The sequence below is a fragment of the Triturus cristatus genome, chromosome 6 (genome assembly GCF_964204655.1).
Source record: "Triturus cristatus chromosome 6, aTriCri1.1, whole genome shotgun sequence".
NCBI classification, from domain to species: Eukaryota; Metazoa; Chordata; class Amphibia; order Caudata; family Salamandridae; genus Triturus; species Triturus cristatus.
Genome location: NC_140589.1, coordinates 1177494786 through 1177783143, shown reverse-complemented (window position 1 = coordinate 1177783143; position 288358 = coordinate 1177494786). Strand labels below are relative to the sequence as shown.

The window sequence follows — 288358 nt, the reverse complement described above, 5'->3', positions numbered from 1 at the left end:
CATGGCATTGGGGTGCGATGTGTGGGTGGGTGAAGTGTCATGAGCCAGCTGTGCTTGCGGGTGCTTCCTGCTCTGTGGGCTTGTTAGAACCGAGGTCCCAGGGACCACTGACTCCAAAACAGTAGCTTGGCGTGAGGCAGGTAGGCACGCCCGAGGCTATGTGCGAAGTAGTTGTGCAGCACACTCCCACACTGACGCAGTAAAGCACACACAATAAAGAGACACCACTCTGGTTTCATTTATAAGATCAAATATCTTTTATCTACTTCTTGTCAGGGTTATAATTGCAAAGTTTGCCCAGTATGCAGGGTAAACGGTTCCTGCAACACCAGGTCAAGGCAGGTAGAATTACCTAGGTAGATATAACTTCAATTCAGGCAACATTTCCTATGGAAATATTCTATACATGCAACATTTCTTATGTGGGTATTCAATGCAGGTAATCATTCCTATGCATATATTCCAGGCCTGTAAGCTTTCAAAAACATCTATGTAATGCAGGTCATCAGGCTCACTTAGGCAGGTAAAACAGGTAACAATGCTCGTGTAGGTATGTCTTCAATATGGGTGACATGTCCTACACAGAGATAGTCACTATAGGCAACATGTTTTATGTCGACATATATTCAATATAGGTACCATGCCCTATGCACCTATTCAATACGGCTTATCAGGAGACAAAGCCCAGTCAAGTATAACGTTCAGATAGCAGTTCTAATGTAGATATACCTGCATAACAAGTAACCATCCCAAGGTCGAGATTCAATGCAGGCCGTATTTCCTAGGCAGGGGCTCAACCCTGATGCCAAAAGGACATTCCAGCAGGGGCAGTTCCCAGACGGTGGTTGCTTGCGTCTGGGCTTCTGTGGTGAAGTGTTCGGGCCCCCAGGATCCCCTTGGACTTTCCCTGCTGTCAGTGGAAAGGGGCCTCTGCTTGAGCGTAGGCCCCAGATCTCTTTCATTCACCAGTCTAGTCCTGGGGAGAAGATTCAGTTACTGCCTCAGCGCCGGTTCTGGCAGGCGCGGGGCGCTCCTACCCCCAGTCATCCCGCTGCTCCCCTCACTCAGGGCTTTGACTGGGGTGGCGTGGATCGCTTCTCCGCCTTCAGGAAGTTGGCCGGTGCACTCCCGGGGCCCCTTCACTCCCCGGAGCTCCTCTCTCCGATTCCGGGGTGGGCTTCATGCTTCCGGCTCGTCTCTGGGAACCATTCGGAGCGCGGCTTCCTGGGGGCGCGGCCGATGACGGCCTGGTGCCCCGGTTGCCCAGCAACGCTCCCCTTCTTGCGCTTGGCCCAGCGCAGCCTTGGCTGGAACCGCGGCGGCCCTCCCTTTGCTTCAGGTGCCGCGGCGGTGATCGGGTCCACAGCGTCTTCTTTCTTGGTGGCACCTGGGCTGCGGCAGTGATTTTGGGTCACAGCGTCTTCCTTCTTAGCGGCGCCTGGGCTGCGACGGTGAGTCCAGCACCACGGCGCTTCTTCGCCTCACAGCGCAGGGGCCGCAGCGGTGATCTTGGCCACGGAGCACACTCCGGTCCTGGGCCCACAGCGCGTCTCTGCACTAGCGCGTGGGGCTCAAGGTCAGGTTCTGGGCACGGCAGCGCTTCACGGGCACAGCGCTCGAGATCAAGGGCAAATTCTAGTTGGGCAGCGCTTCACTGGCACAGCGCTCAGTACCTTAGGATCCCCAGCAGCCGCAACACTCTCGGGGTCACAGCGCGTCACAGTCCCAGCACTGGGTAGAGAGGTCATGTGTCAGGCACACACAGCGCTTCCTAGTCTCTGCACTGGCAATGGATGGCAAGGGTTAGTTGCAGGTGAAGAGATTATGGTAGTCCTGGGCAGGCACACTGGAGCTGGTGTCCCTGGTTCCCCTTACGCAGGGCAAGGACAGCAGGCAGGCAGGGTAACTCATCTGACTTGGGGCACCAGGTCCTAGGATCAGTCAGCCTCAGTAGTGTAACTAACTTGTCAGGTTTCCCTCCTTGACTTTTATACCCCTAGGTCAGGTGACCCTACAAAAAGGCTGCAAGTTCTGGCGCCAACCTGGGGGATTGGAAGGTTCTAGAGGAATCTGGGGACTCTGTGGTGTCTGTCTATGGTGACAGGAGGCGGGACGGTCAAGGTTACTGTATCATTAAGTCCCAGCCTTATCCAAACTACTAGTGCGCAGATAGGACAGTGGCCTCACCGCAGTAGCAGGGACCTGTGGCAACCATGTTGTTAGGAGAGAGCACCTGCACCTCAGCACTGTTTATGAGTGGTAAGGCACCCAGAGTTCTATGTCCAGCTAAAATGGCGGTCTGTAACGAGGCAAAAAGGGAGATAAAATGTAGGGGAAAACCACCCTAGGGCTGACAGGTCTGTTGCAGGCTGAGTGTTCTCCTCTGAGTAGCTTGGCTGTTCGGGTCCTGGTGGAGGGTTGCGTGGGATATCCATGTGCTGTTGTAGGGCGTCAAAGGGCTCTTAAATTAAGGTAATGCCGATGTAGCTCAAAAAGTACACTTACCCCTAATGAGGGTGTGGGCTGGCAATCAAGGATAACGAAGGTTGATATGGATGATGCACGGCTATTGTGGGCCTGCTGTCGGTGTTGGAACTCCGGGGAAAAGGTAAAGGATCAGGTCTTGTGTGGAGGAGCACACATCAGGGTTTGTAGAAATTAAGTAAAACCCTAGCGAAGATAAGCTACAGCGTAGGACTGTAATTCTTACTGGAGCGTGGCGTTCAGTCCACAGGAATTGTGATGACGATGCATCTGCAGTGGGATGTCCGCTTCTGATGAAGATTCCTGTGTGCGAGGAATTGGGATGTAAGCTGGGAGAGGACTATTTGTACATTAATAAAGGATACGTGTGCTCGAGGCGCCAGGCATACTCAATGGGAATGGAGTTCCAAACTGCACGTGTCGGTGCTCTGTGCTTCTGGGAAGACTGCGTGTGTCGGCTCGCGGTAGGTCAGTGACACAGAGCAATTGCTTGCACTGACTTAAATCCTAGAATCAGAATCCCGCTGAAAACTGGAAAAACACGCAGGCATCAAGATGGATTGCCGCGATGTGGAGTTATCCGGTTTTCGGTAAGGGAAAACCGAAAAAGTGAAGAAAGACCATGCCAAAGCTGTCAGAGGTTTACAGTAAGGATAAAGTAAAGGACATACGGACATGTGTTACATCCAGGAGTTAGATAGAAAAAAGTAAAAAGATTGTAGGCACATATTATAAAAGACCGTGTGAGAAACAATTATCCATTGTGTTAAGTTACAGGCAATGTTGTTTTACAATCTCGGGCGTACGGCAACATAATTCAATGCATGGCTGTGGCAAAATACGCAAGTACAATTGTCATAGGACATATGCATTCATAATTCTAACAGCAACTTGGCAGAAGACAAGTGTGCAATAGGCTAGGTAACAGACGGTTTATACATTGTGTACATTACATGCAGTGTTATTTCAGTGTCGGACATAAGGCAGTATAATTCTATGAATGGCTGTGACAAGTTACGAATGCACAATTATCAGTTACCATGTACATAGATATTTCTATTGGCAGCTTAAGGAAAGACATATCTACAAGAAATTGTATATAGTACCGAAAACGCACCGCTCTCACAGACCTAACGCCCGAGGAAGTCATTGCCCACTACAGGCTCAAAAGGGCAACCATCCTCCGCATCATGACCCACATCGCCCACAGGCTGACGGTCCCAACACAGTGGAGAACCAACATCCCTCCGCAGAAAAAGCTGCTGGCTTTGCTGCACCTGTTGGCCTCTGGAACCTTCCAACCAACAACTGCCAGAGTCAGAGGGGTCTCAAAGCCAGCCCTATCAAAGTTCATCACAGCTGTCTTGGATGCCATCCTCAGCTTCATACCCCAGTACCTTCACTTCCCCAAAACTGCACAGGAACAGCTGGAGACAAAGCAAGGCTTCTACACCATAGCCGGATTCCCGGCTGTGTTGGGGGCAATCGACTGCACACATGTCCCACTTGTGCCACCTGCGGATACTGCACACCACTACCGCAAGAGAAAGCATAAGCATTCCATCAATGTGCAGGCAATAGTGGACCACCGGGGACTCTTCACCAATGTCGTCGCCAACTACCCAGGCAGTGTGCATGATTCCTTCATCTTCCGACCGTCCGTCATCAACCAGCGCTTCCAGGATGGCACATATGGAACGGGACTGCTCGTTTGTAAGTGCCAAATCAACACATCACACACCCCAAAGCCACCAACACACAATGCACAACAGTGGGAATGCACACGTGACCAAACCACATATAACATGTCAAATTACACGACCACCTACCAGACACGACAACACCACTCCATGGTCATCCTGGGCTACCCCTACACCCAACACATACATTTCATGGCACCACAGCCACACAACGGCTGAATGTGTGGAGAAGCGGAATGCAGCCATGTGCGCGGATGCAAGTGACCCGTGAGTGGGAATATACACAAGAAGTGAGGCGTTGATGTGCAGGACAGACATGGGAATGCAAACAACTGATATGTCCATGCAGACCACAACTGCTGGTGACTGGAGAGTAGTGAGCAGTGGACGCAACCATGTCACCCCAGGCTGTGGGTCAGATAACGGAAGTGTTGCACGCTGCGTCCCCCACTGTGTGCGTGAGTGTAGTGGGTTGGCCCTGAGTACGCCAGGGCTGCACAGGGATGTGGTGACAAACTCCATTGCGCAGGGCATGGTCCACTCCTGGGAAGGCCAAAGTCACTGACAGTGCGGCCCCATGCGGCCTGCCATGAGGCCGACGCCGTGAGCAGCGGGGCCTGCGACCATGTGCACCTGCTGCACCCCAGGACGCTGATGCGCAGACCAGGCCTGTCCGCCCCAGCGCACCAGTGCAGCACTGCTTACCTGCCGACACCGTCGTGTGTCAACGAGGGCCCAACATGTGCCAGTGCAATCACCAAGCCCCAGTCCCGTGACCTCTGCAGCCTCTGCAGACCATCGCTGGCCCCCCCAACGCTGGTCCACATCACTCCTTACTAATTTACATGCCCCACCGGTGTCCTCTTCGGGCCAGTAGGTCCCACATGTGGAACAGTGTCCTGAGTCCTGAATGGCGTTGTTGCCAGCACTAGCTACTCCCTGAAGGCTGGCTTACACTCACCCCACACACAGCCAGCACAGGCGTCACTGTATTAGTGGGCCTGCCATCACATCCTGCAGAACCAAGTATTGACTCTTTTCTCCCTGCACTGTCTCAGGTGATCAAGGATATGCACTCTGCCTTTGGATGATGACACCCCTCCGAGACCCAAACACACCCAACCAGAGGCAGTACAATGCGGCCCACATACGCACCAGGGGCATCGTTGAACGCAAATTTGGCGTGTTGAAGTCACGTTTCAGGTGCCTGGATGGCACAGGTGGAAAGCTCCTGTACAGCCTGGACATCTTGTGCAAAATGATCGTTGCATGTTGTGTGTTGCACAACATCTGTGTTCGCACCAATGCCCCATGGATCCCAGTTCCAGAGGTACCGGACGATGATGGTGACGATGAGGCAGGTGGCTCACATCCCACTGCAGCTGCGGCAGAAATGGCCCGTAGGAACACCATCATTGACACTTACTTCTCATGAGCACGTCACATTGTGGCCTTCCATGGCACTCATGGGACAATATAAGATGTCCAATTGCACTGCATGTGTGATTAAAACATATTTGCAGGTTACAGGTTGTACTTGTACATTGTCATGTTACATTTTAATGTGATTTGCCATGTTGTGCACATGTGCAGAACCAGTTGTGTCCTGTGTTCAGTCGTGGAGGGGTTGCTGTTTGTACAGGGATGTTGTCAATGTCGAGGTGCACTTCTGCTTAAGTGCGTACTCTGCACGGTGGGCGAGTCGCTCCTGCGCCTTTGATTTGTCTGCCACTTGTCTCTTTCATGCGGTGTGCCGGTCGGTTCTGTTCTTCCACGGTGCTTGGATGTTGTGGTGTACATGTTGTCCTCTGCAGTCAGTCAGGGTGCATCCGTGGTACTCCGCTGTTGATGTATTTTTTTCTGGGGTATTTTCCGTATTCTGTTCTTGTGCTTTTACCCGCATTACGCATGAGTATTGCTGCCCTCGCACTGGTTGTCACTGTTTTCTTATCGCGCTTCGCCCATCGCAGGTTTTTTGGCGTTGGGGTTTGTGTTTTTATCTCCGTTGAGGTGGTTGTATCACGGGCATTGGCCGCGGTTTCGGCAAACTATCGCATGGGGCCGCATTGTTGTCAATTCCACGTTGACACAGGGTTATTTTCCCACGATAGGCTGCGATGTTGAGAGTTGCGTTAAGCTACTCTTGCGGTAGTTATCACACGTTGTTGTGAATAGACCCCATAGAAACTTGCAAAATGTCGTTGTTTACTGATTGTTTATGTGCAGCAAGGGACAGCTTCCTGTACATAAACAATCACCAGAGGTGATTTCCTCTTTCTATGTGTGCTGCAGGATACAGCACGCATAGAATGGGAAAAAACGAGGAGAAATGAATACATTTTTCCTCGTTGCGCCTTCCTGCACCTACCCTGGGGAGGCGCAGCATTCAGACGCATTTCCAGATTTACGAATTCTTGTAAATCTGGAAATGTGTCAAATTCCATGGGTGTTGCGTGGGAACACCTATGGAAAGTGCTGCGTGTAAAGGGGCAGTATTTACAAAGACAGAAAAAGTCATGCAGGGTTTCTTTTTCTGCCCTTGTAAATATTGGCCAGCAAAATGCGCTGCTGGTGCTTCACAAAAAGTGTTGCACCGCTGGCGCAAGGGGCTTGTAAATCTGCCCCTTCATGTCCTCAATTGAAAAATTGCGGATACGCGAAAAGGTGAATCCAAAGGGGCAGATTTACAAGCCCTTTGCGACACTTTTGCAACGCTGTTGCGTCACTTTTGTGATGCAGCGGCGGAGTAAAAAATTAGGCTAATTTACAATGTGACGCATTTAGGGAGATACGTCACGTTGTAAAGTCCTGAATCACATTATACCTGCATCAGGTATAATGTAATCAGGGTGGGCGTTCCCATGTATGAAAACCTTGTAAAAGTGACACAGTGAAATGTACAAGATTTCACTGCGTCACTTCTAGGACGCCACTGCGTCAAAACCTTAGGCCTGCTTGAAGCAGGCATAAGGAGTGATGCAGTGTAGTGAGAATAGGCCTCAAAATGCATTGCGGGAGTTGCGGTGTGCTTTCGATACAACTCCAGCAATGCATGACTTTTGGGCCAACAGATGCATCAGAATTTCTGATGCATCTGTCAATCCTTGCGCCATGGTGCGATGTATTGTAAATACGGCGCATCCATGGTGGCGCAAGGGTATCGCAGACTGGCGCAGGGAAACTGACGCATCTCTACAGATGCGTCGGTTCCTTGAAAATCTGCCCCAAAATGTCAGGCGGCCCTAGACCTTCTCGCAATGCTGAAATTTTATAGCTTGAACCTCCAACTTTCAAAAAGGAAAGACTCATGGCGTAATCCTTCTCAGACAATGTAACTAGATTTTGGAACTCGCTACCTCCAATCCTTCCGACCTCCGCCTCCTTCTGGACTTTCAAAACAGAGCTTAAAGCTCTTCTCTTCCAAAGACACTTCTATGATTAATTCACTTTATCCCAGGTCATGACTCTGAATGCCACATGTCAGTCAAGAGTGCTTAATTTCTGTAAAGATGTATTCTGTACTTGTAACTTACACCACGAGTACCTATAAGTAGTTGCACCTACTTCCATACTACTCTCATTCCTTATGTAATTTACTTTGTTCTTTTGTAAAGTGCTCCGACACCTCTGGGTAAAGTTTGCGCTATATAAAAAATGCATAAATAAATACAAACTATAAAAGTCTGATGCCCTCTGTTTCTAAGGTGTTCCATAACTGAACCTAATATTCCATTTCTGTTTTTAAATTTACTTTAAATTTAAATTTAAATTTGGCTTGGAAATTGGGAATTGACTTCTAAGCACAAAGGGCTGCACAGTGCGCCATGAAGTGTTGGACAACAGCAAGTGTACTTATTTGATGTTTAACGTTCATATTGTTTAGTGAGTTAGTCAAGGCCTGTCTAAAGAAAGGTGCCACGCCTCTATTAATGTGAAAGTGCAGTATGGGGCGCTTGAAAACAACCGAAAATTGAAATAGTGAAAAAAAAACATGCTAACGTCTGTGCAGCTGGGGGACGGGGCAAGGAACAAGCATATTTCAAACTTATAGCGCTGAGTTAGTTAAAAACAGTTTTGGAAATTAACAGCACCGCTTTGCACGGCCTCTGTGCAGGGGGTTGATCATATTTATAGCCAACGTTCATTAAGTGAAAGCGTGCATAGTGTGCTGCAAATGCCACCCCCCCCAAAACACAGCTGCCATTGCTAAAGCAGGTGTGCATTCTTTACATTAATTGCCATTAAAGAAAATAGTGCTCACTGACTAGATAAACTAGGCCGTGTAAGACCACAAGTAAAAAGTTCAGTCGTTATGGGAGGTGTTAGATCTGGGGGTCTCTAGTTGGCAGGGTAGGTACCACTGTCCAAGTAGGGACCCTTGCTTCTAGTCAGGGAAAGGGGGATACACTGTTCAGATAACCCCTGCTCACCCTCTAGGTAGCTTGGCCTGAGCAGTCTAGGCTATCAAAGGCAATGTGTAAAGTATTTGTACCAACACTCACAGTAACACAGTGAAAACACCACAGATTTACTCCACACCAGTTTTAGAAAAATAAGGTATCTTTACTAAAAACTTCACAAGACCAAATACTACAGAAAAACCAACATACAATTAAAAAGGTTACTTTAAAGATAGTTCAAGAGTTTGCAGAAAGTACTCCAGGATGTAAAAGTCAGTGTCCTGCACAATGCGACTCTCAATGCACAAAATGCGACACTCTCGTGCCCAACAGTACCTGTAGTTGCGATACGGTTCCCAAAAGCTATAACAAGGAAGATGGCAAAGGCGATGCGATACTCCTGAGATCTTGGGGGGCTTTGCAGCAGCCCTGCTTCACGCAGCAGAGGTGGATGCGCCGGCTCCGATCTGTAGGGGGAGGATGCGATGACTTTGGCTTTCGTTGCGTAGGTTTCTTAGGGGGAAGCTTCACGCACAGGTACGATGCGACGATCTTCGATGCGGCGCGATGTGCGGCGCAGTGCTGACTTTTGGTGCTGCTACCCTCAATGCGTCGCGGTGCGCGGCGTTGACTTCTGGCGCCGCAACCCTCGATGCGTCACGGGACGGGAATCTGCGTCGACACGCGCAGCGACTGGATACTTTCACGCACCGGCAGTGCAGCCTGCATACTGGTTCTGCGACGACCCTCGCAGCGTCGGGAATCTTCACGCACCGGGACGATGCTCGACGCACTCGGCGATGCGGGGACTCCGGGTGCAGCGATGACGCCGCGATGAAATTCTCCTCGCACTCTCGTTCTTGCGACTCGCAATCGGATGATGCGTTGGGTACCAGTTACTCTTTTTCACGCTTCTGTTTCCCAGCTCCCAAACACAGCAAAACGACCTCCTGAGGCCCCAAGACTGGGCAAGCACTCCAAGGCAGGTCAGAACTCCCTCAGCAGAGTTCCAGGGGAGCTGGTGGTGAAGTCCTTTTGTTCCTGGGACTTCTTAACAGGGAGCCAGCTCTTCTCAGGCCCTTGGAGATCAGAATCAAAAGAAGGGGACACAGCAAAGTCCTACCCCTCTCCTTAGCAGCAAAGCAAAACATCAAGCAGGCAGTCTTCTCCTCTTCAGTTCTTTTCAGCTTTCTCCTTGGCAGAGTTTCCTTCTTAGTTCCAAAGTGATCTAAAGTTTAGGTGTCTGGGGTCCTTTTCTTATACCCCTCCAAGTCTTTGTCTCTCTTTGTCACAGTGGGGGGATTCCCCTACTCAAACCGGTTCCTGGGTGTGCTCTGCCCTGGAGCACCTGGTTCCTTTCAGAGTGAGGGGCAGGGTCATTAGACGCTCAGCAGGAGGTGGAACCTTCTTTGTTCTGGCAGAGGCAGAGTGCTCAGCCTGGCCAGCAGGTGGTGGAGCCAGCATTGTGCTGGCAGAGGCAGCCCTACTCAAACCCAGGGGCTACTCCTCCCACCCATCTAAAGCAGATCTCCCTATTCACCCTGCTGCTGACTCATCCAGACTCCTGGAGCCACCTAGCCCATCACATGACACCAGTCAGCCAATCTGCACACAGGCACACAGGAAGGTTAAACAGGAGAATAGCTACTTTCTAAAAAGTGCCATTCTCACACAGTGAATTTAAAAACCATCTTGCTAAAAAGATGTATAATGAAATTCTGAACACAAAGATACCAAACTTGGATTTTCTATCTTGCCTTTAGGGGAAGATAGGCATGTAAACAGCCTCCCCCATTCTGTCCTATGGGCAAGATAGCCTCTCAGCAGTGAAAAACGACAATGGCTGTAACTCACTACCAGGGCATGTTACACACCTCAGTACATGCCCTACCTTTCAGATACACTGCACCCAGCCCAGGGGGGTACCTAGGGCCACCATAGGGATGCCTGACATGTACAGAAAGGGAAGGATAAGGCCTGGTCAGTGGTTGCACTGGCCAGGTCGACATGGCAGTCCTGGACTGCACATAGGCACTGCAAGCAGGCCTAAGACATCATTTTAGGGCTACTCCTGTGGGTGGCACAATCAGTGCTGCAGCCCACTAGTAGCATTTGAATCACCAGCCCTGGCACACTCAGTGCACTTTACTAGGGGCTAACAGGTGAAACAAATATACCAATCATGGATAACCAATCAATATAACAATTTACCTAGTGAGCACTTGCACTTTGACACTGATCAGCAGTGGCAAAGTGCCCAAAGCATCTAAACCAGCAAAAACGAAATCCAGCATAGCATCAAAAATACAGGAGGTAGAGGCAAAAAAGTCAGGGGTAACCACGCCAAAGATGCCAGGTCTAACACGTGTCCCCTCCAGCTGAAAGTGGGGAGAACTACCCACCCTCTTGGGAGTTCTCATCGCTAAGGCGGAAAAACCTGGACAGACCATCAGCGTTGGCGTTTTCTGTACCGGGACGGTGTTCCACTGTAAAGTCCATCCCCTGTAGGGAAATGGACCACCTCAACAGCTTAGGATTCTCACCCCTCATCTGCATCAACCATCTAAGGGGCCTGTGGTCCGTCTGAACCCGGAAGTGAGTCCCAAACAAGTAGGGTCTCAGCTTCTTCAGAGCCCAGACCACAGCAAAAGCTTCCCTTTCAATCGCACTCCACCTCTGTTCCCTGGGAAGTAGCCTCCTACTAATGAAAGCTACAGGTTGGTCCAAGTCCTCATCATTTAGTTGTGAGAGCACTGCTCCCACTCCATGCTCAGAAGCGTCTGTCTGCACTATGAATTCCTTGGAGAAGTCAGGCGCCTTGAGTACAGGTGCTGTACACATGGCCTTCTTCAGGGCTTCAAAAGCTTCTTGGCAGGGACTGGTCCAAATCACTCTCTTCGGAAACTTCTTGGAAGTTAGTTCTGTCAAGGGAGAAACAATGGTGCCATACCCCTTGACAAAACGGCGATAGTACCCGGTGAGTCCTAAGAAGGCTCTCACCACTGTCTGGGTCTTGGGGGGTTCCCAAGCCCGGATGGTATCTATCTTGGCTTGTAGGGGCGCCACCTGGCCGCTTCCTAACTGGTGTCCCAAATACACCACCGAACCCTGCCCTATCTGGCACTTACCGGCCTTGATAGTGAGGCCTGCACTGTGCAGAGCCTTCAACACTGCGCAGAGGTGTTGCAAGTGTTCTTCCCAAGTGGAGCTGAACACAGCAATGTCATCCAGATATGCGGCGCTGAATTGCTCCAGCCCGGACAGTATCTGGTTGACCAGTCTCTGGAATGTGGCAGGGGTGTTCTTCAACCCAAAGGGCATGATACGGAACTGGAAGTGCCCCTCTGGCGTTGAAAACGCAGACCTCTCCTTGGCCCCATCCGTTAAGGCAATCTGCCAGTACTCAGAAGTTAAATCAAACGTACTGAGGTAGTTGGCAGCTCCCAACCGATCTACAAGCTCATCAGCTCTGGGTATGGGGTGTGCGTCAGTCTTCGTGACCGCATTGAGCCCACGGTAGTCCACACAAAACCTAAGTTCTGGAGTGGCACCTGGCGCTGCAGCTTTTGGTACAAGTACCACAGGGCTAGCCCAGGGGCTGCTGGAGGGCTCAATCACCCCTACTTCCAACATCTTAGAAACCTCCTTCTTGATGCTGGCCCTGACCTTGTCAGCCACCCAGTAAAACTTTTGTTTCACAGGCATGCTATCTCCCGTGTCCACATCATGGACACACCAGTTGGTGATACCGGGGGTCAGGGAGAACAGAGATGCAAACTGACCCAACACATGGCGACAGTCCCTCTGCTGTTCTGGGGTCAGGATGGGCGAGAGGACCACTCCATCCACTCACTCATCTTGCTCCTTAGCTTCCAGGAGGTCAGGAAGAGGATCGCTATCCTCCTCCATCCCTGCATCTGTAGCAAGTAGCATTGTTATTTCAGACCTCTCAAAATGGGGTTTGAGGCGGTTCACATGTAGGACCCTCATGGGGTTCCTGGGAGACCGCAAGTTGACCAGGTAGGTCACTTCACTCTTGCGCTCCACCACCTCATATGGCCCAGTCCACTTGTCTTGGAGCGCGCAAGGCTCCACTGGCACCATCACCCACACCATCTGCCCAGGTTGAAATTCCACCAGAGTGGTATGCTGGTCATACCATCTCTTCATCTCATCCTGGCTGGCTTCCAGGTTTGCCTGAGCGAGGGCCCTGAAGCGCTGTGTCTGGTTGAGGATGGCCAGCACATAGCTGAACACATCCTGGGGGGTTTTCCCAGGGGATTTCTCCCAACCCTCCTTCACCAGACTGAGTGGTCCTCTAACAGGGTGCCCGTACAAAAGCTCAAAGGGACTGAACCCTAGAGACTTTTGTGGTACCTCCCTGTAGGCAAATAATAGGCATGGCAAAAAGACATCCCACTTCCGTCTCATGGGCTCTGTCAGCCCTATGATCATGCCCTTCAGGGTCCGGTTGAACCCTTCAACCAACCCATTTCCTTGAGGGTGGTAAGGAGTGGTGAACTTATAAGTTACCCCACACTCCTCCCACAGAGACTTCATATACCTGGAGATGAAGTTGGTACCCCGGTCAGATACCACCTTTCTGGGGAAACCCACACGGGAAAAGATCCCCATCAACGCACGGCCCACCACCGGGGCTGTGGTTGTCCTGAGAGGGATAGCCTCCGGGTACTGGGTGGCATGATCCACCATGACCAGGATGAACCTGTTGCCCAAGGCTGTCTTGGGGTCCAGTGGCCCCACAATATCTATCCCCACCCGCTCGAAAGGGGTGCTCACTACAGGAAAAGGCTGGAGAGGGCCTTTGCACTTCCCTCCAGCCTTGCCACTTGCCTGGCAAGTCTGGCATGATCTACAAAAGGAAGCAACATCCGTCTTCATCCCGGGCCAGTAAAAGTGGGTGGCAAGCCTTTGTCGGGTCTTGTCCTGCCCGAGATGTCCTGCAAGAGGCACGTCGTGAGCCAGACCCAGTAGGAAATCTCTGAACCCTGCGGGTACCACTAGGGTACGTGATCCACTGGGCTCAGCAAACCTAGGCTCACTGTACAACAAGTCATTCTCCCAGTAGAGAAAGAAGTTCTTTGGATCAGCACCTGCTGCCTGGTGCCGCAGACCTTCAAGAGTAGGGCATGCCTTCTGCGTTCGGCAGAACTCCTCTCTGGAGGGACCACCCTCTTGCTGCCAATGGGTCAGCTCAGGTATGTCTCCCAGCTCAGCTACCTGTTCCCCTGTAGGCTCCAGGGCATCCCCCACAGGGTCTGCTCCTTCCTGGACCGTGGGAACAGCGGGGGTGGACACACCACGCCCCTTGCCCTTCCTCTTTCTGGCAGGGACCTGGGCCACTGTTTCAGGCTCCAGGTCTGCTTCACAACCCTGTCTAACTGCCATGGACCGAGTGGTCACACAGACCCACTCAGGCAAACCCAACATCTCCAAATGAGCCTGGCGTTCCACCTCCTTCCATGGGGAACTCTCCAGGTCATTACCTATCAGACAGTCTACTGGCATGGATTGACTCACAACAACTCTGAGAGGACCTGAGACCCCCCCACTCAAAGGGAACATGTGCTACCTTGCAAAGGCGCACGGAGTTGTCAGCTGACACTACAGGGTGAAGTACATTTTAATGCTGAGACCTTTTATTGCATTTTAGCCTGTGATTGACTGTGTACTTTAAGGTTTTTAACATTTTTTTGCTTTTAAACCTTGTTATTGAGTGACAGCTTACCCCGGGAGAATCGTGTGCCTTTGCTCTTTCTTCTTCCTTCTCGCCCCGGTCTGACGCGGTAACTAGTACCGTTGCGCGGAGGGCGGAGAAGGTCAGGGCAAGGCACTTCCGGTTCACAGGCAGGCAGCGGGGAGGCTCAAATACGCATGCCCCGGCGCGCCTAAGGCAAGCCCGTCTGCGCCCATCCGCGGCCGAACGGGGCCCGGGGCCAGTCCCCCTGGTGGTTTTAGTAGGGCACTATATTATGATAGTAAAACCTTCTTGCTCTTCGCCCCAAAACCACAGATACTTGCAGTCACTCTATGTTTGCTGATGGTCTCGTTAGAGCCTGCAACCACTGCTCTTTTAAATTCAACCATACGCTCAAGAGTAAGATGGGCTCACCTACTCCAACCTGCGGTCTCCTAAACTGCCGCTCTCTCAAGAAACATGGATTAGAGATCTAGGACCTCCTGACAGATAATCAGGTCGATATCATGTTTCTTACTGAAACCTGGCTGAACGGGGATGCAGCCCCTGAGCTCCTCGAAGCACTGCCAGCTGGGTACACTATCAATCGTATTGATAGGGACTCTGGTAGGGGAGGTGGCGTGGCTATAATTTTTAAACACGACATTCAATGCAAACTTGAGTCTATCACCATTACTGACTGTGAGGTCGGCCTGTTCACTATTATGATTGATAGCAAGTGTATTGTGAAAGGCCTCCTGGTTTACAGGCCTCCGGGGTATCCATCCCGGTTTGCATCAAGTTTGGTTGATTACCTTACCCAACCTGCTCTGCGCTATAGCAAGTTCATTGTGCTAGGTGATCTTAATTTACATCTGGAAGATGCCGGTTGCACAATGGCACAAGCCTTGCGCCAGGAGCTAGCGACACTTCAACTTCAACTTAGTGTCACGTGCCCCACCCATCAGAAGGGCCATTTGCTTGACCCTATCTTTACCAATTGGAAGGAGGTTGTGGTCGGTACCCCCCTGCCTTTGATCTGGACGGACCACTACCTAGTCCCTTTTGTGTTACAGACCCCCATGTCGAAGGTGCAAGAGCACTCGAATGAGGGTATAGCTTGCCGGAAATGGGCCAGCTTTTCCCCGGACAAGTTTAAGAGTGCCCTCCTGATGGGGGGCCCGCCTGGGGGTAAGGACGCTGATAGTGCCTGTCTTGAACTGGATGGGAGGATAGAAGAAGTACTCAACAAGACTGCCCCCTGGTCGCGGAAAACACTAACCAGAACCAAAAAATCTGCCCCATGGTTTAATAATGTCCTGAGAATGGCTAAGGCAGATTGTAAACGTGTTGAAAGAGTATGGAGGAAGGACTTTTCTGTGCAAGGGAAGAACGAGTATAAAAAATCACTGAAGGCCTATCATAGGCTTATCAGGAAAACCAAGGCTGAATACTACCTTGGAAGAATCAGGTCTGCGGAAAACTCCACCAGAGAACTTTTAGGGTCTATAAAGAGATTTCCTCTCTGGACTCTATAGCAGTGCCTGGTGAAGGCTCAGCAGAACGCTGTAACCAAATAGCGGAATTCTTTTCCGAAAAGGTACTAACAATCTACTCCTCTTTCCCTGATGTGGCTCTGGCTGACCAAGACATATGGGCTAGGTCATGCCATGTTACTGTAGCTGAGGAGGAGAGGCTTGAGTACTTTTTCACTCCCTCCCCTGAAATTCTGATAAATATCTGTCGGAGTGTTAAGTCAGGGTCTCCCAAAGACCCGGCCTCCCCGAGAAGACTTGAGGGGTGCCTAGAAGTGCTGGAACCCTTCATCAGGTATCTCCTAGAGGTCTCATTTGAGACCAGCACAGTTCCTAACTGCTGGAAGGAGGCAGTTGTTCTCCCCCTCCCTAAAAAACCTCACCTAGGCCTTGAACGCCTAGATAATCTGCGACCCATCTCTCTGCTTCCCTACTTTGCCAAGATTGCAGAGAAAGTGATCAACCAGCAGCTCACGGCTCATATTGGGAAATTCCATCTTCTTCACCCCACCCAGTTGGGCTTCCGTGCATGTCATTCGACGGAGTCCGCCCTTCTCCTGGCCACTGAGACCATTCGGCAATATGTGGACGCGGGTCATACTGCGGCCCTGATCCTGCTTGATCTCAGTGCGGCCTTTGATACGGTGGCCCATAAGATATTGGTCGACCGTCTGAAGAGGGGAGGTGTGTCTGGGAGGGCCTTGGGCTGGCTCACCTCTTTTCTGAACAATCGTAGCTTCCAGGTGAGGCAGGGTAAGTTCTATTCGTAAGTGATGGCACTGCAGCAGGGAGTCACTCAGGGCTCGATCTTAAGCCCCACCCTTTTTAATCTTTATGTGGCTCCCTTGGCTGAAATTGCTGAAGGCTTTGGGATTGGAGTGGTATCCTATGCAGATGACACCCAGTTGGTCGTGTCTCTGACTCAGGATCAACAATCAGCAGCTCCCAACTTGGTGGCGTGCCTCCAAGAACTTGCAGCCTGGATGGATTTAAACTGTTTAAAACTTAATGGCAATAAGACCGAGGTGTTGGTAGTGGGAAACGCTCCGTCTGTTTGGTCATCTGCGTGGTGGCCACAGGACTTGGGCCCTACTCCTGTTCCTTGTGCCCAGGCAAAAAACCTTGGGGTCTGGATAGACAGCCACCTCTCGTTTGATTATCACACCAGACGGGTTGCGGGCACATGTTACTGGGCTTTAAAAAAACTTAGGAAAACCCTGGACATATTGCCCGCAGCGGCCAGAAAGACCATGATTCATGCACTTGTGACCTCCCGCCTTGATTATGGAAATGTCCTCTTTCTAGGTGCTACAGAAAGGTGCATACAGAGACTCCAATGCATACAGAACGCAGCGGCCCGTCTAGTCCTGAAGCGTCCAAGGAGAGCACCCTCCAAGCTAGCACTTACTTCCTTACACTGGCTCCCTATCCGGGAACGTGTTCGTTTTAAGGCATTATGTGTATGCCACCGCATTATGCATGGGATCTCTCCAGCTTATCTGCTGAACCTTCTTACCCCCTACACTCCAACCCGCCGCCTCAGGTCTGAGGGGCTGGGTTTAGTCTGTTCCCCGATGGTGAAGAGAGCCAGGATGGGGGGCCGCTCCTTTCGGTTTTTGGCAGCCCAAGCCTGGAACAAACTACCAGTATGCCTTTGATTGGAACCCGTTGAAGGCATTTTTAGGAAGAAACTAAAGACTCTCCTGTTTCCCTCCTGAATAGACCTTAGAACCTGCTCCTGCTGCCTCATCGCAGCGCGGGGACACACTGCTCTAAGTGTAACCATGCGCTTTATAAGATTCGTTAACATAACATAACATAACATAACATGATCAGCTCCTCAGGGACCCACTGACACCTGACCGTAGTCGCACTGGCTCCAGTGTCCCGGAGAGCCTCCACCCTCTTCCCATTGATGGTCACCCACTGCCTGTATTTCTTAGTGTTATCAGGGACAGGGGTTTCCTGGACCATCTCTGTGTCTCCTAAAGAGACAAGGGCCATAACTGCTAATCCCTCCAAATCACTAGAAATTAAATCCCCACCAAAAGCTACACTAGCTATACCCGGTGTTGGAGCACCAGAGGGTGCCTGGGATTTCTTGGGACACACAGGGGATTTGTGACCCAACTCCTGACAGTGATAACACTTAATGGGACCCCTGTTATCCGACCTGCCCTTAGGGGGCCAGGTTGGTTTGGGTTTTGACTTGGGGGGCTGGTACTGGTTACCCTGGGAACTGTTTTGGGGCCCTTGTGAGAACTCCTTTTGGTTACCCTTGTCCCCCCCACTCTTCTGCTGGGGACCCTGCCCACCTTTGGCTATGCTACCCACAATTCCTCTGTGGACCCTGGTACTGGTCCAGCGGTCCGCCTCCTTAGCAAGCTCAATGGGGTCCGTCAGCTTGCTGTCTAAAAGATGCTGGCGCAGCTCTGGAACACATAGACTACTCAAGTGCTCCCAACTAATTAAATGTAACAACCCCTTATAATCAGTTACTTTGCTGCCCTTCATCCAACCTTCCAGTGCCCGCGAGTACAGATTCACACACTCCATCCAAGTCTCAGACTCTTTCTTCTTGGAGTTCCTAAACTGCAGTCTATACTGTTCTGGAGTAAGTCCATACCTGAGACATAGGGCCTCCTTCATATTGGGATAGGTCATGGTACCTGCTAATTCCAAGGGCTCTAGAGCACTCCTCCCAGAAGCCTCAAAATGTTTCCACAGGCCCGCCCCCCAATGCTGTTCAGGCACACCATTCATCCTCAACACAATTTCATACGAGGTAAACCAGGCATAGATATCCTCACTCCTATTATAATTCTGTACCAAATCCTTGGGGATATATACTTTACCCCCCTGCACTGGCTGTGCGCTGCCACCATTGGAACCGGACTCCGCCTGCTTGGCCTTGATGTCCAGTTCTCTCATGCTCACTTCATGAGCCAGAAGCAATTTCTTCTCCTCCACCGCCTTTTCTACTTCCAATTGCTTCATTTTCATTATTTCTAATTCATAGTTTCTCACCCTTTGATTCTCCTCCAACTCCTCTGGAGTGAGCCCCCTACTGGAATGGGAGCTGCCAGCCCTTGAGACTGGTCTGCCCACGGGCAGATTTTGGGGAACAAAACCATTCTCTTCATCTGCATCATCTTCCTCTTGGGCCTCCGACCAGGCCTTCAAGACTCTTTGTAGCACATCCTTTCTAGATCCGCTTTTCACAGGGCAACCAAGGTCTTTGCAGAATTGCTTGAGCTCCTCAACTTTGTACGAATACAGATCCTCAATGGAAAACTCCAATTCTGCCCTCTCACTTGTTGCCACCTGAGACATGATGCTCTTGAAGAGCTACTCAAAAATAGAATTAAAAAAAAATACAGTATGTGGTTGTATAATGGTCTGTACTTAAACTAGTGATGTACACCAATTACTGTGGGTCAAGTACAAATACAAGTTCAATCCCACCGCTGCCACCAATGTTAGATCTGGGGGTCTCTAGTTGGCAGGGTAGGTACCACTGTCCAAGTAGGGACCCTTGCTTCTAGTCAGGGAAAGGGGGATACACTGTTAAGATAAACCCTGCTCACCCTCTAGGTAGCTTGGCCTGAGCAGTCTAGGCTATCAAAGGCAATGTGTAAAGTATTTGTACCAACACTCACAGTAACAAAGTGAAAACACCACAGATTTACTCCACACCAGTTTAAGAAAAATAAGGTATCTTTACTAAAAACTTCACTAGACCAAATACTACAGAAAAACCAACATACAATTAAAAAGGTTACTTTAAAGATAGTTCAAGAGTTTGCAGAAAATACTCCAGGATGTAAAAGTCAGTGTCCTGCACAATGCGACTCTCAATGCACAAAATGCGACACTCTCGTGCCCAACAGTACCTGTAGTTGCGATACGGTTCCCAAAAGCTATAACAAGGAAGGTGGCAAAGGTGATGCGATACTCCTGAGATCTTGGGGAGGCTTTGCAGCAGCCCTGCTTCACGCAGCAGAGGTGGATACGCAGGCTCCGATCTGTAGGGGGAGGATGCGATGACTTTGGCTTTCGTTGCGTAGGTTTCTTAGGGGGAACCTTCACGCACAGGTACGATGCGACGATCTTCGATGCGGCGCGATGAACGGCGCAGTGCTGACTTTTGGCGCTGCAACCCTCGATGCGTCACGGTGCGCGGTGCGGCGTTGACTTCTGGCGCCGCTACCCTCGATGCGTCACGGGACGGGACTCTGCGTCGACACATACAGCGACTGGATACTTTCACGCACCGGCAGTGGTGCGGCCCGCTAAATGGTTCTGCGACGACCCTCGCAGCATCGGGAAATTCTTCTCGCACTCTCGTTCTTGTGACTCGCAATCGGATGATGCGTTGGGTACCAGTTACTCTTTTTCACGCTTCTGCTTCCCAGCTCCCAAACACAGCAAAACGACCTCCTGAGGCCCCAAGACTGGGCAAGCACTCCAAGGCAGGTCAGAACTCCCTCAGCAGAGTTCCAGGGGAGCTGGTGATGAAGTCCTTTTGTTCCTGGGACTTCTTAACAGGGAGCCAGCTCTTCTCAGGCCCTTGGAGATCAGAATCAAAAGAAGGGGACACAGCAAAGTCCTACCCCTATCCTTGGCAGCAAAGCAAAACAGCAAGCAGTCAGTCTTCTCCTCTTCAGTTCTTTTCAGCTTTCTCCTTGGCAGAGGTTCCTTCTTAGTTCCAAAGTGATCTAAAGTTTAGGTGTCTGGGGTCCTCTTCTTATACCCCTCCAAGTCTTTGTCTCTCTTTGTTTCTGTGGGGGAATCCCCTGCTCAAACCGGTTCCTGGGTGTGCTCTGCCCTGGAGCACCTGGTTCCTTTCAGAGTGAGGGGCAGGGTCGTTAGACGCTCAGCAGGAGGTGGAGCCTTCTTTGTGCTGGCAGAGGCAGAGTCCTCAGCCTGGCCAGCAGGGGGTGGAGCCAGCATTGTGCTGGCAGAGGCAGCCCTACTCAAACCCAGGGGCTACTCCTCCCACCCATCTAAAGCAGATCTCCCTATTCACCCTGCTGCTGACTCATCCAGACTCCTGGAGCCACCTAGCCCATCACATGATACCAGTCAGCCAATCTTCACACAGGCACACAGGAAGGTTAAACATGAGAATAGCTACTTTCCAAAAAGTGCCATTCTCACACAGTGAATTTAAAAACCATCTTGCTAAAAAGATGTATAATTAAATTCTGAACACAAAGATACCAAACTTGGATTTTCCATCTTTGCCTTTAAACAGCCTCCCCCATTCTGTCCTATGGACAAGATAGTTTCTCAGCAGTGAAAAACGAAAATGGCTGTAATTCACTACCAGGGCATGTTACACACCTCAGTACATGCCCCACCTTTCAGATACACTGCACCCAGCCCAGGGGGGGTACCTAGGGCCACCATAGGGATGCCTGAGATGTACAGAAAGGGAAGGATAAGGCCTGGTCAGTGGTTGCACTGGCCAGGTCGACATGGCAGTCCTGGACTGCACGTAGGCACTGCAAGCAGGCCTAAGACATCATTTTAGGGCTACTCCTGTGGGTGGCACAATCAGTGCTGCAGGATAAAGCACGTTCTGGGTGAGAGCGCGCCGCTCGTGTTGCACTCCGGAGCGGAAATTCATCCACAATGTTCAATCAAAAGAATTTATGTAGTTTATTTCATCAAAATAAATGCTTTAATCGTCATCTAGTTTCAAGACGTTGCAAGCTTGTGTACATGTCACATTTCATTCCATATACTTCAAAATGATCTGAGGTGCCCAATGCATTTCGGGCTAGCAGAGCCCTTCATCAGGGGAAGCACTACAAAAAACAGTTGCAAAAAGTACACGCAGTCAGAAAACCTCGTAATAAACATCTCCAGTTACAATCTTACCAAATTTCAAATACAAACCTTACAAAAAGGAACTTCATTCGTACCCACGTACCACTCCAACCAACTTGAAACACAAGTCAGTTTTTTCAAATTTATGAGGTCCCTGAGATTAAAACATTTTTTTCACAACATCACGAGTACGTCGGATCTCCCACGTGACAACACATTATTAGGATTACGCAACAAAAGTACATTTATGGCCCCCACGAGCCACAAGGTATTAGATGCTTTTGAGACAATTGTATAAATAAGGAACTTACAAACATCACTTATCACACCAAAACCGTTTTCAACAATATCACGCAAAAAGAACAAGATACATTGAAGCAACTAGCGAAATAACTTTCAGAGAAGCAGATAAAGGAGGAGCACTGGTTATAATGGATACAGCTTTCTATCAAGAAATTGTCAACGAACACGTACAGAATTTAGAAATATACATGCCGGTATCATCAGACCCAACCAAAGAATTCACAAACATTCTCAAGACCATCGTGAACACCGCTCTTGAATATGGGACAATAAAAGAAGATGAGAAAAAGTATTTAATCAAGGATAATCCGTCGATACCATATATCTACATGCTACCAAAAATTCACAAACACGCCACCAAACCTCCATTTAGACCAATTGTTTCCACCATCAACTCAATTCATGAACCCGTGGGAAGATATCTGGATAAACATTTACAACCGCTAGTACAGTCCATGACAACATATATCAAAGATACAACAAATTTTCTGAATATCATCGAATCAATCCAAAATTAAATTACTTCAGACACAGTACTCTGTACTATTGATGTAAAATCATTATATACATTAATTCCCCATGACAAAGGAATTGAGGCCATAGAATCATTCTTGCTAACTACGGACAAACCCAATGATCTCAAAATTTTCCTCATGGAACTGACTCATTTTACACTCTACCACAGTTACTTTGAATGGTCTGGAAAGTATTACATTCAATGCTCTAGCACTTTTATGGGCAATTGTGCTGCGCCAACATATTCCAACCTGTACATGTACCGTTTTGAACTTGACAACATTCTAATTAAACGGGAATGGACCGACAATCTGATCCTATACAAAAGATACATCGATGATATTTTCATCATTTGGAAAGGTTCAATCCATCTTCTAGAATCTCTCATAGAAACACTCAATACAATTGACCATCGTATTGAATTCACGCATTCCATAAGTCACGAGTCCGTAACATTTTTAGATACTCTTGTTACCAACAAATGTGATCAGCAGATTACACAAGTTTACACCAAACCTACGGACCGCAATAACCTTTTACACTTTCGCAGTTTCCACCAACCTTCACTCAAAAAACACTTACCATATTCTCAATTACTGAGATTGAAAAGAATTTCAAGCACTGATGATTTATATGATTCCAGCAAAGATGAATGTATTGAGAAATTCAGACAACGCGAGTATCCACCACAAATTTTGAAGAACGCCATTGTTAAAGCTGATAAACCCACGCAACAAATATTACTCCAATAAAAATCATTGGAAAAGTCCGAACCCAGAAATGTATTTGTTTCAAAATTTTCTACACAAAGCTACCAAATCAAAAAGATTATTCTAAGGTATTGGCCAATGCTAAGTACCGAAATGGATTTCAAACACATTTTTGACACATCGCCCAGATTCGCTTTTCAAAGATAACGGAACCTAAAACAAATCCTGTCTACCTCTCACACACATACCAGTACTGGCTTCAAGGGAACTATTCCTTGCTTAAACTGTGGCAATTGCAACTCAATTATAAAAGGCAACATGATCCAACATCCATACAAAGGTTATCCGATTAAATTGAAGGTAACAGCCACCTGCAACACCCAAAATGTAATCTATATGTTAAAATGTCCCTGTGGACTGGTTTATGTCGGGAAAACAGAGAGAAAAATGCGTATCAGACTGAATGAACATAAGAGTAACATACGTACCAGACAGATTAAATCTCCCATTGTCAACCACTTTCACCTGTTTCAACATAATATCTGTCAACTGCACTTTTTAATCCTTGAACAAATTCCATTTACCAAAGGACGCAATAACACTCAATTTCTGCTACAACGAGAAGTATTTTGGATGAACAAACTGGATTTGATTCACCCGAAAGGGTTAAATGAACGTTACGATCTTGGCTGCTATTTGTAATGTAATTTCCTGTTCCAACAACAACGCTGTTTACATGACTTCTGTGTCTAACCTGGACTGTGATTAAGGCAACAGTCCTGATCTTCACAGTCCATGGAACACACCACTTTATGCATCCTGATGATCACAGACACTGTTTACTTTCATGCATACTTTTTAAAAAAAAATTCTCTACTTTATTCAGCTTATTTTTCTCTGATGTTCCGTTTCTCTCTTCTTTTCTGAACCTTCACAGAAAATTGGTTTTTTTCATTAGCATAATAAGTGTCTTTTTAACATGCTTTGCTGACACACTTTTGCAATTATTCTATTCATTTGTGACATTAATGTATTTCAATGTACATATGACGCCAATGTATCTGGTTTTTTGTTATCAATGTTCACACACTTTCACGATTATTTACTTACGCTAACGTGACAGGTTTGTACCTTTGGCAATCTTTAGCTTTCACAGATTACCTTCCCACCACTGAACCACGAGTCTTTTTTTATCGTAGTTCTTTTTTACAGCGTATTAGTTTTTATGTTCATCTTCTATCTCGTTCACCTACTGATGACGAGATAACAATGAGCACACGTCCGCCAATTTCCATCAACTTTCTACATTTAATGCGATTTGTTCGCATGATCACGTGGTGAATTCTAAACCTATCCGATGTTCAATGCTTAACACACGCGCATACGTATTGGTCTTTTCTTTATGTCAAAGACCTACACGATTCGCTGACACGTCTACGTCTCTCTTGATTTGCCCTCGTGACCACTGGGTGTATTTAAATCTACCATCTGATTTACATGGATGATACTTCCGGATTTTCCGTAAGACTGCCTACCTTCGCTGAGACGCTCGTTTTGTACTATTTGTCTACCCGTAACTTTCAAAATCGTAAGTGTTCAGCCACGATAGCTATACTTTCCATTTCTTGTGGGTATATAGTCACTTTACACAACTTTGCTTCTCTAGTACACACTATGGACTTTTTCGTTTAGCTAGTTGGGATATACCAGTTCACACGTGCTAACCCATCACGTCTTTTTTCTTTTTTTCTTTTAAATTTTTGTATTCACTCGCTTAATTAGAACACTGATTAATTGCACGCACATTCATCTAACGACACCGATGCACGCATGGTATCTGATGATTATTGACCTTTACACGCAACGTTGATGTTGCCATATAGACTTTGACATGAACGCCTGGACAGAGGCTGATTCCTTGTTTCCTCTTTTTTGTAGTGCTGCCCCTGATGAAGGGCTCTGCTAGCCTGAAATGCATTGGGCACCTCAGATCATTTTGGAGTATATGGAATGAAATGTGACATGTACACAAGCTTGCAACGTCTTGAAACTAGATGACGATTAAAGCATTTATTTTGATGAAATAAACTACATAAATTCTTTTGATTGAACATTGTGGATTCATTTCCGCCCCGGAGTGCAACATGAGCGACGCGCTCTCACCCAGAACGTGCTTTATCCTGATTATATCCCAACTCAGGGGGATTTACTCGCTTGCACACACGAATTCGAACAAGACTTTTTGATTATTCTTCTTACTCTTCATGAGTGCGCATTGTCTGTCCATTTCTGAGTTGCACAATCAGTGCTGGAGCCCACTAGTAGCATTTGAATCACCAGCACTGGCACACTCAGTGCACTTTACTAGGGGCTAACAGGTGAAACAAATATACCAATCATGGATAACCAATCAATATAACAATTTACCTAGGGAGCACTTGCACTTTGACACTGATCAGCAGTGGCAAAGTGCCCAAAGCATCTAAACCAGCAAAAACGAAATCCAGCATAGCATCAAAAATACAGGAGGTAGAGGCAAAAAAGTCAGGGGTAACCACGCCAAAGATGCCAGGTCTAACAGGAGGTTACAAATGCAGATAAGCCGGTACCTAGGAGGGACTAGTAAGCCTATTCATGAATGAAAAGCACCGATTTTGCAAGGACTGTAACAGGAACCAATTGAAAAGATGGGTGGGGAAATGGGCAGAGCTTTTAATCCATTCCTCAATATAGCATGGGCTCACAGAGCAGGGCATGCGCTGCCGTGGCTCTACCTATAAAATTGCTTTCGAAATTTAACATGCGGTCACCAGCTATCTGCACTGCTGTGTTACACGGCTGAATTTCTGCAGCCCCAGACAGTGAGAGTCTCATTCTGTCTGGACTTAGGTCGCATTGTGTAGTTCAGCGACGACATACTTTTTGAAATAATACCACGCTTGCTGCTGGCTGTAGTGCCTCAGCCTCTTAGACTGCGTGTTTGACAGTTGCTAGTGAAATCTTTCTGTGCGAAAAGTCGATTTGGAATGAATTCATAAGAGCGTAAGAGTTTCATTATGAAAAAAGAGAGCTGTTCCAATGGCTATATGTCACAACAGCCAATAATTTTACAAAAACGTCTTTTTGAAAGTTTTCCTTATTGAAGCAAGTTTTATTATGTTACAAGGTTAACATTTGACATACAATTGAATTGATATTCAAACATGGTCGTATTCCTTGTATATCCCTTGAAACGATCCATATAATTGCTATTCAAACATGGGGGTATTCCTTGCATAACTGACACAATCCATACTTGAGTCCATCTTCCATGCTCATGAGGGGCAAGAACTGTCAGTGTCTCTCTGTTTTTCGTGAGGTCTCTTTGTGCAGGTTGTGGGTCTAACATCACAGCCAAGAAGGCAGTGCCCATGGACATACTGTCTGTTTTAGCCCAGGATATTGTGACTCCACAGACCGGCACCAGCTCCAAGCAGCCAGAGGCAGTAGGCATTTTTCCCAGCACTGACTAATTCTTAGTAAGTCAAAAACCTGCTGGAGAGAGATCAGAGTGTTTTCTAGTGGCCGTTTCGAGTTGTCTCAGACTCTCTAAATAGTAGTGGAGAGCGTTAACATGCCTGCAGCGAAGAACATGTACATTGATATCACCAAAATGTATTTTATGTAGCTAGCTCAGTGGGTTATTGCTTTTGCCACAGAGATCCTTTTGTTACTTGTGGTTCAGCTGCACTTGCTGCTGAGCTGGGGAGGGGGTGCTGTGCTTAGACATAACTTATAGGTGTAAAAGCTCCTGCTGGAGTGTTGCTTTCTGTATAGAAACACATGGAATTGTTCACAAGCCCACTCTACAGCTAGGCTTTCTTTCTCAGGTTGGGAATAAGCACATTCAGCCTGCTCGAATATGCCACAATGTGTCTCAAAGCATTGTCGTGTCCATTGTGCAGGGCAAAAATTGCACCCAATCCCACTGGGCTAACATCTGCCACAATCTCAGTATGTAGTTTTGAATCAAAATAGGTCGTTTCAGTTGCATTCCCAATTGCAAGTTTGATTTTCTTTAAGCTCTGAATACATTTTATGTGACCACTTAGAGCATTCCAATTCGTTTTATCTCTCAATGGGGCACTGACTGTGGCAAAGACACAAATGTACCTGAGACAGTAACTGGCCATGCCGAGGTAAGATCGCAGCATGATCACATCATGTGGGGACAAGTGGATGATAAGGCTTGCACTTTAGCTGGATCCAGTGTCATCCCCTTTTCAGAGAAAATATGCCAGATGTATTTGAGTTTTGATATGTGAAATTCACACTCTTCTGTGTTCAAAGTGAGACCTTCATCAGCAAGTAAATGACGGCGCAGAGGTGTACGACTATGTGCGGCTATATCAACCGCCATAGGGACACACTAAAGAGTAACAACGATATCAACAGTAGCACTGGGGTTCAGTAAAAAATAACCTTTTTAATGATCAAGCTTGAAAGAACCTATTAGTCGAAACTCAGGTAGGTTAAACCGTCACTCCCGTTAACCGGAAACCAGAGTGAGGTTGTTGTGGACTAATATAAGCACTACTAAGGCGTTTCAAATCAATTGACCAAACGTTAGGTGCGCCATGTTGCAGGGATTCTGCTTATGCACAGAACTATGCACAGGAAACCCGGACCTCAGTGAATTGTGGTGTACCAAAAACTCACCTCAGAACCCAGAACCCCTTATCCGACCAGCATCAGTGTCCCATTCGTTATGCGAGTTTTATTTCGGCGGTCCGAATGTATAGACAACCCAGAACAAGCGACTTAGGGTATTCTCAGGAATAGTGGGAATCAGAAATACCTGTTCGTAATTATTCTCATATCAGTCCACAACAGAATAAACAGAGACATGGTAAAGTTTAAAGAGTTCATTTTATAAACCTCGTGTCCTAAGATGCAGTACTTTGGCTAACATAAGCAGACAAATGATTAAGATCAAAACCATCAGCATAGTTACAATAACATAGAAAATGAAAGGGGTAATCATAATAAAATGACAGTGGATGACAGCCACCTTCCTTTCGCTAGTAAACTAATATTATTATTATTACTAATAAAAGGTCTCTAGGCTTGAATGGGGAACCCCATACCGTAAAGATCAGCTTAGTGGAATCACATCACAGGATTAGCTAGACTCTGCTCCTGGGAAAGCTCTTCTTCCGAATGTCTCTAAAACATGTAGCCTGCAATATTAAAAGCACTCGACTTTCAGGTATTTGCAGCTGCGTGCATGTTATGGATAAATAGTGGGCCGATCAACCTGAACCCAACAACATGCACCGTCTAGCGACCCAGACTGTTTCTTAACACAATGTGCAGACCAGGGTCGCTGCTCACTGTTAGCGATGTGAACAACAGACCGTTCTCATGTGAAGCAAAGTCGAGCAAGCATTTCTCAATTAATAACATGTGATTACAGTGTTGTGTGCAAAAGCAGCAAAAGCGGCAAGATGGCTTTCTAACATCTAACGCGGTTGTGCTAACTTAGCATTGTACGTATATAGATAGCAATCTTCACTACAGTATACTTGTGTAAGGGCTTTGTCATGTTCCTTTTCGGTGGCTACAAATACTAGTTTATCATCACTGTAACTAAAAGCATGTGTGACAGGCTGTATTATGCAGCAAATGACATCCTGAAAAAGTTCTGCAGCTGACTACAACTCAAAACATAGTCTTTTATATCTGAACAAACAACATTGGTTGAAAAGGTAGTAATGGACCGCCAGTAATCTTCTAGTTCAAGTTGATGATGCCTCTTGATCAGATCAAGCCGAGAAAAAACTTTGGCACCATTCAGCTGTGTCTGAAGTGAGGGGACCTTTATGTCGTTCTCTTTTGATTGCGTTGTTAGCTTGGTGCATATCAACACAAATGCGCACAGCACCTCCACTGTCTTTTTTTAGCACTACCACTATGGGCAAACCCCATGGCGTCAGACCAGTAGAGCATTCAATAATATCATGCTTCAACGGCGTTTCAAGTTCTTTTTCAACAGCTTCCTGTAGATGGAAAGCTATCAATCAACAATGTCTCTGAGCAACAGGACGAATGTCCTCATTAATGTGAAGTTGCACTTTCATTGTCTTAAGTTTCCCTTGTCCATGAAACTATGAAGTGAACAGACTCACTATTTCAAGATGTACATTTACGTTATAATTGACAGAGATCAGTTGACGAGGTACCTTTAAGAACATGAATTGGCACTTGCTACAAATAATCTGTGGCTTTGCAATGGCGCAGAGGCATCCCACATGTAAGCGTTTGTCTTCGAAGATGTGAGATTGGGCACCAGAGAAAGTTTGTTGTATTTTTCTGCCGGCATGATGTTTAAGGATATACCACTGTCGATGTTAAAAGGTATGAATCAACCATTCACCTGTAATATGATCTTAGGGCACTGTCCAAATAAATTTGGTTGTTTCACATGGAGATCTCCCTTGGACTTGGGCTCTTCTCTGCATGCAGCGAAACCTATGTGTGCATGTCGTTTAGTGGTTGACATCAACATCGCACAGCCATCTTCTTCACTATCACTCAACAATGACATCGAAGAGCCTTTAGAAGACGACTTTGATGATGGTCAACTTTTTTTAATTTCCACTTGCCTCAATTGATGTTGCAGTTTGGCCTTGTGGGCATGTCTAGAGTGTTTCTGGAATTTTTTGGCCTCCTTTTTCTCTTCTCGAAGTGACATAGTTGGTTTATCTTTCGCTTTGCAAACCATTATAAAATGGATTCTTTTCCTCAGCCTTTGCATATTTGTCCAAGGTAGGACATTTACCTTTGTGTTTGAAGGAGAATCCAAATCAGAAACTCAACTTCTTTTTTCTCTGAGACATCACTTTTTGGCCCTCGACCTTGTGTCTCTACTTACTTTTCATGTTCAATACAGATTCGCTATGGGCTGCTCCAGCTTCCATATCATATTGTGTAAACAATGGGGCGACCCTGTGTCCCTCAGAACCTGGGTATAAATGATACGAAATACAGTGGTTCTGTCGGGTATATCCAAGCAATTGCTTTGTTTTGTGTTGTGATTGAATCAAAAAGAACCTAAATACATTAATCAAAAGAGGAAAACAAAACTAATCCTAAGAAAAGTTATGTTTAAGAGGACCACATGAAGAAATGACAGTGTACAAATCACAATAAAATCAGATTTGTAGGGTGGCAGAATGTTCTTTATATATCAATTTGCATCTTTTATATCAACACCCATATCATTCTTTTTTTGCAAAGTATGGCTACCAAAGTTATAAATATTGAAGTGAATTGGTGAATCAGTGACAAAGTGACATAAGTGACACAATTAGTGCACAATATATACAAAGTGAATACAAAAGTTTTTATATACAGAATAAAAAAAAGGCCAGTATTTGAAAGAGCACAATGACCCAGTTTCCACGGAAAATTCAGATTCTATATGAAACCGAGTCTTGAACTGGTCCTAGGTACTGTCGACGTTTCAACCCTATATATGCGATCTTAAATCGTCATGCGGGTCTTCATCAGGACTTAAATTTGACAATGGCAACCTACAAAAGCAAGTAAAGTACGTGTCAAAAGCTGGTCCTATATACTCACATACATATGGTCCCAATACTACAAAAAATGTGGTAATTGAGATGGCCATGACTCACCTAGCCGTTTGTCTAGGATGGCCTAATATTCACACATAGTGGGTCCGATGCATTCATCCAGCGGAGTTTCTAAAAATTAATTCAAACAAATGGTATTGGATGACGTGCAATCATCAACCCATCGCCATTAATGCGAAAAAAGCTCCACCAACAATTCTGGGAACTAAGAAACATGACTTACCCCTAACAGAATCATTGTACAAGCGTGACATGTGAATTGTTTAGGAGTAAAACAAACTCGAGCTCTCAACGTGGTAGAAATTCAGTTAATGGTAACGCAATTACCCGGGTGAAATCATAACCAAGAGCCAATTGAAAGACAACTCATAAGATTCAGAACCGGAAAAACACACATGTTTAAACTAACTAGAGCTCTTACCATAATAAGGAAAGCGGGTAATGCGTATAGATTCAGTTATTAGCAACATAATTGCCGGGATGAACTTGGCAATTAACGGGGGCTAATTAAAAAGACCACTCATAAAATTGATACATGCAGAAAAAGATCTACAGTTTGTTCCGACTAAACAGAGCTCCCATCGTGATAAAGAAGGCGGTTGTTGTATATAAACTCTATTTGAACAGCGCAAACCACCCGGTTAAAGGCCATCCCTAACAGGGGGCTAATGGTGACAGGCTCAGTGTTAGGTTCAAAATTGCGAAGAATAAACTCAAACATAGATGACACAACTTAAAGAATGGATGATTGAGGACCTGGTCAAGGCTCACCTTAAAATTGACTTGTAAGCTACAATACCTGATAGAATGAATGGTAGCCGTCAAATCCAATTTGAAACGGGAGTTGTTAGAAGAATCTAACTGCGTCTATAAGGTAAATAACAAACGTAAGCTTAGTTGTATAACCTTGGCAAAGCAAACCGAAAAGGGAGACGCTTAAACGTGTTATTCGCAGACTCACTTTCAGTGAGAACAACAAATTGCTTCCAAGCGGTCTTGATTCACGCTTCTGTGCCACCTTTCGTTACTGTGAGGAACCCGCGTTAGAAACGCCATTGGCGAACTAGCTGATATATGAAAGTGACCTGGTCCCTCCCTGTATGACGTGAAACGTAAAAAACGCCAAGTTGGTTGCCACGCAACTCAGACAACGTCAAGGGAAACAGGGGCAGCTGATAGAACGCGATAGCCGTTCGACCGTACTACGTTCTATACTGACGTCAGACGTATAGTCTTCTGCGGAGTCCTCATGACTAACGAGGAATGTGTCATGATGTTTGCTAGGCAACGGAATTTGCCGCCGAGAGCCAGAATAAGGAATCAGAATTCCTCCATTTAGATGCCCTCATACTGCTAATGCACCTAGTACTTTACAACAGAAAACGAACGTGAACAAAGATTCAGCATTGTCACGCTGTTATATGTGCCAAACCAATTACAAAAAATTGAAATAAATTACAAAAAATTATTTTCTTTGCAAGTGAGACATACTGAACATTTTCCCTTTGATGTTGAAAACAGTTTGTTTCGATAAAGTTTCAAGAAACATTGGTGACATGTCGCACACAGCTCTATGTAACACAAACATCCGAATACATCCATATAAAATATTCTGATGCTATTATTAAACAAAATAATTATTTCACATCAAGCCAAACGTTAAAGATAGTAACGCTATGATTTGTAAATCAGTTATCTGAACAAAAACAAATTTAGAAATATCTCCTCACAAATGGGGCACACTGAACATTTTCATTTAGATGTAAAAAACAGTATGTTTCAATAAAGTTTCAAAAGGCATTGGTGAGATGTCATACAGAGTACATCCATGTAGAAATCCTAATACAACTATTGTGCATAATAATTTTCACATTAAGCAAATATGAACAGAATTTAGTCATAGTCGCGCTCATGTTACAACATGATCTCTCAAGAGATGGAGCACGTTGAACCTTTTCAATTGGATGTGAAAAACGTGTGTTTCAATAAAGTTTAAAAAAACAAATCATATAAAGTTCTACATGACATATAAATCTAGGAATGTTTGAGGAGGGCGTTCCTTTCTGTAGGTTTGCGGGCACTGGCGAGGAACTTGAGCAATTCTACGACTGGTTGAATACAAGATCAATTGATATCCAATTCACTATGACGAATAGCAACAAAACAATTGACTTTCTTGATCTTACATTTGAAGTTGATGATGGACGGTTAATTTGTGATCTGTATCGCAAACCTACAGAAAGGAACACCCTCCTCAAATATGATTCCCACCACCCACGCAGCCTTAGGGACAACCTCCCGTACGGTCAATACCTTAGATTAAGAAGGAATTGTACACGACGAGCTGATTTCTTTAAAGAAACTGAGATCCTCACTACTCGCCTCAAGGAGAGGGGTTACCCAACTGGCCTATTGAAACGTGCACGGAAACGCGCCTGGTACTGCCCGAGAGACCAACTCCTACAAGTGAAAGAGAGAACAACGAAAATGGAGAATATTGTATGTGTAACTACATTCAATACTAAAAGTAATGACATGAAGAAGATTATGAAAAAATACTGGAACCTGGTTGCCAGTGAGCTTCCAACTACTGAGGAACCATTATTTGCCTTTAAACGAGGCAGGAGTGTGAAAGATAATGTTGTCAAGGCATAACTGGAACCACCTAAACCTCTTGGACTTAGAGATCACCTGGGTTTGCCTCCCCTCCTGGGCCACTACAAATGCGGCCACTGTAAAGCCTGTCCTTTGACAGTGGAGGGTTCCTCTTTTTCATATCATAACAGAACATACAAATCATTGAGTTTCACAAATTGTAACAGTACCAATTTAATCTATGCAATAAGCTGTCCCTGTGGCCTTCTATACGTGGGTCAAACCACGCAAAAGATAAAAGTCAGGATACTCCAACACATGAGTCGTATCAGATGTAGTACACAAGGGGCCCCCATGGTGGATCACTTTCTTGCGCAGAAACATCAGCCTGAGGATATCAAATGGTGGGTGCTGGAAAAGGTGATTTTAGCTCCAAGAGGTGGTTCGATTACATTCAATCTAAAGAGAAAAGAATGTAGTTGGATACATTCCCTTGACACAGTTCAACAGGGTTTGAATGAGTTTGAGGAAACATCTAGACAGATGGGTCAATTATAATCCACTGGTTCTTTTCTCTTTGATATATTCTCAACTGCACAGATATCACTTAAAGGCTGCCGGCCATTGAACTCTTTTTTCTAGAGTAGGTTAGGTAGTGGATGTGAACGCTTGCCTAATCTAACTTAATCTACATTCCTAGATTTATATGTCATGTAGAACTTTATATGATTTGTTTTTTGAAACTTTATTGAAACACACGTTTTTCACATCCAATTGAAAAGGTTCAACGTGCTCCATCTCTTGAGAGATCATGTTGTAACATGATGGGTTACAAATCATAGCGCGACTATGACTAAATTCTGTTCATGTTTGCTTAATGTGAAAATTATTATGCACAATAGTTGTATTAGGATTTCTACATGGATGTACTCTGTATGACATCTCACCAATGCCTTTTGAAACTTTATTGAAACATACTGTTTTTTACATCTAAATGAAAATGTTCAGTGTGCCCCATTTGTGAGGAGATATTTCTAAATTTGTTTTTGTTCAGATAACTGATTTACAAATCATAGCGTTACTATCTTTAACGTTTGGCTTGATGTGAAATAATTATTTTGTTTAATAATAGTATCAGAATATTTTATATGGATGTATTCGGATGTTTGTGTTACATAGAGCTGTGTGCGACATGTCACCAATGTTTCTTGAAACTTTATCGAAACAAACTGTTTTCAACATCTGATGGAAAATGTTCAGTATGTCTCACTTGCAAAGAAAATAATTTTTTGTAATTTATTTCAATTTTTTGTAATTGGTTTGGCACATATAACAGCGTGACAATTCTGAATCTTTGTTCACGTTCGTTTTCTGTTGTAAAGTACTAGGTGCATTAGCAGTATGAGGGCATCTAAATGGAGGAATTCTGATTCCTTATTCTGGCTCTCGGCGGCAAATTCCGTTGCCTAGCAAACATCATGACACATTCCTCATTAGTCATGAGGACTCCGCAGAAGACTTATACGTCTGACGTCAGTATAGAACGTAGTACGGTCGAACGGCTATCGCGTTCTATCAGCTGCCCCTGTTTCCCTTGACGTTGTCTGAGTTGCGTGGCAACCAACTTGGCGTTTTTTACGTTTCACGTCATACAGGGAGGGACCAGGTCACTTTCATATATCAGCTAGTTCGCCAATGGCGTTTCTAACGCGGGTTCCCCACAGTAACGAAAGGTGGCACAGAAGCGTGAATCAAGACCGCTTGGAAGCAATTTGTTGTTCTCACTGAAAGTGAGTCTGCGAATAACACGTTGAAGCGTCTCCCTTTTCGGTTTGCTTTGCCAAGGTTATACAACTAAGCTTGCGTTTGTTATTTACCTTATAGACTCCTGTTTCAAATTGGATTTGACGGCTACCATTCATTCTATCAGGTACTGTAGCTTACAAGTCAATTTTAAGGTGAGCCTTGACCAGGTCCTCAATCATCCATTCTTTAAGTTGTGTCATCTATGTTTGAGTTTATTCTTCGCAATTTTGAACCTAACACTGAGACTGTCACCATTAGCCCCCTGTTAAGGATGGCCTTTAACCGGGTGGTTTGCGCTGTTCAAATAGAGTTTATATACAACAACCGCCTTCTTTATCACGATGGGAGCTCTGTTTAGTCGGAACAAACTGTAGATCTGTTTCTGCATGTATCAATTTTATGAGTGGTCTTTTTAATTAGCCCCCGTTAATTGCCAAGTTCATCCCGGCAATTATGTTGCTAATAACTGAATCTATACGCATTACCCGCTTTCCTTATTATGGTAAGAGCTCTAGTTAGTTTAAACATGTGTGTTTTTCCGGTTCTGAATCTTATGAGTTGTCTTTCAATTGGCTCCTGGTTATGATTTCACCCGGGTAATTGCGTTACCATTAACTGAATTTCTACCACGTTGAGAGCTCGAGTTTGTTTTACTCCTAAACAATTCACATGTCACGCTTGTACAATGATTCTGTTAGGGGTAAGTCGTGTTTCTTAGTTCCCAGAATTGTTGGTGGAGCTTTTTTCGCATTAATGGTGATGGGTTGATGATTGCACGTCATCCAATACCATTTGTTTGAATTAATTTTTAGAAACTCCGCTGGATGAAGGCATCGGACCCACTATGTGTGAATATTAGGCCATCGTAGACCAACGGCTAGGTGAGTCATGGCCATCTCAATTACCACATTTTTTGTAGTATTGGGACCATATGTATGTGAGTATTTAGGACCAGCTTTTGACACGTACTTTACTTGCTTTTGTAGGTTGCCATTGTCAAATTTAAGTCCTGATGAAGACCCGCATGACGATTTAAGATCGCATATATAGGGTTGAAACGTCGACAGTACCTAGGACCAGTTCAAGACTCGGTTTCATATAGAATCTGAATTTTCCGTGGAAACTGGGTCATTGTGCTCTTTCAAATACTGGCCGTTTTTTTATTCTGTATATAAAAACTTTTGTATTCACTTTGTATATATTGTGCACTAATTGTGTCACTTATGTGACTTTGTCACTGATTCACCAATTCACTTCAATCTTTATAACTTTGGTAACCATACTTTGCAAAAGAAGAATGATATGGGTGTTGATATAAGTGATGCAATTTATATATAAAGAACATTCTGCCACCCTACAAATCTGATTTTATTGTGATTTGTACACTGTCATTTCTTCATGTGGTCCTCTTAAACACAACTTTTCTTAGGATTAGTTTTGTTTTCCTCTTTTGATTAATGTATTTAGGTTCTTTTAGATTCAAACACAACACAAAACAAAGCAATTGCTTGGATATACCCGACAGAACCACTGTATTTCGTATCCAGCTTCCATATCAGCAGCTTGTCGATCTGCTCATTCCTCTGCTCTCATAGTCATGAGTACCTTCTCTAGACTGAGTGTCTCTCTCAGCATATGCCATCTGAATGAGTTGGAAAGGCAACCATTGATGTCTATACGGCATAAGACTTCTTCATCATTGACGTAGATCAACTTGAAATGCTTGATGAGGGTACTAAGTCTTTCAGCAAACTCACCCATCATTTCTCCAGCTTGCTGTCTTGCTTGGTTAAAAAGTTACCTTTCATAGTCGTCATTTGGCATCGGATTGAACCTTGTTTCTAATTCCTCCTTAATTTGACCGTAAGATATTTAATGAACTTGTGGTATTCTCTTTATCACTTTTTTCACTCCATCACCTGCACGGTTCTTTAAGTATTTGATGATCTTTTTTCATCTGCTTCTTCTAGTGTGTCGATGAAATCATCGAATGTTTGATCCTCTTAGTCCATCTGGTGCCATTATACTGCTTTTTGGCTGCATCGAATGGAAGCGGTGGTTTCCGGAAAGCGGTGGCTGTACATTTGGCACTCTTCTTAGTGTCCATTGGGACACTTCAAAATCTTGAAGACTTTTTGAGGTGTGCTAAGCACAACAGGCAACCTTGGTGGTTGCTGCTTCAAGTACCACCGGCTCCTTATGCACAACCTCTATGCGTTCACTTGAATCAAAGTGTATGCTACTTGCCACTTTGCACACTATGGTCTTCGACCGGGGGTCAATTCGAAGTCAGACAATTTTTTATTCATTCTTGTCAGTGAGAACAGTTGTGTTCTTCACACCTGTTTGTCCATGCCTTTAGTGTTTCTTTGCACCAGTATGCGTCTGCTTTTGACGCACATTCACACTTGGCTGTCGCTGCCTTCAGTGCTTCTCTGTACATGGTTGTCACTGTCTTTGGCACTATCCTTTTGTACATATGGGGGCTCTGTGGTATGTTGTGGGGGCAGTTCCTCTTCTGCTGGTCTTATCAGCAGGTGCTGTGAATATGTTTCTCTGTATGGCTTTCACCTTCTTCAAAAACCTTGCACTGTCTGAAGTGGCGCTTTTTCTCCACATAGGTCAACCATAGACTGCTTCACTTCTACTGAGTCACACATGGCACACACAACCAGTTTGCTGGACCTCGGCAAACTCTCAGGGAGAGCAGTCTTGTTTATTCGGGGTACGTATCTCCTACTCATCGCCAGTTGTAGCATCTGCCCCAGCCTGGTAGCATGCGAATGACCACAACACACACAGAGCTCTGTAGTGCTTGTCTTTATTCTTTAGAGTGCAACCACACTGTATCATGAACTTTATTAACCACACCCAGACATACTCAACTGATTACATCAATCTCCTACGGAGTCCATCAGGGACCAGAAGGGTCCTGCTACTCATATTGACAAGACACTACAGTTAGTACTTGTTCTTTCTTAGGAATAAACTGAAAATTATGAAAGAAAGAGAGATGAGCTCGTAATTATTCACTTGAGGTTCGAAATTATCGCACCTTTTCAATTCTGATTATATCGCATTATAAAAGGTGAGATAATAATCACCTTCCCAGATAGGTCACTCGTCATGAGGACCTAAGGGTTTTGTCATCACAACGCAAAAATAAGCAGCAGTGACTTTAATAGGATACCTGGACCGCGGTGCGCCAATGGGATCCAATAGGTCAATTTGATGGAGGCAAGCCGAGTCAAGGTTATTTAGGCTCCTCCACCCCGGCAGGCCATGAGGCAAATTTTGATTAACTACTAAACACTACGCGTTCAATCTAACCGTATGAAATTGATTTACGCTGACACTAATGTGCGCGTTTATTTTTCCTTTTTACTTTATCACCTTATTATAGGTCTTTGCACGGAGTGGTACACATGGGGCTGGTCCCCATGTGGTCCTGAAGAAGAGGTTTAGGGGATAACCTCGAAACATGTTGGCTTTCAATATTAGGGACTATTAGCACATTATTACCTAATTCCTCCCTTTTATTAACCCCCCTTTTTATCCTTTACCAACTAGGAGCACACATAAACTCATTTAAGCTCACTAGCTAGGTAATTTTTAATTTAAACCCACACCACTCCCCTTTCACTGCACTACACATAGTCTTCACTAAATAGTGCTCCTACGTAACTGTCGCAAGTCGCAGCACGCCCCAAGCAGTAGATGCTTGGGATGGCCACAATGATGAAGCATGTCACCTAGGGGAAACCTTTGGTGAGTGAGGGGACTCAAGAAAAGTATTTTCTTTTCTCTATTTGAGGTGCGTCTTACCCACTAAGTAGACCCTTCCCATCTAGCTAGGTTCTCTGATCCCTGATGTCGGATCTTTTTTTGCGTTATTAGTACCTAGGAGGACGAACCTAGCCATATCCTCCTCTCCCCTCTCCTTATTCCTAATAGATACAATACAGGCTATTTTACAATTATTTCTTCAGAAAGTGAATATTGAGAAAGAGATTTGTCATTCCTTAAGTCTTCCTCAGATTTCTCTCAGATCTCTTGCACACCTGGTGGGTGTTTTGGCTTCCACAATTCAGGCCATTTTCCTGAACCCTCTTGATTATCAAGCATTACAAAGATTAAAAATTCAACATCTTCGCAAAGGCCTAGCCTATTTGCATTCTGTTGTTCTAGACCTAGTCTTTAAAGATAAACTCCTGTGGCGGCTGAATCACTTAGACGGTTGGAATGGGAGAACAATTTTCTCTGTCACCCCAGATCTTGTCTTAGAATCCAATGCAAGTCGGACAGGTTGGGGCGCAAGATTTTGTCAGTTCTAGACTGGAGGTACATGGTCTTCTCAGGAGTCAACCTTGCACATCAATTGTTTAGAGATGCATGCAGGTTCCTTTCTCATTGAGACTTTTGCTAAGGGCAAGATAAAATGCACACTTCCTTAAAGAATGGACAATCTGTAAGTGATCAGAAACATCAACCACTTAGGGGGTACAACATCCAAACCCATGGCAGATTTGGGCAAAAGTCTTTGGGAATTAACTTTTAAGCAAAATCTTTCAGTCAAAGCTTCATACCTACTTGGCAATTTGAATCTCGTAGCTGACTTGTGTTCCAGACATCTCCAAGATTCCAGAGACTGGCGTCCTCACCCAACGGTGTTCAATCTACTTACTTCAATCTTTGGCACCATGTCAATAGATCTTTTCACTTCTCATTTCATTTATCATCTTCCCTCCTTTTTCAGTTGGAAATCAGATCCTTAGCCATGGCCACGGATGCGTTTCTTCAGTGTTAGCCTAAGACACTTCACAACGCTTTTCTTCCACTGTTGACGATTGCCCGAGTACTACCACAAGCTCGCAGGCAGTTGTCGTCTCTCTTTCTCGATCTGCTTCTAAACCCTCAGGGTTGTCGTCATGTCCTGGTGATACAAGGTTCCCTATCCCTTATTGCTTGGAGGATTTCGGCTCCTACTGGAGAACCCCAGGAATTTCGGAAAAAGCTGCCGGTCTTATCCAACAGTCCAGGACCCCTGGCACAGCAACACTTTACAAGTCAGCCTGGTTGGTCTGGTGTAGCTGGTGTATGGAAAGGGGTTCAAATCCCCTTTCAGCAAATGTAGCTATGGTTGTCAACTTTCTGGCTTCTTGGACTTCTCAAGGAAAAGCTTATTGTACGATTTACACCAATCGGTTGGTAATTTCAGCCAAACACATCAGAGTGAATGTAAGACTTGTCGGGGAATATCCTTTGGTCTGTTGTCTTTTAAAGGGAGTAAGATTTTCTGAACCTTCTGTTTCAAAATATAACAAAAAGTTAGATGTTAATTTGGTGCTGAATATGGTTATATCTTGGCAGGAAAATGCAACTCTTTCTCTCAAACATTTACCTGCAAAGTTAATGCTTTTGTGTTTAATTTCTTTGAACTGTATATCTGATGTTGGAGCACTATTCCCCTTTAGGTGTTTCATTTCAAGTTTACAGACTCATAAAAAACAACTTAACGTCAATTCACTATCCCTTCTTTCCTTCTCAACCAAAGTTATGTGTGGGAAATTGTTTGCAATCTTATGTTTTAAGACTTGCAGATTTGAGAACGCCCTCTGATTCGCAGCTACTTATTTATTTTTAAAAAACGCACAAACTTGTTTCTGCTCCTACTTTGGCCCATTGAGTCAAATGGATTATGTATTTATCTGGAATTAATACAGATTTCTCTGGCGCTCTTTCCGCCAGAGGAGCTATGGCTTCCAAGGCTTTTTGGGCAGGGGCAGGCATGGCATTTTCAAATCTGCAGATATGTCATTTGAAGATACTTTTAGTACATTCCATTGTAAACCTATTACTTATTTGTCTGATTCTGTAATTTCCATGCTTTGAACAAGCATAATATGAGTCTTCAGTCATGTAATAAAATTGACATTTTCCCAGACTTGGTGTCAGAATGGTTACATTTTATTAAAGACATGGAGGCAAGTATTATTCCATCGCTGGTTATTAACCTTCCCTCTTTTCTCTTCACAGTACTAGCACCATCAACCAGTGCTCCAATATCAACTTAATGGCTTTGGCTGCTCTTCATCCTTTCAGGTTCAGGGACATCTCCTCAGTCCCCTTCCAATTTCTGTTTAGTTTTCCTGTTTCTTGCTTTTCCTTATCTGGATTGACTTGTTTGCAAGAAAATAGGACTTGTTTCTCTCAGTCAAGATAATTATCGACATACACGATGTCCTATTGGATCTCCTATTGTGATTTCATTGTGTAGTTCTCGTTCCCAGTGTTTCTGGGTTGTGTCGCTTTTAATTTGCTTCTTGTCTGCTATTTATGGGAAGCTGGCCTGGTATATGATATCCACTTATGTAAGTGGACACCTTACACCAGTCCAGACAACCCTTATGGTGATTTAAGAGGTCTTAGACAACTTTAGGAAGCTCTCTAAGTGGTAGCTGTGGAGAGCAGCCTTCAGGCTTAGGCCAGAAGGAGTGTAAAGCAGCTTGTATTACCAGAATGCAATCTTATAGTATAGAGTGAGTAAAAAGAACCACACTAAGTATTTTAAAAAATATGTATTTATTATATATTACTTTCTAGTACGTTCAAATATATCCTACATGGAGATAAACACTATGCACACAATACGTTAGCAAAAAAACACAGTAAATAGCACAAAATACCACAGTGGACCCCAGGGAGGACCAAACCAAATACTAAGAAAGAAAGTGGTATAAGAACCACGACTCGGATCACGACAGGGTCGAGAGGATGTAGAAGTGCTCGGCACCCGAGGAACCACCCAAGGTGAGTAGATAGGGACCCAACGGAGAGCGTGTGCAGTGTGGGAACACAACTGCATGCTCATTACAACTCTACATGTAAGTCACGGTTGGCATTTTAAAGATTAAGGACCCATCCCAGTGGTACCTAAAGAAACCTCATGGAAGACAGAAGGTTGGAGAGCCACCCCACCCGTGGATACCCTACTACCCACGTTACCTACACCAGGGGAGCTGGGTGCATATGTGTGAGGTGGTGTCGGAATCTGCCATCGAACCCAATGGAGGACTTCAGGAAAGTGCCGCTGCTGGAAGAGGAGAAAGTGTCCGGTGGAATCCGAAGCTGGATTCAAGATGAGAGGTACCTGCAAGCAGAGGGGACAGAGTCAAAGTCACTTAGGAATGACCAGGAGACTTGGAAGACAAATGCCCTCTGATGTCCAGTGTTGCAGGATGGATGACGATGACCTTGAATCTGCAGCTGTGAGGACCAGTTGACGCTGAGGAGGACCAGGAGCCGTGCACGAGCTGTCCCATGAAGGATTATTGCAACCCCCATGAGGGATACTGGCCTCAAACATGGTGAGAGGGCAGGGCAGGCCTCGAGAGCTGTGGAAACCACCACCTGTGTTGCAGAGCCCACTGAATCTACCAATACCACCACCACCAATACCACCACCACCTCCAATACCACCACCAATACCACCATCATCACCAATACCACCACCAATAGCACCACTAATATGACCAATACCACTAATACGAACAACACCACCAATACCACCTCCAATACCACCACCACCACCACTACCACCACCACCAATACCACCACCACCACTACCACCACCAATACCACCACCAAAACCACAAAAAACACCAATACCACTACCACCAATACCAAAACCACTACCACTATACCAATACCACCACCAATACCAATGCCACCACCAATACCAATACCACCACTACCACCAATACCACCAATACCACCACCACGAATACCACCACCAATACCACCACCACCACCAATACCCCACCACCAATACCACCACCACCACCACCAATACTACCACGAATACCACCACCACCAATACCACCACCAATACCACCAATACCACCTCCACCAATACCCCACCACCAATACCACCACCACCAATACTACCACGAATACCACCACCACCAATACCAATACCAATATCAGTACCACCACCACCAATACCAATACTCCACCAATACCAATACCGCCGCCTCCAATACCACAACCACCACCAATACCAATACCGCCACCACCAATACACCACCACCAATACCACCACAACCAATACCAGCACCACCAATACCACCACTACCAATTTCACCACCACCACCACCAATACCAGTAACACCAACTCAGCGCCTCTCGCTCACTAGTAATAGCAGATGCACTGTGTGAGCCCGGAGCTGCAGCCAAGACCATCCCTCCCTCCCTCCATGCCTTCCATAAAGCACAGCCCACCCTGGACCAGGAGTTGAAGCCAGGGCCCTACTACAGCTGGAGGGTTTTTTATTAGGTCAAAGACAGCAATGACATAATGCAATGCCACACTGCACACTCAAATCACAGAGAGGGCAGGAAATAGCCCCCCCCCCTGTGTTGCAGCAGTGTAATCATAAAGTGAAAGGTGTTGGAGCGCTTCATTAGTGTTTATAGCTCGGATCAAATGTAACTCTCACTTCACACTTTGTGTCTGTGTAAATTACAACACTTACACATCTTCTTCACTGCACTATTTATCAATACTTTGAAGACGTCGCAGGCCAGTCTCTTCCTCTGATTTTTACAATCTAACAAGCAGTGGAGAAGGCTCTTTATTGCAATGCAATAGCTCTCGCATTTGCGAGAGTTTAAGCTATTAGTATTGTAAATGACAATGCCTTTTATTTATGTTTTCAAACCCAAAACATAATAAAAGGCATTGTCATTTACAATACTAATAGCTCAAACACGTGAATGCGAGACCTATTGCATTGCAAATGCTAATTTGTTTTTACTAGGCACGGGGAGATTAAGGGGCATATTACCAAGCGAGTTATCGCCGCTTTAGCCGCACTTTCGTGCCGCTAACGTTTTTTTTTATCGCGCTATTAGCAAGCTGGCGCTAACAGGAGTTAGCATCAGCTTTCCGGTGATAGCAGCTGGATTTTTATCGCGTTGCATGCCGGCGATATTTATCGCTAATGACATGCAAAGTAGGCGTTCCTTCCCAAAACTTCACGGAAAAAGTTGCTAACACAATATCGCACTATTATTAATTTTATTTTTTTATTTATTTTGACAGTTTTATATAGCGCGAACAAGACCCTTGCAGGTATCAGAGCACTTTACAGTGCAGAAATATCAACATAAAAACGTATAAGTATCGTGAATTAGGTGAATACAGTAAAGGTGAACATACAAGAATAGCACATATTTACAGGGGAATATCAATGAGTCAAGTGAATTTGTCCAGAAGAATAGATTTCACTTCTTTTTTAAAAAAAGCTGCGGATGGATTAAGTCTTGTTTCTTGGGGCAAGGCATTCCAAATCCTGGAAGCCATTCCTGAGAAGGAGCGGTAGTATGTTTTCTTCTTGGAGAACCGTTGTGGTTTAAGTAGAAGATTGTTGGAGCTCCTAGTAGATCTGTTACCACCCGATAGTACCAATTTCTCCACTAGGTATCTCGTTTTTTTGTGATGTAAGGCCTTATGTGTCATACAGGCAATTTTCAAATGAATTCTGGCCTCAAAAGGAAGCCAGTTGAGGGCACGAAGGTCAGGGGAGATGTGGCAGTTTCTTTTGGAGCCTGTGATGAGTCTAGCAGCTGTATTTATTGAGGCTCTTAAAGGAGCGGTCGTTGATCTGGGCAGGCCGCAAAGAGCAATACTTCCATAATCCACTTTGGGAATTACTAGAGATTGAACTGCCTGTTTAAAGTCACTGGCCGGTATGAAGGGTTTCAGTTTTCTCAAGGTGTTTATCTGGAAATTAGCTCCTTTGGTTGCAGCGCTGATGTGCTTCTGTATATTTAGCTTATTGTCCAAGGTTATTCCCAGTGATTTTGCAGAATCAATGAAGATAGGTTGACCATCGAGTGTTGTAATGTGCTTCATCCATTCATGGTTGGTGGTTGTTTGGGAGGAGCAATTAGGAGAAATTCTGTTTTTAGGGTGTTTAGTTTTAGATGGTTCTCTGCCAGCCAGATCTGTGTTTTATGGAGTGTTGTATTAAGGGACTTGGGGCCATATGTAGGTAGCATACAAGTTACCACTTCTTAAATACCGAACTTTACCGATTCGGTATTTAAGAAGTGGTAACTCGTATGTAGGTAATTATTCAGTAAATATTACCGAATCGGAGAAATTCGGTAATTACCGAATCGGTATTTACCGATTCGGTAATGAGGCATACCTTCCCATTGATTGAATCAATGGGAAGGTATGCCACATTACCGAATCGGTAAATACCGATTCGGTAATGGGGGGAGCACATTCAAGGGTGGCAGGGTGTCACATTGACACCCTGTTGCACCCCTGATTCCTGCATGTGTGCACATGTGGCGCACATACATGCCCTAAGGGCATGTATGTCTGCCACATGGCACTGTTATTCCAGCAAAATATTGCTTTTTGCAATGAATTCGGTATTTAGCACCAACATATATTTGGTGCTAAATACCGAATTATTTTCCCTACACATCACTCATTTGAGTGTCACCTACATCTCATTTCAGGATTCGGTATTTACCGAATCGGTAAAATTACCGAATCGGTAAAATTACCGAATCGGTAATTTTACCGATTCGGTAAATACCGAATCCTGAAATGGTCCCCCTACATAGCAAAAGCCTAAATACCGGTCGGTAACGGTATATTTACCGAAAATCGGCCGTTACCGACCGGTATTAGGCTACCTACACATGGCCCTTGATGTCTTCAAGTGAGTGGACCTTAATGTAGAGTTGTGTGTCGTCGGCATACATGTGATACTGGATATTTGATGAATTGAGAAGCTCAGTGAGAGGTTCCATAAACTTATTGAAGCGTGTCGGGGAGAGGGAGGAACCCTGGGGTACTCCCAGAGTGACCGGGGAGGGGTTGGATAACGATTGGTTAATCTTGAATCTTTGTGTTCTGTTTTGGAGGAAGGACGTGAACCAGTTTAACACAGTACCAGATAGTCCCATCCTGTGTTTCAGGAGGTCTAGAAGATTGTCATGTTTGACTGTGTCGAAGGCTGAGGATAAGTCAAGCAGGATTAGCAGGCATCCCTTGTTTTGATCCAATATTTGTAGTGCGTCATCAATTATGTGGGTCATGGCTGATTCTGTGCTGTGCCCTCATCGAAAGCTTGATTGGAATTTGTCGAGCAGGTTGAAGTGATCTATGTGATTACTTAGCTGCACGTGGACACATTTTTCTAGCAGTTTGGCGAGGGTCGAGATGTTGGAAATTGGGCGATAGTTATTCAGGTCAGATGGGTCCGCCGATGTTTTTTTTAGGATGGGGGATATCTGACCAACTTTGAGGATGTCTGGGATGATTCCTTGTAAAAGAGAAGTGTTTATAATCCTAGTCCGTAGGGGCAATAGCAGTGGAGTGAAGGTTTTTAAATGGGTTGCTGGGAGAGGGTCTGTGAAGTGATTGGAAGGATTCAGTGCTGTGATCATTTTTAAAATAGCTTCTTCGTTGTAAAAGCTGAAGTCGGTCCAGGAGGCATTGTTCTTGAGTTCGAGCTTTGTAGCGCAGATTATCGGGATACTAGGTGTGGTCGGTGAGCCATTCATATGTGGGTCAGTATGTGATAATAGATCATTAAGTAGGACTGTCTTTAAGTTTTCAGTCTCTGTTGTGAAAGAGGATGCAAGATCCTCACAATTGGGAAGTGTTTCGGAATTAGCTTGGGGAGAGTGGGAGACACCCTTAGACTGAGCTTTGAATATTTCGAATAGTCTTTTGGGACGATTCTTGGCTTGGTCTAATTGTTGACGAATGAAGTCAGCTTTCGATCGTCTAATCTTTCTATAGTAGGAATTTCTCGTACTTCTTAGCAATTTGAGGTGGGCAGCAGATGGAGCAGCTCTCCATTGTCTTTCAACTGTTCTTAGAGATCTTCTGTCTTCATTTAGCCTACCATCATACCAGGGGTTTGATCCTTTTGTGGTGACTCTTTTCAGTTGTACGGGGGCTAAGTTGTCTAGTACCTGGTTCATAGAGTGAAAGTAGTGATTGGTTAGAACATGTACATCTTTTAGACCATCCAGTGGGGGTGTGAGGGTGTGACTAGCGGTTGTGAGAGAGGCAGGGGTAATGTTTTCTAGGTTCCTTTTCCAAATTTTCGTTCTCGTCGGTTGGACAGAGAGTGGCTTGACTTCCTTCTTGATGTGGAAAGTAATTATGGGATGGTCAGACCAGTCACAAGGGAGGATCGATTCCAACTGGGTAGAGTCTGTTTTGGCAATTACTAGGTCGAGGATGGAACCCTTTTCGTGGGTGGGGCAATCACAGATTTGGGCCAAATTAAGGTCGGGCAGAAAAGCTTTTAGGCTATTGACCTCTGGGTCGTCAGGATCATTCCAGTGGAGGTTGAAGTGCCCCAGGAAGATCTGAGTATTTTGTTGTCCGACATTTGCGGCTATGATATCCATTACATGTTAGATGAAGATGGGATTGTTTCCAGGAGGGGGGTAAAAAGAATGTAGAGAGCATAGAGGCTTGTTATTGCTCGTGATGTCTAGGCAAAGGTACTCTCAGGAAGAAAGCACCGGTGAGTTGATGCGGTTCACCGAGAGGTAGTTCCTATGGATGCAGGCAATGCCACCCCCTGGTCTATCTAGTCTGTATAGTCTAGTCTAGTGATGTAATAGTTAGGGGGAACTAGTATGTCTAAAAGGGGCATGGAGGAATTGTTTAGCCAAGTTTCAGTCAAAATTATGAGATCGGGTTCAGTAGTTAATATGAGGTCAGCTATATCCGTGGCATGACGTGATGCAGATCTACAGTTTAGTAGGATACATTTAAGCTGGGTCATGGTGGGAGTAGTGTTGTGGTTGTGGAGGATGGGTACCCTCTTGAGGTTGTTTTCAACAATACCTCTAGGAGTATGTCTTGAGACTCTAGAGGCATTGGGTTGGATGGGTTGGATAAAGGACAGTTTTTGCAGGTTGTATGTCTGCATAGGTTCCAGGGGAGGGGGTAAGGGTTCATAGGAGCGAAGCAGGGAGGTAAGATCTTTCGCTGATATGGGGGTTGTTTTCCTGTTGGGCGTGATGGGGCATTGGGGTAAGGTACTGTTTTCCATCTGGGGGTGACTGAGGCAGGGGCTAGTACATGGCTGATGAGTGTATTTAGTTTGTGGCTTGTGTTGTTGCAGAATCAGGTTGTGAAGGGTTTGGATGTCCTCTTTGATTTGATATAGGGATATAAGTATCCTATAAAGTCTGTGGTCTGATGTAGGGGTTGTCGTGTTAATAGCCAGGCCTGTGGTTAGTTGAGGAGGATTTGTTGCTTGTTTGGGGTCCGGGGATTTGCCTTGAGCTAGTTTGACGTAAGGTGGTTTACCGATGTGATATTCCATGGGGGGGTGGGGTTGAGAGGGGACGTGTCGGGGTTCTGATGCGTACTTTAGTAGGAACTGGTTCAATGTAAGGCAGTATATCTGAGTGACTGTCATTGGATAGGGGGGAGTACAGAGGGGATGGGAGGGGGTGTTGATGTGAGCAGAAGGCAGCGGGACCATGAGATTCGTGGTGCAGGGAGAAGGAGAAGATGGGACTGTGTGCTGATCAGGAGTAGGTTTGTAAGGAGCAATGAGGGCAAGGTCAGCAGTGAGGTTATTGGGTATGGAGATGGAAGTGGAGAGGGGAGTACTATAAATAGGATGGGAGAAGGTGTAGTTGAGGAGATGGGGGGTGTTAGTGGAGGGCGAGGGGGCGTGTGGGAAGTTTGGGGGCGAGGTAGTGCCAGTGTAAGGCAAGGTGGGTATAGAAGAAATTGTGGTGGAGCTGGGGGCAGAATATGAATTATGTAGGTATGATGCCCCGGACCCGCGAAGCGACAAGAAAAGTCGCGCTAAGCCCTGTTAGCACCAGGAATTTAACACCAGATAAAAACATGACTTAAACGGGTGATGAATGGAGTTACATGGGAAAGACTAGATCAGACCTCCATCAGAAGAGCCACAGATGCTCGTGCAGTTTTGGTGTCCCACAAAGGCAACAACAACTACTGCCAATCCCACCCACCCTAGGGCCACCCCCGAGGCAGTGACGAAGAAGACAGCGGGTACTGCGCAGACGTCACAGGCCCAAGTTCAGAGTGGCATCCAGGATCTCATCATGGTAATCCTGGATGTTGGGGGACTTGAGAGGGGTTGTTGATGTGTGCTGCACTTGGCCCTGGGTGCTCAGATCTGCATTTAACTGTTATTGTACATCTTTTCTATGATAGGTGGACTGATAGGCCATTATTTCAAAGTACACACTTGCGGGTTAGCATGCGTTTTAGTATCGGTAAGAGCTTATCGCTTGTTTCTGTCCGCTATCGCCGGTTTTCCTATCGCCATCTGGCAGTGGTTAGCGGCACTTTTCGTGGAAGCTATCGCCTGTTAGCGCTGTGTTGCTTATAGAGCGATAACAGGGCGGAAGAAACAGGCGATAGACGGCGATAGAAAAGCTAGCGCTAAGCTAGGCTAGCGTTAGTTATCGCCAGTCCTTGATTATATGCCCCTAAGTGATTTGCCCAGAATCACAGGATGTTTGAGTCTTCTGCCAGACTTGAACCGGGATCTCCCACTTCAAAGTCGGTCGCAAAGTGACATTGTGTAATGTAAGCAACTGTTGTTCATTTAGAGCACTCCAATACATTCAGGTCCATGTACACGCTATATAAGACTGCCCAAAAAAAATAGGGTTGGCTGAAATAAGCTGGCACTGTATCATGGAAAAGTATGCATATGTCATCTGGATATATATAGGTATATCTTACTCCAGTGAGTACATACTATTAGAGCCATCACCAATCCATATCGTTTGAGCATGCTGACCTTTTCAAGCCACTTTATATTTTGAGAAATTACTGGCACAAAAATAATGAGAAAAACTTATATTTAATTTTACCTGCATGAAAATGCTTTGTCAATCATCTCAATGATAAAATGATATCTAGTGTAATAGACATCTGACTTAAAATTCTAAATACTGTAGCTCAGTCAAATGCTCGAGAAGATGTCTTTGCCTTTATTTTTTGCTATAAAAGAAGTGAACCTTGAAAAGCTTGTTTTAACTTATTTTGAATAACTGTACAGCAACGGTGCACCCAAAGGTTTGCCATCTTCTTTGAGCAGCTTTATTACTAGAAGATGTGGATGAAGCTATTGTAACCATGTTACAGAAATGATGCCATAATAATACCATCGGTCCATATGGGAAAGCTGGTGCATTAACCCTGACGTTAGCCTGGCTTGCATCTTGTTTTTGTTTTTTTATTATGTTTTTATTGGTTTTAAAAAAGTATGTGAAACAACAATTAAATGCAAGCAGACACCACACATTGTGCAGATGCTGGATCAAATACTGTAGTTGAAAAGTCTTTAAGTAATTGTGCCTTTTGTGGACCTAGTAGTTTGTGTTGTACCCCCGCCACCAGTAATATCGCAAGGGTCTCCCTCCTCGTCCCTGCCGTGGGGGGGAGACTTAGACCTCCACCTCAAGCAAAACCCCAGGGTGGCCCGACAATTCCCAACCCTGTGATTTAGTGTTCAGAGCCAGCGGCCCCAGCTCCATCCAGCTGTATCTCATTGTTGTGCCTTCATGCGGAGCACGCTTCCAGGTAAAGGTGGTACGGGGACCATATATCAAGCGGTCTTCTAGCTGCCGACACCAACAGCCAATACGCCGTCAACTGTTCCAGGCAGTACACTGCATCTGAGAGGCAGTCATCTAATCCGGGGTACAGCTGTCTGTTCCCAATGTCGCGCTAATCGACATTTCACCAAGAGTAGAATCATAGCAGTGAGCCTACGCACCCCAGGCTGTATATCCGCTACATTTCTCAGTCGAATCATCATAGGGTGTGACCGATCCTGTTGTGTCAGTAATGTCTTCAATTATCTTACAGACATTTTCCCCGAAGTCCCTGATTTGGGGTCATTTCTACGCCAGGTGGAGGAAGCCGGCATTGGCCATGCCACACCGAATATCTGTGGCGTACAATTTAGCTTGTGCAAGTAGTTAACATGGATAAGGCATAGCCTGTATTTTGGGGATAAAGCGGCAATAATGCCACTGTCGGTGTTATGCTGGCACCTACTTCCCACTGCCATTCTGCGTGAGCCCTAGACACGGTGATGGGCGGCATCCCCTCCATTGTGGTGCAGAGCCTGGTGATGAGTTTCTTTGGGAAAGTTGCAGTCAGCAAGATGTCCAGCACAGGGAGCCTGGCCGACTCCTGAGGAAAAAAAAGACAGATGTGCCTGCCGGCAAGGGCATGCATTTCACAGCGGCACTTAGCACATCCAGGTAGAAGAAAGGAGCTTGGGGTAGAGGTACCCACATAGTTGGCAACACGCTTTGTCCTCCCGCATGTGGGGCGAAACTGGATTTCATGCCAGTAGCAGTGCAGTTGAATACAGAGCTGGCAGATGCGCCCTTCTGCAGAATCCAGCCCAAGCCCAAATCTTCCAGCCCATCCTGACTGTGTCAGCATTCGGGCAAGTCGGGGTCTTGAAGATTGCCACATGTAGGTGCATGTTGCAATATCATCCTGCTCAACAGCCACATGTGGAGTGAAAAGTAGCGGGTGTATCGACTGGTGTCCGAAATGCACTTGTGCTGAATTACAGTCAAGATCCATGACACACTGACCTCCCTGGTCAATTGGCAAAGTCAGGACCTCCATGCCAATCGCTGCTGTCTACCATCCCAAACCAGAGTGATGAGTAGGGATTGGAGTCTCTCAGAAAAAAGGTGTGTGTTAAAGGCAGCAGGAGATTGACAAAAAGGTACAGGAACTTGGGGAGCAGTAATATTTTGCCAATCGCTATTCTCCTGGCCATGGAGAGTGAAGGCTGACCCATCGAGGTATTTGCTCCTTAACCCAGGCCATGGCCCAGCCATATTTGTCTTGCCACAATTCCCCACTGTCTCTGCTCATTATGATCCCCAGGTATTTAACTGCAGAATCCACCCAGCTGAGGAGAAAATCAATGGCAAATGGCAACATTGTGGCCGTTAGAGGGACGATTACCAATTTGACCAGTAAATTGTGATCCCGGCAAGGCCCTAAATCAAATGAATTCCCACACTATTTGCAGTAGGTTAATGGCCGGCTCCCTGGCATACACTGTCACATTGCCAGCGTACAGGGAAACTACAAGCCCCTGCGCCATGAATTACAGCCCATGTGATGCCGGTGGAGGCTCCATTGCGACGTCAAATTGAATCGGGGGTAATGGACAGCCCTGCCGCATGCCCCAGATGATTGAAAAGGTTAGCAAGACTACGCAATTCACCCGAAGGAGGGCAGTCGGTACAGCTGGATCAATCTGAGGTACCCGCTGCTGAGGCCTATTTTTTTAGCAGAAGAAGAGATAGGGCTACTCTAATGATTCAGAGTCCTCGGTCACGTCAAGAAAAACAATAACCATTCTCAGGTTATGGGTCAGGGTATGCATCACAGTGAACAGGGTACTCACGGTTGTGGGCGGTGGATCTCCCCAGCATGAAGCCAGATAGGTCTGGCCGTACTATACTGAGAAGGTGTGGCAGCAGTATATATTCGATGATGCGTGCCAGGATCTTATTGTCTATGCTGATCATTGATAGTGGTAGGAATCGCACGTGGTGGCTGGTTTATCAGGCTTAAGTATAGTCACTATGAGTGCCTCACAGAGAGTCGGGGCCAGTGCTCCATGTCTCCTCATACATAGCCCTAACGTGTGGGGCCAAAATGTCAGCATACTCTTTATAGAATTGGACCGTCAGGCCATCCAGGACTGGTGCCTCATCACTAGGCTTTACACGTATGGCCAGCACTGTATCTTCCTCCTCAAAGGGCACATCAAGGTGCTTTCTGTACACCTCGTCCAGCCACAGCAATTAAATGGTGTTAAGACACACTTCAAGCAAGGTAGGAGTGAGTGTGGAACTTGAGCTATATAGCTCAGAGTAATACAGTGTCATGACCCTGGTTGGTAATGTCTCTGGTAGTGTAATGGGGTTGCTGTGGTTTTTCTAAGATCTCAGTAAGGTATGGACTAGTCTGCGTGGCTTGTAGCAGCCATGCTAAGTTTTTGCTAGCTCTGTCTTCCTCCCTTTATTGTCTAGCATTAGCCTCCTTATAAAAATAATGTGTCTCCCTATCCGTCCCACATGGTATCCTTACAGCTTACTGTGATACTGTACAACTATATGCATATCGCCATCGCCAGTAGCTATATAAATTGAGTCAAGCTCTCCTAGCTCCACCTTCAGGCTGGCCAGTTGCCTCCTCAGGTCAGCCAGTACCCCTTGCAGCGGGGAACAGCCATTACAACGCGGTTTTTACCACGCAGTGCAGTTACATCGCATGCGTTACAACGCATCCGATGTTACAACGTTATGCCATTACAACGCAAGTCTGTACATCGACTTGCGCTAGATGGCGTGCTAACATTACAAATAGTGTAGTTTACTATCCCAACACCTTCCCTACTGTTAAGTGGACTGGAGTTGGAATAGTAAATTACACTTTTTTAATGTTAGCACGCCATCTAGCGCAAGTCGATGTAAAGACTTGCGTTGTAATGGCATAGCGGTGTAACATCGCATGCGTTGTAACGCATGCGATGTAACTGCACGCGTGGTAAAAACCCGCGTTGTAATGTCATACATCCCCTTGCAGCCATACACCCCCCACATATATAGACTTTAAAGGCCTCCCACAGCAGCCCCAGGGGTATTGATATAGCGCCCTCTGCGGTCCCCAATGTCACAGAGCATATGCCACCTCAACCCTTTATGCATAATAATCGTCACCCCCTGGTGCATTCAGAGTATGGGGCTATGTAGATCTCACCCATCGAACCAGATCGGAGTCTAGTAAGGGAGCTTTCAGTAAGATGGAGCTCCTGGAGGAAACCTATTTCCACCCCCTGCTGTCTAAAATATGCAAAGAGTTGTCAGACCTTTCAGAGGGCTGCACACGCCCTGGACATTCCATGTCAGAAGTGTGATATTGGGGATTATAGCGTTGACCCAATTTGGAGATACGTAACCACAATTCCTGTGTTTAAAACACAGGATGGAAGTATTAGAAGCCATAGTTCTTGCAGATTGGTGTAGTAATATGGGTTTGACATTGGTCGTAAGTTAGAGGAAAGAAAAGTAACAGAAACTTGTTCATATATCTTTCTTCTGCCCAGCTTTACGCTCTTTACAGCTAAGAAGCAGCATGTACTTATTCGTAGGAAATGCAATATCAGAAACTGTAAACCTGCCCTGTTATTTCCTTGCTCTTATAAATATCATCACATTACCTATATTTTTTCATATTTCATTTTGAAAACATAGCTGATTCTTGCTGAGTGGTGCTTAGCTGGTGGCAATATACCTTAGTGTCCAATTACAGATAGGAATGCAAGTGTTTTGAGGTATGACATTTAATTTAGATAATCATGTTTTTATGTAAGACTCTTTGCAGAATGTTCTTATGATTGACATGCTATGTGGATTACCTGTATTGACAATGAAACTAATTTTTGACTTTCTTTTTCAATATATGTGGTTGTTCTTGCTTTGTCATCCAATTCTTTTTAATATTTTCCCAATTTGCATATTTGTGCGAAATTATATGAATTTGGGGTTTCTCATTTAAAAAAAAATGTTATTCGAACTAAATCGGGAAAAACAGACCATAGTTTTTAAAACAATGCTGCAATTGAAAAAATACCTTTTTTTATTTTTGAAACAGATCCTTAAGATTGAAGACAATGCTGACATGAGAAGAATTGTTCAGGCTGCTCAATGGCTTTTGGATTGCCTGGCAGCCCTGGAGAGTGCTGCCAGCATGCTAACCCTTCTTACATCCTTCCAAGATTTTTCTGAGGCCATACTGCTACTAAACAATTTGACAGAAAAGTGGATCAATGATCTCAAAGATCAAGGGCTTCGCAAAAATCTATCCACAAGCCTGCAAACCCTTAAAAAATGTATTCCTATGATACATACAGCCACCCAAAGTTGCCTAAAACACCCACATAATAAGGAGGTCTCCAGTGCAAAATTCTACATAGTGGACTTAACTGAGAAGACCACAAAGGGTCTGATCTCCTTGCTTAATAAAAGCTTGAGTTGTGAAAACCGCTTTGAAGGCAAAGACTCATTTTCTCAGCAATTTAATCAGTTGCTGGATCTGCTGTCTGATCCCACACCTGCAAACCTGAGCAATGGTAGCCTTGACTTCCTTGTCGGGACACATATTTACTATTGCATGTTCGTAGCCGCAGCCTCAAAACAAGAACTGAAGCAAAAGTTATTGAGACACTTCTGTGCTGTTTCGGAACTAAGAAGAAGAATTACTAGTCAAGTGAGTGCAAGAGGTGTGCTTCCAGTATGGAAGCTCCTAGAACCAGCGCTAAATCAACACTGCAGTGCCATGAGGGCAGAACTGGAGGCCATGAACGAGACACTAGTTTCATCTATGCTTAATCAAATTCTGGATACTTTCACTTATCCCAAAGAACATCTTAAAAGACTGATAGAATCTGCACTGGAAGTGCCTATAGTACAAGCATCCCCTATAATGGAGGAGGACTTTTTGAAAAATCTACAGCCACTTATAGTCGCTTTCCACAATCACACAGATCATTTGCTGAGAGTAGTCAGCATTGTGCTAGCTTGGTGCACCAACAGCAAAACTGCTGATGACATAGAGAACTCAATGGGTCACCTGAAACTCATACGTGCTAGTATAGTTCCTCTTCTCGCTGAATTGTGCAACTCCTCTCAAAGGTCAGAGAGTCTTGAAAAATTGCAAACATTGTATCAAACTTGGACACGCATGATAGAAAGCTTGTTGACGTATTTTGATGATTTTTTCAATGTGCAGGAATTCCTTGGCATCTGTGTTCACAGAATAGAGCAGGGCAGAGAACAGTGTGAAAGGACTTTGAAGAGTGAGAAACCTGAACAGTTTTTGCAACATGGAGATGACATTTGTGCCCAAGCTAATCACATTGTTCAATTGGTCAGTAGATATGTTGAAAAAAATCAAGACCCCATCTTCAGAAATGGACTGCTGGCTCTTATCAAGCAAATAGAACAATCAATAGAACAGGCTAGAAAATCTAAGAGCTGCTGTCAGGAAAATCCCTACGATGTAACAGCAAGGACACTGTTCTTAGAAAAAATACACCATGTCACTGATTCAGTCTGCAGTGTGAGAAGTGGTCTGGATGGTTCCAACCATCCAGATATCCTTAGTCCCTTGAGGGAACATGTTCGCAGTCAACCTAAGAGATGGGAATTTCCTGAGCTGAGAATGCTCACACTCAGTCAGATAGACAGCAACAAGCAAGAACAAGCAGGGGATAAACAATTTCTGGAATATTTAAGCAAAGCACTTCCTCCAGCTGATTGTCTCTGTAAGGAAACATCATTAGTGAGAAGTTCAACCCCTGATGACTTGTTTCTAAACTACAGTCTAATGCCTGTAATAAGAGAAGTAATGGCTGCCGCAAAGAAACATGATATCGAAGCTGTAAACAGTGCTAGTTCTGATTTATTTGAATTCTCTAATATCTACATTGAAGCAGCCAATGTGGCCTTACCAATTGCACACTTACAAGAATCAAGCAAGCTAAGGAAGTATGCAGGAATTAAAAAACAAACATCAAGGATCATCAATCAGTGTAGGGAGGGAGCAGTAAACCCTGCTTTCAACATGGACCAGCTAGTTAAAATAGCAATTTTGCTGTCTGATGAGCTAGCTGAGATGAAAAAGAGTCTGGTAATGGTAGCAGGCATTTGGGGCGAATTCTCGCAGAAACTTCTTTGCACAAAGCCAAATGCTGACTACCCAAGCAGGATTCAGATCTTCAAAGAAGCAAATCAGAACTTGTCTGCAGTTGTATATCAGGCTGGTGATATGTTCCCCATGGATTTCAACAAAAAAATCAACAAGTTTCCTATGATTCATGAAACATTTTTAGAAATTCAAACCAAACTTGCCTGGTTAGAGACAAGCGCAAAGCATGTGCTTGAGACAGCAATTTCCTATCAAGATGACCCATGGTGCACCAGCAGGACAGACCTCCTTGAAGCACAATGCATCCTGTGGTCTGTGGGTGTCCAACGACTGCTGAAATCTCTTGATAAATTCACTGGAGAAGATATCCAGCCCACTATTGGAAGCAAGCATAAATGGTTGGCTTCCATTTTGGAATGTTCTCTAAGAATACAGGAGACAGCTAAAATGTCCACTCAGTGTTGTATTGATCAGACCATGAAGCTGAGGATCAATCAACTTCGGGAACAAATTGAGCACCTTACCGAGGATTTGTTGCAAACAGCAGAAGACTGTGACATGTCCCCCGTGTCTTCTATACATCCTGTTCGCATGGAGCTTCTTCAAAGACAGATTTTCTTAAATGTGAAAGCTCTTAAGACAATGTTGCAAAGCACTAACAAGGAGTATGCTAGTTCTTTACAAGGCATTGTGAACCTTGTTAGTGCTAGAGGAACAGCCCATGGATTAGACAAGGAGAATAACTTTAAGGCTTTCGATAAGCGTGCACACCAAATCAATGAAAACATCCAGAGAGCCAAAATAGGCTTGAAGCAAGCCTTTGGCACTTTTACTGATTTAAAATCTCAAGATAGTTTCATCTCCATGGTTGATGACCTGACTCTTCTCATGTCTGACGTTTTAGGAAGAGCAAGAAAAATGCTTTCAGGAAATCACCAGGAGGGTACAGATATGTTAAGGAATATTGTAAGTGATTGGTCAGCCAGAGCTCACTTTTTGGTCACACAACTTGAGGCAGTAGAAGGGATTGATGAGGGATGCCTGGACTTCATTAAGCAGTGCTTACAAAAGAGTGAAGCACCCACTGTACTGAACACAACCAAGGTTTCCCTATCTCATACAGAAGATCAAGCGGCAAAGGAAGAGGTTGTCAAAAAAGGCAAGAAAACAGAGGAAACTTCTAATAGTCCGGTTATCTCAGGAAAGGACAGGCTGAAAATCAAAAGTGAAAGACATAAGGTAAGTTATGTGTAAATACTATGCTTCTATAGTGTATCATACAACTTCGCAGAGTAATACCCTACTTCACAGCTACTCATTAGATTTGTACCCCTCAGGAGGGAAGTAGAATTACTCAATGAAAGAGAATAATGAGGTGACTACTACCAAGATAGATGGATTAGCATTAGTCAGGATTTCGCTCATAATATCTCAAAATAAAGATGAACTGATGGAGAGGTTGATTAATAAACTCAAAAGTACCTCACAAACCAGTAGGACAGAGGAAATTATTCCAATAGGAATATTGTTTTGTAGCAGAGCAGTCGAGCATTGCCTGTGGGAGAGGTATATCTCTGGGAAAAATCACAGTTCAGCATACTAGCATGTGGGTTTTATAGTCACAGTTTCAAACTTCTCAGCATGTTCACACACACACATCCCGATACCCACCTCTCTCTCCCTTCTAGAAAATAATCTGCCTCTGTTCGTCCAAGGAATGTGCCTATTTGTAACCAACCTAGAAACCTATTTGCAACAAATTATTTTTTGTTACTGAAGGATTTGTTAGAATGTGTAAACCAGAGCCCTAATCGGCTTGCAAAAGCTCTGTGTTTTTCAGATGCACATTCAGGTGAGAAGAGCGCATAACTTTTCTGGAATGTTTCTAACTCTAGCTATATTATTGTAATAACGTCCTTACCTTTCCAGGAGTTAATTGCAACTAGATAGCATTTCTCGGTTGTGATTGGCATATTTAAGCTTAGTTGACTATTTACCTGGTCCCTCACTAAATAGCAGAGATTCTGCACTGTTTGGCTGGAAGGCACACAAATAACAAGGACAATTCACTATTTACCTGGCCACTGAGTAAACAGCAAAGATTAAGTATTATTTGTCCTGGAATCAAGCAAACAGCAAAGAAGCCTCACTAATTACCTGTTTGCTGGCAAAAGAGCAGACATTCTGTACAATTTGGCCAGGAGCCATGCAAATAGCAAATACACTTAATTAATAGCTTAATTTAAATAGCAGAAATTACATTTGACCAGGAGCCTGGCAAATAGCAAAGAAATTTCAATATTTACGCGTCTGCTAACAAAAAAGCAGAAGTGATGTGCTATTTGACTGGTGGCCCAGAAACGTAATTACTCACCTGGTGGTTGGCTAAATAGCAGGCAGTATGCACAACTTGGCCAGTAGCCATGCGGCTAGCAGAGTAGCTTCACTATTTAGGTTGCTGCTGTTTATACAGCTTAGAATTTGGGATGGTAAGCCTTATCCAGATTTCAACTGGCGCTTGCTTACTGCCAGGTAGAACTGCAAATAAAGAGTGAACACAAGAGGCAACCTCCTTAAGAAAGTTAGGGTCCTGAAGTATTATTATTTAATTTGAAAAAGTGGTCACAAATTCTGGACATATGTATTGTGAATTGAATAGTATTCTGCAAACCAACCTGTGTACTGTCCGGTTGGGTCATAAAATACTGAATTGCAGGGCTTTGCAGAACTACCTGCTGAATTATTATTCATTAGACTGTTGCCAATTTTGGACCCTCTGTGACTGACTACAATCACAGGGATGGTGGTGACAGCACACCACCATTGCATAGGACTGCACTCCAAAACTGAAAACTGTGTATTTCAAGAGCAGCCTGTGTTCCTTAAAGCAACCAGTGCTGCTTCAAAAAAATGTTTTCCTTTTTAGAAAACATCTTCCCACTAAGGCTGTAAACATGATTCCCAAAGGGGAAGGTGTTGGCAGGGGACTTCCTCCCCTTTGCAAATTAGCTGCTACCCCATCATGGGGTTCATTAGCTCATCAATGATTTGCAGCATTAACTGCAGTAACTAAATTATTTTCTGAATTGGAAAGGGTAAGGGGGAACCCCTTTCATGACCCCTCCTGTTGGAAGTGGAGGTCCTTAATGCTTACCGCCACAACCAAATGCTGGAGCGGGACTCCCAGACCCCTCACTTCAACGTTAGGCTAAGTAAGGACACCATCTGAGATAGCCCTGCTCACCCCCTAAGTAGCTTGGCACGAGCAGCCAGGCTTATCTCCAAGGCACGAGTGTACAGTATGTGCATCCATGCTCACAGTAACCCCATGATGTCACCACAAATAGACTCCACATGAGTTTTGATAAAATGAGTATATTCTTTATATAAGGAATTATACGGTACGACCATATGATACAAAATCAACATAGAAGAATGGGTAGTATTCTTTCCTGTGGGTTGCTAGGTTCGAATCTCAACCACTGCTTCTAACCAACAGTTAAGCTCACTTCTAACCGTTTCCAAAAGTTTAGGCAAGTCGTATTGCTAGAATCACCCACGTTGTGAAAGGAAACAAATACTGCAATGCTTAATAATATTCTATTATACTGTGCAACAGAGAAACAATGCCACAGTCATGTACTTTGCAATTGAAGGAATAATGCATGCCCTGTACCAGGAAGAAGCAAAGCAATGCATCACACTACAATCCTGTACAGTGCAATGAAGAAATAATACACTGCGCCACGTTATAATCAGGTAATCTGCAAAGGAAAAATAAGGCATTGTGTAGCGCACCAAGCATGTAGTTCATCAGGCACAAATGAGGTCAGGTGTCATACAACAGTTCGATAGTTCGTTAGCAGCAATAATTGCAAAGTGTAATACAACCGTTTTAGGTGCTCCATTAACAGTGCCCCCGTTATGGATCAAATGATGACACAAAAGTACTGCTTCCCACTCCGGCCTCTTTGGGTCAGCGCGGGCCGAGATCTGAGCCGAAGCAACGGCTCGCACAGCTGACTGAAGCGGGAGGCTGAGAGAGTGTCCCTTCGGGCCCGCACCCCACCCCAGGTGTTGATCAACGTTACCTGGGGGGGGCCATCCCACTCTCCTCTCCGACGTCAGCCACTTGGGCCTTGATCCAGAACTCCGTCACAGGGTGCGGTGGACTCGGGCCGGTGGGTCAGCTCATCCGGGGCCGCCGGTCCGGGCTGCTACTGGTTTACTCCGAGGGCCCAATGACTTGGCCCTCCTTACGACGGTCTCAGTCCACGCCGAGATCTGTCCTCAGCACTGTGGAGACGTTACTTCCAATTCGGTGCACACCCTACCCAGGCACTCTTCACCAGTGCCCCAGGTTGCACTTCAACACGCACATCGCGCGTCCAAGACGTGCCTCTTCTCTTGTGCTCATGATGACCCAGTGCTCTTCACCAACGCCCCGCTTGCGCCTCGACATGCACCCTGCGCGTCAGAGTCTCTCCTCTTCTCCCGGTGCACACAATGTCCAGGCGCTCTTCACCAATGCCCTTGCTGCACCACGACACACACTCGGCGCGTCCGAGTCTCAGCTCTTCTCCCTGTGCACACGATGTCCTGGCGCTCTTCACCAATGCCCTGGCTGCACCACGACACCCACTCTACGCGTCTGAGACTCACTTCCTCTTTTGGTGCACACGATGCCCAGACGCTCTCCACCAATGCCTTGGCCTGCACTACAACACGCACCCAGCGCGTCCGAGACTTAGCTAACTCCTGCGTGCCCACGATCACAAGGCACACCTTCTGAGGGTCTCGAGCTGCAAAAGCACACGCACACTGCATTGCTTGGGACTACTCCGGAAACTTTTATGATCCTGTATTTCCAAACAGGGAGCCAGATCATCTCGGGCCCTTGAAGTTACAAGACACAGCACAAAGCACAGTCTTCTTCAAGCAGGGGGACCCAGAGCTTTCAAGCACAGTCCCAACAGCCTCTCCCTTAGTTAGAACAGCAAACTGTGGACCAGCCCCAGATCACCAAGCAAGGATTGGTCTTTCTACAGCAGTCTCTTCAGTTGGTCCTTCTTTAGCAGAGGTTCCTTTTGACCACGGAATGGGTCCAAGCCTTTTCAGTCGCAAGCCATATCTGTTTCATTCCAACGGGGTTTCAACTCTCATAGTTATACCTCTTACTGTCTTTGACGTTTGTTTGTGCTCAGGGGTCCCTGACCCCTCCCTAAATCAGTTCTGGGTGTCTCCCTCCCAGTGTCACCTCTCTCCCTTTGATACTGGGGGTCTGGATACTTAATTGTGGAGAAGTGTGGCTCAATGATTAGAGCGGCAGACCCTGATGCAGATGTCTAGCCCGGGACCAGGGTTCAATTCCCCGCCTCGGCGGGACTTGGGCTCAAAAATTCCACGGACCTGATAATTCTCGCCTCTGTGCCATTCCAATCATGGAGACCCACTCTGCAACTCTGGGCAATAGCTTGCTTAATCTCCACAACGGCCCCCACAACGCTAAGGATGCCTGGCCTCCACCTTGGGGGTGCCCAGGAGTGGACGCCTCACAGGGAAAGCCAGGATGGGTTCCACAGCGGTATTCGTACAAGCGCCTTGAGACCCTTGCGGGTGAGTAGTGTGCTATACAAGTATCAATTTACAATTTACAATTTAATCACTCAGCAGGAGATGGGTCAATTGGTTTATAGAACCAGCCCAGGCCTTTTCACATCTCGGGCTTCTCCTCCACCTACTCTCCAGATGCAGGGCAGCCTGGTGCCATCTCAACCCCCTCCCTGGGTCAAGACCTCTCTCAACTCCTCTCAACTTTCAGTTCCAGACGACAGACAATCCACATTTCAGCAGAGACACACAGAAATGCCTAAAGCACAAAACTCAGCCACTTTTTAAAAGAGTGGTTTCTGAATATAAAGTGAAAAAACACCTTCACAGAAATATGTGTTATGACACTGTGAGTTCATACTAAACTTCACCTCTCCATTATAAACTGACAGGAAACTAGGCTAACAAACACAACACCCAGCCTCCCCATTCTGTTCTATGGGCAGGATGGCCTTTCAGCAGTAAAAAACGAAATGGAGTGTTTTTCACTGTCAGAACATATCACACACCTCAGTATATGTTCTGCCTTTTACCTACACTGCACCCTGCCCAGGGGTTACCTGGGACCTACCACAGGGGTGCCCAACGTGTATGTAAAAGGGAAAGTCAGGCCTGAAAAGTGGTTGTACTTGCCAGGACAGCATGCTAACATAGCACTCTGAGCGCAGGCCCTTCACTGAAGGCCTGAGTTCCCTTCTCTGCGCGCCTTTGCATTACTAGCCCTGGCACACACAGTGCACATCACTAGGGACTTTACTAGTAAGGCAAGCATACCAATCATGGCCAACCAATCATCATTACATTCTACATAGGGAACACTTGTACTTTGACACTGATCAGCAGTGGCAAAGTACCCCAAGCATCTCTATGTCAGGAAAACGGTCTCGGTGGGAAGCAAAAAGTTTAGTGAACTTTAGCCAAAAAGGCCAAGTCCTACACCTCTCATTTGCAATTTGGAAACAATCATAAACGTTCTTATAAAAGTCAAAATAATTCTCCTCCTCTAGGTCATCTTCCCACCCTACTCCAGGGATACCAGAGTCATGGGGCGGAAAAAGTCCTGCCCTTGTCCTGACACCTTTCACACCTGTCTGGTGTACTGTTCTGGGGAAAACAGCCTTTACACTACTATAGTCTGGCTGACCCTGGTGTCCCTCAGAGTAGTGACATGGATCCCATTCAATTTCCTGCTTCCCTATCCTGGTCCCAGTCTGTTTATGGACACAATAGGCTAGTGTGAAGTCCTTGTGTGTGAGTTGAGCCAGTACCTTTGAAGTCCAAGTGTGGTAGGTGATAGCTCTGTCCTCTATCTTGCCAGAACTGGCTCACTCTGCCAATACTCAGACCCTCTATTGTGATATTGTCTGAGAGTCACACACAAAGGCCACCTGCTAACTACACCTAGCCATGTGAGCCAGGCACAGACTGCAGGCACCAAATGTTTAGGAGAAGAAAATGCCAGCTTTATAAAAGTCACATTTTCAGAATTGTGACTTAAAAACTGACTTTAACATTAAAGAGGGTTTATATTACAATTTCTCATGACACTAAACAGGAATTTCCTACCTGCTTCCAATCAAACGTTATCACATCTTAAATTTAATAAGGTAACACATTGTTCTCCCATGAAAGAGGTAGGCCTTGCAATAGTGAAAAATGAATTTGAGAGTTTTTTCACTACCAGGACATGTAAGACTTAAAAGTACATGTTCAACTTTTTAAGTGTAATGCATCCTGCGTTATGGACCTTTAGGGCCTGCTCAAGGGGTGACGTATTCAAAATGAACTTTCAGCCTGACAAAACAATTATTTTGCCAGGTTGTAATGCTAGTTTAAAGCTGTATACAGGTTGCATATGGTAGGCCTGAGACATGTTTAAGAGGCTACTTAAGTGGGTGACACAATAAGTGCTGCAGGCCCACACATAGCATTTAATTTGACAACTCTTTTATTTCCTACATACAAACCTGTATACTGTGCTGTCAGTGCTAATTTTTCTTTGTTTTCTAAAATCAATAAAGTTGATTATCAAAGATATGACAGATCTTGGTACATACTTAGGGCTCCCGGTTTTTACAGTATTTATTTTTTTAACATTTCCATCTGCATTTATCCATATTTATTTTTTGGCCAACCTATTGGTATTTATCCATATTTATTTTGTGTTTTGAGAATAAATGGAGTCTTAAAATGGTACATTTCCACATCTATGATGAACATGCACTCATACATATGGCATGCCACAATGTATATAATATTTACATAATGTCACAGAAGTCCATCCACTCGGGCCCTTTCAATCCTAACAAATCTTTCTATTTTTAAGGCTGCCGTATTGCGTATGTATGCTCAAACAGTGTATTAGAACACTAGAATGTTGAGAGCTCTATTGGGGATAATGAAGTAGCTCCGGGCTTTTAAGGGCTGGTATAAGCTTTCTGCTCCAACATTCCAATGTTTCTGTTTCTCCCTTTTTTATGTAGAACATTCTACCCTTAGTAGGTAGAATGTTCTAAAAGCCTTATGCCCTTCGTTTGTGCTATACCTGTTAAAGGCTCTCATTTTCGATATAGGTCTGAGCTACACAGATACAGGTTCAAGACCTTTAACAACCGGTATAGCCCTCGGCAGCGGGCTATAAAGGTATAATAGAATAAATAGGGCTGGCATCAGTTAATAACAATTTCCCTTCTACCTTAGCCTGTCTTACCCAGGCAATCTACCTGCTGCTTCATCAAAAATCCACCTTCTCTGACCCAGGCAAAAGCAGCAACGAATGCAAGCAGTCCTAGGGGATAAAATGGTTCCACGTGTAAATTTATGTTAAAAAAACATAAGGACTACATAAATATTAAAAATTATAGAAAGCAAAATACAAACACTTTCCAAGAATACCTACCTACACGAATTTCAAGCGGTTAAAATTGTTTAAATCCACTCAAACTCACTACCACCAATTGTGGTGCTACTTCAAATCAATATCTTAGCTCCAGCTTTCAGCATATATAAGAGCTTGGTGGTGAGATAAGGTGTTCATCGAAATTTGTGCTCATACAATGGAAGAAGAAGTGTTGGAAAGAGACATGCCAATTTTAGCTTTCTGCTGCTGAAACGAGTCAAATAATATATACATAAAAGGCCTAATACGAGTACTCTGGTATCATATATACAATAATTGTCGCAACAGACACAAATCAACAACACTAGATGTTCGGGATTTTTCGGGTGCAAGAATTATCATCTGTCCTGAGTTTTGGTGCTTACCACACAAAAATTCACATACTCCTGTATTTAATGGAAAATGTTCATCCATTAAATTTGGCAGATTGACGTTCCAATATTTAACGTAAAATGCGGGTTTTATGGCAGTTGGCATTTTTTTTAAAATATATATATTTTTTTTAACAGAACAATTAGCACAAGAGAAAGCTTACATGGTGCAGTAATAAAATCAGGTCTCAAAACAGATCGAATATAATAATTATCTGCATGGTCCCCACCCCCTCTCCCCCAATGATGAATGTAGAACAGTATATGCCGGTAATATTTTCCGTCATGGCTATGTGGTTGGACCAGGGAACAGCCTCTGATAAGGTGAAGGAGGGGTCTTCTAAGGTGTTATTGGCTCCGGTCTCTGTCTCTGGGTCTCTTGTGTGGTGTACCCACTGGGCTGTTGCGTGTTGCCTCCTACATCTAACCCAAAATAACATCTCCAGGGGTCCCAGATCCTGTGAAACTTTTTTGGGCCCCCTCTGCTACAATACGTGATCTGTTCAGCCGTCATGTTTATGTCCATTCCTCTCGCCCATTCTTTGATGGTCAGCATGTCGGCCACTCCCCATCTCCTGGCAATGTCAGCTAGCCCCAGAGAGGTAAAAATCAGCTGTGTTCTAGTTATGTCTACCTTGCTCAGGATCCCCAATAGCACGAATTTGGGCTCCATGGGCAACGTTATCCCTAAGACAGTTCCCAATATTCTCATCACCTGTGTCCAGAATGGTATGAGTGCTGGGCACGCCCAGATCGTGTGATAAAAATCGCCCTTTGCGGCGGTGCACATCAGGCAGCGTGGCTACTCTGCCTTTCCCATCTTATGTCATCTATCTCTATCATAGTATGTTCGGTGTAGTATTTTAAGTTGGATTAGTCAAAGTCTTGCCCTTATAGCCACTTCTCTGGTGTTACATTAATGCCGCCTCCCAATCAATATCTTCCATGGACCCCCACATCTTTCTCCCATCTTGCATGAAGGCCTAGCAATCCATCAGGGATGTTGTTGTTGATAGTTTTATATGTGAGGGAGACTGCTTTATTGGTCAATTGCTCTTGTAGAAGTCTACCCTCTAGGGGTGCGTATTCTGGAAATTGCTCACTAGGGATGTTTTCCTCCTGCCACTCATAGCGCAGTTGTGCCTATTTAAGAAATTGGGACTAATTCATATTATATTCTTGTTTTAATTTTGCCCAGGTTTTAAGTTCTCCTTTTTCAATGATGCCCCCTATTGTGGCGATCCCGAGAAGGTCCTAGGATTCAAACCCTGCAAGTTTTGAGTGCGATAAACATTGCATCACTTACAATTGTAATTTCTTTGAAAAAAGGTGTTGGCACAGGGACAGCAATTTATCAGGACAAAAGTATTCAGGCCGTAGTAGTAGCTATGTATTTGTGATTTGCTCTCATATTATTAGGACTTTGAAAAGTAAGTGTATAACATGCTAAGTCAGTTTTGATAACTAAGGTGAGGTTTCCTTGACGTTGGGTGACTTGAGCTTCCCTTTTCATTTCTTGTGTCAATGCTTTTATCAACAACTTTATTGGCATTTCCAACTATGACAAATGTACTACAAGAAAAATCATTACAATAGAAAGACATGACATTTTAGTATATCACATGCCCGAGCATTCAACTATTTTTAAAAGCAGCTTGCTCTAAACACGAATCATATCTGTCGTAAACCAACGAATAAAGAATATAAATTAGCAATCATATGCTTCCATTTAGGGTTCATGAATAAATAAATCGTGTTTAAAAAACTTCCAAAAAGCTCATTTTCATTCGAGTTTATCGGAAGCAACCTCTATTCTAATATCTAGGGCCCTATACTATTTTTTATGTCTTCATTTGCAAGATTATATAAAGCACAGGCCAGACATCCTGAACGTCGGAATCCTGTTCACTATAGAGAAACATCCACATGCATCCTTCCATGCTCCTCAACATATTGTATAAAGAAGGTGCTTCTTTATTTCTCAATTTTTTTTGTCAAAGGTTTGTTTATTTTTTACAAATAGTACACAACAAAACATATATGCATATCCATACTCCTTAATATAAACTGATTGCTGTTTCCAGAGTTACAGTATTCTGCCGGAGAGGAGCAAGGATAGAGAACTCTGGATATTTACTTTTAAATAAAGCCCTTCATGGCATGTGGTGCCTCCCACCTCCTCCCCCCTCCCCCAAACAGAAAGATACAAAACAATAACCAAATTGTAGTACATCATGGAACTTGCGTAATCCAGAAATGGGGCTATACACCCCATTGATATCCCGTTAATGTGTCCCCCCGGGTTGGAACTCTTAAAATTGAAACAGATGGAGTGCTCTCGTTCTGGCAGGGCAAGCACAAAGGGGAAGACCCTCTGAGAGGTATGACACTAGCGGGCCCCACACAAATTCAAACCTTTTGTAGGAATCTGCCAAAATATCAGCCAGACGTTCCATCGTTAGTGCTCTCCATAAACGAGAGTGCCACTGAGTCATTGAGGAAGCCTCCGTTTTCTTCCATTCTGCTGATACAGCCATCTTGGCCGCTCCAAAACATAACCACATAATGGATTTATCCCCATGTGTCTGCTATTGTAGAGAATCGCTGATTAGACACAAAAGCAGGAACCCCAGGTCTTCCGGCAGGGGATAGCTCAAGATTCCTTTAAGCTGTGCCAATATTTCTGCCCAAAATGGTCTGATCTTAGGACAATCCCAGCAAATATGTTGAAAATCACCCAGCAGCCCACACCCCCTCCAACAGTGGTCTGACATTGGGGGAATATCTTTTTAAGTTTAGCTGGGTGTAGATACCAATCAAATAGTAATTTATAGTGCGCCTCCTACAGCCCCATTGAATGATTGAATCTTGTACTGTCTCTAACCACTCCCGACCACTGAGCCTCCCTAATGTGACTATTCAGTCTGCCCTCCCAGTGTTCTTTATGTCGTGGATGGGGTGTGTGTGGAGTGTCTAGCACTAGATTTTTCAAAAAGGTAATGGTGTCCCTCGTCCCACTACTACACTTAGCAAATTTCTCAATGGGTGTGAGTTCTCTCGTGGCAGCTTCCCTCACACTGGGATGAGAAACCCAGTGTATTAACTGATTGTATCGGTAGCGTGCTGTGGGCAGGATCCGAAAATTCCGGGCACAGCTCTCAAAGGATCGCACAATCCAGTTGTGGAATAAATCTGAGACCGTTAAACAACCTCCTTTCTTCCAGGCTTCAAAGGGGCCAATCTGCAGGGCCGGAGGGAATGCCGGGTTGAAGTGTATCGGAGTGAATGGTGATGAGAAGGAGGTCAAACCCTCATTCCCAGTTACCGTGTTCCAAACCCTGAGGGTGGTGCGTGTGGGTGTGCTCAGATAAGCATTTGACAGTCGGTCCCTTCTAGGTTTCCACAACACGGCCCATATATATCTCCCCATGAGTGCTCTCTCTATGTGGAGCCAATGCTTGTGTGATTCACGGGTGGACCATTCCGGAACAACCCGCAACTGCCTTGTAATATAGAATAAAATCTGGCAGTGCCAGGCCTCCTTTGGCTTTAGGTAGCAGGAGTACCCTGTATGAGAGAATCACCCTTCCCCCTTGCCATATGAATTGTGTCAGCATGGAGCGTAGGCTAGAGAAAACACTGCAGTTTACTTCAATTGGGAGGCCTTGGGATAAGTAGAGAAGACGTGGGAGAACTGACATTTTAATGGTGTGAATCCTCCCCAGCCAAGATAAATATAGTGGGGCTCATCTCTTTAAATCTGCCTTTAATTGTCGATGCAAAGGTGGGTAGTTGGCGCAGAACAGTTTCGGTAGTGTAGGCATACTTCGAATGCCTAAGTATGTAATCCCTTGGGGAGCCCACTGAAAAGGTGTCGAGCCAGTGAGGTCGTGTATCACCAATTGGGAGACTGTCTGGTTGAGCAGGTGCGAGTTAGGTTTATAGGAAATCCTGCCACCTCCTCGAAGTGTTGCAGATCCTCTAATATGACCATAAGTGAAGTCGGGGCTCAGTCAGAGAGAGCAAGATATCATCTGCAAAGAGTGAAACTTTATGTTCTTCCTCTGCAAATTGTATTCCGGAGAACTTTGGATTCTGCCGGATCATGGCTGCTAGGGGCTCCACACTTAGCGCAAGCAATAGAGGAGAAAGGGGACACCCCTGTTGTATACCCCATTCCCAACAGAAAAACTTCCGAGCTCACCCCATTGACCAACACTCTGGCAACTGGAGATGAGTAGTTCGCCTTGAACATTGTTAAAAATTATCGTAAAAACAAAACTTCTTCAATGTGAAGAGAAGAATCCCCCAATCCACCTGGTCAAACGCCTTCTCGGCGTCCAACGCCAGAAGGACAGCTGGGATCTTTTTTTTTAGACTTTCTCAATTAAATGGAGTGTCCGTCGAATGTTATCGTGTGCCTGTCTCACTTTAATAAATCCCAATTGGTCCGGTTGAATCAACTCTGGGAGTAAATTATCCAGCCGGGTAGCTAAAAAGGTTTAATAGAGCTTGGTGTCCAACTTTAAAAAGGCTATTGGTCGATAGGAACAGCAATGTCTCAAATCTTTACCCTGTTTGGGGATTAGAGACACCAGGGCCTCACTTATAGACTCCGTAACCCTGCCCTTGTCAGCCATGTAATTGAACAAGGGTACTAGCTGCCGAACAAGCTCTGCCATGTAAGCTTTGTAGAATTGGGCTCTCTATCCATCAGACCCCGGTGATTTGTGACACTTGAGACCCTTTATAGCGGTAGGGACTTCTTCGTTTGTGATGGGGCTACCCAGTAGAACAGTTTGGGCCTCTGAGACCCGAGGAAGTGTGACGGTTTGCAAATATTCTAACTGTGTAGCTTCTGAGGCTGGATCTGCTGTATAAAGGTCTCAAGAGAATTTACCAAATGCCTGGACCTTCCCAGTATCTTGCCCAATGATTTCATTGTGCTCGTCGTAAATATCCCCTCTGTGTTCTTTTTCATTCTTTACTCTCAACTGCCTTGCTAAATGAGAACCAATCTTGTTGCCTTGGTCATAGGTGGTTCTATGTAAGCGGAGCAGGGAGAGTTCCGCCTGATTATTGTAAATCGCATTGAGTTTTCCCTGCAAAGCTGCAACTTTTTTCTGCAGTGCCCATGTTGGATTATCTTTGTGGAGTTGTTCTGCCTTGTGTAGTTCCATTTCTAGAGCCTGACGGTCTTTAATCCATGACCTGTTGAGGGCGGAGTTTAGAGTTATGTACTACCCCCGTAAAACCGCCTTATAGGCATCCCAAATATTCAGTGGGGATGTGTCTTTCGGGTCGTGGTTTTTAAACAAAATCAATAATAGTCACCCTAAGGGAATCTCGTAGTACTCTATTCCTTAATAACGATTGCGGAAAGAAGTAGTGCTTGTATCTGGGGGGGCATCTCTCAGTCAAGGCATGTGTACACACCGGTGCGTGATCATAGAGTGTTATCTCATATGTTGTCACTGATTGTAGGGCCTAATGCAGAGTATTACTCATGAAGAAATAATCCAATCGGGAATTAGTTTGTGTGAATGGGAAAAAAAGGTGCAGTCCCGATCATTCGGGTGTAGTGTGAGCCACGCATCTAGGAGGCCTAATTCTTCAAAAGCCCTCTTAAGTGAATTGGGGAAGCTTCCTGTCGGAGAATATTGGGGATGTGTGATGTCCATATCCGTTTCCCAAGTCAGATTAAAATCCCCCATTAGCAGGATTGCCCCCTCTGCAAAGTTCCCCAAAGTGTTTAGGAAATTGCGTAGGAACCTGGTTTGGTTAGGAGCATACACAGTGGCAAAGGTACACAGTCGACCCAGTTTATGACCTTTGACTCCTTATCCATCTTACAGCCCTCTGGAGCGAACAGCAAGGAGGAGTGAAAGAAGAGTGCCACCTCATTGTGTTTAGTGGACGCCGATGATTTATACATTAATGGGTATTGCTTATGCTTTATGCGAAGTTCCGCCATCCTCTTAAGGTGGGATCTCCTGCAGAGCCATCACATCATGCTTTTTGTCTAAGATGTGTTTCCACAAGTATTGTCGTTTCATAGGGGAGTTAAGGCCCCTTACATTCCATGTGAGGGTTGTGATGACCATTATAGATCTCTGTCAGTGCCCCTTCGCTGTGTGTGATTGCCCTGTGTATTGCTTGTTTCCTCCACTCTCACCCCTGCTGTAGCCACTCCCGCCCACTAGGCATTCCTTTGTGTCGATACTGCAAACACCCCATCATCTTCTGGTGTCCCCCTTTACTACAATCAAAGAAAAAAGTCCCCTAAAACCCCCTCTAACCAAAAACACAACCCAATTTGGGTAACATCGATGTTAACATTTTTGAAAAGTCATCTAGCGACTGTCTGAACCTTACCTGTTAAGGCATTCCTTCGTATAACTACTCTCTAGCTTGAAGTAATACTAAGAGGAGTAAAGTGCAGGAAGGGTCCATTCTGAGAGTCTCCAGCCTAGTCCAGTCAAGAACAGCATACTCCCTAAGTACCTCACATCTCGAGCGGTTGGGATTCCACAGGCAAGTCGTGTGACATGTGAGGGCCCTTTACTGCTGCGGGAGGTCTCCTTCTGGCCTGTAGATCATCCTTCCATTGTCTGCTGGGTTCGATTCTTTGGCTACCTTTGGTGATGCGCTGTCTTCCACTGGCCATCTTCACCTTGAGTGGGCACGGGCTCGACACTCCGCCATCCCCTTCCACCTCTGGTTGCCCTGACTGCTGTGGCAGGCCCAGTGCTTGTCTCGCTTCTTGAAGGTCGGTGACAAGCCAAGGCTTATTGCGTAGTTCAGATGCCAGGCTGAAGGGGTATGTCCATCTATACTTGATGTTGTCTAGTCGGAGTTTGTCCGTGATGGGTTTAAATTGGGAGCGCCTCGCCAGTGTCGCTGGGGCAATATCCTGGAAAATCATACAGGTCATCCCTTGGAATGACACCTCCTTTGTTCTCCAGGCTGCTTGGAGGATAGCTTCTTTTACCTTGCAGGAGTGCAATTTAACCAGCACATCCCTGGGGCAACGTTTTTCACCTTGAAGTTGGGGACCGACTCTGTGTGCTCTTTCTGTTTTCACTTTGGGGCCAGACTTTCCCAGCAGCTCAGCAAACAAGCCCTGGGTGAAGGCTTCCAAATTCGGCATCTCCGCCCCTTCCTGCAGGTTCCGAATGCGTACATTGTCCCTGCGGGATCTGTTTTCAAGATCCTCATTCTTTAAGGCCGCCATCTTGTGTTGGTCATAAAAAGATTCAACAGTGGTTTCCAGGTGTTTTGTTTTCCCCTCCAGGTCAGTGACTTTAGATTTAAAATCTAATGTTTGTGTGCCCACCGCATCCACATCTTTCTGTAGGGAGAGCAAGCGTGAGTTGTTGTCGTACTGCAGCCTCTCCAAGGAGGCAGTCAAGTCTGCTTTGAGTTCCTCCCTTGACTCCTTTTTGAAGTCCCTCAATGAGTGCAGCAAGTCTTCTTTCATGAGGGCCATACTTTCAGGGTTGTGGCCACGGTTGGAAGAAGTTCCCGTTTCCGTCGTTGCTAAGTAATTAGAGACCCTGTTACTCTAGGCCTTCTTCGGTGGCATAAAGACCAGGGAGGGGATGATCGTCCCGCATTGCTGTCACCTGGGAGACCGATCACACTGTTGGGACAGAAGCCAGTGCGACACTGTCCCCACTCCTGCGGCCGCTAAATTCTGCACCTCTCCTTGGCAGCCTTGTGGCAGCTTTGTGCATGTTAACCGCCTGCCCAGTCTGTTGTGGCATGTAGGCCCTGTTGTTTCACCTGTCCGCAAGGTAGTCACTGTCTCCCCTGGAGGCTACCCCAGTTGGTGGATGACAGTTTCGTAATGTTGTGCCAGTCCCTCTAAGACTAGTTCATGTCCTTGAGTGGCTCCCGCATTAGATTATGGCAGTGGGGGGAGCGGCCCCTTGGGCAAGGGCCTATGCTCCCCCATAACTTTTTGGTGCTAAATTCAGTCTTTCTGCCCCCCCGGGGGGCAGATGGGGACTGCAGCCCCCAATCTGCCCCCTCTCGGGGGCAGAAAGCCCACTAGAAACCAGGGATTTATTTTACTATGCAAATTAGGAGCGGGGGCTGCCCAATATGGGCACGCCAATGTCCCCCCTGCACAATTAGAGTCTTTCTGCCACCCTGTGGGGCAGATGGGGGCAGTAGCCCCCAATCTGCCCCCCGGGGGGGACAGAAAGCCCACTAGACACCATTTTTTTTACGTTTAATTTAGTGGTGGGGGCTGCCCAAGATGGGCATGCCAATGTCCCCTCCTCCCACCACAAAATTCCAGTATTTCTTCCCCCCTGGGGGGCAGATGGGTTTAATAGCCCCCAATCTCACCCCTGGGGGGATAGAAAGCACACTAGAAACCAGGGATTTATTTTACTATGTAAATTAGGGGTGGGGGCTGCCCATTATGGGCATGCCAAAGCCCCCACACCTCTGCACAATTACAGTTTTCCAAAGTTCAGGGTGGGGCTGCCCAGAATGGGCATGCCAATGCCTCCACCCCACAAAAAAAGATGGCACAGCTTTTTTGCCCCCCTGGGGGGGGCAGAAAGTCCACTAGACACCAGCGATTAGGCTGACTTTTTTTATACGTAGGGATGGGGGCTTCCCAGAATAGGCATTCCAATGCCCGACCCCCCCAAAAGAACAGCTACAGTCTTTCTGCCCACCTTGGGGGCATATCGGGGCAATAGCCCCCGATTTCCCCCCTCCCCAGGGCAGCAGAAAGCCCACTAGGCACTGACTTATTTTCAGGATGTGCCTACCTGTGGATTTTGGGTCCTAGCGCAGCCGGCACCTAGGGAAAATTAGCAAACCTGTACATTTTTTAAAACTAGACATCAAGGGAAATCCAGGATGGGGTGACTTGTCTGGCTCTCACCAGGTTCTGTTACCCAGAATCCCTTGCAAACCTCAAACTTAGTTAAAAAAATAACATTTTCCTCACATTTCTGTGATGGAAAGTACTTGGATCTGCGTGGATCCACAAAATACCACCCACCCCGCATTCCCCAAAGTCTTCAGAGAAAAATAGTACCTCACTTGTGTGGGTAGGCCTAGTGCCCGCAGCAGGAAATGGCCCAAAACGCAACGTTAACTCACCACATTTTCACAGTGAAAACTGACCCTTTTTTTGCAAAGTGCCTAGCTGTAGATTTTGAACCCTAGCTCTGCCGTACCTGCGACAGGCAAGGCCCAAAACTTATTGAGGAGACATCAAAATTACCTTTCACAAAACAACCTTGTTTTGCAAGGGGGGTCACCTGGATATTTGGCCCCGAGCTCTGCGGCCATCTTGGGAAACTACCACCCCCACATATTTCTGAACACTAGACACCCGAGGGAGTCCAGTAAGGTATGGCTTGTGTGGGTCCCCCAATGTTTTCCTGCCCAGAATCCACCTGAAATTTAGCTGAAAAAATCCCTCTTTTCTCAAATTTCTGTGTAGGAAAGTTCTGTAATTTGTGTGGATCCACAAATTTCCTACCACCCAGCGTTCCCTTGGATTTAATATTCTGTCATAAATATTCTGCGGTGTCAATATTCCGGATTTGATATTCAAGGGTGCACACCATGTGGTTCTATGTGGAGGAATATGTGACATTTTTATGGTACATATTAAAGTACACTCAATCAACTTTCCACAATCTAACTTTAAATCCTATCAATTAGAACATATTTAAACTAGAGTGGTTTAAAGTTGTAAAGAAGTCTGGCTTACAGTTATGTGTATTACCCAAATTGTACAAGAAAAGGAAAATGTATAAAGTTGTTTTTAAAAATATATAAGCTGGCATCATCTCTCAGTCCTCCCTCTGACAAATCTTACTTCAGGTGATGCATTCCCAGCCTCCATCCTCAACATTTATTTGCTGGTGGATCACCTAGCTGGGACATTCTACAGCAGGAAATAATCATATCTGGAAGTCCCAAAAGGATAAAACGTAAAACAGGTAAAGAGAGAAAACTTAATTTGCTTCGTGAATTGTGGAGTTTCCTGATTCCACCCAACTTTGTAAATGTAGTTTTAATTTAACTAATTTCTAATTGAAATTAACTTTACAGAGAGGTTGGAGCATATCCTTCAGGAACATTTGGGTAATCAGTGGCGACCAGTGTGTTTTTAACATTTCAAGCCTGTAAAACTGGTGAAAAATATATAGAATTTAGATGTCATTTTATGAAGGAAGTTATGGTGGTCCCACAATGAATTTCACTATAAGGCTGTGACTAAAGATGTAGAGTTTAATTACATCTGATCATAAGCACTAATCAAAACTGCATGGGCTTGAAACAGGCTCTGACATTGGCATACAACCCTCAAACTTACAGGCAGGTTGTGCTAAAGGTGTTGTACAAAAGGAGACCTTCGTTAGACATCGAACAGCAAGACAGGTAGTCATGGTAAAGGATAATTGATTTACCACGATGGGTCCATTTGTGGTCTGTGGCCTGGCTGAGGACACTAGTTCCATCTCCAGTTATATGAGCCATAGATGAGCAAGCACTATCATTCAGTGCCTCTAATGGCTTCGAGTGGTGGTTTAAAGGTTTGCATCTAGGATCCTGCTCCATTAAACATCTCTCTTTGATTCTGATGTTGTTTGCATGGTACCCCCATCTGAATGCTAAAGAGTCCTCCACTTTGAAAATTATGGATATTGTAAACTCTTCTACATGTAGAAGACTCCTTGCAAGGATCCTCAAGGTGCCACCCTGTATGCAGCTAACATTGCTTGGATGAGCATGCACTTTTCTAAGTGGTGCATATAAAAAGCATGGAAGCTGGTCATGTGTAGTAGAAATCGAAAATATTTGTTTGCAGAGGATTGTTCAGCATTGATACAGGTGCAGATAAAAGTCAGGCTTCATGTAATTAAACAGTTAAGAGACTGATGTATTTAAATATACACTAGAAAGAGAAATCACCAGCTGAATAGAACTTGGATTTCTCAGAAAGTAGGTAGTACTTTTTGGTGGCTATATCAGCAAATGTAGACATGGCTCATGTGCATTAAAAGACAAGGTGTCGGCACTTCTCACAAAGGGCATGCAGTAGCAAATAACAAGGGAGTGCCATTGTTAAGCAATTTGCAAAATGCAATGTGGACAAGCAACAATGGTTAGACCTTATTAGGACTTTAAAGACCACTATGCAAGGTGATTCTTGGATCCTACACTAAAATCCCTTTTAGAAATAAAGTGCAAAATTGAGCATTAAAATCACATTGGTCCAGGTGTATTGGCCAAAACATAATACGGTCTAAATTCCACTTCATATCTCCAATCACATTTTCTCCACATGTACCTAACTCTAATGTTAATCCTTTGGGCTATCACTAACTTTCTCTATCGGGTAATTGCAGATTCACACTAGCTAGTTAGGTTTTTTCTGAAATAGGTGGATCACCCTAAAAAAACTATCTGATGCATGCACAGAAAAGAATGATTTCTAGAGCAGATACATTATCTCACCAGCCTATATTTCATAACAGGCTGGTGTAGGGTGGAGCAATGACAGTCAAATGTAAGTGCACCTGACTTTTGAATACTCTGTCCCAGCACAATAGGCTAATCAAAGCAATATGGCATATTGGAATTTGGAGTTTCCTGATTGTACATTGCATCTAAATGGCTAGTACGTTTAGATAGTGACACATTTAAGTATCAGGAATAGGAAACAACATAAAAGTTGTTGCCTTAGGAACGACCTAATAACATCAACGTCCCATACAGTTGTGAAATCGTTTCACTTAGCAAATCCTTGCATGACATACCATATGTGAAAGGTAAGAAGGGAGTTCAGCTAATGCCCATTGGATTATTGGTCTCTCAGCTGTGACTGTGAACTAGTGTTGATACCAGTTTTCAAATTAGCTCCTCACACACACACCTGTGACATTTCTCAGCAGTCCATCTTCTCCCCTCTATCATTCAACAATTACCTAACTCCCTTACTAAACCTGATTAAATCATATAACCTCACCAAGTGCAAATATACAGATGAGTTCCAAATCATTTAAAAAATGGATTGTCTGGAAGACTTTTACAATCTAACACTTGATGACATCCTCAGGGCCATCAACACATGGATGATGGTTAACCATCTAAAGCTAAATACAACAGAGAGAGAATATGAGCTGCAAACAATGGTAATAATTCCAGCCTGCCATCATATGGCCTAAGGAACATGAGGCACCTCCAACAATATCAAGAGGAGTCAGAAACCCATGGGTAACCATGGATTCAGATCAATATTTGATACCACATGTTAAAAATATCAGAGTGCCTTCTACTATGTTGCATCCTCTCATAACTTGGATACCTACAGAAACTGTAAGCTATACTCACACTCGTACTCTCCAAGCTTGACTATGCCAACAGCCTATACCTTGGCGCACCTTCATTCATCATATGCAAAATACAACTCATCCAAATTGTTGCTGCAAGACTTCTTCTCTGCCTTCACTAAAGAGAGTGCAAGACTCCAGTCTTCCAATCCCTCCACTGGCTACCTATAGCAAGATTTGCAATGTCTGAGGTACTTTTCATTGTCCACAGAGCCTCCAAGGAAAAGTACCGCTACATCTATAAACACATTTTTTCAAGGACTCCAGGCTTGCACCACTTGCACCCTACGTGTCTTTACGTGTGCTTGTTAATATCACCCCTTTTCACGCAACACTTGTGTGTTAGGGCCATGATATGGGTGTTGCTGTTGGTGTTCCCATGCAACACCCATATCTACTGATGCATTTCCAGATTTACGAGCAATCGTAAACCTGGAAATGTGTCAGAACGCTACACCACCTTAGGTTGGTGTAGCGAGGCGCAACAAGGAGAAATGTTTTCATTTTGCCTATTTTTTTCCCTTTCAATGCGTGTTGCATTCTACAGCACGCATTGGAAGAGGAAATCTCCCCAATTTATTGTTTTTAAGCAGAAAGGTGCCCCTTCTTGCACAAAAACAATCTCCCCATGATGTAGGCATCCTTGCACCATGGTGCAAGGGTGCCTGCACCAGAGCATGGCAGCAGTTTGTGCAGCAGCGCAGGGAAAAGCACAGAGATGCGACATATTGTTGTAAATATGTTGCATCCCTGTGCTTTGAAACTAATGCAGCGATGAGCAGAAAAATGACTTGTGGCACATAAATAGGGCTCCATAAACAGTGCATGTATCTCTCACACCTCATCATCCACCACACTGCTACATGCTGCATCCCCTAACAAGATAAGCATATTTAGTTCTCATCATGCATGATATGGAAGCACTTCCCACATAGAATTATGAAACAAAGCCAACACCCTTCCAGCCACACAGCACTCTATATGGTATATGTTGCTGCCCATGTAAGTATGCACTTCATTGCGGCACATAGGGGTTGTAAGCACTAAATAAATGTTGCAATACAATATAATACAATATTTATCACATATGCATCACCAAGATTTGTGTTGAGCCTGTTGAAATCTTTATTTCCATCACACTTCAGAATTAGAAAAAAAATGTCCTTCATTTCTGCTTTCATAATTGCTGATACATGTTGAAATATTTGACAGGTCATTTACAGGTATCCACGTTTTTTGTCTCTTAGAAACAAATTTACATACTGTAGTCTTTCATTTCGCACTTCTTGCATTCAAGGCCCCTGTAATTATGGAATTCTGCAGCCATGTAGGTTTACACATGATGATGAATTTGCTGCATTTGCAATGTAATCCACAATCTGCGGCATAATTTGCTGATTTAAAACAAAATTGTTTCTAGCTCAAACAGATCCAAAGTTACTAAAACACTACATCATATACTACTGCACAGTGGAAGGTCCTTTGCAAAAGTTGACCGGTCCCCTTTCAGTTCGCTGATAGCTGTATTTGGATGTTGAACAATTCCTAATGAAGTGAAACCTTTGCTCAGACAGCGCTAACATGTGTACAAATCGCAAAATAATGAATTACTACCATCACAAAATGTGCTGCATTAAGCTGCATATTTTGTGTTTTCTTTACCACATAATTTATTCAACCTTGCCATAAAATTTTAATTTGAGCCTCTCCTGCCACATATTTCCAGTTGCCCTGCCTGTACCCTAGTGAGATTGTCACATAGTTCACAATGCAAAATCCTCTCACTTTGCAGCCAGAGGAAGAAAAGAAAATATTTCCACATTAGGAGTAAGTGTGAATTTGTCAGAGGACATAGCCTGGCATTTAACCTCGGTCTTTGAACTTGCAGTCAATGTATCAAATCAAAACAATACATTTTATTGCTAATTCACCTTCTGAAATCCAGGGTTTTGTTTTCATTTAGACTGTATGCATTCATGTGAATGCAGTTCCTTAAAATAAAATGATTTTCTTTTAGTTTTCCATAAATACTGTGGCTGCAGCCTCCTACATTGGGGGGGGGGGCAAATATTAATGTGGGCTGGCCCGGCCCCCAAATGACCCCCCGTGGCTACCGCCCTGAGGAAAATGTGTGAGTTTGGTAGTTCCCCAAGACGGCCGCCGAGCCCGGGGCCAAAAACCCAGGTGACTCCCCTTGCAAAACCAGGTTGTTTTGTGTTTGGTTATTTTGATGTCTCTTCCGTTCGTTTTCGGGCCCTTGCCTGTCACGGGAACTTGACCCACCCACGCAAGTGAGGTACCGTTTTATCAGGAGACCTAGGGGAGCGCTGGGTGGCTTGTGGATCCACGCAGATTCCCCTGCAAACCTCAAATTTAGCTGAAAAAAACACATTTTCCGCATATTTATGTGTGGGAAAGTTCTGGAATTTGCATGGATACACAAATTTCCTACCACCCAGGTCTCCCGATAAAAATGGTACCTCACTTGCGTGGGTGGGTCAAGTACCTGCAACAGGAAAGGGCCCAAAATGTATGGAGGAGACATCAAATTTACCTCTCACAAACCAACCTGGTTTTGCAAAGGGGGTCACCTGGGTTTTTGGCCCCTGGCTCAGCGGCCATCTTGATAAACTACCAAAACCAAACATTTCTGAAAACTAGACACCCGGAGGAGTCCAGTGAGGTATGGCTTTCTTGGGACCCCCAACGTTTTACTACCCAGAATTTACTGGAGTCAAGCTATCCTGGCTGATGACGGCTGATAGCCAGAAACCGGTCCTAGGATGCTTGATTCCGGTCCAGGGAAGACATGGCTTGGTAGTTCGGACTGGACTGTTCCCATGAGGCACAGGGTCAAGACTGATTTGCATATGGCCATGTCTGAACTGGGGTGGCGTAGTGGGCAAAAGAACGATGGATTTAACCCAGATCTCTTGACTGGGGGAGAATGTCTGCATTTTCAGCATTCCGTCCATCATTTGTTTGTTGTAACGCTTTTCGCCCTAAGTGGGAAGGGTATGCCCAGATGTGGGTCCCGTGCTCACTACGCCACTGGAGTCAAGCTATCCTGGCTGATGACGGCTGATAGCCAGAAACCGGTCCTAGGATGCTTGATTCCGGTCCAGGGAAGACATGGCGTGGTAGTTCGGACTGGACTGTTCCCATGAGGCACAGGGTCAAGACTGATTTGCATATGGCCATGTCTGAACTGGGGTGGCGTAGTGGGCAAAAGAACGATGGATTTAACCCAGATCTCTTGACTGGGGGAGAATGTCTGCATTGTCAGCATTCCATCCATCATTTGTTTGTTGTAACGCTTTTCGCCCTAAGTGGGATGGGTATGCCCAGACGTGGGTCCCGTGCTCACTACGCCACTGGAGTCAAGCTATCCTGGCTGATGACGGCTGATAGCCAGAAACCGGTCCTAGGATGCTTGATTCCTGTCCAGGGAAGACATGGCTTGGAAGTTCGGACTGGACTGTTCCCATGAGGCACAGGGTCAAGACTGATTTGCATATGGCCATGTCTGAACTGGGGTGGCGTAGTGGGCAAAAGAACGATGGATTTAACCCAGATCTCTTGACTGGGGGAGAATGTCTGCATTGTCAGCATTCCGTCCATCATTTGTTTGTTGTAGCGCTTTTCGCCCTAAGTGGGATGGGTATGCCCAGACGTGGGTCCCGTGCTCACTACGCCACTGGAGTCAAGCTATCCTGGCTGATGACGGCTGATAGCCAGAAACCGGTCCTAGGATGCTTGATTCCGGTCCAGGGAAGACATGGCATGGTAGTTCGGACTGGACTGTTCCCATGAGGCACAGGGTCAAGACTGATTTGCATATGGCCACGTCTGAACTGGGGTGGCGTAGTGGGCAAAAGAACGATGGATTTAACCCAGATCTCTTGACTGGGGGAGAATGTCTGCATTGTCAGCATTCCGTCCATCATTTGTTTGTTGTAACGCTTTTCGCCCTAAGTGGGATGGGTATGCCCAGACGTGGGTCCCGTGCTCACTACGCCACTGGAGTCAAGCTATCCTGGCTGATGACGGCTGATAGCCAGAAACCGGTCCTAGGATGCTTGATTCCGGTCCAGGGAAGACATGGCTTGGTAGTTCGGACTGGACTGTTCCCATGAGGCACAGGGTCAAGACTGATTTGCATATGGCAGTGTCTGAACTGGGGTGGCGTAGTGGGCAGAAGAACGATGGATTTAACCCAGATCTCTTGACTGGGGGAGAATGTCTGCATTGTCAGCATTCCGTCCATCATTTGTTTGTTGTAACGCTTTTCGCCCTAAGTGGGATGGGTATGCCCAGACGTGGGTCCCGTGCTCACTACGCCACTGGAGTCAAGCTATCCTGGCTGATGACGGCTGATAGCCAGAAACCGGTCCTAGGATGCTTGATTCCGGTCCAGGGAAGACATGGCTTGGTAGTTCGGACTGGACTGTTCCCATGAGGCACAGGGTCAAGACTGATTTGCATATGGCCATGTCTGAACTGGGGTGGCGTAGTGGGCAAAAGAACGATGGATTTAACCCAGATCTCTTGACTGGGGGAGAATGTCTGCATTGTCAGCATTCCGTCCATCATTTGTTTGTTGTAACGCTTTTCGCCCTAAGTGGGATGGGTATGCCCAGACGTGGGTCCCGTGCTCACTACGCCACTGGAGTCAAGCTATCCTGGCTGATGACGGCTGATAGCCAGAAACCGGTCCTAGGATGCTTGATTCCGGTCCAGGGAAGACATGGCTTGGTAGTTCGGACTGGACTGTTCCCATGAGGCACAGGGTCAAGACTGATTTGCATATGGCCATGTCTGAACTGGGGTGGCGTAGTGGGCAAAAGAACGATGGATTTAACCCAGATCTCTTGACTGGGGGAGAATGTCTGCATTGTCAGCATTCCGTCCATCATTTGTTTGTTGTAACGCTTTTCGCCCTAAGTGGGATGGGAATGCCCAGACGTGGGTCCCGTGCTCACTACGCCACTGGAGTCAAGCTATCCTGGCTGATGACGGCTGATAGCCAGAAACCGGTCCTAGGATGCTTGATTCCGGTCCAGGGAAGACATGGCTTGGTAGTTCGGACTGGACTGTTCCCATGAGGCACAGGGTCAAGACTGATTTGCATATGGCCATGTCTGAACTGGGGTGGCGTAGTGGGCAAAAGAACGATGGATTTAACCCAGATCTCTTGACTGGGGGAGAATGTCTGCATTGTCAGCATTCCGTCCATCATTTGTTTGTTGTAACCCAGAATCCCCTGCAAACCTCAAATTTAGCTGAAAAGAATCACTTTTCCCCCAAATTTCTGTGTGGGAAAGTTCTGGAATCTACTTGGATTCACAAATTTCCTACCACCCAGCATTCCCCCAGGTCTCCCGATAAAAATGGTACCTCACTTGCATGGGTGGGTCAAGTACCCGTGACAGGCAAGGGCCCAAAACGTATTGAGGGGACATCAACATTGCGTTTCACAAAACAACCTGGTTTTGCAAGCGGTGTCAAATGGGTTTGCTGGCCCCGGACTCGGCGGCCATCTTGGGAAACTACCAAACCCACACATGTCTGAAAACTAGACACCCGGGAGAGTCCTGTGAGGTATGGCTTGCATGGATCCCCCAATGTTTTCCTACCCAGAATCACCTGCAAACCTCAAATTTAGCTTAAAAGGCCACATTTTCCACATATTGTTGGGTGGAATCACCGTGCCGGCCCAAATGTTCTACCCCATAGCATTCTCCTCAGTCTCCTGAGTAATATGATATCTCACTTGTGCGGGCGGGGCAAGGGCCTGTGACTGGGAAGAGCCCAAAACATAGGGATTAAAGGTATAGCAATGAGAATTCTAAGCGCTAAATATTTTTTAAAATACGTTTTTAGCCAATTCTACATTGGACACCTACACAAGTGAGGTATCATTTTACTCGGGAGACTAAGGAGAACGCTGTGTTGTAGGTCATTTGTGCCGGCACAGTGATTCCATACACAAATATGTGGAAAATTTGTTTTTTTCAGCTAAATTTCAGGTTTGCAGGGGATTCTATGTAGGAAAACGTTTGGGGATCCACGTAAGCCATGCCTCTCTGGACTCCTTTGATTGTCTAGTTTTCAGAAATGTGTGGGTTTGGTAGTTTCCCAAGTTGGACGACGGGCCCGGGGCCAAAAACCCAGGTGACCCCCTTGCAAAACCAGGATGTTTTGTGATAGGTCATTTTGATGTCTCCTCAATACGTTTTGGGCCCTTGCCTGTCGCGGGACTTGACCCACCCACGCAAGTGAGGTACCATTTTTATCGGGAGACCTGGGGGAATGCTGGGTGGTCAGAAATTTAGGAATCCACGCAGATTCCAGAACTTTCCCACACAGAAATTTGAGAAAAAAGTGATTTTTTCTGCTAAATTTGAGGTTTGCAGGGCATTCTGGGTAGGAAAACATTGGGAGACCGAAGCAAGACATACCTCACTGGACTCTCCCGGGTGTCTAGTTTTCAAAAATGTATAGGTTTGCTAGGTTTCTCTAGGTGTCGCCAGAGCTAGGGTTCAAAATCTACAGCTAGGCACTTTGCAAAAAAAGGGTTCGTTTTCACTGTGAAAATCTTTTGTGTCCACGTTGCATTTTGGGCCGTTTCCTGTCAAGGCCACTAGGCCTACCCACACAAGTGAGGTACCATTTTTCTCAGAAGACTTTGGGGAATGCGGGGTGGGTGGACTTTTGTGGATCCACTCAAATTCCAGAACTTTCCACCACAGAAATGTGAGGAAAATGTGTTTTTGTTTACAAAGTTTGAGGTTTGCAAGGGATTCTGGGTAACAGAACCTGGTGAGAGCCGGTCAAGTCACCCCATCCTGGATTCCCCTAGGTGTCTAGTTTTCACAAATGTATAGGTCTACTAGGTTTCCCTAGGTGCTGGCAGAGCTAGGGTTCAAAATCTACAGCTAGTCACTTTGCAAAAAAAGGGTCCGTTTTCACGTTGAAAATGTGGTGTGTCCACGTTGCGTTTTGGGCCGTTTCCTGTCACGGGCACTAGGTCTACCCACAGAAGTGAGGTACCATTTTTCTAGGAAGACTTTGGGGAATGCGGGGTGGGTGGAATTTTGTGGATCCACGTAGATTCCAGAACTTTCCCCCAGAGAAATGTGAGGAAAATGTGGGGTTTTTGACAAAGTTTTAGGTTTGCAAGGGATTCTGGGTAACAGAACATGTTGAGAGCCAATCAAGTCCCCCCATTCTGGATTCCACTGGATGTCTAGTTTAATAAAATGTATAGGTTTGATAGGTTTCCCTAGGTGCCGGCAGAGCTAGGGTTCAAAATCTACAGCTAGGCAGTTTACAAAAAAGGGTTTGTTTTCACTGTATAAATAAAGTGTGTCCACGTTGGGTTTTGGGCCGTTTCCTGTCGCGGGCACTAGGCCTACCCACCTAAGTGAGGTACCATTTTTATCAGGAGGCATAGGGTAACCCAGAATTGTAGAGCAACTGTTATTACCTATTGAATTTCGATGCATTTCTGCCTTCCAAATGAAAGACAATGTGTAAAAAAGAAGTCACTTTGAAAAATGTCCTATAATTCTCATGCTAGAATGGGTACTCACAATTTTGGAAATGTGCAAATAGCTAGTGTTTCTAAACTTTATATTTTGTTCCAATTTCAGAAATACATAGGTGTCTTTCATCCCGATTTTTCACTGTATATATTTTCCCAAATTAATTGCTATATACCCGGTACATAATAATAAACACATTGCAAGACGGTGCTCAGTTATTGACTCTGGGTTCATCGGGTTCTTGGTAAACCTACAAGCCCTATATTCCCATAACCAGAAAGGTCCAGCGGATATAATGGTATATTGCTTTTAAACATCTGTCATAATTAGGAGAAGTTACAGGTGAAAACGTTGGCACAAATGGCTGTTTTTTCAACTCATTTTCAATTTTTTCTATTTTCAACTGTTAGTTTCTATTAAAAAACTTTGAAGGACCTACACAAATGAATCCTTGCTGAATTCAGAATGTTGTCTACGTTTCTAAAATGCAAAGCTTTCCAGGATCCATTATTGCTTTCATACCTATTTCTATCATCAACTGGAAGAAGATTGAAAGCGCAAAAAATAACAAAGATAGGCTATGTCCCAGTAAAATGCCTAAAAACTGTGTAAAAAATGTTGGTTTTCTGACAAAAGTCTGTCAGTCTCTGAAAGCTGGGAAAATGGTGATTTCAGCCCAACAATCCCTTTGTTGATACCATTTGCAGGGAACAAAACTAGACACTTTCCTTTGCAGCACTTTTTTCCCATTTTTCCAAAAACAAACAACATTTAGCTGTATTTTGGCTAATTTCTGGGTCCCCTCCTGGGGAATTCACAATCCCTGGGTACCTCTAGAATCCCCATGATTTTGGAAGAAAAGGACGCACATTTTGCATGGATACCTTATGTGGTCAAAAGGTTACTGGGGTCTAAGCGCAAACTACCCCAAATAGCCCAAAAAAGGCTAAGCACGGGGGAGAAGGCCTAATAGTGAAAGGGTTAATTGGTAGTTCTTGGTTTGGATTTGTGCGTGTTGCAGAAAAAGCGCATAAGGTAATTTCCACTGTGAATAACATTGTTGCTCTTTAAGGCACTTACTGAGTCAGATCACTGACTGTGTTATGAACAATGTGGAGCAGCAGAGGTGCAACTAGATCTAAATTTCGGGGGGGGGGGGGCTAAGAAAACAAACTCGGGGGGGGGGGCTAACTCTTCCAGCAATAGGCAGAGTGGAGATGCAGGGGCTCTAAGAAGGGGTGAAAAAACAACAAAGCTGCATTACCAAGTAAATAGTTTTTAAAGACCTGTGAAGTACTCGGGTGCGGCTGTGTCTGTCCCCGGGAAGCTGTCTCAGCCCTGTGTGATCCACACGGCAGGGAGGGGATGAAGCCCTTTGAGCCCAATGGGCGTTGCGTGCCTGCCACCGGTGCAAAAAATAATGTGAACCGTTGCTGTACTGATGTTTAGACAAGTAATTCTGTGACCCCTTCTTTGTCTTTTTGTGCACTTTCTCATATAACATTTTACATCAGGTAGTGCATGCTTTATGAATTTGTTCCTAACCAAGATTGTGTCAAAATATGTGTTATGAGCTACCTCAAAGCAATACATTTTAGTTATGAATGTTTCTATGATTGGGAACATATTTACAGTACAGTAGCATCTCATATATATATACATATATATATGTATATTCCCTGAAAAAACCATAGGTTTCAGGGGCGTTATAGTTAGCTGGACTTTTCACTCGTACAAAACCATTGAAATTCCCCCGTTATAGTTAGTTCAGCTAACTATAACTCGCGCGCCCGCAATGCACTGCTGATGACGTCACATATTACATCACTCATGACATGGTCAGTGACATCACTCATGACATCACTGATGACATCTCAAATGACATCACTGATGACATCATCCAGTGAATGTGTGTTTTTCTGAAAATTACATATGTTTTATATATGTATATCTCAAGGTCAATGGAAGAATAAATGGGTATATAAGTGTCTAAATGGATGATTTGTTTTTGAAAAATTGATTGTATAACTGACTGATTAAGTGTATCTTAGTGAATACATGGCTTAGTGAGTAATGTTTAAATATGTAAATATCTGTATCAGTCTCTCACTTTGTGTATAAGTGGCTGCATGGGTTGGTGAGTAGCTACATGAGTGTCTATATAGGTTATTATTTGTTTTTTTGAGTATCAGTATGAGTGTCTGAGTGTCTGTATGGTTCGGTGGGGGGTATTACGTAGTGCATAGGTACATGAATGAGTGACTCACTGTATGTGTTGAAGACAGCATGTGTGCAGGACTGTATGGGTGGATGAGTGTGTGCATGGGTGTGTTAGTGAGTGAATGACTGTCTCAATAGTGTCTTTATGAGTAACTACATATGTTTTAAACTAGTATATGTGACTATTGGTGTATATAAGTGAGTATATGTGAGAGTGAGAGATTGAAAGAGTTCCTGTATGAATAAGTATGTGTTTCTATAAGTGATTGTTTAAAAGACTAAGTATGTGTAAGTTTCTGTAGAAGTAAGTGTGGTGATGTGTGTATAACTGTATATGCAAGTAAATGGATGTTTGATTCTTTATTAGCCTGAGTGACTATGTGTGTGAGGAACTCTATGGATGAGTGGCGTTGTGTAACAGAATGTATAGGTGTATGAGTACATATGATGAGTGAGTACATGTATGAGTGACTGTATAGGACTGTTGGTGAATGAGTGTATGTGTATGTGGATCTTAGAATTACTGAATAGGTTGTTGTAACTGATATTGGTATGTCCATTGTTTTGGAAATTTTATTTTCTATTTTTGAATGTGTGTATCAAAGGTTATATTAGGGGGAGAGGAGGTCTGCCACTCTATCACAAGGATGATGTCATCAATGATGTCATTTGAGATGTCATCAGTGATGTCATGAGTGATGTCACTGACCATGTCATGAGTGATGTAATATGTGACGTCATCAGCAGTGCATTGCGGGCGCGCGAGTTATAGTTAGCTGAACTAACTATAACGGGGGAATTTCAATGGTTTTCTACGAGTGAAAAGTCCAGCTAACTATAACGCCCCTGAAACCTATGGTTTTTTCAGTGAATTTCTAAGGTTTTTTAAATGCTAATTCCTAACTATAACGTGCCTGAAACCTATGGTTTTTTCAGTGAATTTCAAAGGTTTTTTAAATGCTAATTTCTAACTATGCCTACAGAGATAGGACATGTGAAGATAGAAGAAAAACGCACAGAAAGAAAAAAAAGAAATGCAGAAAGAAGCAACAGAAGTCCTCAAAGACGAAGAAAAGTGCAGGAAGAAGGATAACGTGCAGAAAGAACAAACAGAAGAGCAGAAAGAATCCTTGTTGCAAAATCATCCTGTACCCTCAACTTTTTCAGACGGATACTGGTGGCAACTGAGTCTGACTAACCAGTCCTAGAGCCAGTGCTATGTTAAAAGACACACAGAATACAGTGAAAACACCTACATACACTAGGGAACACTATGCGTTGGGGTCCCCCTGTGATCAGCATGACCTCCTCTGTAAGCCCCTAGTATATAATAGGGCAGGGGATTAAAACTACCTCTTTAAACGCGCCACAGGGTGTGTTTGCACACGTCACCTCAGGCCCCGTACCCTCACTTCCCCACTGTGTAAATACGCCCTGTGGCCGTTTTAAGTTGGGAGATTAAGTCCCCTTGAATCCTGAGGGTCCCTAGGGTCCAACTAGACCACTAGGTACCTCCAGTAAGCACCACAGAGCTGCGTTGCAGAGAGATGTAAAAAGGGGCACGGCCTAGACCACCTCTCTGCAACGCAGCGCAGTGGCGCTTACTGGAAGCACCTGGTGGGCTAGTTGGGCCCCAGGGTCCCTCAGGATTGAAGGGGAATTATTTCTCCAACTTAAAACGCGCCACAGGGCTTGTTTGCACACGTTAACTCAGGCCCCGTCCCCTCCCTTCACCACTGTGTAAACACGCCCTGTGGCTGTTTTTAGTTGGGAGATTAAGTTCATTTGAATCCTGAGGGTCCCAAGGGTCCAACTAGCCCACTAGGTACCTCCAGTAAGCGCCACAGAGCTGCGTTGCAGAGATGTGTAAAAAATGGCATGGCCTGGACCACCTCTCTGCAACGCAGCTCAGTGGCGCTTACTGGAAGCACCTGGTGGGCTAGTTAGCCCCCAGGGGCCCTCAGAATTGAAGGGGGATTATTTCCCCAACTTAAAACGCGCCATAGGGCGTGTTTGCACACGTCACCTCAGGCCCCGTCCCCTCCCTTCCCCACTGTGTAAACACACCCTGTGGCCGTTTTTTAAGTTGGGAGATTAAGTCCCCTTGAATCCTGAGGACCCCTAGGGGCAAAATAGCCCACTAGGTACGTCCAGTAAGCGCCATTGCAGAGAGGTGTAAAAAGGGGCACGGCCTGCACCACCTCTCTGCAATACAGAGCAGTGGCGCTTACTGGAAGCACCTGGTGGGCTAATTGGCCCCCAGGGTCCCTCAGGATTGAAAGGGAATTATTTCCCCAACTTAAAACGCGCCACAGGGCGTGTTTGCACACGTCACCTCAGGCCCCGTCCCCTGCCTTCACCACTGTGTAAACGCGCCCTGTGGTCATTCTAAGTTGAGAGATTAAGTCCCCTTGAATCCTAAGGGTCCTTAGGGTCAAACTAGCCCACTAGGTACCTCCAGTAAGCGCCACAGAGCTGCGTTGCATAGAGGTGTAAAAAGGGGCATGGCCTCAGAACACCTGTCTGCAACGCAGCTCCCTGGCGCATACTGGAGATACCTCTTGGGCTAATTGGCCCTCAGGGACCCTCAGTATTGAAGGGGAATTAATTCCCCAACTTCCAACTGGCCAGGGGGCGCGTTTGCAGAGTGCTGCAAGGAGGGGGCGTGGCCTCCAGCGCAATGCCGGTATTTTATTTATTTTATTTTTTTAAGAAGGAGGGCTGTGTGGCCCCCCTTCTTTTTCTAATTTACTGGCCCTGGGGACCCCATCCCCCAGGGCCTGCACCCTAGTTTGTTTTGTTGAAAAAAATAAATTTGGCCCTCCCAAGGCCTTAATCGGCCCCGGGGACCCCAACCCCCGGGTCATGGCCTTTTTTTTTTTATTCTTTAGGAGTGGGCTGCGTTGCCCCCCTCCTCAGGCCACTTATGGCCCCGGGGACCCCATCCCCCGGGGCTGGCCTTTGTTTTTTATTATTTAAAAAAAATATATATTTATAGAAACACCTAGGACATGCTGGACAAACCGTACGTACCTATCACCATGACGATTTGCGTGATATTCATTAAAAGGCGACTATGCATAGAATTAATCCACATGGAATGTATTTACACCGCTAGTGAAGCTCTGACGTGTCTGACGCCCTACTGTGCCTAATCCCGGCGCCCCCGCCGGTGGGTACTCTCCAAGTAGACACCCTTGTCGTTTATTTATACAAACATGGGTAGCTATTGACGGGAACATTTAATATAAACGCACACCAAGCCATTCAAAGGGGATTCGACAAAAATTCGACCAAACTATGCAAGAAACCCCCCTCACGGTTAATAAAATACACATCCACCGGCGGATGTGTAATACTTTTTATTTTACTCTGTGGAAAGGAGACGAACCTCACTTGAGAGTCACAGCGTGCTCCTGGCTGAGCCCAATGCTGTGTTACACCCACCAGTGCCCGCCAAGTGCCTCACACCTCTGTGTTGTATTCCACCAGCTAGTGCGTATGCTATGACACTCTCTAGCCCATGTGCACTGTAACACCACCCCGTGAATATGTCATGCCACACTTGCCTTCGCACGGGTTATATTGCCCCATCTAACGTGCCTTCCTCGATGCCTATGTTATAACGCACAGCGCTATGCCATACATATTACAATCTGGGATCCATATCTTTGTCACAGTGCATATGCAACGTTACACTCCCCAGCACATATTTTATATTACAACTTTAGAGACTAGCTAGGTTACACAACACTGCCCTGTGCATATTACACTCCAAGGTGCATATCGCATAGCACGCGCTAGTGCCTGTGCTATCTCGCGCTCTCCAAAGAATCTGTCATTGAGCACAATGTATTGCATATTATATTTCACGCCCCTGTTCATCTTATATCACACTTTTTGGTGCATAGTTTATACCATATACTATATCTAGTTTTCATTTTCAATCGTGCTCTCAGGACTATGTTCTATATAACACTGTGTCCACCTACCCTTTTCACGGGCATTACATTTTGCGATGGGGGGTGGAGGGTCAGGGGGTGTTTCTGCCAAGTAAGCCCGGAGTCACTGTCACAAACGTCCTCTTCTTCCTGAATAAAAGTGAGATTATGCTGCATACTTGTTCATATTTTAAGTAGTTCGCACAGACACACATTTTAAAAACAATAAAGTTCCTAATACCCACCTTCTCTGAACAGTTAGCTTGCTGCCCCATCCACCTCCTCCCTATCCTCTGTTGTCTGAATCCATGGACTAGCCTCCTCCCTCCTGCTGTTGCAGGGATTCTGCTTATACACAGAACTATGCGAAGAACCCCAGGACCTCAGTGAATTGTGGTGTACCAGAAACTCACCTCAGAACCCAGAACCCAGTATCCGGCTAGCATAAGTGTCCCATTCGTTATCCGAGATTTAGCTAGGCGGTCCCAATGAAAAGACAACCCAGAACAAGCGACTCAGTACATACTCAGGAATGGTGGGAATCGGAAATACCTGTTCGTATATTATTCTCACATCAGTCCACAACAAACAAATAAACAGAGACACGGTGAAAATAAAAATAGTTTATTTTATAAACCACGTGTACTAAGATGCAGTACTTTGGCTAATACAAGCAGACAAATGATTATAATTAAAACCATCAGCATCGTTACAATACCATAGAATATAAAAGGAGTGATCATGTTATAAATGACAGTGGATACTACCACCTTCCCTTTACTAAGAAGCTAATATTATTATTATGCTAATAGAAGGTCTCTTAGGCTTGAATAGGGGACCCCATACCTCAAAGATCAGCTTAGTGAATTCACATCACAGGAGCATCAGGAGTCTTCTCGCAGGAAGGCTCGTCTTCGGTCTGAATATTAAACATGATGTCTGCAATATTAAAAGCACCAGCTTTCAGGTATTCACAGCTGCCTGTGTGTTATGGCTAAATAGTGAGTCGATCAACCTAGAGTGGAAAACATGCATTGTCTAACAACCCAGACTGTTTTGTCACACCATGTACAGACCAAGGTCGCTGCGCAGAGCTCGGGATGGTAACAACAGATTGCTCTCGTGTGAGGCAAAGCGCGAGTCAGCAGTTTGTTTAAACAATAACATGTAAACGCAGGGTCGTGCGCAAAAGCAGCAAGATGGCTTTCTAACATCTAACGTGGTTATGCTAACTTAACAATGCATGTACGTATTAAGGGAGTCCTTACTACATGCCCCCTTGATCGAAGCACTATTTAGTAGGCAAGAAATGAGAGAACGCAGAGTTCAATTTCGACAAAGCAGGACAAGGCGAATTCAAATTGAAATCAAGCAAAAATACAAAAAACCTCAAAAAGGGGAAAAAAATCAAAACAGATGCTGCTTTATCCAGCACTCAATAGTCACAAGTAACGTAAGGTTCGTGACTGGGCGGAAAAAGCATATCAGAAGACGGTTCACTCAATCCATGAACGTGTATGCAGCATACGTAGCAACAGCTTCCAACAGAAAATCGTTGGCACTGCCACTAAAAGTTTCAGCCATCCAGTTAATCAAAGAAAAGGAACATACATGTTCTTCAATCAGTGGAGCCTCTAGCACGATCAGAGGGCAACCGACGTGTTCCTCCAGATAGCTCATATTCAAGAAGTCATAAGCAGCCCTTGCGACGTCCCAATTACCCAGGATGCCATGCGCCGCACCACAGGCCATAATCCGAACACCAGAACAGGCAAACTCGTGAGACACTAAGGGCCTCATCAGTCGATCATAATCCGGCACCGGAGACACCGTGTTGGTTAAGCACAAATCCAGAGGCCATTCAAAGGGACAATCTAGGCAGTGAAAAACAGGTTGCACGCAGGTGAAGTATGAATACCGAAAGGATAATCCATACGCCAGGCTCAAAGTCGCCAATGGCAGCGTACCATAATAGTCAAGCATCCTGTCACGAAGAAGATGCAGACGGGACAGGTTGTCGTGTGGCACAGGAAGAGCAGCCATTACGTAGTATATAAAGCAAAAGTAGCACCCCTGCCACCAGCGCCAGAATCAGCGGGACACCTCCAAAGACGCTCGAAAAAATAGAATGAAAAAATGCCGGAATCACACCCAAAATAGTTTGGAAGGAGGTCACGAGGCCGGAGCCCACAAGTTTAAAAAAATGAGCCAGGCCGGTCGTGGACGAGGCATTGAAAATTGTTTGGATCAAAGCTCCAAAATGCAGGGGGAGGTCATTATTTAAAAGCGCCTGTACCTCAGTGCGTGTATTTGCTACGTGAAGGACAAATGTTTCTCGGGAGGAAGTCAAAGGCACCTCCTTTTGGGACAATAGAGCTCTTATTCTGCTCATCTTGTTGAACTCTGCTTTCAAGGTCGGAATCGAAGGCCAGATAGAAACATCCAGCCGCCCATGCAGGGGAGGAAATAGAACATTATTGCAGCAGACTACTCTCTGCGAAACAGTAACTATATAAGGGATCCCTACTAACATCCCACAGCAAGCTTCATTATTCAAAATCAAATAACTACCGTTTGCAAGCAGCGTGAAAGATGGTGTTACCACTGGAACTGGGATACCTTGTAGGACGCAGACCAAATTCGGGGCGTGAACATTGCAAGCACCGTGCAACTGAATGTGCCTACATACTAAAGAATGATCTGGTGTCGTGGTACATTCCTCTCCTTTCAGATAAACCTCAGTACCGTCTCTAGTACATCTATACGTAAAGGGGAGGGACCAAACCTCATGCATGAAAGCGGTACCCAGCTGTTCATATCTACCCAGAGCATAGTGTTTCATACAGGACGTAAACTTAAAAAGCGCAAAAGGGAGAGTGATCAACCCGTGGATTAACCACGTGGCCGAATTCAGTTCTGCCACAGAGAAAGGTAACGGCTCCAATTTTTCAATATGTAACAATGAATATGTAGCATTTTTCATGGACATGAACCGTTGTTTGTCAGTAAGGTTAAAGGGAAGAAATAACGATGTTGTATTCAGATAGTCCCAGGGGACCTTTCCTGCCTTTAACGTTTGTAAAGTCCATGCAAACTGCATAACAGAACGCAACTGGTTTTGACCATGATATAATACAGACATATCATCATGCACAATATCAACAATTGAAGAAACAATATTGTCTAACGTATAAATTCTGGAAGAAAGAGTGTTAATGCTGTTATCAATAACGGCTAATACCTTTTCCATATTTGCTTGGTCAATAGCCCTTAATCTAGAAGCCGCTTCAATTTGCGACAATTTCCACACTTCGTTGTAAATAGCATACGCCCACCTCTTGGATCTGCCACCCACAGGACCTTTAACAAAATCATTCAAATCTATTTTGTCATGTAATTTTGATAAATGAACTTTGACAGATGCCAAGGTGGAATGTCGCAGCCAGGATTGACATAATTTCCCTACAGAGTAGGTAGTTACTGTATGAGAGGACTCAAACTGAGGGTCTACGCGTTGCTGCGTATACCCCGGTTCCAGACCCAGAAAACGACGTTGACAGGCATCGGAACTGCTTTGCCAAAGTAACCACCCTTCATTACTAAATTTCGAAATATTGAAAGATGTATTAGAAACTAATAACTGCAGAGCAGGAAGGGACAGATCTGAGTGGTTATCCCAATTTGGGTAAGTGCCCAGATCCGGCACAGAGGGGAAATTTAGTTTTTTAGTAGTGGCCAATCCGAGACAAGTGGTCTGGAAGATTGTCGAATTCAAAAACAACATATGATTTGGTATAAGACAGGCACGATGTAAAGCTTCAGTTCCCTGAACCTGCCACGGTTTGGAACCCCAAACCGATTTAAGATCAATAGTAGCCTTCCACAGGTCATAACCTTTGATTGACAACTCATCCATAAAGGACTTAGAATATAGTAATTTGGTGTGTGTCAGTCTAACCTTTGAGGCAGACTCAGGCATCACCTTAAAATAAAAGGATGCTGGGCTAGAAACACTGAAATCAGTAAAATAAGTATATTTATCAACCAATGTAGGTGAACTTCCTAAAGATGGTGTAGGGCAGTGTTCCCATTGGGTAAAATTTACAAAATTACGAAATGTATTAGCTTTATGCAGGAAGTGATTGCCATAATGTTGAAAACAATACTGTTCTGCATAGTTAGCCGCATTCTCATATAAATCTTCTGCATCAAAAGCGGCATAATATTTTAAATCAGAAAACAGTGCTTCAATGGCATGAAAATCCCAATCATCAGAACGAATGTTCTGCTTAACCACATCACCCATAGAAACACAAAATACATTAGGTACATTAATGACCTCTGTAGGACCATGAATTTGGAATTTAACAGCATCCCACGCAATTCCATCCAAAACGGGCCAGGCAGTAATATTCACATCAGTCTGGCCCCTTTTCATGATGTGGGACGATGAGTGGGGGGCCAAAGTTCCATTGATGAGTCTAATCGTTGATCTCTCTTTGAGATAGTGTCCATCCACCAGGCGGAAAAACACTATTACAAATCCAATGGACATAAACAAAAAAATACTAAAAAGAAACAGCCAGATGTATGTCCAAGGGGTTACCAAAAAATGTCTTTTAAACCATCTAGCAAAAACAGCAATGTTCGAATGGGGGGTGGAGGGCAATGAGTTAGTGTCAAAGGAGAAACGGGACTGGTCAACTGCCATAGATTGTAAAACAGGCGAGTGACCAATTGTAGGATAAGCATACTCAGTCTCTGGCAGATCACCAGCCGGTGGTAGTAACAAGGGATCAGTAACTGACTGCATCTCGATGGCAACATCAGACAAGGTGTTAGAAGCAGGAACCAACATTGAATTTCTTTGCATCGTCTGGCATGAAACTGCTGGAGTCAGACTAAGAAGTATCGGCCACTCGCGGAAGTTTGACATTGTCAATAGAGATGTACCTGTTTTCTTTTCGACCAGGAAGTGGAGGTAAAATGACTGTTCTTGTACCCTGCACTCCAAGCACTGGAACCGGTGCACGATAAGAGGGGCCGAACTCCTTCTTGTTCTCCACCTTCTCACGGACCAGGTCTCCAACTCGGGGTAGCCAGCCGACTACCGGAATCTGAAGCTCAGCATCAGACGTGGAGGGCAAGTGTTCCTTCGAAAGAGTGTCTCTGGCTTCTTGTAAAGTCTGCAAAACAGCACAGTGATCATCTACGTCAAAGGGTGCGGTCGACGCCGCAATGTCTAGACCATCAAGGTCTGGGACAAACATTCTGATTCCGAAGAGCATCATGTACGGGGTCCGCCCACCCAGAGACCTTCTAGGGAGATTATTAAGTGCACGTTGGACGTTATACAAATGGGCTAGCCAGTTCCGGCCTGTGCCTAAAACACGTGCTGTCAAAGATTGCTTTAAGTCACGGTTCATTCGCTCCACCACACTATTACCCTCAGGTCGGTAGGGGGACGAAAATTTGACTTGGTCCCCCAAATTTCTCATAGCCTCCTTGTAAACCTTAGAGGCAAACGCAGGGCCCTGATCAGAATGGAAGGTACCACACGCAAAAGTTCCCACAAAGACACGCAAATCCCTGATGACAGTCCGTGAGTCAGCACTCCTTTGTAGCCATACCCAGAGAAAACGTGTGCACGAATCCACTGCAACCAAGATATTCTTGTACGCAGTATCAGAAGATAAAGGACCGCAGTGATCTAAATAAACACAACCAAATGGTTTATTAGATATGTACAACTGTGTCTGGGGTGGGCGCGCAACAGAGGAAGGTTTAATCTGTTGGCAAATGTCACAATCAAGTACATAAGCGCGCGCTTGTTTATATAAACCAAACCACCAGTAACGTTGTTGTAACAGAGATATAGTAGCGGACACGCCGGCGTGGGCTGACGCCAACCCCTCGTGCGCTGCTAGTAGCAGTGCTGGTCTGCAGTCCGCGTTGGGAATAATTCTGTCACCAACGTCGTTAATCCTCACTAACGGGACGTTATCAGGACTTAAGTGATAAAAATAACGAGAAGGAAAACCCTTCGGGTAATCACTTCCCTTCTCTGTAGCAGCAATAGCTGCCAAGATGTCATCATCAATCTTGCTTTTGGATCTTGTAACTGCTGCCACTAAGTATGTAGCCACTGCGGTTTTTGCTGCCTCGTCAGCCAAGCTGTTACCGACAGCATGGACACCAAGTCGTTGGTGACCAAGAGTGTGAATAACATTCACAAGAGGGAGACGTTCTTTAAAGTCTGCCACTCGAACCCAAAGCAATTTATGCTTAAGTGTGCTACCTTTGGTATCTCGGTAATCGTTTTGAGACCAGAAGTGTAAGTTGTTATTGTAGGACTGGACACAATAAAAGGAGGCACCTACTATAAGAGTCGTGACTCGGGGATCAGCAAACTCCAGTGCAAGCACCAGAGCCCGGAGCTCCGCCAATTGCGCGGTACAATCACCCAATGACTGCGTATGCACTGCATCAGATTGGAATTCACCATTCACGAATGTACCTACGACAATTGCGCAAGCCGCAGAATAGGCGTGCTTTGATCCAATCGCGGGCTGCGCCGAGCCGTCAGTGTATATGACACAATGGTATTCTTCGAGCGGGCGCAAAGACAGAGGAGCCGGATGAACGAATTCATACTGCAAGAACTCCTGAGTCTGTAAAGAGGCGTCAAAGATATAAGTGACATCCGGGGATGTCAGTGTCGTGGCCCATTGTATCCACCGTGGATGCAAAGCTTTAGAATTTGGTACACTTGCCTTAGTCAAAGCCTCTAGGGCAGGATACGGTGTTACAACCAAGATCTGTGTTCCATGCGACAGTGCGCGTTCCTTAAGGATCGCCATCTGTACTGCCGTCAGAACTTTCTCGACGGTGGAAAAACGTAATTCAGCAGAGGTGTACAAGTGTGATTTATACGCAATGGGGGCGGTATCGCCCTCATTGAACGTCAAATACGTGAAACCCACGGCGCCTGGTACTATTCTTATTACCAGGTTTGTGCGGTTATCACGCGTCAGCAAGTACTTTGATGCAAGAAGATCAGCCTGTAAAGACTGTAAAATAGCAGAATGTTCTAGTTGCCAGCTAGACTTCGAAAGGCGTATAGCGGCTTGATACGCTGGGCATAATCAGGAATATACGTACGGCCGAAATTCAGAAAGCCCAAGCATGCGCACTTCTCCAGAAAGTGAGGAGCCAATCCCTTACCATCGTTGTTGAGCTCGTAGCCCAAAAACAACACTGTATATTCCGCGATGTGAGACTTCGCAAAATTTAATTTGTAGCCATAGTCAGCAAAACTCACTATTATATTGTCGACTCGAGACAGATGCGGCATCAGCTCATCATCCGTGAGGTAGATATCGTCAAAATAGGAGTATGCGTCGGGGTCTATTCTATCTAAGAGCGAGACCACGCGAGCGGAAAAGACGCCAGGGCTGTTTTTATAGCCCATGGCTAATCTTGTAAACTGTTTTTGTTTGCCGCCCGAAGTAAACGCCATCCACTGGCTACTCAGTGTGGACAGGTTGTGGCTAAAAAAGCCATTGGAAATGTCAAGTGTCGTTTTAAATCTCTTACGCACGAGACTGTCGACAAGAGCCAAGCTGTGAGTATTTTGTACCGCGCAGGTCCGGCAATGCGAATTTAGGTGCCGGTAATCCAAAACTAAACGGTACGACCCGTCAGGCTTCGTCACAGTGAATAAAGGGTTATTCATATGGGACACACAAGTTTCAATAACACCCTGATATTCCAATTGTTCAAGGATTGCCGCGACGTGCGGTCTAGCTTCACGACGCATGGGATATTGGGGTTGAGGCTGGGGCATAGACCGCAATGGAATCTCATGGCAGGGGGACAACCTGTCCCATCCCACCTGAGTAGGATACACCGCCGGCGCAAGCGCCAGCGCCCACTCCTCAGCGTACACTTCAGCCTGGTCCTTAGGCACTGTATGCGCAAAGGACGGGAGGATTACCTCCTCCCCTCTAGGAGCTTCTAAAATGAAAGCTGGGGGCCAATCTGCCTCCGCTAGGAGGATATCATAGGTGGTAGTCAGATTATCCCAAAAAATCCCCTTTATTGTACGTTGTATGTCACCCTCAATTAGTAAGACTATTTCATAAAGTCTGTCAGGGGGAGCCACTCTGGTATCAGCTGTTTCAACAGTAACCAATACATCAGTTGCTGTCGCCGCCAGAAATGGACGCAGAGCTTGACGGACTATGGTAATTTCCGCTGCGCTGTCCAGTAGCGTCAGCGCCCATGTCCGGTTCCGAAGCTGTGTCCGCACTATCTGAGGCATATCTTGCCGTCAGAGCAGCCACTTTCTTCTTCTGAAACGGGGGTCTTTGTCGTGCAAATTCGTCCTGCTTGCCTTTTCCTTCAGTCTGTCGGGGCTGGTCTCGTGTTTGTGAAGCACCCCGACCTTTGCCACCGCCTCCGCCACCGGACTGTGAAGCCGATGTTTCCTGTGAAGAACGAGGAGAACGTTGTTCAGAAACCTGAAATCTATCAGGAGACTTAATAGTAGCACGATCACGTAGATCATAAGTGCGTTCACTACCTGACTGAACGGGAGAGGCAGGCCGAGAGCCCTGTTTCTGCTGCTGCTTTCCCTGTTGTTTTGACCGCCAATTTTGTTTCGGAAAGTTTGGACGGTCATCCTTACCAGAGGCTTCCGCCTTACCCTGCTGCTTAATTTCGGGAGTTTTGATCACAGGCTTAACTCCTAAAGAGCTACGACCCAAATCTCTGTACGCAGACGAGATTATTTTCGCAAATTCCCGCGGCTTATCCTCATCAGCAACTTTCTTCAGTTCGTTACGAACTTGGAACTGCATAGCATCACCTTTAAGGTTACACATCATCATGGAAGCCACCAGGTCAAACTGTCCGAGGAGCCGCATCCCTAATTCTACCGCAGACTCCGCACCGTGGTTATCTTGAACACGTTTAATCACGGAGGGCAGCACCGACATAGACGGAGTGCCAAAGCACTGCGAGTACGTCGCTGCAAAGACCTTGCCCCAGTTTACACAATCTTCAATGTCAGGGACCAAGTCTTTAGGCAAACTATTGGTAAGGATCCTGTGTTTCTCCACAGGAGATGTATTCGGGTAAACCGCTTCTATCTGGTCAAATTTTTCAGCAAGCCAAAAGGGGAAATCATCCCGCGTTTGGGGGCGCTTGGCCATAACAGAATTAACCATAACAGGACTAATGACCACCGCATGATGGTCAGTAGGCTGTCCCGCAACAGCAGGTGCCCCCGCCTGCACATTGCGCGACACATACTGCACTAACGCCCTATATACCGTAATAAGGGAAGTGTGTAGTACACGCAATTCAGCCACCGGCACCGTGAGGTAACGGGGATGAGGCGTAAATCCGGCTAGTACCGGCCAAGTGGCCCCGGCAATCGATAAAGGGCCCATTCTCGGCGGTATAACCACATGGGGGAGGTCACCATTAAACCAAATAAGATGCTGCCAAGCAGATATTGGTATTTCCTGTGTCCTATACGGCGTATAGCTCGCTGGCACGGCAGTGGCAGTGTAAGAATGAAAGGTATTATCGTCCTCACTCACTGCCGGAAGCATCACCCAAGAGTAGAACAACTCATAAGGATGAGCTGCATCGGCTCCTACCACAAAGATGACGTTCATGCCAGTGTCCGGCACCCCATACTGCGTCAAATGACGTTTCAGAGCTGCACGGCTATGCGCCGCAATATCTACCGACATAAGGACAAGCTACACTCGAAGTAATCAGTAGCACAAGGGTTCAATAACCTTTTTAATGATCAAGCTTGAAGAAACCTATATCAACAGAAATAGGTAGGTTTAAATCCGTCAGACTTGTTATCCGGAAACAAGAATGAGGGTGTTGTGGACTAATATAAGCACTACTAAGGCGTTTCAACTCATAGACCAAACGTTAGGTGCGCCATGTTGCAGGGATTCTGCTTATACACAGAACTATGCGAAGAACCCCAGGACCTCAGTGAATTGTGGTGTACCAGAAACTCACCTCAGAACCCAGAACCCAGTATCCGTCTAGCATAAGTGTCCCATTCGTTATCCGAGATTTAGCTCGGTGGTCCCAATGAAAAGACAACCCAGAACAAGCGACTCAGTACATACTCAGGAATGGTGGGAATCGGAAATACCTGTTCGTATATTATTCTCACATCAGTCCACAACAAACAAATAAACAAGATGCAGTACGTTGGCTAATACAAGCAGACAAATGATTATAATTAAAACCATCAGCATCGTTACAATACCATAGAATATAAAAGGAGTGATCGTGTTATAAATGACAGTGGATACTACCACCTTCCCTTTACTAAGAAGCTAATATTATTATTATGCTAATAGAAGGTCTCTTAGGCTTGAATAGGGGACCCCATACCTCAAAGATCAGCTTAGTGAATTCACATCACAGGAGCATCAGGAGTCTTCTCGCAGGAAGGCTCGTCTTCGGTCTGAATATTAAACATGATGTCTGCAATATTAATATTAAAAGCACCAGCTTTCAGGTATTCGCAGCTGCCTGTGTGTTATGGCTAAATAGTGAGTCGATCAACCTAGAGTGGAAAACATGCATTGTCTAACAACCCAGACTGTTTTGTCACACCATGTACAGACCAAGGTCGCTGCGCAGAGCTCGGGATGGTAATAACAGATTGCTCTCGTGTGAGGCAAAGCGCGAGTCAGCAGTTTGTTTAAACAATAACATGTAAACGCAGGGTCGTGTGCAAAAGCAGCAAGATGGCTTTCTAACATCTAACGTGGTTATGCTAACTTAACAATGCATGTACGTATTAAGGGAGTCCTTACTACACTGCCATGCATGGTCTGATGTGCTGCCACTGCCCTCCATTTAGCATGATGTACCAGTCCACTCCTCCTGCCCTCCATTGCCCAATTCTATGGCCCCTCATTGACCTCCTGCTTAGCCTCTGTGCTTAGCTTGCTGCCCCTATTCTCCTTCCCCCTGCCCTCTGATGTCTTTGTGCATGCCCCTGCTCCATCCTTTTTGCCCACCATGTTCCATGGACCTGCCACTCCTATCTACTCTGAGTGTTCTGTTGAGTTGCCACTCCCCTCCCACCTGCCTAGCATTGTCAGATGACTGTAACCTGTCCCTGCCACCTCCACCCTGCCTGTCCACATGCCATGCCCCTATCCCCTTCCTGCTGTCCTCCATGGTCTATTTTACTGCCACACCCTTCTGCCCTCCCTGGTCTGTTGTGCTGCAACTGCTCCTCCTGCCTGCCCCGCGCGGTCTATTGTGAGGCCCCTTCCCCTGAACTCTCTTGTCTGTGCCCAGGTCCTGACCCTCCCTTCTATCCTCCATGGTCCTTTGTGCATGCCCCTGCACCCTCCTTCTTGCCCATCATAGCCATTGTGCTGCCACTAACCCTCCCGCTTGCCATGCATGGTCTTCTGTGCTGCCATTGCCCCTCCCACCTTCCCTGTGGGGTCAGCTAGCTGCCCCTGACCCCCTCCCACCTTCCCTCCAATGGTCTGTGTGTATGCCATCATAGTCTCATTGTTGCTCTCCATGGTGTGTCTTGTTTCTAGTGCCCATCCTGCCTGACCTCCATGGTCATCTTGCTGCTCCTGCCCTGCCCCTTTGCCCCCAGCCCTCTGTTTCCATGTGCAGACCCCTATTCCCTCCCTCCTGGCTTGTCTGTTCCATTGTAATGTCCCTGATCCGTCCCTCCTGCCCTTTATGGTCTGTTATGCTGCAGCTTTCTCTCCTGTCTGTCCATTATGGTCAGCTAGCTACCATTGCCTCTTTCCCCTCTGTTCTCTGTTGTCCATGTGCATGGTCCTGTCCCCTCCCTATTGCTTTCTATGGATTGTTGTGCTGAACTCCCGTCCCGCATGCGCTGTGTGGTGTATTGTGCTGCTGCAAACCCTGATGCCTGCCCTGTAGGGTCAGTTTGGCGCACCTCTCCATGTCCCTCCTGTCCTCTGTTATCCGAGTCCATGTCCCTACCCCAATTCCTCCTGCCTACCATGATCCAATGTACCATACTTGCCAACATTATGAACTTGGTAAGAGGGAGATTTTGAAAAAAAAACTGGGGTATTGATTTTCCCCTTTGAGTTACATTGAAAAAGAGGAGATTGTAGACAGGAGACAGATCAAATAAAGCCCATTAGAACTTAAAAACATTGGACGTTTCCTGGCTGAAACGGGTCTGTTGGCATGTATGGTTGTACTACCACTGCCTCTTCCTTCTGCCCACAATGGTCTATTATATTGCCACAGCCTCTCTTGCCAGTCCTGTATTGTTGGTTTGTTGCCCCTGCCCCCCTTTCCACTGCCCTCCATAGTCTGTTGTGCTGCCACTGCCCTTCCTGCCTGCCCAGTGTGGTCAAATTGTTGCCTTTACACTCTCCTACCTGCCTTCAATTTTCAGAGTCTGTGCCCCTGGCCTCTGCCTCTCAACAGTATCCCAATGAACAACTAGATTGCTAACATTCTATATTTATTACAAAAGTGTGGAACGCCTGACGTCATCTTGATGTAATCAAAACTGTAATACCTAGAGTATTTCCTTTAGAAATTACATATATGAGAGGGTCCTATGTGCATCAAAATTATGGTTAGTGCTCTAAAAAACTAAAATGAGGACATATTTTCTGAGTTTTCAAATAGCAACAAAGAACTTTTAAATTATTTGTAATCTTTATGTTTTTTTATCCAGTTGACCACTCGATTAAATGTTGCACCTAGGGGAGAGGATGTGGTGTTACTTCTGCAGACTTTGCAACTGGGGAACCAGGATGGAGTTTCTGCTTCAGCTCAACATTCTGTGATTCTGGTCAAATCACTTAATCTCCCCATGTCTACAACCAAAATGAATTTGATCTTGTGTGATGTAACCAATGCTCATGTAAAGCACTCCAATACCTGACAAGTCGGCACTATATAAAACTGCAAATACACAAAAAATAATTGTTTTGCACACTTCTGTCATTGGGCTACATGTGGGCTACATCTGGGTGATATCTGGGCTGCATTTGGGCTCTTTTGTCTCTGGTGGCCATCTTGGGAGATTTATTTGTTATGAAGTTTCCTAATTTCCTAATTTACTGCAGTCTCCTCAGTAGGAAATGCTTTCAGTTTTTTACTTTGATTCCATCAAGAAGGTATTCAGATATGTCACACATTTGCCATAAATTCTGAACGTTAGCACTCTAGTTGCTCATTAGATCACTGTAGTAAAGCTACTGCTCACCACGGAAGTCTGCTGCTGGTATTAAAAGTGCATGTTTCAGTCTGCATATCAGAATTTTTTAATGAAATAGAAGAGGATTTGAGAAGTCGCTCAAAATGTGCCCTTATTTTTCTTTCTTAGGCACTAATCATAATTTCTATGGCAAAATGAACCCCCTCATTGTGTTCCTTTTTAAATTAAATGTTTAAGTCTTACAAGTTTATTCCAATCAAGATGGCTTCAGGTGTGCCATACTTTTGTCTAAGTAAGACAGTAAGCGCTCTAGTTGTTCTGAAGTACACTCTGGTGTGGTAAATATTTAAATTACCGGTACTATTTTTTTATGCGGTAAAGTCTAGTAAGAATAACTCAGTCAAAATAAGAGGCAGAATCCGTGGTATTAGAGGTTCTGAAAAGGGCTTTATTCCTTACAAAGGAATCATAGTTCGAACTAGGCAATCTTATTCCATCACCACGAAGGTTCAGGAAGGGATAGGCAATACATTATTGACAAGTAACAATATATATATGGAAAGCATTGCATTAAGACAGATGCAGGAGGCGTAACAGCTGATAATACAGACACATACGTAATGAAAATAGGCGTAAATACAGGCGTATACTAGAAACGTCATTTAAAATGATGTCACAAGTGGGTGGATCCATAAGAGAATCCTGCAGTGTCAGCAGAAATATTTGGCAGAGAGGCGCGCCCAGCCGTATGACGTGTGATTGACGTGCAACTAGAGGGTGAAGGGGAATTGACATTTAGCTCTACATATGGAGACAGAAGTCTGGGGGGTCAGGTCAACCTAATCCCAAATCGTATCTAATATCTTTGTTTAAGGAACTGTTTTATCCAAAAGGAAAGGTCTCTCGGACGGAATCTATTCTATACTGACTGTTAGTGCATGTACAAGCGTCTATGTGTCTACATGAGATGCGAGGGGGAAAGGAATCTTCCATGGTAACAGGGCTATGAATTACTTGCATAAAGACAGCGAGGCCGGGCCCTTTGCTCGGTAGCTGGAAGGATGTTTACCTAAACTACTAGACAGGAATGCATTGGATGAGGAGCGGAGCAGATAACTTGAAGGCTGAATACAGTTTTTTTGGCAGGCAACAGGCCGCGTCAGGCACCGTTAGCCGCGCAGAGAGTAAGACAAAGTTCATGGACACGGATGCAGGTCCAAGCTGGAGCATTTCAGAGGCAGAAGCAGGAAAAGGCTTGATGACAGAATTCAGGGCCTACTCGCCTGAACTGTAAAACTAGAAAAGTGAACCATATAAAGTCGGTGGCCAATCATACTTAGGAGTGGAATATTCGACCCATTCATGGCGGATCTGAAAGAGGACATGTTGACGTTGGACGCATATGTATTTGCGTCTTCATAGCTGGAACTGGAGGGAACATACATGTACTTGTAGCATGTACATGGAGCCGTTGGGGTCTAAGATAGGGGACATAACTGGTCATAAAATTCATATTTCCTCATTCCCTCCTTGTCCCCTACGGACCCTTATGAAATATCCATTTTCATCAATCCATCAATCTGTTCATATAGCATCATTTGTTCTTCTTTCTTCTTCCGGGATCTTGAATGAAAATTTGAAAGCGGGATACACGATGTGGCACACAGACCACAAATCGCTGGCCCACATTGTAGACACAAGCAGCAACTGAATAGTATGAGAAAGCCAATACCTAGGAAGGATAGGATCCTCCATCCCCAGGCTGACAACATGCTCCAGAACCAACCGGACCAAGTCCAGGTGCCTGGATTCTGGTGTATCTGGCTTACGATTTTATGAAGTCGAGTTATGGCTTTATATACCGACGGCGTATGAAAACACAGCAACTTGATCCGATGACCCTACAAGCTCCGCCCCTATCGGCCAGAATGACGTCAAGAACAAGACGATTTTGAAGAACAACAATCCGCATCGCAGACTGCTCCTCTGTTAAGTTGCCTAAAGCGGAAGTAATTTCATTCACTACTGCTTCAAGGGTTCTAGTTAATCTACGTATCAGCTTACTATTAGTGACTGTACCTATGTAGGGAAAGAAACCTTTATTGAAATCTGTGTATTGTTCCCATGCTGTTTCGGTGTAGTCGACAATCGGGAGATCTCTCTGTTGTCTATTGTGTACTAAATGGGTATTCCTATGATAATCAGGCGGGGCTAGGAAAACAGGTGGCAGAAGGAATGCAATGTAACAGGTACCATCCCAATCTAGGGGTAGGCGTATGTAGGCGGTGTGGCCACAAATGAAGTAGGAGTGACGAGAAGCTCTAAATGTAGACTTGCCTTTATCACTGAATTCTATTACAGTGGTACATTTACTATGGCCCATGTGTATTGAACCATTCTTTCTTACACATAATTCGCCTCTAACTGGAAATACTGACATAGCGGGCAAGATTGGTGTAGCTTCGGATTCAACATTCAGGATCATGAGATTAAGTGTAAAGTTACCTAATCCATATACTTCATTTTCTAGATCAGTTCCTGTTCTTTTGGGAAATCCCTCCTTGTTAGGGTAGCAGACCTTAAGTAAAACTAGGTTCAGGTTTCCCCAAACCCAGTTGTCTTGATAAACTACTGAATTTGAATCTAGGGAATTAATCAAACTAAACCATGCTCCACAGGAGCCATTGTGTGTGAATGGATACGGAAAGAGAGGCAGAACTCCCCTATATTTCTGATAGGGAGGGAGTCGGCCACATATCCAACAATTTGTAGCATTGCTGGTCTGATGAGAATGATGTAACATACTAATGAATGTGTTGTTGCGCAGCGCAAATCTATAGGACAACTCATGCGGGGGTAATTCGCTAAAAGAATGTTCGGCAGTAGCATTGAAAGCACGCTTGGAGATAGGGTAATACATGTGTAATAATATACTGGAAATAAGATCAGAAAACTTAGAAAAAACATAATTAACAATGTCACTATGCAGTGACTACGAAGTGATTTACAGTACGCCTGTTTCTTGAGCTGTTCCTGTCTATTTCTCTCTCTATTTCGGTCTAGAGGATACATGTCAGAGACAAATTCAACCGATTCACCTTGGAGAGGACTTAAACAATCAAATTGTCTGACTTGCTAGACCTTAGTTTCAGTTTATAGTTTTGTTTTTCAGTTTCGTCAACCAGGGGGAGTTTTGAGTCAGTCTGTGAGGGAATGCAGGGCTGAAAATTCAAGTCGGATGATAGTCCATGAAACTTTTTGATATGGCTCGAGTGCAACCACCCTTTACGTCCCTCAATTTTCACAGCTGTCCTTGTGGTCAATAAGACGAGTTTAGGCGACTGCCAGCGAGGCTCCAGCGGGTTCCTTCTGTCGAAGTTCCTTATCAATACCAGATCTCCCGGAACCACGTCATGGGGCTTCACCTCAGTGTTATCAGGAAAAGCTGCAGCTACCTGTGAACGACAAGATTGTAGTGCAGACATCAAGGAAGCCAGGTAATCTGTCAGCATATTACAATCAACATCAGTTATTTTACGAGGTATAGGCGTCCCCCACATATTTGGTGGTCTACCGAAGATCACCTCATACGGGGATAGCCCTGTTCGAGAGTGTGCTACCATTCTCATGTAAAAGAGCGCAACTGGTAGAGCTACTATCCAGTCGACACCTTTTTCTCTACATACTTTGGACAGTCTAATTTTCAAAGTTTGATTATGCCGCTCCACGAGACCTGCTGCCTCGGGATGTCGGACACAGTGGAATTTCCATTGATAGCCTAACAAAAGTGAAACATGTTTCATTAGCTCGGATGAGAACGGTTGGCCATTATCTGAGTACACGACACGGGGCAAACCATATCGTGGGAAGAATTCCCGAACTAACTGTTTGGCAGTAGTCGGGGCAGTGTAATCTGAGACGGGATACGCCTCTGTCCACCGGGAAAGAGCGCATACAACTACGAGGACATATTTGAATCCTCGACATCGTTCCATCTGGATATAATCCATCTGGAGGACTTCAAAAGGGTGATCGGGAGGTTGAAATCCACCCTGTTCTACAGGTACGCCTTTTCCTGGATTGAACTGACAACAAATCATGCAGGTACGTACTTTCTGTTTAGCTGCTGCTCGCAAGTGTTTATTGAACCAAATGTGTTGAATGCTGTCTAGCATAGCTTTCTCTCCTAGGTGCGCTGGACTATGTATAGTGTTAATGATGACCTGAATCATTGAGTCGGGGAGAAACCATATAGATTTTCCCTTCGTCATCCATCCTTGATCCGTTTGGATCCCTCCTAATTCAGTCCATCTCTTTATTTCTTCTTGTGTAGCATGTGTCTGTATGTCAATTACATCAAGGGCGGGATCCTTAACTGTCATGCAGTGTGTTGGTGTCGGAACTATTGTCTTTGTCGTGTCAGTTGAACGAGTCTGATTCTGAGCAGTCTGTTTAGCTGTTCTGTCAGCTAGGTCGTTACCCTGAGAAATAATGTCAGTCACTTTCGTATGAGCCTTGCACTTCATAATCGATATTGCAGTAGGCAGATGTATTGCATCTAACAGAGCTTGAATAAGGGGACCGTGCTGGATGTGGGCACCGTGAGAAGTTAAATAACCTCTCTCTCGCCAAAGCACGCCGAAGTCATGGACGACTCCGAATGCATAACGTGAATCTGTGTATATGTTGACTTTCTTATTTTCGGCTTGAATACAGGCTTGTGTCAGAGCGACGAGCTCTGCTGCTTGAGCTGACAAGGTATCGATACAATTTGTTTCAATAATTTCAGTGTCTGTTGTGACTGCATAAGCGGCCACTAACTCTCCTGTACCTGTTCTCATGCATGAACCATCTACATACAGTGTCAGGTCTGGATCTGATAATGGAATATCTGTCAAGTCTTGTCTGGGTTTCGTCGTGATAGTAATAACTTCAATACAATCATGTGTCAATGGGTCTGTTCCACTTAATGGCAAAAGTGTGGCAGGATTTAATGTACTACAACGTCTGATTTCTATGTGTGGCTGGAACAATGTCAATTCATAACCCGTCAGTCTGGCTATAGTCAAGTGTTGTGTTTGGGTCCGGTTCAAGAGAACCTCTACTGCGTGTGGTACTTGTACTGTCAATTGATGTCCTAACACTATGGCATCGCTTTGTCTGATTGCTAAAGCTGTTGTTGCGACTGATTTCAGGCACGCAGGAAGAGCCTGAGCTACGGGGTCTAATGTACTAGAAAAATAAGCACATGGCTTGTGTGATCCTGCTTGTTCCTGCGTGAGGACTGACAAAGCAGTACCTTCACGTTCTGTAACAAAAAGTGTAAAACGTTTGCTGTAACATGGCGTTGCTAAAACAGGTGCTTGACATAAAGCTTTCTTTAAGCTTTCAAAAGCTTGCATATGTTCCTGAGTCCAAGGGAGGACAGTCGATGTCGCTGCCTCCTGTGTTGTCAACTGAATGAGTGGTTTTGCTAGAAATGCATATTGAGGGATCCACTGCCTACAGTACGAAGTGAGGCCTATGAATGCCCGTACCTCCTTTTGTGTCTTGGGTAGCGGCATGTTAACAATTAACTGGATACGGTCGGGTGTAAGCTGTCTTCCCCCCTTGGACAGCAAGTGCCCAAGGTACACAACTTGCTGGACACAGAATTGCAGCTTTGAAGGGGACACTTTGTGCCCCTTGTCGGCTAAGAAATGTAAAACGTCAGTGATGCTTTTTCACATTCAGGTTCGCTTCGGGCGGTGATCAGCAGATCATCGACGTATTGAAGCAAGGCAGTGTTAGCTGGCATGTGGATACTGTCAAGTTCTCTTTTCAGTGCTTGGCTATAGATGCTGGGGCTTTCTGTGAATCCTTGAGGTGCGCGTGCGAATTTAAAACTTCGTCCATTTAAACTGAATCCAAACAGATATTGGCTTTCCGGATCGATTGGGACGCTAAAGAAAGCGTTCTTAAGATCAATTACAGTAAAGAACGTTGCTTCTGAATCTATGGCTGTTAGCAATGAAGAGATATCTGGGACCACGGGGTATTGTGGTACAATGCATTTATTTAATTCTCGCAGATCAATAACTAATCGGTATACTGGTGGTGCTTTTGGATCAGTTCGTTTAAGAATCGGAATTATCGGGGAATTACATATATTGGAGTCCGTTTCTACAACCACTCCTTGTGCAATGAGCTCGTCAATGATTTGCAGTAAAGCCACAACAGCATCTGGCGGTAACTTGTATTGTCGTATTCTTGGTAATACTACTCCTGTTTTGAGTGTAACTCGATATGGTGTAATGTGCATACAACCCACATCAGTGGGGCCTTGTGCCCATAAATGTGCGGGTAGATTCTGTAACCGATGATCCATGTCTCTAGACACATAGTGACCTTTAAAGTCACGCAAAAATAGTCGTACTCCTTCCGGAGAACAACATATTACAGCTCCTAGAGCTTTTAATGTTTTTATACCTAACAAGTTTTCTGGGCATGATTTTGTGAGCAATAGATCTGTAGTCCGTGTTAATGGACCGACCGATAATGCAAGCGGTTGCGATACTTCATTAATAGTGGGCTTTCCTGAAAAACCAAGGGAAATATTTTGTGAGCCTGAGAGGGGTACCCCTGGGACTTCGCTGTGACGGATAGTGGTTCTGCTTGCCCCTGTATCGAGTAGAAACTTTCTGTCTTTCCCTAATACCTGACTCTGTACATAAGGACCCTCTTGATCTACTGGAACCTCGATAAGGGGTAGACCAACTTCCCTCTCTAGGCTATTTCATGTGTAGCGCTGATACTCTGGATAGTCTTTTTGTGCATACTGGTACATCTGTTGTGTCGTGTTTTGTGTTGCAGCAATAGGCTGTGGCTGCTGTTGTGGTTGCTGTTGTGGTTGTGGTGCGGTCTGTTGTACAGCTGGCATAGGCTGTATATTCTGAGGTACTTGTTGTTGGATCTGATCCTGTCTCGGCGGACGTGGTCTCTCTTTCGTTATACCCGTAGAGATATTATGTTTCAGAACTGCGCAATCGTGTATATAATGACCTGGCTGTTTACAATAGTTGCATGTCCCTCTAACAGGACCTACTGAATCATTGGACTGTGTCGTACCCTTTTTATGACCGTCAGCTGGAACTGACTGGGCAACAAGCATTTTCATTTTCGTGTCTTTCATACGTCTTTGTTCATGTTCTTGTTCTTCTCTAATTCTATTGTGATGATATTGTAACATTTGTAACATCTGTGACGGTGTGTTACCTTGCCAGGTACTCTCGAATTTTAATACTCTACCTTTAACTTGGGGCAGGGAATTCTCAACTAATTTTGTCACAAACAGATGTGGGTATGACTCACTACTTGCTTTTATGCCACTATTAATACCAAAACATTTTTCAAATCGGGAATAGAAATCACTAGTATCTTCATCTTGTTTTTGTTTACAGGCTGAGATTGCACCCCAGTCTTCCTTTTTCGTAGTTAATAAACGTGGTAGTACCTGCACTAATAATCCTGGTAATGCTGTAGTCTTTTCCCCAAGCCCTGAACCTGCAGCTCGGGCCTTTTCTTCGTTTTCTAATGCTGTCCAATCTATCTTTTGGTCTCCCACCTCCCATTCCTTTTCTTTGAGTTTCTCGTAAATACCGGCAGGCAATAAAACTTTTAATATTTTCATAATGTCCGGATAAGTATACTCTCCCAAGAGTAACATGTCTTTTATCTCACGGTGGAAACCTGCTGGGTCTTTGTCATGGCTAGGTACTACTTTCTTCATCTCTAATAATTCAATTTTAGTTATGGGTGCGTACACAAACACGCGTTTAAAATTATTGTCTTCACCTCTTATTGGGTGTACTTCGCGTAAGGGATTCTGTCTGTCTATGTGGTACGTTTTTCTTTCCAACTTGGGGGGAACTGAAACATGTTCTGGGCATACGAAGACAATGTACTGGTGTCGATATTCTAGAATTTCTTTAATTAAATCAGTACCTGAACCTCTCCATTTATTCGTGAGTATTTCTATCAGTATATCAGGCAGGGGACCAGGATCGGAGTGTTGGCTTCTATATAATATAACGAGGTGTTGTATCATGTATATACCAGCTAAACGCTGTTCGTCTGGGGTAAGGTTCAAAAACGTGTGTGCTAGCGCATCATCACTGTATTTTTCAGGACTGTCAGCCCATTGTACTGCTGACCTGGCTAATTCTTGTTCATCCATAGAATCGAGCATATGATACCCCCTTCGGTCTCGGAGTAATTTATCAGCAGCCTGGAATAAGTGTTCAGGGGACTTCGTATTTAACATAGGGGCTTGAAAATGTCTGTTACAATCTGGACGTATCGGACGTATCGGGTCATTAAAGTATCTGGTATTGTTACAAGGTCCTCCCCTACCTACATAAGCTATCGTTTGTAATTGTCCTGTGGGTATTTCTGATTCTTCCTCCTCCTCTCCCTCTGATTCAGTTTTGTCTGCCTCCAATCTGGCTTTATGTATTCGTTCTACTTCTTTGCGTATCTTTCGGCACATAGCTACTATACATGTCTGTTTATCGTGTTTTCCCTCTGATATATTCTGACCCCATCGGGTAAGTACTTGCATTTCATCCTGGTCTACCTCGGACCTATCTCTGTCTCTGATCAAGCAGTTTATGAAGAAGCGTAACAGTAGTCTCTGTATATCCACTTTCTGGTAATCCATGGCTTCGTCAATACTTTCAGGGCCTTGCCCTGTTTGGACAAAGCGATATATATTGTCTAGATGATTAATCATTCCTGGTAGTGTCGTTAAATACATTGAAGCTCGTCTTATACGTAGTGATGATAGCAGCATTCTGTCATTTTTACCGGGCACTGGATCATATCTACAATCTACAAGATGTTCTTTAAACATGTCGGACGTTGCTATTTGGGGTGTACGTTGGTTTGCCAAATCTCTAAGAGACGATTTACTTCGTGATGGTGGCGTGGCAAAAATTGCTGTCGCACCTTCTGAGGTGCTAGGCACGAAAGGATTCGTGGGATGTAAGGTAGAGACTGTGGATGCAGGAAAAGCGGTGGAAACAGACGGACCTACTGGATTGTGCGGAGGAGTTTGTTGTTGCGGAGCTGGGGGCTGATGATCTCGGTGTTGAGCACCATCGACAGGTGGCGGGTGTGGTGGAACATTAGTATATTCGGGTGCTACATCGTCTAAATAGGAAGAAAGGAAAATATCTTTTGCGGTCTTGGGATGTGCTTTAATCGGGAGTAATGGGGGTGGCAAATCTTTCGGTATTTCCGGGGTGGCCTTAGGTAAACCTTCGGCCAAAAGAGGATACATACCATTCATAAGCGTGTTTCGTTGTCTGTCTACTTGTTCTGTTTTCACTCGGATACCTTCTTCAACTAATACGTTTTCTCGGGCTTTATTTGAGTTCTCCCTACTTTTCTCTTCCTGTCTGAGCGCTTTCTCTGTGCGCCTATGCGACTCTTTACGCCATAACTCAATGGCATCCTTCTGTGACTGTCTGGCTTTCTTTTTCCATAATTCTTCTTCTACTCTCATGATGCAATCTGCATCCCATGTCCCAGCTGCGGGCCACCTCTGACTTTCTGCTAGATCCTTGGTGTAGTCCACCCATAAGTCAAGATATAATACGGCATCTAGGCCATGTTTATGATACATAAAGTACCCTGGAGTGTCCCTAGGTGGAATGGGAACAGCTTCTTCGAGCACTCCTTTTCTAGTTTTGATCTGTCTTAATTTTGAAAAGAACGGCATCTTTAAACCTTCCTACTTGATTCTTACTTGAACCGAACTTGAACACAATTAATACAATAAACACAATAGTGAACACTCATTCATACCACAATTTTTAACACATTAAAACATTTAACATTTTAACGAACAATGATAATTAAAAGAAAACTATCTACTGACATAATACTAATACTAGATAATACTGAATCATATACATGAACATACTGGATATACTGCTAAACAGTACAGATACACTGCTAAAACAGTGCAGACCGGATCTGTGTACCCAAACCCGTCAGGACCGGCACAAACCAATGTGCACGTCTAACTGCCTCCCCAGCAATGGTACTCACCGGGTAGCACGGAACGGAAGGCCTCGGAACTGAACTGAACTGGACCGGACTGGACTCGACTCGACTCGGAACTTCGGAACCTGGTGGGCCTCTGTATACCTCGGATCTTGCTCTCTCAGCTAGGCTCTGGTCGGCATACTTCGCACTTCTCACCGCCTCGTCTGGGTGTTGATCGCAGCCTCAGTCACCCCCGCTTGGCCGGAGGGAGATACAGGAAATCCTGCGGGTACGCGTTTTTGTCCGTTCAGCTGTGGCAGAGGACCGGGCCTGCAACGCACCTCCGGCGCGTGAGATGAGAAAGTGTCCCTGTTCGGGCGCCAATTTATGTGGTAAATATTTAAATTACCGGTACTATTTTTTTATGCGGTAAAGTCTAGTAAGAATAACTCAGTCAAAATAAGAGGCAGAATCCGTGGTATTAGAGGTTCTGAAAAGGGCTTTATTCCTTACAAAGGAATCATAGTTCGAACTAGGCAATCTTATTCCATCACCACGAAGGTTCAGGAAGGGATAGGCAATACATTATTGACAAGTAACAATATATATATGGAAAGCATTGCATTAAGACAGATGCAGGAGGCGTAACAGCTGATAATACAGACACATACGTAATGAAAATAGGCGTAAATACAGGCGTATACTAGAAACGTCATTTAAAATGATGTCACAAGTGGGTGGATCCATAAGAGAATCCTGCAGTGTCAGCAGAAATATTTGGCAGAGATGCGCGCGCAGCCGTATGACGTGTGATTGACGTGCAACTAGAGGGTGAAGGGGAATTGACATTTAGCTCTACATATGGAGACAGAAGTCTGGGGGGTCAGGTCAACCTAATCCCAAATCGTATCTAATATCTTTGTTTAAGGAACTGTTTTATCCAAAAGGAAAGGTCTCTCGGACGGAATCTATTCTATACTGACTGTTAGTGCATGTACAAGCGTCTATGTGTCTACATGAGATGCGAGGGGGAAAGGAATCTTCCATGGTAACAGGGCTATGAATTACTTGCATAAAGACAGCGAGGCCGGGCCCTTTGCTCGGTAGCTGGAAGGATGTTTACCTAAACTACTAGACAGGAATGCATTGGATGAGGAGCGGAGCAGATAACTTGAAGGCTGAATACAGTTTTTTTGGCAGGCAACAGGCCGCGTCAGGCACCGTTAGCCGCGCAGAGAGTAAGACAAAGTTCATGGACACGGATGCAGGTCCAAGCTGGAGCATTTCAGAGGCAGAAGCAGGAAAAGGCTTGATGACAGAATTCAGGGCCTACTCGCCTGAACTGTAAAACTAGAAAAGTGAACCATATAAAGTCGGTGGCCAATCATACTTAGGAATGGAATATTCGACCCATTCATGGCGGATCTGAAAGAGGACATGTTGACGTTGGACGCACATGTATTTGCGTCTTCATAGCTGGAACTGGAGGGAACATACATGTACTTGTAGCATGTACATGGAGCCGTTGGGGTCTAAGATAGGGGACATAACTGGTCATAAAATTCATATTTCCTCACTGGGACATTCTGTCATTGGGCTAAAATTGGGCTACATCTGGGTGATATTTGGGCTACATTTGGGCTGTTTTGTCTCTGGTGGCCATCTTGGGAGATTTATTTGTTATGAAGTTTCCTAATTTCCTCATTTACTGCAGTCTCCTCAGTGGGAATACTTTCAGTTTTTTATTTTGGTTCCATCAAGAAGGCATTCAGATGTGTCACACATTTGCCATAAATTCTGAATGTTAGCACTCTAGTTGCTCATTAGATCACTGTAGCAAAGCTACTGCTCACCAGGGAAGTCTGCTGCTGGTATTCAAAGTGCATGTTTCAGTCTGCATGTCAGAATTTTTTTATGAAATAGAAGAGGATTTGAGAAGTCAAAATGTGCCCTAATTTTTCTTTCTGCAGCACTAATCATAATTTCTATGGCAAAATGAACCCCCTCATTTTGTTCCTTTGTAAATTAAATGTTTTAAGTGTTACCACTTTATTCCAATCAAGATGGCTTCAGGTGTGCCATACTTTTGTCATAAGTAAGACTGTTAGCGCTCTGGTTGTTCGTTAGAACACTCTGGGACATTCTGTCATTGGGCTATACTTGGGCTACATCTGGGTGATATTTGGGCTACATTTGGGCTCTTTTGTCTCTGGTGGCCATTTTGGGAGACGTATTTGTGATGATGTTTCCTAATTTTCTCATTTACTACAGTCTCCTCAGTAGGAAATACTTTCAGTTTTTTACTTTGATTCCATCAAGAAGGCATTCAGATGTGTCACACATTTGCCATCAATTCAGAATGTTAGCACTCTAGTTGCTTATTAGATCACTGTAGTAAAGCTACTGCTCACCAGGAAAGTCTGCTGCTGGTATTGAAAGTGCATGTTTCAGTCTGCATGTCAGAATGTTTTAATGAAATAGAAGAGGATTTGAGAAGTCACTCAAAATGTGCCCTAATTTTTCTTTCTGCAGCACTAATCATACTTTCTATGGCAAAATGAACCCCCTCATTTTGTTCCTTTTTAAATTAAATGTTTTAAGAGTTACCACTTTATTCCAACCAAGATGGCTTCAGGTGTGCCATACGTTTGTCATAAGTAGGACTATTAGCATTCTAGTTGTTCTTTAGAACACTCTGGGAAGCTGCAGTAGAACACAAATGAATCAACCTACAGTCTCTGCCCTTGTTGGATGTACATGTTTTACTGAGAATGTCAGACTTCATTCTCACATGACTGAGAAAGATAATGTGAATTTACAGAAAATATGCTCTCAGTTTAGCTTATAGATCACCTTCCAAACCTCTGTGGGAAAAGCATGAGAAAATAGTTTTCTCTCAAACATGATTCATGATATCACAGCAGAAGGCTTTTACACATGGTAAAATCACCTTAGAACACACCACAATTCCTAAAATGAGTATGGTACCATCAACAAATGATTTATAATGTAACTAAAGTCTTAAGACCTTCTATTAACTGCAATGCTTTTTAATGAGGTGCTATCATGTATATTGGTCCCAAGATGGCTGCCAACACTTCTTGGATGAAGTGCTGACAGCCGATCAGATCTCACGATGAGATGTGTGGTTAGGCTCCGCCGAGATATATATGTGATTTTACTTTTGATTTTCTCAGGAACTACTGAACGGATTTACACCATTTAAGCAAAAGGCACGAGTCTGAACTGAGGACTACCTCTTTGCCAAATTTGGTGTAATTCCGTTCAGCACTTCGGGCTGTAGCTGCGTCAACAGGTCCTATGAGAAAATGCATGGGGAAAACGCGTTTTGGGACCCCCCTTTGTTCTCGGCCCCTGCTTGACGAATCACCGTGAAATTTTCAGGATAGGAGCAGACCGGAGCTGGCCAAAATTTGGAAACTTTCGCGAAGATTCATCAATCGACGCCAAAGTTATTCCAAATAGAATGTTGTGGATTTCCCACGGAAAATAGGTCCTAACTATAACTACCTACTGGCGACTGCCAGTAGGTGATATATTATCTACTGGCGATCCCCAGTAGGTAGTTATAGTTAGGACCTTTTTTCTTTTCCCAATAACTTTGGCGCCGGTTGACGAATCTTCACAAAATTTTCAAAATGTTGGTCCTGCTCCGGTCAGTTCCTATCCTGAAAGTTTCGGGGGGATTTGCCAAGCGGGGGCAGTGAAAAAAGGGGGGTCCCAAAACGTGTTTTCTCCATGTTAATTCCCATAGGAAACTTTAGACTTGACTACAGCCCGAACATATTACATCATTCATGACATGGTCAGTGACATCACTGATGACATCACTGATGACATCTCAAATGACATCACTGATGACATCATCCAGTGACTGTGTGTTTCTGTAAAGTTTAATTTTGTTTTATATATATGCCAAGCTGTATTGAGGAATGAGTGGGTGTATAAGTGTCTGTATGGAGGATTTAGTAGGTACGTGACTGACTGTATAAGTGAGTGATTAAATGTGTCTTACTGAATGCATGGGTTAGTGACTAAACTGTGTGAAAGTCTGTATCAGAATGTCTGTTGTTGTGTAAGCTGCTGCATGGGTTGGTGAGTAGCTGGATGAGTGTCTATATGGGTTATTGATTGCTTGCCTGAGTATTTGTATGGCTGCCTGAGTGTGTGTGTGGGCGGGTGGGAGGTATGTGACTCTGTGCATAGATGTGTGAGTGGCTGATTCACTGTGTGTATGGGTTCAAGAGTGCATGTGGAAACAGCTGTATGGGTGGGTGAGTGTGTGTATAGGTGTGTTGGTGAGTGAATGGATGTCTCAGTGGTACATGTGCAAGTAACTACATATGCAAAAGGCAGTATATGTGAGTGATGGTGTATATAAATAACTATATGTGAAAGTCAGTAATTGTGAGAGTTGCTGCATGGATGAGTGTGTAATTGTATCAGTGATTCTATAAGAGAGTAATTATGTGTTAGTATCTGTATGAATAAGTGAGGTTGTGTCTGTATAACTGTATAGGTGAGTAAATGGAAGTATGATTGATTCTTTGCATGACTGACTAAGTGCGTGAGTAACTCTAGATATGTGGCAGTGTGTGAGTGTCTGTATTGGTGTACAAGTGCATATGATAGTGTTGTATTGATAAGTGACTGCATGTATGAGTGACTGTATGGGTGAATGATTGGATGTGTGTGTAGGCCTAGGAATCATTCAGTGCCTATTTAGTAACTGGTATTGATGTGTCTATTATTTCAAAAATGGTAGTTTGTATTTTAGAGTGGGTGTATCAAAGGTTATAGTCAGGTGTGAGGAGGTGCATCAGATTTTCACGTGGATGATGTAATCAGTGAGGTCATCAGTGATGTCATTTGAGATGTCATCAGTGATGTCACTGACCATGTCATGAATGATGTAATATGTGACGTCATCAGCAGTGCATTGCAGGGGCACGAGTTATAGTTAGCTGAACTAACTATAACGCCGGAATTTCTATGGTTTTGTACGAGTGAAATGTCCAACTAACTATAACGTTCCTGGAACCTATGGTTTTTTCAGTTTATTTATTTATTTTTTTTTTTTTTTTTTTAAACCGTTTATTGCAGTTCGTAAAAGTTACAGGTATGGGCCTACAACCATCCGGCCGGCCGCTAGAATGACAAAAACATATTGCACACTTACAGTAAAAGTCTCTAGGCAGTGCAGAGCAGTGAAACAGGAGTAATCAATGGTGCAGGCCACACAGCTCCAAGCCCACAGTACGGTTCCCTTTTCTTGAAACAAAACAACACCAAAAAACCACACCCGCAAGGCAACCCGCGATCCAAAATAACAGCACGTGCTCCATAAGTGGGGGATCCAAACCAGCAGCAGAACTCTGGAGAGGGGAATGGGAATAGATCAGGGACTGGGGGACCGCGCGCCCGCGGCTGAGGGAGGGGGGCCGTCTAGGGAGACGGAGCAGGCGAGGCAGCCGGTAGCAGTGGTGGCTCACAAATACCCCCGCGGTAGGCGTTCCAGGGGCCCCAGAGTTTCACCCACGCCCCAGGCTTACCTCTCGCCACATACACCACCTTTTCACGAAACATACACCAATCCATATGCTCTTTCCAGGCCGACACCGCAGGGGGCCTCTGGGATCCCCACAATTGAGCAATGTCGCGCTTGGCTATCATGTATCCCAGAGTCACCCACCGCGTCTGCGGGACCGAATAGTCATTCGGTTCCCATACATTCAGCAAGCATCTCCTCGCTTCAGGCAGCAGCGCAACACGCGTCACCACACGCAGGACCTCAAGCACACCACGCCAGAATCGCTCCACCTTCGGGCACTCCCACAGTATATGCATGAAAGTCGCCAACGCACCACAGCCACGCTTACACATTCCGTCACCAGCAAAACCCATACGCAGAAGCCTTGGCCCCGTCACGTAAACCCGGTGAAGGATCTTGAGCTGGACGAAACGAAGGCGAGCCGGGATGGCCACCTCTTTCGGAGAGGCCACCGCGGAAATCCAATCCTCATCGTCCAGCTCCAGCCCGTCGGCAACCCAAGCCTCGCGGAGATTAGTCAGCAGGCACGATCTATCGTTGATCAGTTTTTTGTATATGAGGGAGATCGTACTGTCCGGGACATGGCCATCTAGGACTCTGTCCTCCAGGGGGGAAGACTCCGGAATGGATGCGACATCCGGGAAGACGGAGCCCAGCGCATGCCGGACCTGTAGGTACCGAAAGTACTCACTGCCCTGCAGCTGGAACTCCGCCTGCAGCGTCTCAAAAGTTTTGAATCCCCCCCTCGTCCAGAGATCTCCCACTGTGCTGATTCCGATCGTGTCCCACTTCTCGAAGCCCTTCGATGTCCACAGGGAGCCCAACCTCTCAGACGCATATAGCGGTGACGCCCGGGTCAAACGGTCCTTCCACCCCATAGCTGCATTAGCCGCGTGCCAGACACGCACCATGACACGCGTCGGCCCCGTCAGACGGGAGTCGGGCGCGCCAGAGTAGAGCGCTCGATTGTAATCGCCACCGGGCAGGAGCATCTTATCCATCTCAAATGCCGGGTTCAAGGCGGGCCCGTAAAGGCCATGATTAATTGCAGCTAGTTGGGAGGCCCAGTAATACCGTTTAATGTCAGGGAGGGCGACCCCCCCATCGTACCACGGGAGCGTCAATTTAGCCAGAGCAATGCGCGGCCTCCCGTCCCAGAACAGGCGCCGCTGGAGGCCCTCCACCTCACGGAAATAGCGTGCCGGGACCAAGTCCATAGTATTCTGGAGGGCGTAGAGGAAGCGTGGCAGGGACATCATTTTAAACAAGGCCGCTCGGCCGAGCGGCGAGAGCGGCAGACGCCGCCAGCGCACCACGTCCTCCCTCAAACGCCGGAGGGGGGGTAACAAATTCCGCTCATAGCGGGCCTCCGGGTCAAGAGTGATATAGATACCCAGGTACCGAAAACCTTGGGAGGCAATCTGGATCGGACAGTCCCGTGGTAAGGCCGGAGCCTCCCCGGAAAGCACATATACACAGGATTTCGCCCAGTTGATGACCAGGCCTGAGTTGCGACCGAATGAACGCAAAACATCAACCAGGACGATCAGTGATTTACGCGGGGAGGCGAGATACAGAAGGATATCATCAGCATAGAGGGACACACGGTCCTCATGCTCGGGAGTCCAGCGGAGACCACGGATAGAAGGGTGCCACCGCAGCCACTCCGCCAGGGGCTCCAGGGCCAGAGCAAACAGGAGAGGCGACAGGGGGCAGCCCTGTCGCGTACCCCTCCCCAGCGCGAATGGGGCCGAGACTCGCCCATTCACTACCACCTGCGCCAATGGGCCCGAATATAGCAATTTGACCCAGCTAATGAAACCCGGGCCAAACCCGAATTTTGCCAGCATCGCCCAGATGTATGGCCATTCAAGCGTATCAAACGCCATGGTGGCGTCCAAGGACGCCAAGATGGCCGGCTCCCGCACAAATGGGACACGCGCGAGCACCCCGTGCAAGCGCCGCAGATTGAGCGCCGTGTTACGGTGCGGTATAAAGCCAGATTGGTCTTGGTGGACCAAATCACCCACCACGCCAACCAACCTGTTGGCCAACACCTTGGCGAGGATTTTGGGCTCCGCGTTCAAAAGCGAAATCGGCCTATAGGATGTGACCCGTTCACGGGGCCTCCCCTCCTTGTGGATCACCACAATTGTGGCTGGACGCTGGTCCGGCGGGAGGGAACCCCGCGAGTGGGCCGCCAGGAACATCGCGCGCAGGTGGGGCGCCAACACATCCGGGCGTAGCTTGTAGAGCTCGATGGGAATACCATTGGGGCCCATGGCCTTGCCGGATGCAACCGAGCGAATAGCCAAGGCAATTTCGTCCGAGGTGGGAGGGGCGTCCAGCGAATCCCTGTCCTCCACCGTTAGGGAGGGCAGTGCGATGTCCCGAAGCAGGGCATGGGAGTCTGCCTCCGAGCAGGGGGAAACCGGGGAGTAGACTTCGCGGAAATAATCCGCGAAGCAGGAGACAATGGCTTCCGGCTCAGTGACACACGCACCATCAACACTCTCAATCAAAGGCACCACACGGCTCGCTCTCTCCCTCTTATCCAACCACGCAATCAATTTGCCAGCCTTATCACCCACATCATACAATCGCCCCTGCTGCTCTCTACTGAGGCCCCTGGCCGCCTCCGTGACGAGGGCCCGATAGGCCGCCTGCTTTAGGTGTAGAACATGCAACTTGTCGTCTGTTACCCCGCTTCCCAGGGCACCCTCCAGTTCTGCAATCTCGGCCTCTACCCGGGTCACCTCCTCCCGCTCGCGCCGCCGGGCATGGGAGATAAAGGAGAGGGCCTCCCCTCTAAGGACTACCTTGAAAGCCTCCCACAGGGAGATGGCCGAAGAGACCGACCCCACATTCTCATCGAAATATCGCTGTAGGGATTTGATCAAATCGGCACGAATGGTGGGGTCGCGCAAATACCATGCATTGATTGGGGCCACCCTGCCATCCCCCCTCGGGAAGACATCGAGATGCAACAACAATGGGGAGTGGTCTGAGATACCCCGCGCCAGATGGCGCACCTCCCCCACCCTCCCTGCGTGGGCCACCGGGACAAGGATGTAATCAAGCCGCGAGAGGCTACCATGGGCACCCGAGTGGAAGGTGTACTGTCGCAATGCAGGATGCTTTAATCGCCAGCAATCCACCAGGCCCAGCGTGTCCAGAAGGCCGGGCAGCCACGCCTGTGCCCGGGGGAGGTCCCTAGGGGGATGGCGATCCATAGACCCAGAGGCTACCGCATTAAAATCCCCTCCAACCACCAGCAGGCCACTCGGAAGGTCCAGAAGGAGGCGCCCCAGGTCCGCAAATGTGGTGGCTTGTAACCCAGGCGGGACGTACACTGATATAAAGATAAACACTCTACCCTCCATTCTTCCCACCAGAACCGTGTAGCGTCCCCTCTCATCATGGCGCACCTCATCAATCTCCAACGGGAGCGAGTTCTTGATCATAATACCCACCCCCCGCGAGCCCGAGGTGAAGCCAGAATGGGCCGCCAAACGATATCCCCGCCGGTTCATTGCATGAAAGGAGTTACCTATAAGGTGCGTCTCCTGCAGGAAGACAACATCTGGTGAAATACGTTTTAAGTACTGCAGGACCACACCACGCTTAATCCTATCCCCCAGGCCGTTAACATTCCATGACAACACAGCCAAATCCCTACCCCCCATCATACGTCGAAACAATCGGTCGTCCCCCATCGAGCATCCTAAAAACAACAACATAGTAGCGGGTTTGCCCTGCGGTGCTAACAAACAACACACCCCCCCCACCCCCCGGTCCCAACAAAACTCCCCCCTCCCTGCACCCCTGCATGAGCCCAGACAGCCCCCCCAAAGTGCAGTGTGCCTGTCGCCCCATAGCTAAAATACTAACTAGTCCCCCAGAGGAGGAGGGAAGCCCCCAACAGACCCCGCACGACCTCCATAGGAGGGGAAAATACGCAATCAATAAATGGTGAAGGAACAACGTCCAGAGCAAGGCCTATGCAGTCACCCCTCAATTCTACTCCGGCGGGCCCTCCTCGCCAGCCGCGCCCCCCCCGCCCCCCCGGCCCCGATCTCCAGGCAGAGTGTCCAGCCAGTCCCCAGCCGCCTCGGGCCGGTCGAAGAAGTGCGTGCGACCATCCACCTCTACCCTCAGCTTAGCTGGAAAGAGCATTGAGTACTTGAGGTTCAGGTCCCTCAGGCGACGTTTAACACCAAGAAAGCTCTGCCGCTGCTTCTGGACCGCCGGGGTAAAGTCTGGGTAGAAATGTACCTCCATGTTGTCAAGCTTGACCGGTCCCTGTTGTCTGGAGGTCTGGAGGATAGCATCTCTGTCCCGGAAATTAAAAATCCGGGCAATGAGAGGCCGCGGCAGGGCACCAGTCTTAGGTCTGCCCCCGGGGACCCGGTGAGCACGCTCCACCGCAAAAAACTTACTCAGCCCCCGGGGCTGGAGATGGGTCAGGATCAACTCTTCCACGAAAAGATCCGCCGCCTCCGCCTCTCGTCCCTCCGGCACCCCCACAATACAGACATTATTCCTCCGGGCCCGACCCTCGGAGTCCTCCAGTCGCCGGTCCATCAGGGCGCTCGCCTGGCCAAGCCGGCGCACCTCCTTCTGGAGGGGTTTTTTCAGTTTAGATATATATATATATATTCACTGAAAAAACCATAGGTTTCAGGGGTGTTATAGTTAGCTGGACATTTCCCTCGTACAAAACCCTAGAAATTCCCCTGTTATAGTTAGTTCAGCTAACTATAACTCGCGCCCCCGCAATGCACTGCTGATGACGTCACATATTACATCACTCATGACATGGTCAGTGACATCACTCATGACATCACTGATGACATATCAAATGACATCACTGATGACATTACTGATGACATCATCCATGTGATAAATTACTGCATCTTCTCACACCCTAATTTAACCTTTGATACACCAACTCAAAATTTCAGCTGTCCATTCTCAAAACCATAGATACTCCAATACCAATAGCTACATACCCACTCATTAACTCTTAGGTCTACATACACCTCCACTCACTGGCCTGTACAGTCACTCATACTTACAGTCACTCCGTACAAGACTATCATATGCATTTATACACCAATATAGACACTCACAGATCGCCAATCATCCATTGAGGTACTGACACACCTAGTCAGTTGTGCAAGTAATTAAACACAGTCCAATTTACTCACCTATACAGTTAAACACACTCAAGTTCACTTACTCATAAAAATAGTACCACATTCTTACGCTCTTATACAATCATTGATACAAGCACACACTCATCCATACAGCCACTCTCACATTCACACACTCTCACATATACCCACTTATATACTTTTACACGCATATATACTGCCTATCACATATGTAGTTAGTCACACATGTACCACTGAGATATACATTCAATCCCTAACACACCCATACATACACTCACCCAACCATACAGTTGATCACAGATGCACTCTTAAAACCATGCACCCATAGAATCACCCACTCACACATCTATGCATAGAGTCACACACACCCTACCCACACAAACACTCAGGCACCCATACAGATACTCAGACAACCAATCAATAACCCATATAGACACTCATATAGCTATTCACAAAACCATGCAGCCACTTATACACCTACACACAGACACATACACACATTCACACAGTTTAGTCACTAGTCCACAGTAAGATACATTTAATGACTCACTTATAGCGTCAGTTACGCACCTAGAAAATCATCCATTCACACACTTGTACACCCACTCATTCTTCCACAGGCCTTTACAGAAACACACAGTCACTGGATGACGTCATCAGTGATGTTATCAGTGATGTCATTTGATATGTCATCAGTGATGTCATGAGTGATGTCAATGACCATGTCATGAGTGATGTAATATGTGACGTCATCAGCAGTGCATTGCGGGGGCGCGAGTTATAGTTAGCTGAACTAACTATTACAGGGGAATTTCTAGGGTTTTGTACGAGGGAAATGTCCAGCTAACTATAACACCCCTGAAACCTATGGTTTTTTCAGTGAATTTCTAAGGTTTTTTAAATACCAATTCCTAACTATAACGCCCCTGAAACCTTTGGTTTTTTCAGTGAATTTCAAAGGTTTTTTTAAATGCTAATTCCTAACTATATCAGGCCTGAAACCTATGTTTTTTTCAGTGAATTTCAAAGGTTTTTTAAATGCTAATTCCTAACTATATCAGGTCTGAAACCTATGTTTTTTTCAGTGAATTTAAAAGGTTTTGTAAATGACAATTTTTTATGTATTAATTGTTATACTGATTTACTACATTTTTTAAACTATTTATTTTTAGATATTTTTTTAATTACATTATAATTACATTATACATTACAGTACAAAATATACTTTCTCAGAATGAATTACTTTAGTTTAAATACTTGGCAAATAGGCAACAGACTTTTAAGTACAGTAGTTACAGTTGTTGCAATGGCCAACCCAATTTCAAACACAAAGCAACATTGAGCTCAATGTGAATTTCTAGTTAAATGCAATTAGTTACTTTATGGATTACTTTTCTAACCACAGGGCTGGATCCTAGATTCAGTCCTTGGACATCTCCTGTAAACAGTTGAGTAAAAGTGTTTTGGTTACAGTAGTTATTTTTAAGGAATATTATTGTATTTTAAAAGTTAACACAGAATTTTTTCACATAGAATCACCAATGTTATCACTTAGCAGGTAAGTAGTGTTATCGTTACTTTTTCTTACTCAGTGGTGGATCCTGGATCCAGCACTGGCCAACCTCCTGTAAACAGTTGAAAGAATGTGTTTAAGTCATACAGACGATTTTTTAGGAATATTTTTTGTTTGTGAAAATAGACACTTAGAAACTTTTCTTCTGAAAACCACACAATGGATTCCTATGGAAGGAAATACAAGTTACTGGTAAGTACGCTAAAAATTACTTTTCAGGGTCAGTGCTGGGCTAAAAGATGCAGCACTGGGTTCTCTCCTGATTACAGATGAGTAAATCGGAATTCGTAGTTCGGCTGATTTTAGAGGAATATTTGTACGTTGAAAAAATGGACACTTAGAACATTTTCTGCTGAAAACCACACAATGGATTCCTATGGTAGGAAATACAAGTTACTGGTAAGTACGTTTAGAATTACTTTTCAGAGTCAGTGCTGGGCTAAAAGATGCAGCACTGGGTTCTCTCCTGATTACAGGTGAGTAAATCGGAATTCGTAGTTCGGGTGATTTTAGACGAATATTTGTACGTTTCATAAATGGACACTTAGAAACTTTTCTGCTGAAAACCACACAATGGATTCCTATGGAAGGAAATACAAGTTACTGGTAAGTACGCTTAGAATTACTTTTCAGAGTCAGTGCTGGGCTAAAAGATGCAGCCCAGGGTTCTCTCCTGATAACAGGTGAGTAAATCGGAATTCGTAGTTCAGCTGATTTTAGAGGAATATAATTATACGTTTAAAAAATGGACACTTAGAAAATTTTCTGCTGAAAACCACACAATGGATTCCTTTGGAAGGAAATACAAGTTACTGGAAAGTACGCTTAGAATTACCTTTCATGTTCAGTGCTGGGCTAAAAGATGCCGCCCTGGGTTCCCTCCTGATAACAGGTGAGTAAACTGGAATTCGTAGTTCGGCTGATTTTAGAGGAATATTTTTAGTTTGTGAAAATAGACACATAAACTTTTCTGCTGAAAACCACACAATGGATTCCTATGGAAGGAAATACAAGTTACTGGTAAATACGCTTAGAATTACCTTTCATGTTCAGTGCTGGGCAAAAAGATGCAGCACTGGGTTTTCTCCTGATTACAGGTGAGTAAATCGGAATTCGTAGTTTGGCTGACTTTAGAGGAATATTTGTACGTTTCAAAAATGGACACAGAAAATTTTCTGGTGAAAACCACACAATGGATTCCTATTGAAGGAAATACAAGTTACTGGTAAGTACGCTTAGAATTACTTTTCAGAGTCAGTGCTGGGCTAAAAGATGCAGCCCAGGGTTCTCTCCTGATTACAGGTGAGTAAATCGGAATTCGTAGTTCGGCTGATTTTAGAGGAATATTTTTAGTTTGTGAAAATAGACACTTAGAAACTTTTCTGCTGAAAACCACACAATGGATTCCTATTGACGGAAATACAAGTTACTGGTAAATACGCTTAGATTTACTTTTCAGGGTCAGTGCTGGGCTAAAAGATGCAGCCCAGGATTCTCTCCTGATTACAGGTGAGTAAATCAGAATTCGTAGTTCGGCTGATTTTAGAGGAATATTTGTACAATGGTGAAGGAAGGGTGCGGGGCCTGAGGTGATATGTGTGCAAACACGCCCTGTGGCACGTTTTAAGTTGGGGAATTAATTCCTCTTCAATCCTGAGGTCCCCTGGGGGCCAACTAGCCCACCAGGTACCTCCAGTATGCGCCAGGGGGCTGCATTGCAGAGAGGTGTTCAGAGGCCACGCCCCTTTTTACAACACTCTGCAACGCAGCTCCGTGGCGCTTACTGGAGGTATCTGGTGGGCTAGTTGGTCCCCAGGGACCCTCAGGATTTTTGTCTTTTTAAGAAGGGGGGCTGTGTAGCTCCCCTTCCCTTTCTTATTTTTTGGCTCTGGGGACCCCATCCCCCAGGGTCTGCCCCCTATTTTTATTATTTTTTTTAAACTGTGGAGGGGGGCCGCGTGGCCCCCCTCCCAAGGCCTTAATGTGCCCCGGGGACCCCATCCCCCGGGGCATGGCCCTTTTTTTTGTATTTTTTTTTTGGGAGGGGGCTGCCTTGCCCCCCTCCTGTGGCCTCTTTTGGCCCCGGGGACCCCATCCCCCGGGGCCGTTTTTTTTATTTTGATTATTTTTATTTTGGGGAGGGGGGCCACGTGGCCCCCCTCCCGGGCCACTACTGGCCCCGGGGACCCCATCCCCCAGGGCCTGGCCTCCGTTGGGGACCGTGGGGGGTCCCCAATCCCCCCACGGCCCGGCACATGGGGAGCAGCTAACATGCTGCTCCCCATGTGGAAAAGCAATCTGCTTTGCTATTTGGAAGAGAGAGCAGGTTTCCCTGCTCTCTCTTCCAAATAGCAAAGCAGTTTGCAATGGCAGGGTGGGAGCCGCGAGGCAGTGTTCCGGGGGTGGGCACCCCGGGACACTGCAGGAGCCGGCCCTGGGGGGTGGCGGTCCCCAGGGCCACGACAAGGCTCCAGGAGGGGGGCCGCGTGGCCCCCCTCCCACTTAAGTTAAAGCCCCGGGTGGTGGTGGTCCCCGGGGCTTGGGGATCCGTATCGGGCCCCCTACTTTAAATATGTAGTGCCCCAGGGAGGTGGCGGTCCCCGGGGCGTGTGGGGGGGCTCGAGCCCCCCACACATGTTTTTTTTAACATTTTTTTTAAAAACAAGCCCCGGGGGTGGAGGTCCCCGGGGCTGCAGGGGGGCCATGAGCCCCCCCGCATACATTAAGATAAGCCCTGGGGGGTGGCGGTCCCCGGGGCTGGGGGGTCCCTCTGGGCTCCCCATAACTATAAAAAATTGCCCCCGGGACTTGGCCCCCCCGGGGGCTAATTGTAAACGAAGCGCGGGAGCCCACGCTTCTTATTTTTTGTTCCTCAGCGTGATGCGCGGACCCTACTCGCATCCCGCGATTTTATTAGTGTTTCTACCCTGCCCCCTCTACGCATTTTGCGATGTTTTTTTTGGGGCTTCTCGTGCCTCGGTTCTACCGAGGCTCGAGATGGCTGCCAACACTTCCTGATCTGGAGTGTTGACAGCCAATTAGCATTCAGCTCGTGCACGGCAGGGTACGCGCTGAGTGCGGGGAGGGTCAGCGGATCCTCCCCGGCCATAGATATATCTGTAATTTTCTCAGGAACTACTGAACGGATTCACACAATTTAAGCAAAAGGCATGAGTCTGAACTGAGGACTACCTCTTTGCCAAATTTGGTGTAATTCCGTTCAGCAGTTCGGGCTGTAGCTGCGACAACAGATCCTATAGGAAATTGCATGGGGAAAAGGCGTTTTGGGACCCCCATTTTTTCTCAGCCCCCGCTTGACGAGTCACCGCGAAACTTTCAGGGTAGGAGCGGAGCGGAGCTGGACAAAAGTTTGGAAAATTTCGCGAAGATTCGTCAACCGGCACCAGACTTATTGGGAATAGAATGTGGCGGATTTCCTATGGAAAATAGGTCCTAACTATAACTATCTACTGGCGACCGCCAGTAGATAATATATATATATATATATATATATATATATATATACACATTTATATATATATATATATATATATATTTTAAGTGATCCTGAATGGAAATATGTAGGGCCTGATTCACAAAGGTAACTGTACATGTGTGTATTCATTCATATGTATATTTACTCTTACACTCAGGTGTAACTCCACTTTTCTTGCTATTTACCATTTTCCTGTGGAAATTTACACCTCAAATGAGGGAGTATAGCCTCTTCAAACTGAATTTACGAGTGAAAAGTTACTACTAGTTCAAAAGAAAAAGGAAAGAAGAACAGCCCTTAAAGCCTTTTAGGACAATGCCAAGACACACCTCGCATAAACATCTTTCTGTAGTGACTCAAACCCAGAATGATGATATGGCAGCTATCAATGCATTATATGCAAAACTGATCGATTATGGCAATAGAAGACAGTTGAGGCAATGTTCCAAGATCTCTGTATGGAGATGCAAAGGGATTTTAACACTTTGGGGGATAAAATTAACCACCTGACATTGCTTTGTCAACAAGAATCATGCCCACTGAGTGTCACCAGGTTGACAAATCACCCCCGACTACTGCAAAGGTGTGTGAAGGATTTAGCCCCACAGGTGGTCTTGTTGACGTTAATGAGCTTACTCATACAACAGCTGCTTCAAAAAGGGTGGAAAGGGAAAACACTCCAGTATGCCCTCTAGGCAAAGGAAATGAGAGACTGACCCACAGGGAAGGCGGTAACCATCCACAATTCCCTCCGGAGTGCACATCTTCTGTTATTGTTTTAGATGCAGTTCCTTCTTTAACCCCTATGCAGAGAAAAGATGGTCTGGACCTTATAAATCAAGTGGCACACTGGCAAGAAAAAAACGCCAGCTGGCATAGCAAAATGACCAGCGAAATACTGACTGCCAAACAGATTGACCATGAACAAAAACAAGTATCTGGGGACAGTGTGGTGATAAAATTCAAAAGACCAACTTTGGTTAAACCACTTTTACAATGCTTGAATTATTTGGCAGAACTACTCTGAAGAATCCAGGCTCACCCATAAGGACACTTGTACAGACCACCATCCCAATTCCAGTATCCCACTATTTTCCCATGGTGTTTTGTCAGGCACACCTCCTTTGCATCTCATTAGAGATGCAAAGCGAGGCGTGAACAAAATGGGAGCTGAATCATGGAAACACGTGCTAGCGTGTCCTTGCAAATAATGCAATATAATTATCGCCGCTTTTTGCCCAAAAACGGCCGCAAAAGCGGCGATAATTATGTCACCAGCCCTTGATGATATGCCTCTGAGTCACCTGTAAAATTTATCCCATTCTAAGCTACCTAACACCCAAAGCTGACCCTAGTTCTATTATTAACAGTTCTGTTATGATTAGCCAACATATATCATGTATGCTTACTTTCAAGAAACGTTAAAAAAGCACACCACCACACAGGTAGTTAACTCAGTCTGCACGGTTGCTCATAAGCAACTCTTGGCAGCTTAAACTGGTTCCTCGTGATATTGCTTCGGGCCGACAGGAACGCGTGACCTATAAGACAGTTCAGAGACCCGAAAAGAGGAAATCAGAAAGGCAGCATGGAAAGACCTCGAAGCGGCGGGTAATAGTAGGGTTTGTAAATGTTTTGGGGAAATGATAAATCGTCCATATTTGGCTGATTATATAAACTCAAGACCTGAGAGTCACATCTCAGCTAAAGCATGGTTGACTCACTTTGCAGAGGTCTTCGACCCAGGTAGTGAACCGATGACTCAACAGATATGGCAAGGAACCTAGTAAATTATTCTGAGGCTGTTTACAATTTTAGTAATTCCATTTCTATCGATTAAGTAACTCGGGTCATTACAACATGCCCCCAGAGAAAGATCCAGTTCCTGATGACGTACCTATGTGTATCTTTAAAACTATCATAGGGGCATATCATCAATGAGGCGATAAAAAATGATCGGTGCTTTTGCGTCCGTTTACGGACGAAAAGCAGCGATAATTTTATTGCCTAATCAGCAAGGTCACACTATCGCGTGAAACTTTGCATTAGCGCCTGTTTTCTGAGCACCCAGCTTTGCATCTCTAATGAGATGCAAAGTGGGCGTTCCTGTCCTGACTTAAGTGGAGAAATGTCACTAAGCGACATTTCTCCAATTATCAATGGGCACGCTAACCTGCAGAGCGACAAGCAAAGTTGCGATAATTTCTGTTATCGCTACTTTCCTGACGCCTGCTTCAAGACTGACTTAGCCATGATATCCTATGTAAGGTGGATATCATGGCTAAGTATGCCTTGCCCTATCATCAAGATATCGTCAAACTTTGTGAGATTATCGCTGGAATTCCAGCGATAATCTCACATTTGGCAGTTAGCGCTTGGAATTTTATCACTTTTGAGATAGGCGTTGCTAATAGCACGCTATGTCAGCGATAAAATTCCACGTTACCCAGCGATAATGATCCTAGCGCTAAGTGCGCTTGGCGATATTTATCGCCGGTCCTTGATGATATGCCCCATAGCATTTTTATAAATATGGGAGTGGAAGAGGCGCTAGTCACTTTATTTAAAAGATTACATACGGACACCTCATTTAGGATGAGATATGGTCCAAACAGTGAGTGTACTGCCCCTGTCAGCTCTAAGAGTTGCTTTTGGTAGGGATATATTTTTGCTCCCTTTTTTGTTTTTATTATTTATTAATGGGCTGAACAACGTCCTTGTGCAGCCAGGTGCCGATGCGCCTCACATAGGTAAATGAGCCACACCAACACTTCTCTACGCTGAGGCAGTTCTCCTTGTGAGAACTGCTAATGACCTCCAAATTTGATCAGGTACATTCTCTGCTTTTAGGAGTAACTTGGATCTAAAGGTTGATTTGAGTAAATCTTTTATTATGATTAGTGACCTAAAAATGCAAAATCCAGATCACAGTTTATAGACAGGTGGAGGTTACTAAGCATAAAACTTTTAATTTTTGGGCCATTCCTTTTGATACCCTTTGGCTTTGGGGACATTTTATAAATATTAGATCACGCCAATTTTCTCGGGTGCTTGAGGCAATTTTCCGCTTTGCACCTAGGCTAGGCCACAGACCGCTGAAGGAGATGTTACATCTGTATAAGAACAAATGGATTCCAGTAGGGATGTATGGGGTTGGTGTCTGGGGGGGACTCCAGCTTAGAAACACCACAAAGAGAAGAAAATCCTTCTTACGCAGACTTCCCTCTGTACCAAAGAATACCGCCACACACATCTGCCACACTGAATTAGGGGATACCTAATTGTCAGACACCATAATAATAGCCCCTCTATTATTATTGATTAAGAGCTGGCTTACCCCAGAGGCGGCCTTTTCTAGATTAATACTGAAAGACTGCATAGAGTTGAATAACTCATTAAAGATTCTGTGTCTTACTTACAGAAAGCAGGCCTTTTGGAAGCAGGTAGTGCCAGAACATTTTCACAACCCTGATGCCATTGAGAAGAAGTGCAAATAGCGCATTTAAAATCTGTTCTTTCATTTTTATAAAAAGAGCAGAATATGCTCAAGCCATGCAGTCATCAGCTTTGTACTCTCCTTTAATTACCACTCCCAGTTTCGAACCTTATTCGATTATTACAAGCAACCTACAGCATAGATTTGTTCTTACTCATTTCCGGTTATGCACTATGCACTTTCTGGTAGCTTGCCTTTTGCAGGTGGGCTGGTCTGCAAACTTGTCAAACTGTACCTGTGATAATGTGTCGCCGCAAAACGCCATTCATTTTACGCTTCTTTGTACATCACTTACATCAATAAGTGAGTAAACTAAGCTTTTTTAATACCATTTGTGCACGTTTATGCTATTAGAAATTACAAGTCAGGCATGTTATATAGTTACAGCGCCTTGAGACCCTGGAAACTGGGTTTGCAGTAATTAATTCCATACCCGCAGTTTCAGCAGTTAAGAAAATATATGAACTTGTAATATGGTCATTATTTATCAATGTATTTTATTTATTTAACATAACTGGATTTCTTTGGACCCCTGTTCTGATGGATTGGTTGAGTACCCGACATGCTATGCAGTACATAAACTGTTTGGCTGAATTATTTTTATGTAGTTTGTATGCACATGTGGTGCAGATCGGAGCTTCCGAATCCCCTCTACTTCCACGGACGGAGTGATTTCACAGTCACACATGCACACACACATCACACGCTGGTGGGGCCCATTACACCAACTTTCATCCTACCACTCTATCCGTGCCATGTATAAGGGGAAACACTTTTCAATACCTAACCAATCTGCATGTACTCTGAGGTCAATGGCATCAACTAGTTGCTATAGATCTGGTGAAACATCATTTTACACTCAATATTCAATAAACATGACAATAAAAATAACCACCCGACACAGTGATTCAAACAGAATAAGGTTTATCTAAAATTGTAAGAAAAGCCAATTAAATGCAAATTCATTTCTCTCATATTTACCTATTCTGACTAAAAGTCAGATCCTAAGTCAGAACCGGTCCTCAGCAAAATAATCATAGTTTCTAGCCGTCATGTAGAGTCACCGTCCTCTCCGTCAGCATCTGGACCTCTGATCATCAGTTCGGGAAGAAGTGGCACTAGACCTCTCTAGTCTACTAATATTTTTATGAAAATTACATTCCAAAATGTTGCAATCATATCGTACAAAACGGATGAATGGCGGAAATAATGTCGTCTTGGTACACTGGGCTACATTAGAACATTTTCACACACATTGATCGTCTCAAATAATGAATAGAAATAAAGAGTTCATAACTAATCCGTTACTTCTATGGATGTCTCTTTTGGATAATTTGTATCCCATTCGTGGGATCATTACAAGTTCATAAAGTCAGTATTTGGTTTAGCAACAAATTTCATGTTCAGGGGCACTTGGCATCCATCCTGGATTTGTCGTCACGGTCATGGCTTTTCATTTTGTCAAGAGGGCAAGGTCACAGGCAGCGCGAAGCCTCTTTGCAAAATTTCCATCAACTCGAATGCAGGCTGCGGGTGGTAGCCATATTTTAGTAGGCCACATTGGTCAACTTAAGTAAAATGAAACACAAAACAAAATTACTGCACGGAAATGATTATACAGTGTTATTCCCCTGCTAATACCCTTATGTGTATGTATTTATCTAGCCATTTGCGACATCAAAAGCCATTAATGCGTATTAATTATAAGCGCAAAGCAAATAACATCACATAAGCAACATCTATTTCTGTCAGTTTGCTCACCAACTTAGTTCACTTATTATTTTAGCCATGCAATAGCATTCCCACGTGTAATTCTTCTGTTAATAAGGTTGATTAGACAAGGCTCGACACATCTTTAGTAGTTATTAATTAATCAGTAGTACTTTTAATTATAACATGCGAAAATGAAACAGGTATTTGGTTTTAAAGTAAAAACCCTGCTCCATCACATGTAGGTATGTTTCTTTTGACTGTATTCTTCTTGAGGATCTTATCATATATTTTAACTGTAACTTTTATGGCATTTTGCTGAATAAAGTATTGATGATGATGAATCTTAATTTTAAATAATAATTTAAAACACACTAGGCCCCCCCATTAATTCTCTTTTATAGGATGTGAGTAGTGCTAATGCAGTGCTACATTGCATACTACAAAATACATAATTGTGAATTGGGCCCGTATAATGTTATCTCGTTAAAGGGCACTATTCTAATTAATACAAGACGTGTATTTTTGCTAAATTGTCAGTTAAGAAAAACTGCACAATGAAGTGTTCTCTAAGGAAAAAGTAATATGAGCAGCCACCCTGACGATAATAGAAAACATTCCAGGGATTGTGAAAGAAATTGTAATTATGTGCATAAGAGCACTCTAAAACTGTGCAAAATACACACTGTCATGACAAATGAACTATTTCGACTTGTATATGTTTCCACTAACCTCTATGTTGGATTCCCATGCCAGTGTTATGATGACCCTCGAGAAGTTTTGAAGTCGAGTGACACGGAGCTACCTAACGAAGATCAAGCAGTGTCTGTTAAGGATCAGGCAGAAACAGAGCATAATGCATGGCACCCTATTGTACAAGTGACTAAAGAAATAGACAAGCAAATGTCTTACCTGGTGCAGTACCTAACCAAGGAAGGCCCAATACAGGTACCTTTAGTATATATCTTTTATGTGCATGCGAATTTTATACCGCAGTATATTGGGTTTCACCATCAAAAGACCACACCAAGCAGACAATCACAGATGATCCCGGAAATAAATACCAGATAACTTTCTTAGGAGACAATCCAAATTTGCTGTACAAAATGCAATTTCAGATGTGGCTGCCATAATTGATAACATTGCATATCTAGAGCTATGTCATAATCAGTATCTACCATTAACCAGTTATTGGTTTGCTCTCACTCAGGCAATGCTTTGAATAGTAAAATTCAGCCTGGCTTTCAGAAAGACCACAAATGTGAAATGAGAAATGACCACTGAAATTTTGGTTATGCAAACTTGCTGCATAAGATGTATATTGGATATCCAGAAACCTAGACCTTGTAATTCGGTGGGTTGAAGAACTGGGCTTCACTTGACAATAGTTCCCAAACTCTTGACACCCACAGTCTCACAGATCATGTATTGTTAACTGATTTCACCTACTTTTTAAATGTTTGAATGATATTTTTACTTTGAGTTTTCTGAAAGTTAACAAAAAAGAAATGTGCTGCATTTCGTGCATTCAGATGATTGTGGAATACAACCAGCAAGTTTCACTTGTTAGTATCATGTTTCCCATTGAACCTACCAAAGACCCTCAGAAAATTGTTCCACATTTCTAATGGCTCTTAATTAGAGATATGTTTATACGCAATGTCACCTCAGTAAAATACATTGTACCATATTATGAACATTCTTCTTCATCCTTTACTGTCCGCTTCCCTTTGAAGGCACCACTTTGGCCAAAAACATTCAGGCGTAAGATCAATAAGTATAGCAGTTTCCATCATCCAGTTCCTTTGTCCTCTTATTGCTTGGTCGCTTCCTTGGTAGGTGTGCACAATGACCGCACCAATATATAACACCTCTGGAGGGTTCAAGGTGTGTTTTTTCCTATAAATTCATTTTAATGTTATCTGGAGGGAGAAACCAAATATCAGAGGGAGGACCAGTGTTCTAGAGGCTGTATTGCTCTCCTGTCAATAAGAGAACTTATGTTCGGACTGGAATGTCACCTGCATGGTAAATGAGTGTGTGGGGCTATCCAGATGTGACTAAACTGCTGGTGAAGCTGGTATCCTGACTTTTTGTTTAGCATTGGCATTACAATAATCTAGTTTGTGGACAGAGACCTAAATGAGTCTGGTAATGTGAGGTCCAGAATCTGTCTGTGACCTGGAAGAGCACATTAAAACATGTGCTCACAGGGGGCATAGGACTATTGTCTAAGACCTGGGTTAGTCACATAAAGTGGTGCTCGCAGCGTACCAAGTTTTTGTGAATCTTTGATATGATCAGATGTTTTTCCAGTGTCAGGTGAGTGTATGGTCTACCGACCCTCCTTGTGTAAATTTCCACTTTAATGTGAAACCCAGGTCATGCACAAACATCCTGTGTGTGTTTTGCTTGCACATATGGGCAGTGAGAGTGTAGCATATGTATGGTCGGAGGACTTCCTGTGTGGTGAGAGTATGAGTACTGGGAACAGTGTGATTGTTTTTGGACAGCCCCTATTTTCGCCCAGCACAAGATAGAGGATGGCTTCCTCAGACAGTAGAAGTGTATTTGTTGCATTTATGTGGCTGGAGATTCGAAATCCAGACAATGAAATGAGCGAGGTTGATGACAGGGCTACTCTGGAGAAATTCTGTGAGAGCCTTGCTATCAAAGGGCTCCTGATTGCTTCTTCCTAAGTACTACCTTTTGGTAGATAGTAAGGGTAAAGATTGAGACTGGAGATTTTTTTAAAGCTCAGGATGTTTCTAGGCAGAGCCTGCCCTTTTGTCTGTCCCTGGTTGTTGCTTCAGGAAGGCTGACGGCAGCCAGGTGCAAGGATTTCACATTCATTGTGCTCTTGTTGTGGGCATTCCTGCTTAGAGCCAGCATCACTGTTACCTGCTATGAGAGCCCTCACCTTGCAAAAAGGCTGTGTCTGATGGGCAGCCAGAAAACAACATTTGACAGAGAAGTAAATCAAACTGGTTCTAAAACCGTAGACAGTTGCTACCCATCCCCTGTCTGGAGAATGCACATAAAAGTATGATCCAACCATCTAACTTTTCAGTGTTCCACAGAGTAATCAAAGGATTGTTATGAGACAATGGCCGATGTCTGAATTGCAGTTAGTCTCCAAGAGGTGAGAGGACATTATCCTGAAATCTGCAACCTGCTTTAGAAGCTGAGGGCCTGCCTACAAATTAGAAGCCTGGCTGCCTGCTCAGAAAGGAAAGGAGAGCACCTACCATTACAGGATTATAGACTGTCTTGCTAGAGAGGCTCAGGGTTTTCCTGACATGACAAACACTCAAAAGCAGCTGACTGACTGAAAGGGAGAGACGCCATTATCAACCCAAATCATGAGCGGTCTCCTGGTTTCCCGGTGAGGTTCCTGTAGTGAGCTGTGTTCACCAGAAAGCCATTGTGTTGTCCGTTATTTCTGCCACACACCCAAACGTCTGGTACTACCAGTGCCAGAGGATGTTCAAATGTGAGGAGCTGATGTGTTGCCCTAAAGTCTGCAACTGTTGTCCAACTGCATAAGCCTGGATACTACAACTGCTGAAGACGAACATCTGACGAACAAGCCTGAGGCGCAGCTCAACACTAGTGGTCCAGTGACAAGAGAGGCTGCTGCCGGTAGTCCATCTTAACTGATGCTGACATTTGAGGGTGTTTAGCTGCTGACTTTACCCAGCTTCATTGACATGCAACACAATTGAGCTGATAAAGCGAGGCTAAGCCATATGAATTGACAGACTGATTTGCACAAAAATAAATCCTTCTACTAGAATGCTATCCTTTGCCACTATGAACTTTGTGGGTGTAAAGACTATTGAACTGACCCACAGACTATCCATTGGGGGAATAAATAGCCATCTGCACTGTGACTCTTCATTGCTGATACCTGTATCATTGTCTATGTTACAGTAAATATTGGAACTTCCTATAGTGTGGGGAGTGGAGAGGGCAATGTAGAGGATAATGCACTTCTCTAGGACTTGTAGGTGAGGTCTCAACTCTTTAACTAAACCACCTTTGAAGTGTGTAACATGTCATGTTGCTATAAGATGAAAGAACTTTTAAAGATCGAAACGCCGTCGACACTGCACACCTTATACACTTTCTTATTGTTATTAATTTTGTGTAAACGTGTTCTCCCGACAATTTGTTTGTTGTATCTAAAAGTTGTTTAAACAAACAGTTTGCTTTGCCTGAACCCTCTGCTTTATGTTGTTTGTCCCTTTTCACTGTAGTTGGATGCAGGCTTGCGTCCCACTTAAATTGTTTTTGCTTATGCATAATTATTCAAGTGTATATTAAATATCTGTCCGGCTGGACAGCCCTAAAATATAGTACTGATTAAGTCTATATTAATTTTTTGCTCTATTTGATTCTCTGTCTAGGGACCACTGTTTTTAGAAATAGCTAACTACCCAAGGTCCCTGACCGACTGTAACTGGGTCTCCTTGTTCCTCATAATATACTAATGGATTAGTCTGACACATCTTTTGCAATAAAATAAATCATAAGCATATAATTAAATTTAGAAAATCAGCATAACAATATTAATATCCTTGTAAGGAAAATCATCTTTGCAAAAATGTGTACGTTTGCAGCAGAATATAAATTAATGTTCTGCATTCAATTACATCTTACTTCTAATCCTACTGTAGCCTTGCATATGATCCCATTTCAGATTCTCCACAAGTGTGTGGCCAGTCTCATTCCCAATATTTAATGGGCAAAAGTACATGTGATCATATTTGATCATTATTGAATATTCAAAACATAGAAATTCAAAACAAAAATCTACTAGATGGGGCAAACATCATCAGCATTCCCATGCGGGGTACCTAGAGACAGGAACTGCGGGCAAGTGCGCTCTATGTCCTCTGTTATGTGTTGTGTTTTCAATATTTAATAAAATGATCTGGCACCCGCCAAATACAACGGTATGGATTATACACTTAATTAATAGCAGCTGTATTCATCATTTGTAAGTTCTCAATATTCAAATCTACAACATTCTCCTCTATGTCTTCACATACCCTAGTAACTCTCAAACGAAAACAAAATGTAAAATAAGTGAACAGGGAATTTTTAAAAAGGTGCGGTAGCTTTGGCTGGAGCCCCCAGTGCGGCAGCACAGGTGGAACCATTTTAGTTATGCTCTTCCATGTCTTATAGTATTAGGTTACCATTCTGTTCTACTTTTTCAGATACTTCCAGCAGTTTGTATATAACTGCCCGTGAAAATTTTAACCCGGTGATACTGAGGGTTGGTGGAGTTCTCCACCAAGGAACAGTATTTACAGAGAAACAATAATCACAGTGGAAGTAACATTCAAATCAAGAGAAAGGACAAAGGGAAAAGGGGGGAGAGAAGAACTGGTACTCATCCGATGTGGACAAAAAGGTATTTGTCCTTATTAAGGCCAAAGAGGAATTTGCTGCTGAGAAGGCAAATATAATTGGAGTCCAAGATCCTCAGTTGCCTCTCTCTGTCTCCCCCTCTTGGGGTTGGAGCAATTCTGTCAACACCAAAAAAAGAAAGATTATTAGAATCTTTATTGTGATATTTTACTCAATGTCTAGCAGTCGATTGTCTTAAATCACCATTGCTGATAACTCTCTGATGTGCCAAGATTCGCGCTTCTTACATATAGGAGATTGCAGGGACAAACAATAGCATAGACACAATATTCACCATTGCAATTCATGATTTTTTTTTTATCTCTCCTGTCTTACCTGTGGGCAGCGGAAATGTTTTTCTATTTCTACTGTTCGTACAGGCTTTACATCTTCCACATTTGTAGAAGCCTTTTTGTTTTTTTACACATCTTTCCTTTACACTCGTACCCAAGTAGCTTTTAACTAACATGTCCTTCAAAGATCTAGCTTTGCGAAACGTTACCAAAGGGTGCGAGGTGACATGCGCCCCTATGCCTGGATCACCCTTTACCATGCCGGAGGTCGGAACCCCCCCACTGGATTCAGCCCCCTCCAGAAAAAACAACGAAGACCAGCCTGCGTTGCCCCCGGAGACCCTGCAGTGTTAGGGGCCACAGGTGAGCCAGGGGACCAGCCACCCGGCTGGTCGGGCTGGTCAGGGGGGTCACTTGGGACCACACTTGCCAAGAACAGAGGGGCATCAGCGATGCCGCAGTCTGCCGCGGTTGGCAAACAATGAAATGCGCAATGACTGTTTGGCATCGACGCAGGACACTCACATTTAGGCACTACCAATAGCTGAGTAGCTGCTGTCCTGGGGCCCTGCATTCTGAGATGGGATCGAGGTAGTGCTAAGTATATATAGCCCAGTGCCAAGTTTGCTGCATATTGCGCATCTCATGAGAGTCTATTGACCTCGGTCGTCTGGTGCTACCTGTTGCTTGGCCCTTAGGACTTCCAACTGTGATAGGTCAGGCGCGCACTCCTAATCGATACCCTCCAGCTCTGGCAGCTCACACTAGGCCAGTGAACAGGCTGGCCATCAAATAGGTTTGCACTGGAAGATATGGGTCGTAAAGACCCCAAACAGAGGCTATTGCAATTCAGCAAACCCCCTGAGAAGACGGGCGGCAACATGGCTGAGGGTGGTGCAGAGGTAACTAATGTTGGCGATCCTCCCCTAAGCTCGGACGCATTGCTGCATGAATTGAGGGCTGGTTTTAAGGTCCTTGACAGTCGGTTTGACACTCTGGAAAAGCTCTTAGACACTATGGGCACCAAGTCAGTTGTACAGGAGAAATGCCTAGATACAGTGGAGGGCAGGGTGTCCGACCAAGAAGATGGTGCAGCTCAATCCACCAAGCGCGTTGACTGCAGGGAAAAGATCCTTAAAGATGTACCCATTAAAATCGAGGATTTGGAGGCGCGAAGTTGGCGAAACAACGTCTGCATTTTGGGAGTCCCAGAGTCGGCCAATACAGGTCGCATGGACCTATTCGTAGAAACCCTGCTTGCCGAAATATTTGGTAGAGAGGCCTTCACCTCCAATTTTCTTGTTGAACGAGCTCACCACTCACTTGGCCCTCAACCCAACCAAGGCTATCCACCCAGGTCCATTATTGCCCTACTTCTAAATTTTCAGGACAGAGATATGGCTTTGAGGCTGGAGAGAGAGCAGGGTTCTATATCCTGGCAAGGCTCTATGCTGGCACTGTTCCTGGACTTTACCACAATGGTGCAGGAGGCAAGGCGGAAGTACACCGGCGTTAAGGCAGCGCTCCGTAATCTGGGACTCAGATATTGCATGATATATCCTGTGCGCCTTTGGGTGGATGTCGAGGGTCGTTCCCGTATATTTGACACCCCCACAGCAGTACAAGAGTTTTGCAGGGACTATAAAGGGAGCGGCACCCACAAAAACAAAGACATATCCAGAGCTACTCCTCCTCACAGTGGCTCGGTGGCAAGTGAGAAACTCTTCGCCTCAGAATAATCCATGCTGCCCGCACTGGAACATTACGGCTCATACTGTGTATATCTTTGTATTAGGGATAATGTTGCGACTTTACTGATCATTGCAAAGTTGGGTATCTGGCGTGGTGTTGCCACACCCCAAGTGATTATCACTTTAATTTCATCACAAAAGTTGAAATGTATCTTGTTTTACTCCTTTATTATCTGGGGTGTTTACATAATGCATGTTACTGTTCGGTCTATGGGGATACTTCCTGCTTAGGGACGCGCAGAGATGAGAAGGGAGAGGAGGGGGGTTTGCTAGTAATCATTGGTTACCATTGCTTCTATTTCAGATTCCTCACTGCAACATGTTGAGATCTAACTGTGACGCACAACTGCAAGCACTGTTTATTGGTTTAAATGTCGGTATGGGGTAGATTGCCCACTTTTTCAGACCTGACACTGGTCACCTGGAACGTTAGGGGACTCAATAATGCTAGAAAGGGAAAGCAGGTTTGGCACTATTTACAGCGCCGTAGGGCTGACATTGCATTTTTGCAAGAAACTCACCTGCCTGCGGCAACTTCCACCAACTTTGCTGCTGGTTTGGGCTCGCATCGCTATTTTTTCAAATTACAACACTTATGCAAGTGTATTGCGGTGTTGATCCACAAGCGTCTGCCTTTCCAATTTTCCAAGCTCATAATGACAGAGAGGGTCGTTACACTATGGTAGTGGGTCATCTTATGGGTCACCGTATGGCATTTGTCAGTATATACGCATCAAACGTTGACAACCCAGAGTAATTCCAAGACCTTCAAGCACAGCTACTACACTTAGACCCAGATCATGTATGCATGGGTGGGGACTTTAACCTCCTGCTGGACCCTGCGCGTGACAGCACTTCCAACTCACCGGATTCCAAACCTCGCGCACATCATGCGCTGTTAGACTTGTGCGACTCAGTGGGCCTGGTTGATGTGTGGCGGCAGCGCAATCCGGTGGCAGCCCCAAATTCCCATTATTCTGCACAATATGGCTGTTCACCAGAAAGCCATTGTGTTGTCCGTTATTTCTGCCACACACCCAAACGTCTGGTACTACCAGTGCCAGAGGATGTTCAAATGTGAGGAGCTGATGTGTTGCCCTAAAGTCTGCAACTGTTGTCCAACTGCATAAGCCTGGATACTACAACTGCTGAAGACGAACATCTGACGAACAAGCCTGAGGCGCAGCTCAACACTAGTGGTCCAGTGACAAGAGAGGCTGCTGCCGGTAGTCCATCTTAACTGATGCTGACATTTGAGGGTGTTTAGCTGCTGACTTTACCCAGCTTCATTGACATGCAACACAATTGAGCTGATAAAGCGAGGCTAAGCCATATGAATTGACAGACTGATTTGCACAAAAATAAATCCTTCTACTAGAATGCTATCCTTTGCCACTATGAACTTTGTGGGTGTAAAGACTATTGAACTGACCCACAGACTATCCATTGGGGGAATAAATAGCCATCTGCACTGTGACTCTTCATTGCTGATACCTGTATCATTGTCTATGTTACAGTAAATATTGGAACTTCCTATAGTGTGGGGAGTGGAGAGGGCAATGTAGAGGATAATGCACTTCTCTAGGACTTGTAGGTGAGGTCTCAACTCTTTAACTAAACCACCTTTGAAGTGTGTAACATGTCATGTTGCTATAAGATGAAAGAACTTTTAAAGATCGAAACGCCGTCGACACTGCACACCTTATACACTTTCTTATTGTTATTAATTTTGTGTAAACGTGTTCTCCCGACAATTTGTTTGTTGTATCTAAAAGTTGTTTAAACAAACAGTTTGCTTTGCCTGAACCCTCTGCTTTATGTTGTTTGTCCCTTTTCACTGTAGTTGGATGCAGGCTTGCGTCCCACTTAAATTGTTTTTGCTTATGCATAATTATTCAAGTGTATATTAAATATCTGTCCGGCTGGACAGCCCTAAAATATAGTACTGATTAAGTCTATATTAATTTTTTGCTCTATTTGATTCTCTGTCTAGGGACCACTGTTTTTAGAAATAGCTAACTACCCAAGGTCCCTGACCGACTGTAACTGGGTCTCCTTGTTCCTCATAATATACTAATGGATTAGTCTGACACATCTTTTGCAATAAAATAAATCATAAGCATATAATTAAATTTAGAAAATCAGCATAACAATATTAATATCCTTGTAAGGAAAATCATCTTTGCAAAAATGTGTACGTTTGCAGCAGAATATAAATTAATGTTCTGCATTCAATTACATCTTACTTCTAATCCTACTGTAGCCTTGCATATGATCCCATTTCAGATTCTCCACAAGTGTGTGGCCAGTCTCATTCCCAATATTTAATGGGCAAAAGTACATGTGATCATATTTGATCATTATTGAATATTCAAAACATAGAAATTCAAAACAAAAATCTACTAGATGGGGCAAACATCATCAGCATTCCCATGCGGGGTACCTAGAGACAGGAACTGCGGGCAAGTGCGCTCTATGTCCTCTGTTATGTGTTGTGTTTTCAATATTTAATAAAATGATCTGGCACCCGCCAAATACAACGGTATGGATTATACACTTAATTAATAGCAGCTGTATTCATCATTTGTAAGTTCTCAATATTCAAATCTACAACATTCTCCTCTATGTCTTCACATACCCTAGTAACTCTCAAACGAAAACAAAATGTAAAATAAGTGAACAGGGAATTTTTAAAAAGGTGCGGTAGCTTTGGCTGGAGCCCCCAGTGCGGCAGCACAGGTGGAACCATTTTAGTTATGCTCTTCCATGTCTTATAGTATTAGGTTACCATTCTGTTCTACTTTTTCAGATACTTCCAGCAGTTTGTATATAACTGCCCGTGAAAATTTTAACCCGGTGATACTGAGGGTTGGTGGAGTTCTCCACCAAGGAACAGTATTTACAGAGAAACAATAATCACAGTGGAAGTAACATTCAAATCAAGAGAAAGGACAAAGGGAAAAGGGGGGAGAGAAGAACTGGTACTCATCCGATGTGGACAAAAAGGTATTTGTCCTTATTAAGGCCAAAGAGGAATTTGCTGCTGAGAAGGCAAATATAATTGGAGTCCAAGATCCTCAGTTGCCTCTCTCTGTCTCCCCCTCTTGGGGTTGGAGCAATTCTGTCAACACCAAAAAAAGAAAGATTATTAGAATCTTTATTGTGATATTTTACTCAATGTCTAGCAGTCGATTGTCTTAAATCACCATTGCTGATAACTCTCTGATGTGCCAAGATTCGCGCTTCTTACATATAGGAGATTGCAGGGACAAACAATAGCATAGACACAATATTCACCATTGCAATTCATGATTTTTTTTTTATCTCTCCTGTCTTACCTGTGGGCAGCGGAAATGTTTTTCTATTTCTACTGTTCGTACAGGCTTTACATCTTCCACATTTGTAGAAGCCTTTTTGTTTTTTTACACATCTTTCCTTTACACTCGTACCCAAGTAGCTTTTAACTAACATGTCCTTCAAAGATCTAGCTTTGCGAAACGTTACCAAAGGGTGCGAGGTGACATGCGCCCCTATGCCTGGATCACCCTTTACCATGCCGGAGGTCGGAACCCCCCCACTGGATTCAGCCCCCTCCAGAAAAAACAACGAAGACCAGCCTGCGTTGCCCCCGGAGACCCTGCAGTGTTAGGGGCCACAGGTGAGCCAGGGGACCAGCCACCCGGCTGGTCGGGCTGGTCAGGGGGGTCACTTGGGACCACACTTGCCAAGAACAGAGGGGCATCAGCGATGCCGCAGTCTGCCGCGGTTGGCAAACAATGAAATGCGCAATGACTGTTTGGCATCGACGCAGGACACTCACATTTAGGCACTACCAATAGCTGAGTAGCTGCTGTCCTGGGGCCCTGCATTCTGAGATGGGATCGAGGTAGTGCTAAGTATATATAGCCCAGTGCCAAGTTTGCTGCATATTGCGCATCTCATGAGAGTCTATTGACCTCGGTCGTCTGGTGCTACCTGTTGCTTGGCCCTTAGGACTTCCAACTGTGATAGGTCAGGCGCGCACTCCTAATCGATACCCTCCAGCTCTGGCAGCTCACACTAGGCCAGTGAACAGGCTGGCCATCAAATAGGTTTGCACTGGAAGATATGGGTCGTAAAGACCCCAAACAGAGGCTATTGCAATTCAGCAAACCCCCTGAGAAGACGGGCGGCAACATGGCTGAGGGTGGTGCAGAGGTAACTAATGTTGGCGATCCTCCCCTAAGCTCGGACGCATTGCTGCATGAATTGAGGGCTGGTTTTAAGGTCCTTGACAGTCGGTTTGACACTCTGGAAAAGCTCTTAGACACTATGGGCACCAAGTCAGTTGTACAGGAGAAATGCCTAGATACAGTGGAGGGCAGGGTGTCCGACCAAGAAGATGGTGCAGCTCAATCCACCAAGCGCGTTGACTGCAGGGAAAAGATCCTTAAAGATGTACCCATTAAAATCGAGGATTTGGAGGCGCGAAGTTGGCGAAACAACGTCTGCATTTTGGGAGTCCCAGAGTCGGCCAATACAGGTCGCATGGACCTATTCGTAGAAACCCTGCTTGCCGAAATATTTGGTAGAGAGGCCTTCACCTCCAATTTTCTTGTTGAACGAGCTCACCACTCACTTGGCCCTCAACCCAACCAAGGCTATCCACCCAGGTCCATTATTGCCCTACTTCTAAATTTTCAGGACAGAGATATGGCTTTGAGGCTGGAGAGAGAGCAGGGTTCTATATCCTGGCAAGGCTCTATGCTGGCACTGTTCCTGGACTTTACCACAATGGTGCAGGAGGCAAGGCGGAAGTACACCGGCGTTAAGGCAGCGCTCCGTAATCTGGGACTCAGATATTGCATGATATATCCTGTGCGCCTTTGGGTGGATGTCGAGGGTCGTTCCCGTATATTTGACACCCCCACAGCAGTACAAGAGTTTTGCAGGGACTATAAAGGGAGCGGCACCCACAAAAACAAAGACATATCCAGAGCTACTCCTCCTCACAGTGGCTCGGTGGCAAGTGAGAAACTCTTCGCCTCAGAATAATCCATGCTGCCCGCACTGGAACATTACGGCTCATACTGTGTATATCTTTGTATTAGGGATAATGTTGCGACTTTACTGATCATTGCAAAGTTGGGTATCTGGCGTGGTGTTGCCACACCCCAAGTGATTATCACTTTAATTTCATCACAAAAGTTGAAATGTATCTTGTTTTACTCCTTTATTATCTGGGGTGTTTACATAATGCATGTTACTGTTCGGTCTATGGGGATACTTCCTGCTTAGGGACGCGCAGAGATGAGAAGGGAGAGGAGGGGGGTTTGCTAGTAATCATTGGTTACCATTGCTTCTATTTCAGATTCCTCACTGCAACATGTTGAGATCTAACTGTGACGCACAACTGCAAGCACTGTTTATTGGTTTAAATGTCGGTATGGGGTAGATTGTCCACTTTTTCAGACCTGACACTGGTCACCTGGAACGTTAGGGGACTCAATAATGCTAGAAAGGGAAAGCAGGTTTGGCACTATTTACAGCGCCGTAGGGCTGACATTGCATTTTTGCAAGAAACTCACCTGCCTGCGGCAACTTCCACCAACTTTGCTGCTGGTTTGGGCTCGCATCGCTATTTTTTCAAATTACAACACTTATGCAAGTGTATTGCGGTGTTGATCCACAAGCGTCTGCCTTTCCAATTTTCCAAGCTCATAATGACAGAGAGGGTCGTTACACTATGGTAGTGGGTCATCTTATGGGTCACCGTATGGCATTTGTCAGTATATACGCATCAAACGTTGACAACCCAGAGTAATTCCATGACCTTCAAGCACAGCTACTACACTTAGACCCAGATCATGTATGCATGGGTGGGGACTTTAACCTCCTGCTGGACCCTGCGCGTGACAGCACTTCCAACTCACCGGATTCCAAACCTCGCGCACATCATGCGCTGTTAGACTTGTGCGACTCAGTGGGCCTGGTTGATGTGTGGCGGCAGCGCAATCCGGTGGAAGCCCCAAATTCCCATTATTCTGCACAATATGATACATGGACCAGATTAGATTATTGGCTTGTTTCTCCTAATTTGGCAACCTGATACAGGTCATCACAGCATATCCTCAGAGCATAAACTGACCACTCCCCAGTAGTGTTACAAATCCGTGTCCCTAGGCCTGGGGTTGGTGAAAGACAGTGGAGATTTCCCGGACAGGCATTGATGGACGATGTGTTCAGGGCGGAATTTAGGGTGGCCATAGTGGAGTACTTCAAACTAAATACAGGATCAGTTAGCTCGTGGGCCACACTCTGGGAGGCCTTTAAGGCCTACATGTGATGAGTTTGCATCTCTAAGCATGCTGGGGTGCTGAAAGATCTGAGAGGCACGATAGCTCGTATTGAACAGCAACGAGGTACTCTGGACAGTGAGCAGATCCTGATCCGTCCTAGCTAGGCTGCCTTCTGACCCTGTTGACAGAGTTTAGGGAGGCCACGGAGCGTGAGACTCACTTTCTAACTAAATACGCCATTGCACGGTGCTACGGGGAGGGCAACAGACTGGGCCGTATGTTGACGCGGCTTCTGAGACCCCTGTCTGGGCGATCGTACATCACCTGTATCCGCTCACCCACAGGTCAGACCCTTACAGGGCACCCCAGACATACGGGACCAATTTTTAACATAATACTTCACATTATACACGTTGCGGGTAACTCATAGTGAGGCAGACCGAGAGGAATACCTAGCGGAGATTGCTATGGTATGGCTCCAGAAGTCATGCAACAGTTCCTTGCAGAACCATTCTCCATTGAGGAAATTATTAGTGACGTAGATGCCATAAATGGCTCTACTGCCCATGGCCTGAACGTCTTCACTGGCGTCTTTTATAAGACCCGCAAGGACCTCTTAGCGCCATGCCTTCTCAAGGTGTATAACAAGGCACTCGAACGCAAGGAATTGCCCCCCAATCTACGTGAGGTGGTAATAATTCTGCTCCCAAATACTGGGAAAGACCCGCTTTTATGCGGCTCATACAGGCCGCTTTCACTCTTAAATCTCGACTAAACAAATCTGGCCAAAATGATTGCATTAAGACTGGCATTGCTATTAGATCAGATAATTTCCCTGACTCAGTTGGGCTTTGTCCCCCACAGGTCGACTGCCTTGAATCTGAGGACATTATTTTGCATTGATACATAGAATTTCCCCGGAGGTCCTGGCATCCGCAGTCTTACTTGATACTGAAAAGGTTTTCGACTCCTTGGAGTGGCCCTTTTTTTGGCGGTGATAAGGAAGCTGGGCATCCCAAAGGGATTCATTGATCTTACAGCGTCGCTGTACACCAACCCCACCGCTTGGCTTTGACTAAACGGCACTCTATCGCGTCCGTTTGCTCATACTCGCGGCACCAGACAGGGTTGTCTACTCTCTCCACTGCTATTTATAATAGCACTGGACCCTCCGGTTCGACACTTTCAGGAACGGCATCTGCACAGAGGTCTCCAGCTTAAAACGGGTCCGCTCCTAATTTCCCTATACGCGGACGACATCATTCTATATGTTCGCAACCCCCACAAAAATCTAGAGCCGCTTATTAGAGAGATTATCCGATTTAAAGGTTTTTCTGGGTTAGGCATAAATTGGGACAATAGTGGCACGGTAGAGTGCAGCAAGACACCTTGCTACGCTGGACTGCATCACTGGGAAACTGCAGGAATGTGCTGTATTTAAGGCTGGCGGAGCATTCCTGACTTTTCAACCTGCACTGGTGCACAATGGACAGCCTAGCACTAATGCAGGCACCCTTGCACCATAGTGCAAGGGTGCCGCCATTGCATGCAGAATTGCTTTAGGGCAGGAAGGAACACCTTCCTGCACACAAACAATCCTGAAAGGCATATTCCTGTGCAGAATGCAGCACACATAGACAGGGGAAGTAACAAGGAGAAATGATATTTCTCCTTGTTACACATCTCCTGGGGAGGCGTATATTTTTGACACATCCCCAGGTTTACAAGATCTTGTAAATCTGGGAATGCCTCAAAAACCATGGGATTTGCATGGGAACACCAGAGCAATGCTGATGGAACGCCTTCCCATGGCAGAGTAACGCAATGAAGTTATGTGCGCTGCGTTGCGGTCCTCTAGAATATTAGAGCCATGCAAAATGGCTTTGCGTGGCTTAAAAAATCTGACTTAAGGTTTGTGTCGCTCTTGCACCACGTTGCATGAGGCAAAAGCGGCACAAACCAGGTCATAAATATGACCCTAACTTCTTTTTAAGCAGACTGCAGAAGGGTGCAGTGCATTTAACTTGAATTGCGCTGGATTCTGAAATATTTGAAAGTGATCACACTTAATTCTATATCTTTTTTTCATTAGCGTTTTTTATGGGAGTACTTACTTTATTGTGCGTATGAGCAACGGTATGAAAAAATACAGATCGTGTTCTGGGAAAAAATGCACAAAAAACTTTTCATGGAAAAATGTCATCAGGCCCAGGCCAGCCCTTTTCTTGGGATCACCAGTTCCTAGAAATTGTGTGTTGAATTGTGGGAGACACATTTGGCCAAGTGTTGGGAGTTCTCCCTTTCACCCTCCTGCTCTTACAAATAGTGATGCAGAGGATAAAGAAACAAAACGATGGACAGCGTCAAGAGGGCGGGACGGGCAAGCAACATGAGGGAGAGGCGTGGATGGTTTGGGCAAGATGATGGAGGGAGCAAGCAAAACCATGGACAGTGGTAGAAGGTGGACGGACTGCAAACACATGCACTCTGAAAGAGAGCAACAAGAACATTGAAAAGAAAGTACCAGAAGAGGCATGCCGCTAGTGGAAGGATACTGTTCGCAGACAGACAGTTGTAGTTGGCCCATGCTCCACAACAGGGACAAACACTGGAAGAAAAGTGAAAGCAGGGAGAAGCAGAGGCACTTGCCAATGAAAAGTAAGGAAATTAGAGTGACTTTGAAGTAAACCGTGGTAAGCAATAGGTTTGTTCAAAGCCATTTTTAAGCTTTTTTTTAGTATACATAAGATTGTACAACAAAAGCTCATGTGCAGTCTCAGGTGAACCCTAAAAATGACTGTCTGTAGGGCAAGAGTGTATTCAAGGTCCTAGACAGCACTAATTATAAGGCCACTCTGGAATACAGAGCAAAGTAAATGCCTGGGGGTCAAACACAGTAAAGTGGAAGAACTACACAAACAGTGGTATGTCCTGAAATGTTACGTAAAGGAGAAAGTAGCAAGCAACTCTCCTGAGGCTTAAAGTATAGAGGGAGAACCTCTCATGAAGTTGCTCTAACACCTTCACAGATCCTGGCTGAGGACACCCTCATACCTAAGGCAGTGTATATACTACCTGTTATGAACTCATCAAAATCCCAGGTACCGGGAGATGCTCAGCAGTTGACCCAGGGCGGGACTAGCCATAGCGGGCATCCGGCTTTTCCCCAGGAGGCTGGGAGGGTGATGGCCGGTTTTGTAGCGGTAGGGGCGGTTTTGTTGCTGGGGGACATTTTTGCAGCTGTGCTGCAATATCGGGTCCCAATAACAAAAGCAGTAGGGCTTCACACTTGCAGCTCCCTCCAAGCCCCGCACCCGGGTTGTTGGTCTGGAAAAATTGTCAGGGCTGCTTTGGGTTCCCAGTCTGGCTCAGAGGTGACCTAACTACAAATAGCATATGTGAATGATATAAATGAGTATTGTGTGTAAATCACACTTAATGCACACATGTGTAAAGTATGTTTCTAATCTATGACACTACGTCTACAGAGCAATGCCTTCTGGCATTTAAGTCTCAATTAGGTCCATTTCAACAGTCCACTGACTGAATCAAGTTACATTTTATTATTAATCAGCCTGGCCCCATACTTGAATTCTGCAAATGCATGCAGACAATTGCTTTGTGTGTCATGTACAATGTATCACTTTAATGTATGTCTCTACTGAGGTCATGCCACATGAGCATGCAACATTGGAGGAGGCCACGCAATAGGTGACCCTGCAGTTGGGAAACATCACTCTACCAGCAACAGGGACAAGCAGTGAAAGCGTTGAATTAAGGCAGATGTTCTCACTACCACTATCATCACACAGTCGAACACAATCTTGGCGCTGTCCTGCAATACCAACTACCCATACCAACCACCCATATCATGAAGGCCCAGGAGCTTAATGTTAGCCAGCACCAGTTCTGTGCAGTTAAAAAATGCCCTATGTGTACAGAAGCAGCACGTGTGTGCCCTGAGCTGCATCAGTCACCCTGTTGCCAAAACTACAAGCGTGCCAAGACATGATAGCGCAGATGAAATTGTGTTTGAGTGAACGTGGGGCATTAAAGAAGGCAGTTGCTATGACGGCAGACAGACGTCCCTAATTCATACCCACAGAGGGTCATGGCCTCTGCCATGCTGAGCAGAAACTCAATTGGAGAACGTCACAGGCCTAGCAAAGAGTTTATTACATGTCACAGCTGTCAGACAGACAGTATACTGCAGTCACAGGCAGCACCCGCGACCACCCTATCACTGTTACTGACAGTAAGTCATCAAACATCGGCAGTGTGCCACCGTCCACAAGCTTATCCACCAGTGAGCAGAGTAGAGTACACAGGCGTAGCGTGGGAAAGAGGTTATCCCCAAAGCAAAGCCACGTCAGAGGCATTAATTACATTTCATTGTTACATATCACCAGAACCAGGTTCTTATATGCACCTTTTATTACATTCATAACCCTCACACACAAAATCCTCAGGTCACACATGCAACAAGTTGCCTTTTAAACTTCTTCCACATATATAATTTTTTAGGTCAAGTATTCGAGACCTCTTGTATATACTTTAGTATGTACTTTAGTATATATACTATAGTATATACTTATATGTGTACCCCAATAATCGGTTGGCTGTTCCCAAGCCACTTGTACGGCGGGCACACGGCAGGGGTAGCCACCCCCGAAAACTCCACTGGGTACCACTGCGTCTCACTTTCCCCTCACGGGACGAAAGAACACTGGAGCCGAGGCCACAATCAAAATGCGTGTTTATTAACACCAGGTCCGACGCGTTTCGGAGTTGAAAGGCACTCCTTTCTCACGGGCAACAGACTGTGTTATTTTTTCTGATTTAAAGCGCAAGTGCCGGTCACGTGCCATAGACACAAACAACATACTTAAATTCATCATATTTTAAATCCAAAATCATATGGCGAATAATGCATTGACATGCGATGTTCGTGACAAGAAATAATAGTGTTTAAAAATGCATGGAACCGAAGCAACATTTTACATTTGCATGAAGTGATTCAAATATTCGAAAACTTTATCAAAAGCGTATGTACTTTTGTGGGCTCTGGTGATCAGCCCGAGGACTTGTCTGCTTCCACTTAGGGACTTTTTTTCTTTTCAACTGCCTTTATTTAACCGTCTTAATAGAAAATGACCCGCAGAGGTCAGTAAAATGCCAGAAGGGCTTTCTGCTGAGGGGCTTTCTTTTTTTTATTTTTCTGGCAACTGCTTCTATTTAACTTTCTTGATAGAAAACAACCAGCAGAGGTCAGTAAAATACCAGAATCACTTTAGCATTTTCTAGATTCTAGTCCATAGAAATTGTCTTCCACGAGCACCCATAAACAATAATATTTTTTTCAAATCTTGTATTTTCAGGGATATGACCACCGAAGGCTCTGCTTTTATATTAAAAACAGAGCTTTAGACTATACCATTTCCCGCTGAAAGGCAATATTTCTCTCCATGTATTCCCATACCTGGCGTGTCACGCAGTTTGGTGCTTACTTTCCCTCCATGTTAAAGAACAGTATATGTTTCAGCACCCAGGCTAATGTGCTGCATGGCTAAATACATAGAAGGTCCCAAAGGCAAGACCGAATGCATTGCAAATGCTTGTTTATTACTGTCACCATGTACCATATGAGTTCGATTCATTGCTTTTTAATTTCAATGCTGTTATGCACAGACTAAGATTATTAAAACTGGATCATATCTGCAACAGACTGCAAAGGAAGACACCCCAGGCATTTGCAGAGGAACGTATTTGAACCACTTTGACTGTTACTTTAGAAAGAGTTCGAAACGCCACCATTTTTGCTTCTTGAAGTTGGAGGAGATGATGCCAAACCCCCAGTTCCATTTTAATTTATAGGTCACTCAGGCAGTCGCTTATTTTACTACCTAGAGAGGCTCTTCACTCTTTTAATACAGTTTTTGCTACATGTGTTCAAATAAAAAAATGGGTCACAAAAATGACTTCATTTAGGGTACCAACATCCTATGAGACGGCCCTGAAAGACCCTCTTTCCAGATCAGATATGTAAAGAAATGAGCCTATTTTGAACATCATCCAAGAATATATGTGATAGCTCCTGAACCTCTGTTCTATGCGTGCTAATTTACAGTTGGATTGTCACAGAGAAACCTCTGATTTCCTAGGGGAAGTGTTAAATCATAAAAGGAAGCCATTGACAAAATGTCCTCCTCCCAAGGGATAGTACACTGAAGGATATTTTAGTGACATCTTTTTTTGCTATCATTCAGACCTGATTCAGATAGCCACTGGATAGGCAAAGGCGGGCTACAATCATGAGGACTGGGGTCTTTTGCATCTGGTGCCCCTGGGTATGACCTAGTTTGGAACTGCAAACTAGGCCAAGTACTCTTGACTATCGAGATAGCGAGGCAGAGCGACCACTGCATCTCAGGGTTAAAGTACGGGGGCAGAGACTTAGAACTCAAGTAGTCAAACAGTAGACACTATAAGTGAATTTTCAGCCAAGTACTTTTCTTTTAAGAAAAAGAGAAGCGGGTTAGTCACACCACAGCTCAGTTAAATACACAAGGCATGTGCAGCACTACAGGGAAGATATTATGTATGTGTTAGGAGTTGAAGAATACTACACAGACACACATCTTTAGATTTAAGCACGGGTGCATGCTCATTCTGGTGAAATTTAACCATGTTCCTGGGTTCTGTAACCCGTAGGTGTTAGAAATGGGGGTCTCTAGCTGGCATAAATATGCACCTTGTCCAAGTAAGGACCTTTCCTTCCAGTCAGGATGAGTAAAGTACATACCTAAGTTTGCCTGTGCTCACCCTCTGGTAGCTTGGCACAGAGCAGTCAGGCTAAACTACAGAGGCAATGTGTAAAGCATTTGCATATAACCAATAGTAACACAGTGAAAACACCACAAATGGACACCACACAAGTTTAGAAAATAAAGCATTATCTAAACCAAACAAGACCAAAATGACAAAGATCCAACATACACAACTCAAAATATCACTTGTAAAAGGTTTCTTGCAAAAAGTTAGCTCTCAGAAGACAATGGCTCCAACTGGGACTATCTCAATGTCATGAGAGATAAAATTCCAAAGTAAGGTGCCGACTGCGAGATGCGTAGGCTGGCCACAGAATCACACAGACCCCCAGAAAAACAGTACCTTTTGTGATGATTCAAACAACGGTATTGCGTGGTGTCAGGGAGGTGATGCAGTGCCTATGCCGGGTGGCGTTGGTTCCTTACTGCCACAGGGGAGGTGAGCTGTCGGTTGCTTTCTGCGACAGGGGAGGTGAGGCATTGGTTCCTTACCGCTAATCAGGGGAGGTGAGGCGTCGGTTTCTTACTGTTGCAGTGGAGGTGAGGCATCGGTTCCTTACTGTTCAGGGGAGGTGGCGCAGCTGCAGTGCATCGGTTCCTTATGACGGTGCAGCGTCGGGCAGTCAATCATGTCGGTTTTCGACTTTATGATGGTGTGTGGGAGGTGCTGGCGTGGGTTGGTGTTAAGGCGGTGCTGCTTCGTGCTCTCCAAGAGTGGTGACCTAGGTCCAGGTGCAGGCAGCGGCCTTGATGATGATATCGGAGTCAATACGGAGACAGCGTTGGCAGGCATTGGGACTGCGGTGTTGTCGGTGCTGCGCTCACCCAGCGAGCGGTGACCACAGCGTCAGTGCAGGCAGCGGTGTCGGATACGGTGTCTGGAATCTTCTTCTTGAGGTTTGCAGCCCAGCAAGCACCTCCAGTGGCCCAGAACTGGGATTGACACCACTAGGCAGGTCAGAACTCCCATCAATGGAGTTCAGGAATGCTGCAAGTGAATGTTTTGTGTCACTGAGACTTCAGAACAGGAGGCAAGTACACACTAGCCCTTGGAGATACTTCTCTAGCAGGTTCACAGCAAAGTCCAGTCTTTGTCCTCTCCTTGTCAGAAGCAGCGACTACAGGCCAACCCAGCAAAGCACACGCAGCAAAGTGGCAGTCTTCTGCTCACAGCTTTTCAGCTCTTCTCCTTGGCAGAGGTCCTTCTTGATTCCAGAAATAATCTAAAGCTCTGGGGGTTTAGTCAATACATTTATACACCATTTTCTCTTTGTAGTATTTGTTCAGAAAGTCTCCCTTGCTCAGTAAAACCAGTTCTGTCCTCCCTGGTCCAGCTTCACTACAGGAGTTGGAGACAGCATTGTGCAGAGCTAACACAGCCTATTCAGGTGCCAGTGAAAACACCTCTGACCACTCTAAATGCAGAAAGGTCTATTCAACCTGGCTATGAATCACCCAGGAAAGGCAGGACACACCTCAACCCCCCTATTGTGACTGTCTAAGTGAATTCACATCCCCAGCTCCTGTCACTCCTAAACCAGATGGTGAATACACAAACAGGCAGAGGCACACAGGATGGTTAAACAAGAAAATGCACACTTTCTAAAAGTGGCATTTTCAAACACACAATTTAAACACCACCTCTAATAAAAGGTGTGTTATTAAATTGTGAGTTCAGAGAGCCTAAACTCCATGTCCCTATAAGTTAAAGTTCTAAGATGTTACAATGCAGCTCCCATGTTAACCTATGGGACAGACAGCCTTTGAATAGTGAAACACAGCAGTACATGTCCTACCTTTCACATACACTGTAACCTGCCCATGGAGGTAATTGGACCTCCTTGGGGGGTGCCTTACTTGTAAGAAAAGGGAAGGTTAGGGCCTGGCAAGCGGGAGCACTTGGCAGGTTGAAATGGCAGTTTAAAACTGCACACACACACTGCAGTGGCAGGTCTGAGATACATTCACAGGGCTGCTCATGTGGGTGACACAACCAGTGCTGCAAGCCCACTCATAGCATTTTATTTACAGGCCCTGGCACACTCGGTGCACTTAACAAGAGACTTACCAGTAAATCAAATACGCCAGTCATGGATAACCAATCATAATCACAATTTACACAGAGAGCATATGCACGTTGGCACTGATCAGCAAAGAGTCCTAATGACAACAAAACAGGGTCAGAAAATAGGAGGCAAAAGGCAAAAGGTTTGGGGGTAAACCTGTCAAAAGGGCCAGGTCCAACAGTATGTTAGTCTGCATTCTCTGAATAGGTAATTCTCTTAAGCAAGCTTCAATAACTTAACAAAGTGACACCAAAATCTGTTAGTTAGATCAATGTTTTGTCCTAACGTTATTGTTCCCTGAAGTACAGTGCACTTGGGATCTCCAGGCATGGGTGTGCAGTATTCACCTGCACATGCTCACTGTTGCAGGTACTTGTCAAAGTGGCCCCATCTACCTTTCTCCACATTTGGCAGACGGAAGCTGCAGCTTGGCAGGTGAAGACAATCTGATCAAGAATGCCCAACACTGGTAGCTGAGGGATTCCTTCCTCAGGTCCATGATGCATGGTTGTAGACTTCAGGGTGCATCAAAGACAGAGTTAGCACAGGTTCTCTGGTCTTCCTCTGTGGTGGTTGCAGGAGTAGCTACATTTCCATGCACAGGTTCATGGTGGCTTCTCTTGTGCATATATGGAGGCTGTGAGAGCCTCCGGCACACTGGGTTGACTTCAGGCACACTCTCACAGCAGTTTTCATTTCCTGGGCTGCTTCTCTCTCTGAATTCAGCGGCTGCGCTTCTCGTCCTAGGGCAGACTACAACTGTGGGACAAGCTACTCCTTCTCCACTCTCAGGTAGAGGGCAAGTTCTAATGTCTTAGGCAGAACCACAGCTTTCTAATGCATAGATTAGAGGTGATGTACCATCGCCTCTGGGAGACCTGGTATCAGCAATACCTGCCCTGGAACACAGCACCTCTCGAAGTACTCAACGGAGTATCTCTGTCTTTGGTCACTGACAAAGTTTGGAATTGAAACATAGTGGGAACATCTACAAGCATTTTGATACACAGCATCCAGACAGTGTAGGAGGATCCTCTGTCTAAAGTGAAAACTATGTTGGAGCTGTTTCATTTCACACTTAGGGGCATATTATCAAGAACGGCATTAAAATTATCGCCGCTTTAGGGGCAGAAAACTGCCGCTAAAGCGTCGATAATGGGTTTGATAATATGTCCTAGAGAATTCCAATAGAAGCCCATGTTCACACCAGAACCTGGGCTTCTATTGGAATTCTCTAGGACATATTATCAAGCCCGTTATCGCCGCTTTGGCGGCAGTTTCCTGCCTCTAAAGCGGCAATAATTTTAACGCCGTTCTTGATAATATACCCCTTAATTTTCTGGCTGTAGCACTGACACAGTTTCATTGTGTGTAAAATGATGACTCTCCCGGCAGGCTGCGTTCCAAGTTGGAGTCCACTTAACATTAGCACAATAAGTATGAAGCTCTGTGCCTCGTTGTCATCACCATTCTTGATGGGTAACTTTAGAGGAAGACAAAAAGAACAGGACCCTCCAAACATCTTCTCTCCGCCATGCAACAACTGTATTTGCTGACCCATCACCTTTGCTGCCCCACAAACCAATTAAGTGCTAATTAGAACTCTCCCATTGAAAGTTATTTTAAAATTTATAAAGGTAGCCCTTTCTCCATTCCTCTGCAATTCAGTGTCTAGTTCTACACCTTCCAGCTCCGAAAAGCTGGCAATATGCCCCCACTCTTTGTGGAGGCTGTATCAAAACCTCCATCTTTTCTCATGTCAAACAAGGGACATTCCAAAATGGTTCCCATTGGCTTCAGCATTTACACACTCGCAAACAACATGGAGTTCTGTTACCATTCACCACACACACACACACACAAACGCTCGACATACATTCAGGAATGGCATCACAGGGTCTGGACATGACATGTAAGTGAAACTTCAGACAAGCTGGCCTGTAGACATCACACTCTCACTTTGAACAAGTATAACGAAGTGTCTGATACTAATGTGTTACCACCGCCAACAGTAGTAGTTAATGCCCCTATGACACAGATGGCAGTCTCGCATCCACTAGGGTAGTATGCTTTTGGTGCCACTCTTAACCTCAGAGCCAGGCTCTAGGTTTTGTGGTCAATTTCAGACATAGGCCTTGGCACGCATGCAGGATTTTATGTGTCTGCGGGGGCCAAAAGAAAATCAGAACATCCGTTTCACAGGCAGTTGAGTTATGCAGGTAGGGGTGCACCTCAGTTTACCTTACAGAAGACATTCTTGCCCCAACGTAATCCAACTGTAAATTATATCATGATTGGTTCCTTCAATGGCTTTCCATGTAGCTTTTCCTAGATGTTAAGAGCTTACTCTACATCAAAGTCCTCTTTATTTCAATGGGTAGAGATACAATCTATTTCTGATGGGAAGCTTGGCCAGTTGACCACTTAGATAGCTAGAGGAGTCGATAAGGTCTAAGAGTGGTTGCCAATGCAGAAGCTACAGAATTACACAGGAGCTAATTGGATTAATTAAAACAGCCATAGAATTAAGATTCTTTTATTTTCCGCATACTGTGCTTTAAGGTTGTTTGTTTCATGACACAGTAATGAGTTTATCAACATACAAAATATGTACTGAATGGAACAAACTGACCCTTCTTTTCCCATGTATTGTCTTTTTGATGTAGACCAAAGATCAGCTCATTGCCTCCACAAGGCAGATTGCCTCCAGCGGACAAACTTTTGCCAAATTTGCCCAAGTAATTGCTAAGAACTGCGTTGACAAGAGGTGTTCAGCTGAGCTGTCATGTGTTGTGCAGCAGATTAACACAATTAGCAACCAGCTTTCCATCATTTCAAGGTAAACATAATACAAATGTAAAGATTTCTTAACTTCTGCGATATCATAATAATACATGTTATTTGATGTATACTTAGTAAACACAGGATACACAAAACAGGTGGCTCCATAGTGCTAAATGCACACTCTACTTCCTAACACCAGCAAAATTCTGTTTGCGCCTCACACGGGGAATAGATAGGCCTTTAAGATGCATGTAAACATGAAACGATTATCTATGTGTAGGGTGACCACCTGTCCTTCATTCCCCATGGGGGACACAGCATTTACTCCATGACTTGAACCACACTATGCCCTTATAATGTGGTTCAAACCACGAACACGTCTTTACTATGCGTTAATTTACCCAGCAAGTCGCTACAACGACTTGCCTTAAAGGAAGCATTGTTGGATTTATGGTGGACTTTCAAGTCCAACACTTTCCCTACTGTTGCACAGACTGAAATTGGAATAGAAATGTTTTACTGTTCCAATTGCGACGCTTTCACTAAGGTAAGTTGTTGTAACGACTTTCGGGTTAATGTAGGGCAGGGGTCTTCAAACTGTGGGGCGCGACCCCCAGGGGGGCCGTGGAGCGATGCAAAGGGGGTCGCGCCATCCCAGTCACACTTCTTCCCAGGCCCAAGGACTTCAGCCCCCCTTCTTCCTCCGTCCTGTGTCTCAGCCCGGGCTGCTGCAGTGCAACTCGAGCGGCTGGGGGCAGTGTCTGGAGTCTTATCTCCGGCAAGTTTTTCACAGGTCTTTAAAGACCATTTGCATTTTTACATGCCTTTGTAAACTAGTTACAGAGGCTTCGTTTTTTTCCTGGTTCCAGTACCCCCTGGGTCCCCACTCGGCCTATTCCTTGCATTTGTATTTTACATTTACTTCTGTAGTGTAAGAATGCATTTAATTAAAAGGAATATAAAGTAGGGTTGCTAAAAGAAAAATGCCATGCCATGTTTTGTTTAAAGAGCCTGTAAAGATCTCCTCTTGACACTAAATAGACTTATAAAAAAAAAAGTATGTATGCATTCGTTATGTGACTTTTCTGTCTATGTTCTCTTTATCAGTATCATTGAGGCAGCCCTAGAACACAATTAAAAGTGCTTTCTATTTATATTTGCTGTTTGAAGTATGCACAGATAAGTGCTGAAAATACAGCTTTAGGTGACTGCTTATTTTTGTACCGACTGGGCCATCAAAATAATCTGCTGGCAACCCTAACCATAGGACTGTAAGTTTGTTGCAGGATCAGCACATTATTTATTTCCTTCACCCTCGATCCCCGATTAATGCCGCAATAGTTTAACTTAGATCTTAAACTCTACACCGCCTTCAATTACATGCTGATTTACTTCATGGGTCTGGGAATGCACCCTGCATTCAGACAACTCATTGCTCATTCTCGCCCTCCACTTTCACGTTCACCCTGCACTCACAGCGATCACAATGCACTCACACTGATCACCATGCACTCACACCAATCTCCCGCTCACCCTGCACTCACAGTGATCACTCTGCACTCGCAATGCACTTGCGCTGTTCACCCTATACCTCACCCTGCAGTCACACAAGTACACTACTCATCCTGCACTCATGTGACACTTCACTCACCTGTTCCCCTCACTACTCAATATGCAACTCACTCAAACAAGCTCATCAGTAATCATACATTCTTTCATCCCATTCTGAACTTGCATCTGCACGTAAATTCGTACGCCTCCTTACTCACCCGGCAGTCACTCCTCTTGCCCTACTCTCACACTGTTGCATCACTCACCGTGCACTCACATGGGCACTCTTGTCACCCACACAGTGCGGAGGGTTAATGTGCCTGCTACAAAGAATATGTACCATGCAGATCACAGAAATGAGTGTGAGTAAACTATGAGTAGCGCTATAAAAAAATTAAATGTTTGTCAGAAAGGTGCTATAGAGAGATGAGGTGCATTGTTGGTAAGTGCAGGTTTAGAAATTTTTGTCAGGAGGGGGTCCTTACGCCTCAAAATGTTGACAGGGGGGTCTCGGCATCCACAAGTTTGAAGACCTCTGATGTAGGGGGTAATGGACAGGGAGCTAAACCCAGCCCTGGCAATCAGCCCGACCGACCCCCAAGGGGCAGGGGGGGGTGCAAGTGGGAAGCACCACTCCTGCTGCCGCTTTTGTTACTGGCGGCGGATATTGCAGCACTGCTGCAAAACCGGCCACCTGTATCAAAACCGGCCCCCACCCTTCCGGCCCACCGGCGACTAGGCCCTGGTAATGCAACGCATTGGAAAGACGCATTCGGGGTTTGGACCACATTGTAAAGGGATGTGGAAAAAATGCTGGCGTGGTTTTGAGAGGCATCCTTTTTACGGACCGTGCTTTATTTGGGGCAAATGTCAGTTGTCCATTATGAATAATATAACGGACAATATTTGTTCGTAATTTCAGTTGTGCCTGCCACTGGGTATCAGCAACAAACAAACAAAAAATCATGTTTGCTTTTTCTTTGTTTGGGAGAGAGTGGAGCTGCCTTTTGTAAGGCTACTTAAGACAATTGTGCATCTGAAAGACTGCGTGTTCCAGCAGGTTAAAGCTCATTTTCACCCTATCACCCTTTGTTGTCACTGAAAATGGCAATGCTTTTCTCAACGATGTCGCTGGTGGTCAGGGCAGGACTAACCAGTTTTGTGCCTGTGGGGGTCGGCAGTGCTGCAGTATCAGCCCCCCGTAACAAAAGCAGGAGCATTGCGTTTCGCTAGTATCCGGCTCCCAGGGCTGGCCGGGCAGCAATCGCCAGGGATGGTCGCTGTTCCCTGCCCGGCCCTGGTGGTGGTGGTGGTTTGGGATGGTAAATATGTGAATGTGTATAGTTACTTCACAGCGACCGTGTGAACAGGCAGGAACACAACAACCTTCTTCTCGCTTTTGCAGAGGAGTCCAAAATGCCTACATTTTATGATAACATATTTTATAACTCTGTCTTGTTATCAATAGCCACTTCGTAGCACTTACAGCTCATGCCTTTTCCCTGATTTTACAAGTTCTGCCGAGGTTTGAAGCTGCTGGAACTGTAAACATGAAGTAGTCTGCCCAGGCCCACGAACCACAGGAGTAGACATTCAGCAGCACGTGGAAGTGCCTTTGCGTATAGCGAAGTTGCCCTGGGTGGGAGCGTTTGGGGCACCTCCTGGCTCTACTTGACCTGGAACAACAACGTCCTGAGCTTTCATTTGAGTCTTTTGCACTCTAGGAGTTGTATTCTTGGTTGACAACCATTAACATACATTGGTGTGAAGTGGTATGTTTATAGTTTTAAAGGAAATCTCGAGCATGGAGCATGGTGTTCCCCATGATACTGAGTCATCTGGTACAACAACCTTTTGGTGGCATTCAGCAGTGGCCCGTGCAGGTAAGAGCGGTGGGACCGGGTTGGGGGGGATTCAACAGACGACCACGAGGGGAAATTAAATAAATAATTAATTTCCCCTTGTCATTGTGTGTCAAAAATCCCCGCCCACCCGGCCCCACCGCCCCAGTCCTCTTACCTGCATGGGCCGATGCTGGTAGAATTGCATTTCGTTGTTCTTTATGTGCCTGCTACTTTGGCTCCACTTCTGCACTTGAAGCAGGGGCGTAACACAGCCCCAGCATCCCCCGCAGTGCGGGGGGGCCCTCTCAGCACTGCACTTCGTCCGGGGAGCTCCTGATAGAGTTCGGAGTGGGCCCCTCCACGTACCTTGCAGGGGGGCCCCCTCAATTATCGTTATGCCACTGACTTGAAGGAATGGAAGAGATGCAGTCTACTGACTGCTGAGCTGCTGGTCTTAAGACACTGAGTTATGACACTAAACAGACCTCATCTTTAGGTGAATGAAGTATTCGGAGATCCCTCCCTCAATCTATGGTCACCCAACTTTGTGTGACTGGACCGCGGCTACACTTATACCCTTAGACCTGGTTCTTAATTTCTGCTTTTGCATTTGAATAAAACGTGGCTATAGTCAGATTATTTGACAGTGGCATCATGGATGTCGATTCACCAATATGCCAGGAGTAGCGAAAGTGACATCACATAAGAAGAAATCACATGAAAGGACCTTTAACCTCGAGTGCCTCACAATATAAATGTATGACGGGGAGTGACATTGTTTCAGTTAAAATCAGTGCCGTATTAATAAAATGACATAACCACCAAAAAAGCAGACTACTATGTATCTTTTTTATCATGTACATATTAAATAGTGTACTGCCAAGATGTGCTTAAACACAGCCATGACATGCCTGAACAAATCTGTCATTTTGACAGCTTCAGCCATTATATCATATTCAATTGAAGGCTGAAATGCTCAAGAATGCCCTAAATGCCCATGTGAAACTCAAATATCCATCCATACCCAACATATGCTCACACACACCCAGCACATACCGAATGATAGCCTAACATTGTCATGTGTAGCTGCTCACACTATGTGCAGCCTCAACAGCGCCTTAAATGCTCCAGCACAGCTACATGCAATGGATGTGTTGACCCTTCCAAGGCCAGATCAGCTATTGTATGCTTTCCCTCCAATTCTGCTCATTCCCAAGTTCCTGGCGAGGTTGTTGGGGGAAGCATGAGTGGTGTTGGTGGTTGCTCCGTTTTGGCCCTGGTGCTCATTTTTTCCTAGGCTCGAGTCTCTGGCAATTCAGGGCCCATGGATGATTCCTAGCTTTCTCTCTCCTCCTATGTCATCTTCATTCCTGTCCCTACAGAGGCTGCTTCTCTCAGTCTGGAAGTTGAGAGGAGGGGATTGCAGAGTAAAGGACTCCCCCGTCCTTTAGCTGTTCCTAACCAGCAATCCCGCAACCCTTCTACATTGAAATCTTATGAGAGGCATTGGGGGAATTTTCAGCATTGGTTTATACCTCTCCTGCTGTTCCTGCTTGACTGCAATCTGAATGAGGTTCTGCAGTGTTTGTGGGTAGGATTTGAGAAGCGGCTAGTTGTTTCTATTCTGTGTGCCCAGTGGGCAGCTATTAAGGCTTTTAGAAAGACACACTCTTTCTTTGTTTTCTTGTCTCTTCCCGGGGGGATAAGACTTCTTCTTTGTCCATTAGTAGGTGGATCAAGCAGTGAATTTCTCTGGATTACTCTTTGTTGAGGTCTCCTCCTCCTGCTGGGGTTCAGCGACGGTAGCTGCTTACCTGACTGAGTTGAAAGGGGTGCCTATATCCGAGATTTACAAGGCACCTACATGAGAGTCCTCCAATACCTTTGTAGAGCATTACAGGTTGCAGAATGTTTTATATGATGAGAACAATTTTGGTTTGGAGGTTTTACATTCTGTTGTTTCGTAAATTGCCCTATTACCTGTATGAATAAATCACTGTGGTGTGCTGCAATTATTGTGTTGGTATCCTGGCGTGATTTCTTTTTTCCCTATGAATGCCAGGTTGAACGGCTTGGGTTTTCTAACATGTGATGGAGGGGACAAGGACAAGGGGGACCTGGGGTAATGTCCTATTACTTACCGGTAATCTTCATTATTCCTGGTCCTGTTGTCCTTGCCCCATTCATTGCACCCCTACCTCTCTCCCAGAGAACCAGCCTTCATATGGTGGGGGATTGGTAGTTGATAAGGAATACTGGGTAATTGCTGCTAAAGTATACCCCATTTGTAGGGGGTGGGGCAGTGTATACCGGTATTCCTCTCTTGTTTCTTTCTGTGCAGTGAGATGGTTATCCTACTTGTGATGAATAGGACGAGGACAACAGGACCAAGAGTCATTAAGGTTACCCGTAAGTAAAAGGACATTATGCGAGCCATGGACGAACTGCAGGGAGGTAGGTCATACAACTGCCTTATTCATCCCCATGAAACCTCCTCTCAGATGGCCTTAAGATCTACTGCTCCCATGATAATCCTGTATTAACGTCAACACCTATCTCTACTAATGAACCTCAGTACTTCCTAACCTGCAGGACCCTCCTCCTGTTGTTGTATTACACACCTGCCCATTCGCTGCCCCTGCCGCCCTCCTTCCGCCTCCCAGCTGCTCCTCCCTCCCACATCCCCATATATGGCGGCTGCTGGTGCGCCGAAGGCGCGCCTAAGGCAAGCCCGTCTGCACCCGTCCATGCCTGGACCTCGCCCAGCGCCAGAACCCCTGGTCCCCACACCCGCCACGACGACCACCACCGCTACGATGCCAGCACACTGCACGCTCTCAACCCCGGACGGACCCACACCTGCTTCAAGGCCACCCTGAAACGCACACACGGTCCCTTCACCTGCCGGAACTGCAGCTACACCAGTCTCAGAGTAGCTGAACCACCCACCATGAAAGACCTCAACCACCTCCGATGCATCCTACTGAACACCCGCTCCGCACGCAAACACGCCGTCGAGCTCCGGGACCTGCTCGACACATCATCCCCGGATGTAGCCTTCCTAACAGAGACCTGGATGAACGACGCCTCCACACCCGACATCGCCATAGCCCTCCCAGACGGCTACAAGATCACCCGCAGAGACCGCACCAATGGAGTCGGAGGAGGAATTGCCATCGTCCACAAGAATTGCATCAGGGTCTCGGCCAGCACCGATGACACTCTCAGCACCGCCAAACACATGCATTTCCAGATCTACACAGACCCCAACTCCACCATCAGAGGCACCCTCATCTACTGACCCCCGGACCCGACCCCAGTTCAGCGACTCCATCGCCGACTTCATCAGCACGCACGCCCTGACCTCCACCAACTACATCCTCCTCGGAGACCTGAATTTTCACCTAGAGAACAACAACGACAGCAACTCGACAGCCCTGATCGATAACCTCGCCAACCTTGGACTGAGGCAACTCGTCACAGCGCCTACCCACTCCGCCGGCCACACGCTTGACCCCATCTTCTCTGCAAGCCCTCAAGTTGCCTTCAGCCACACCACGAACTCCTCTGTACCGACCACCGATGCATCCACTTCTCCTTCCTGAAACCCACCACACACCACCGCACCCAACAGATCCCTCGCCACAGCTGGAGAAAAATCACCGAAGGCCAACTGCTCGCAAACCTCGCTCTCAGCCCGCCCACCGAACCCTCCAACACCGACGACGCTGCCCACAACCTCAGATGCTGGATCGATGACTGCGCCAACACCCTCGCCCTTTGAAGAAACCCCCCCACAGAGACACCAGCAAGAGGGCCAGCTGGTTCACCCCAGAACTTCTAGCCTCCAAGCGAGCCTGCCGGAAACTAGGGAAGAAATGGCACAACGAACAAACTGGACAGCCACGTGGCCCACAAGGACACCACCCGCAGCCACCATCACCTCATCAAGACCGCCAAGAGGACCTCCTTCAAAGACCGCCTCGACAACAACGCACACAATAGCAAGGAGCTCTTCAACATCTCCAACCCCAGCTCTAACACTAATGATATCCTGCCGTCGCGAGCCCTGTGCGACTCCCTCTCCACTTTCTTCCACCGCAAGATAGCAGACATCCATGACAGCTTCAACACCCAGACAGCCCCAACAGACAGCAACCCAACAGACTCTCCGCACACCATCGACCACGACCCCCTACTAGCCTGGACCAGCGTGAGCATCGATGACATCATGAAGACCATGAGCACAATCCACTCCGGCTTCTCGTCAGACCCATTCCCGCAACACATCTTCAACAAAGCCGGCAGCTTCATCGCACCCAACCTGCGCAACGTCATCAATCTCTCCCTCGAGACCGCGACCTTCCCAGAGGTGGAAACACGCCGAGATCAATGCCCTACTCAAAAACCCAAGGCAGACCCTAGAGACCTCAAGAACTTCCAGCCCATCTCACTGCTCCTGTTCCTGGCCAAAGTCATCGAGAAGATCGTCAACAGACCCGATACCTCGAAGAAAACAGAATCCTGGACCCTTCCCAGTCAGGGTTCCGCAGCAACCACAGCACCGAGACCGCCCTCATCGCCGCCACCGACGACATCAGGACACTGCTGGACAACGGTGAGACCGCAGTCCTCATCTTCCTGGACCTCTCCACTGCCTTCGACACCGTCTGCCCCCGCTCACTACGCGGATGCCTCCACGCCGTAGGGATCCGAGACAAAGCCCTGGAATGGACCACCTCCTTTCTCTCCGGCAGAATCCAGAGTGAAGGAATGAAGGCTGTCGCCGACTGGATGAAGACCAGCTGACTGAAGCTGAACAAGGACAAAACGGTGGTCCTCATCCTAGGCTCCAACCCTTCAGTCTGGGGCGACTCCTGGTGGCCGACGGCACTGGGGGCAGCCCTGACACCCACCGACCACACACGCAACCTGGGAATCATCCTCGACTCAACGCTCTCCATGACCAAGCAAGTCAACTCCGTCTCCTCCTCCTGCTTCAACACCCTCCGCATGCTCCGCAAGATCTACAGGTGGATCCCGACAGATACAAGAACAGTCACCCAGGCCCTCGTCAGCAGCAGACTCGACTACGGAAACACCCTCTATGCAGGAGCCCCGACCAAGCTCATCAAACGACTGCAACGCATCCAAAACACCTCGGCACGACTGATCCTCGAAGTACCACACTACGGCCACATCACCCCCCCCCTGAGAAACCTGCACTTGCTGCCCGTCAGCAAGTGGATATCCTCCAAGCTCCTCATCCACGCACACAAAACACTCCACAAGACCGGCCCAGCATACCTCAACAAACGACTTTCCTTCTATATCCCCATCCAACAGCTCTGCTCTGCCGACCTCGCACTCGCCACCGTCCTGCGCATCTGAAGAACAACCACCGGCAGGAGGTCCTTTTCCCACCTCGCCGCCAAGACCTGGAACACCCTCCCACTGAGCCTACGACAGACCCAAGACCTGCTGACCTTCAGGAGGCTACTCAAGACCTGGCTGTTCTATCAGCAGCGCCCCCCCCAGCGCCTTGAGACCCTCACGGGTGTGTAGTGCGCTCTACAAATGTTTGATTGATTGATTGATTGATATAGAGCTCTGCCCCGCACCTGCAGGGGGCCGCTTTTGGGCTGGTGGCACCGGGTGTAACAATCTTTTTTGATGCCCACCCCCAAAGACCGCCTCCTGCACTGATTCCTTTAATACCACCCTCCAACAGTGCCCCTTATCTCTCCATAACCTCTCTCTCACATACCTGTCATTTGTTTCAAAGCATTGTTTGTGGTGGGCTTCACTCATAAGAATGCGTTTCTACCCAAACAAACCCTTTTTAGCAACATTAGGAATTAGATCATGAAAGTCTGAAGGGAAAAAACATAACATTTTCATCTATACTATGCAGTGATGCTGACAGTACCTAAGTCACTATGCTACATTAGGATTGTAACTAATGAAGTGCAAGTAGCAAATGGTTGTCTGTGACAAAAGCATTAACCCACTGAGCTATCTACATTAAAAATACAGCTCTGTGATTTGCATGGGACACATTCTTTGCAACAGACATTTTAACCCTCTGCACTACTTTATTTTTTTTTCAAGTTGAAAATGAAAGTTTATTCAAAGAATTTGCAATAATAACAGCTCAACAAGAACACGTTGAAAGAATAAGATTCATACATTTTGAAAATAGCAACATATGATAATCACCAGTAAGAAAACAAAAATAAGCATTAGTAATCTAAAAAATATGGAATGAATAATGAAAAAATTCAGATAAAAAGAAGCACAACACATTGTAAAAGAAAAAATATTTTAACAAAACATTTCTTCAAGTAGACTTAGGCACTTCTTCAATTCGTGGGTCATGAGAGTTTGCAGCAAGAACAGATTTATCTAAAAAGGAGGTGATTGGAAGCCATAAGTAATCTCTTTTGATGGCTAACGAAATAGGTTGAACATAAGCCCTATCAAGCCTATGATGATAACATACACCATACCACCATGCCTGAAAGGATATTTGAGAAGAATCCTTCCAAGATTTGGTAATCTGTTGGAAAGCTATTGCGATAAGTAAACCAATTATGTAAACATTATCGGACTGAGATGACCAATACTCTGAACACTGCCCAGAAAAACATTGACAAAATTAAAAGGGGATTGAGAGTTAAAAAATAAATTAATTTGCTTCCAGATTTTAAACCAAAAGTCATAAATAAGGGGGCATTCAAATAACATATGTTTAAGGTCTGCAAAAGGGTGAGCGCAAGACAAGCATTTGGGAGCAATTGACGGATTCAATATATGAAGCTTAATAGGAGAAATAAATGATTTATTATATAAGAAAAATAATGTTTGAGTTTTATTAGCCGCCCTAGAGGACCTCCTTATTTTAGACCATATTTTATCCCATAGGGAAGTAGAAAAAGAAGATTGCAAATCAATTTCTCAACAAATTTCGACATTAGTTTTGTCTCTATCTAAAGGTACTAAAGTTATATGTTTATAAATTTGAGATGCAGAGGGCAAAGTGTCTAATAAACTGAGATGAGGAGAAGGAGAAAAAGTAGAAATTTGTTCAGAAGAAATATTGTGATAAGACTTTTGTATCGCTAGAATAAGTAGATTATATTTATTTTCACTGGAGGCTGGAAAGGAAAAGAGTGATTGAGCATCTGAAAAGGAGAGGCTGAAACCATCCTGGTATAATTGAGATAGGTATTTAAAACCTTTTGAATACCAGTCTTTCCCAAAAATTATTTTATTTTTTATTTTAATCAAAACATTACACCAAATAGAAGAGGCTAAACATTTCTCTCTAGATGATTTGAATGACATAAATATGGGAGAAAGAATCCTGCATGTGTTCTTGCAAATTGGAATATATAAGAAAGATGGTTTAGAAGAAAAAGAAACACATTATAATAAAGAAAAAGGATTGAAGAAAGATCTCTCCAAATCAGCCCATAAGGGAATAGGAGCAAAGTCATTATTTTGTAATAAAAAGGCTGACTGTTTAAGACAAAAGGCCTGATGGTATTTGATGAGGTCTGGGAAATTAACACCACCTAGAGACTTAGGGGGCATATTTACAAGGGTTTTATCTCCGCTTTTTTGGCTTAAAAAGCCAAAGAAGTGGAGATGAAACTATCACCCTATTTACAAGATGGTGCTAACATGCATAATCGCATGTTAGCACCCTTTATCCCAATGCCTCCCTTTGCATCACTGGGCGTACCCCGGATGGACAACCTTGTAAATATCGCTGATGTTCACATCGCGATATTTACATGGCTGCCCCAGCATTTTAGCACACATTAGTTTTTGGAGAAAACAGCTGTTTTCTCCAAAAACTAATGTCTGCTAAAATACAGACTTACCTATCCCCAACACCAGCGATGTTCCCTGCAAAAGGGCGATAACCTCGCTATCTCTGGAATTTTTATCGCCCTGGACAAAACGCGTTGTTAATAACGCGCTAACTGGGCGATAAATTCCAGAGATAGCTTGCGATAATAAAATTATCGCTAAGCACGGCCAGCGATAATTATCGCTGGCCGTTGATAATATGCCCCTTGGTTTTTTAAATTTAGATAAAGACATCCCAGATTTTTCCCCATTCCATAAAAATGAGGATAAAATTGAGTAAATGTTTTTTAAACAATTTTTAGGGATATTGACGGGCATGTTAGAAATATAAAATAGTACGATAGGAACAAGCATCATCTTAATGGAATCAAGACGACCCCACCAAGATAAGAACAGGGGATTCCATCGAGAAGTAAGGTCACGTAAAGATGTACATAGGGAATTCACATTCAATGTGATGGAAGTTTTAACAGAATCAGAAAACAATAAGCCAAGGTATTTAATGTGATTTGGATTCCAATGAAAAGAAGATATCATGAAATCAGCGTGAAAACAAAACTTATTTAAAGGAAGAATTTTGCATTTATCTGTGTTCAACTTGTACCCTGAAACCTTTGCCAAATTGTCAACTTTCAACAAAAAAGCAGGTAACGAAGATCGTGGATGAGATATAAAAGCAAAATATCATCAGCATAAGCTGAAACTTTAAGTTGGGAATTCCCGTAAGAAAACCCAGTAATTTGGGAATTGGAACATATTTTAATCAAGAAATGTTCCAAGGCAAGAATAAATAATAAGGGAGATAAAGGACATCCCTGACATACACCCCTGTGTAAAGGAAAAAAGGAAGATATGAGACCGTTTGCAAAAATAGAGGATTTAGGAGAAGAGTAAAGTAAAGACACGTATTGGATGAATTTGGGACCAAACCCGAACCAGGAAAGAGTAGCAAAAATAAAAGGCCAATTAACCCTATTGAACGCTTTTTCTGCATCTAAGGCAATCCCTGCAAGAGAAGATTTATAGGATTTGGACTTACTAATAACATTAAAAAATAAACAAATATTGTCAGAGAGAAGTCTACCTTTAATGAACTCACATTGTTCTTTGCCAGTTAAATGTAGTAAATAATTCTCTAAACGTAACACTAACATTTTTGCTAAAATGTTATAATCCAAATTAATTAGGAAGATAGGGCGGTAGTTTTTACATAGTTTAGGATCTTTTCCCTCTTTAGGAAGAAGGCAAATCAATGCTTCTTGAAAAGAACTGCAGGATGAGTTAGTTGAAATAAAATAGAGAAAGAGTTGATGTAATTTAGGTACAAGGAAAGAAGAGAATAAAGAATAGAATTCAATAAAGAAGCCATTGGGACCCAGAGCTTTACCTTGTTTAATAGAGCGGATAGCAGTAGAAATGTCTGAGAGCCGAATATCCTATTCTAATAAAGAAAAGTCTAAGTCAGGGTGTGAAAGGGGTGGAATAGAGGATAAATAAAGAGAGGCATCCTGGGTGTCCCAGTGGACTTCTGGTGAATAAAGAGATTGATAGAATTTAGTAAACTCTGAAAGAATATCCTCACCTTTATGAAAAGTCTGATTCGAAGAAGATAGAATGGAATCAATAACAGTACGTTCTATTTTGACTTTAAGATAATTTGCAAGAAGTTTACCTGATTTATTCTGACCCCCGTAGTATTTCGACCTTGCTTTGAGGAGAAAAGAGTTAGCATTTTCAGTAGAGATTCGATTAAATTCAAATTTGGCTTTTAGCAAATCATTTAAAACACTTGAAGATTGGGAATTATAATAAGAATATTCTAATGCCTTAATCTGTGAAGCAAGGGTTTTTGACTTAGTAGCAGCAGACTTTCGCTTTTGAAAACCAAAATTAATATTAAAGTCCCTAGAGGCGGCTTTAAAAGAGTCGCAAACAATTTGAGGAGTAATTCCGGGTGTTTCATTTTCTTTAAAAGATGTTTGGGCAAATTGTTCAAATGAACGAGTAAAAAGGGGGTCTGATAGAAGAGTATTATTGAATCTCCATTTTCGAGGACCATGGTGAGGGGGAAGGAGTTCTAAATCTAAAGTGACTGGAGCATGATCTGAAATCAATATAGAACCTATATCAGATTTAATGATTCTCTGGGCAAGAGCATTGGAAATAAAAATATAATCTAACCTAGATTGTGAAAAGTGGGGAGGGGAAAAGAAAGTATACTCTTGAAGAGTGGGGTTACACAATCTCCATGCATCAACAAGTGACCTTTGTGATAAGGTTGATGTAAACTGAGAATGGATATGGGAAGGTATAAATTTAGTCTTAGATTTCCTATCTAGGATAGGGTCAAAAACCATAGTGCAATCCCCACCGACAATTAAATAATCACCAGTGTAGATCATCGACTTAGACAAAACTCCAGGACAAAACAACTTATCAGGAGTAGTGGGAGCACATAAATTACCAATAGTCATAGGAATTTTATCAACAGATAAAGAAACAGAAATCCATCTACCGTCACAGTCCACATCCTGAGAAAGTAATGGTATATTAAGACGTTTATGACATAAAATAGCCACCCCATTCCGTTTTCCTGACCCTGGGGAAGCAAAACCTTAACCAACCCACTGACACTTTAATTTAGCAATTTCCTTATCACCAATATGTATTTCTTGTAACAAAACAATATCCCCATTTAAAGAAGAGATATGAGATAATACCCTTTGACATTTTATAGGAGAACCTAAGCCTTTACCATTCCATGAAATAATTCTTAAAGTCATTTATCAGCTAACAGGAATATAATAACATTAGCATATATCATAAAGGCAAAAACTGGTGTAATATAAAAACAATAGAAGAAATAGAATAAGAAATAACAAGGAAACAATGAAAGCAAGATGAGAAAAATTTGCAAATATGAAGGAAAGAAAAAGAGAAGTGAAGAGTGAAAGATAGAGAAAATATAGAAAGAAGGAGGGTCTAAACAACTAGATGTAAGAGGTATTAAGTTGAAAAAATGATAAGAGAAATTGCCAAATAGATTGCAGATCAGAAACAGAAGATAAGAACAAGAACAAAAATAAGAATGAGACATAAAGCAACATACTAAATTAGTGGTGAAAAGTAGTAAATATGAAAAAGGAAAGAGGAAACGTAAGTAAATATTTGACAAAAAACTATAAGAGAAGTGAAAAAGAGAAAGAGAGAAAGAAGGTAATAATACAAAAGAAAGAATCATGTAAAAGGAAAAGTACCAAAACCATGAATAGGATACAAAAAATGATATACCAGGAAAAACACACAAAGGAACCGAGGGTGGTGGAGCCACAAAAGGGAATGGAACATCATCCGGAGCACTTGCGACGGGCACGGGAGGGAGACAAAATATCATCAAACGAACAGGCAATCACAAAAACGAATATGAGAAGGATGAACCTAAAGAGACAAGAAAAATAGAACAAATTATAGATACAATAACAAGAACATTATACCAACAAACAATTGGAGCAATCCAATAAAACAATCAGAGCATTCAAATTAAACACAGAGGATCAATAAAGATCAAACACTGGAACGTGAAACATCCATGTCCTCCTGCCTGCAGCTCTCCAAAAATTCATGAAGTAGACGGGGATCCTCATAGGCTGTAGTTTTATTTTTATACGTGACTTTAAAAAGACATGGGTGGATAAGACCGAATCTAGCATTAATGTTCCGTAAAGCTGGTCTCATGTTTAAATATTGTTTTCTTCTATCAGCCGTTGCTTTGGCGTAGTCCTGTGAAAGAAAAGATAGGAGCCCTGCCAAGAGATTTTGCCTTTGACTCTAGCAGCCTGTAAATCTTTCAACAAATCTGTATACTCTAAAAAAAATACAGTATCACTCCTCTTGGTTTAGTTGATGAAGATGCCAAATTCGAGACATGGCCCAAACAATGAGCTTGTTGAATGTTCAAGGATGGAGAGGTCGGAATCTCCAAAAGCTTCGGAAGAAAAGATTGAAAGAAGGCAGGTGGATTGGATCCCTCAAGTCCCTCTATTAGAACATAAATGCGTAGGTTATTACGCCTGTTACGATTTTCAAGATTTTCAACTTGTTTTTGAAGATTTGAAATCTGAGATTGCAGAGAGGGAACCTGCACCATAGTAGTATGAAAAGATTCCATTTTATTTTCAAACTGGACAACCCTACTCTCCATATGTGACCATTTGTCATCCAATTGTTGAAGACGGACAATAGTTTTCTCCATATAGGGTTTAAGAGCTCGAATCTCTTCCAGAAGTAACTCCACTGAGATTGGAGGAGGAGATGTTGTTGGAGAAGGAGCATCTTGTTTGACCCTCTTCACAGAAGGCTGAGCCAACGTACCAGGTAGTTTTGACACGGTTTTAGAAGGAGGTAAAGAAGCATTAGTCCCTGGAGCACTTAGTGAGCCCTGTTCTGATTCAGACATATTATCCTGAAGAAGACTGAAAGGATTATAATCTACCACAGAAGTAGAAGACAGTGCTTTAGAACGCTGAGTTGGTTTTGTTCTCCCCATACATAAAGTGATATATATTTCTAGAAGAAAATGTCAATTTTGACAAAGAAAGAATATACTGCAAAAAGTCACTCAGGATATCAAAAATCAGCTCTCCAAAAGACAAGAAACCAGCATTAGAAAATTAAAAGCTCATGTTCCATGTTGTTAAGAGCGTGTTGATACATTTTGTAAGCAGAGACAGAAGATTGCGTAGAAATACAGCAGGTAATAGAAATTCCTTGTCAGCAAGAGCAAAAGGGCATCAAAAAATGAAGAAAGCCCACCTCAAAATCATGATGATGCAAATTAGGCATTCCAGAGAAAGACATCACGAAAAAACTCAAATGGAAGTGCCAAATGTTGTATCTTATGTTGTAAGAGAAAGCAGCAGCTTTCTGAGGGGAAAAACTGCATTCGCGGGAAAAACAAATGGCAGATGCGAGTTTTCAATCACTCGCGTCTGCATATAATAAAGAAACAGTCCATCCGCTTATCGCTGGGACCTTGTGAGGCAGAACCCTTTGATGTCCTTAGTGTTATACACTTGCCGCTACATTTCTAGCCGTTCTTCGCAGCTCAGAATGCCGAAAAACAAAGGAAAAGCACCCTTGTCGTCCCGGAGCTCACGGAAGCGCGTCCATTCCCGGCAGCGCCTAAGCCACGCCCCCCTCTGCACTACTTTATGATGAGTCAGACTGTCACTAGACAAAAACCATCTCTCTCCAGCAGGAACATTAATCACCAGTGTTATTTTGACAGTTTTACTGTTGCCTGAAAACTTCAAGAGACACAAGGTGAAGGTGTTTCTAAATCCATACGTTATTTCTAAACACAAAGCCCCACCCGCCATCTGAGCACTAGGTGCTGCAGCACTCGTCGCACTGCCATAAAGCTGACCCTGCTCCTGCTTCCTAAAATGTTTCAGATGCACCTCCGTTCTGACCTCCTCCAGCATCTGGTGCAGCTCCAGCACAGGGACCCACACACCGTTCTATTAAAGCCCCACACTCCTGACCTGTTGCACCATGGAACTATGCGTGAATTTAGTCAATGCATAAGAGAGGACTCAATAGCGCAATGAACCTACAGTCCTCCTGTTTGGCATATTGCAATTTTGACACATTCTTCAAACTTTTATTAATAAAGAATTGATAAATTTAATATCATAATAATCAGATTGATCTCTCGCTCCTACTTTTTGGCTTATTTATCTATCTGTGCGTTTATTTCTCCGGAGAGATTCGCTCAACTCTACTTTTATAATTTATCTACAAGAGTTATTTTAAAACCATTTCCTGAATTCGATCCTGATGCAATTATATGCTACATACACTTGGATATAACGCCTCTCACCACACAACCGAGATTAAACGTAGAAATAGTTCACACACTCAACTGCACACTTCACGCTGGAGATTTATCAGAAAATATTTGCCTGTTTATCACACACATAGGACACAGTTATGATTAGCAAGTTCATCATATTTCAGCCCCTTTACAATAACTATGTGCCTTTCAGAGGAGATAACAGTTTGCCATTTGTAGCATCAAGTTCAAGTTTAAGTTTTGTTCATGAGATCACAGAGTGGGAGGTTTGGCCACACCAAAGATGGTCACTTCTTTGTTGTGCTGCTCTGACTGGCCTTATTCAGGGACTGTAGTGCAATATGTAAGTGTCGTTTTTGTCCTCTCAGATAGGCAGGGTAAGCACTGCTCATTGCTCACTCTGTCTTTCCATAATGACATAATAACCAGGATTGTGAAGCCACCACATCCTGCTGCGCATTGCCTCATGTTGAAGCCTGTGTGAAGGCTCAAAGTTCCTATCGTTTGGAAATTGGCAGGATGGATGGGTAACTTAATATGGAACCTACCCAAGATTGCCTCGCCCACTCTGAGAATATCTACTGTAGAAACACTTGGCGCGGCACACATGCTGTGAAACATGGAGGTACTTCAACCTTGGAGCCACTGAAACCATGACTAACCAAGTGAGTACATCAGCCATGTTGGCATCAGGCTGTAGTGTTTGATTATGCTTCTCCCGAAGTCTTTCAAATATATACCCTGAGCATAATGGCTGCTTCTCAATGGAATCCTCTCGCTGCCACCGTCCCCACAATTGCCTTGGGTACATCTTCTCTTGGAACAATCTCTCTATTTTAAACAATATATTTTCATAAAACTGCACTGACTGTGGGTTGCCATGAGGGTTAGCCACTATATATGTCTATCTTTCAGGTACCAGCCTTCAAATGCCTACAATTGTCTCTTACTTATTGGGTCTTGACTCTGTGACCAACCATCTCCTGCTGTGCCGTGCCTCTCTTCAACAGAATGCTGCTTAGGAACATGGGATGCAAGGGTTTATGTGATTCTAAGCATGACACCTCGTACCTTGACCGTTGCATGCACTTTCTAACTTCTCAGCTGATGCGGTTTCTCCCCAATATCAAAAAGCTCTGTGGATGATGTTTCCTACATTCATAAGTCGAATTTAATTCACAAAGCAGGATTCAGACAGCCCTATGGCTCAGTTAGGGTCCTTTGCCTCATATATTTTATGGCCGAATGTCTTTTATTCTCGGTGGCAGTCACTGGCCATGGACATGAGCAATCTCAGCCTACAACTTCTGTGACAATGCCGGGAGTCCCACTTGAGATAATTATGAAGGAGGAAATCACAATAGGTATGACTGTGGGCAAAGTGGAAAACCACATGACACAGTTGACAACACACATTAAAAGAATCTGCTCTGACATTGCTTCATTTGTGAACCATCTTTACATTTATGAAAAGACAGTGAATTTCCTTAAATATAGGGTAATCAGTTCACCCAAATGGGGCCAAGACCCCGGCATAAAGTAGTCACAGAACTAGAGGACAGGCTACGCCACAACAATATTCTATTATGTGGGGTGCCAGCAGTCACAGAGAAAGACTGAGTCACTGCTGTGCCAGTGTCATTCTTCAATGCCGCTCAAGCAAGGCTGCCTTTCACCATGCACAGTTTTGCTGCACCTTGGTTTAAAGGAGAGTCTGCACTGTATAGAAAAGGATATGTACTAAAGGCATATCTTTTCAGTACAAAAATCCTATGGCTAGACCCAGAAGGTTCTCACACATTTGTTGTTTGCTGTGTGCTGCAGCACACACAAAATGCATCAATATTTTCGAGAAATGATTTAATTTCCCCATGTTTGCACCTGCTTCAAGAAGCTCTTGGTTTTTGATGCATAGCCTGGTCTGCCCTTTTAGTAGATCGGGCTTTGCACCAACGCCTTTGGGTTTGCCCTGATCCGCCCCAGTATCAAGCCCGTGAGGAACAGCACAGCACAGCTTTTAGTCATTGTGAAAAGTGCATCTTTTCAGCCCCAACCCATTTTTGCACTGGATAATAAACAGCATGTGCCTCTTTGTGTGCGTTAGGAAATAAAGCCTTATATGTCCTAGACATCTAAATGTCCATTTTTGGTATCATTGATTTCACACCATTGGTGTATTTTCTGTTTGTATTGTAGTTCTTAACAGGATCCAACTCTTCATTGTCGTGAATCCATGTGTTTATCAAAAGCAAGAACATTCTGATGGATCGTCCAATCCTATTTGTTGTATATTTTTTTTTTTTTAAATACAACCATAAATACTCTCAACCTAGCAGTATATTTTTAACATTTCCTCCTCTTTGTGAAACACGAAGTTATTCATATAGGTGAATTCGGATGTGTGCAGTTGAGATGGCATTTTGACAAAAATGTCTGGACAGACTAGCTCCAAATCCTTATTTCTGATATTTTATTTATGTTCATTTAATCTTCCTCAGTCTTATCACTCACAATATTTGTTCCACATACATCGGCCCACATGGCCATTTTATTATGTATACTACATCACTACTGTTATACGTAAACTGTCCCTTAATGGGAACGTCTTTTGCTGTTAATTGATGTTTCATTTTAGGTCGCTTGAACATATTATTCCAATTCATGCATTTTAAATATGGAAGCATTCTATTGAATGGTGTTGATAACTTTCTTTTTAATCAATTTTACGTCTTTTTCAGCAAAAAACAGTATGTTTTTTGAAACCCTTCTATTTTAACTTAACTAAAAAATTCGGATACTACTGCCCATTAACAGGTCTAGATCAAGCTGTGAGTGATGTCATAATCCTTGATTTACAAAGGGAAAAAATAAACCTCATCCGCACATTAATCTTTCCCTAATTACCAATAATATAGAAGAGTGAAATAAATGAAAATCACATAAAAATAGAGACCCACAATATAATGAGCACCAGCAAGTGTTAATAGTAGAATATGAGAGATGATACTAGTGAAAGACACAAGGCCCATTTCCCCATGTATTTATCAATTCCGTTCAGACAAACCTTCATTCGAACCAAACAAGATTGCCAGGCATTTAGATCTAAACGCTGATCTATGTTTTGCAAGTATTACCAGTCGGTGTTCATATGCTTTTAACAACAGGGGAGCAGATTTACAAGCCCCTTGCGCCATTTTTGCGTCATTTTTCTCATGTTACAAATGACGCAAAAGTGGCGGAAGGGGCTTGTAAATCTACCCCAGGGCATTTAGCAAACATATGCATGTGAGCAGAATCGGACTAATTGCATTTCGACAGGGTTGAACTAGCCTGGTAAGTAATCAGACAGTGTCCGTGGGGCTGGTCTGAAAGGTCATTGTGTGGGCAGGTTTGTTGGGCCAGTTTATACTGTCGATTTCCCTGATGTTAACACAAGCGTTTGCCTGTATATGAAGCTGCCAGAGCGGCTGACTTTGAAGCTAGGAAACCAGGGGGGATATTAGCAAGAGCCTTATCGCCACTTTAGCGGCACTTTTTGCCGCTGAAGCGGCGATATTTCTATCGCCCTCTTAGCAAGCTGGCGCTAACAGCTGTTAGCGACAGCTTTATGGCGAAAGCGACCGTTTTTGTGCCGCTTTGCATGTCAGCAATATGTAGCGCTAATGACATGCAAAGGAGGCGTACCCAACTTAACGCAACTGCAAACAGTCGCAAACCCAGCTTCCCCCTATTAGCAATGCCCACAAAGCGATAAAAAAACTCGCGCTAACTGCGAATATCACTGGAATCAAACACCTGCTAAAAACCTGACTTAACCATTCTAGTCAATGGGAGGTGGATTGTAAGGTTAAGTCCTCACCTGCCTATTAGAAAAGCTTTTAATTAGCTTTATCGCTGGATTTCTTGCGCTATTGCTGGGTTTCACCGCTATCGCTGGATTTTCTATCGCCTTGGAGATAAGCGTTGATAATAACGCGTTATCTCCGCGATGAAATCCAGCGATAGCCGTCGATAAATAAAACAGCACAAAGCGCGCTTTGCGATAATTATCGCAATTTCTTGGTAATATCTAATATCCCCCCAGGTTCAAGACTGGTGGTAGGCTCAAATATTCTGTGATCGTGGACAAATCTCTTAATCTCCCTGCACCTAGAAATTAATGTGTGCATCTGTAATGCAACTGGTGCTCATGTAAAGCGCTTTGATACCTTCGGGTCGAGTTTGCGCTATATAAAACTACAAAAATGAAGAAAGCACAAATGCATGCAGTCACTCATAATACCTTGCAAGAGATCTATACACGTTCAAAACTGCCCTGTTTCCAAATGTGGGACACTATTTTATCTATCTGCCTCGGTAATGTGGGCCACCTTTATTTTGGTGCCCGGGCTTATGTCCCAGTCTGACCCTGGTTTTGGCTGCCTATACATATTTCTTTTTGATATTTTGTACAATAATATTGGTGTGGTATAAGTGTTGTGGAATATCGAAAGATAATGAAGGAGATATTTTGGGGCAGTAAACATGTCTTTGTTAAGTTTTAAAACTGTCGCCCATAATTCATGGTCCATTACAAAACCTTCACTTTCTGTTTTTTTTTTTTACCCAACCCTGTACTAGGTGAAAGTTTTCATCAAATGTATTTACTACATGACATATCCTCATGGATCCCAATGCTCCTCCCACGTACCTCTTTTAAAGGGGATAATTTTCATAATGTATGCTACAATACTGCTGTTGCACTTTAAATGTCCCCAAATGGAAATTACATTTATATTAGGCCCCCTTGATTACATCATAATAATTCATACAGTTTAAACATGGAAACGCCCTATTGATTGGTGTTGATAACCTTCTTAATGAATACATTTGTATGTCTATTTCTGCATGAACAAGTATTTTTTGTAGATTTCAATTGCACCCGTGAACCAACAACTGTGCTGTAAAAACGAGGGGCTACATTTACAAGCCCATTGCGCCACCGGTACGTCACTTTTTTTAATGCACCATCGGCTCAATGAGGTTGCCTATATTTACAAGGCCACATAAAGTCACCTTGCTTGACTTTTCATGACCTTGTGAATATGGGCCCCTTTCACGCATTACTCTGCGTGAAAGGGGCGTTCCATGGGTGTTGCTGTGGTTGTCCCACGCAAAATCCATGGCGCCAGTCAAATTCCCAGATTTACAACATTTTGTAAAGCTGGGAATGCAGGAGAGGCATAGGAGTGGCACTACGAGGAGAAATACTTTTATTTCTATTTCTTTCCCTCTTTTTATGCTTGCTACAGAGTTCCATCAATTATTGCTTGAGTGTAGGGAGGTGTCTCTTCCTGCACAAAAACAACCATCCCTGCAACACAGGCACCCTTGCAACATGACTCAAGGGTGCCAGCACTGGCAAATGGCAGCCAGTTGTGTGCCAGCGCAGGGGAAAGTACAGAGATGCGTCGTAATATTGTTAATACAATGCACCCCTATGCTTTAAAATGACGCAGCTCAACGCACCAAAATGGCTTGCGGCACCACGCTGCTTCATTTTGTAGTAAATGAGGCCCGAGATCTCTGATGATATAATCATTTTCAACAATGCTCCAATATGTCATAAAAACTTTCTGTGTTTTTTTGCTCTGGAGACTGTGTAATAAACCCAATTTCACTCAGTTGTCATCAGATATATCTTGTACTTTTAATTTTTACGTCTTTTCTGTTGGTAGATGTGAATGGATCCTTTGCCTCAGTTGGGATTTCTTGCTTATAACCTCTTTCACATCATTTTATTTAATGTTGTCTTCCATCATCTGAAAATGATTGTCATTTTTTATAATTATGTGTATCTTTAACAGCTGACTGTGCAGTAAATTCCTATTGTTTTAAAATGCTCACTTCCTAAATAGTAGTAAAGTAGAGTTAAAATAAAAGACAAGTATTCTTTTATGTGGACTAAGTGATGTGAACAGCCACAGCCCCAGTGGTGATAGTTGTGGAGAGAATGAAGGAAGAAGGATGGAGAACTAGGCTATTCTATAGACACTATCCAGGCAATGTCTCAGCGAAACATGTGCAAACTCGCAAACCTCTGGGCGCTATCTGCATACCCAGAATTGTTTTCTCAATCCCAGGTACTTTTTTTCAGTCTTCAGAAAAACATTACATTTCTTAATAATATTATAAACCAGGATAGCTTACAGCTTTTGGTGGCCTGCTGATTTTATTTAAGAGCCTTGTGCATAAATATTAATTCTAAGGTAGTCTTTGTTCCTTGTTAGTATCCTTTCCATACAACTTGTGAACCATGAGACAAAAGAAAGCTCGTGTTTCAAAATGTTCAGTTCCGAAGGAAGGAGAATAAAAAATAGATTATTGACATCCTTTGTGATATGGTAATGGCAGGCTTGTGGTAACGATGGAAACGGTATTTTAACAAAGCAATAATTTATTCTGATACCTGTGCACTTGCCAAAAAAATAGGAGAAGAAAAACAACCAGGGACATTAAAAAGGTACCACAATGTCATGCACAACCATGGGTGTAGAAGAGGGACCATAATAGCATATACAATAGACAGGAAACAAGTCAAAATTAGCTTGAAATCAGCTGATCTGACCTCAGGAATGAAAAGGGAAACCGAGCAGTGTAGTTATATAAGACAGGTATGTAAACAGTGGACTATTATTATCAGGTGTTTTTTACAGAAAATATTTTTTTATTTGTTTTTCGATTTTTATTTTCCACACCAAAAGTTGTTTTCTTTAAAAGTAGCACAGCACATTATATAAAGTATTTTCGTATGTATTTATTATTCCTTGCTTTGAGTAAGCATTTGCTTATAATGGAGAACTGGTTCCTTTTAGAGGTAAATGCCTTCATTTCAAAATGGCTGCTACATTCACGAAATAGCCCCTTTCACATGCTGAAAATTGAAATGGAAACAAGTGCCAGGAAGCAGAATTATATACCAAGTAGACAATGGCATGCCGTGAGAGATCTAGACTCTCCTGAGATGTGTCTCAAAGCGGTGGCAAATGGAGACACATCCGAAGCTTTGTCTATGATTATTGTGTTGAAGGCAGTTGCACTGTCAAACCAGACATAAAAAGTGTGAGATTGGCATTCAGTGAGATTGCAGTAATGTGAGGTTTCTGAGGTTCCATGGACAACAGCCATTATTCATTAACACCTGTTGCACTAATATATTGCGCAGTTATAAAAGTTGTGGAACATAATCCCATTGTTAATTTCTGGACAATAATATTACAAATCAAAGATTACCTCGACTAATCAATCTTGCACAGCTGTTGTGTCTACCCACTCTAAACATAAAAACCAATTTATACGTCATAGATACTTATACACTGGTACACATAAAGAATGTTACAGATGGAAAGCCTCATATCAAACTATGTAAATGCATAAATAATGCCTTTCAGCGCCATTCAGCAACCGTAGCACCTTTGCTAGTCAGCATTTAATAAAACATATTCTTCAGTATAACCTAGATTCTTTCACAGTATTGTTTCTAGATTATATCCTAGTCTTTTAACATAAAAAACAAACTCAGCTTCTGTTTTATTCATTGTTGTGTTTGAATGTTGAACCCATAATTTGAATATGCGAGGCATATTAGACACTGTGTGCATTTAATTTTATATATATCACTTACCAATGCACTGTTCTCAAACCTGCACAGTGTAAAAGCAGCAACATCAAGTGAAAAATCAACTGATGAGGTACTGGTGAAGAATGCAGAGAACCTGATCCACACGATTCTAAGGAGTTTGAAAGCAGCGGAAGTAGCATGTGTTAGAGTAAGTATGTGGCAGAATTGTAAGCTGTGTTCATTTTTAGACATTTTAAGAATTTTGAACACATATATAGCTGTGTTATAAATTCCTGATTCACAGAAGAATGTTTCTGCTCATTATATCTTTCAGCGTTTGTTAGATCACCTATCTATTTTATTTAACACTTTAAGCCAGTTGGTCATCCACTTCTGGGAAGGTTTTGTCCACCATGGCCTGCCTACCTTAAGCATGACTCATGTACCAGAAGATTATTTTCCTGCTTCCCAATCGTCCCTATCTGTGTGCCTTCAGTTTTCTCCTAAAGCACCTCTAGGTGCTTTGAGGCTGGTGTCAGTGTCATGCTGAACTTTAGAAAAGCCAACAATAAAAATCTCCTTGATAAACCACCATTTGACACTTGGGGGTCTATTTACTAAGATTTAACGCAGTGTTTGCATCACAGAAGTGACTCAAAAAACTCAAAATCTTTACTTACCTATTTACTTGCCAGCGTAAAACCAGAGTTGTGCTTCAAAATCACTTAAATCATAGTTTTTTTGTATGTGATTACTTAAAATTGTTACACTTTACAATATATAAACATTTCTTATCATACAAAAATGGTAAAGACCTAAAACAAAATCAGCACCCAATAACAAACGAATATACAATTTTTAAAATCTGAACAACATTGAAGATGCGCATAAGTTGTTAACTAAAGTGCAAGTGCTGAGCCACCGGCATGAGATGTTATGATTTGAATAATGGTTACTTTTCCTAGATAGATCTTCCGAGTGGCAAAATACCGTAATATGGATTCAAAGCAGAAACCATCTTCGTTCACTGCTTTAAAAGAGCTTACGCAACTGAGTTAGTCAAATGATATTAAATTTACTAGCCCTATTGAAGTAAAATATGCTCGGAAAAAGTGCAAAACTTTACATAAAAATTTAAAACTGTTTTCACAAAAAGTTCTACTGTTCAAATTGTCCCATGGTAGGTTAGGCATTTAGTCTGCTTGTTACGTGGGCATGTGAGCTGCTGCAGTTATTGGACTAAAACCATGTCGGCATTGATCATGATTTTTTTTTTCCTCTGGCTCGACTTGCCGTAAAAGTTTCCTTACTTCTGCCAAAAATGTTACACCCCTGCAAGACAAGATTATGGAAGAACCTTCCATCCAGCGTATCACGGCTTGCCTGCACGTGCAAATGTTCAGTTCATTAAAAATGGGTTTTAAAAGCAGTCTCCTCAAATCCATAAATGCGCATAGCAGATGAGCTAATGTTTCATTAAGAAAGCCACATAATCGACAGTGCACTTTTTGTTGGTTGCTTTTCCAAGATGGCTGTAGGTCTTTCGAATCATGCATGCCCAACCAGTAATCAATATAGCTCTTTTTTAACACAACGCTGAAATGAGCTACTAAATAAGGTTGGAGCTTTAAAGACGTGTAAGAGTTAATCACAGTCAACCCATGCCAACGTTTGGAAATTGCTTTTTTATCTTCCAAAAAAGATTTCTTCTTTGCTGCATCATTAACCGATTTACTGAAGGTTGCCTGGTCTGTTGTCCTGTCCCATGCTATTTGTATTTCAAGCTCCGACAAAGATTTTATCAGGTGCGCTCCCCATGAGTTTGGTGTTTCTTGATTCATCTGGTCACTAATTTCTTACCAGCAAAGACTATTCAATGAGCCAAGCTCGGATGAGCGAAACTTTTGGCATATCTTCACGAAGCCATTCATGCTCCCTAATTTCTGATTCTGGAGGCCGAATTCCAGTCAAACCTGAGCTAGTGAGGCACTCTTAGGTAGATTGAAAATGGCCTTGTAAACCTTTGTCTGAAGTTCGTTTAACAGGTCAGCCTCCTTGCCACACCTAGGGCCATATGTAGGTAGCATACAAGTTACCACTTCTTAAATACCGAACTTTACCGATTCGGTATTTAAGAAGTGGTAACTCGTATGTAGGTAATCATTCGGTAAATATTACCGAATCGGAGAAATTCGGTAATTACCGAATCGGTATTTACCGATTCGGTAATGAGGCATACCTTCCCATTGATTCCTATGGGCCTGGAGGCCCATAGGAATCAATGGAAAGGTATGCCTCATTACCGAATCGGTAAATACCGATTCGGTAATGGGGGGAGCACATTCAAGGGTGGCAGGGTGTCACATTGACACCCTGTTGCACCCCTGATTCCTGCATGTGTGCACATGTGGCGCACATACATGCCCTAAGGGCATGTATGTCTGCCACATGGCACTGTTAGTCCAGCAAAATATTGCTTTTTGCAATGAATTCGGTATTTAGCACCAACATATATTTGGTGCTAAATACCGAATTATTTTCCCTACACATCACTCATTTGAGTGTCACCTACATCTCATTTCAGGATCGGTAATTTTACCGATTCGGTAAATTACCGAATCCTGAAATGTTCCCCCTACATAGCAAAAGCCTAAATACCGGTCGGTAACGGGATATTTACCGAAAATCGGCCGTTACCGACCGGTATTAGGCTACCTACATTTGGCCCCAAGTGACTAAGCCATATGACAGTGTGGGAAGAATTTGGGCTGCCATCACTTTTAAGAGGTGGTTATGGTTTTGGGCAGCCCAGTTTTTTGTACAGTAGTCTATGTGCGAAGATTAACGATTGCGCTTTTTCTTTTAGATCCGATTTGTGATCCTTTTATGTTGAACCTCACCCCAATTTGATGCCAAGGTATTTGTAGGAAGCTTGCTCTTCTACAATTGCCCCTTTTATGAGCCATTTGAACATTTTTTTTTTGGGGTCTACTAGTCGTACTACCTTGGTTTTCTCTTTGTTTAGTTCCAAGTTTTCCTGGTCCAAATAAGTCACTATGTTGTTTATCGCTCTTTATAATCCAAGTGGGCTTTGGCACAACACCACAATATCGTCTGCATACTGTAAAAATGGACTTGGCTCTTTGGCCAAGTTTGGCGGATGACAATCGGCTGCATACATATATTTAATGATGTCTGCGAGGAACAAGTTAAATAGACTCGGAGCCAGGACGTGGCCTTGTTTTAGGCCTTGCTGCATGTGAATACTGGCGGTTGCACTTCTCCCATCGCCTAATTTCACTCTTGCCCAGGTTTCACTATGTAAGGCTATTATTGTGTCCCATAATTTACTTGGTAACCCCCATGCTTTTAATTTTTCCCAGAGACGATCTCTGCTGACTCTGTCGAATGCTGACTTCAGGTCGACGAAACATGCATACAACCCAGTTTTCTTTTTTGTAATTTTTTCAGTTAAGAGTGCCAAGGTAGCCAGATTTGTTGTGGTGCCCATCCCTGACCTAACACCCATTTGGAATTTAGGGATTATGTTCTTTTCATCCATGAAATCTTGCAGATGACCTAGGAGACATGATGCGTAGAGTTTGGCATCTACGTCAATCAAGGATCTCAATCTGTAGTTTCCAGGCTTACTGTGGTCTCCTTGTTTGAATATTTGGTTAATTATATCCCCTTTCCAGGATATGGAGACGTTGTTCTGTCTATAAATCTGATTAAAAATAGGTGTGAGTAATCTGCCCAAAAATCTGGGGCGTGTTTGAAGAGCGCATTGGGAAGCCCGTTTGGACCAGCCGCCCTCTCTTTATTTAGTTGTTTTATTATTCCTCTTAGTTGCTCGGTGTCGATCAGGTTATTTGACTTGTTGCTACCTATCTCAAGTCCTGGTTCGTTATGTGCTGCCTGGGGCTGGGTGGTAATTTTTTCTTCATCTACTTGTTGATTTTGAGGTGATTCTAAGGCCGTTGATGCCGTAGATCGTTTTTTATGCAACTTGCTGCTGTACATGTTTTGCACATGTTGAATCCAGTTTTCTTCTCCGATTCCCACTTCTTGTTGCAGTCTTGAACCCATTGTCAGATTATTTATGATGCCCCAGAATTCCCTGCTGTTTGGCAAATTACTTGCCCACAAATGTTTTGTCCAGATTGTTTCTTTATACGCTGTTTTCGCTTCCTTCAGCATCTTCTTGTAATTGTTCCGCATTTCCTTCAGTTTACCATTATATATTTTCCTACCCATTCTTGCCGCCACGCTTGTAGATGCACCTCTCTTGCGATCCTTCTCTTTTGATCTCTCAATTCAGTATTGAACCATAGCTCCCTCCTAGTGTCTCTTCTTATTTGACTTCCGTGAATGGCTGGAAATTTTCGTATGAGAAGGGGGCCCAGATGTTCCCAGCTTTTTACTCGCTCCTCCTCTGTTGGGGGCTCAATTTGGCTCATGTATTCTTTGAGTGTGTCCAGTCTGTTTTTCATGTCCAATCCTCGCCATTTTAATTTCCTCAAGTTAAAATTTTGCGTGTTGTGCTAGAGAGTTTATTTTTGGGGCCTGAGCGAGAGTGATGTTGATATTTGTAATTTGCGGGGAATGATTGCTTTCTATGCGTGAGTCTATACTTGGGACAAGATTACTACTGGTGATAGTGAAGTCTATTGTTGATCGACATTTTCCACTTAGATATGTTATGGCCGCTGGTATATCTCCAGTTGTATTGCCGTTCAGGATAGTCAGACCGTGGCTTTCCAACTCGCATTATTATTGTTTGGAATCCCCAGTCCTCCTGCCTCTTCTCTTGTTCGGTTAGTTGTTTATAAGATTATTATTAAAATCTCCTGAGATGATCAAAGGACATTGTTCGTGTGATCTTTGCAGCGCCTTAATCAGGTTCATTAATGTTGTACATTTTTCCTTCTGATTCTTTTTCTCAGGGTGGGTATAGACGTTGACTAATATTAGTTGCCAGCTTAACTTGTTAAAATGAAGCTTACCGGTAAGTTTTATGATTTGCAGCCAGTTTACCCAAGCATCTAGTTCTTCTGTTAGCCAACCATGTTTTTGTGCTGCGTATATTGATAGATCTCCTCTTGGATGACCAAAGATTGAAGAGCTTTCTGCAAGGGTATGATGTTCTATGTAACCCGCAATTGGAAACTGGGTTCATGTTCCATGTTTCTTGGAGCAGGATTAGATCTTGTTGCTGAAAAAAAGACAGAGTTTCATGCTCATGACCCATGTCATTAAAGCCATGGACATTCCATGAACAGATCTTGATTATGTTCTGTCTAACACCTACAAAGTCACGGTCATGCCTCGTGCCTTCCTTTAAATCATGCCCGTTGGTCCGGCCTAACAGCCCCTGGTTTTTTTTGTCCGGACTTTACCTTGGATGTTCGTTAGGTACGCTTTTACTTAAGTGCCTTGGGCACCCAGGATCAGTCCATGCTGTCATATGTTTGGCCTTCGGAGTTTGATGGACTCGCTGTTACATTGACCTCCATAGAATTGGTTTGCCGTGGTGGAGTACTGGTTCGTGCGCCACGTAGACATGGTTTTTGACTGTTCTATGGTGTGTCTTCCATTTTTTGATTTGTGTGGCTTCCTAGAAGGGGGTAGGGGTACTTAGGACATTTATGGGGCCCCAGCATGATTCCCCAGGCTTCAAACATTGATCTTGTTGCGTATATCTTGTCCACTAGTTCCTTTGAGGACCAAGTTGTCAAGGACTCTTCAGTACCTGGAGTGGATGTTATATGTTGGAATTTCACGGCTAATAGATCTTGTGAGGATATTCCCTTTAGTTCTGGAATTTCTTTGAACAGCCTTAGAAGGTTCCCTCGATTCAAAATGTCTTGCCTTCTTTTGGTGGAATATTCTGGCACAAATGTCAGTTTTGATGTATTCTCCACTTGAGAGCTAGTGGCAATTTTTAAAATTTTGTTTTTCCCTGCTAGGGAATTTCGAGTGGCTGATATTTCATGGCCAGCATGGGTTTCTTGACCTGTTGGTTCTTTGATGAACATTTTCTGTGATTTAGGCGGAATGCCTACTTCCTTTGTATCTTGCTCTGATTTTCTTGATTTTTTAAGTATTGATGGCCGTGTTGCCTCAATTTGTGGTTCAGTGGGGAAAAGCCTACAGGTTCGACCCTTTCTATTTATTGTGACATTTATCTGATTTTTGATACTTTGAACTTCGTTATGTATTTTATTGTGCACCTTATTGCCTGTTATTTCTTCCATGCTTCCTGGTTTATTCTGTATTTGGACCTCCTCTTTCCGACTGGTTATTTGCTTTGACCTGCATTGTTTTTTCTGCCCCTTCTCCATTCTCAATTGATTGAATTTGGTCTAATCGCCTCTTTTCTGATCTAGAGATTTGTCCACCTTCTTTTGCCGATGGATGGCTAGTTGTTATTTGGAGAACCTGACTCGTGGTCTCTTGGAAAGTGGAGGCAAGGGGGTTCACGGCTTCTTGCTTTGTGTCAGATCCATTAGAATCTATTGTGTGATTTAATTAGTCTGAAACTGTTGTTGAAACATCAAGGGTGACATTTTTCAATGATTTTTTTTTTCCTTTGCGTGTTTTGGTTTGTGAATATTGAGAAGATTTTTTCGGTTCCTACGGTGGATTGGTTATTATATTTACACCTGGCCTTCCTGTGGTGTTTTCTGGATTTTGAAATTGGTAAGGTATTAATAATGCTCTGTATTGGTTCGATTTGGTGGTCCCTTATGTCAGGCCGTTCCTCTGTTTCCTTTGCTCTCCTTCACCCTTATCATTACTGCTTGTCTCTTTTATTGATTTTTTGAATTTTGATGACTCTTTTTTCCTCTACGTCCTTTTCAGTTCCTATTATTGGTTTGGTCTTGCTTGTTGACTGCCCCTAAGATATTCATTAGTATTTCGGGCAGATTTGCCAGTTTACCAATTATTTTGCCACAGCCACAGTTGAGCTGCTGTTGGAAATTGCTTGTTTGTGGCTCTAAGTTTTCCCTGCATGTTAGAAGGGACGTAATTAGGTCTAACTTGGTGTTTATGCCTGAGATATGACCAGCAATTATGTTTATTAGGTCTATCTGGACCTCCATTTTATCGGATTGAAAGTTCAGTACCCTGATTGCTTGTTCCAATGTACCCAGTGGAGTTTTACTCCACGGAGCGGTTGGAAAATCTTCAAGGTACTTTCCTGAAGCCCCTGACCCATGTTCGATCCTACTAGCTGATGAACTTATTATTGGCGATGACAGACTTAATTGATTTATTTTCGAAAAAACTTCCTTCTTCTAGTGCAATCTCCTGTTAGTCGTTTCTGTGGGTCGGGTTTGATGGGGTGGATGCCACCATTCCGTCTCCGCCCTGTGCTCTTTCCATACGGGTGACAAATTTTTCCCTTGAAATCCTTCTTTTGGTGTCGCCTGTTTTTGTTTATTGATTTCCAAAATTTGTAAAAGGTTTGCGTCGTTGGATAAGGAAAATGAGCTTCATCCAGAAGGGCTTCCTGTTCAACTAGGATGTTCATTTTATCTTCTGTGCGCTCATTTTTATTGCCCTCATTTGCACCTCTTCCAATTACTATAATATGGTTGTTTGCGGGGCTGATCTGATGCACCTGGGCGGTTATGGTTACCAACCTACTTTCTGGGATTTCTATAATTGATTTCTGTAGGGCTGAATTCTCTTTTAGAGCTTTATTGATATTTGACTGTGACTGTGTAAATAGGGAACTTGTTTTAACAGAATTAGAAGTGCACTTTTCTTGTTGGTCAGATGGTCTTGAGTTAAAATCTCCCTGTTTGACCCTTGTGTCAGGAATTATTGGGCTCGGCAGCCCGGCTATCTCTACTGTTGGTGCATAGATAGCGGCCATTGGGTCCTTTAAGAAGAACAAATTCTGGATCCCAGTGTTTCAGCCAAGACTAAGAAATGTTGATTCTGGCATCGGAGCTGAAACTAGCCTCTTTCTCCGTCTGGGAGCCTTTCTTTTTTGACTTGATGGAGGACCTTGGTCTATTAATTTTTTGTTTTTGTTTTTGCCAGTTGCCGCCTGACAAACTTTACCCCATCTCATGTTCCTTATTGGGTTGTGAAGTTGTTTGGGTTATTTGCCCTTGAGAGTGCTGAGAGCAGGGCACACTGGTGAGCCGCTAGCTGTGCCCAACCTAATTGGATCGCTTCCTCAAACTCGCCGGGCCTCACTTTGCAGCAGCCGCTAATGGTTGCCGCGCTCTATTGCCAGTGCTTGCCCTCTGCTATGACTGTTGTTGTTCCTGTTACTGCTTTCCTCTGCTGTCCTGTGAAAGTCCACAGCCCGGCACTAGCCGACAATTCCCGCCACTCCCACTACCAGAGCCGCTCTGTTTAGCTGTAGCTGTGCTGAGACTTGCTGGGACTTGCTGGGGGTTTTAAGTTGTATAATATTATTATGGTGGTACTTGATGTGCTTGTGAGGCTTGTATTTGCTGCTCTGCCTCTGTGCCTCTGCTCGATAGAATTAGTGCCATGCGGCAATTCGGGCGGTGCTTGGTGTACTTGTGAGGCTTGTATTTGCTCATATTTGATCGTATTTGCCGCTCTGCCTCTGCGCCTCTGTGCCGCTTTAGGATAGAATTAGTGCTAGGCAGCAATGCGGGTCAATGCGGAGCGAGGCAGGGGCAGGGCCAGGGGAGGTGGCGCGTTGATAATCCAAGCGGTGTTTTTGCCGCAAGTCTAATCGTGCGGCTCATGACTCGCGGCTCACCTCGGCTCACCTTGGCCCGCCACGGGCCCACGGCTCACGGCTCTCACCCCCAAAGCCGAGGTCGCCTGAGGACACCAAGTCTCCGTGCCACCGCTGCTGCTGCACTGAGCCGCCGAGCCGAGGCGTCCTCCTCTCCTCGTGCCGATCGTCGAGAGTCACGGACCGGAACCGGAAACTTAAAAGTAATGCAAAGCAGTGCCTGAACTTTGGATTTGCACTGGTCCCTTAAGTAACCTTTCGACTGCTAGTGACTTGCAAGCACTGTTTTCACATTAACTCTTTACAAATTCATATCTCAAGTTCTACTTATTGAATTTTTGTTGTTTTGGTCTTGTTTTAATTAGATAAATAGTCTATAATATTCTAAACCGATGTGGAGTCTTTTTGTGCTGGTTCCATTAGGTTCCTGTAATTAAAGTGTGCAGAAATGCTTTACACATTGCCTCTTAAGTTAAGCCTGGCTGCTCTGTGCCTTTCTACCAGAGGGTGAGCATATTTAAATTTAGGATGTGTATCTAACTTACCATGACTAGGATTATGGTCCCTACTTGGAAAGTGTGCAAACCTCTGCCAAGTAGAGACCATATTTCTAACATTGGTGATCACTGGTGAGGATAGGCCTTGTGTTTGTGCAGCACATTACAGTACCTTGGTGTACACTACTAGCCACATCTAGACCAATTTGTGGGAGAGAGGATCTAGCATTATGGCTAGAGTGGTCAACCTCGAAACTGGGGACCCAGGTTCAAGTCTCGCAAGGACGCTGAACATGCTGTGATTCTGGGCAAATCACTTAATCTCCCCGTGCCTAACAAAAAATTAACGTGTCCATAGGTAACGAAACTGGTGCTCATGCAAAGCGCTCTGATACCCGATATCTTTGGGTCTAGTTAGCGCTATATAAAACTCTAAAAAAAAAAGAAAATACAAAAATAAATTTGTCTCTGATCCTCATTGGCATTATTTTTCAGTTCTCTCTGATTGCCATTTTTGCTTTTTACTTTAAATCATGTCTCTGATTGGTGGCTCTATGTCTGCACCTGCAAGAATGGAGTTTGAGCTGTCCGAACTTGAGGGTTACACTGTGGCCAGCTCAAGGACTTCTGCATGGAGTTTGGGTTTCCTGTAAAGAGCTCCACCAAGAAGGTGGAGCTGCAAAAGGCACAGAGAGCCTGGTCTAAAGCCCACACTATGTTGGGTGGAATCCCAGAGGAGGGTGAAGAGGAGGAGGATGAGTAGGTCTGGGGTGTAAGAGAAGGCCCTGTGTGGTTGTTTATGGTGGAGGAGGACGGCGACATACTTCCAGAAATGAGGGTCCCTTCCAGCTCAGGAAGCAGTGTATCATCGAAAGGCCTGTCCCAGGAGGAGCTGGAGAACAGGAGGGAGGAGAAAAAGTATAAATTGGAGCCGGCTAAGCTCAAATTGGAGATGGAGGAGGTCTTAGAGGTGAAAATGCTGGCCATGGAAATGGAGGAGAGCCAAAAGAGATTGGTTATTGAGCAGAAAAAGATTATGTTGGCTCAGGAACTGAGCCTGAGAAAGCTGGACATCAAAGCTGGCAGGTGGAGTCCAGCAGTGATGGTGGTAGCATTTTTTCCAGGCCCTCTGTGAGGAGGATCCATACATCTAAAGGTCTGGTGCCTGATTTTGTGGTGGGAAACGATATAGAAAGATGGTTTGAGGCCTACGAATTTGCCCTGCAAATGCACAAGGTTCCTGAGGCAGATTAGGGAGCTTTGTGGATGCATATCCCTAGTGAAGTCGGGGACTCTCTACTGGCCCTTGAAGGGAGTGACAGGATGAGGTATCCAAGAAGGAAGCCATAATCAGAAAGTTTAGTCTGAGCCCAGAGAAAAACAGACAGAAATGTAGGGATAGTCAGAAGATTTCTCAACAGGGTGGGTTGTGTGGATTCTTTCTTCAAGGCAATGGATGGTAGGGTGAAGGGCAGTGAGGTGAAAAGATGATCTGGGGCAGTATAATTTGATCTGGGGCAGTATAATTTGTTTGCAACAGAGCATTAGCTCAGTCTTTGTTTTCCAGATCTGCACCAGTACCTTTCGGATAGTAAGCTCAGTGACCACAGAGAGCTTGCTAAGAAGGCAGACCACTGGCTCCGCACCAGGGTCCACAGGAAGGTATCTGGGGGATTACCCCAAGAGTGGGCAGGGTCCCCAACCGAAGAATGGGAGAGCAAAAAGAGCAAGGAGTTATCTAAAGGACCCCAAAATAATTCTGATGGTCAGGGTTCCCATCCCCCTGCTGAGAAGCAGAAATTGTTCCCTGCTAGTAAGCCTGAGGGAAGGCTCCTGTGAAGTGCTATGAGTGCCATCAGGAAGGGCACTACAAAGGGGATTCTAAGTGTCCCAAGCGGGCACAGTCATTGGGGTTGGCTAGTGTAGTGCTCGGGGGGCGGCCCTAGATAGTGTTGTGGAGAGTGTACAGTTAAACCTGGTGTCCCTGGGTGATTGAGAAATGGTACAGAGAACCCACATACCTGACAATTCTTGAAAGCACAGTCAATGGGTGTTCATCAATGGGCAGTGGGTGGAAGCTCTGAGAGACACAGGAGCAAGCATGTCTACATTTAGGTGTCATCTGGTGTCTTCAGAGCAGGTAGTCCTTAACATGTTCCACCAAGTTGTTGCTGCTGACAACTGTGAGAGCCACTACCCTGTGTCTCTGATTCCCTTTGAGTCAACGGGGGGTCTCAGGTCGGCTGATGGTAGCTGTGAGTCTGTCCAAGCTTGTGGATTGTCTCCTGGGCAATAACCTGGAGCACACCATCTGGAAGGATGTGGTGCTCAGGTCACACTTGGAGATGATGGTGTTGCCTGAGTGGGTGTGCCTGACCACACTGTTCATGGCAGATCGTGAGGGTGGTCAGAAGGACCTGGAGCCTGCAACAATGGCCTAGGTGCCTGCCAAAAATAGGAAGAGCAACAGGCATGGGAAACCCGTGCCTGAAATCTCCACTGTCTGGGAGGAGGCGGAACCAGAGGGGGACGCCCTAGTACTTACAGGGGAAGATGTGGCTGAACTGGGGATCCTGCCTGAACTTACCAATTGTCATCAAGAAGGAGGACTATCCAGGGAAGAGTTCTGCAAGGAGCAGAAAGAGTGCCCTATGTTTGTGGGCCTTCGGTGGCAGGCTGAGGCCCTGTCAGCTGGTGCCACCTTTGGCGAGCACCTGATCCACTGGGCGAATTATCTCCTGTATAGTGAGCCTAAGGCTCCTGAGCCTGATGCAACATGTGTCTTGGTGGTACCCCAGCACTTTAGGACCTGCCTACTGGGTCTGCCTCATGATGTGCCACTGGCAGGTCATATGGAGCAAGACAAAGACCTTTGACAGGCTTGTCACCACTTTTATTGGCCTCAAATCCCTTACACATTGCCTCTTAAGTTAAGCCTGACTGCACTGTCGCGCTACCAGAGGTGAGCACGGGTTAATTTGGGGTGTGTATCTAACTTACCCTGACTAGGATTGTGGTCCATTCTTGGACAGGGTGCAAACCTCTGCGAACAAGAGACCCGATTTCAAACACAATTCAGTGCCTAAAGGCAGTATATTATTTATATAATTAAATAGTATTTTTTATCATATTAATTTATTTTATATTTGAGTTATAATTAACCATTTGTAAGAGAATCTTCTGCTGGATAGGGATCAGTTCGGTTTCCGTCCTGGCCACGGAACCGAAACAGCTTTAACCACCATGCTGGACCACCTTCGAATGCGGGCCGACAAAGGGAATGCCATGATTCTGGTGCTCCTTGACATGTCGGCAGCATTTGATATGGTTAGCCACCCTGTCCTGCTGGAGAGGCTGAGGCAGATAGGTGTAAAGGGTAGAGCGCTGCAATGGTTCCAATCCTATCTAGAAGACAGGCAGCAGGTAGTTACCTTGGCACCGTTCTCCTCTAGTAGGTCTCCAGTTGCGTATGGGGTGCCGCAGGGATCCGCAATCAGTCCCATCCTTTTTAACATTTACCTGCGGCCCTTATTCCCGTTAATAAAATCTTTCGGAGTCAGCTTGGTGAACTATGCTGATGATACGCAGCTGGCCTTCTCCCTTGAGGGGGATGATGCCCTATCCATGGATCGTTTCCATCTATGCATGAACCAGACTAAGGATTGGCTCAGAAAGAACTCTCTCCAGTTTAATAGCGGTAAAACGGAGGTGGTCTTCTGTTTACCATTCAGGATCCCTAAACATCTCCCCTCCGAATTTTGTCTCACACCGGAGGAAGGACCGCTCATACCAGTTAGGAAGGTCCGTAATCTTGGGGTGATCATCGACGACGACCTTCAGATGGTATCCCAGGCAAGCAAGAGTGCTAATGTCTGCTTTGCCCTGCTGCGGCTGCTTCGTAGTATTCTACCTCTGCTCCCTAGGGAGTCGCGAGCTACAGTGGTGCGCAGCACGGTATTAAGCAGACTTGATTACTGCAACTCCCTTTATCTGGGAGCTCCGCAGTATATCCTCCAAGGATTGCAGAGGATACAGTCGGCCGCAGCTAAATTGGTGCTTGATAGGCGACGCTGCGCCTCGTCCACCAGAGCGCTAAAGGATCTACATTGGCTTCCTGTAAGGGAAAGGGTCCTTTTTAAGTCCATGTGCATATCCTTTAGAGCAGTACATGGACTAGGCCCAGCCCCTTTACAGGACAAGTTCGCTCGCTATCTACCAAGTAGGCAACTGCGCTCTTCCGCAGCTGGTCTACTGGTGGTTCCGAGGTGCAAGCGTGTTAGGATGGGCGGAAGAGCCTTTAGCACAGTAGCCTCCAGCATGTGGAACAAGCTTCCGGCGAACCTGCGGCAGTGTGATTCCCTTCTTGAATTCCGTAAGGGACTCAAGACCTGGTTATATCCCAAAGCTTAAACCAGGCAAGCTCTCATGATTCTCCTTCTGTCATCTCTGTTGTCGTCCCTCAGTCTAAGCGCCAGGATGCCCGTAGGGCGATAGCTGCGCTATATAAGTTTCTCATCAATCATCAATCAATCAATTGTATTTTTATTCATCATTGATATTAAAGCAACCATTTGTTTTGTCGTCTAATGCTTTCATAATAATGTGTCTCCCAATGTTAGAAATGTGCGATCCAGGATCTGACTGCATTGTTCTGGGAGCTAAATATGGGTCCCTCCAGGACATATAGTTAGTAGAGATAACTATAACTCGCACCCCCGCAATGTACTGCTGATGACGTCACATATTACATCACTCGTGCCATGGTCAGTGACATCACTGATGACATCCCTGATGACAACTCAAATGACATCTGACAAATGACAAAACGCGTTTTGGGAGTCCCCTTTTTTTCTCGGCCCCCTCTTGACGAATCATCCCAAAACTTTCAAGACAGGAGCTGATCGGAGCGCCCCATTAGTTTTAAAAATTTCGCGAAGATTTGTGCAACGGTGCCAAAGATATCAGCAAAAAAAAAACGCTATTTGAATAGAAACAGGGTCCTAACTATAACTAAGAATGACCAGAGGCGTATCCAGGGGGAGAATGTGAGGGAGGGGTGGAGGGGTAGAGGTTTTGTTATTCTCCGGATCTGGGTTTTATGAGGGCCCGAGGTCGAGTGGCATGCCAAACATTTATTTATAGATTTGAAAGTGACGAAGGCTAATCTAATCCATTAGGTGGCGCCAGATGCTGTATTACAATGTTTTCATTTTCCCTACAGGGCATTATGATTAAACTTAGAAATATACATATTTGTGAAGGGCACTAATCCAGTGTGTTGACCTCGTGTTCACAAAAGAGTACATACCTGGATAACCATCCTAAAAGTAGCTTTCAAGAAGACAAACAGGGCTGTGCTGTTCCCATATGTGAAGCACACTTCTGATTCCCCCACCACAAATAGGAACATATCATGATACTGAGGTTCATACTGCCAATGGGTAGCTTTGCACTTACTGTAACACCCCTGGATTGCTGGGAAACGCATAACACCTGCAAGAACACTTGAATGACTCCCCTACCTAACAGGGAGTCTGTACGAAACTGAGTTATTAGTTGAGAGGGGTAGAAGCCCCCTTCAAGCGACAACCACTATCCTTGTCAGGGTGAACCACAAAAGTCACTAAATTAACCTATGCTTAACCCTCTTGGAACAAAGCAGTCAGGCTTAACTTAGAGGAATGTGTGAAGTATTTATGCAGCATACAAACAGTAATAAAGTGAAAACACAAGACAAGAAAAATACCAAACCAATTTAGAAAAATAGAGTAAATGTTTATAAATAAAATGATATCCAAACTACAAAAATGCAATCAGTAGAAGCAGAGAAATATTTTATTTATGTTTTAGGTAAAAAACAGAGGCAAGGAGCACAAAGCGCCACTCGTGGTTATCTGGTCATGCCAGACCCTGGGAAAGTCACAAATCATGCTGACCACTATGAGTGCACGTCAGATACAGGGAGCAGGTTAGTCCAGCTGAAGAGTTACCTTCTTAAGTCTGGCACTAAGAGTTACATTAGCGTTGGAGGGGGCTGCGAGAAGGATGCTTCATCATTGGTGGTTGATTATTGGTATGAAGAGGTCACTTTGCGTCGCAAAGTCCAAACTTCAGGATTTTCACCTTTTCTTTAGAAGGAGGTCACACTGATGCCGAACAAAGGTCTAGGGCCTGGGGGGAACCTCTTGGGGATGAGGACTCCCTGTAGCAGAGGCCAGCAGCAGGGTTCAGGCAGGTCCAGGCAGGTCTAGTAGGTACTGGTAAGCTGGGAAGTTGGGCAGTTGCAGGGAGGCCGCTAGATGTTTGCTGTGTCCCTGTAGTTCACACACAGCCAGCTGACCCTTGGAGTCTCTCTGGGTAGGCTGGGATCAATACATGCAGGCTAAATCGTCCTTATTTAGACAGCAAGGCCGTCCTTTCAACAGAAGGGAAGTCCTTCTGGCAGCCGGGCAGTCATTCTTCTGAATCTGCCAAAACCTCAAAAGTGTTCTGCTGAGAGGTTCTGAAAATTTCCCTTTTATACCTGATGCCAGTCTTTGTGTAGGAGAATTCCCTGACCTACCCCAAAAACTGGTTCTGGTCAGTTCTACCCCTCCTCCTCATCCTGGCTCTAAACAGTATAGGGGAACTAAGGCAAGCAGAGGCCTGGTTTCAGGTTTCTCATTGTGTGCTGCAGGCAAGGCCCTTTGAAATGTAAACAGGGTAGGGCACAATTTCTCCTCAGCCATCCTGTCAGGAAGACCGACTCTCCTCACACCTAGTTCTTATTTGGTCACATGTCTGGATGCAATACCCAAACCCCAACAGTAGAGACATTCACAGTCATGTGAGCTAGGAAACTGGCTGGAAGGGCCAGTTAGTTTGAGCAGAAAAATACAAACTATCGAAAAGTGGCATTTTTTTAAATGTAACTGAAAATTTGCCTTCACCATTAAAGATGATTTCAAATTACAATTAATTTGAGTGTAAACATAATTTCTCTATCTGGTCTAACACTTGTTAAGGGTAATAAAGTTACCCAGTGTTAGTCTATGGGAAAGATAGGCCTTACAACTGTGGAAAATGACTTTAGGAGTTTTTCATTGTCAGGACATATAAAATATAAGCACACATGTCCTACTTTTTAAATACCATGCACCTGCCCTAGTTTAAAAAAAAGAAGGTATTGGCCTGGTTGAAATGAAGGTTTAAAACTGCACTACAGCCTGCAGTGTGTTGTAATCAATCAAGGATTTCCAGTTCCAAGGTAGATTGGATAAGTAGATTTATTAAGATAAGATGTCATGAATAACCCCACCAGGAGCAGCCTTCCTGTTGCCCAGCATCATGATGTTTAACATCCTACACCACATTCACACTGGATGAGCAGCAGGTACAACACAGTGGCATGCCTGAGACGAGTTTACAGTGCTACTTCAGTGAGTGGCACAATGGGTGCTAGTGCCATTTAATGTACAGGACCTTGGTATTAATGAACTTATCTTGGCTGTGAGGAGCAACAAAGAAGGAGGATGGTTGCCACACACAGGATGAAATAGACTTTAGAATGTTACGTTCACTATTCTAAGTTCTTTCAATTGTTTTGTAGTTGCTGTTGTGAGTTGGCAATTAAATAAATATGCATAATAAGGCAAAACGTTTAGGGGAATACCACACTATGGATGTCTAGTCTAACATGTGATCCAGCGCTACTCAATACCTGATCAGGGATTAATACTCAATACATCACAACATAATGGCCCATACACATCCACCCAAATCCCTGATGCGCTGGGGGTCTAGTTTTAATGACATTAAATTAGTTTCCTTCAGAAATTCATATTGACATCTCTAAATACATAATGAAACCTATACATCAACGTTCCTTCTTCTTGGTCGATGGACCAATTAGTTGAAGAGTTGATGGTAATTATAATACTCTCAAACTAACTATCAAGTCAGCTAAATAATCATACACTCTCGGTAAGATTAATAAAGCTTTATCTCATATTAAAATGCTCAATGCATACTGTCACAAATGCAAACAATGAAATCCACAAGAGAGAGAGAATAACATCAGCACATGCAAACGGTGACAGTCTCATCATCAATTCAGGAGGGAGTGGATAGATTAAGAAACATCATTTTCAGCAAGACAATGCGAAACAAATAATCACATGGCAGAGTGGATAGGTCAAGAGACATCAGATTCAGAAGCAGGAATACATTAGAAAAAAGGTATGGAATGTACGAGTCAGAATAATACAAGCCCAAAGGATCTGTGAAATACCACGCCCTTGGCCGAGGGGGCAGTGGGGGTTCCCTGAGCTAGAGTCAGGGAACAAAGATTCAGGACCTAGGAGCAGGACAGGACAGGAACAAGCTAGACCTCTCTGCAAACTGACAAACAGCAACGCATCACCCCTCTCGAACTGTTCTCTGGAAAGACGCGCACTAACCACACCCCCTAAGGCACTCCAATTTTACCCTAAAACCTACATGTTCATCCCACATCAGTTGAAACATTTTCACGAGACTAGACAGTTGATTGGTGGACTCAGGAGGTGGTCTGTCACACCACTGCGACTTTATTCATTACTTGCACAAGTCCGTTGTAGGACCTGCCTTACATCAACTTTGACTTGTTCTTTTATTACAATGTCACATACATTCATAAATACTCTCATGCTGCTTCTTCTACTACATCCGCGGAAATGATCTTGGATCCCACAGTCAGTCACTTTTCTTGGCAGGCGAACAACACATTCTGTACAGTCCAGCCTTGAACCTGTGGTGCTCAGCATTTTCGTCTGTTCAGATCACGTGCTCTCTCTCTCGCTCATCTTTCAGCGCCTCATCTTATTCGGCTAATTTAAGAATAATGGTGAATTATTCGGCTCACTATGACAAAAGTAAACATAACATTCATTAATTATATGATAATGCACTTTTCACTGTTATGCCTCCCACCTTAGCACTATCCCTCATTTATGTTTTTCCTAGCATAGCTTTAAGAAATAGCGGCATTATTTATTTTTTCAAAGCAAAAATTGCAACATACAGACTACGAATTGCATGCATTATTTCTCGTTTCTTTCAAAGCATAATGTAAATAAGATTTCAGTTCTTTTAAGCATTATCTCACGTTAGTGCATGCATGCACAAAGCAGTTTCCCTCGTGTTCATGTAAGGTGCGCGTTAGTTTTCTATTACTACTTACTGTTAGTAAGTATTATGGGGGTGTTCATCCAAGCAGGTTTCTTTGTGTAAAATCCTGCTCCATCAATCCCCCCTCTAATGGCTTTCAGGAGCTATCATAAAATACCCACCATACCACGTGCCATCTTCACCTATCTAAAATTCAGTATTCTTCTCTTTTTTTAGGGCACTCTTGCCTAAATCTTTCATCATATTATTGTATTCTCCTTTCATATCTTCTAATTATATCTCATCTCTTTTTCTCTTTCTTTTTCTCGCTCTTCATTGATTCTTTGACTCTGTCGCTTCCTTTCTTCCATTCTTCCATTTACAACATTTATATGTTGTTATTATCACTAAGGCTACTACGGCCAATGAAACCGATGGCATTATTATTTTTCCTAATAAGCTACTCCCAAAGGTAAAAAACAATTTACCTACAGAGCAGAAACTCTTACCAAGTTTCTTTCATACACCGTCAACCTCCAGTTGAGTCAAGTCTTCATGTAAATTCGTAATATTCTTGATATATCCCTCAATACCTTTACTTTTATCAGGGATATAGGTACAGCAATGTTGGATTTTCAACATGCCATAGACTCCACCCTCTTTTGCCAATAAGATATCAAGGGCAAGTCCATTTTGCAAAACCATTGATCTGATTGCAACCATTTCTGTGTCAATCATCAAGAATCCACCAGCAGTATCCGTTGATAAACGATCAACCACTGTGGACAACTTTTGAGTTTTGTGCAAATTCAGAACAAATGCAGAACGACTCCAACTAACGGTATCAGTGTACCAAAGATCTCACCTACTATTTCTGAAAAACTTGCTCTTTTGTTACCTGTTAGTCCTTGTTTTACTTCATTTAGTCTATTGTTGTTTTGTGATAGACCTTTGGAAAGACAATAGCAAATTAACAACTACCATACCAATGTGCAGGCAACCTGTAATAGGCATTCTTACCTCACACATAATAAACTCCCGGAAAAACAGGATCAGTTCCATCCTTCAATGCCCAACCTCCAGTAATTTGGAAAGTATGCTCACATTCACTAGTACCAATGAAATAATTATTATAAGTAGTCTTCATTCTAAGCAGATATATTTTTCCCTTTTAATGCCAGTCCAGGGACATTGCAGCGTACGTCTTGCCTTTCTCATAATTTGCATCTCTAAAATCCTATGGTGGTACCTGTGACTTTTGTTCAGCAGCTTTTCCTTGAAAACTTTCTCTTCTACTTTCTACAATTTCTATAAATACCTTTTCCTCACCCTGCAAACTACATGTTGGGTTGTTTTTATAAGCATATTCTACATCTAAAGCCTTAGTAATATGGAAGAACTCTCCAATATAACATGCATTTTTACTACTCAAGACTTTATTCAACTCTTTTATAACGGGTATTTCAGAAAACACTAAATCTATATTAGAATAATAAAACTCGAACTTCCCCGTCACATAGAAGAGGCTCACTAGGACACTACAAGACACACCATATGTTAAAGGTAGGTGATAGTATGTCACCCCCTCTGAGACAGACAAAGGTAATTGCATGCACACATAACAATCACTCACATTCATTGTGTCAATATATTCATATAACAATTTTGTAAACACATTTAATGATGAAATCACTCATTGATTTATCATGATGGAGCATGCTTCTATCCATTGGTTCTATGTTAGGATTAGGGGTTCCTTTAGTAACATTACTTACTCTTTCACTTGTTACATCATTACTCTTATTTCCATTATTAGTTACCATGGGAATAGGTACAAAGACAATTAGTAATATCCACATAAATGTTAATAATGTGACACTATATAAGCAAGCTTTAATACATCTACGTTTGAGACTAGACCTTGGATGTTCAGTCACTTCTTCTTCAGCCATTTTGTATTCTAGCAAAAATCTACCTAAATCTATTCAGCACTAACCGTAAAAATTAAAATTCTAGAAAAAGAAAATAGTATAATTCTACACTTCAAGGCTTTCTTCTTTACCCCTTTCTTTTATTTGGTTTTCTTTAGATCTTCTGAGTCAGTCAGTTTTTCTTTTAGTTACCAATTTTTGCATCTTAAATTTTGACAGTTCTCTTAAGGTGGTCTCAATTTGCTTTCATCAACTTGCTCAGTGTCAGCTGTCTTTTTCTTCACTTGGATCAGAACTTTCATGTTCCTCCAATATGACGTAAGTCCATTTTGCTACTGTGTATTTCCTGCTTGGAATTCGTACTCTCCTTATTTTTCGTAAGAATTATTTTCCTGACACTTCTTGTTCCGTTCGACTTGAGACCTCATTACTTTGTTCTGGTATTTTCCTTCTCCTTACAAGAGTGTATTTAAGTCTTTTCACTCCACCTGGCCAATTGTCACCTTTTCTTGGTTTCTTGGTTTGAACTACCCTTTCACCTTCCTCATCTGGTTAACAGGTTCTTTTATTTGGCCTTTCTTCTATCTGTTTTTTTTCTTGACATTCAGTAACTTCTGTTTCTGCTGTATCAGCAGTATTCTCACTTTTTTCTGGTTCAACCACAAACTCACTTTTTCCTGGATCATCAGCAGTCTCACCTTCTTCTGGTTCAACAGCAGTTTCACGAGAGCCAGTAGCTGGTGCCCATTCTACTTGACTCGTGCTTGGCTGTTTTTTATCAGTTTGTTCTTCAGAATCTGTCACTCTAGATTCTTCAGCTTCACACACTTTAACCTCTGCTTTTTGACTTTGGTTTACCAGTTGCTGCTCTTCCTGTCTTTCGAGTGAACTTGTCTGGTATGGCTTGCATGTATCTAATTTGGCAAACCCCTGTACTTCACTGCTGTTGTCGTCTCCAGTATCACCTGGTAAGGACCGCTCCACCTGGGTTCTAAACACGATTTCCTCACGTGTTTCTTGACAAGAACCCACTCACCAGGACTCAGGTCATGAGCTTGGTTCGCTTGTGTTGTGGTGGCGTTTTCTCCAACCTGATGAGACACAGAACGCACCAGATCAGCCAATCCTCTGCAATAGTCAAGCACTAGATCATCAGATATATTCATCAGTTTGTTCGCTGGTATCTATGTTTGTCTCAAGGCTCTTCCCAGTAGGACTTCATGTGGACTCAAACCCGTCTTTTAGTCAGGAATACTTCTAAGACTCATTAATACAAGGGGTAAAGCATCGGGCCACTTCAGTGTTGTGGATGCACACACCTTTCTTAACCTAGATTTTATTGTGCCATTGATCTGCTCAACCACTCCAGATGCTTCTGGTCGATAGGCACAATGCAGCTTTTGTTCAATTTGCAATGCTGTACAAATCATCTGAACTATCTCATTGTTAAAGTGGGTTCCTCTATCTCTTTCTAAAGTGACTGGAAATCCGTATCTAGGAAACAGTTCTCTTAGAAGTAGCTTTGCAAGAGTTAAATTGTCATTCCTTCTCGCTTGATAGGCTTCCACCCAGCGAGAAAACAAGCAGACAACAATCAACACATATTTCAGCCCATTTCAAGGGAGTAGCTCTATGAAGTTCAACTGGAGTCGGGTGAATGGCCTTGCTGCTTTCCCATTTTGTTCCCAACTGACAACTGTCTTTCTGCCTGGATTCTGCTGCTGACAGGTGATGCACCTCTGGCAGAGGCTCTCTGCAATGACCCTGAACTTTGGATTATACCATGATCATCGCATCTCTTCCAACATGTGCAATTCCATGGTACATCCTGGCAATGTGGGATAGTAATCTATCTGGCATGACTGGTCTTTTGTCTATATAGACCCACACTTCGTCTTCCGCTCTCTTTCTACAGCATGAATTTTTCCAGATTTCCTTTTCCTCATTAGTTGCTTCTTCCTGCAGCTGCCTGATCTTATCCCAGGTTTCATATGAATATGTAAACATAAATTGGCAATTGGTATTTTCTCTTTCAATCCCTCTGTTTAAGGCCATTAGAATTCGTGTACAGAAACGCGCTACTTGATCAGCGTATCTGTTGCCTTTCGTCACATAATCATCTCCTGATTTATGTGCGGCACATTTGACCACTGCAATTCTTTTGGGTAATTGTAAACCATCCAATAATTCTTTTACAGTTTTGCTGTGACGTATAGGGGAACCTGAAGAAGTCAAAAATCCCCTTTGCATCCATAGCTGTCCAAAATCGTGGACAACCCCTAACCCATGTTGGCTATCAGTGAATATGGTTACCCTCAGGCTTTTGGCAATTTTGCACGCTCTAATCAGAGCTATCAATTCAGTAATTTGAGCAGAGTTTACTCCTTTTAGACAGGATGCTTCTAGAACTCCAGCTATGGTGCAAACAGCCTAGGCAGTGCGTAGTTCACCCATCTCATTTCTTAGACAAGACCGCCCAACAAACATCTCACAATCTGATTCTTCCAATGGAACGTCTTCTATGTCTGGCCAAGGTTTGGTGCACAGTTCTGTCACATTCAGACAATCATGATCCGCTTCTTCTCTTACTTCCTCACAATATGAATTTGGCAATAGGGTTGCCGGATTCACAGTTGTGCACCTCACCACAGTTACATTTTCTGTACCCAAAATCACTCTCTCGTACTTAGTCAGTCGGCTAGAGGTCATGTACTGTGTTGGGGTGCGAGTTAACAAGATCTTAACAGAATGTGGCACGTACACTTTGACTGGATATTCCATCACAATAGCTTCACTCTGTTAAAAACTCACATAAGTAGCAGCTACTGCTTTCAAACATCCTGGTAATACTTCAGCCACTGAAACTGAAGTAGCAGAAAAATATGCTACTGGACGTCGTGCCATTCCATGTTTCTGAGTTACGACTGAAAGTGCACATCCATCCCTTTCACAGCAGTACAATTCAAACTCCTTTGCATAATCAGGCATTCCCAATGCAGGTGCTTGACAAAGACTGTCTCAATTTTGTAAAGGCCTCCATACCTTCATCATCCAGCACAATCGGATCTTTCACATCTTTTTGTGTCAACCTCTGTAGAGGTTTTACAATCAGTGAGAAATCCCTGATCCATTGCCTACAGTATCCAACCATTCCCAAAAACATTGGTACTTCTTACTGAGTTTTAGGGAGGCTCATTTGTTTGATCACATTCATTATTTCTGGTGTCACTTTTTTGACTCCCTTTTCTATTTTGTGTCCTAGGTACTGGACCTCTTGTTTACAGAATTGTGATTTTGCTGGTGACACTTTGTGTCCTCCTTCTGCCAAATGGTTCAATAAGGCAACTGTATCTTTTACACATGCCTCTCGTTTCTTTGATGACACTAACAGGTCATCAATATATCGAACCAAAACTGAATTTCCTGGCATGACTAAAGTCTCCAGACATTTTTTCAAGATCTGGTTTAAGATTGAGGGACTCTCGGTGTACCCTTGAGAAACTCGGCACCATGCCAAAACACGGTGTCCGAACTGGAGTGCAAACAAATATTGGCTTTCCGGATGTAAAGGAATAGAGAAAAATGCTTGCCACAAATCAATCACTGTGTGCCATTCAGCATCACAGGGAATTTGGTAAAGGATCACTGCTGGATTTAGCACCACTGGACAACAGGGCACTACGATTATATTAACCTTTCCTAAATCCTGCACTATTCTATATTTCCCGTTGGGATTTTTGATACCTATAATAGGCGAACTAAAAGGACTGCTTAGTATTTCTTGCAAAATTCCCTGTTCAATCATTTGGTCGATCACAGGAGTAATTCCCGCAATTATTTACGGACTCATTTTGTACGGGGTGTGTTTGTATATACAGCACCCTCTTTCACTGTAATCTGTATTGGATCTACATTTGTCATTAGGCCAATTTATTTTCCTGAAAAATCCCACACATCTGATCTTACTGCACTTTTTAATTCTTCAGGCAAATTCTCTTCAGTGAGAAGTGAAAACAACTCATCCACCTCTGTCCCTTGCTTCGCTAGCATCCTCTTAAATTCAACATCTTCATCAGGTGTTTCAAATGCAATGCCATTTGGCATACAATAGATGATGCAATTCATCTTACATAATAAATCTCTACCCAAGAGATTTACTGGACTTGAGTCACATACCACAAAACAATACATGTATCTGAAATTCTCAATATGAGCTTCTATTGGATTTGTGACTGGTGTCTTTATGCGCTTATTCGAGACTCATACAACTTGGATAGTTTCTCCCGAGTGGGGTAGGTTTGGAATTTCCGCTGCTCTCACAGTAGAACAGGTAGCACTAGTGTCCTCTAGGAATGTAATATCATTACCTTCATCTTTCCATTCAACAAATGGACCTGACTGATCTACCGCCAAGGATGCTCCATGTACGCACTCTTCCTCCCCCCTCAGGCACCGTCATTAAGATGAGTCTGAATCATTTTCATTGCACTGCAACCAGTATTGCGGAACCATTTGCGCACTTTGATTCTTACCAATTTGTTCACCTCCGTGAAATCCAATATTTGCACTGTACCTCTGCACTTGAGCATTCACATTATTTGGCATCGGGCTTGTGGCACCTGTAACTGTGGAGTAACTATCCGCTGCTGATTTACACCCACCTCATTCTACATCTGTGGAATAAAATTTTGATTTGCCCCATTATTCTTTTTAGCAGATCTACACTCGTTCTTCCAATGTCCATGCTTTTCGCACACATGACAAGGAAATTTCTTCATAGCTTTCTCTCTACTCATTTGACCTCTTCTTCTACCCCCAATGGGTATTTGACTATTTTGATTTTGACCATTCATCTGATAACCTGTGAAGAACCAGAACCTTTTGGACCTGGTGGCGCAGGGTACGCCCTCTGTCTCCGGAGTTCACTTGCTTCGCTACACAGAGACACGGGACACTCTGTCGGCGTTAGAAGATTGGATTTATTTAGCTGCAGCTAGTACAGTTATCCTAGAAGTACACAAAGTAGGTTCTCAGGAGACTGCCACTTCACTCTGTGGCGCATCAGATTAAATACTATACAATACATAATTATTAACAAGATACACGCCCCAAGCATAGAAGAAGAGAGCCAATAGGGTAAGTGGAAAAACAAAGCGGAACCAGTAAGAAAGGTTCGAAAATAGAAATATCAGATGACTCGAAGAGACCTCTCCTCCAACTGTGTTTGTCATCCCACCCCCGAACTAATTTATTAACAGATTATAACTAACTTGCAGGTGGTGAGATACGTTTGTGTGTATTGGAGGACAGTCGTGACACAAGAGAATGCTAGCAGGAGACAGTGAAGGCCAGTCAATAAGATATGATCAGGAAAGAATAGTGCGAGCCTACAGATAGTTGAAACAGGGATTAGGAAAGCCAGACAAGGATTAGTGTACTCGGCTAGTCCAAACACCAGCTTCACAAATAAAGGCCGAGGACGTATTTCGACACCAAGCTACGGGAAAAGCAGAATAGACTTTGTTCGCCGTGCTGCCTGAGTGATGGCAACACAAAATGGCAGCGGGTCACAAAATGGCGGGTCGATTAGATCGTGATCGAAAATCGAAGTTCCTCAGACCCTCCTTTTGCCAGAACTCAGGCAAGATAGACTCACGTTAATCTGAGTCCACGTCAATAGCCATGAGATCATCGAGCTGTTGCTGTAACATCATCCTTATGTTTTCTGTTACTTGAGGTTTGGGTTTTGGGATGCACATAGTAGCACAAAGATCACAGATAGCGGGACCACAGTGCATACAAAGGCAACAAGAAAATACAATAGTCAAGATTATTCCAAGGAATGTCAATGCTTTCCAACCCCATTTGGACAGTAGTCCCCAAAACCATTCCGTTAAAGACCAATCTCCTTCGTCCTGATGAATAGACTCGGAGATTATGTGCAACTTGGACATAGCTTGGTATACTGTTGGAGCGTCATTAGGAATGAAAATACAGCAGCTTGACCCGATCAATTTACATACTCCACCACGATCGGCAAGAATAAAGTCTAAGGCAACTCTATTTTGCAAGGTCATAAGACAATCCGCCTGTAGTTCCGCCGTGATATTACTTAAGGCTCCTACAGTGATGTCTATTGTAGTCTCTACGACACAGACCAATTGCCTTATATTTCTGTTGTTGGCCATTGGACCCCAGAAAGGAAGAAAACCTTTAAGGAAATCTCCTCCCTCTTGTCCCGCGGTGTCTTTTGAGTTAATGATTCCTCGGCTGAGACGGGTTCGGTGATAATTGGCAGAAGCAGTGTAAGTAGGAGGAAGAAGAATAGTGCGAGCCTTCAGATAGTTGAAACAGGGATTAGGAAAGCCAGACAAGGATTAGTGTACTCGGCTAGTCCAAACACCAGCTTCACAAATAAAGGCCGAGGACGTATTTCGACACCAAGCTACGGGAAAAGCAGAATAGACTTTGTTCGCCGTGCTGCCTGAGTGATGGCAACACAAAATGGCGGCGGGTCACAAAATGGCGGGTCGATTCGATCGTGATCGAAAATCGAAGTTCCTCACCTGATTGAGGACTTTTGTTTGCTTCTTGCTGCTGTTCCACTTTCACTTGCGCCCACATCATTTTCTTTTTTAACTTTTTATGTCTCAATTCAATGTTGTCACTACAATACTTTGCATACCTCAGAATTTCATCAATTGGTTTGCTTTGCCAACAAATCAAATGCTGCTAATTTCCAGTTTCAATCCAAACACAAAATGATACACAAAATGTCCCATATCCTTGTCTCCAATATTCTCAAACCCGCTGTACTGTTTAAATACCTGCAACAACCTTTCATAGTAGACATGCACTGACTCCTTTGGTTCTTGGGTCGTCCTGTCAATCTTAATCCAATCTGTTTCTTTCTGAGAAATTTTCCCTTTCAAGAAAGTGATTACCTGATTATAGTTTTTCATCACCTCCTCAGATGGTGCACCTTTTTTAGGATCTCAAGGATATCCTTCTTTTGGCCAATCAAAAGTGATCTTACACTCTGTCCACAGATCTGCTAGAACGACAATCTCAAACAACCCATCTAAATCCTTCAGCAAAACCTTTGAGACTTTCACAAACATCTCTACCTGTTTGTACCATTCAACCGGTTTCTCTCTTAACCTGGGAAAATCGTTAGTGAAAGACAATATATCCTGTCTTGACCATGGAACATGAACATATCCACCACCTGGAACCTGTCTTATCGGACACGCCCTTTCAACTTGTTCTGTCTCTTTCAACAGAAATATGGACACTCTTTTAGTAGCTGCTTCTTCTTTCTTCTTTGTCCATCTATTTTTCCTTCAATCTACATCTCCCCATTTCTTCAACACATTAATTAACTCCTTATCTGCAATCTTTTCCCAGACACATTTAAACTCTCTAAATCCTTATCAGTAAAGGTCAACCTGTATGATTTTTGCAACACCTTTGACTTTGCTATGTCTGTTCCATACTCACTAGCAGCTTTTGATATTTTCTCATGTAAATCCTTTGCTCCTACACAAAAACAATACTTTATCATCTTGGTAAGTTCCTAATCTGTCTGGACTTATTGTACCAATAATAATAATTTCTTCCAAATCTACTTTCAATTGACTCACATTTATACTCTGTGGTTGCGGTTTTGGCTTTGTCATTTCCTTTATCCAAATATTCAATTCCTCTGGTGACGGACCAGTCGAACTTGCTGCCATTGGAGTGACACTCGGCCGTATTCTCCTTGGCTCTATTTGTTTACTACTTTTAGGGGTTTCTGTTATCAACTCACAAACCGGAAGATCTAACAATGTAGTATTCTGATCAGTCTATCCACTCTCATTTATTACTGTCACCAATTCACCCCTGACACTGCTTCTCGGTACTGCCTACGTATGTACTTTTGACAGATTTTGCTTTTCTTCATACAATGGGACCAATCGTTCCTAGTATTGTCAATGCTTCCGCATTTAGACTTAGCTGATTCATTCTCTGAACCTGCTTTATTCTTGCCTTATTCAGCAAATTTGTTTCATTCTTTCATACTACCTTAGCTATTTCTGTGACTTGCGAAGTTGATGGGGTTCCCATTTGTGGGGCATTCTGAGTCACCTCCCCCGATTTCGCTTCATATGGCGGAGGTCTTTTAGTCATTGTATCCTCTAACAACTCATCATCCTCAGAATTATTTGGAGCATCTCTTAAACTTGAAGTCTCTATATTTTTCTTTTTCTCTTCACACTTGACTCCTGTCTGATCATCAGCAACTAGAAAGGGGTACAAGCCTTCTGTTATCACAGCTCTTCTCCATTTTTTTTTAACTTTTCTTCTCTACTCTCAAAAGGATACCCAAACATCAAATTTCTGTATCTTCTGGTACCTCTATATTTCTCTCTCTCAAATGCCTCAACTTCTCATTCCTCTAAGGCTTCGTACTGTGTCAATCTGGGATTCAACTTTAGTCAATTCATCCGATTTCTCAAATTCTGTAAAATCCTTACATTAAATGAACCATGCTGTGGAAAAGCTATAACACCATCATCCTTCGTATATTCCACCCAGTTCTCTAAGCACAAACATGAATGGTATCTTCGCTCCAACATCATATAAGAAGCAGGCGTTCTTGGAGGTGGAATAGGAATTCCGTCTCTAGTCACAATTGGTTTATCCTTTTTAAAGAAATTCTTTATTTTCTTATGCAGCTTAATTTTTCTGACTTTTTACGCTAATATTTCTCAGCAAAACAAACAAGGAAACCCTTCCATAAATCTACTTGTTCTATTTGTCAGTTCTCGTCCTATACTAGTGCGACTTACACCAACCATCCAATCAGAGCACCACTACGTAAGCAAGGTCTCAACCAATACTAGCGCGGTTCACACCAACCAACCAATCACAGCTCAGTACACGCCTGCTGCCTGACCAATGCCAGCGCGGCCTTTTCTGACGTCAGTATTACTCCTTCTACTGACCCTCCCTTTACAAAACAATACAGCAATGTATTTCTAAGTACTTTTAATCAATAATTTGATTAGTAACAACACAAAACAATGCTACCTGGTCTGTCACACTAATAAAGAGATAGTTTTCACTTTTCCGAAAGGTTTTCTTCACTACGAGTAATAATAACGACCAGCGCTATTTTACCCCTCAAACAAGCTCCGGGAGGACCTATTACTCCTCTAGGGATAAGGCCAAAGTTTTGCAAGATGACTTTGTGGTGTGAAAAGAGGTCTTGGTACTCCCCTGGGGATAAGGCTGAGTTTCGGAAATCGACCCTTCGCTATTTCAGGCACTCTACTCACATACAATATTGTGCCTCATATAACACCTACAGCCCTCTGTTAGCTTCGGTATTATTACAACAGACAAAGTACTTCTGAAGTTGGATTTCTCTATCCACACCCTTCTTCTGCCTACTTCAAGCTAAATTCCATTCCCAGGATTCCACAGGTAGCTCCATACCTGTACTTCTAGAAAACATAGAACAGGACACTAACTTCTTTGTGTTAAGAATATATAATCAATAATCATTACTAAACTAATCAATAATTAAACCGTCCTCTGCTACCAGAAAATGGATCCAGAGCTACTCAATACCTGATCAGGGATTAATACTCATTAGAACATTGGAATGCTGGAAACTCCATTAAAAACAATGGAGTGCTCCAAGCTTATATTGGCTGGTATAAGCCCGGAGCTACAACATTCCAATGGATCTTTGTTCACAGCTGTGAACAAAGGCTTCAGGGAACCTGAGGGGATTTGAATCCCCTCGCGCTCCCTGAAGGCTTTGTTTTGTTAGAACATTCTGCCCTCTAGTGACAGAATGTTCTAATAGCCTTATAGCCCTTCGTAGCAGGGCTATACCGGCGTTTAAAGTCCCGCTGTCTTGTTAAAGTCCCTCGCCTTCGGCTCGGGCCTTTAACGATGCAGCAGGCCTTTAATAGCAGGTATAACCCGCTACGGCGGGCTATAATACATTACAACATAATGGCCCATACACATTCACCCAAATCCCTGATGCTCTGGGGGTCAAGTTTTAATGACGTTAAATGTGTTTCCTTCACAAATTCATATTGACATCTCTGAATACATAATTAAACCTATACATCAACTTTCCTTCTCCTTGGTCGATAGACCAATTAGTTGAAGAGTTGATGGTAAAAACATTTTCGCGAAACTTGACAGTTGATTGGTGGACTCATGAGGTGGTCTGTCACACCACTGCGACTTTATTCATTACTTGCACATGTCCATTGGAAAACCTCCCTTTCTATTACATCAACTTTGACTCGTTCTTTTATCACAATGTCCGATACATTCATAAATATTCTCATGCTGCTTCTTTTACTACATCCACGGAAATGATCTTGGAATCCACGGTTAGTCACTTTTCTTGGCAGACGAACAACACATTCTATACAGTCCAGCCTTGAACCTGTTACGCTCGGCATTTTCGTCTGTTCAGATCACGTGCTCTCTCGCTCATCCTTCAGAGCCTCATCTTATTCGGCTAACTTAAGAATAATAGCTGATTATTCGGCTCACTATGGCAAAAGCAAACATAACATTCATTAATTATATCATAATCCACTTTTTACTGTTATGCCTCCCACCTTAGCACTATCCCTCATTTATGTTTTTCCTAGCATAGCTTTAAGCAAAAGCAGCATTATTTATTATTTCAAAGCAAATAAAGCAACATGCAGACTACGAATTGCATATGCAGCCTAGTCATGCATTATTTCTCGTTTCTTTCAAAGCATAATGTAAATACGATTTTAGTTCTTTTAAACGTTATCTCACGTTAGTGCATGCATGCGCAAAGCAGTTTCCCTCGTGTTTATGTAAGGTGCACGTTAGTTTTCTATTACTACTTACTGTTAGTACATATTATGGGGGTGTTCACCCAAGCAGGTTTCTTTGCGTGAAATCCTGCTCCATCACATGTTCTCCCCAGCTGAGTTCTCATCACTAAGGCGGAAACACCCAGAAAGACCATTAGCTGTGGCATGGTAAGTCAAATGGCAATGTTCCACCATAAAGTCCATTCCCTTTAGGGAGGTGGAACACTTCAACAGTTTGGGATTCACACCTCTCATCTGCGTTAGCCATCTGAGGGATCTATGGCCTGTCTGAACCTGGAAATGAGTCGAAAGAGGTGTGAGCTCAACTTCTTCAGAGCCCAGAGGGCTCCAAAAGCTTCCCTTTGTAATGCACTCCACCTCTATTTGCTGGGCAGTAGCATTCTGCTGATAAAGGCTACAGGTTGGTCCAAGCCCTCATCATTCAGCTGTGAGAGAACAGCCCCAATTACATTCTCAGATGCTTCTGTGTGGACAATGAACTCTATGGAAAAGTCAGGTGTCTTAAGCACTGGTGCTGTGCACATGCCTTACTTCAATGTATCAAAAGCATTCTGGTACACCCCTATCCAGATCACCTTCTTGGGTTGTTTCTTAAAAGACAGCTCTCTCAAGAGGGAAACAATAGTGCCATTTCCCTTGACAAATCTCCTGTAATAAACAGTAGGGCCTAAGAAGGCTCTCTCCTCAGTCTAGGTCTTGGGGGGTTCCCAGGTCAGGATTACTTACTAGTGGCTGCAACTTACCTCCACTGACTTGATCACCGAGGTATACTACAGAACCTCACCCTATCTGGCATTTGCCAGCCTTGATAGTCAGTCATGCCCTCTTCGGAGCCTGAAGCACTGCCTGGAGGTGGTGCACATGGTCATTCCAGCTAGAACTGTAGACTGTAATGTCATTCAAGTAGGCAGCCCAGAAGTCCTCTAGGTCAGCTAGGACCGGTTGACCAACCTCTGGAAGGTGGCAGTGGCATTCTTTAACCCAAAGGGCATCACATGAAATTGGGGTGGAGAATACAGACCTCTTCTTAACCCACTCTGTTAAAGCAATCTGGAAGTATATTTTTTTCAAGTCAAACGTACGCAGGAACTTAACAGCTCCCAACTGATCGATGAGCTCATCAATTTGGGATGGGGTGTATATCAGTATTAGTGACTAAGCTGAGCCCTCTGTAATCGACATAGAACCAGAGTTCTGGTGTTACACCTGGGAAGTACGGCCTAATAACTGGACTAGTATAGCGGCTGATGGAGTCCTCAATCATCCCTACCTCCTATCTCCTACCTCTTGGATACCTTCTCCTTCATGCCGGCTCTGGCTTTGTCAGACAATCTGCAAATATTGTTTTTGAAAGGCTTTCCATCTCCAGTGTCAATAAAATGGGGACACCAAGAGTTAAGCTACGGGTAAGTGATAAGAGTGGGCCAAACTGCCGCAGCAAGTGGCAACTGTTCCCCTTTTGCTGTGAGGTCATGGTAGGTGAGAGGACAGCTCCTTCCACTGAACCATCTTGCTTGTTGGCAGTCAGAAGGTTAGGGAGAGGCTTGGTCTCCTCCACTATCATCAACTGTCACTAGGAGCATGGTTACTTCGGATCTTCCAAGGTGAAGTTTGAGGCGGTTTACATGCAGGACCCTCAAGGGGTTTCTTGATGTCTTCAGGTCCACAGAGTAGGTTACCTACCCCCTTCTGCTTTTTTACCTCATATAACTCGGTCCACCGGTTATTTAAGGCCCGGGCTCCACAGACTCCATAACCCACAGCTTCTGGCCAGGTTGGTAACCACCAGAGTGGCCTTCTGGTTGTATCAGTGCTTTGTCACTTCGTAGGTGGTGTCCAGTTCCTAGTGGTTTCTTCTTGCAGAAGCATTTCATCAGAGACCTGAGTGCCAACATGTATCTCACTACTTCCTGATAGGGTTTTTGGGAGCTTGCTCTCATCCCTCCTTTACAAGACTGAGAAGTCCATTCACCGGATGACAGAACAGAAGTTCAAAGGGACTAACGCCTACTCCCTTCTGAGACACTTCCTTGTACAAAAAAGTAGGCATAATAAGAGGACATTCCACTTACACCTCATGAGTGGATCTGCGTGGATTCACAAATTTCCACCCACCCCGCGTTTCCCAAAGTCCTACGAGAAAAATGGTACTTCACTTGTGCGGGTCGGCCTAGTGCCCGCGACAGGAAACGGCGCAAAACGCAACGTGGTCACACCTCAATTTTGCAGTGAAAAATGACCCTTTTTTGGCAAAGTGACTAGCTGTAGTTTTTTAACCCTAGCCCTGCCGGCACCTAGGGAAACCTAGCAAACCTATACATTTTTGAAAACTAGACACCCAGGGGAATCCAGGATAGGGTGACTTGAGTGCTTCCCACCATGGTCTGTTACCCAGAATCCCTTGCAAGCGTAAAGAATTGACAAAAAAAACACATTTTCCCCACATTTCTGTGATGGAAAGTTCTGGAATCTGCGTGGATCCACAAATTTCCACCCACCCCGCGTTCCCCAAAGTCCTACGAGAAAAATGGTACCTTACTTGTGCGGGTCGGCCTAGTGCCCGCGACAGGAAACGGCGCAAAACGCAACGTGGCCACACCTCAGTTTTGCAGTGAAAAATGACCCTTTTTTGGCAAAGTGACTAGCTGTAGTTTTTGAACCCTAGCCCTGCCGGCACCTAGGGAAACCTAGCAAACCTATACCTTTTTTAAAACTAGACACCCAGGGGAATCCAGGATGGGGTGACTTGAGTGCCTCTCACCATGGTCTGTTACCCAGAATCCCTTGCAAGCGTAAAAAATTGACCAAAAAAACACATTTTCCCCACATTTCTGTGATGGAAAGTTCTGGAATCTGCGTGGATCCACAAATTTCCACCCACCCCGCGCTCCCCAAAGTCCTACGAGAAAAACGGTACCTTACTTGTGCGGGTCGGCCTAGTGCCCGCGACAGGAAACGTCGCAAAATGCAACGTGGTCACACCTCAATTTTGCAGTGAAAAATGACCCTTTTTTGGCAAAGTGACTAGCTGTAGTTTTTGAACCCTAGCCCTGCCGGCACCTAGGGAAACCTAGCAAACCTATACATTTTTGAAAACTAGACACCCAGGGGAATCCAGGATGGGGTGACTTGAGTGCCTCCCACCAAGGTCTGTTACCCAGAATCCCTTGCAAACGTAGAAAATTGACAAAAAAACACATTTTCCCCACATTTCTGTGATGGAAAGTTCCGGAATCTGCGTGGATCCACAAATTTTCACCCACCCCGCGTTCCCCAAAGTCCTACGAGAAAAACGGTACCTTACTTGTGCGGGTCGGCCTAGTGCCCGCGACAGGAAACGTCGCAAAATGCAACGTGGTCACACCTCAATTTTGCAGTGAAAAATTACCCTTTTTTGGCAAAGTGACTAGCTGTAGTTTTTTAACCCTAGCCCTGCCGGCACCTAGGGAAACCTAGCAAACCTATACATTTTTGAAAACTAGACACCCAGGGGAATCCAGGATGGGGTGACTTGAGTGCCTCCCACCAAGGTCTGTTACCCAGAATCCCTTGCAAACGTAGAAAATTGACAAAAAAACACATTTTCCCCACATTTCTGTGATGGAAAGTTCCGGTATCTGCGTGGATCCACAAATTTTCACCCACCCCGCGTTCCCCAAAGTCCTACGAGAAAAATGGTACCTCACTTGTGCGGGTCAGCATAGTGCCCGCGACAGGAAACGGCGCAAAACTCAAAGTGGTCACACCTCAATTTTGCTGTGAAAAATGACCCTTTTTTGGCAAAGTGACTAGCTGTAGTTTTTGAACCCTAGCCCTGCCGGCACCTAGGAAAACCTAGCAAACCTATACATTTTTGAAAACTAGACACCCAGGGGAATCCAGGATGGGATGACTTGAGTGCCTCCCACCATGGTCTGTTACCCAGAATTCCTAGCAAACGTTAAAAATTGACAAAAAAAACCACATTTTCCCCACATTTCTGTGATGGAAAGTTCCGGAATCTGCGTGGATCCACAAATTTCCCCCCACCCCGCGTTCCCCAAAGTCCTACGAGAAAAATGGTACCTCACTTGTACGGGTCGGCCTAGTGCCCGCGACAGGAAACGGCGCAAAACGCAACGTGGTCACACCTCAATTTTGCAGTGAAAAATGACCCTTTTTTGGCAAAGTGACTAGCTGTAGTTTTTGAACCCTAGCCCTGCCGGCACCTAGGGAAACCTAGCAAACCTATACATTTTTGAAAAATAGACACCCAGGGGAATCCAAGATGTGGTGACTTGAGTGCCTCCCACCATGGTCTGCTACCCAGAATCCCTTGCAAACGTAAAAAATTGGCAAAAAAAACACATTTTCCCCACATTTCTGTGATGGAAAGTTCTGGAATCTGCGTGGATCCACAAATTTCCACCCACCCCGCATTTCCCAAAGTCCTACGAGAAAAATGGTACCTCACTTGTGCGGGTCGGCCTAGTGCCTAGTTTTCAGAAATGTATGGGTTTGTAGGTTTCCCTAGATGGCCGCCGAGCACCGGGCCAAAAACCCAAGTGACCCCCCTTGCAAAACCAGGTGGCTTTGCGATAGGCCATTTTGATGTTGCCTCACTACGTTTTGGGCCCTTGCCTGCCGCGGGTACTTGGGCCTCCCACACAAGTGAGGCACCATTTTTACCGGGAGACCTGGGGGAGCGCTGGGTGGTGCAAAATTTGTGTGAGCCCGGTGATGCCACAAATTCCCCATACCAAAATGTGTAAAAAAAGTGATTTTTTCAGCTAAAATTGAATTTTGCAGGGGATTCTGGGTAAGGAAACGTTGGGGGATCCACGCAAGCCATACCTCCCTGGAAGCCGCCGGGTGTCTAGTTTTCAGAAATGGATGGGTTTGGTTGGTTTCCCTAGATGGCCGCCGAGCACCGGACCAAAAAACCAAAGTGACCCCCCTTGCAAAACCAGGTGTTTTTGCTATAGGCCATTTTGATGTCGCCTCACTACGTTTTGGGCCCTTGCCTGCCGCGGGTACTTGGGCCTCCCACACAAGTGAGGCACCATTTTTACCGGGAGACCTGGGGGAACGCTGGGTGGTGGAAAATTTGTGTAAGCCCGAAGATGCCACAACTTTCCCACACAAAAATGTGTGAAAAAAGTGATTTTTTCAGCTAAAATTGAGGTTTGCAGGGGATTCTGGGTAAGGAAACATTGGGGGATCCATGCAAGCCATACCTCCCTGGAAGCCGTCGGGTGTCTAGTTTTCAGAAATGTATGGGTTTGGTAGGTTTCCCTAGATGGCCGCCGAGCACCGGGCCAAAAACCCAAGTGACCCCCCTTGCAAAACCAGGTGGTTTTGCGATAGGCCATTTTGATGTCGCCTCACAGCGTTTTGGGCCCTTGCCTGCCGCGGGTACTTGGGCCTCCCACACAAGTGAGGCACCATTTTTACCGGGAGACCTGGGGGAACGCTGGGTGGTGGTAAATTTGTGTGAGCCCGGTGATGCCACAACTTTCCAACACCAAAATGTGTGAAAAAAGTGATTTTTTCAGCTAAAATTGAGGTTTGCAGGGGATTCTGGGTAAGGGAACGTTGGGGGATCCACGCAAGCCATACCTCCCTGGAAGCCCCCGGGTGTCTAGTGTTCAGAAATGTGTGGGTTTGGTAGGTTTCCCTATGTGCCGGCTGCGCTAGGGCCCAAAATCCACAGGTAGGCATATTGCTAAAAACAACTCTGTGCCCAGTTGGCTTTCTGCCACCCGGGGGGGCATCGGGGGGAGGGGGTTGCCCCGATATTCCCCCAAGGGGGGCAGAAACACTGTGGCTTTTTTTTGGGGGGTGGGGGCATTGGTATGCCAGTTTTGGGCAACCCCCACCCTAATTCAAATTTTCCCCAAAACACTCCCTGGCGTCTAGTGGGCTTTTTGCCCCCCCCCCGGTGGGGCAGATTGGGGGCTAATGCCCCCATCTGCCCCCCAGGGGAGGCAGAAAGTCCACTAGGTGCCAGAGAGTTTTTTGGGTAAATTTTAATTAGGGTGGGGGTTGCCCAAAACGGGCATGCCAATGCCCCCACCCTAATTAAAATTTGCCCCGAAAAATCCCTGGCATCTAGTGGGCTTTTTGCCCCACTGGCAGGGCAGATACCTCTCCCGTCTTTCTATGTGCCCGGGGGGCTGAGATAGCCCCCTGAGCACATACAAAGTGAAACTGAAATGAGCCTAAAGGCTCATTTCAGTTTCGGTTTCTATGCAATGAAGACAGCGCGACGTGCGCGCTGATCTTCATTGCACAGAAACCAGGGAGGGGGCCTCGGGAGCTGGGGAAGCTCTTCCCCAGCTCCCAAGGTCAAAGGCATTAAATAGAAATCCCTCTGCTGTCTGCAGCAGAGGGATTTCGTGCCCCTGGCCTCATGACGGAATGGTTCCGTCATGAGCACAGTGGCACCGATGCTCATGACGGAACCATTCCGTCATGAGCATCGAAGGGGTTAAGCAACAAACTGTATTGCAGCCGCAAAGCCACAAGTAAAGTGATCGCAAAACTGAAAGCAAAGCCACAAGTAAAGCGATCGCGATCGCGAAACCGAAAGCAATCGCTTTTGGAAGCAGAGACAGCCACCAATGGTGTGTGCGCCACAGACAGCCATGTGCTTTCAATTATCGCACCCGCGTTTGGGCACGATAATTGAAACCAGATAGGCTTTAGTGCGCGTAACAGACACCAATAGGCCGTGGGCGGAGCGATGCGCCAGCCTTTGGCCTATTGCATGCTCTGTCTAAAAAATACAGCCACTAAAAGCCCAATAATAGAAGACAAAACAAAAAACACACGCGCGAGCACTGCTGCGAAGTGCAACGCTAGCCGCGAGACCTAAAAATTGTATTCACATTCACAGAGCCATACACAAATGACTGGCAGCGATACTTAATCTGCAGAACAATATTCCAGCTCAGTGTTAATGTCTTTCCGTTCTCCTATCTCACTCATTAACGTCCCTCACCCTTCAGTGCTACCTCAAGTATTGCATTGCAGGATACTCTCCAATTTCAAGTCTCTCTGAGTATCTCCATGACTCCTGAAGAAATACACATTTATATCACATTACCCCTGCTCATCCCCAGCTTTTTTTTATGACATCTTCCCTCTCAACGCATATAATCACATTTGTTACTCAGAATAATAAAGAGCCCCTCCCATACCAATTCCTTCTATTCTATCCCCAGACTAAATCATAGATTGATTTGCACACTCAACCTGTTGACCTTCAGCACTAGTCAACCAAACTAACTCTTCCCCACATGTCAAACCACCAATCGAATGTGCCTTAATAAACCGAAGTCTGCGATCTGACCAATGATCTAGGAAAATAATCTTGATGTGCATGCCCTTATTAAAACACAGTTCTCCCATTCTTCAACACCCTTTTGAGACCACGACTGCCACCAAACTACTTTTTTTCCCTGCTCAGATGACTAGTGTAGGGGTGAAAGAGTAATGGGAGAGCCATACACAACCTGGTATCCCACCATTTACTCCAACCCAGCCATTCTGTGTTAGCCTACACTCACTAAATATTTAATCTCGCCATCTTCTATACTATCCATCTCTTTCCACATATATAAAACAACACCTTGAATCCAGCCACCTTTACCAAGCAACCTCAGTATTACCCTGCCCTCCTACTTCCACAAGACAGAAAATAGGAAGCTAGCATCCTCCCACCCACCTACAACACCATCAGCTAATTCCTTCACAATTCCATCCAGAAGCTGTCCTCTCTGTTCTCACATTAATATAATCAATATTTACCAGGGGCAGAACTAAGTCTTTAAGTCAATGTTTCAGAATGAGGCAATTTATGAATTTCTAATGAAACTATAATAGTTCAGGTGGCTGCAAAGGACTAATGCTTTCAAGCCATATTTGGACAATATAACATATTAGATGATATTTTAAGAACACTATCAAATTGTTTTAAGTGTTGTGTGTTCAATGGAGAGGAACCATATACAGAAGATGGAGAACAATTAAACATCTCCCAAAAGAAGTTAGCAAAATGGCGCAATTGTGGTGGCACTAACAAGTGATCTAACTTTTCTTTCACATAGCAGCTTTGCATTGAAGAGTGAGGAACGGATAGATTTTCAAATTCCTTTTTCAAACCTAGTAATACCTAGCTACTTGGCAGAGGCATAATCAGCTAATTTTTGGGACCTGCTAAACTGGTGAGATTTCTGTGACGGGTGCACTAATACATAAACAGTCAAACCACACCAACCAGACCAATCACTGGTGGAGGCTGGGTTAGGGCCTAGTTATCCTGATGAGAACCAGCCTTTACCATGACGGTTACAGTAATGCGGCAGTTATAACAAATTCATCTTTAATAACAAATGCATCTTTACCACACATTCCTTTACCAAGCATGTTGTTACAACGACATGCGTTAAGGAAAGCAGCGATGCACTTTACAGTCAAACGCTTTCCCTACTGTTGTGCAAACTGGAGTTAGAATAGTAAATTATACCGCTCCAAAGTCCAGCGCTTTCCCAAAGCATGTTGTTGTAATGGTATGAGTGGCAAAGGAATGGGTGGTAAACATGCATTGGTTGTCAAGACTGTTGTAAAGACTGCAGAGTAACGGCATGTGTTGTTTCGACATACAATCATTCTGAGTGGAAATGCTAATAATACGTTGCCAATCTGTATTAAATCAAAGGGGCATTTGTAGAAGCTCCTATCGCCACCACAACGCCACTTTTACTGACATTGTGGTGGCGATAGGGGCTGCGCCTTATTTACAAGGCAGCGTTACGCTGCCTTGTAAATAAGGCCCCCTTCCAAACTATGGTTAGCGTGAAAGGTGTGGGCGGTGGGCGTTTCACTGCCATACCCATTGGTTTTGACGCCGCCCCCTATGTACAAGGGTGGTGTACCTAGGAGTCAGTGCCAACATTAAGACCAAGAAAAACCTGGTTTTAAGCTGGCGAAACAAGAAGAAATTTATTATTTCTCCTTATTTTTGCTTATTCCATGTGAGCTGCCTTGTGCAGCACACATGGAAAAAGCGAAATGCCATGGATTGTTTATGTGTCGGAAGGTGTCCCTTCCGACACATAAACAATCCTTTGAAAAAATGCCATTTTGTGACTTTCATTTGTGGCGCACGAAGCAGCACACATGACAGTGACAGAATGACATTTTAGGATTGTTAATGTGCAGGAAGGGACACCTTCCTACACATAAGCAATCCTCCCCTGCACGCAGACACCCAGGAAGGCTAATGCCTCTCTCCGCCACTTCCTTGTACATATCCCTCAAAGTTTCTTATTGGTGTCTTTGAAAGAGACCATCATATTTGCAGAAAGCACTCTTTCCTAATGGAGACTGATTTTGTGTTCCATTATTTTATTTTTGACAGTTTTCTTATACAAAGAGCCAATTTTGATGGAGAATGTGCTGTCTGTGACAACACTCTAGCATATTTTAACTTTTAGCCTCAACCCCTGCTGCTGGACAGAAATGACTCATTTAGTACACTTGCTCACTAAGCAGCCCCTCAATTTTTCACAGCGCTTAGGGTTTTAGTAAGGTGATGCAAATGGTTAGCACTACCACTCTGAAAACTGTAAGGCGAACCACTGGGATGGTTCCGCCAACAGCGAAAATTGTCATGTTTAGACATCCGCAAAATCATGTGGGTCACCTTGGCAAAACAATGTGTGTGCGTTTACACAATTCATATTGTAACTTTAGGCCTGATTTAGAGAATGGTGGAGTGGGTATTCTGTTACATCCACAATGTGGTACACTGTCTGCCGAACCCGAGGTCCATCAGCCTCATTTTGGAACCAGCAGACCCTAAGCTTTCTGTTGATGGAGCTCCCATTATCTTTGTCTATGGAAAACTTACTCTTATGATCTACTGAAGTACTTGGCTGCCAGAGGAAGGACATTACTATCGCCGCTCACCCACCCTATCTAGGGTGCACGGTATAATGTCCCTTTTCTCTGTCCCATCGGAAAAAACAAATTATGGCTCCCACATCCTCGGAAAAATTTCCCAGGGTGTGTTATGCTTTTCAGAAACATTGGGGGTTTGTTTCTGAAAAACAAAAACTTTGTAAAAGTTTGGGAGACGGCCATCAAAACCAATGGTGCCCATCCACAAAACATTTTGTAACTTGAAGGGAGTTCCCATGACAGCTGTTCCTTTCAATGTACAGTGATTAGCTCTGACAGACAGTAGTCCACTATGGTGGCGAAGGTAATGCACTCCGCCACCCCGATGGACAGACTGCCCAATGGCGGCTCCTCCACCATGGTGGAGGAGCGTCGTCTCACTGAACAAAAGGAAAGCTAAAATTATAATAACTATCGCTATTATCATTTTAGTTTTCCTTTGCAGTCAGTGTCTCTTGGGGCGGAGCTGGGCATAGCAGGGGAGAGGAGTGCTTTGCACTCCTTAAGTGGGCGTGACCTCTTGACCGGCCAAACATTCATGCGCACTGCGCATCCTCCCAAACAGGTTGCATTATGCAGCCTGGTGAGGAACATGCAAAGCCTCCCATTCCCCATCTGAACGCCGATCCATGTAGCTCATACCAATCACAATGCTGCATTGCAGCGCTGTGATTGGCTCAGGGGAACCTGGGAGTCTGGTGCTTCCTGCTGCTGGCTGAGACTAGAGGAAGAAGGAAGAGGACGGAGAACGGAGGAGAGTCGGCAGCTGGCCATTTCAGGTAAGTGTATTTTTTTCTTTGTCATCGTCCCTTGACCCCTGTCTCCCCCTGCCCCTTACCCCACCACCCGAATCCGGTAGCAGCCGTTAAAGCCGCTACAGAGACCACCATCTGCCAAAGCCTAAATTAGGCAGTTTCTGTGCACTCAATCAACATTTATAGACCTCATGGGGAGCCTTGTGTGTATTTAATCTCCCAAGCTACAAATGTTTATGGAAAGACAGAGGTTTCACTAATAGATTCAGGGAAGCTACCTAATGTTAATGGGTTGGGAATGAAAGGGTAAATATTAATTGCAGCTAAAATGGGATGAGAATCACAAAAAAGCACTACGGTCACAGGGAAATCTAGTTGTTTTTTTAACACCGTCAATGAAAACATTATTGATAAAGGAAGGCATTTTCCAATTCTGCATGCCACCCCGAGATCAGTTCCTGGCTTGTCTCCAGCCACGTGATAAGTGCCCAAAGAAATTTTTCACAGACGTTTACCAGGAGTTTTTTATACTCTGGCTTTCATTATCGATACATTGATTTTAAAGACCACTACTCATTACTGGCCAATTAGTCAGGGCAGGAGCAAATCCTGCACTGGATCTTTGGCAGCAGAAATAGGGCAATGGTCTAGCAGTAAATAGGACATATTGTTGGAGAGCAATTCTTTGACCTCGTCCACTGCAGCCTCAGGGAAATTTCAAAGGTGGGACAAGAGGCCATGGATGCTCTTAAGCTTGTGTAATGCTTTAAGGATTTAATGACTCTTCAATTTTTTCCTTATAGTCTCAATCTTGTAGTGAAAGCATTATACTATTTGATTTCCCAGTTCCTCTTAGGGTGAAGTATGTGCTTACAACCAGGAAGGATTAGTGAAGTACTTAAAAATCTTGATTCGACCTGAAGTGTCATTTTTATGCCAGGCTGAGCATTTAACTTGGCACAATAGATCCTAATTTTTCAAAGTTTCCTTTTTCATTTCTTGCGAGTAGATATATCAACAACTTCATGGCCTACATGTTTATTTGGTGCTGTGTTTTGATAGATAAGTGTGCAAATTACAACTATGCGTGTAAATATATTTCTGGTTGAACCACACCACTGATTAACGTTTACATTATTTTTCTAAATATTAGCCCCTTAAACCTCATTAGTAACCTTATAACAATAACTACATGTTTTTAATATTTCTGACAGGGCCTGCAACCACTGTCCTCAGAGGCTGATAAGAATGAAGTTCAGATTGCCGCCTTCTGCAGACACTGGAAAAAAACACTGCAGAAGCATCGAGAAACAATAGAAGATGGAAGATCAGAGACAGATGAATTGGGGCTCCGCAAAGTAAACCATACTAGAATCCCTACTCTTATTTCCATAATGCAAGTGCCATTGTCTCCACAATAAAAAGGTTTACCAATTCTTTTGTGTGAATTGATTTATCAAAATTCGTAACCTTCTACCTTGTGCACCAACAGAGTCAGCTCATGCGGTATGCCAAAACAGGTAGAGGTCATAGTGGAGTTCTAATTTACTATACTGTATCCTACCAATTAGGAATGGAAAAGCAATGCTAGATCACAGTCACCAACTACATCCACAAAGCTCCTGTTGATAACCAGTTAAGCAATGACTGCTTTTAAAGGGTGTTGAATGCCATGAAAAGGTCCAAGAATGCAGTGTCTCCTCCACTCTGAGGGGTGGAATCCTTATTGGAAGACACTAAGGGGCCGATTCCGATCCTGGAAAAACGCTGTACAAATCGTGGTATGGAGCGTTTTCCCCATACAACTCGTACTTGTAAGGATTTCCCTACAACCTAAGAAGTACAATCCGTACAAATAGACTCTCTCCATACAAATTGTAAAAAAGACCATACAACTCGTATATACAAGCGATTCCGATTCGGATTGCCCTGTACGCGACGTTCACATGTATTCCCGGCAGCAGTTTACAACCCGTCAAGTACGATTCGTACAAACGGCACTCCGTACGGCTCTTTTTTACAGGAGCCAAAAAGTGCTGGGAAAACATTGTACGCCCCGAAAACAGTACGAGACGGACCCCCAATGTACGCGTCGTACACCCCATGAATACAGGGGTACGGTGCGTATGTACGGAGCGTACCGATGACACGGAAAGTGGGGTTTGGTGCGTATATACGCGCTGAAGGGGTACTGGTCGTGTACGCACCGTACAAACACCGTACCCCAAAATCGCTTGTGTACGCACCGTACCCCAAAAGTGCGTATGTACGGTGCGGACCCCAAAATCGCGTATGTACGGTGCGTACATGCGCGATGTTGGGGTACGCTCCATACACATGCCTCGCATGTGGGGGGACCCCTGTACGCCTCATACCCCTATACGACCCATACTCCGGTACGAGTCGTACACCCAGAACGAGTCATACCAGTGTACGAGGCGTATAGGGGTTCGCTTCGTAGCCCGGTACGAGTCGTTCCCCGTATACAGGCCATTTTCCATACAAATCGCATGCTAACAACCCGGTACGAATCGTACTTGACGGGTTGTACAGCCTTTTTACAAATTGTATGGTCTTTTTTACAAGTCCGTGTCGTACAGCTTTTCCCGATCCGATTTGTAAGGATCGGGCCGATCTGTATGTATTTTTCCCGTACGAATCGTACTACACTGGTTGGAAGGGACTTGTACGATTTGTAAGGAAAAAAATACGGATCCGATTTGTATGTAAAATAAAAGTCCAGGATCAGAATCGACCCCTTAGTGGGAAATTCCCCTCAAGCTATGCAAATGGTTTATCAGAAAGCTTAGTCCTCATTGTACACCTTTTTTGGCTCAGTAAGCAATTGTTCTCTCTTTATATATCTAGCCCTTTTTCCGTTAAAGGTTATTTGTTTGTGGCTTTAATCTTTCCTCCGCAAAAACAATTGTTTTTTATAAAGTACATAAAAAAATGTTCACATATAACCTTCATGTGTATGCATGACTGGTATGAGGGCCCTGATCTATACCTGTGATGCATCCTATTGGAGTTGAGGAACTCAACTTAGGTACACCAAACCCCCGATACTTACATTTTCCTCCCTGGTTCTCATTCTTTCCTCTAAAGTCTCAGACGGGATGTAGGAGTCCCATGATGTAGCTGAACCAACTTAGATACATAACGCCAAATCCAGTCTGAATAACTATTTAACATATAGAGCACCTATCCAAGTCTTTCTGAGACACCTATACTACACCCAGTGGCAGCTCCCTGAGGGAGCGCTGTGGGACGGTGGGGCAGGGGAGGGGCAGGGTGGGGGTAGTAAACTCCAGCATATGGCCGAACGGAGGTAAGTAAATAAATAAATACATAAAAAACAATTTACATTGCGCGGGCTGCATCGCCGAGTTGGCTTTCCAGAGCGCGCAATGTAGATTGTTTTATTTATTTATTTATTTATTTACTTACCTCCGTTCGGCCGTATGCCAGACTTTACTACACCCCACCCTTCCCCTCCTCAGCCTCACCTCCCTGCAGCACTCCCTCGAGGACCCGCCACTGAATACACCTCATTTGTATCTTACAGAGGTCTATGTTTCTTGGTTCAGGACAGTGGCAACCCGGACTGTCCTAAAACACTTATGTGGAGTATTTCTTACCTTTGGTGGGAGTTGTGAACAATAAGTAATAATGCCATGTGAAGTGATGTGAGGGTTTAATCCTTAATTCTCTTAGAGTTTTCAAAGACTGTAGCATACCTGGAGTCACTGGAGAAGAAACCTGTGGATTCTACTAAACTCAGGGTGAAGCATTCCAAAGGACTGTGATGGCACGTTGGGACATGGTTAAAATTTCCATGCGACAGACCTTTGTGGTTGGCGGACGAGCAAAGAGAGTTGACATACAGCAACACAATTCAATTTCATGTAACCCATTTGGTCACACAATAAAGACCAGGAGTCAAGTGGGTTTATTGCAATTAGAAATTAATGCAAATTAAGCATTTCTGAGATACAGAAATAAAAGGAGGCTTTGTTCGCCATAAGTTGGCAGGGTATGCTCAGACGTGAGTCCCTTGCTCACTTTGCCACTGGATTCAAGCAAGCCTGGCTGAAGACGGCTGAAATGCCAGAAACCGGTCCTAGGAAGCTTGTTTCCTGTCCAGGGAAGACATGGCTTGGCAGTTCGGGCTGGACTGTTCCCATGAGGCACAGGGTCAGACTGATTTGCATATGGCCATGTCTGAACTGGGGTGGCAGAGTGGGCTATAGAACGGTGATGGATTAAACCCAGATCAGTTGACTGGGGGTGAGTGCTTGCAATGTTCAACACTCCGTCCATCATTTCCTTTGGTTTTGTTTTCATAAATGTTTTTCTGGAATTCTCCAGATGTTTTGGCATCACAGTATCTACACTGACTCTAATCTAACTCTACATCTCCTCCCTTCCTTTTCATTCCCCCCTTTACTAGTAATCTCTTATATCCCTTAAAGACCAAAACCAGGAATATTGCACAAAGAGCAATTTTCACAAGAGGCTTCCAGATGGATCCACCTAATCCACTTTCCAGATCTCCAAACCAGTTACCTATTGCAGTAATTTCATTTCCAACTGCTTCCCAAGCACCTGTTGCTTCTAGCTCCTTCAAATCACTCTTCAGATCAGTGATGCTTTTGAAAAACGTCATCAAATCTTTCCTTTTATCCAGCATGTCAGTACAAAATTGTTGAACTTTTAACTTCCGCCAGGCCCTGCCCTCTTTCACAAGGTGGATGTCTAAAGCAAGACAGTTTTGCAAAACCATGGATCTTACAGCAATCATTTCAGTATTCACAACTAATAAATCTTCTGCTGTACTAGTAGACTGTTTATGCACCATGATCGACAACTTTCTAATTTTAATGTCATTCAAAATAACACCTACCGATGGAATCATTGCTCCAAAAATATATCCTACTTCTTCACCAGCACTACTTCCTCTTTTGGGTCTAAGCTTCTATTCCCACACGGGATCATTAAAATATTCCCCATGATACATTTTAGAGAAACTATACCTACATAACATGAACCATACCATTGTTTGGACATCCTAAAATATGCATACACTCCACAAACATAATAAACCCCAGAAATAACAGAATCTTTACCTGCCAACAATGATTCCTGATGTCCTTTGGCTATGAAGGTGGTTTCACATTCACTCTTTAAAACAAATTTCGTGTTGGATATAGACTTTTCTCTAAATATGCATAAATGCCCCTTGGGTTTCCAATTTTAACTCAATGCAGCTTGGTTTCCTGCTAATTGAAGCTCAATTATTTCTCTAGTCTACAGATATCCAATTTTAACTTCGTTTGATTTAGATTCTATCCCTCTCCTTCTGTCTTCAACTGAATTTTTTAAGTTCTTCACTACATTTGTTAAGATACAAGCCAAATTGTTTTGATGTGCATAAACAGTGTCAAATGTCATGCTAGCGTTAAGAAATCCTTCTACTCTATCTACCTTTTTAGCCTCAGGGTCATGATTCAAATGATTAAGTATGGGAACTTACTAAAAGATGAAATCATAGTTCAAGAAATAAAACTGGAGATGACCCTGTCTATACAACAGACTCATTAACAGGCCACAAGTAACACCATAAGTCAAGGGTATATGATGGCATGTGATACCCTCTTCACTTGAAGCAGGTAATTGCGTGCAGACATAGCAATATCTAGCATATCTAGCCAATGTACTCTTAAAGCAACTTATAATACACATTTGAAGCAAGATCTCATATAGCTAAATTTAGGTTTAATTCCCTCTCAGTCAGTGAATCCAAACTACTGTCAGTGGATCGCATGTTACTAGAGGTGACTCTAGATCTAATCTCGGTTAAACTCGGGGACATGGGTGAGTACAATCCTACAAGCAACATAATCAGTACTAAAACTGCAGTTTTTTAACACACCTGCTATTATGTGCCTACGTCTATTAGTATTATTGTTAGGTTCCATAACATTTCTAAAATCATATGACCCGATTCACAAAAGTAATCTGAGACAAAATCCTAACATTACGACTTTCGGTATTCACAAAGGGCATTTAGGAGTAGTAAAGTTAGGAATCCTAACTTTACTACTCCTAAATGCCCTTTGTGAATACCAAAAGTCATAAATTTAGGATTTTGTCTCTGATTACTTTTGTGGATCGAGCCCAGACTGTTGGGTGGAAAATAGCAGCAGCAGAGTCTTCTCTGTCAGTTTAAACCTGTGCAAGTGAAAAAACAAAGTTCAAATAATGTACAGTGAATTATTTACTAAGTCTTAATGACTCTTCCTTAGCCCTACTCTGTGTTCTTCTTAGTGACAACCTTACTACCCTTCAGCAGACTAGTGCCTCAGTACTCTTCTTAGTTATTTTAACAAAGTTAAATGGCCTCTTTTCAAAGGTACATTCCAATCTTCAATCTAGAAATCAAGCTAATGATAATTCTTGTCAGTCTGCTCCGTGTCAAGGTAAGGTCAAAACACAGTTCTGCAACAAGAATATATTCCTGAGGTTCACTGGATCTGCACTTTGAGCCCCCTGGTCCGAAAACTCTGTCACTTGATCATTCGGTGCAAAGTATGTCCATTTAGGTGAAGAGTACCATCAACATTGTACTCTAGCTCACTTTGATCTCCTGAGTTCAAGCGCTTTGCCTTCACTGTCACTCGGGTCAGAGTACTCAGTATCTTCTGGAATAGTTGTCAGCACACATTCCTTGGGCAAACTCACTCTTTCTCTCTATTGCCTTCTTGGCCAATGTTCTCTTCTTCTCACTCGCGTTATCACAGTACCGTAACCTTTGTCAGGGTCTAAATCTGGCTCAATCAACACCACAGGATGAGACTCTCCTGCCGCAGCTTTGATTGCTGACTCATGAAGACACCCACCTTAGACCACACAAGTGCTGTTTCAAGTTCTTGTTGGTCCCCCTGCTTGTCTAACCTGCTCCTGATTTCTTTAAGTCTCGTCTGGAAGAGGTGCTGTCACATCATCAAGGGGAAACTCAACTCTGTGATTGTGAGCGGCATGCACCAAGTTGGGGAGACCTCGCAATTGCTAGCAGTCATTGTCACCAGAATGACTTGGTAGAGATGAGGCCAACATGGCTCCAAGCACGTTTTCCTGACTTGCTTCTTCACCACAACCCAGTCTCCGGTACTGAGATCATGGCACTGCTCCTGATGTGGCAGCTCCAACCTGATGAGACACAGAATGCACCCTGTCAGCCAGTCCTTTGCAGTACTCAAGAATCATGTAATCTGTAATGTTCACAAGCGCATTTGCAGGCACAGCTGGTAATCTCATTGCTGTGCCCATAATTATCTCATGAGAAGACAATCCTGCCCTTCTATCATGAACACTGTGATGACTCATCAACACAATAGCAAAGCATCAGGTCATTTCACAGACGTTGAAGCACACACTGTGGCTAGTCCGGATTTCAGCATGCCATTCACCTGTTCCACAAGTCCTGAAGCCTCAGGACAATAACTGCAGTGTAGTCTCTGCTCCAATTGTGTCACTGCGTGCAACATTCTCAGGACCTCCTTATTAAAATGAGTTCCTCAGTCTGACTCCAAAGAAGTCGGAACCCAAATCTGGGTATTAACTCCCTCAGCAACAATTTTTCTAATGTGAGACTGTAATGTCTTGTGGTCGGGTAAGCTTCAACCCAACGTGAAAATATGCACACAGTCACCAGGACATACCTCAGACCATTGTACACGGGCATCACAATAAAGTCCAACTGCGTCCTATTGAATGGACCTCCTTATTTCCCTATGTGACTCAATGTTACTGAAGTTCTCTTCCCTGTATTTATCTGTGGACACACAGCACATCTGTAACAATCCTTCAGCCATCAATGTAAACCTGGGGTTAAACCATGTCTGCCTAACAAGCGCATCATGGTGTCCGTCCCTATGTGAGCAGGACCATGATAATGTCTAAGGGGTCTCCAACCCTTTCTGCAGTGAAGGCTACTTCTGATCATTGAAAATCATTGTGAGCCCCTGGGGGCTGAGTCACTTGATTATTGTTACCAGACACCCTCTCGCCCAGCTCAATTGACTTTAAGCATAATGGCCATTGAACCAGATACTATGGTTTGAACAAAAAACTTTGAATAGGGGCATTATGCCAGGACTGCCATGTACTGTAGTGACAGTGTTGTCTCTCTGGATGTATGAACGAATAGGAAACGTTAGAACGCAAACCTTTACAATGCATGCATTTACAACGCGGTTTTTACATCGCAACATCCATTACAATGCATGATTTTATAACGCATGCCATCACAACGCATTTTTAGAAACTACACTTACAATGCATTCCATTACAACGCATACCATTACAACTCATAATACATTTAGGGCAACGGTAGTGTAAGTGTTGGATGGTGTAGGGGTAAAAATTACTATTACAACTCCAGTGAGTGCAACAGTAGGGTAAGTGTTGGATAGTGTAGGGGTAACAATTACTATTCCCACTCCAGTGAGTGCAACAGTAGGATAAGTGCTGGATAGTGTAGGTTTAAAAATTACTATTTCCCATTACTTACCTTATAATGTGTTGTAATGGCATGCGTTGTAGTGGCATGCGTGTAATGTCATGCGTTGTAGTGACATGCGTTGTAATGGCTGTGTTGTAATGGCTTGTGATGTAAAGGATGTTGTGTTGTAGCGACTGCGTTGTAAAGGTAGTGCATTGTAATGACTGTGCTGTCATGGTTGTTTCCCGAATGAACATGTGTGCATATGAATGGGAAAGATGTGTATTGGGTGACTGAGAACCTATGCCATGTTTACTAGTGGCACAGGAATACCTTTCATCATATGTGGCACAGTTAAATGTATAATACAAACATATAACTTTTTTTAAACGGGAGAAATGTAAGGGCATATGTACAAGCCCTTATCGCCATCTTTTCAGTGACGTTGTGATGGCATTAGGGGCTTTGCCTTATTTACCAGGCAGCATTAAGCCACTTAACGTGGCTTAACTGTGCCTTGTAAATAAGGCCCCCTTTCATGCAATGCTTAGCGTGAAAGGGGTGGGCAGTGGATGTTGCTGTGAGCATTCTACAGCACAACACCCATTGATGTTGACGCTGCCCCCTATTTACACAGGCAGCGTAAATAGGAGGCAGCACCAAAATTAAGACCAGGGAAAACCTGGTCTTAAGTTTTCCGAAACGAGGAGAAATGCCTTAGTTCTCCATGTTTTTGCTTTTTCTATGTGTGCTGCCTTGTGCAGCACACATGGAAAAAGCAAAAAGCCTTGGATTGTTTATGTACAGAAAGGTCCCCCTTCATGCACATAAAATATATTTTTTTTAAATTCCATTTTGTGACTTTCATGTGTGCTGCATTAAGCAGCACACATAAAAGTGACAACATGGCATTTAAAGATTGTTTATGTATAAGAAGGGGGACCTTCCTGCACATAAACAATCTTTCCCTGGCACTCATACACCCTTACACTATAGTACAACGGTGCCTGCATTGGCGCGACACTGCTAAGTGTAGCACCAGCGCAGGGGAAAAACCAAGGCTGCATCATATTCTCGTAAATATGGTGCAGCCTTGCGTTTCTGAAGTGGTGGAGCAAGGCGTTAAGCCATGACGGCTTACGCCTCACTCCGCTACGTCAGGTATACATATCCCCCTTAAAGTCTACAAAACGTTCTGCAAAAAATGTTCATGATATGGAACATTTTTCAGCAGTAGCGGCTCCTCTGCTAAAGCGGAGGAGCGTCTCCCCACTGCTCTAGGAGCAGTGTAAAAGGAAAAATAAAATGATAATAACAAAAGTTAATATTTTCTTTTTAGTATTAGCCAGGTTAGGGTGGGGTGGGACTGAGCTCCTGTGACGAGGGAGGAGGAGTGATTGTTGTAGCTTAATTGCGCAGGGCGGTTTGGTGGCTGTCTTGGGCCTGCCAAACAGTCATACGCACTTTGCATGTTCTCCACCAAACTGTAATAAACAGCCTGGATGAGGAACATGCACAGGCTGTCAGTCCCCCTTTGAGCGCTGAACTATGGCGCTCAAACCAATCACAATGCTGCTGTGATGTTGATGACAGCAGCACCGTGATTGGCTTAGGGGAGCCTGAGTGCTTCTTGGAAGAGAAGCGGAGAGAGACGACATGGGAGAGGCGGCATGCTGAGGTAAGTTCCTATTTTTTTCTCTTTATTTTGTGTCTACTGGCTAGTGGGCGCAAGAGGCCTGCTGTTTGCAAATGCAACACTTTGAAATGGGTATAAAATGTAAATTAAGAGTTAACTTAATTATTAATGTAATTTTTCATTTATATTTTCTACCATTTAAAAGCATTCAGAAACATAATTTTGTTCTCACACTACAACATTGGATAAGTACCGCTTTAAGAGTTAAATAACTTAGGGGCTCATTACGATGTCGGGCAGATGTATGTTGTGGTTTGTAACCACCCGACCTTAGGTTGGGTGTTCCGACCACAGAATTAGGATTTGTCTCCCTCCAGTCGATCGTGAGCTACGAGTAGCTCGTTGACAACTTCAGATTAGCTCACAGCCTTATGTTCATTTTTAAAAAAGCACAGGATCACATATTTCTTTTAAACTTAAAAGAAGGCTGTGCTTAATATACATTATTATCTTCAGGCTGCAGATAGCAGGGCCTGAAAATGAGGAGTGCTGGAGTAAGATTTATGATCCAAGGCACAGAAGTGAAGAACTGAAGCACTGAGGTATTTATCTCTTAAATATGTACTTGTCAACTCAATATTGGAGTGTGAAAACAAAATGATGTTTCTGAATGCTTTTAAATAGAAGAAAATGAAAATGAAAAGTTAGATTAACAATTAGGTTAACTCTTCATTTTAATTTTATACCTATCCCAAAGTGTTGTATTTACAAACAGCAGGCTTATTGCTCCCAGTAGCCAGTAGACACTTTGCCATATTTATAACTGAAAAATACAGTCCGCTTTTTTAAATGGAAGAAATATAAAGTGACGAAAATATTTCTAAGAAATAGTAAGTCTTAAAGTTTTTCTCCACTTTCAATTAAGCCATTTATGCCTTAATATTTTATGAAGTATGTTTCTTCACTTTAAATTCCTCCAATTTAAACAAATGGCTTTATTGTTCTGTTATAAATATGGCATCTTTTCTACAGGCCACTTGGCTCCAGATGGCTGGTGTTTGTAAATGTGACACTTGGCAATGGGAATACATTTAAATGATGAGTTTTATGGAATCCATATAAACATAAATTTTACTCTACAGTTCAATTTTTTCCCATTTCAAAGTGCATCATTTACACACAGCAGGCTTCTTGCTCCCAGTGGGTGGTAGACACAGTGCCATATTTGTAAATGAAAAATACAGCCATTATATTAACTGGCAAAAATTAAAATTGCTGAAAAATGTTCCATATAATGAACATTTTAGCAGAACATTTTCTAGACTTTACATTGCTCCCATTTAAAAAAATGGTTATATGTTTATAATATACATGTAGCAGTGCCACATATGACAAAAGGCATTCCAGTGCCACAAATACATACGACATAGGCTCTCAGTCCCCCATACACATTAATCCCATTCATATGCACACATGTTCATACATCCCCAGAGACCACACTGTCACTAACACACATGGCACATAGTGTCCATAGTCAAAGTATTTTGTTCAAACCATAGTATCTGGTTCTATGAACATTAGGCTTAAAGTCAAAGGAGCTGGGCGTGAAGGTGTCTGGTAATAATGTGCGAGTTGCTCAGCCCCCAGTAGCTCACAATGATTTTAATTAATTAGAAGTAGCTCTCAATACAGAAAATTTAGAAATCCCTGACATAGACTGTCAAAAATATAGAAATTGAAAAATATCGAGGAGATAAATATTGTTAAAACAAGTAATAAATAGCATTAAAAAAATAAAAACACATCATTTAAACAAAGAGCAAAACATGTATCTCATATGAATAACTAAAATTCATAAATAAAATAGAATATTTTACTTCACCAAAATAATACATTTAAAATATATCAACATATAGCAAGGTTTACGTCTCTTGCTATACATCTGGCAAGAGTTAGGAAGGTAGGGTTTTCCGGGGGGGGCACAGGGGGAATAGGGGGAAGTGGGGAAAAGCAATAAAAAGTTCTCAAGAGCCAGACTCCATAAAGGATAGGATTTTTGTACCTTTCATAAGCCTTACACCATTAGAGAAAGGGTCTATTCTAGCTCGTGGCATTACATGTGATATCATATTTTCTATGGCAGTCGAAGGCAACGCTGGAAAAAGGAGGAAAAAAAAACAACAAAAAAAAACAACAAAAGAATGAATAATATAAACCCTTATAGATGATGATCTCTATCAGGTTTCTATACTGGAATGTCAATGGCCTGCGAGTAAAAAGCCGTAGACATAAAATCTTACAGTACTTGAGAGATTCTTCTGCACAGGTCATCGTCATCCAGGAAACCCATTTATTAAAGCTAGAGGTCTCTGAGATATTAAAAAAACAGAGTTGGGTAGAGACGTTCCTATGCACGGACCAAGCGGTTAATATCAGAGGGATACTACTTATCTTTAAAAAACCAGTCAAGGTTCAGATTTTGGAATGTAAGGAGGATCGCAGTGGGAGATGGTTAATTTCGAGGATACTATTGGAGGGTATTCCGCTAACATTGGTAGGGTATTACGGACCGAATCAAGATGACCCTTCTCACTTGAAAGTAATTCAGGAACACCTTATACTTTCACAGGATCCAGTTATATGGGTTGGTGACTTCAACATTGTCCTTAATCCTTTGTTAGATAAATCCTCTAGTTCAAGAGCACTTGTCCTATCGAAATCAAGATTGGCTCTCTTAGATATTATGGAAAACCTTGGTCTAGCAGATGTATGGAGGGAAAGGTCAGGTAATAAGCTGGGGGTTTCTTTTCAAAACTTTAAATATAAACACAAATCAAGAATTGATTATGCCCTTTTCAGCTACATCTTAAAAGATTCTTTAACAGGGCTTAAATACCTTCCCTCACATATGTCAGATCATATGGCCATCATTTTTGATCTTCAAGGGGCCACCTTTAAGAAAGAATCTTCCTGGTCTTTTGACCGTACGGTACTACTGGAAGTAGAAGAGACCAATTTCCTGTTAACAGAAGTGAAGTCCTTCTTAGATATAAACTTGGGTTCGGCAAATATTAACTTAGTTTGGGATACCATGAAGGCTTTCATTAGGGGCTGCATAACTAATAGAGGTACCTACAGAAGGAAACTTTATCGGCAGAAGATACAAAACATTGAGATGGAGCTAGCTAGAATAGAGCAACAGCTGGGTCCTAACATCGCTTCCTTGGGGGTGGCAGAAAAACAGGCTAATCTGAGATGTCGGCTTGAAACCATATTACAAGAAAGATTAACTAAAAGATGGGAGGCGAGCAAGATTTCCAATTTTGAATTTGGGGAGGCTGCAGGAAAAGTTCTGGCATGGAAGGTTAAGAAAGAACAGGCTAGAAAATATATCAAAGAAATCCAAAAACATGGAGAGACCACTATCAGGACTTCAGATCGGGAAATAGGAACTGCTTTCCAAGAATTTTTTCAAGAAATATACAAGGAAGAGGTCCGGGATGACCCGGAAGCCAGGGAGAGTTGGTTAAATAACATCGATTTACCACTCCTGCAAACATTACAACGGGTTAGCTTAGAAAAGGAGATTTCAGAAGAAGAGGTGGGAGTTGCGATTGGCCATTTAAAAAAGTGGAAAGCGGCAGGTCCGGATGGCCTACCTGGAGAATTATATCGAGTGATAAGCCCCGTCATTACCCCAATATTGACAAGTCTTTTTAATGGGATTCTTTTGAGAGGGGAGAGTTCCCCCGAATCATGGAAAGAGGCCACGATTGTTCTCATTCCAAAGCCTGGAAAAAAGCTTTCAGAGTGTGGGTCTTATAGGCCGATTTCCCTCCTCAATAACGATTACAAAATCTTTACATCAATCTTAGCAAAAAAAATGGGGGAGGTAATCGGATCAATAATCCATCAAGATCAAAGGGGCTTTATAAGAGGACATCAGTTGGCTGACCATACTCGAGACTTAGTGGGGGCAATTGATATTGCAACTATCTTCTCTCTCCCACTGGCCATCCTGACCCTAGATGCCACAAAAGCCTTTGATAGGGTCAACTGGCCCTATCTGGAGGAGGTTATGAGAAGATTCGGGTTGGGGGATCCCTTTTGTCGGGTAATTGAGATATTGTATAGTGCCCCCACCGCCAGAATATTAGTCAATGGCACTTTAACAGATTTGATAAAAATTACTAGAGGCACTAGACAGGGCTGCCCGTTATCCCCGTTATTATTTAACCTTTATATTGAGCCGTTAGCCTACGCTCTGAGAGAGGAAGTGGACATTCCTCCCTTTGTATTTGGTGAATGGGAGAAGCGGACAGCACTTTACGCGGATGATATCCTGGTGTATACGTCAGACCCGCGGAGAGCTTTCCCGATGGTAATTAAAAAGGCAGGAGAATTTGGGCAAATTTCTGGATATGATATCAATCCCAGTAAAACAGAGATTATGTGTTGGAACGTTCCAAATATACAGTCTACAGTTGTAACATCAATGAGATACTTGGGAATACGTATCACTCAGGATATAGGAAGCTTGGCACAGATCAATTTAGATCGGGTTGCTACAGACTGTAGGAAACTTCTGAGATCATGGACGTTTCTGCCACTCTCGATTTTTGGGAGAATAAATCTAGTTAAAATGACCATAATACCAAAATTTACTTTCATTTTTAACTCAATTCCCCTGTCCTTCGATCGGAAAAAATTGGAGAAATGCCAGCGAGAAATAAATTCCTTCATCTGGAATTTTAGAACAGCTAGGCTGGCCTGGAAAAAGTTGAGAAGGAGGAGGGAAAAGGGGGGGTTGGCTTTGCCAGACCTGTTATATTATGCATGGGCATTTCAGCTAACCTATTCAAGGATGCTTTTGAAAACCCCCGCAATATCATCTTTGGGGGTTATGTTCAGGGCCATGTTAAGGGGAGTAGACATACTACCGGATGGCTTTCTATTTAAGTTTGGAGACATGAAATACTTCAAGAAAGTTAGACTAAAGATTTTGCAGTCAGCCATATCAAACTGGGTTCAGATTAGAAAAAATGTCAGGCTACATTATTACTCAAACTTTGCGCCGGTCTGGGATTCTCCCGGGCTCCCACTTTGTATGCAGGACATTTTAGCAATTCCGTTAAAGGACGCTGGGATTCAAAGATGGGGAGAATTACTGGAGGATGGCAGGGTACAAGATTGGGAGGTGTTGCGGGAAAAGGTGGGTATGGCCTTTTCTAGGTTTAAATATTTACAGTTGGACAGTTGGGTACGTGCACAGAATAGGAAGGGTCTTCAAGTGGGGAAATATAGTCAATTTGAAAAACAACTTGTAGAAAAGCAAGAAGGGGGCAAAGAAGTGGCTGTCTGGTACTGGTCTATGGTAGAGGAGGTGGATGGAGATTTCATCTTACCAGATAAGTTATGGGGAAATGAGTTTGCCCTTCAGTTTGAGGATTTATGGATTAGATCCTTTTCTTTTCTTTATAAAATAGTGAAACCAGCCTGGCTAAGACGTAACCACCTGTTTACCCTGCACCGGGCCTATTTTTCACCTCTAAGGCTGTCCAAGTTTCTTCCAGGGAAGAAATGTAATAAGTGTAATTTGGCGGCTGCCTCAGATATACACATGTTTATGGAATGCCCGGTTATTAGGTTATTTTGGGAAGAAGTAACAGCCACTCTGGAATCTATTTTAAGTATATCACTGAAAGTTACTCTCCCGTTAATAATTTTTGGACTGGAGGAAAACATAAATGGACAGGCAAAGTCTTTTCTTTTTTACTCTATTATTCTCGCAAGACGACAAATATGCAAAGTTTGGGTAGAAGCCAAAGCCCCATCACACACAGCTTGGCTGACATCATTGTATGAAACTTCCAAGACTGATTTGGCCAGATCATGCTCCAATAAGAATTTGTCTTTCTGGGATCTCCTAATAAATTGGAGCTAGGATACCGGGTTTTTTTTTTTTTCTTTTCCCCGGGTCCGATGATTATGTCAACTAGGCTCCAGAAGATCCTGGGAAGCGGTCCCCCTCGCATGTAAGCTCTGGGTCTTGTTACTACTGACTGGTGCTTCTCCGTTTTTCTGCCTAATGAGGTAGTCTCCCGCCTTATTCAACAAATCCTGCCTGGAATACGATATGGCGGATAGACCGTCAAAATCAGTCTAAGGCAGACGTCTGGTGGTTGGCTCTCGTGGGTAGATGGAGGTATTGGCAAATGAGGACAAAAAAAAATATATATATATCAACATAAAACTCCATTATATTATATTATCTACTGGCGGTCGCCAGTAGATAGTTATAGTTAGGACCGTGTTTCCATAGGAAATCTCAAAATTCTATTTTGAATAACTTTGGCGCCGGTTGACGAATCCTCGTGAAATATTCAAAACTAATGGAGCACTCCGCTCAGCTCCTACCCTGAAAGTCTCGGGGTGATTCGTCAAGCGGGGGCCGAGAAAAAAGGGGGGTCCCAAAACACGTTTTCCCCATGCATTTTCCCATAGGACCTTTAGTCGAAGGTACAGCCCGAACGGCTGAACAGAATTACTTGAAATTTAGCAAAGAGGTAGTCCTCAGGTCAGGGATGTGCCTTTTGCATATATGAAGTCAATCTGTTCAGTAGTTCCTGAGAAAATTGCAGTTAAAATACATAAATATCTATGGCCGTGCACCGTGCGCGCACCGTGCGCGCACGGTGCGCGCACCCTAACGTGCGCAAGCGTAATTCTGATTGGTGGATTCATGACAGTCAACATTCTAATCGGTCGAAATCAGGAAGTGTCGGCCGCCATTTTGTGTGTTGTGTGTGTGACAGGGAAAAAGAAATGTGGAGAACGTGAAAAGGGGGCAGGGTAGAGAGTTCCTGACCCCCTAGCCTTTGTCAGGGGGTCCCTGAAGGACCCCGAAGGGTGAAAAAAACATTTTATTTTTTTTCAAAAAATCGCGGGTTGGCGCACAGTGCGCGCACCCCCCAGCCGCCATTTTGAGTTTTAGAGGCAGAAGAGAGCTAAAAACACAAGTGGAGAACGTGAAAAGGGGGCAGGGTAGAGAGTCCCTGACCCCCTAGGCCTTCTCAGGGGGACCATGAAAGACCTCGTAGGTCTAAAAAAAAAAATGTCAAAAAAATATCGCGGGATGCGCGCACGGTGTGCGTACGGTGCACGCACGGCGGCAAAAAAAACATAAAAAATAGAATTAAAAATCAAGATTAGGAGGAGGAGCCTAGCGCGCAACCAAGATGGCCGCGTAGGTGCGAGGCTCCCGAGGACCTCCGCGACCTCCTATCACTATCCTGAACATATCCTGTCCCAGATGAGGGGACTGTGTTGGTGAGCCCGAGCTGAGGTGGCGCCCGTTTTCCGCTTCCAAATCGGACCTCGGACACCGACTTTAACACCGATTGAGGTTTGCGGCCTTCTCCTAGCCGAACCCCGGATTTGCGTTGTGGGGCGATCCAGTGACGAAGTGAATAACAGCAGCGGACAGGGCTTGGTGGCTCGCGTAACCCGCACTTTCACTTTCGCTTTCGTACCCTCCTTGCTGTCTATGCGAGGTTGGGTCACGGGGCTTGGTGTGTTGGTGTGGCCTCGCTGGGGGACCCTGCCTGCCCGCCGGCTGTGATCCGCCCCGCAGATCTGGGGTGGCACCCCCCCGGAGCCTGTGGACCGGCTTGCCCGCCCTTCACGACGTGGCTGGTGCGATCGGGAGACTGGGACCATGGCCACGAAACAAGATGGCGATCGGGCAAAGGTAAAATCGACCCGGCGTGGCGCAGCCCATCAGTCCAACAGCATGGATCGCTATACCCTCCAGAAGGGATCTCCTGAGGTGCTACGCAGGTCCCCTGAGGGCCCTACTGATGCCCCCGATCTGCCCACGGATCTGACTCTGCGGGATGTCATGGGCGCCATCGCCGAGATGAAGGCCTCTGTGGGCCAGCGTTTTGACACACTGGCGCAGAAGATCGACTCGGTCCTCGTAGATGTTGGCCTGATAAGGGCCGATCTCTCCAAGACCAACGACCGAGTCGATTCTTTGGCCCACACCGCATCGGGCCTTACGACAGATGTGGCGGCCCTGCAAACGGAGGTGCGCCGACTTGCTCGGGCGAGTGCGCTGATGGATCGTCGCCTGGAGGACTCCGAGAGTCGGGCCCGGCGGAACAACATCCGTATCATCGGGGTGCCTGAGGGACGTGAGGAAGCGGCGGCGGACCTTTTCGTGGAAGACCTGATCGTTACCCATCTCCATCCACGGGGGCTGAGTAAATTCTTTGCTGTGGAGAGGGCCCACAGGGTTCCCGGGGGAAGGCCTAAGGTCGGAGCCGCTCCGAGACCTCTCATCACCCGGATTTTTAATTTTCGGGACAGAGACGCTATCCTGCAATCCTCAGACTACAGGGACCGATTAGACTTGATAATATGGACATTAATTTCTATCCTGATTTCACCCCTGCGGTCCAGAAGCAGAGACTGAGCTTCCTTGGTGTCAAGCGCCGTCTTCGGGACCTAAATCTCAAATACGCCATGCTCTTCCCAGCTAAGCTGCGAGTGGAGGTGGAAGGTCGCACACACTTTTTTGATCGTCCCGAAGCGGCCGGGGACTGGCTGGATACTCTGTCTGGAGATCGGGATCGGGGTGGCGGGGGGGGGGAGCGACCGGGGGAGAGGGCTCGCCGGATCAAGACTGAGGGACTAATATTAGGCCTCGCTCGGGACAAAAATGATGCCACTTTTGACTATACGTCGGATTGTTTAAGTTCCCCTCCTATGGAGGTTGTGTGGGGTCTCTTGGGGGTTCTCCCTCCTCCTCTGGGGGTCTAGTTAGTTTAACTATCTATGGGGCGACAGGCACACTGCACGTTGGGGGGGCTGTTTGGGCTCATGCAGGGGTGCAGGGAGGGGGGAGTTTTGTTGGGGTGGGTGGGCAGGGATGGGGTGTTGTTCGTTATTATCACAAGGCACCCCTTTTTTTGTGTTGGTTCTACTGTGCTCTCGGGGGGACGAATGATGGTTTTTGTGTATGATGGGGGGTAGGGAATTAACTTTGTTGTCTTGGAACGTCAATGGACTGGGGGACAGGATTAAACGAGGTGTGGTCCTACAGTATCTGAAGCGACTCTCGCCTGATGTGGTCTTCCTGCAGGAGACACACCTTATTGGCAATTCCTTCTGCGCCATGAATCGGCGTGGCTACCGCCTCGTGGCCCATTCGGGCTTCACGTCAGGCTCGAGGGGTGTGGGTATCATGGTAAAGAACTCGCTCCCGTTAGAAATTGATGAGGTGCTCCACGACGACAGGGGACGTTACACTGTCTTGGTGGGGAGAATGGAGGGCAAAGTGGTTGTCTTTGTGTCAGTGTACGTCCCACCGGGGCTGCAGTCGACCACCTTTGCAGATCTGGGGCGCCTCCTCCTTGGCCTTCCGGGGGGGCTTCTGGTGGTGGGGGGGGATTTCAACGCGGTGGTTTCTGGGACTGTGGATCGTCACCCCCCTAGGGACCTCCCCCGGGCACAGGCGTGGCTATCCGGCCTCTTGGATACACTGGGATTGGTGGACTGCTGGCGCTTAAAACATCCCACGCAGCTGCAATACACTTTCCACTCGGGGGCCCATGGTAGTCTCTCACGGCTTGATTATGTCCTTGTCCCGGCGGCCCATGTCGGGAGGGTGGGGGAGGTGCGCCATTTGGCACGGGGTATCTCGGACCACTCCCCGCTATTGTTGCACTTTGATGTCTTTCCGAGGGCTGAGAGTAGGGTGGTCCCAATCAATTCCTGGTACCTGCGCGACCCCACCATTCGCGCTGACTTGATTAAATCCCTCCAGCGCTATTTTGAGGAGAATGTGGGGTCAGTGCCTTCAGCTATCTCCCTGTGGGAGGCCTTCAAAACAGTACTTAGAGGGGAGGCCCTGTCCCTTATTTCCCACGCCCGGAGGCGCGAGTGGGAGGAGGTGACCCGTGTGGAGGCTGAAATAGCTGAGCTGGAGGGTAATCTAGAAGATGGGGTGACGGATGCTGCATTACATGTCCTCCAGCTCAAGCAGGCGGCTTATAGGGCCCTCGTTACGGAGGCGGCCAGGGGCCTCAGTAGGGAGCAACAGGGGCGACTGTATGATGTGGGTGATAAGGCTGGTAAACTGATAGCGTGGTTGGATAAAAAGGAGAGAGCGAATCGTGTGGTCCCGCTGATTGAGAAAACGAATGGTGTATGTGTAACTGAGCCAGAAGAAATTGTCTCCTGTTTCGCGGAGTATTTCCGCGAGGTGTATTCCCCGGTCTCTTCTTGCTCGGAAGAGGATTCCCGTGCTCTGCTCAGGGATATCGCGCTGCCTTCCCTGTCCGGGGAGGACAGGGTGTCGCTGGACGCCGCTCCCACCTCCGACGAAATCGCCCTCGCCATACGCTCGGTCGCTTCTGGCAAGGCCATGGGCCCGAACGGTATCCCTATCGAGCTGTATAAGCTGCGACCGGATACATTGGCACCTCACCTCCGCGCAATGTTCCTCGCGGCCCACTCGCTGGGCTCCCTCCCGCTTGACCAACGTCTGGCTACAATTGTGGTGATCCACAAGGAAGGGAGACCTCGGGATCGGGTTACTTCCTATCGGCCTATCTCACTACTGAATGCGGAGCCCAAAATTCTCGCTAAGGTGCTCGCCAATCGGCTGGTCGGTGTGGTGGGAGATCTGGTTCATCAGGACCAATCTGGCTTTATTCCCCATCGCAATACAGCCCTTAATCTGCGGCGTTTGCATGGGGTGCTTGCGCGCGTCCCGTTTATACGGGAGCCGGCCATTTTGGCGTCCTTAGACGCCACCATGGCGTTTGACACGCTTGAGTGGCCATACATCTGGGCGATGCTTGCGAAGTTCGGGTTTGGCCCAGGATTTATCAGTTGGGTCAAATTGTTGTATGCGGGCCCATTGGCGCAGGTGGTCGTGAACGGAAGAGTATCGGCCCCGTTTGAGCTGGGCCGGGGCACGCGACAGGGCTGTCCCCTGTCGCCGCTTCTTTTTGCGCTTGCCTTGGAGCCCCTGGCGGAGTGGCTGCGGTGGGAGCCTTCCGTCCGTGGTCTCCATTGGACCCCCGAGTATGAGGACCGCGTATCCCTATACGCTGATGACATCCTTCTGTACCTAGCCTCCCCACGTAAATCGCTTATAGTCCTAGTTGATGTTTTACACTCGTTTGGTCGTAACTCCGGTCTCGTCATCAACTGGGCTAAATCGTGTGTGTATGTTCTCTCTGGGGAGGCTCCTATTCTCCCGCGGGGCTGTCCGATCCAGATCGCCCCGCAGGGATTTCGGTACCTGGGTGTCTTCATTACTCTGGACCCGGAGGCCCGGTATGAACGGAATCTGCTCCCCCCCCTCCAGCGTTTGCGGGTAGATGTCGCACGCTGGCGGCGCCTGCCGCTTTCGCCGCTCGGCCGGGCGGCACTGTTCAAGATGATGTCTCTGCCGCGTTTTCTGTACGCTCTGCAGAACACTATGGACTTGGTCCCGGCGCGCTACTTCCGTGAGGTGGAGAGTCTGCAACGCCGCCTGTTCTGGGACGGGAGGCCGCGTATTGCTCTGGCTAAGCTGACGCTCCCATGGTTTGACGGGGGGATTGCCCTCCCGGATATTAAACGGTACTATTGGGCCTCCCAGCTCGCTGCCATTAACCACGGCCTCTATGGGCCCGCCTTAAACCCGGCATTTGAAATGGACAAGATGCTCCTGCCAGGTGGCGATTACAATCGAGCGCTCTACTCTAGCGCGCCCGACGCTCGTCTGACGGGCCCCACGCGTGTCATGGTGCAAGTCTGGCACGCGGCCAATGCAGCTATGGGGTGGAAGGACCGTTTGACCCGGGCATCACCACTATACGCGTCTGAGCGGTTAGGTTCCCTGTGGACCTCTAAGGGCTTCGAGAAGTGGGACATAATAGGTATCAGTAAAGTGGGGGATCTTTGGACGAGGGGAGGATTTAAAACGTTCGATATGCTGCAGACGGAATTTCAGTTGCAAGGCAGTGAATACTTCCGGTATTTGCAGGTCCGACATGCGCTGGGCTCCGTCTTCTCGGACGTTGCCTCCATCCCGGAATATTCCCCCCTGGAAGATAGAATGCTGGATGGGCACGTCCCGGACAGCACGATCTCACTTATATACAAAAAGCTGATAAACGACCGCTCGGGCCTGTTGACTGCCCTTCGTGCGACTTGGGTTGCCGACGGGCTGGAGTTGGACGACGAGGACTGGACCTCCGCGGTGGCCTCCCCGAAGGAGGTGGCCATACCGGCTCGCCTCCGCTTCGTCCAGCTCAAGATACTCCACCGGGTCTACATGACGGGGCCAAAGCTTCTGCGTATGGGCTATGCTGGAGATGGGTTGTGTAAGCATGGGTGTGGTGCTTTGGGGACCTTTATGCATATTTTGTGGGAGTGCCCGGAGGTAGAGGGGTTCTGGCGTGGTGTACATGAGGTGCTGCGACTGGTTACGCATGTGGCGCTGTTGCCTGAAGCGAGGAGATGCCTGCTGAATGTGTGGGAACCGACTGATTACTCAGCGCCGCAGACGTGGTGGGTGACTCTGGGATATATGATAGCCAAGCGTGATATTGCTCAACTGTGGGGATCCCAGAGGCCCCCGACGGTCTCGGCCTGGAAAGAACACATGGACTGGTGCATGTTTCGCGAAAAAGTGGTGTATGTGGCGAGGGGTAAGCCTGGGACATGGGTGAAAGTATGGGGCCCCTGGAACGCCTACCGAGGGGGTATCTGCGCGCCACCGCTGCTGCCTGATCCCTCGCCAGCCCCATCCCCTTAGCCGACTCGTTCCCCCACTGCCGGGCATTGGGTTCCCCCAGTCCTCGCTTTGCTCTCTTCCCCCTCTTCACACTTCTGTGTATAGTTGGGATCCCCCCCTCTTGGGGAGCACGTGCTGCTATTTTTGATTGTGGGTTGCCTTGTGGGTGTGGTTTTAATTTTTGTTGTTCTTAATTTAAAATGAAACCGCATAATGGGGCCTGGATGCTGTGGCTTTTGACATTGTTATCTACTGAGAAATGCTCCTCCTGTAATACCACGTGTTCCATAAATGTATGTCGTATGTTCCTACCATTGCTAGCGGCCGGCCGGAAGGTTGTGGGCCCATACTTGTATACTTTTAAGACCTGTAATAAACGGTTTCAAAAAAAAAAAAAAAATCAAGATTAAGTGTTTAGATGTTGGTTGGCTCTAAAAAGAGCCGTTGTGTTCATGGAGTGTTTTTTTGTACCTACAAGTAAGTACCGATGCAGAGTCTAAAGTTCAAGAGGAAGACTCTGTTGTCTTCATCTGTGAAATGAACACCTTCTCCTCTATAAATGCCTTGCATGTTGTAGCGCAAGTTGTTGTGGTATATAGAACCCATACCATAGTCTCTGAGGAAAGCAGAAACAGACTTATTGACGTGCTTTCTTGCTTTGTCAATCTGCAGACAATATTGGTTGGACCAGTTCCACTTTTGCCTTTGGCATATATTAGAATATACAAAGGTAGTTTGTGGAAAAAGTGACATAAATTGCACAAAGGTGTCCTTAACAAGCATTTCCAGACCTACCCCAGTTAAAGTGCCTAGGTCATTTCCACCACAGTGCACAATTATAAGGTTAGGCTGTGGGAGATGTAGAAAGGATTTCACCAAAGGCATTAATTGGTGCCACTTTAACCCTCTCTGACCAATCCATTTAATGTCTACATTTGGCAAAGCAAGGTCTTTCAAAATACCTCTTTTTCTGCATACTTTTCACTCCAGAAGACATAGCTATGACCATAAAATCCATACTGTGAACATCTTTAAAGGAGATATGGATGCACTCAGTAGAATGGCACTATGAAAAGAAAGATAGTTGTAAAATGGAGGCTTACATACTTTTTTTTTAATAAAAAGAGCTCATTGGCTGTTTCAGACAATTCTACACTAAAAACTAGGCTGTATGTTTAAATTTTTAAAAGCATGTTTTGTATTGGTTCAGAAAAATGTGTTCCCACAGAACATTACTATGGATTTGCTGTTAGGTTTGAAAAGTCAAGCACTCTTGCTCTTTGGATTAGAAACATTGTGTGCTGAACTTCTGACCTCTCTGCCCACACCAGTGTTCTATGAGCTGTTGCTATGGTAGCAGGCAGAAGTCATGTTGGGGGTAGGGATCATTTGGAAAGGGTTGAAATTTGCAACCAATAGAAATGTGTGTTTCCATTTGAAAGTTAACATGTATATGTGTGAAAAAAGAGAGGGAAACATTGCCATTTACTGGTTCTGCTCAGAGGTGTACAGTTCAGAGATTCTGGCTCTGATAATCTGCAGTGTGAGTGCCACATTTCTTTCTCAACTAACTACTTTTAAGAGTGAGTTATGAATTTGAGAGGGGATGTATGTGGTGCATTTTGATATAAAAAATATTAATGTGATTCTTGTTTTAAAGTTGTGTTTTACATTTTATGTTTTGGAAGATATTTAACTGCCTTGAACTTGTAAGATATTATGGAGTATGTCTTCACCATAAGTTAAGGTGTACTGGTATCACCCAGGAATACTGTTTTCTGCCTAGAATCACACCATGAGTCTGTGTGCACAAAGGAATTGTTGTCAGAGATTTAATTTGTGGTGGTCTGGTTCTGTAAGACTTGCATTCGTAGGAAATGGGCAGCTTGTTTTCTTGAAGTGTGATGGCTAGCATTCAGCACAAATCAATATTTCACAAATGAGAGGCAAATGCTAACACATTTGAAAACAACAGGGTAGATTTTCCTTCCACTCCTGCAATGGGTGAGGTAGTTGCTACGTGTTACAAACTCCAATTGAAACTTACCACACATGTACTCTTACATACATCTCTGCAGTCTTCATGCAGTTGTGCAAGCGTCCATGCAGATCTCTCTTGCACCTGACAATACACAGTCTCCAGAAGCACGCTCTTAGCACACAGGCAGTTGCTTCTCCTGCACTCCCATGCTAAGTATTCAGCACTGTGTGGTATTTCAGATAGTAGTGTGTAACGCTACTACATTCAACATCACCATGGCTCATTTCCTTTGCTCTAGTCTAATCAGTCACCCAGGTTCCATATGCTCATGCTCTCAAGTAGCTGTTAGGACATGTGCTCTTTTCTGTCTCTCTAAACTATAAGGAAAATGTGTCAGGCTGTTACAGTAATTATCACTTGCAAAACCACAGTGGTAAATGTGCTTTGAAATTGCCAATCAAAAATCGTTTTCTGCCTAGAATCACACCATGAGTCTGTGTGCACACAGAAATTGTTGTCAGAGATTTAATTCGTGTTGGTCTGGTTCTGTAAGACTTGCCTTCGTAGGAAAGGGGAAGCTTGTTTTCTTGAACTGTGATGGCTAGCATTCAGCACAAATCAATATCTCACAAATGAGAGGCAAATGCTAACACATTTGAAAACAACAGGGTAGATTTTCCTTACACTCCTGCAATGGGTGAGGTAGATCCTACATGTTCAAAACTCCAATTACCGTTACCCCACATGTACTCTTACATACATCTCTGCAGTCTTCATGCCGTTCTGCAAGCGTCCATGCAGATCTCTCTTGCACCTGACAATACACAGTCTCCAAAAACATACTTTTAGCACACAGGCAGTAGCTTCTCCTGCACTCCCATGCTAAGTATTCAGCACTGTGTGGTATTTCAGATAGTAGTGTGTAACGCTACCACATTCAACATCACCAAGGCTCATTTCCTTTGCTGTAGTCTAATCACTCACCCAGGTTCCACATGCTCATGCTCTCAAGTAGCTGTTAGGACATGTGCTCTTTTCTGCCTCTCTAAACTATAAGGAAAATGTGTCAGGCTGTTACAGTAATTATCACTTGCAAAACCACAGTGGTAAATGTGCTTTGAAATTGCCAATCAAATATCGTTTTCTGCGTAGAATCATACCATGAGTCTGTGTGCATACAGGAATTGTTGTCAGAGATTTAATTCGTGTTGGTCTGGTTCTGTAAGACTTGCATTCGTAGGAAAGGGGCAGCTTGTTTTCTTGAACTGTGATGGCTAGCATTCAGCACAAATCAATATCTCACAAATGAGAGGCAAATGCTAACACATTTGAAAACAACAGGGTAGATTTTCCTTACACTCCTGCAATGGGTGAGGTAGATCCTACATGTTCAAAACTCCAATTAACCCTTACCCCACATGTACTCTTACATACATCTGTGTAGTCTTCATGCAGTTCTGCAAGCGTCCATGCAGATCTCTCTTGCATTGCACCTGACAATACACAGTGTCCAGAAACATACTTTTAGCACACAGGCAGTAGCTTCTCCTGCACTCCCATGCTTACTATTCAGCACTGTGTGGTATTTTAGATAGTAGTGTGTAACGCTACCACATTCAACATCACCAAGGCTCATTTCCTTTGCTGTAGTCTAATCACTCACCCAGGTTAAACATGCTCATGCTCTCAAGTAGCTGTTAGGACATGTGCTCTTTTCTGCCTATCTAAACTATAAGGAAAATGTGTCAGGCTGTTACAGTAATTATCACTTGCAAAACCACAGTAGTAAATGTGCTTTGAAATTGCCAATCAAATATTGTTTTCTGCCTAGAATCACACCATGAGTCTGTGTGCACACAGGAATTGTTGTCAGAGATTTAATTTGTGTAGCTTTTATTGTGTAAGACTTGCAGTCGTAGGAAAGGGACAGCTCATATGATAGATTTTGAAAAGCTCATAAAAATATAGTAATATATTTAAATTACATAAAGGTATTTTTTTTTTAGTTTCTTTCAGGTATTGCTGAACAAGACTGAAATAAATTAAAGATGCCTATAAAATCAAGAAAGAGAAAAGAACAGCAACAACATCTATATTTGAAGACAACTGGACAACAAAAATTAGTTGAAGAACCTCATGTTGGAAAAAAGAAAAAGCCTTCTGGTAAGCAGACTAAGGATTTTTTTTTAAATATCCTCAAGCAAAGAAAAAATGTAAAAAATATATCCACTGGAAATAGTGTTTCAAGTAGAGAGCAACAAGACAATCAACAGAATATACTAAATGCTAATGTACAATCAGAAGTAAGAAAGAATGACTTAAAAAGAAAAATAGATTTTAAAAACATTCGTAGAAAAATGTTTCAGAGAAGAGTGATGTTCAATTTGGTAAAGGATGTGAAAAAATATAGGAAGAAAGCCAAATTTTATTATAAAAAGAAACATATTGAAGCAATTGTTGCAAAGGCTTTGGAATTAAAAAGAAAACTATTCATTTTAATTTTGAACAGGATCCGTACGTTAGATAAATTAGTGAATGTAATGAAGTCAAAAAGCAAAAGAAAAAGAGAAGTGAAAAAAACAAAAATTGTAAAGTGTTCTTAGGAGAATGGAAGCATAGTTCAAGTACTGAACCATTTTTTAATGAAGAGAGTTATCTTCAAAGTAATAGTTTGCTGCATGCAGTTGACACCAGTGGTCGAGCATATGAAGTTAAGGATGGTTGTGTAATGGAAAAGGAGAAAATGGTTCCAAGAAATGAGGAAGAAGTGTTAGGTGATGAGTTTATGGGGAGACGTCCTAAAGCCCCAGTGTACACTTGGAATTGTAGTAGTATTTGTACTGTACGACAGGAATCTATTGATAAATTTCGTGACTTTCTAAGAGAATATAGTAAAAAAAGTGTTAAACAGAAGATTAAGGTGCTTCAAAGACTAGATCCATGCAGAGTGAGAGAGAATACTGGTTTGCAAGGACATTCTCTGGCTTGTCTTTCTAGGAAAGTTTGTCAAAGTGTTTTTCACCATTTTAGGATGCTAGCAGTTCATCATACTGAAATGAGAAAGTTTGTGAGAAGATTGTATTTTGCTAAAAGTCCAGCACTAAAGTTACATGAGTTGAATACTGCTCTGTTCCGTGGATCTGTATCAGATGTGAAGAAGGTTTGTGAGGATATTGAGTTTTGTTACTTTGGTCCTGAGCAAGAAAGTGCTACTATCATCTCTAATGAAGACCAAATATTACTTGTATTTATTGCCGGAGAAGCCATTATAAAACTCAAACAAGGAATGTTGATCTCTATAAAAAAATGAAAAAGAAAATAATTATGAGTGGAAGGATTTTGCTCCATATTTGTTTCTGGAAAATTGTTTTGAATTGGGTGAAGATCAGCGTATTTGTATATACTGTTATAGCAAGTTAGAAGAAAATAAAATGCCAGCTAGAGCTGTACATAATAATTTAGAATTGGTTGATATTCCTGCAGAACTTAGTGATTTAAATACGTATGAGTCTATACTCATTCAATGTGTCCATCCGTTTCAGACTATAGTTCGTATGGTGCCCAAAACAGGCAAATTACCTCCTTCAGATTTACAAAGAGGTTTAAAAGGAAGAGTTGTCTATTTGCCATTAGATTTGAAAAAAAATATTTAAACAATTGATGCAGATAGTTTGGAAACTGAACCATTAGTTATTCTGGTTAATGGTGTACCTACAAAGAATAGGAAAATTTGGCTGGTGGATGTAAGAAAAGTACAAAGAGCAAATTTATATTTGAAAAGAAATAATAAATGGTATGAATCAATTTATATGGATGAAGAGGAAGACGTTTTACTAGCAGATACAGGAATACCAACTGGGCAAATTGAAAAAGTGGATAAGTCAAAAGAAGAAGAAATTTATGAACATTTCAGCATACATCCTCTTCATTCTAAAGCAGTTATGGGAAACACTATTGATCTGTTTCAGATGAAAAAAGCAAAAGGAACTCCTGTGAGTGTATGGGAGTTGAGCTTGGAAGCTCGTTGTTTTCCCCAGCTGTTTCCTACAGGAAAAGGTGGACGATATGATGAACGTCCAGTACAGATTCCTGCTTCTGAGTATCGGACTCCAAGATTATATGCAGAAGATCCAAGATTTCGTCAAAGTATTCCTTATTTGTTCCATCTATTATTTGAAAGTGACTTATCTGCACTATCTTACGCAGTAAATCAAATTTTGAAAACTGGAGTACATCTACATAATGTTTCTGCAAAGGATTTTCTGAACAAAGTGCAACAGCGAGATGATCATTTGGAATCACAATTGATTAATCTGATGGCTTGTCAGCGTGGGACTAATGAATATTGGTACCGACGCCATGGAGAATTGAAATGTATGTTACGGAATTTAGGAACTCCTACATGGTTCCTTACCCTAAGCTATGCTGAGTACGCTTGGGATGATTTACTGGATTTTCTTCGAGAGGCAAATTCAAATATTGAAAACATCCAATACAAGACAGCAGGAGAATTGTGCTTATTGGATCCGGTTAATGTTTGCAGATATTTCAGTCATAGATTTGAGGCTATGATGTCCTTCATCTGCAATAAAAAAATCCACCTCTTGGAGAAGTTGTGGATTTCTTTTGGAGAAAAGAGTACCAAGCAAGAGGTGCTCCTCATATTCATATGCTGTTGTGGATCAAGGATGCCCCAACATTTGGAACAGATTCTGATGATGCAGTTTTATCTTTCATTGAAGGATATGCAACATGTGCTATACCTAAAAGCACAGAAGAAAAAAACTTAAAAGAGCAAGTTTTACGTTTCCAAAGTCATCGGTGTGGAAAATACTGTCGACGAAAGTACAAGAGTAAAGATAAATTCTACACAAAATGTCGATTTGGATTTCCACGACCTCTTCTTTCAAAAGGAAGAGTAAACAGTTTTATGTCAGCTGTGCGACATACTATTACAAGAAAATCGCCTAAAAATACCTACAACCTAAGAAGAAAAGAAGAGTCAAAATATATAAATGACTACAACCCAGTCATTTTATCCATGTGGAATACTAACATGGATATTCAGTATGTAGCTGACAATTCTATTGCTGTTGCTCGGTATGCTACATCTTACATCACTAAATCTGAGAAAACAGAATTGAAAGAAATGTGGGAAGAGATTTCTCACGAGAAGACTGTCAGTAAAAAGCTATACAGTTTCAGTTTAAAGATGTTATCGCATCGAGAAATTGGCTCTTACGAATGCTCAGATAGGTTATCATCTGCAAGTCTGTACTCCAAATCCAGAAGAATAATTTGGGTGAGTTTAGGCCTTGCAGGAATGCAAAATCGGGTATTGAAATCTATTCGAGAAATTGAATATTTAGCAGAGTACGAACCAGAAAGTACAGACATTGTAAGAACAAACATGTTGGACAAATATTACCCAAAGAGAAGTCATCATCTTGAGAACATGTGTCTCTATGAAGTGCTGCAGAACTACATTTTTAAACGGAATACCACAGAAGACATCAACAATGGTAAATATAAAGTCATTGTTGAGGAAGGATGTTTGGTAAAACAAACAAAAGGAAGTTTGATTAATCACAGAAAGCTGAGTTGCGACACTACTGACAAGAAGGAATTTTACCACTCAGCACTTTTACAGTTGTTTAAACCATGGTGTTCAGAGGATGAATTACTTGGACATTTTCAAAGCTATGAAGATTCCTTTAATGCATGCAAAGATACCATAGAATGCAGTACTTTCACAACTTATGTACAAAAGTTAAATGAAGAAATTGAACAAGAAGCAACAATTGCAGCTGAAGTAGCTAGAGACAGTTCTCAAGACAGTCAAAGTTTAGGGACGCTCAGTCAAGATCCCCTAGGACAACCAATCGTAGAAAATGGAGCTGCAATAGCCATGACTGAAGTGGAAACAGCTATGAATCAAGCTCAGGAAGATTTAATAAACTTACCAAATTTGGAACAGTAACTGATTGATGAACACCAACCAATTTATGAGGAAGTCACAAAACAAATTGATCATGGATTACTACATGAAAATAAAGTGCTCATGCACATCATTTGAACCAATCAGAATGTATGTGAGTGGACAAGCTGGAACTGGAAAAAGTTTCTTAATTAAAGTAATTAGAAGCTACCTACAGAAAAAAACTGATTCTACTTTGTCTTGTGTTGTTACTGCTTCAACTGGGTTAGCAGAATTTAACATAAAAGGAATTACCCTCCATCGTTTGCTAATGTTACCAGTAGAGCATGAGAACAAAATACAATACCACAAGCTAACAGGAGAAGCATGTTTTGAAGTTTCAAGAGTATTGAAAAAAATGAAAGTTCTCATTATTGATGAGGTAAGCATGTTATCAAACTTAATGCTCGCCTTTGTGCATTTAAGAATGCAGCAAATTCTAAAGACAAACTATGACGTGCTATTTGGAGGAAAACATGTTATAGTTTTTGGGGATCTACTGCAGCTCACTTCAGTTAAAGGACAAGCAGTATTTCATACTCTTACAAATAAAGACACGAAAAAGTCATTAGGAAGTATAGGTAATGTGAATATTTGGACATACTTTGAGTACAAAGAACTCATTACCAATATGCGGCAAGCAAATGATGATGATTATGCAAGTATTCTCAAAGATATCAGAATTGGACTACTCACAGAACATGGCAGAAAAGCTTTACAGAGTCGATTGCTATGTAATTTGTTTCCAACAGAACAAATAGTTCCAGAGAAAATATACAAGAAAATTGCTGGAAAAAATACTGTAATCTGCTTAATGCCAACACTACATGAATGCTCTGTATTCAATCAAGAACTTTTGAAATTGGAAAATGAAGAGATTGCGAAACTGGAAGCTGTGGATAAAATACAGCATGAAGGAATAACTATTATATTGACAAGCAAATTGACAACTAAATTGGATTCTCTAGAGAAAAACATATCAAAAACAGCTGGTTTAGAAAATAATCTTTATGTATGTATGAACTGTTGAGTAATTTTAAGACGTAATTTGGATGTGGAAAAAGGTTTAGTGAATGGAGCTATGGGTAAAGTTGTGGGTTTTGTTAATTACCAGAAAAAAGATGGAATTGAATTTTTAAAAATAAAATTTGATCAGATTGAAGAGGTTAAAGACATTAGTCGTTGTTCAGTTCGTTTCTTGCTTGTGAAAGACTCATATGTACGTAGGAAGCAGTTTCCGTTTTCTCTAGCATATGCTGTAACTATTCACAAATCTCAAGGATTAACTGTAGATAGTGCTTTTGTAAACATTGGATCTAGTGTGTTTAAAGAAGGTATGGCATATGTTGCTTTGTCACGCGTGAAAAAAATATCTGGTTTATTCATGATAGACTTTGATGAGTCAAAAGTTAGTGCTGATGCAAACTGTGTAAAGGAATATAATAGATTAAGAAGAAGCTGTGCTCCTCATTTAGGTCAGTATCCTGTGTTTGAAAAACGTGTTGTTTGTCGGAAAAGGAGAATTGAGAATATCTGTAATGAGGATGTACAGAAGAGTAAACAAATAGAGACTGATGTGATTGCAAGCAAAAAGAAAAAGGACAATGCTGAAGAGGTTGTTGGTTGTCATTTTGAAAATAGCTCTGGTGTCAACTGCTATGCTAATGTAATGCTGAATGTTGTATTTTATCTTGAAAGTTTGAAAGAGCAGATAATACTAAATCATGAAAAAAGATTCTGTTCTCTGCTGAGTTTCCTTTATGAGAAGCTGAGTAATGATAAAACTAAAATAGAAAGTACTTCTGATGTTAGAAATCTTTTAGATGTATATTCAGGATGTACACAGTTTACTCAAAATGTCCAGCAAAATGCACAGGAATTCTTAATGTATATGCTTATGGTACTGGAAGATGAAGAGGTAGAAATAGAAAATATGTTTGGTCTCTCTTATAAATGGGAGCATAGTTGTGAAAACTGTTTGAACACATGCAGCTCTAATGTTGATTCTGAAAGGTTCATATATTTAACATTACCAGAGAGTAAATCAGTGACTTTTAGTAAATTAGTTAAAGATGCAAATCACAACATGGAATGTTCTCAATGTAAATCAGAAATGGTATCAACGTTATTTTTAAAGAAATATGGACAGTATGTAATTTTAATGATGCAACGTTGTAGAGATGATGGAACAAAATTGGACACTTTAATAAAGAAGTTTACAGGAAATCAATTATCAATATCAGGAAAAACTTTTGTTGCAGTTGCAATAATTTTCCATGATGGACCTTCTATAACTTCTGGTCATTACACAGTTTATCTAAATTGTGAAAAAGGCTGGACACTGTGTAATGATTCACAATTGATTTTCAATCAACGTTTGCCTGCAGAATTACCAAATTCCTACTTAATTTTTCTAAAACCAAAATTTTAGATACAAATTGCGGCATCTGAAGAAACCATTATTTCGAATTTATAGGATTACCATTGGATATTTCACCAAAAAAGAATTTAAAAATTACCATTTGGCCTCATGGAAAGGTAACTGTTTCTATTGTGGACTTCTTTGACAGATATTATTTTGGTGTATGAGCTTAAGCAACAAGATTTACAGACGTTATTTATTGCAAATAGTTATTGTTCTTAGATGATATTTTTAATATATATGTTACATTTCTATCAAGGTATGTTTTACTGAGAAGAGATTCAGGGCTTTTTTAAACAATCTTTCAGATTATTTTTTTTGCCCGCTGTCAAGTGATAATTGCAATTGATTTCACAATTTGCAGTGAAATTCAATATATTCAGAAAACAGCAAAAAAAGGGCAAACAATTACTTTGTTAAATATGAAATAATGTGTACTGTATTCTAAAATGTAATGTTAAATATTACTACTTTTTTTTCAGATCGAGAAAGAAAATTTAGGAAATGTAATCCTTTTTTCTAGCAATTAAAAAAACCCATTTATTTATAATTAAGTTATTTTGTTGGTCAGGTAAGTTTGAAATATCTGTATTTCTCACCCCTTCACTTTCATGCTCCCTTGTCTTCACTTCTCCTCACTCTGCTTTTCTCATACCCCTTCTCTCTCTCTTCATCCTTTACTGCTCTTTCGTAACTCCCTCACTCCTTCTATACTACTCCCCTAGGTTTACTGCCTCCATCACTACTTTTTCAACCAAGTATCTCTCCCTGTCTCCATGTGTCTCAGTCATTCTAACTGCCTTACTCCTTCTCAGTTCCTTGCTCTCTGTCTCTGTTTCTGTCTCTCTCCCTTTGTCTGTCTTACCCTTAATTTGCTTAACATCTCTGGGGAAGATTAACAAGGCCCCTGCGCCACCACTATGTCACTTTTCATAACGTACTGGTGGCGCAGGGAGCTCCTCCATATTTACAAGGAGAGGAAAAGCCACCCTGCGTGACTTTTCCTTTCCACATAAATACAGCCACTTCACACGCAGCACTGTGCGTTGAAGGGGCGTTCCATGGGTGTTGTTGTGGGTGTTCCCACGCAACACTCAAAGAACTAGACACATCTCCAGGTTTACGAGAAATCGTAACTCTGGAGATGCGTGTGAATGCTACGCTACCCTAGAGGTGGCGTAGCGAGGCACAACGAGGAGAAATGTTTTTATTTCTCCTCGTTTTTTCCTCTTTTAGTGCGTCCTCCATTGTACAGCACGCATTGAAAGAGGAAAAAGCCTCCCTTCCTGCACAAGAACAATCTCACCACCACGCAGGCATCCTTGAAATATGGTGCAAGGGAGCCTGCGCCGGTGCATGGCTGCAGTTTGTATGCCTGCGCAGGGGAAGCATAGAGATGCGACAAAAAAATCGTAAAAAAAATAGAATTAAAAATAAAGTTTAAGTGTTTGGATGTTGGTTGGCTCTAAAAAGAGCCATTGTGTTAATTGAGTGTTTTTTGGTACCTATAAGTAAGTATCGATGCAGAGTCTAAAGATCAAGAGGAAGACTCTGTTCCCTTCATCTGTGAAATGTACACCGTCTACTCTATAAATGCCTTGCCAATCCCCTCACTATTTCTTCTTATTTCGTGGGACAAGGAGCAGAACAGGTATCAATTTTAGTTGTAAATGGCAGAAGAGCAATCTACTTCAGGGAGTGAGGAGAACATCTGGATGCACTCAGAAGCATTGGTTCATAGTAGTTTCTCTTCCAGAATCTTCATACACCATAGCCACTGCCCTCGCTATTTCTTTTTATTACCTGGGACAAGGAGGTGAGCAGCAATCAATTTTACTTGAAAATGGTAGAACAGCAGTGTATTTCAGGGAGTGAGGAGGAGACCTGGATGCACTCTGAAGGTGTCTTTCAGTAGAATGACAAAATGAAAAGAAAGGTAGTTGTAAAATGGAGGCTTTTATACTTTTTTTTAATAAAAAGAACTCATTGGCTGTTTCAGACCATTTTACAATAAAAACTAGGCTGTTTGTTTAAATTTTTAAAAGCATGTTTTGTATTGGTCCAGAAAAATGTGTTCCCACAGAACATTACTTTGGATTTGCTGTTAGGTTTGAAAAGTTAAGCAATCTTGCTCTTTGGATTAGAAACATTATGTGCTGAACTTCTGACGTCTCTGCACACACCAGTGTTCCGTGATCTAATGCTATGCTAGCAGGCAGAAGTCATGTTGGGGGTAGAAATCATTTGGAAAGGGTTAAAATATGCAAAAAAAAGAAATGTGTGTTTCCATTTAAAAGAAAGGTGGAGAACGTGAAAAGGGGGTAGGGAACATAGTTCCTGACCCCCTAGCTTTTGTCAGGAGGTCTCTGAAGGACCATGAAGGGTGAAAAAAACATTATATTTTTTTATAAAAAAATCGCGGGGTGCGCGCACGGCAGGGAAAAAAACAAAAAAAATAGAAATATATATTTTTTTAAGTGTTTAGATGTTAGGTGGCTCTAAAAGGAGCTATTGTGTTAATTGAGGGACAGAGGAAAAAAAAGACATGGCAAAAACTATAGGGTGTCACATGTGTGCTGCTGTATGTTCCTCTCTATTAGCGGAATGCTGGTGTCCGCATAAGAGATAAGAGCATTACACAAGTTGCACCGCATATGCACCCTCTCAAACAGAGGGTGTATATCTAGAGGAACTGAAGAAAGTGAAGCTGCCGCCGCAGATGAAGTGCTCTGCTGAGCTGCCGATGATGTGCTCGGCTGAGCTGCTGGAGGGTTTTCTCTAGCAGCTCGAGCATAAGCCACAGGATGTACATCTCTAACGTGCCTGATCATAGTGAAGATACTAAAAGAGTATTTCTTTTTAGGATCTCCTCTTGATAAGACACGATCACAAAGAGTGCAGGTGACTTTGGGAGCATTCACTTTCTTCTGCCCCAGTGGAAATGTAAAAAATTGCCAGATAAAAGAATCTTTCTGTTTCCTCTGTCTCTGTCTCACAAGAGTCTCCTGCTCACTCCCGGAAGATGACTGCTGCTCTGCCATTCTGAAGTACTGAAGTACTAGAAAAGCTGCTCAGCTCCTTCTCCCAGGGAATCAGAAGTAATAATGAGGGGAGTGGGTGTGGTGTTGGAAGTTTCTGGAACTGAAAATACTATAAACCAATGAAAAGTGTTGTTTCTTAATCACATGACCTGAAACTACTATAAACCAATGAAAAGTGTTGTTTCTTGATCACATGACTTGCCGTGTCACGGTACAAGCACGCATGCGCGTACGTAGCACGCGCGCATGCGCGTATGGAGCACGTGCCTACGAAGCACCCGCGCATGCGCAAAAGGAGCACGCGTGTACGGAGCACGCGCGCCTGCGCGTACGGAGCACGCACGTACGCATCACGCACGAAGTACGTATGCGCACGTGGATCACGTACACATGCGCACACGAAGCACATACGCATGCAAGCCACGTGCGCGCACCGTACGCGCACGGTCAAAGACCCTTTAAAAAAAAAAACAATGTTTAGAGGTTTATAGAAGATATTAACTATGCTGCTCAACTATATCTACATTTTTTTAAAAAGCTGAGCCATTCCATATTGCAGGATACAGTAAATCTATAATTATATACATAGGTAGCATATTGTAAAATAAATAAATAAAAAATATAATAAAACATTCATAAGCTAGCATTTAAAAAACCTTGCAAATTCACTGATAAAACCATAGGTTTCACACACGTTATAGTTAGGAATTAGCATTTAAAAAACCTTGCAAATTCACTGAAAAAAACATAGGTTTCACACACGTTATAGTTATGAATTAGCATTTAAAAAACCTTACAAATTCACTGAAAAAACCATAGGTTTCACACATGTTATAGTTAGCTGGACATTTCACTCGTAAAAAAACAATGTAATTTCCCCGTTATAGTTAGTTCAGCTAACTATGACTCGCACACCCGCAATCCACTGCTGATGACGTCACATATTACATCACTCATGACATGGTCAGTGACATCACTCATGACATCACTGATGACATCTCAAATGACATCACTGATGACATCACTGATGACGTCATCCATGTGATAAATTACCACATCTTCTCACACCCTACTATAACCTTTGACACACCGACTCATAATTTAAGAGTTCAATTCTCAAAACCATACATACTGCAATACCAATAACTACATACCCACTTATTAACTCTTAGGTCTACATACACCTCCACTCATTCACATGTACAGTCACTCATACTTACAGTCACTCCATACAAAACTAACATATGCATTTATACACCTATATAGACACTCACACACTACCAATCATCCATAGAGGTACTTTCACACCAACTCAGTCATGAAAATAATCACACTCCCATTTACTCACCTATGCGGTTATACACACTCAAGTTCACTTACTCATAAAAATAGTATCACATTCTTATACTCTTATAGAATCATTGATACAAGCACACGATCATCCATACAGTCACTGTCACAATCACACACTCTCACATCTACCCACTTATATCCTCTTACACACATATATACTGCCTTTCACATATGTAGTTACTCACAAATGTACCACTGAGATATACATTCAATCCCTAATACACCCATACATACACTCACTCAACCATACAGTCCATCACAGATGCACTCTTAAAACAATGCACCCATAGAATCACCCACTCACACATCTATGCATAGAGTCACACACAACCTACCCACACAAACACTGAGGAACCCATACAGATGCTGAGACAAGCAATCAATAACTCATACAGACACTTAGATAGGTATTCACAAAACCATGCCACCACTTATACACCAACATACAGACACATACAAACATTTACACAGTTTAGTCACTAGTCTGCAGTAAGATACATTTAATGACTCACTTATAGAGTCAGTTACGCACCACAGAAAATCATCCATTTACACACTTGTACACCCACTCATTCTTCAACAGGGCTTTCCCTATATATATTAAACATATTAAAATTGTTCAGAAACACATACTCAATGGATGATGTCATCCGTGATGTCATCAGTGATGTCATTTGAGATGTCATCAGTGATGTCATGAGTGATGTCACTGACCATGTCATGAGTGATGTAATATGTGACGTCATCAGCAGTGGATTGCGGGCGCGCGAGTTATAGGTAGCTAAACTAACTATAACGGGGGAATTTCATTGGTTTTTACCGAGTGAAATGTCCAGCTAACTATAACATGTGTGAAACCTATGTTTTTTTCAGTAAATATTACATATCTTTACATCCCACTTACATGCAACACATATTTATATTTACAAATAATATTATTTTGTTACTTAAAATAAACACATATAATATTAAATAACGTAGTTTATCCCTAATACAAGCTTGAAAAAACATAAATTACCGTTTTCCAAATAGGACATAGCTGCAAAAATAATTAAAAGGAAGCTAAACCAAACTGGAATATTAAACAATACACAACCATAACCAATAGAATAGCTTAACCAATTAAACAAACAATATAAAAGCCACAGTAATTTAACAAAAAAACATAGCTCAGAAAATGCCAAACATTTGAAGAGGAGGAAACTCTGCTAGATTTTCCTGAAAAAAAGATGTTGTAGCTTATATAACCATGCATTCACTGTTAGTAACTGATTTATTAAAAATAAGAAGTTAAATAATTTTAACTTTAGGAAACAATTCCTATGAAACAATTACTAACACAGTTTTTAACGTCTATCCTTTTCTCCAAATTATTCAACCCTTGACCAAACTTTAATGACAAGCATACATCAAACACCACAAAAATAAGTAAGCATATCTAAAACAATTGCTTTAAATGTACCAAAACAGCTACAGTTAAAACTCAGAATAACTGAAACATCCTTAAACATAACATTTTTTATCTATGTAATACATTAAACTACATTTTCTCTGCCAACAAAAAAGCACCCATTTCCAGAAGAAGTTTGCCGAAGAAAAGGTTCCACAAAGACATAACTTCACTAAACAAGATACAAATACATTTTGATAAAAACGAAAAATAAGTTTTGATAAAAACTTAAAATGTCTATTTAACTGTAAATTAATAAAAACACATTTCTTAATAATTTTTTTTTATATTCATGTTATTAAAGTAAATAAATATTTAGGGCCTTTATTCCAATGCTGGTCAGACCAGCTTTCGCGGTCCTGTCGGAGGCGGTTGGACCGCCCCGGTCTAGTCGGAAGCCGTTGCTCCAATCGCTGGATACAATGCTTGCGTATACACAGAAAGTTGACCGCTGTGGCCCTTCCTACTCTGCCAGGAACTTTCTATGCGGTGGCGCCGGAAATGACCAATGGAGCCAGTCAGAGAGCGGACGGCCTTTTGAACCGCCCACCCAATTATTGTGCACCTTACCGACGAGCTGACCGTGGCGGTCCAACCACCTCATCAGAGCTGAAGGAACGGGAGGGATAATAGGCCAACACTCACCTGTACACAGCTTCTCATGTCCTGTGCCGACATGGAGCCTAATGTACATGTCATGCTGCTGTTGTACCTGCTCGATGATGCCCAAAATCAGCACCTCTGTGGACGCAACCACCGGTAAGTAGCACACCTAACCGTGTACATGAAGTCCTCAGCATATCGATGCAACGCCATAGAAAAGCAGGGGCATAGCTTGCTCAGTATGAGTGGGGGTGTGTGAGCAACAAGTTTCCAAGTCCAAGATGGACATCTTGCCAATACATATTTCATGAGAAGCAGGAAGTGAGGGGACCTGAAGAGACAGTGAAAATAGTGAGTTGTGAGAGTTGTGTAGCAGGGTTCAAGTGGTCCGGGGTCTGCCGGTGGTGAGCCTCTAGTATTCGATACTCATTTTGAATATACTATTGAATCTTGCTTCGGTGTGTGTTTTCCTTCTTTTTCATGAATTATTGTTATGTGCATTATCAATAAGTTTTTTGCTTTCTGCACTATAAAGCAGCATCCTAAGCAATTGTAAACATCCCGACAGTACCAATTGTTTTACTTAATGTTATTACCAAGGTTCTGAGGGACACCGGGTTGCCCCATTATTTTTGATAAAGTCAGAATATTATGCAATGAAGTCATAGTTGTTGTTCCAATAACTAATGCAACTAACAACCACTGGCAAATCAAATAGTTCTGGCTTCTTGTAGGTGCAATATAACTCGTTGTATAAGATAACTTGATGTTGTACAATGACAGAAGTAGGAAAATATTTTTTGTGTGGGACAATATGCCAATCACAGATGTACAGCTTATGTGCTTGTAAGCCACGCCCTCATGTACATCAGCCACGCCCCTGTGAGAGACCCCCCAGTACAGTCATCCCACTCAAAGTCCTCTTGTGGGGAAGTTGAAAAACACAATGAAACACAAAATTCACCACACTGTACAAGTCCGCCACAACATAGAAGACAGAAAGCATGTATATGTGGCAATGTGGCAGGTCAACCACCCCTGGTGAAAATCTACATACACTGCACATCACCTGACTGAAAACACTCCTGCCCAACTTTGACCCACACAATACATCAATCATGGGGTTTTGACACTACATACACCCTCCCTGGAGCCACAACACTGTGGATAAGGCTAGGGTCATATTAACCCTTTTCCAAACATATTTTGTTTGTCCCTGTATGCAACATCACAGAATGTATGTTTCCATCACATCTGCATGATACCCTCTATGTCCAGCGTAAACTCTACATGAGTGCACTTCTCTGAAGCTGGTGTACTGATGTGTGCAATAAACAGTGTCACAAAACACCACTTCCTCATGAATAACATAACAATCATCTTTTGTGACATTCTCACATTGCTCATAAGCTAGGTCCTGTTGTGACATTGAACATACATCAATATAGATGTCTCAGGAAAATAAAACACACCTCCACTGCAAAAGCACTGTAATGGGCCTTCACACATCACCCACATGAAAAAGGAACGAAAGGAAAGTCCTGTAAATGGGATTACCACAAACCACGGTTTCATATATTTAAAGGCCACAAAGTGAAGATTCCCTATAGATTTGGGTTACCCAAACCAGGGGTACTCCTGGAAGGTAAGGGGCCAAGGCCACAGTCCTTATTGCACCTGCTTCAATGTCTCCATGTGCACAGGACTTGTGGCATGAGGTATGTCAGGGACAACCAATATTTTCACAAAGTGGCATGCACATGTTGCTAATTTGTAAATTCAAGTCCTGAAAAAAAACTGCAGCAACAGTAGTTGTCAGACATCTAGTAAAAGTATGTGGAAAGACACACATGTGAAAGGGCACATGTGCATCCAAAGCGCCAATTAGGTATGACAATATAACACCCCCATGTGTGGAGAAACAAATACCTACTTTGCACACATTAAATACATATCCACCTTACATCTCAGGTAGTACAGCAAGCCGAAAGACATGGACATTGGCCAAGTCAAGCTGCAATATTTATCATAGCAAATCCCACCAAATGCAATGTCAGCCCTAATTGAAACTCATCCTACATACACATCCATTAAACATTGACCTTTGTCCTCTCTAATGCCATAACTTGTCCCAACGTCTGACCATTCTTACCTCTGCAAATGGATCAGCTATCATGGTCAAACAAACACAACTGTAGTCACACATCCCAAGTTAGCCAATAACAACAAGTAGCATCAGTAGCAATGGCCAGACAAAGCAAGTTGTTTATTATGGAGTAAGGTTTTGGATCATAAAACAAAGGCCAATGGCCAGTCCAAAATCCAGTATGTGGTCTAGCAGATTGCTGTGCCGCCTAACTTCCCTACCAGAACACTGCCGGGGAAATCTCCCCGAGAATGGGCATTTACTGGCAAGTCCAGACACCTTTATGATGTTATTTAAGAGGGCTGGTTTGATGTTTGGGAGGGCTGGGATCGGGTGTGGGAGGGCTGGTTTTGACCTTACGTGGTATTCAGTAAGCATGGAGGCTAGGGATGGGTGTAGGGAGGGTGGGAGCAGTTTTTTAATTTTTTGGGTTTGGCCTTACAAGATCTGCAATAGGGTGGATTTTGGGTGGGGAGGTTGGTTTCTCGATGGGTGGGTTTCCTTTTTATATGGCCTAATGGGGGTAGGGAGGGGTTTGGGGGCTGGTGTTTACGGGGTGGACTTGGTAGTGGAAGGGAAGGGTTGGGGTGGGAAAGAAGATCTTTTGGCTTTGGGAATGGGGCAGATATGGCAGGGAAGAGGTAAATGGCAAACAGGGTAAGTTCTTTGGGAGATTGGGAAGGAGGTAAGCCAAGGCGATGGGTATTGGAGGTAGAGGGATGTGAAGTCTAAGGTGTGACTGTGCATGATGTTTGTGCATGTCTCTGTGTCTGTTTGGTTGATGAGTGTTCCTGTCCCTTGGCAATGTGTGATGTGTCTGTGGCTGGTGGTGTGGGTATGGTGTCTGAGTATGTGATGCCATTAGTGGCTGTCTGGTGGTGTGGTGTCTGCCTGTACGTGTGTAGTGGCTGTGTCTGGTGGTGTGGTGACTGGCTGTATGTGTGTAGTGGCTGTGTCTGCTGGTGTGGGGTCTGGATCTATGTGTGTTGTGGATGTATGTGGTGCAGTGGGTATGGTATCTGGGTGAATGTTACTGGCTGTGCCTGGTGAGTAGTTGTGTGCCTGTCTTTTTTCTTATTTTTCTGTAGTTGTGTGCTACGTGTGGTTGTTGAGGTAAATGCATGCGTATGTGTTTGTGTGCTTTGGGTGGGCACAGGAATAGGGATTTTAGATGGGGAAAAGGCAGGAGGTGGGGTGGGAAGCTGGAATTGGTGGAAGGCTGCAGAGAGTGTGGAATCTGCCAGAGCCTGAAAAGATCTCTGTAGGCCAGACATGTCAGCCTGAATGCCTTCCAGGTACAACACCATCTGCGTCGGCCGGGGGCTTTGCACCTGGATGGCATTTAGCACTGCAGTCTGTCCCACAGAGATCTGCCTTAGTATGTCAATTGCCTCCGCACTCAGGGAAGCAGGGGAGATAGGGGCAGAGGGTGTGCTACCTGTTGCAAAGGAGATGCCTCCCATCTTAGGGGAGCGGGCCTGGACAGCTGGCTGGGGAGCAGCGGGGAGGGTGGAGATGGAACACGGCGTGGCAGACATAGATGATGCAGAAGTAGGTCCAGGGGGATCAGCCACCACCAGGGAGTGCCACTGGAGCTCAACTCTGATGATGCTAATCGTCTGACTCCTCATGGCACTCCCATCACCCTCTGGGCGACTGGTTTTCTCTGTGTCACTGGCACGGCTGGAACCACGCTGGCCAGCTGCTTCCCCAATGTTCTCGGCCCTGTCTCCTCCACTGCCCTGGATTGATACTGAATTAATAGTAGAAATAGGTTAATTGTAATTGTATGAACAAATTGGGCATACAGATTCGAACACAACAACACATTGCACAATTGCACCGATCACAACAAGTAGAAGGATGACTTTGTTGCCTCCAACATTGTCATGAGCACATGCATTAATGCTACATGACCTGTGCACAGTCACATATAATGGTGTCTTAACCAACGTCTGTTCCAACTGCATGTGTGACCTTGTCACATATCCAGGCTCATGTGGGAAGCAGGAGATATCATCACCCTATCAAAATAGGCTCTGGTAGCATACCATTGTTACCTGATGTCATCAAATGAAATGTCCACATGGAATGCATTACTATTTATCTACACAAGGCCCTGCGATCAGCAAATGACCAGGTGTCCCTAACCCACAACATGTAGAACTGCTGGGCACCTGCTACAGCTAAGTTGCAACAATATGTGACTACCAAGAAGAAGATGACATGGAAGTGGCCATTCCACATTTTTCACACTTCCCAAATTACACTTTCACATCTGTCCACTGCCAGGTGACGCAGTTAAAAGCTGCACATGAGTAGCTTAGCTAGGTGTAACATGTAGTACAGAAGAGTTGAATGGAGAGAATCTGGGTACCAGTGGTGTGGGATTTTAGCACAAAGAAGTATTGTACATGAGTCTGCCTAAGATCACCCCCAGTCAAGATTGGTTCATGCGAGAACACATTGTTTACATTGCAAATGTCAATGCCATTAGAACACTGAAAGTACATGAGAATTAGGAAATATCCAGTCCTTAAAGAGGTCTTACTTTTGTTCAAAAGGGAAGGGAGTACATCGTACCTTCCTTTTCTCACAAAGACAAAAACCAGTGTACTACTGAGTGCTGACACACACTTATGACCCCAGCATGATACTCCCTGATGCATGTCACCAGCCACAGAATGACACTCCACAAACGCACACGTGCATCACACTTAACTGAATACACCCTTCTCAATGACAAGCAAACGCACATTGCCAGATATTACTGGAAGTCTTCAAACCATTTTGTCAACAATATGACCTGGATAATGACATCCATCAATGTCATTGGGTATGTGTGACTCACCCACCGATGTATATACACCCCTGTATGTAGTAATACCTACTCTGTATACCCATCACGGAAAACTATTGTTATATACATATTGGCCAACACATACAAATGTAGACCCTCAGATAATGTATGGAACAGTTGTACATATGACAGTACAACACATTAAGGTACACATGCCAGCATGTATGGGCATCAATACCGATGGCACCAGTGGTGTTAGCCACCTCATGATACTGTACAATCCCCACTTACCAAGGGGAAGTAGTGCTCAGTGTCTGCATCTAGAGTTAATGGTATGCCATGCCACAAATAAGTGATCCACCATCACATGAGACAAAGTAGTGAGGGAGCATCACTCCAGACACAAGGATGACAAGTGTATTGTTTGGGCCCACTGTCACCAATGACCTCAAAAGCTAACCTAGGTGATCTGTGACATTAGGCAGCCATGTGGCTGTTCAGCTCTGGATACTGACATTTGACTGGACCCTGCTAAGTTCCTGGCCACATGGACAGCAGTCTACTGTTATCAGCATGCATCTACTACCAGACCTACACATGCAACGACTCTCCCATAGAGTGGAACATGGTTCACCTTCAAGCTTGATGGGGAAATAGCTTCTTGTAACAAAAAATGAATGGTCATGCATAATGTTTCACTCAGGCAAATAGGCTGCTGCTGTTGGGCTCTCAACTGCCCATCAAGGTCCTGTTATGCTACTGCCAGTATGCGGGCCATTAGGGGTGTCAGGGTCCAGCAAGTGCCTCTTATGCCATTGGAGGACAGCCCCACCTGGATCTCCACGATCTTTGGGGTTCAGCGTCTCAGGTCCTCACACCTTTTCCTGCGGTGAACACTGCTCTTACGAGTGACCCTCACTATCCGCACTTTCCAGTTGATGGCTTTCCGCATAAACACCTTCTGATGGGCTTTGACCTGTATGGATGCAATAGATAAAGAGACTGAGTATATATGCAATATATAGGTTATTTGCTAGGGCAACACAGAGGTTGTAGACAGCTAGCATAACCATCAATCTTCATTACACACAATACAAGTATTACTACACACTATTTAAGTCACATGAGGACTACCCTCAATCCTGATTATGCCTATACTGACTAGGCCAGCCCACTGACATCACGTAGCCCTGTCCCACACAACATGTGCTCTGAAATGAGTTAACATGTAACACAGAACACCATTGTGTCCTCCTGAAGGGCACAGTACTAGTGTTGCAGAGGAAGATTGTATATGTGCAGGAAGGGATGCCTTCCAGCACATATCCAATCTTTAAATGCCGTTTTGTAACTTCTATGTGTACCTGCTTAATGCAGCATACATAGAAGTTGCAAAACGTCATTTTTTTAATGATTGGTAATGTGCAGGAAGGGACACCTTCCTGAACATAAACAATCAATGGCGTATTGCTGTTTCTATGTGTGCTGCACAACCCAGCACACATGGAAACAGCAAAAGCGAGGCGAAATTAAACATTTCTCCTCGTGGAATAGAACACTTTACAACGCGAACTTTTACAAAGCATGCCTTTACAACATGGCTTTTACATCGCAACATTCATTACAACGCATGATTTTACAACGCATGCAATCACAATGCATTTTTAGAAACTACACTTGCAACGTATTTCATTGTATTGTGTTGTATTGCATTCTTATATAGCGCGAACAGTCACCCTACGGGTATCCTGGCGCTGTAGTCTAGACAGATGGATTCAACAAAAACGAGCCTGATTATTAGTGGATAGCATTGCTCTCATTCCTGGGGAATAGCCAAGTCTTCAAACTCTTTTTGAAACATAGCAAAGAGTTGGCTTGTCTGATGCTCTGAGGTAGCTCATTCCAAAGGCGTGAGGCTGCTGTGCCAAACGCCCTGCCTCCCATCCTCGATTTCTTAAATCTGGTAGTTGTTACCAGATTTGCACTGGAAGAGCGAAGATGTCTAATAGGCTTGCACCAGGTAAATCTCTCTTGCATAGATAGAGGGCCCATACTGTGCACTGCTCTATATACGATTGCATGGAGATTTGAAGCTAACTCTGTCCCTAATAGGCAGCCAATGAAGGTCTCTCAAAGCCATTGTGGTAGAGGAGCTACATTGCCTGTTTATTGCCAACTTTGCTGCTATAGACTGGACTCTTTGCAACCCCTGCAAGATATATTGTGGCGCTCCCAAAAGCAAGGAGTTGCAATAGTCCAGCCTACACAGAATTCTGCTCCTCACCACCAGTGGTCTAGCCTCATTAGGTAGAAGTGGAAGAATCTGCCGGAGCGCTTTTAGCAGGACAAAACAAACACTGATCGTTTTATGAGTCTGTGACACCATTTGAAGATCTTCATCAATCAGGACGCCCAGGTTACGTACTGGTTTAACTGGGACCAGGGGGTCATCCCTCGGGGTAAGTCTAAACTCGCGTGGTAAAAGCTGTGTCATTTTAGCAGCAGCGCAATATACCACCTCCGTTTTCCCCCCCATTGAACTGCAGAGAGCTTACTTTAAGCCAGCCAGAAACCCGATGCATGCATTCCTGGAAGGTATCCATGGTCACCATATGCTTCCCTTCCAGGGAAAACACCAATTGAGTGTCGTTGGCATAGTTAACCAAATCAATCCCATAAGATTTTATAATGGGAATCAGAGGGCGTAGATATATATTGGAGAGAATGGGGCTTATTTCCGAACCCTGCGGCACTCCATGACATACCGGAGACTTGGAGGAGGCATACGGTGTCATGGTTACAACCTGTTGTCTTCCTGACAGGTACGATTGCAGCCATTTCAGGGCTCGACCTTTCACACCCAGTCTCTCCAGCCTTCCCATCAGCACTGCGTGGCTCACCGTGTCGAATGCAGCCGACATATCCAGCAACACTAACACAGATGAGTTACCATTGTCTGCTCGCATTCGCAGATTGTCCAGTACAGTTGTCAGGGCTGTTTCCGTCTTCAAGATAGCATGATAGGGATGTGCTGACGGCCTTTTCCAGAATTTTTATAGGATAAGGCAGAAGGGATATTGGCCTAAAGTTAGCTGGGTTTGTTGGATCCAAAGAAGGTTTTTTGAGCAGAGGGGTTACCACTGCCTGCTTCCATGCCTCTGGGACCACGCCTTCTTCCAAGGATTACAACGCATACCATTGCAAAACATAATACTTCTAGGGAAACAGTAGTGTAAGTGTTGGATAGTGTAGGGGTAAAAATTACTATTCCAACTCCAGTGAGTGCAACAGTAGGTTAAGTGTTGGATAGTCTAGGGGTAAAAATGACTATTCCCACTCCAGTGAGTGCAACAGTAGGGTAAGTGTTGGATAGTGTAGGGGTAGAAATTACTATTCCCACTCCAGTGAGGGCAACAGGAGGGTAAGTATTGGATAGTGTAGGGTTAAAAATTACTATTTCCCATTACATACCTTATAATGTGTTGTAATGGCATGCATTGTAGTGACATTTATTGTAATGGCATGCGTTGTAGTGACATGCGTTATAATGGCTGCCTTGTAATGGCATGCGATGTAAAGGATGTTGCGTTGTAATGACTGCATTGTAAAGGTAGTGTGTTGTAATGACTGCGTTGTAATGGCTGTTTCCCCTCGTTGTGCCAGGGTAAAATCAGGTTTTACCTGGTCTTAATTTTGGTGTTGCCCCATATTTACGCCACCTTTGTAAATATGGGGCAATGTTAAAATCAATGTGTGTTGCGGTGGAATGCCCACCGCAACACCCATTGCCCTCCCCTTTCACGCTAAGTATAGAGTGAACGCGTGCCTTATTTACAAGGAGGTGTTAAGCCACGTTAAGTGGCTTAACGCTGCCTTGTAAATAAGATGAAACCCCTATCGTCACCACAACGTCGTGAAAAGTGACGTTGTGGTGGCAGTAGGGGCTTGTAAATATGCCCCTCAATGGCGTACTTGAAGCTGTCTTCCACTTGGATTTGGCTCTCCTACAACAGTGGTCAAAAGGTGAAATCCCTCCTCTAAATTATTGTCCGGCATCTCTCAGAATTTCCACATCCCCAAAGTTATGTTAATCTTTATGTTAATCTTTATTTGTATAGCGCACGTACACCAGGTTGGTTTCTTGGCGCTGCTCTGAAGGTGTTAGACTAGATGTTACTAGTATGCCTGTTTAAACTGCCAAGTTTTTGGCAATTTGCGGAAGCTCATGAGGTTTGTGCAGGATCTGATCTCAAGTGGCAGAGAGTTCCAGAGTTTGGGGACTAGGGTAGCGAACCTTGTCCCCCCCAGCGCATTTTAGCCTGAAAGATGGAGTCCTCAGGAGGTGCATGTGGGCAGATCGTAGGTTGCGGGTACGAGTATATCTGTTGATCAAACTGTTGATGAATTTTGGGCTTTTACTATTCAGGGATTTGAAGATGATGCATCCTACCTTAATGGTGCATCTCTGGGGTATTGGAATCCAATGTAGTCTTTTAAGAAGAGGAGTGATATGTTGCCACCTGATTTCTTGAAAGATCAGTCTGGCCGCTTGGTTTTGAACCATTTGAAGGCGGTGGGTGAGGTAGGCCGGGATGCCGAGGTAAAGAGAGTTGGCATAATCGATGTGAGATATCACCATAGCGAGAACTGCCTGTGTTTTTGCTTCCTGAGTGAGGAACCTACTGATTTTTCTTATTTTCCTTAGTTGAAAGCAACATGTTGAGATCACGGACCCAATTTGGTTTTTCATGGTGAGGTCTTTATTGATTTTGACGCAAGGTTTTTGCAGATGTAGAGGGGACGGGGGGCTGTCCCAGTTCTTTAGGCCAGAAGTGGGAGCTCCAGGGGTTCAATGAGCCTCCTGTGAGGATCTCTTCTGTTTTGTCTGGATTTAACTTGAGATGGTTGCTGTTCATCCAGTCGCGGATGAAGAGCATCGTTCTCTGGAATTCGAGGACGGTGGTAGGCAAGTCATTGATCGGCAGTATCAGTTGAAAATCATCTGCATAATTGAAGGTCTGGACTTTCCTTTCTTTTAGTGCGTGGGTCAGGGGGCGGCGTATAAATTAAATAAATGCGGGGAGAGGGAGGAGCCCTGGGGAACACCACAAGTGTTCTTAATCTTGAGGGTTGTGAGAAAGGAGTTTATTCATTCAAGGGCCGATCCTTGGATTCCTGCATCCCTGACACGGTCGACCAGAATGTTATGGTCGACCGTGTCAAAGGCAGCAGAAAGATCCAGCAGAACCAGGGCTTGGGGGGAACCTCCGTCTGCTTTCTCTCGCAGAGAGTCTAGGACTGACAATACCACTGATTCTGTGAAGTGAGCTGGGTGGAACCCTGCTTGATGAGGGTCCAGGTAGTCTGACTGCTCCAGAAAGGGGGATAGGCTTCTGGCTACGTGAGCTTCAAGTAGTTTGGCCGTGTAGGGAAGCAGTGAAATAGGTCAGTAGTTGGTGAGAGTTCCGGGATCTGCTCCTGGCTTCTTCAGGAGGGGGCTGTCAAACGCCTCTTTGAAGGCATCAGGTACGTGTCCCAGGGATAGCAATTTCTTTAAGAGGGCCATGGCTGGCTCTGGGCAGGCCGTTTTGGCTTCTTTTAAGATCCAAGGGGGAAAGCAGTCCCTAGGACACCCAGATTTAACTTTGGTCAGTAGATCTGAAAAAACTTCTTGGTTTATCATTGGGATTTGTTCTTCTCTTTGTGTGTTATTTGGTTTGTTTTGACAATGGGCTTTGTGCAAGTGGGGATGCTTGCTTTGATAATTTTGATTTTGTCAATGAAGAAGTTATTTAGGGAGTCGCATAAGGATTGTGAAGGTGTGGTTTTTAAGGGCACTCGGTCAGGGTTTGATAGGTTATTAATTATTGAGAAAATGTCCTTTGATTGATTTTTGGAGGTGATGATTTTGAGTGAGAAGTATTCTGCCTTTGTGGTCAAAATAATTTTTTTATAAGTTCTTAGGGCTATTAGAAAAACGCTTTTGTCGTCGGGTGAGTATTTGCTTCTCCATTTCCTTTCCGTTTGGCGCAGAGCAAGTTTTAACTTTTTTAGATCGTCGGAAAACCATTTCTGGACTTCGTGACGATGTGCTTGCTGTAACTTTCTAAGTGGGGCATGTTTATTGCTGGCTGTCAAGAGCCATTCCAACAGGTTTTCCTCACTCTTATCTATAGAGGAGTGGCTGTGGGAACTGTGGCATGCTCTGTGGTGGTCTGTAGAGTATGACACAGACTAGCAGGGCGGAATCGGACTCTAGTTTAATCACTAGGTTGTCGACTTGTGGTAGGTTGAGGGGGGTAAGTGCTGAGAATTCTAAATCTTGATGTATTATAGCTGCCACTCCTCGTCCTGTTTTTCCCTGATGGCGGTTAGCTTGCAGGATGTAGTAGTCGACGGGTAGAGCTGCTAGGATATCAGGGGAGGAGTCCTGTGTTAACCAGGTTTCTGTTAACAGTAGGATATCTGGTTTTTCGGTCGCCAGTAGATTATGTATTTCAAGTTGGTGTTTGACCATGGAGCGGGTATTTAGATAGATAACTGTTACGGGTTGTTCCCTGTTTGTGGCCTTGATGTTCGGTCTCTTAATCGGGTGTGTGTGATCACAGAGCTCGGGAAATGAGGATCTTTTTGCCATTATCCCGTTCGTGGCTATGTTAGCCAAACTGCACTCGTCGATTGCTAGTTCGTTGGAGTGAAGTGATTTTAGTTTGGCCGTGGAGTAAATAGTGTTTTGTGCATATTGGCTTGCCCCTTACCCCGGTCGGCCGCGGACGGGAGCAGACGGGCTTGCCTTTGGCGCGCCACGCCCGCTGCGCGCGTCCGCTGTGCTCCCGCGCAGCTGGTGGCATTTGTATCCCTAGCTAGCCTTAGCCCCTCCCACTCTTCGCTGATTGGCGCTCGTAGCGTTACCACCAGGAAGCGATTGAGCTGGTGTGACAGCGGGTATCGGCACGGTGAGTGCGATTCAATTTGATAAAGATCAAAGTGCATCAAAGTAGTTAGTGACTTTCAGATTCAAATAGCAACACAATTTAAAAAGAACAGGGCGGTAGTAGCACTTGCCCTTGAAGCAGGCAGTGGCACCTTCAGAGTGGTTGCTCCCGCGCTGCTGGCGGCATTTGTATCACTAGTCAGCCTTAGCCCCTCCCACTCTTCGCTGATTGGCGCTTGTGGCGTTTCCACCAGGAAGCGAGTGAGCCGGTGTGACAGTGGGTATCGGCGCGGTGAGTGAGATTCAATTAAAAAAAAAGATCAAAGTGCATCAAAGTAGTTAGTGACTTTCAGATTCAAATAGCAACATAATTTGAAAAAGAACAGGGCGGTAGTAGCGCTCGCGCTTGAAGCAGGCAGTGGCACCTTCAGAGTGGTTGCTCCCCCACTGCTGGTGGCATTTGTATCACTAGTCAGCCTTAGCCCCTCCCACTCTCCGCTGATTGGCGCTTGTGGCGTTTCCACCAGGAAGCGAGTGAGCCAGTGTGACAGCGGGTATCGGCACGGTGAGTGCAATTCAATTTTTAAAAGATCAAAGTGCATCAAAGTAGTTAGTGACTTTCAGATTCAAATAGCAACACAATTTTAAAAAGAACAGGGCGGTAGTAGCACTCGTGCTTGAAGCAGGCAGTGGCACCTTAATATGTATGTAATTGTATCTTATGCAGTCATTGATGGGAATTGCTGTGTAATGCTAACATATGCAGGTATGTGAGGTCACAAGACTTTTGGGTGTGTCTTGGTAAATGTTAGCATGGAGAATGTGACCAATATCCATATGTCTGTACACTCCACAAATAGGTACCCTTGCAGAGGGAGGAGACGACAGCCTCCAGTGTACCGGCCATTTCCGGACCTGAAGAAAGAGACGTAATCAGGAAGTTTTGTCTTAATAGGCAGAAAATACAAAATGTATGTGACCAGCTGGAGCCTCATTTACACGTTCGAAGAAAATATTTCACATCTCTGACACCAATGGTGAAACTCATTGCAGCACTTCATTTCCTGGCCCCAGGTTACTTTCAGTACACTGTGGTTATATCTGGTGGAATGTCTCAACCCAATAACTTGAAGCCAACACAGTGTAGAAGTTACATTTGTATTGGTAAATTCTAAGTCCTAGGTTTGTACAATATATGCATATATACACACTACTTCTTAGTAGATTTAGCATTGGTAATCATGTGTGCTGTGCAGTGTCAATGGGTCACTACCCATATCAAATCAGCCAGATTACCTTCATGCGTTACTGATATTTTCAGGTACACACTTGATATGGTCTCACTCATGGCCTCATTCTTTTCATTTATGGAGACGAGGGTAATTTCAGGCTGAGTAGGCAGACGTGCCTGAGCACAGTATTGTGTGTAAAGTGCACAGTCCATATGACCTAGGAATCGGTGTTGCCATGGCTGACAAGTGAATAAGGAAAAACAACACTGGTGCCTTCTGTTCAGAGTTAGATGTAGTGGGCCTCATGGTAGCTGTAGTCAATTCAATTACTCCTACCTCACACTTAACCAATAGTTAGCTGCCTGTGAGGTGATCCTCAGTAGGCACATGGCTGAGAAGTGTATTAGGGGCAAACAACACTGGTGCCTCCTGTTCAGAGTTAGCCGTAGTCATTTCAACCACTCCTATCCCACACTTGGCCAATGGTTAACTGCCTGTGAGGTGAACCTATGTAGTGGCATGGCTGACAAGTGAGTAAGGACAAACAACATTGGTGCCTCCTGTTAAGTGTCCAAGCAACAGGGCCTCATGGAAGTTGTAGTTGTTTCAAATTGACTTTCCAACACTAGTAACACTGGTTTGTGGTGGGCCAAACTATTAGACATGTTTACATATAATGGGTACTGGGATGATGATTTGATGCTACTGCACTTACAGACAGCATTTCAACATGTGGGATGCAATAGAGGTTGATAGAGGTTGATACATGTGAACTTATGTGCAGAGCTACTGATTGTAACTGACAATCACACATCACAGATACTTTGGCTACTGCATATAGGAAAGTAGATGAGAAACAAGATAGCAAGAGCTGAGATGTGTGCAAATGGAACATTGATATGTTTTGACAGTCGGTGGGGTGTTACTTATCAGTGTTAGTTACCAGTATCCATTTCCCCAAGTAGTCCTGTCAAGCCTTCAGAATGCAGTATGGTGTGCAACTTCTCCTCCCAGGGTGTGAGTTCTAATGGTGGGCCGAAAAAACCACTGACAGTCTTCTGGGCCACAAGGTTGTGCTTAGGAGGCCACGTTCTTCTCCCATGTTCTCAGGTCATGCCACCTCTTCCTGATGTCCTTGTTTGTGAGCAGGGTGGTACCTACAGCATTCACTTTTTAGACTATACTGTCCCACATTTCATTCTTCCTAGCGAGAGAAGTTTGTTGAAATTTGGCTCCAAAAATGCGTGGCTCTACTCTAATGATTTCATCCACCATCACTGACAGCTCGATGTGAGAAAACTTGTATTTTTGGTAGGTGACATGTTAATTAAATAAAGTACTTGACAGTGAAGAAAATGAAACATACTTTTACACAAAGGAAATATATAGAAATAAGTGTAAAAAACATGCGTGTAGTGTGTGTGATGGGATTATGTGAAAAGGGCTACCTTTGTGTGACCAAAATTGCTGCTATGATGGGGTGTGTTTTATTGTGTGATTTGTAGGTGTGTTCTCTTTGCCAATGGCCATCAGCTGTGTTGATTTTTTCTGCATCCAGTGTGCACTCTTTTGGTGCTTTGCAGTAGCGTAGCGGTCTAACTCCCTTGTGAAACCACCGACAAGGGACATCCAGCAAATGGGAATTCGGCCCATTTGCGACCGCAAAAAAGGTAAGCCCCATACACAAATCATATTTTGCGAGTCGCTAACCTATTTGCGACTCGCAAAATATGGTTAGCAACTCGCTATTAGGAAGGGGCTGTCTAAGGCCGTCCCTTTCTAACAGCGAGTGCGAATGGCATGTACAATTGTTTTGCAACCGCATTTGTGGTTGCAAAACACTCACAGTTTACCACACTTTTCAAAAGGGTGGTTTACAATTCACCAACAGGAAGGGGTCCCCATGGACCCCTTCCCCTTTGTGAATGGGTGCACAAATATTTTTTAGGCGCAGGCAGTGGTCCCAGGGACCACTGCATATCCCTTAAAATACTGGAAATTAAAAGTTTTGTTTTTCTTTTTTAAATGCATCCCGTTTTCCTGAAAGCAATCCCAGACATGGTGGTCTGCTGACCCCGGCAGGCCACCATCCCTGGGAGTGCTAGCCATTCCCAATGGGGTCGCAAATTGCGCTTACCTCATGAATGTTAATGAGGCATGCAATTTGCAAACCCATTGGGAATCGCTAACAGTGTCTCAAATTGCTAGTCGTGTTTCGACGCAATTTCTGACTCGCAAAACTGAATGGTGGTACATCTGGCCTAAGTGTAAAAAGCAATCCCTCGAAGCAATCCACAGTCTATAGGTTCCATAAAAAAACTGAACATTTGTTTTTTAAAAAGAACCCCTCCAGGAAACCCAAAAAACAAGGGAATCTTTAAAAAAAAGAATTGTGTGATGATGATATTGGTAAAGAGGAAGGAATGGACTTACGTCAAGATGTCATCCGAAACTTCTTCTCCTGAGTGGAAGTATGGAATGAGATTTGATGACTTTGACTCTGAGTGCAGCTATTGTTGTGATGTTGTGAGGAGGATGTTAATGCTACATATTACACGTGGGTAGTGCCGTTTAAATCAGCGACATCCCCCTAGGAACAGCTTGAAGCCTGCAGAAAGCAGGATACAAATATTTGATCAAGACGTTTGAAGAATGAAGGCTGATCAAGTGTTCATGCTTTCACTGGATTTATTAAAAAATATCAATGATACATTTAAAAAATAAATCAATTGGCTGTATACAAATCCATCTGTTTGTTTGAAACAAATCTCCCGATGCATTTCGGGCGGGTCCATGGGCGTCCGCAGAAATTTTTGGAGGGGGGGCAAAATGTTAAAGTCATCACCATCCTCCGACATGATGTGTGCCAGGTGGGGCACAAGAAACACTGGGGCGCAGGAGGAGCCATGTAGCTCTGAATGCCCCCTTGCTATTTTCCAAGCTCGCTGCACTTCCTAGGTCATTCCTGTCCACGTGACAGACAGGCGACCTCGATGGCACTGCTGAGCTCCACAAGTATTCATCATCTATAGATATTCTGTGTAATATGTACACCATGTGCACTCATGTCTATCCGGGTGTGTGCAAAGAGCCACAGAGACTGCTTCTGGGTAGTTTCCAATTCGGCGCCAAGAGACCTTGGGTGTACGTGCGCTCAATAAATTCCCTTTAAAATAACAATAAACCTATACAAAGAGGCTGTGGCAATAGAGCATCGCACCTAACAAACAGTCCATGCACAGTCGTGTGTATGCAGCGCACATTTAAATAAATAAAATAAATAAAAACAAAATAACAGCGGGTTGGTCATCAGAGTCGAGAGTGGTGTGGAAATAGTAAAAGGGTGGATGGGAGAAAGGCAGGTGGATGGGAGTTTGCAGGCAGGTGGATAGTAGGTTAAAGGCAGGCAAGTGGGTGGGAGGTTAGAAGAGGTAGGTGAATGGGAGACAGGCAGGTGGATAGCAGGTTAGAGGCAGATGGTGGGAGCTTAGAGGAGGCAGCAAGATGGGAGCTTAGACGCAGGCAGGTGGATGGGAGAAAGGCAGCTGGATAGTAGGTTACAGAGGCAGGTGGATGGGAGCTTAGAGGAGGCAGGTGGATGGGAGGGTAGAGGCAGACAGGCGGATGGGAGCTTAGAGGGAGGCAGGCAGGTGGCATGGATGGATCCTACCAGGACGTGATAGTGGTGGCTGCCTATCAAGTATAATGTCCTGACATACTCAAATGCGTTCAAACTTCCCCAGACAGTGTGGTATATTTTTTTTCCCTCCACAGGGCACTGTTGGAGTCAGGTGGAGCAGGGGCTGGCCCTGTGCCCTTAAGTGGCCGGCGACTGCTCCATACTATGGGGTGAACTTTTCTCCCACACACCTTTGGTTGCACGGCCCTGTTTGTGCACAGCGCTATAGTTAGTACTTTTGGTTGGCCCTTTCCTTGCTTTTCCTGTTCTCAAGTTGGTCCAGGTCTCACACGCATCATCTCCTAAGGGTGCTAGGGGCAGGTGCCCCCTATCCCCGTCACCCCCTCGTGTCCAGGTTTGTTTGTTGCTGAAGCTGCTCTGAGCAGGCCTCATCCTGGCCTCCTGTCCTCTGAGGTTGGAATGCCTGTCACACACACTGCACCATCTACAGGGGGTGCCACGGGCTTGTGTCTCCCCTTACTCAACCCCCACCCCCCTCCAGACCCTCTGGTTCAGGACTGTGGTAGGAGCTCAGAGCACACACTTTCCTGGCCTCCTGCCCCCTGAGGTGGAAGCGTTCCTCACACAGGTGTCTGTCCCCTCTCAGTACCAGGGCATTAGAGTGCTGGAGCACTGAGTAGGCCCCTTCCTGGGCGCTCCTTCCCTCTCTCGGATCTGGCCCTCACACACAGCCCCAACGGACGAGAGCCGAGGTCAGGTGCCCACCCCCTCAGTGCGCCACGCCCCAGCCTCGAAGGCCCGTCCGCGCCACGGCTTAAAATACGCATTACTGTAGCCCCGACCAGCAGGGGGTAAGGGTGAAAGCCAGGGTGCTAGGTCTCCAGCCTCCCGTGACCATGGGGATGTCTAGGCGTATTGGCTCCGAAGCCTTCACGTCCCCAAGTGCACCTGGCCGCTGTGGTGCTGCTCTGTGTGGGACCGAGACGCATTCAGAGCCGGACTCCATCCTTTTACAATGCAAGTGCTGCTTGTTCCAAGGACTCCGGTTAAAACACTCACATAGATCAAAAAGATTCACCTAAGTGCCATTAAAGCAAAATATTTACATATGGTATGGTGTACGGGAGAGAGTGCTGTAGAGAGTATTCTATGAAGCAGGTGTGACTGCCACGTACACAGCAATCTCTGCTCTGAGAGTACCTTCTCAAAGCGGAATCCCTAGATAGGTGTCCAGCGGGCAGGTATTTTCATAAATAAAGTGTCTGCTGTAGTGGGTGCACATAGATCGTGCTAACGTCCATTCCGAGGCCGCACTTTGGATTACAAAATGTCAGAAAAAGCCATTCCCAAAAAAAAGCCATTGCTTCCTTCTTAGATCGATTTCACAGGGGAGCGAATGAAGCAAATGAGAGGAAAGAGAGGGTAAGAGGCAGTTCTTGCAGACGAGTCACAGTTTTCAGCAAGTGAGGAGCTAGACAGAGACAGAAAACAGGAGAGATTATGGCTTACATTGAGCTGGGGGTGCAGGCAGGCCCGGACCTTCTCTGTTGATCAGGCCGAACAGCAGCAGTTTTCCTGCTCATAAAACAGGGCCTGCTGCAGACAGGCAACACTGTGGGGGGCTGTCATTGACCTTATGCGCGGTTCTTTACAGCGTGGGCCAGGTGATCCAGGGGGGGGCAAGCGCCCCTCCTTGCCCCTCCCTGCGGACGCCCATGGGCAGGTCGCCCTTCCTCAGGGGTATTATCTATAAAGAATGTATGCAGAGAATATCAAATGGTCACCAAAGGAAGGCCTGGGAAAAATATCCCTACACCTTCTGTCAACAGAAGTTCAAAACATGAAGCTGAGCAGCTTTCCCCACTACCTGAAGGTGAGGTTAGGGTTAAAAGGAGGTGATATGCAGAAATTACATGACGTTGCCTCAACAAACTGAAAGTGCCTAAAGGTATAACAAGCATTGGCATAGCCTATAGGTCTCACCTTTGGGACCTTATAAGTGTTTAGCCATGCAACAGTTGCATAACTAAATACTTATAAGGTCCCAAAAGCGAGACCTATTGACTTTGCAAAACGGCCGTGAAAGTGATCACGATCACGATCAAACATCAAAGCGGCCGCGTAAGTGAAAGTAATCACAGTAAAGCACGGCGCGAGCACTTTTTGGAGCCCTCTCAATAAGTCTCGCCAGACCAGCGCATGCGCTGGGTCAGGCGAGACCTAACAAGCGGCCCTGCGGCCGCGAAAGTGATTGCGATCAAACATCAAAGTGGCCGTGCGGCTGCAAAAGTGAAAGTAATCGTGGCATGCGCGGCGCGCGCGCCTGCGCACTGTAGCTCTAGGCTGGCCTGGTAGCACTTTTTGGAGCCCTCTCAAAAAGTCTCGCCAGAGCAGTGCAAGCATTAACCTTAAGCTTGATTTTGGTGCCTTTCATGGGGTGTGAGATCGTTGACCCTTTGATGATGTTATTGCAGTTGCCACAGTTGTATCAAAGTACATTTACTTGAAAGCAGGTTCAAGTGTGGATGGCGATCTGTTAGTGATTAGGTCTTTGATGTTCTTGTCCCTGTAGTATGCGAAGATCGGTAAATCATTAAAAATGCTTTTAAAGTCAGGTTCCGTAGACATTATTGACCAATGATCTTTAATTGATTTTTTGTATCGGTAACTGAGAGTAGAACATTTTGACACTACCACTGTGCGTTTGGATTCCATCTTTATTGACATTGGAAGTAGGTCTGTTCTGTTTTTGTCAGCATTGACGTTGTAAGTAGGTCTGTTCTGTTTTTGTCAGCACACCGTTTTTTGGCTTGTTCAAGTACATGTTGTGGGTATCCTCGTTGTCTGTATCTGTCAAGCATGTAATTGGCTTGTTGATCATTCTTCCCGGGGTCTGATATAACCCTTTTCACCCTGTGTAACTGAGAGTAAGGTAAATGATTTTTGAGGGGCATCTGATGGAAACGTTGGTAATGTAACAGGTTGTTTCTGTCGGTGATCCTTCAGTAGATGTTCGTTTCTAGGGTGTTACCTGATCTACTAATGAGTACGTCCAGAAAGGATATGGTTTGAGGATTGACCTCATAGGTAAACTGGATCCTGTCATTGATAGTGTTCAAGGTGTTCAAAGTGTTCAATAAACTTGCATGAGTACCCTTCCATGTTATAAATATATCATCAATATATCTCATAAAGATAACTGCCTGATCTTGCCATTGTGTAGTGTTGAGTATGTTGTTCTCTTCAAATTTACCCATGAAGATATTGGCGTACAAAGGATTGGCACAGTTGCCCATTGAAGTTCCAGAGAGCTGGAGATAACATTGATCGTCCCACTTGAAGTAACTTAGGTATAGAGTGAAGTGTACTAATTCCATCAAAACAAGTTGAAAATCTGGGTCTAATTACGAGTTGAGTAATGTTTCTTCAATGGCCTCCAAGCCTAAATTGTGGGGAATCGAGGTATAAATAGACTTGACGTCAACTGTGCACAGCCAAATTTCATCATCAGTAGCAAACCTCACACTCATGATTTTAGAAAGAAAATCGG

At 44.3% G+C, this 288358-nt stretch overlaps 2 protein-coding genes across 2 annotated transcripts; one reads left to right on the top strand and one right to left on the bottom strand.

The window, feature by feature from the left end:
- Positions 1–55050: 55050 nt before the first annotated feature.
- Positions 55051–229712, top strand: LOC146821139 (uncharacterized). The gene is made up of 5 exons (XM_085609328.1): positions 55051–58263; positions 137027–137218; positions 161570–161742; positions 186505–186622; positions 229506–229712. Exons 1-5 carry the CDS (start codon positions 55066–55068, stop codon positions 229710–229712), a joined length of 3888 nt encoding a protein of 1295 aa, XP_085465454.1. The 5' UTR covers positions 55051–55065.
- LOC146821140 (uncharacterized) lies at positions 93974–95086 on the bottom strand. The gene has a single exon (XM_085609086.1). It carries the CDS (start codon positions 95084–95086, stop codon positions 93974–93976), a length of 1113 nt encoding a protein of 370 aa, XP_085465212.1.
- Positions 229713–288358: the final 58646 nt, after the last annotated feature.

Coding starts and splice junctions, on each gene's coding strand:
- LOC146821139 (XM_085609328.1), top strand. CDS start 55,066: ATGCTAACCCTTCTTACATCCTTCCAAGATTTTTCTGAGGCCATACTG. Junction 137,219..161,569: donor CCAAGGAAGGCCCAATACAG/GTACCTTTAGTA, acceptor TTTTTGATGTAG/ACCAAAGATCAGCTCATTGC. Junction 186,623..229,505: donor CGGAAGTAGCATGTGTTAGA/GTAAGTATGTGG, acceptor TATTTCTGACAG/GGCCTGCAACCACTGTCCTC.
- LOC146821140 (XM_085609086.1), bottom strand. CDS start 95,086: ATGCAGTTTGCATGGACTTTACAAACGTTAAAGGCAGGAAAGGTCCCC.